Source organism: Oncorhynchus kisutch, linkage group LG14, assembly GCF_002021735.2.
Source record: "Oncorhynchus kisutch isolate 150728-3 linkage group LG14, Okis_V2, whole genome shotgun sequence".
NCBI classification, from domain to species: Eukaryota; Metazoa; Chordata; class Actinopteri; order Salmoniformes; family Salmonidae; genus Oncorhynchus; species Oncorhynchus kisutch.
This window is the reverse complement of record NC_034187.2, coordinates 29,497,417-29,785,774: the sequence shown is the minus strand read 5'-3', so window position 1 is coordinate 29,785,774 and position 288,358 is coordinate 29,497,417. Positions and strand designations below refer to the sequence as shown.

The 288,358-nt window shown below is 44.3% G+C and overlaps 7 protein-coding genes and 2 long non-coding RNA genes across 19 annotated transcripts in view; 7 read left to right on the top strand and 2 right to left on the bottom strand.

Annotated features, from left to right (window-relative positions):
• Nucleotides 1-5,916: 5,916 nt before the first annotated feature.
• On the top strand, nt 5,917-61,310 carry LOC109904012 (cysteine-rich motor neuron 1 protein). Of its 2 annotated transcripts, XM_020501070.2 has the most exons (15): nt 5,917-6,649; nt 20,345-20,506; nt 20,733-20,906; nt 32,898-33,140; nt 36,966-37,145; nt 42,157-42,360; nt 44,229-44,357; nt 44,653-44,806; nt 47,747-47,868; nt 51,538-51,756; nt 52,336-52,551; nt 53,909-54,121; nt 55,028-55,153; nt 58,382-58,560; nt 59,161-61,310. In XM_020501070.2, exons 1-15 carry the CDS (start codon nt 6,361-6,363, stop codon nt 59,350-59,352), a joined length of 2,802 nt encoding a protein of 933 aa, XP_020356659.2. In that variant the 5' UTR covers nt 5,917-6,360; the 3' UTR covers nt 59,353-61,310. The 2 variants fall into 2 exon arrangements, with proteins under 2 accessions (XP_020356659.2, XP_020356660.2); XM_020501071.2 differs by lacking the exon at nt 36,966-37,145 and having other exon boundaries at nt 59,161-60,121.
• Nucleotides 61,311-67,093: 5,783 nt separating this feature from the next.
• Nucleotides 67,094-98,398, bottom strand: LOC109904529 (eIF-2-alpha kinase GCN2-like). Its single transcript, XM_031789202.1, is given in 40 exon segments — nt 67,094-67,560; nt 70,275-70,390; nt 71,088-71,132; nt 72,051-72,119; nt 72,251-72,354; nt 72,761-72,819; nt 72,914-73,026; nt 73,401-73,487; nt 75,506-75,634; nt 76,794-76,901; nt 76,992-77,126; nt 77,244-77,333; nt 79,871-79,936; nt 80,079-80,195; nt 80,706-80,874; nt 81,354-81,403; nt 81,584-81,705; nt 82,827-82,902; nt 83,308-83,544; nt 83,744-83,911; nt 84,289-84,398; nt 84,505-84,571; nt 85,768-85,872; nt 86,433-86,555; nt 86,648-86,716; nt 86,841-86,856; nt 90,921-91,261; nt 91,263-91,328; nt 91,468-91,622; nt 93,328-93,443; nt 93,964-94,502; nt 94,596-94,753; nt 94,865-94,899; nt 94,901-94,957; nt 95,040-95,170; nt 95,437-95,517; nt 95,610-95,715; nt 95,717-95,772; nt 95,969-96,071; nt 98,242-98,398. Coding segments are annotated over 40 exon segments (4,635 nt in total). The 5' UTR covers nt 98,325-98,398; the 3' UTR covers nt 67,094-67,502.
• Nucleotides 98,399-103,886: 5,488 nt separating this feature from the next.
• LOC109904013 (actin, alpha cardiac-like) lies at nt 103,887-107,884 on the top strand. The gene is made up of 9 exons (XM_020501073.2): nt 103,887-103,967; nt 105,429-105,579; nt 105,769-105,897; nt 106,031-106,141; nt 106,256-106,340; nt 106,732-106,893; nt 107,039-107,230; nt 107,345-107,526; nt 107,655-107,884. Exons 2-9 carry the CDS (start codon nt 105,451-105,453, stop codon nt 107,796-107,798), a joined length of 1,134 nt encoding a protein of 377 aa, XP_020356662.1. The 5' UTR covers nt 103,887-103,967; nt 105,429-105,450; the 3' UTR covers nt 107,799-107,884.
• Nucleotides 107,885-108,478: 594 nt separating this feature from the next.
• Nucleotides 108,479-117,481, top strand: LOC109904015 (rho GTPase-activating protein 11A). Of its 5 annotated transcripts, XM_020501077.2 has the most exons (13): nt 108,479-109,258; nt 111,716-111,783; nt 111,919-112,015; nt 112,130-112,386; nt 112,486-112,649; nt 112,761-112,901; nt 113,065-113,139; nt 113,576-113,743; nt 113,851-113,989; nt 114,186-114,294; nt 115,114-115,234; nt 115,386-115,808; nt 115,926-117,481. In XM_020501077.2, the coding sequence occupies exons 1-13, from the start codon at nt 109,127-109,129 to the stop codon at nt 116,876-116,878; spliced, it is 2,847 nt and encodes a 948-aa protein (XP_020356666.1). In that variant the 5' UTR covers nt 108,479-109,126; the 3' UTR covers nt 116,879-117,481. The 5 variants fall into 5 exon arrangements, with proteins under 5 accessions (XP_020356666.1, XP_020356663.1, XP_020356665.1 ...); XM_020501074.2 differs by having other exon boundaries at nt 115,386-117,481; XM_020501075.2 differs by having other exon boundaries at nt 108,504-109,258; nt 112,489-112,649; nt 115,386-117,481.
• A 12,605-nt stretch (nt 117,482-130,086) lies between these two features.
• Nucleotides 130,087-132,517, top strand: LOC109904017 (gremlin-1-like). The gene is made up of 2 exons (XM_020501078.2): nt 130,087-130,329; nt 130,917-132,517. Exon 2 carries the CDS (start codon nt 130,918-130,920, stop codon nt 131,467-131,469), a length of 552 nt encoding a protein of 183 aa, XP_020356667.1. The 5' UTR covers nt 130,087-130,329; nt 130,917; the 3' UTR covers nt 131,470-132,517.
• A 766-nt stretch (nt 132,518-133,283) lies between these two features.
• LOC109904018 (formin) lies at nt 133,284-242,442 on the bottom strand. 3 transcript variants are annotated; one of them, XM_020501080.2, is made up of 18 exons: nt 240,739-242,442; nt 229,829-229,992; nt 220,478-220,598; nt 218,750-218,811; nt 216,455-217,134; nt 210,126-210,267; nt 200,559-200,646; nt 189,971-190,032; nt 189,249-189,337; nt 188,094-188,223; nt 187,709-187,855; nt 187,570-187,629; nt 187,348-187,468; nt 170,597-170,689; nt 165,182-165,233; nt 161,664-161,813; nt 137,063-137,144; nt 133,284-136,910 (listed from the first exon to the last, which is right to left on the bottom strand). In XM_020501080.2, the coding sequence occupies exons 1-18, from the start codon at nt 242,309-242,311 to the stop codon at nt 136,866-136,868; spliced, it is 3,861 nt and encodes a 1,286-aa protein (XP_020356669.2). In that variant the 5' UTR covers nt 242,312-242,442; the 3' UTR covers nt 133,284-136,865. The 3 variants fall into 3 exon arrangements, with proteins under 3 accessions (XP_020356669.2, XP_031644072.1, XP_031644073.1); XM_031788212.1 differs by lacking the exons at nt 229,829-229,992; nt 240,739-242,442 and adding an exon at nt 220,972-223,552; XM_031788213.1 differs by lacking the exons at nt 133,284-136,910; nt 137,063-137,144; nt 229,829-229,992; nt 240,739-242,442 and adding an exon at nt 220,972-223,552 and having other exon boundaries at nt 161,660-161,813.
• A 3,895-nt stretch (nt 242,443-246,337) lies between these two features.
• LOC109904019 (uncharacterized) lies at nt 246,338-247,405 on the top strand. Its single transcript, XR_004202620.1, has 3 exons — nt 246,338-246,829; nt 247,008-247,086; nt 247,206-247,405. It is a non-coding gene; the product is annotated as an uncharacterized LOC109904019 (long non-coding RNA).
• Nucleotides 247,406-248,600: 1,195 nt separating this feature from the next.
• On the top strand, nt 248,601-250,085 carry LOC109903271 (uncharacterized). Its single transcript, XR_002257001.2, has 5 exons — nt 248,601-248,697; nt 248,806-248,977; nt 249,072-249,157; nt 249,259-249,365; nt 249,499-250,085. It is a non-coding gene; the product is annotated as an uncharacterized LOC109903271 (long non-coding RNA).
• Nucleotides 250,086-262,179: 12,094 nt separating this feature from the next.
• The window catches only part of LOC109904530 (ryanodine receptor 3), a 160,897-nt gene continuing 134,718 nt past the window's right edge, over nt 262,180-288,358 (top strand). For all 4 annotated transcript variants that reach the window (XM_031788211.1, XM_031788210.1, XM_031788209.1 and 1 more), the window contains exon 1: nt 262,180-262,597. In XM_031788211.1, the coding sequence (XP_031644071.1) occupies nt 262,550-262,597 (48 nt within the window). In that variant the 5' untranslated portion in view covers nt 262,180-262,549. The remainder of the gene's footprint in view (nt 262,598-288,358) is intronic.

Sequence of the window (288,358 nt, the reverse complement as noted above, 5' to 3'; positions counted from 1 at the left end):
TGCAGGAATGTCCACCAGACTTGTTGCCAGAACATTTTAATTGCTCTACCATAAGCCGCCTCCGACGTCATTTTAGAGAATTTGACAGTACATCCAACCGGTCTCACAACCGTAGACCACGTGTATCCATGCCAGCCCAGGACCTCCACATTCGGCTTCTTCACCTGCGGGATCATCTGAGACCAGCCAACCGGATAGCTGATGAAACTGTGGAATATTTCTGTCTGTAATAAAGCCCTTTTGTGTGGAAAAACTAATTCTGATTGGTGGGCCTATGCCCTCCCAGGCCCACCCATGGCTGCGCCCTGGCCAGTCATGTGAAATCCATAGATTAGGGCCGAAGGAATTCATTTCAATTAACTGATTTTCATATATGAACTTTAACTCAGTAAAATTTTTGAAATTGTTGCATGTCGCGTTTATATTTTTGTTCACTATTAATGGTAACTAGCTACAAAGTCGCCTATTTCTACCTGTCAGAGTGATATCATGATTATTTGATCATTCAGTGGCCATTTATTTTGCAAACTCCATCTCATTTGTTATAGAAACATGCAAATCAAACAATGGTGCTAGGTGCCTGCACACTTTAAATAAAGGGTAACTACTCTCAAAAATTCAAATTTCTTAGATTTTCCCCAGAACTCAAAAGTGATCTCCTGATGTGGTTTAAGCATTGTTGTAGACTTAGAATATGCAAGTTGAATGTTTTTCTATTAAAAAAAAGTGACTGTGAGAATGAAAACCTTAAAAAAAATTGGCAATATCTAAAACCTGTGAATTTCTGACTCAGTTTATCAGAAGCCCTACTAATAGCATACTACACAGTACAGCTTGGATTGGCCTCATAATTTTAGGTCATTCAGTGTATGTCACTGTTTCTCATAGAATTTTTCACACAGGGCTCCTTTCCTTTGCTGGGTGGGCCGTTTGGAACATTTTGGAGAACAATTAGAGTATACCCACGTCTCCAGGCCCCACTACACCACTGGGGTTTCCTCAGTTTCTCCACGGAGGCCCCAACAAATGAAAGGTGTATCGTGAGAATTGAAAGTCCCTCTGGATAATAATTATGGAAAAGGAAAGTAATAACCCATGTTTGTTATTACCTCAATATGCTGTACAGATGTCGGAGACGGGCAAGACTAAGTGTTATGTTGTATTCATCAACTTTCTGCCACATGCCATGCCATCAAAAGCTAAAGAAACGTTGTTTTGGCTCATTATCATTCCTTCGCATATTCATGTTTTCTCTCTTTTGAGTGAGTAGGTGATGAGTGTATAAGAAACAGATGACCTAACTAACATTGCTTGTGTTTAAGCAGGGAAATTCAGCATGCTCTATTACTTACTGTACTGCAGTACCAACAGCTCCGTATCTCCACTGTTATTCATTATAGACATGTGAACGGCTGGAAAATTCTTTCAACTGTCACTATGTTTGCATTGCCATCACCATGGCCTTGAGGCCCAGCTCAGTGCTATACATTCACTGATAAGCATAGCGTGTGCGATAGCAGGCCCATATATCCCTCCTTACATCCTCAGGCCTGTAATCAGGTGTGCCGCACGCTGCCCACTACATACACACTCAACACATAGCCCTCTAGGCTGTAACACATAGCCTGTGGCCATGGAGGGGGCTTGCTGCGTCACCATGGGCCCTGTACTGTGGGTCTGTGGCAGCCCCTCAAACGTGGCCCCACCCTAATAACCCCCTCCAGCTGTACTGTAGGCCTCCTCAAATATGGGATGATGAGACAACCAGGGTATCTGTGTCTGCACCCTGGGGTCATGGGGGAGAGTGATGGACACGCTGCAGGTTGTGGGAGTTAGTAACAGCAGCAGCGCCCCTGGTGCTCCTTAGCCCATGAGTCAGTCCACCAGCACATTCAGGAACTGAGAATGTATGGTAACCCACCAGCTCTCTGCTCCCTGCCCTGGGACTCAGAAATGTACAGTACATGTACACGCAAACAAACACACAAGTTTTGAAACATCACCTCTAAGTTACCAAGAGCTCTGTACTAAGGTAACATTTAATTTCAAAAGTCAAAATGAGTTGCTTGAGGTCAGAGACAACAAAGGTTTCTAGCAGGCCTTGTATCAGACTGAGGCCAAACGGTCTTATCAGAGTGGGTATAATGACATTGAACTCTGTATGTCACACTCGGCTTGTTCCCAATCACTGAGGTTCTGACAGAAAAATGATGCCTAATGATTTGCTCTTGAAATACCACAGCTTTCCCTTCCCTTCCAGGAGGTGTGGGCTCTATGCTGTTGTTCCAGGCAAAGCCAGGTCTGATTAGTAGCTCACACTGCATGTAAAGAGAGAGAGAGAGAGAGAGAGAGAGAGAGAGAGAGAGAGAGAGAGAGAGAGAGAGAGAGAGAGAGAGAGCGAGAGAGAGAGAGAGAGAGAGAGAGAGAGAGAGAGAGAGAGAGAGAGAAAGAGAGAAAGAGAGAGAGGGGGGGAGAGAGAGAGAGAGAGAGAGTTGTGTTCCCTGAGAGCTTTGGTGTTCTTCCACCCTGCCAAAGCAAACCCTGCTGGACGATAGGGAAAGATGAGTGGCCTTTGCGTAGCCAGCTGGACCTAGTTAAAAGCTGATCCTGAGCAAATAGGTAATTGTACCTCTCGGGGGGGCTGGATCTTTACGAGTGAATGGAAACTAACCTCTGTCTCCGATCTGTCGTTGGAGAGCACCGGGCGACCAGCAACCAGCAGTCGGTCCGTTTGAGAGGAGATGTAAGGAGGGATGGAGGGAGGAGGGAAGGAGGGTTAGGGAAACAAGAACAGGGTTGTCTAGCGAGAGCTGATTATGCGTGCTGGAGGCTGGTTTCCTGGATGCAGTGTTTGTGTTGGAACCTGTTGCCCACAGCAGATGTTGCACATGAAGGAGGTGTTATTGGGTTTACCATAATAGTAAAATAATTTGGTATGGCATTAGATGGCTACTAATGTGTCCTCTATCATTACACTCCTCTAAGGCAACACTCTCTGTGTGTCTGACTGTTATTCATATTTATAGCAAGCTTCATAAGGCACTATGTATAATAGAAGGAATTATAAATATAGTATAAGCCAGCTAATGACTATTACCCCTTCTCCCTTGCCTTGCCTTGTTTTCCCCATCTCCCCAGTGCTGTCTAAAAGATCAAGACGCCTCTTCCTCAGGATCTTACCTCATGGTTCACATAAGGCTTTTGTCATCTGTTGTTGACACTACAGGGAGCTGGGTCTGTGCCTCTGTCCTGCCCACAGCAGCTGTGCCTACACACAGAGCATCAATCTGCCACTGCAAGGAAACAAACACAGCCTAACCTTTTACCTTTTCAACTCACTTGCACTCACACCTAACGTTTAACACCTACACAAACAAATGTGACATGCCAGCCCAACAAGGGCAGATGACGCTAGTTCCTACTTCACCTTAGGGCCGTTTGAGAGAAAAAACAGGAGCATGTGAACTTAATTACAAACTTGCATGCGATCAGTAAATACCGACCTCAGATCTGTGTGAAGAATATGTGAAACAATTCTGAACTGTTTCGGTTGGGAGGCATGCGGACGCCTTAATACACACACCACACAATGTCTGAATCTAGCTTATTAATGATGGTGGGATGATGCTTGATGACAAATTTCACAGTGGGTGCGAGACCTGGTGAGGCCTACAAGCCACCGTGTCTCGCACCCACTGTGAAATTTGGTGGAGGATCAGTGATGATCTGGAATTGGGCCGTTTTGTCTTTGTGAAGGACGCATGAATCAAGCCACGTACAAGGTTGTCCTGGGATAAAAATTGCTTCCTTCTGCTCTGACAATGTTCCCCAACTCTGAGGATTGGTTTTTCCAATGCTCCATGCCACACAGCCAGGTCAATCAAGGTGTGGATGGAGGACCACCAGATCAAGACCGTGTCATGGCCGGCCCAATCTCCAGACCTGAACCCCATTGAAAACCTCTGGAATGATATCAAGAGGAAGATGGATGGTCACAAGCCATTAAACAAAGCCAAGCTGCTTGAAAGTTTGCGCCAGGAGTGGCATAAAGTCACCCAACATCAATGTGAAAGACTGGTGGAGAGCATGCCAAGACGCATGAAAGCTGTGATTGAAAATATGGATTTCTGAACTCTTCCTAAGTTAAAACATTAGTATTGTGTTGTTTAAAAATGAATATGAACTTATTTTCTTTGCATTATTCGAGGTCTGACAACACTGCATCTTTTTGTTATTTTGACCAGTTGTCATTTTCTGCAAATAAATACTCTAAATTACAATATTTTTATTTGGAATTTGGGAGAAATGGTGTCAGTACTTTATAGAATTAAACAAAAATGTTTGTTTTACCCAAACACATACCTGTGTAAATAGTTTTAAAAAAAATAGTAAAATCAGAGAATTTGACATTTTTGCAGTGGTCTCTTAATTTTTTCCAGAGCTGTATATATGAATCATTTTTATACAGTAAAGGTTCCATTCCATTGAAAAATCCATTGAAAAGAGAGCATATCTGTGCACAAGGACTCATTTATCCTTTGCCAAATCCAGTACTGAACCCCAGTAGATTATTTCTTAACAGTTGTTGAGTTTTAGTGAGTAGCACTGCTTTCTGTTCATGAGCATAAGCAGGGAAAGACCCAAAACAGATTACCACCAGGAGTCATAGTGAGCTGAAAAAGATTCAATAAACTGTGGTGCTTTGCCGACAAGTAACATAAACAAATGTAGAAATATTGTGTGTTACAAGACCTTTTCTGGACCAATATCTGATATGTCGTCATAACATAAACAATGTGAATAAAAAAACAACTGTAGCTAAATGAAAGCAGCCTGTCCTCTGTGTGAGAATCATTGAGTCCAGTATCCTGACTGTATGACATGAAGCCGGGGCCCCCATTGGCCATCAGGGACCCCACTCTGAGCTCTGAGCTACAGCAGTGGACTCTCAAGAGACCCACCATGTTTCAAAAAAGCACCCAATGTCCAGTCTTAAGGAGTTATCTTTAAAGGTAGCTAAGTTTTGCTGAACATCTCAAGACAATACACATGAATAGGGCCTATAGCCAACATGTCTTAATACTGGCGAGCTAAACAGCTAGCAGGGGATGTTGTAGGCTACTTTGCAAATGGTATTGTAAATGGCACAATATGACGTACCTCATATAGACCTGACCAAGGTGTCCACTGGTCATTGGCACCACTACTTTAGGTCTCCACTGGTCACTGCACTGTCTTTCTATGGGCAGAGAGAACTCAAGATGTGGCCGAGCCTTGCTTAACAGCTCTCTGAGGTGGACAAGGGCTATTGGATAGGCAAATTATACTTTGACATGGGCCATCAACTGGAGTTATTGGGATTGAATGATGTCCAGTGTGCAGATGTTAATTCTATTCCACGAATTAAGCAATGTGCCCAGAATGTTGTTGTGTTCGTGTGTGACTGAGACCACACCTGAATGCTGGTCTACATGCTTCTTGAGATGCCCTAGTGTGCAGCCTACTGATTGAAAAACATGTATTTGTTGAATTGCATACAAGCATAATCATCTATTTCAAATTCCGTTACAATGAGCATTTACCATAATCCTCAATTGAATTGAAAATATAGTATATTAAAATAGAAAACAGCATGTTTTAAATGAAAATGTGATAAAAAAAAAATGTAACTATGCATTTGTCATTAAGTTAAAAAGTATAAAAGAAAAGTAAAAGTGGAAAGAACATTATGTTCAACGGGACTGTCAAGGTTATAGTGAGAATGCATACCTATTGCGTAACAAAACGAGAGGACCAGCCGAACGATTAGGGGATATCTAAATTCAAATCCTCCCTCCGTTCGCTACTTGTGACTGGGTGGCGTCCATGTCAGTCAAGAGGAAGGGGTGCTGCTAATTTCTATGTGCCTGAAATGTCAATTTGGGTCTCAGATTGCATCCCCGTGTTTTGGTGTTAGGGCATCCTCACTCCTCTCCAAACGCAGAAGACAGACAGACGCGCACAGTGGATGTCGTAGGACGCGGCGTAAGAGTAGCATAATATTATTTTAATTGAAACGACACTGAAAGTACACATACCTACTGGCATCTCTCCTACCGGAGAGACCAGACCAGGAGCATCCGTTCACTTTTTCACGGTAGGCTATTGTAGAAGGCTATATGCTGCTTAGTCTGTTGTAGTGAAGGTACTGATAGCGAAAGGCACCAACAACTTTTTTAAATCATTTTTTCAACCGCAAGTTTTACATTTTGGAACAACGGACCTCGCGGATTTCATGTGGCGATTCACTTGACAGAAGAAAATAGTCTGCTTACATTTTTAACATACCAAACTTGTTGGACTCATCATCAGCTTTGAAATATGTTCAGTAAGTGTTTGGTCACATTCTTGCATTTCTCAATTCTGGTGCGTGTGTTGATGGCTCATGAATGTAAGCCCTGTGATATCCGGACGTGTCCGCTGAAAGCCTGCGAGAGTGGCCGGACTCTAGCCAAGGACCCGTGCGGATGCTGCGACCAGTGTAGCCGGCTGGAGTGGGAGCCGTGCGGCGGCAAGGACTGGGAACTGGGCTACTGCGCTTTAGGACTAACCTGCGCGGCTGTCAGCCAAACGGGAGCTGTAACGCTCCCTGATATAGGAGTTTGTAAAGGTGGGTAGCTTATGTCTAAAATAAGACTTGTATCACTTTATGAATAAAGTAGTCCCAATTAAATGTTAGTATTGTTTCCCATTCTGAAATGTGAGCATAACCTAGAGTGGCAAAAATATCTTAATTTTATAGTAAGGCTACTAGGAAATCATTTCTTATTGATTGATGGAAGAATAGGAGATTTGGCTTTGAGGTTCCAACAACACGATTGTTCATCAAGATCACTCTCAGCTCAGGGCATAAAAGTTTAATCTCCGTAGTAAGTGATTATTGTCATTTGGCTTGGCTACACTACAGTGTGCCAGCCAGTTCATGATTCCATTGACTGTGCTGTGTTGACATTGTCTCTCTTCTCAGTGGGTTGGTTGGACCAGATTTCAAGGTTTTAGTAGCTCTTGACTGCCAACAGAGGACGTCTCATGTTAGATAGACTGTTCACTTTCCCCATTTAAACACCAGCTCTCTTCGCTTGCAGGCATGACAATAGGTTTGGCAACAGCTTTGGCAGCATGCCTCCACGTCAGTCTTACTAGAGTGCAGACTTTACTGCCAGAGCCCAACCTGACATCTCTAAAAAAAAAAGGCATTGAATTGAGATTAAACAGAAATTAATATTTAAAAAGCATGGGTGGCTTAACAATGGGAAATGTGTTGACTGTAACTGTGCATGTACACTTCAAGTACTCTGTCTTAATTTGATCCTGAAACAGATTGGCTGTCCTTGTAGAAAGTGTTTTGCTGTGATGTGGCTGCACAATCAGTAGGCCTGTGATGTGGCTCTGAGGGCTCCCTTGGGGTCAAGGCAAAATTGCAAAGGTCATTGGCAGATTTATCTGAATGACCTTACCATGAATCACACTGTAATGTCCCTGCCTTCCCTCCTATCAGACCATGTCCTATACCAGTTGTATACTAACAGTCTATAAAGCTGTTGTGCACATGATATCCCTGGCTCCCAGGAAGACAATACTCCAGAGGCTGGCTCTCTAATAGGGCCTCTAGGCTACCCATCCATCACCATTGTGATGTGTGTGTGTGTGTGTGTGTGTGTGTGTGTGTGTGTGTGTGTGTGTGTGTGTGTGTGTGTGTGTGTGTGTGTGTGTGTGTGTGTGTGTGTGTGTGTGCGTACGTGCATGTGTTCTAGCCAAGATTAGCTCTTCACACAGTTGGTGAGGGAGAACAGGAGTTTCCCCCTGAGAGAAGTGGGCATGGGGCATGGTCAGGATCACTTCAAACCCCCTGCCAGTCAGTCCCTCACCTGGTCTCTATCCAGACTGAAATAAAGGGATTGCATGGGACTGACATGACCAGAGGTGAGAGAAAGCAGTCCCACGTTGGGGCCAGATCTACATGACCCTGCCCTCCATCATCACGCTGTGGGGTCTGGGGGTCCGGGGGTCTCCGACCCCAGGGTGTCCCAGGAGACAGTGTCCCTGATTGGGCTTTATTTAACGTTGTGCTCAGAGGCCTTAATCCCCTTTCATACCCCCAGTTACTTCCTCTGTCAAATTAACAACTTTGAATGGGTCCAAGTGAATGGCTTCCATGATTGAGTCGTGCCTCTGGTCCCTTAGCGGTGGGCCCCAGCACATGCACGTGGCCCCCCAGCAGAGTTGGCTGGGTGCGGGTAAATAAACACCTCACAGGGCCCGGGTTGATCCTGGATTTCTCTCCCATGCCAGGGGCAGGGTATTAAAGTGAGGTCGCAATCAGGAGTAGGGGGTAAATGTTTCCGCTCTCTGATCCCTGCTTCTCTCTCTGCTCCTTGTTCTGGGTGGTCAATATGGAAGAGTGATAGAGGTCGAAGGAAGTAGACCAAGTATTCATGTGATGTCTGTAGTAGACAAACGTGTACAGTCAATGAGAAAATATTTGGTACAATTGATATTGAACAGAATGCAAAATATCCAGTAAGTGTAAGCTTATAACGACTTTTGGACTGGATTTGCATACTGTATATTAAGTGCATTGTATTTGTCACATGCACCGAATACAACAGGTTGAGACCTTACAGTGAAATATTCTTTCAGTTTTGCAGTTTTAAGAAAGTCATTACTGAAATAAACTGAAGTAAGAAAAAAAATAATAATGAACAAGAAAAATAGAAAAATATCTCATAATTAAGGAGCAACAATAAAATTACAGTAGCGAGGCTATATACAGGACGTAACGGTACAGATTCAATGTGTGGCACCGGTTAGTCGAGGTAATTGAGGTCATAATGTACATATAGGTAGAGTTAAAGTGACTATGCAAGGATAATGGGGCGGCAGGGTAGCCTAGTGGTTAGAGCGTTGGACTAGTAACCGGAAGGTTGCAAGTTCAAACCCCCGAGCTGACAAGGTACACATCTGTCGTTCTGCCCCTGAACAGGCAGTTAACCCACTGTTCCTAGGCCGTCATTGTAAATAAGAATTTGTTCTTAACTGACTTGCCTAGTAAAATAAAGGTAAAAAATAATAATATACAGACAGTAGCAGCAGTGTAAAAATGGGGCTGGGATGGGGGATAATGCAAATAGTCCGGGTAGCCATTTGATTAGCTGTTCAGGAGACTTATAGCTTGGAGGTAGAAGCTGTTAAGAAGCCTTTTGGACCTAGCCTTGGCACTCCGGTACCGCTTGCCGTGCGGTAGCAGAGAGAACAGTCTGTGGCTGGAGTCTTTGGCAATTTTTAGGGCCTTCCTCTGACACCGCCTGGTATAGAGGTCCTGGATGGCACGAAACTTGGCCCCAGTGATGTACTGGGCCGCACGCACAACCCTCTGTAGTCCGTTACGGTCGGATGCCGAGCAGTTGCCATACCAGGCAGTGATGCAACTAGTCTCAATGGTGCAGCTGTATACTGTTTTGGGGATCTGGGGACCTATGCCAAATCTTTTCAGTCTCCTGAGGGGGAATAGGCATTGTTGTGCCCTCTTCCTGACTGTCTTGGTGTGTTTGGACCATGATAATTTGTTGGTTATGTGGACACCAAGGAACTTGAAGCTTTCAACCTGCACTACAGCCCCATCGATGAGAATGGGGGCTTGCTCGGTCCTCCTTTTCCTATAGTCCACAATCATCTCCTTTGTATTGATCACGTTGAGAGAGAGGTTGTTATCCTGGCACTAAATCAGATCAAATGTATTTATATAGCCCTTCTTACATCAGTTGATGTCTCAAAGTGCTGTACAGAAGCACGATGGCTAGGAAAAACTAAAGGCCAAAACCTAGGAAGAAACATAGAAAGGAACCAGGCTATGAGGGGTGGCCAGTCCTATTCTGGCTGTGCCGGGTGGAGATTATAACATAACATGGCCAAGATGTTCAAATGTTCATAAATGACAGCATGGTCAAATAATAATAATCACAGTAGTTGTCGATGGTGCAGCAAGTCAGCACTTCAGTAGTAAATGTCAGTTGGCTTTTCATCACAGATCATTAAGAGTATCTCTACCGCTCCTGCGGTCTCTAGAGAGTTGAAAACAGCAGGTCTGGGACAGGTAGTACGTCCGGTGGACAGGTCAGGGTTCCATAGCTGCAGGCAGAACAGTTGAAACTGGAGCAGCAGCACGGCCAGGTGGACAGGGGACAGCAAGGAGTCATCATGCCAGGTAGTCCTGAGGCATGGTCCTAGGGCTCAGATCCTCCGAGAGAGAGAAAGAAAGAGAGAAAGAGCTAATTAGAGAGAGCATACTTAAATTCACACAGGACACCGGATAAGACAGGAGAAGTACTCCAGATATAACAAACTGACCCTAGCCCCCCGACACATAAACTACTGCAGCATAAGTACTGGAGGCTGAGACAGGAGGGGTCAGGAGACACTGTGGCCCCATCCAATGATACCCCCGGACAGGGCCAAACAGGCAGGATATAACCCCACCCACTTTGCCAAAGCATAGCCCCCATACCACTAGAGGGATATCTTCAACCACCAACTTACCATCCTGAGACAAGGCAGAGTATAGCCCACAAAGATCTCCGCCACGGCCCAACCCAAGGGGGAGTGCCAACCCAGACAGGAAGATCACGTCAGTGACTCAACCCACTCAAGTGACGCACCCCTCCTAGGGACGGTATGGAAGAGCACCAGTAAGCCAGTGACTCAGCCCCTGTAATAGGGTTAGAGGCAGAGAATCCCAGTGGACAGAGGGGAACCGGCCAGACAGAGACAGCAAGGGCGGTTCGTTGCTCCAGAGCCTTTCCGTTCACCTTCACACTCCTGGGCCAGACTACACTCAATTATATGACCCACTGAAGAGATGAGTCTTCAGTGGCCATTACATAAAAATTGAGCTCTATAGGAGAAAGCCCTGCCTTCAGCTGTTTGCTTAGAAATTCTAGGGACAATTAGGAGGCCTGCGTCTTGTGACCGTAGCGTACGTGTAGGTATGTACGGCAGGACAAAATCGGAAAGGAGCAAGGTAGGAGCAAGCCCTTGTAATGCTTTGTAGGTTAGCAGTAAAATCTTGAAATCAGCCCTTGCCTTAACAGGAAGCCAGTGTAGGAGGCTAGCACTGAAGTAATATGATCAAATATTTTGGTTCTCGTCAGGATTCTAGCAGCCGTATTTAGCACTAACTGAAGTTTATTTAGTGCTTTATCTGGGTAGCAGGAAAGTAGAGCATTGCAGTAGTCTAACCTAGAAGTAACAAAAGCATGGATTAATTTTCATGCATCATTTTTGTACAGAAAGTTTCTGATTTTTGCAATGTTACGTAGATGGAAAAAAGCTGTCCTTGAAACAGTCTTGATATGTTCGTCAAAAGAGAGATCAGGGTCCAGAGTAACACCGAGGTCCTTCACAGTTTTATTTGAGACGACTGTACAACCATCAAGATTAATTGTCAGATTCAACAGAAGATGTTGAAGGTGTTACTTGGGACCTAGAACAAGCATCTCTGTTTTGTCCGAGTTTAAAAGTAGAACGTTTGCAGCCATCCACTTCCTTATGTCTGAAACACAGGCTTCCAGTGGGGGCAAGTTTCATTGAAATGTACAGCTGTGTGTCATCCGCATAGCAGTGAAAGTTAACATTCTGTTTTTGAACTGACATCCTCAAGAGGTAAAATATATACGTAGTGAAAACAATAGTGGTCCTAAAACGGAACCTTGAGGAACACCGAAATTTACAGTTGATTTGTCAGAGGACAAACCATTCACAGAGACAAACTGATATCTTTCCGACAGATAAGATCTAAACCAGGCCCGAACTTGTCCGTGTAGACCAATTTTGGTTTGCAATCTCTCCAAAAGAATGTGGTGACCGATGGTATCGATCAGTTCTCTGACATCCTCCCTATAGGATGTCTCATCGCTGTTGGTGATCAGGCCTACCACTGTTGTGTCGTCGGCAAACTTAATGATGGTGTTAGATTCGTGCTTTGCCATGCAGTCATGGTTGAACAGGGAGTACAGGAGGGGACTAAGGATGCACCACTGAGGGGCCCCCGTGTTGAGGATCAGCGTGGCAGATGTGTTGTTACCTACCCTTACCACCAGGGGGCAGCCCATCAGGAAGTCCAGGATCCAGTTGCAGAGGGAGATGTTTAGTCCCAGGGTCCTTAGCTTAGCGATGAGCTTTGAGGGTGCTGAGCTGTACTCAATGAATAGCATTTTCACATAGGTATTCCTTTTGTCCAGGTGGGAAAGGGCAGTGTGGAGTGCAATAGAGATTGCATCATCTGTGGTCCTGTTGGGGTCGGTATGCAAATTGGAGTGTGTCTAGGGTTTCTGGGATAATGGTGTTGATGTGAGACTTGACACGCTTTTCAAAGCCCTTCATGCCTACGGATGTGAGTGCTACGGGTCTGTAGTCATTTAGGCAGGTTACCTTGGTGTTCTTGGGCACAGGGACTATGGTGGTCTGCTTGAAACATGTTGGTATTACAGACTCGTGAAGGACAGGTTGAAAATGTCAGTGAAGACACTTGCCAGTTGGTCAGTGCATGCTCGGAGTACACATCCTGGTAATCCGTCTGACCCTGTAGCCTTGTGTATGTTGACCTGCTTAAAGGTCTTACTCACATCGGCTATGGAGAGCGTGATCACACAGTCGTCCGGAACAGCTGATGCTCTCATGCATGCTTCAGTGTTGCTTGCCTCGAAGCGAGCATAGAAGTTATTTAGCTCGTCTGGTAGGCTTGTGTCACTGAGCAGCTCGCGGCTGTGCTTCCCTTTGTAGTCCGTAATGGTTTGCAAGCCCTGCCACATCCAATGAGCGTCGGAGCCGGTGTAGTACGATTCAATTTTAGTCCTGTATTGTCGCTTTGCCTGTTTGATGGTTCGTCAGAGGGCATAGCGGGATCCGGGTAAGAGTCCCGTTCCTTGAAAGCGGCAGCTCTGCCCTTTAGCTCAGTGCGGATGTTGCCTGTAATCCATGGCTTCTGGTTGGGGTATGTACGTACCTTCACTGTGGGGACGATGTCATCGATGCACTTATTGATGAAGCCAGTGACTGATGTGGTGTACTCCTCAATGCCGTCGAAAGAATCCCCGAACATATTCCAGTCTGTGCGAGCAAAGCAGTCCTGTAGCTTAACATCCGTGTCATCTGACAACTTCCTTATTGAGCGAGTCACTGGTACTTCCTGCTTTAGTTGTTGCTTGTAAGCAGGAATCAGTAGTAAAGAGTTATGGTCAGATGTGCCAAATGGAGGGCGAGGGAGGGCTAGGGAGAGCTTTGTATGCATCTCTGTGTGTGGAGTAAAGGTGGTCTAGAGTTTTTTCCCTCTGGTTGCACATTTAACAATAAAGTGGTTGTTTATTGTTATGACAGCTGTGATTAGGGAAAGTTGCCTGTGAATCCAAACACATAGATAACTAATTTCACCCCCAAAGGGTATTGCACCACTTGAGTGATATCAATGTTTGGTATGGGTGTTTTTGTTTTAGCTGTCTCACTGTGTTAGTGCCCCCTCTTCTCTCTTCAAAGCTCCCACCTTCTCCAGAGAACTTACATACCTGTGCCGGGTGGAGATTATAACATAACATGGCCAAGATGTTCAAATGTTCATAAATGACAGCATGGTCAAATAATAATAATCACAGTAGTTGTCGATGGTGCAGCAAGTCAGCACTTCAGTAGTAAATGTCAGTTGGCTTTTCATCACAGATCATTAAGAGTATCTCTACCGCTCCTGCGGTCTCTAGAGAGTTGAAAACAGCAGGTCTGGGACAGGTAGTACGTCCGGTGGACAGGTCAGGGTTCCATAGCTGCAGGCAGAACAGTTGAAACTGGAGCAGCAGCACGGCCAGGTGGACAGGGGACAGCAAGGAGTCATCATGCCAGGTAGTCCTGAGGCATGGTCCTAGGGCTCAGATCCTCCGAGAGAGAGAAAGAAAGAGAGAAAGAGCTAATTAGAGAGAGCATACTTAAATTCACACAGGACACCGGATAAGACAGGAGAAGTACTCCAGATATAACAAACTGACCCTAGCCCCCCGACACATAAACTACTGCAGCATAAGTACTGGAGGCTGAGACAGGAGGGGTCAGGAGACACTGTGGCCCCATCCAATGATACCCCCGGACAGGGCCAAACAGGCAGGATATAACCCCACCCACTTTGCCAAAGCATAGCCCCCATACCACTAGAGGGATATCTTCAACCACCAACTTACCATCCTGAGACAAGGCAGAGTATAGCCCACAAAGATCTCCGCCACGGCCCAACCCAAGGGGGAGTGCCAACCCAGACAGGAAGATCACGTCAGTGACTCAACCCACTCAAGTGACGCACCCCTCCTAGGGACGGTATGGAAGAGCACCAGTAAGCCAGTGACTCAGCCCCTGTAATAGGGTTAGAGGCAGAGAATCCCAGTGGACAGAGGGGAACCGGCCAGACAGAGACAGCAAGGGCGGTTCGTTGCTCCAGAGCCTTTCCGTTCACCTTCACACTCCTGGGCCAGACTACACTCAATTATATGACCCACTGAAGAGATGAGTCTTCAGTGGCCATTACATAAAAATTGAGCTCTATAGGAGAAAGCCCTGCCTTCAGCTGTTTGCTTAGAAATTCTAGGGACAATTAGGAGGCCTGCGTCTTGTGACCGTAGCGTACGTGTAGGTATGTACGGCAGGACAAAATCGGAAAGGAGCAAGGTAGGAGCAAGCCCTTGTAATGCTTTGTAGGTTAGCAGTAAAATCTTGAAATCAGCCCTTGCCTTAACAGGAAGCCAGTGTAGGAGGCTAGCACTGAAGTAATATGATCAAATATTTTGGTTCTCGTCAGGATTCTAGCAGCCGTATTTAGCACTAACTGAAGTTTATTTAGTGCTTTATCTGGGTAGCAGGAAAGTAGAGCATTGCAGTAGTCTAACCTAGAAGTAACAAAAGCATGGATTAATTTTCATGCATCATTTTTGTACAGAAAGTTTCTGATTTTTGCAATGTTACGTAGATGGAAAAAAGCTGTCCTTGAAACAGTCTTGATATGTTCGTCAAAAGAGAGATCAGGGTCCAGAGTAACACCGAGGTCCTTCACAGTTTTATTTGAGACGACTGTACAACCATCAAGATTAATTGTCAGATTCAACAGAAGATGTTGAAGGTGTTACTTGGGACCTAGAACAAGCATCTCTGTTTTGTCCGAGTTTAAAAGTAGAACGTTTGCAGCCATCCACTTCCTTATGTCTGAAACACAGGCTTCCAGTGGGGGCAAGTTTCATTGAAATGTACAGCTGTGTGTCATCCGCATAGCAGTGAAAGTTAACATTCTGTTTTTGAACTGACATCCTCAAGAGGTAAAATATATACGTAGTGAAAACAATAGTGGTCCTAAAACGGAACCTTGAGGAACACCGAAATTTACAGTTGATTTGTCAGAGGACAAACCATTCACAGAGACAAACTGATATCTTTCCGACAGATAAGATCTAAACCAGGCCCGAACTTGTCCGTGTAGACCAATTTTGGTTTGCAATCTCTCCAAAAGAATGTGGTGACCGATGGTATCGATCAGTTCTCTGACATCCTCCCTATAGGATGTCTCATCGCTGTTGGTGATCAGGCCTACCACTGTTGTGTCGTCGGCAAACTTAATGATGGTGTTAGATTCGTGCTTTGCCATGCAGTCATGGTTGAACAGGGAGTACAGGAGGGGACTAAGGATGCACCACTGAGGGGCCCCCGTGTTGAGGATCAGCGTGGCAGATGTGTTGTTACCTACCCTTACCACCAGGGGGCAGCCCATCAGGAAGTCCAGGATCCAGTTGCAGAGGGAGATGTTTAGTCCCAGGGTCCTTAGCTTAGCGATGAGCTTTGAGGGTGCTGAGCTGTACTCAATGAATAGCATTTTCACATAGGTATTCCTTTTGTCCAGGTGGGAAAGGGCAGTGTGGAGTGCAATAGAGATTGCATCATCTGTGGTCCTGTTGGGGTCGGTATGCAAATTGGAGTGTGTCTAGGGTTTCTGGGATAATGGTGTTGATGTGAGACTTGACACGCTTTTCAAAGCCCTTCATGCCTACGGATGTGAGTGCTACGGGTCTGTAGTCATTTAGGCAGGTTACCTTGGTGTTCTTGGGCACAGGGACTATGGTGGTCTGCTTGAAACATGTTGGTATTACAGACTCGTGAAGGACAGGTTGAAAATGTCAGTGAAGACACTTGCCAGTTGGTCAGTGCATGCTCGGAGTACACATCCTGGTAATCCGTCTGACCCTGTAGCCTTGTGTATGTTGACCTGCTTAAAGGTCTTACTCACATCGGCTATGGAGAGCGTGATCACACAGTCGTCCGGAACAGCTGATGCTCTCATGCATGCTTCAGTGTTGCTTGCCTCGAAGCGAGCATAGAAGTTATTTAGCTCGTCTGGTAGGCTTGTGTCACTGAGCAGCTCGCGGCTGTGCTTCCCTTTGTAGTCCGTAATGGTTTGCAAGCCCTGCCACATCCAATGAGCGTCGGAGCCGGTGTAGTACGATTCAATTTTAGTCCTGTATTGTCGCTTTGCCTGTTTGATGGTTCGTCAGAGGGCATAGCGGGATCCGGGTAAGAGTCCCGTTCCTTGAAAGCGGCAGCTCTGCCCTTTAGCTCAGTGCGGATGTTGCCTGTAATCCATGGCTTCTGGTTGGGGTATGTACGTACCTTCACTGTGGGGACGATGTCATCGATGCACTTATTGATGAAGCCAGTGACTGATGTGGTGTACTCCTCAATGCCGTCGAAAGAATCCCCGAACATATTCCAGTCTGTGCGAGCAAAGCAGTCCTGTAGCTTAACATCCGTGTCATCTGACAACTTCCTTATTGAGCGAGTCACTGGTACTTCCTGCTTTAGTTGTTGCTTGTAAGCAGGAATCAGTAGTAAAGAGTTATGGTCAGATGTGCCAAATGGAGGGCGAGGGAGGGCTAGGGAGAGCTTTGTATGCATCTCTGTGTGTGGAGTAAAGGTGGTCTAGAGTTTTTTCCCTCTGGTTGCACATTTAACAATAAAGTGGTTGTTTATTGTTATGACAGCTGTGATTAGGGAAAGTTGCCTGTGAATCCAAACACATAGATAACTAATTTCACCCCCAAAGGGTATTGCACCACTTGAGTGATATCAATGTTTGGTATGGGTGTTTTTGTTTTAGCTGTCTCACTGTGTTAGTGCCCCCTCTTCTCTCTTCAAAGCTCCCACCTTCTCCAGAGAACTTACATACCACCTCACAGCATGTCTGTCCTCAAGAGCACAGACTGGACACTGCGTCTTTTCCAGTACTTCTTCACATGCTGTCCACTTCCCTCTTCCTCTAATATGATCTAATATTTCAAAGACTTCCTTTTTGGCCCGCTATCAGCCACAGGGTCTCAGAGGTCAACCTTCCCACCGCAGCTCCAGATGCCAAGACAAGCAGTCTCCATGGCTGAGAGGACTCCCCCAGAGACCCAACTGTGATCCAAGCCCTGGCCAGAGTCAGAGCAGGACCAGGCCAGGCCAGCTGAGTGGGGTCATATCACAGCCAGGGGGTCAACCTAATCATTAGCTACAGTAATTAAAGGTTCACCCCCCCCCCCCATCCTCTCATTATGCTTTGTCTACCTCCTGCCTCCTACTCCTGAAGAACCCCACAGACTCAGACACCCAGTGTCAATGACTGCCGCGTACAAATACTCTCCTAGGCACAGAAAAGCCCAGAGATAGAAAAAAGTTGGAGGTGCGGATCATTTAAAAGTGACAGGAAACGAGGAAGAGTTTTGGCGAGGCAGTAGAGGTCTGTTTGAAAAGCCTGTTGTCCTTTCTCTCTACCAGCTGGCTGGTCTACCCAGGCTGCCTGATAGACAGAGGAGTTTTCTATGAGATGACATTTCAAGGCCAAGCCAAAGTTAATATGGGTAGTGGGTACCTCTTCCTCCCCCCTCTACTCTCCCTAATGTCTCAGCTGTTTTAGCTCATAGGGACCATGACTGTCTGCCACCCAATATTTAACTCTGGAAATAATCACTTTTAGAGTCTCTGATAAATATTCTGTTTGGCCATATTCACACTTTGAGCTGCAGAATTAACACCTCAGAGAGAGCCATGGGTTAGTCTGGGTGACCACTATAGGCTACAGACAGCGAGCTCTACTTCAAGGACCACTTCTGAAAGGAATAGAAGTTCATCCCTGTTTTCCCCACAACATCTAATAACACAATTCTCTGTTTCTTCTTAATAAATTAACAACGTGAATTTTCTTAAGTATTTTCTTCAAAGCCAGCCAAGACGTTTCATTCATACACCATCATATTTAATGAATCATCACTGCATTGTCTCCTGGCCCAGGGAAGAGTATGAAAGCAAGGCCTCCCTTTCTGAAAGAAAAGAATGAAAAGTATACCCATCGCAGCTCAATGAAAAGTATACCCATGGCACCGCTCAGGCACTCATTTTCTACAACAGTTCTAAATGTGTCTGTGAGAGAAGCCAGCATATTTTGATAAGCAGTAATCAAGTCTTTACGTTGTTGATTGAGGCCCAGGGGCTAAGCCGTTGGAGGGAGAGGAGCAGAGCACTGTGCTGTGGCGTGTTCTGTTTGAGCCTGTTTACTCTGTGGCAGGCAGCACTGCATCAGGCATGAACAGAGCCACCCTGTGGGGGTCCCTGAGGAGCAGAAAGGGGGGCTCGCCCGGCAGCTGACGTGGTGGGTCTTCTGGTCCCAGGGGTTTGGTGGTAATTAAGCCACATGGTGAGAGGGGCCCTGTCTCCCCTCCACCCTCCACCCACCATTGTCATTAGATGTGTTTGTGTAGAGCTCAGCCTGGAGGAGCTGGGTCATTCCACGAAATCAGTCCCTTTTGGTTAGTGAATTATTAATTTCACATAATTGTAACATTCTGTCATGATGAGCACATGTTCGCCTTAATAAAAACATGTCTTCCCATCTCAAGAGGTTAAATAAATAAAATAATACTGTAAGTGACTATTAACTGCCAAATAAAGTAACAGGGTTGACCGTAACAGGGTTGACCGTAACAGGGTTAGCGATTTCATCTTAGATCAGCCATAAATCCCCTTGTGACGGGGGGAATGGAAGCTCTTTGTGTGCAACAGGGAGGGGATTTCTTTTATATATATTTTTAAAAACATTTCTAGCCTGTCTATCTATGGGTAACAAAACACCAGAAAATGGCCAAAAAGAATAGAACCAGCTCACCTGCTATTACACCATGATTTGACTATCAGATGTTCAATGTTTCTTATGGAGTAAATAATAATGAATAATGATAGTCTCACCGTATTAAAATAAAGAGTTCTGTTCGCATAACAGGGTTCACCTTAAAATGAGGGACAGGCACTTTTTTAACCTTCAAATGAAACACTAATCACATGGTTTGGCATGGGCCATGGTGTAGGTGGTGGCACACAGAGAGCAGAGGAGGAATCAGGACAGCCAGCAGAGGGGAACCCTGGGAGGGCCCTTCGCTGTGGAACAAAAGCAAACACATCAGCTCAACAGCGGTGTTATGGCACGATATGCAGGGCAGGAACAGATCAGGGAGGGATGGCTGATGCAGCCCAGGCCCCACTATGATGCGCTGGGTTGCTCTGATGCAGCCCAGGCCCTACTATGATGCGCTGGGTTGCTCTGATTCAGCCCAGGCCCCACTATGATGCGCTGGGTTGCTCTGATTCAGCCCAGGCCCCACTATGATGCGCTGGGTTGCTCTGATGCAGCCCAGGCCCTACTATGATGCGCTGGGTTGCTCTGATTCAGCCCAGGCCCCACTATGATGCGCTGGGTTGCTCTGATTCAGCCCAGGCCCCACTATGATGCGCTGGGTTGCTCTGATTCAGCCCAGGCCCCACTATGATGCGCTGGGTTGCTCTGAAGCAGCCCAGGCCCCACTATGATGCGCTGGGTTGCTCTGATTCAGCCCAGGCCCCACTATGATGCGCTGGGTTGCTCTGAAGCAGCCCAGGCCCCACTATGATGCGCTGGGTTGCTCTGATTCAGCCCAGGCCCCACTATGATGCGCTGGGTTGCTCTGATTCAGCCCAGGCCCCACTATGATGCACTGGGTTGCTCTGAAGCAGCCCAGGCCCCACTATGATGCGCTGGGTTGCTCTGATTCAGCCCAGGTCCCAATATGATGCGCTGGGTTGCTCTGATTCAGCCCAGGCCCCACTATGATGCGCTGGGTTGCTCTGATTCAGCCCAGGCCCCACTACACTGTGCTGGATCGCTCTGATGATGTTTATCTTCTTGTTCTCTCCTCTCCTCTAATATCACGTCTCCTCTTCTCCACAGTTCTGCCTGACAGCCCGGAGGCTGGGTTGGAGGATGAGCGCTGCCCCCTGCAGACGGGCTGTGACAGAGCGGGGGCCATGTGTGTGTGTGACGCTCGTCAATCCTGCCTGGGCTCCTTCGCCTACCCTGACATGGAATCCTGCATGAGGGCCGGCAAGACAGGTGAGTCTCCCACAACTAGCAGTCAGGAGCAAAGAATGCAATCCTTTGAACGTTGCTAATCCGTATCAGATGTTGAACGCTGGTGACTAACGCTAGGAACATATCTTAGTGATGACACACAAGCTCAGGCTTTGCATGAGGGTGCCCCAGCGTGGATCTGTGTGGTGCTAATGTCAGTGACTCATGATGACTGACTATTTCCTGTCCCCTCTTCTCTTTCTTTTAGAGAGCCGTAGACATGAGCACCGGGACAGGCAGAGGGAGAAGTTTGTGGGCCCCTCCAACCCAGCCTGCATGTTTTCTGGGTGCAACCTGACAGGACAGGTCTGTGTGTGTGAGTCCCAGAGCTGCCACCACCACTTCACCTACATCAACCGCAGCCAGTGCCAGGAGGCCGCAGGTAACCTTAAACTAACCTAAAACTAACCCAAAACGAACTAACAACTGCTTAAGTCATATTGCAGAAAGTGGGCTGATACAGTGAACAAAATGTAGATGCAGATTCATAAACAGATCTGACCTTTTTTATCCTACAAAATCCTTGTATGCTGTCTTTTACACAATCTCTATTTGAGTTGATCTCAGCTTATTAAGCATATGGGGTAATAGTGATAGGCATGTATCCTAATATTTACGTAGAGTCATGTGCTACCTGACTCATACAGTACAGCGAGTCAGCACAACGAGGTGTAGTAGACAACCAGTCAGTCTATTTCGAAGTCCTTTCCATGCCAACACTGAGACAGACAGAAAGGCAGAGAGAAGTTACAATATGAGGAGAATGCACGGTGGAAATATGAAGTGTTATAAATCTGCGTACACAGTGTTCAGGCAGTAAAGTGTAACAGTATAGTGTGTAGGCTGAATGCTGTCCCTGTCCAGGGTTAAAGCCCTGAGTGAGGCGGAAGATGGAACTCCACAGAGCTCAGGTACCAGAGTTACTATTATGGGCTGGTTGTTTAAATGTGGTTCATAGAGAGGCCAAGTGTAAGTATTCATGTAGCTGACTCTCTGACTGGCACTTCTAAGTGAGAATTGTTATTAAGGTGGGTTCTATTTCGCCCCTTTGACAGAACTGTGAGAGAGATGCATAAAGCCAATATGGCAGCTCTCTCTGTACGTATGAAGAACATTGGTCTCATTGAAAAACTGCCAGTGAGTGAACTCAGAGACTCTCTCTGTCTCGCTGTGTTAGTTATCATTAGTTGCTTCATAATACTATACAGCCACATTGTGCCAGAAGCCCGGACTCACGTCAGTATACTGAGCACATTTGTTCAGCTTAGGAGGCCCAATTCCATGTTTTTTATTCATATTTTTATTATAGTTTTTTAACTCTGCATCGTTGGGAAGGGCTCGTAAGCAAACATTTCACTGTAAAGTCTACAACTGTTATAATTCATCACATGTGACAAATACAATTTGATTTGATTTGACTAGATCCAGAACTAAAAAAGTGTGTTTTAGATTTGCCACATCAGATTATGTTTGTACTTTCATTTTTTTTTATTGGATAATTCAGTTGGGAAATGGCAAAAATCTGTTGTTGCAAATCGGTATAATTCCTGATAATATAATGATGTATGGGGTAGAGCAGCCAGTGTAGCTGTAGTACTATAGCTGGCGACGTGCCATAGAGGCCTATCTGAGGCTATTAGATCTATAAAGAAATGTTGGGGTTGTTACAGAGCATTTACAGTCCCTTGGCTGTGTATTTGGATATTTCTCCTAAGCCACATTTGTTCAGTAAATCCCTCTAGACATGTGGGAAACTGTGCTCACATTGTATTGTTGAGAGAGAGTGTCATTAGCTTCTCCTGTGTCACTATGAAAAATATACACCAGTCGACTGCTGCATTTCGCAACTTCCCGTCCTCAAGGACGGCCAAGAGAGGACGACAGCGTGAAATGACAACACTGAAAACAGTAAACAACATTTTTTAGCAGCCTATGGGTTTTCACCACTCCTCACACACCCTTCCAACAGCCGCTCATTAAGTAACGGGTTTATTTGTGTGTGTGTGTGTGTGTGTGTGTGTGTGTTCAAGGCAGTCATAATTAACTTGTTTTGTCTGACTGGCTTGGTGGATGTCTTGCTGTCTGTCTGCATAGTGGCAGGAACTTTAGAGGGGCCGTGGGCCTACCCATCTCACCAAGTAGTGCTTTAGCTCTGTATGAATGTGTCTGTTAGCGTGTGATGTCTAAACATAATATAAACTCTGGTTTTGCTGCATGAGATTTACAGTGATTCCGACCCCTCTACACACGCAATTGAAGATGAAAGCAAAATTATTGCCAGTACTTTAAGCACTTTTTCAGCCCTGTATTTGAACATAGCATCCTCTGTCTGTACATTTACACATGGTAGTGGTTTGGGACTGGCTCTTCATGTTCAGATTATCGAGTAGCCTTCTGAGGCGAGCCAACCGTCCTGACTGGTGTTCCTGTTTACTGTTTGTTTGAAGACTTGGGGCGCAAACGTAATTTGCTACTTCACTGTCTGCAGCGCTTGATCACCAACAGCCATTTCTTAGTACTTTTAAAGGTTCTCTATATATGTACTTTCCGCATGCTGACGCACGTTGTTGGACTTCAAACGGCGGTCAATGTCATGATGGCTGCTGTGAGGTGACATTGACACAGGCACCATGTGTTGCTAAGGAGGAAGTATTAGACAGAATCTCTGAAGATTGATCAGATTAGTGGAAGAGAAGGAGGCCAGGCCAGGGAGCCAGCTATGCTGGCTAGGGGTAGTCAGGGAAGCCATCTTAACAAGTTATTTGTGTCAAGTGCAGAAAATGGCCTGGGGTCTCTGCTTAGTTCTCTGGCCCGGGGTCTCTGCTTAGTTCTCTGGCCCGGTGTGTGCTTTTATGACTTTGATTAATGATTAAGCTTTAAGCTGCTGTGCACAAGGAGTTTCCCGATGTGGCCTTCAGAAGAGGGACTTGTTCTGCAGCTACTAATACTTTGATTCATGTTGCTCATATGACGTAATATTGTAGTGGCCTACAGAGAGCAGATCTGGGAAAACGGAAGGTGGATGTAATCCGTTGGGTTGTTTTGCACAACTACTGTATATCACGTTACATCAATGTACTTTCAACTTTAAACACCCAACCATGGTTAACCTCAGAAGGTTAATATGGGTGACAGCTTTGCACACTCTTGGCATTCTCTCAACCAGCTTCAGCTGGAATAATTTTCCAACAGTCTTGAAGGAGTTCCCACATATGCTGACCACTTGTTGGCTGCTTTTCCTTCACTCTACAGTCCAACTCATCCCAAACCATCTCAATTTGGTTGAGATTAGTTGATTGTGGAGGCCAGGTCATCTGATGCAGCACTCCATCACTCTCATTCTTGGTCAAATACCCCTTATACAGCCTGGAGGTGTGTTGGGTCATTGTCTTTTTGAAAAACAAATGATAGTCCCACTAAGAGCAAACTAGATGGGATGGCGTATCGCTACAGAATGCTGTGATAGCAATGCTGTTTAAGTGTGCCTTGAATTCTAAATTAATCACTGACAGTGTCCGCAGCAAAGCACATCATCACACTTCCTACTCCATTCTTCATGGTGAGAACCACACATGCGGAGGTCATCTGTGGTTGAAAACCAAAATCTTAAATTTGGACTCATCTGACCAAGGACAGATTGCCACCGGTGTAATGTCCATTGCTCGTGTTTCTTGGCCCAAACAAGTCTCTTCTTCTTATTGGTGTCCTTTAGTAGTGGTTTCTTTGCAGCAATTTGACCATGAAGGCCTGATTCACACAGCCTCCTCTGAACAGTTGATGTTGAGATGTCTGTTACTTGAACTCTGTGGAGAATTTATTTGGGCTGCAATCTGAGGCTGGTAACTCTGCAGCAAAGGTAACTCTGGGTCATCCTTTCCTGTGGAGTTTCTCATGAGAGCCAGTTTCATCATAGACCTTGAGGGTTTTTGTAACTGCACTTGAAGAAACTTTCAAAGTGCTTGAAATGTTCCATATTGACTGACATTTATGTCTTAAAGTAATGATGGACTGTTGTTTCTCTTTGCTTATTTGAGCTGGTCTTGCCATAATATGGACTTGGTCTTTTACAAAATAGGTTTATTTTCCTAATACCAACCTTACCTTGTCACAACACAACTGATTAGCTCAAACACATTAAGAAGGAAAGAAATTCCACAAATTCCACAAAGGCACACCTGTTAATTGAAATGTATTCCAGGTGACTACCTCATGAAGTTGATTGAGAGAATGTCAAGAGTGTGCAAAGCTGTCATCAAGGCAAAGGGTGGCTACTTTGAAGAATCTAAAATATATTTAGATTTGTTTAACACTTTTTGGTTACTACATGATTCCACATGTGTTATTTCATAGTTTTGATGTCTTCACTATTATTCTACAATGTAGAAAAACCCTTGAATGAGCAGGCGTGTCCAAACTTTGACTGGTACTGTATATACTAGGTGACTGACACTGTCACGATTGTCGTAAGAAGCGGACCAAAGCGCAGCGTGGTGTGAATGCATCATTTTAATGGATGACAAAAACACGAAGTAAACTGAACAAAACAATAAATGAACAACGACCGTGACGCTATATACGAAATGTGCTGACACAAGCAACTAACATAGACAATCACCCACAATGACAAAACAGGCTACCTAAATATGGTTCCCAATCAGAGACAACCACTAACACCTGCCTCTGATTGAGAACCATATCAGGCCAAACACAGAAACAGACAAACTAGACATACAACATAGAATGCCCACTCAGATCACACCCTGACCAAAAAAAACATAGAAACATACAAAGCAAACTATGGTCAGGGCGTGACAGACACACTGTTTTGAAGCCACCGTTCCTCCATGTTGGTATTTTGGAAGCTATAGAAATGCATTTATTAATGTCTACACATTTATTATAATACAGACACCTTAATTCATAAGTTAAAATTATATTATCTGACCTAAACATGAGCTAAACATAAAAATAAATCAATATCTAAAGCCATTTACTTTAAAGTATCATTTTTCGATAGTGCTAATGTTACTGTCCCCACTGCAACAACAAAATAATTAAATACATGCAATGTAATACTGTAGAATTCCATTTGTTTGAATACATCATTTGTAAAATGGGGCAGTATTGAAGTTTAGTATAATCATATGAGTACTTTTTAAAAGGGAGGAAGTGGAGGGAGGAAAAAGAGAGAAAGTGGAGTTGATGCGGGTCAGACATGGGAGCCGTGCCCACCATGATGCCATGGTACAATGAAGCTCGTTACTACGGAGTTGGCCCACCTGTAGCACCACACTCCCTCCCGCCCGGGTCCTTCTCCTGAAAGCATCATTAGTTCTACTTGGCTGCAGCCTCTTTGTGGTATTGCTATTACTCGCCATTCCAGACTGCCAGTAGCTGGCAGGGGAGCTAGATTTCTCCTCTCTCTGTGTTTGTGTGTCATTTGCGGAAACTACGGCCCCTGTCGCGCCCAGCGAGCCTGCTCATGTCGAAGTGTGTGTGTTGTTTGTGTGTGGGTGCGTGTGTGTGTGCGGGTGTGTGCGTGTGTGTGTGTCTCAGCTTGTGTGGTGGTTCAGGCAAAGAGCGTCTCCACTAGGCGAGTTGGGATCACTGTCTCAGCCTGTCAGTCCTCTCACTGCTCTCAGTCAGCTTATAGCCCTGATCACCAGACACCACAACTCTTCCCAAGCCCCAGCCCCAACCCTTTTCAAGCCCTGCCTTGCCCCAACCCAAGCCCCAGCCCCTGCCCCTGCAGCGAGCCACAGATCCATCTCTGCCTTCCAGCCCTTGCCCCAGCTCTCCAGCTCTAGCCTGGGCACAGATCATATCACCAGCCTCTGCTTTTCCTGGTCGTCGGTAAGTAAACATGAGCAGATGGCCAACACTGTTGAGTAACTCAACAGCCTTAACTGCCACAAACTTGGCAGCTGCAGAGCGTCGCAGCCCAAATCATGTTTTATGTTCAGTGTCTTCTAAGGCTGATCCAGAGACTGTTAACTCTGTTTGAAGCTCCCCTCATGGCCCGTTTGTTCCTGTTTCATACAACTTGAACCATAGTTGTGCCATCCTTCCACTCCCATGCATTCTGCTCCAGCTCTGACAATGGCCCATTGAAAAGAATCAGTCCCCTTTTCTCAGACATTGTTCAGCCCTTTCAGCATCATAAAAGCTCAGCCTCTCTCACTCACTTTCCCTGGGCCAATCTCATTGGAGATCTGACAATATGGGGAAGGGTGTGTTGAGCTACTCTGAGAGAAGAGAACACTCGACCCGCAGCTGCGGCTCTGCTGCCTGAGACACCAGGATCCCGTTTTTCAGCCACAAATATTTAGCCTGAGAGTGAGAGAGCGAGGAGCTGTGAGGTCTGTGTGTGTTTTTGAGTGTGGACGGTGGGCTGCTGCTGCTCTCTCTCCTGACTGTTCTAACTAGAGTGTGAGGTTCAGATGTCTATGTTTCTCTCTCCTGTGACCCTGTGGCTTTTGCCACCTCTCAGACTTAGTTCTTTATTATAGAGAACAATGCAGACGTTTTCAGCCCCAACCGCCAGTGGGCACATTGCCAGACCTCCACAGCTTTTGTGAGAGAGAGACAGGCCTGATGGGTCCCTTTGCGGACAAACTGTATAAAACCTGAGGACGGACCAGAAGCCCACGGAGGGCAGCTGTACTAAGACAGCTTTGTTCTCTGCTGACTTGCTTCCAAAGTCAGTCACTGAACAGAACTCACATTGTGCACTTTTTCCATGAGTAAACTCAGGCTGTCAACACAGCCTCCTCTGCCTACCAGAGCTGCTCTAGTCAGACAAATACTGTGCATCTGTGCCCTCTGTAGAAAAAAAGCTCATTTACGAAGAGTTTTTTTTTTCTTGAATGAGCTCTGAGATGCCAGAAATATGCATTGTTTACAATAGACAATTCTGTGGTAATAAACCAATTTTCAGATTCCACCTCAAGCCTGGCTTCAGGTTGCGTGAGTGTGTGTGCATGTGAATGTGTGTGTGTGTGCGTCTGCGTGTGTTTGTTTGTGCATGTGTGTGTGGGTATTAAGGCTTTGGTAGTGTTGCTAGGTTTTCCATACTATCTCACCACCCCAACAAGAGAATATTTTGGCCATTCTACAGACTGAATTTATCAAGCATGACAAATTAGGACTTTGTGTTTTTGTTTTGAGCTAGAGAATAGCAACCATTGTGATACAGAGATTGCTCTAGTTACCACTGACTCTCTAATTACCCCATTGGCGCTTCCAAATAGAACACAAACATGTGCTGAAATCTATCTTCCACTGAGTTTACCATGCTGTTTCCATGCCTGTTGTGCTCATAAATGTATCTTTTAGAAAATGATATTAATTGGACCTCCTTGGTTTGGAGCATTTCCACAAATGGCTACAATGTCATTCATTTGAATGACAATAGTATGTCTGCCAGCTTGTTTCCAAGCGTACTCCAGTCCACCCATTGTTAGAAGTGAATGAGCAATCTGTTTTCTTTGACTGGGGCACATACAATACACTGAAAGTTTATTCAATGCAAACATTGCACAACATTTAATTCATGGTTTAAAAAGTCTTCATATGCAAATCACTATATTGGACAGCAGCATACACACTCACACTCACACTCACACATAGACACACTCTTCACATACGCTGCTGCTACTCTGTTTATTATCTATCCTGATTGCCTAGTCACTTTTACCCCTACCTACAATTACCTCAACTACCTCGTAGCCCTGCACATTGACTCGGTACCGGTACTCCTTGTATATGGCCTCATTATTGTTATTTTACTGTGTTACTATTTCCTTTTTCTGGGGGGGACTAATCTTTCTTACTTTTAACACTGCATTGTTGGAAAAGTAAGCATTTCACGGTAAGGTACCTGTTGTATTCGGCGCATGTGACAAATAACATTTGATTTGATTTGATTTTATACTGACTTATTGCTGTTAGGCTGATTTCAGAGGTATTATTTCTATCTAACTGAAGTTTATTTAACTCAAATGCAGGAATTAGGCCAAAAACCGTTAAAATGGTTGTTGCTCAACTTAATTCAGGGGAATTTTCCCCTTCTCTATGACACTATTCAGTAACAAAGTTTATCAATGCGAGCTTTGTGCCAGCCCCAACTGTTCACAGGTTCCTAGAGCAAACCGTACAGTACAGATACCTCACACTAAAGGTATATTTGGATCAAAAAAGTTGGATTCGAAACCAAATGGACCTGAGGACCACCAGACCCGGATCCAAATGAGCCCGAGGACAATCAAACCCAGATCCGATTGGACACAATATTTGTATTTATTTTATGTTTTATTTAACATTTAACTAGGCAAGTCAGTTAAGAGCAAATTCTTATTTACAATGATGGCCTACCCCGGCCAAACCCTAACCAGGAAGGCACTGAGCAAATTGTGTGCCGCCCTCTGGGTTTCCCAATCATTGCCGGTTGTGATACAGCCTGGAATCTAACCAGGGTCTGTAGTGACGTCTCTAGCACTGAGATGCGCCACTCGGCCCTGAAAGGAGGACCCAGCCACGAAAACAATCAGAACCAAACCCGAGTAGTTGCTTTTTTGGTTAAGAAATATATCTTTATGTTGGCTAGGCCTTATATACTGAAAAAATATATAAACGCAACATGTAGTGGAAATAAAAGATCCCCGAATTTTTCCATTTCTCTCAAATTTTGTGCACAAATTTGTTTACATTCTTGTTTGTGAGCATTTCTCCTTTGCGAAGATAATCCATCCACCAAGTGTGGCAGGTGTGGCATATTAAGAAGCTGATTAAACGGCATGATCATTACACAGGTGCACCTTGTGCTGGGGACAATAAAAGGCCACTCTAAAATGTGCAGTTTTGTCACACAACATAATGACAGAGGTCTCAAGTTTTGAGGGAGCATGCAAGTGGCATGCTGACTGCAGGAATGTCCACCATTACTGTTGCCAGAGAATGTAATGTTTATTTCTCTACCATAAGCCGCCTCCAACGTTGTTTTAGAGAATTGAGCAGTATGTCCAAACGGACTCACAAACGCAGACTACGTGTAACCACGAATGCCCGGGACCTCCATATCTGGCTTCTTTAGCTGTGGGATCGTCTGAGACTAGCCACCTCTAGCCAGCTGATGAAACTGAAGAGTATTTCTGTCTGTATTAAAGCTCCTTTGTGGGGAAAAACTCATTCTGATTGGCTGGGCCTCTCCCCAGTGGGTGGACATGGCTCCCAAGTGGGTGGGCCTATGCCCTCCCAGGCCCACCCATGGCTGCACCCCTGCCCAGTCATTTGAAATCCATAGATTAGGGCTTAATGGACTTATTTCAACTGACTGATTTCCTTATATGAACTGTAACTCAGAAAACATGTTGCATGTAGCATTTATATTATTGTCATTATATTCCCCTTATTAGGGGACAATAAATATGCTGTAGGCTATGCAGATCCTTGGTCGGATCCATTCAGGTCCACTCGGGTCTATCAGCTGTAGTTACAAAGACCCTATGATAGTCAAACAGGACCCGACCCGGACCTGCTGGAAAAGCTAGAATTTTGGACCCGGACGGCTCAGGTCTTGGTTTGGGTCTGGGGTGGACCTGTGAAGACCGCTACCTCCCACTCCTGCACTATTTATTCAGGGATGGAAAAATCCAACACCTTTATCCTTAATTTCATCTGTCAGATATTCCCCCACCCCAAATATGATTCTCCTGCTCAAGTCACAATTTAACATTTCATCTTTTCTGGGTCAGGCAAACTTCAAATGACTTCTTAACCAGACAATTAACAAGTCAGGCGAGCATTGGGTCAGACCGATATGTTCAACCTCGGAGGGTTTGACCACTGAAAGTAATACTAGAGGCATTGTCTGTATGTGGAGTTGGACTGTCTGTCAGTGGGGCAACAGTCAGACCCCTGGGCTCCAGTCACTCCATTTGTCATTTCAGTTTCCCATCTGGTGGGAAAAGCCTCAGGGATCCTCTTACAGGTGCTCAAATGTTAGGGATAAGACACATCCTCTGCTAGAGTCGTGTTGCACCAGGGAACCGCCGAAAGTCTGGGAAGGACATCAACAAACCAGCTTTTGGACGATCCACTAACCCCAAGCTTTTTCAACCCATTTTATTCTCTCTCCACCAAAACCAGAATGCATGCAGAGATTGAATTATTCCTCTCATACGCAATCATAGCCATTACATTTCCCTCTCTTATGAGGCTAATAGTCATTTATCAGCTTCATGGCGTTCCCTTTCGTAAAGGCCCAAGGGAATACATGAAATAGAAACATAATTACCAATTTTCTCCACTGTCAACATCATACACTGCTTTATTCCACCATTCCACACTCTTCCCTTTTCCTCCGTAAAAGCCATAGATCTACACTATAGCCTAGTTCTAGTAGCAGATCTGTGAAATGACTTAGACTTATTGGACAGGATGTAAGTCTGCAGCACCCAATCCCTTGACTCTGTATATATTACAGTGACATGGTAGAACCAAAAATAAACTGTGGTTAAGGATTGGGTAAGCCAAGCTTTGTAAGGTAGCTACTGTTCTTCTACAATATGAGTACAGAGGGGCACTCCAGTCCACTTTACTTTTCCTGAATGGTGTCCAAAGTATACCCCTGAGCCCCCAGCACCCCCTAACCAGGGTATCAGGACCATTATGTTGGCTCTGGCTTCCTGCTATGCTAAGTGTAGTGGGATTTCTAAAATAAGGCTCAGGGCAGGAGAAAAAGGGCAGTGTTGAACATGGCCTTGTATTACAGTTTTTTCCAACTGCTTACACAAGTTTTCAAAACTGTCTCCTTTTTTTCAAAACTCTACACACAGTTCCCAAAACTGCACATACAAAATGCAAAATGGCTCATATCTCCTTCCAAATGTAACACTGCCATAAACATATGTCGGAATGAAGCATTTGCATCAAATGGCAAACACTGCTTTCATAATAGTACATTTTTGGAAATACCATGTAAACACTGTTGTTCTAAATCTAAAGCTCTTTGGTCTTTCATAGGCTTATATCTACATTTCAATACAATGTTCTACAGTGAAAGTAATCTGCTGAGAGGGGTAACAAGTACACTGTAAACACCAATGCAATGTAGAAACAGAAAATATTTATTAGGCCAAACATTACTGTTGTATAGAGTAGCATACAACAAAACCATAAACATATGTAAACCAAAAGTATATTCTTTAGAATTTGTAGGGGGGGGCCTGGGTCTGGCCACAATACTTTGTCCACATCACAAGATATGTTTTCTCTTGCCAAACATCGAGTGAAGTATCTCCTAGCATGGCGTATCCAACCTTGGACAGAGGCAACCTCTATGTCCCCACATGCTTCCTCCATTGCCTGGAGAAGCGGCATGCTGGCATAGGGTTGGCGATCATACACTTTCCAGCGCCAGGCTGAGAAGAATTCCTCTATGGGATTTAGAAAAGGTGAATATGGGGGTAGGTACAAAACTCCAAATTGTGGATGGGTGGCAAACTGTGGATGGGTAGCAAACCAGAACAGCCCGATGAAAACTAACATTGTCCCATAAAACCACAAATCTAGCAGGCTCCTGATCTGGATCAGGGACAAGCATTGTGTAAATTGCATCCAGAAAAGTGAGCATATGGCCAGTGTTGTACAGACCCAGTGTGGCATTGTGATGGAGGACCACCTGGTGAATAAGTGTAGCATTTTGATTGGTTGTGTTTGGAAAAGGAAAGCAAGTCACTTCCTGTAAGATTTTTGTGTTTTAGGTAGAGAATTGTGTGTAGTGTTTTGAAAAAAGTGTTTCATGCAATTGACAACTGAGTCAAAGGCTGAGAAATAGCTTATCGTTTTGGATATTTGGTGTGTAGTTTAGCACTTTGAGTGAGAGGTTTCAAAAATCGTGTGACATGAAAAGATTTTGTGTGTAAGCAGTTGAAAAAAACTGTAATGGGTGGTGAGATGGAGAGGCTGTTTGGGGTGAGAGCTGGATCCAGTGGTTAGGCAGAGATCAGGGCAGGCATTAGACAGGATGTGCTGAGAGGTTGTCGTGTCTAGAGTCTAGCGTAGCTCTTACTCTCCATCCTAACAGGATGCTGTAAAGCTGCCACGGAGTGAAGGGGATCTGATGACTGTACTGAGCTGTGAACTCAGCCCCAAGCCTGCAACATGAGCACCACTGTTCAACACTGTTCCACTAACACAAGCATGCAGGCCAGGGAGACCCACTCCTCTCCCCCCTTTTCCCCTGCCGCCCTCCGAACAGTGTGGGCACTGTTGTAGCCTGGAGCCGGGTGGAAGGTGATGTTACAGTATGCCTCACTGAGGGTTGTTATTGTATGTGACTGACTCGATGTGTGTGTGTATATGTATATTTCAGAGGAGATGAAGTGTGTCGGGATCACATGCCCTGCTCTGTCCATGCCTTCCTGCCCTGAGGGCTCGGTTCTGACCAAGAGCTACACTCCCCCTGCTGGCTGCTGCCCCACTGTGCCCCCCCAGTGCACCTGTGACCTCCGCGCGTGCCACAAGCCCCAGTGCCCCTCCGGCCAGAAGACTGTACCACTCAGCCAGGCCACCGGCAAGCCAGAGGACTGCTGCGACGTGTTAGAATGCGTGAAAGGTAATGTATATAAACCTAACAGGCCAAGAATTGGTGTAGTCTTCTTTGTTTTCTTGCTGAGAGAAGTGGTGCTGGTGTGAAATGTTATGCCTTTGCGGAGGTAATTATTTTAATCAGAAAACAATTTCCCCAAAAAATCCCAGTTGACTAAATGCCCTGTGATGAAAAGGACAGTCAGTAATGAGATGGTAATTACGGTTGGGTTGTTAATCAGTCTCTCTGCCACTGCAGAGTGTGACGACGGTTCACATTTTTTTTCAGGGGTATATCCGCAAATAATCTCAACACCTCTAGGCATATTAATCATAATGAGCCTCGTTAGGCAGATTGTGTCTGTGGAGCGTGTTCGTAACTGGTGTTCTCGCCCTTTCTGTGTGTGTGTGTGTGTGTAGTGTGTGTGTGTGTATATATTTGTGTGTGTGTGTGTGTGTATATTTGTGTGTGTGTGTGTGTGTGTGTGTGTGTGTGTGTGAGAGAGAGAGAGCAGATGTTGGTAGTGCAGCCAAGTCACTCTCCTCCTCCAACAGCCCAGAGTTAGATTTCACATTCACAGCAGCTAGCCAATCAGCCAGCCAGCCAGTCAGGCACAGAGTCAGGGAGAGAGGGAGTTAGGCAGGGAGGAAGGCAGGGAGGGAGGGGACCTGAACCTGGCTGTTTACTCTGCCCTCCCAGCAAATATTTGCTGTTTTACCAACAGAACAAATTCCCATTCTGGCACCTCTGCGTCCATAAATGTGTGCCGTGTCCCGGAATGAATGGACTTAATGAGTGCAGTGACCAGAAAAGTGCTTAGGCTACCAATCTGCTCAACAGAAGTGCAGTGTCAAAGAGTTCCTGTCTGGTCACACGTCCAAGAGGAAAAGGTTCAACAGTTCATTGATGGGAATGCTTTTTATGTGCTCCAGTCTGCCAGGGGGAGTGTAATCGAGTCAGGCAGGCCGGTGAGGGCTGAATGGCGGCTGCAGAGGCTAGGGGATCAGTGTTTTGATAACAAGTGTCTGCTGCTCTTTGGTTCCGGACTTGACGCCCTTTGTGCCTGCCCTACTGGCGGTTAGCCCTGCATGACTGCGCTCACATCAGAAATCACACAGAGAGGGACTGGGGATGAAGACATGGCACCTACCCCCTAGTATCCCCCCCAGGCTCCCCAAAGACCTCCTCAGAAACAAAACATCCCACATGTTGGGTCACTCACAAACACCAAGCCCCATCCACAAAACACACTATTATTAACAAAGTTTGGGCGTCCTATAATATTTCTCTGTGAAACACATAATAGTACCCAGCTGTCAGTGACCTTAGGCATTGAGCACATGATTTTACAGACCAGAGGTTGGCTTTTGGTGGGTTTTTGGTCAGTGTACAGACTAATATGACAATGAACCTGTGTTTTTTGGCCATGTTTGACGAGAGACCGTTTCCAGCTCTGGCTGAAGAATGAGTCTGGGTGACTGGACAGGAGCTTGCATGGTCTTTCTGACCTGATGTTATCTGACATTGCAGATGGTCCCAAATTACCATGCTACAGCAGCCTACTGTTTATCAACCCTTAGATGAGCAAACAGTCTGGAGTCCCATGTAGCATGGATTTAGGTCAGGACAGGACACTTGATGTAGACTAGTATGGTACATGCTTTCCAAGCCATAAACTGAGAAAAATCTCCTCAGAATTCTTGTTTATCATGGCCTCCCGAGTTGTCCAGTGGTCTAAATCACTGCATCACAGTGCTAGCTGTGCCACTAGAGATTTTGGGTTCGAGTCCAGGCTCTGTCGCAGCAAGCCGCGACCAGGAGACCCATGGGGCGTTGCACAATTGGCCCAGCTTCATCCTGGTTAGGGGAGGGTTTAGCCAGCAGGTATGTCCTTGTCCCATCGTGCACTAGCGACTCTTGTGGTGGGCCGGGGAGCAGTGCACGCTGACACGGTGGCCAGGTGCACTGTGTTTCCTCCGACACATTGGTGCGGCTGGCTTCCTTGTTAAGTGGGCATTGTGTCAAGAAGCAGTGTGGCTTGGTTGGGTTGTGTTTCGGAAGATGCATAGCTCTTGACCTTCGCCTCCGTATGGGTGTTGCAGCGATGAAACAAGACTGTAACTACCAATTGGACACCATAAAATTGGGGAGAAAACGGGGTAAAAATAAATTACAATAAAGATTTATTGTTTATCATTTGGGTTTTGCATTTTTGTTTGATGGGAAAGACAAGTCACACCATGTCAGTTTGTCATGAATGTTTTAGGGTTGTCCAGGGTCAGGGTTTTATGGCACCTTCAGCCCCTGCCGCTATCCCATCCTCAATATGGATTGGACTGGAAATCAGAATGCATGAATGGAATTTAGTGTCTCTGCCGCAAGTTTGTTTTAGGGATTACCATTAACAAATACTGGGGAAATCACACGTGAACATCCTGTCATGTGACTTCCTATTGTTTCCCAAGCGTTAAAAATGTTGCCATGCCTTTTGATTTCTGCCCGGCAAAGTACTTATTGCATTTTGTCTGTTTGGTTATGCTGCACGCAAGGCAGGCAGAGAGAGAGAGAGAGAGAGAGAGAGAGAGAGAGAGAGAGAGAGAGAAAAAGGAGGTTGAGGGAAAGAGAGACATGGAAAGAGAGAGAAAGAGAGAACAAATCCTCACTTTACTTTCAACTCAGTTGGCCCACCTGCTTTGTATTAGAGTGTAGGCTGGTCCAGGAAGCAGGGAGAAAGGTGAGGGGTCAGAACAGCACTCTACCAGAGTATGGTATACAGATGCTGCCTCCCCCCATAGAAACCTTAATAGGGCTAGCTACATTACATTAGCATCTGGGCACCCTTGAATGCCACAGGCAGACTTCTCCTGTGTGTGGTGCTGGTACCTGTCCCTCCGCTCCGCCGTATATTAAACAATGACCAGGGTCTACTTACGTAACCATTCTCCTGCAGTAACTTAATGGTCATGGTTTTAATGAGAAGTTAATGTGGTCTTTCAAGGCCCTGAGTCACTGACTCATAGTCATAGCCAAAGACAGTGTCATAGACAAATGGTTTATCTGGTAATCCAATAAAATGACATATGGCAATCACTGAAATGATAGAACTTTATGGCGATAAAAGCTGTCTTTGATGAATGAAATACTAAATAAAGAGAGTGCTCTTCCTTTACCACTCTCTTTCTCACACAAATACAAACACCCACTTCTCGGGTGTTCCAGGAGCATCGTGTGCAGTGGCTGGACGGTAGTGTCTGCAAGGCGGCTGCTCGGGGCTTGTTATGGGTCTCTAATGATCCGTACAGTAGTCATTGTTCTGTGGGCCGGCGCTTGGAGACAGACAGTGGAGGTTTCCGGTACTTACGCTGGCTTTACATGGCCTGTCTGCTGTCTGCAGCCCAGCACTCCAGACCACACTATGCCAGCCCAGCCCGCTGCTGTTTTCTTTTACCCAGCACTGGGCTGAGCTGAGCTACGTTGCGCATTGCCACCTCCGCCAAGACTCCACAGATCTCTGCTAAATTCCACCCAATGGAGCTGGCTTCATTGTCTAATGCTGTTGGAGCCCAGTCCCCAGGGCTCTCGGCTCAAGTGCATAGCTCAGCACGACTTTACACAAATACACTTCTGTTCCATCCACAGCTAGCTACACTGTAATTATTGCATCTGAGTTAATGCACGGTTACAGAAGCAACAAACTCATTCTGTCCCGGTGTTTATAAGCTATTTAATACATACCAAATGGGATGGTTTAGCATAGTATGTTCATTCATCAGCCGTGAATGTATGTTAGCCATCAAGAGCCCCACATGTCGTTCAGGTTGACAGCGTTTGTTTCCCCTTCCACTTTCCCAGTTTCCCCCAAGTGTGTCCACAACGGGAAGGAGTTTTCCGAGGGGGAGGTGTACCGTATGGACCCTTGCTGGCTCTGCCAGTGTCGAGGAGGGATATCCTTCTGCTCCAAAGCGGAATGTGCGGAGCTGGACTGTGAGAACTTCTACATCCCAGAGGGAGAATGCTGCCCTGTATGCATAGGTACACACATCATTTTAAAGTTACACAACTGTATCTATTACAGATAGTTTTATAGGTATGTGAGATTTTGTATGATTGGTGGAGGTGAGCTGGCACAGTTTGGGAGGCCGTTTGTCATTAGTGTTGCTCTGAGTGTGGCCAGACAGGCAGGGAGGCTAGTAGGGAGGCATGCAGACGTACGGAGCAGACAGGGCTGTAATACACTCCCCCAGGGCTCCCAACACGCTGTACAATATCCTTACCTTAATGGCTTCCGTTTACATTCAGCTGGACTCAGCAGTCATTAACATGCTTCACATACAAGGACCAGTCAAAAGAATGAGCAATGGGTAGGAGGTCAGGAACATAAACCTCCTTTGAGTGAGTGCGTTGGCTTCCTTATATCTGGTTGCCTTAATGGAGGGAGACCCCTTGTGTACCTGTCCTCGACACTAAAACACATGCCCTCAGAGGCAAGTAAAAACACTGGTACCTGCGGTTGGAGTTGTTAAAAGGCTTGGGTTTCGGGCAGCGCATATGGCCAACAAATGACGGTCTCGTGAAGCATAGTGGTGGTGGACAGATTTGGCTGCCACTGTTTTTGATCAGACACATGAGAGGGAGGAAGACTGAGGGAGGTTATTGGAGGTCAGTGTTGGAGGTATATCTGGAATGTTCAGCCCCTGAGATTTTGGGGAATGCTTTCATCTTGTGTCCCTGCTTGGCCATGGAAAGCTCCAGTCATTGAGGAAGCCATTGTCAGTGTTACTGTTCTAAGCTGGGGGTGGTATTTGGTTTGTTGTCATTATTAAGAGCAATCCAAGCTGCACACCTGTTCTAATCTATTTGTAGACAGGTCAAGTCACCTACAGCCCTAAAAGGGCTTCAAGGCTGTGTGTGAAGGCATTATAAGTTGTATTTTTAGGCTTGCTGTTGATAATGTGAGAGATGGATAGAGAGAGAAATAAAGGGATAGATTGAGAGGAAAGCAGGACTGCTTCATATTCAGTATAATCACACACAGATGGAGGAGTCACAGCAGCCAAATCTCTGCTGGAATCAAATCGGGCAAATAGGACTCCGTCTTTAGGGAGACCCACTCCTTCACCACACACACACACACACACACACACACACACACACACACACACACACACACACACACACACACACACACACACACACACACACACACACACACACACACACACACATACACACACACACACACACACACACACACACACACACAAACAAACAAACAAACAAACAGGTTCAGTGCACTACCCTCAGACCACCTTCCAACTCCACCTCACAGCTCTGCTGTGGTAATGGCTCTTAACAATACATTTTTTAATAAAAACAATCATGATCATTTATGGTAAACTCTTAGGTCATCAAAATAGATTCCCAGAATTCAGAGGGCATACATCACCTTAAATGGAGCTCCATGTGTTTTCTGGGTTGCCTCTCAAACAGGATTCATTATGTTGTGGTCCTAGACTTCAAACAAATGGGTAAAACCTTATTGACATAAGTATTCACACGCCTAAGTCAATACTTTGTAGAAGCACCTTTTGGCAGTCTTTCTGGGTAAGTCTCTAAGAGCTTTCCACATCTGGATTGTGCAACATTTGCCGATTATTATTTTCAAAATTCTTCAAGCTTTGTCAGATTGTATTGTTGATCATTGCTAGACAACCATTTTCAGGTATTGCCATAGATTTTCAAGTAGATTTATAGTACCAGTCAGAAGTTTGGACACACCTACTCATTCCAGGGTTTTTCTTTATTTTTTCAGATTTTCTACATTGTCGAATAACAGTGAAGATATCAAAACTATGAAATAGCACATATGGAATCATGTAGTAACCAAAAAAAGTGTTAAACAAATCAAAATATATATTATATTTGAGCTTCTTCAAAGTAACCCCCCTTTGCCTTAATGACAGCTTTAAACACTCTTAGCATTCTCTCAACCAGCTTCATGAGGTAGTCACCTGGAATGCATTTCAATTAACAGGTGCACCTTGTTAAAAGTTCATTTGTGGAATTTCTTTCCTTCTTAATGTGTTTGAGCCAATCAGTTGTGTTGTGACAAGTTAGGGTTGGTATACAGAAGATAGATAAGTTCATTAGAGTTAACTGCACCTCAAATTGCAGCCCAAATAAATTACTCAGAGTTCAAGTAATCTCAACATCAACTGTTCAGAGGAGGCTGCGTGAATCAGGCCTTCATGGTTGAATTGCTGCAAAGAAACCACTACTAAAGGACACCAATAAGAAGAAGAGACTTGCTTGGGACAAGAAACACGAGCAATGGACATTCGACCGGTGGAAATCTGTCCTTTGGTCCAAATTTGAGATGAGTCCAAATTTGAGATTTTTGGTTCCAACCGCTGTGTCTTTGTGAAACGCAGAGTAGGTGAATGGATGATCTCCGCATGTGTGGTTCCCACCGTGAAGCATGGAGGAGGAGGTGGGATGGTGTGGGGGTGCTTTGCTGGTGACACTGTCAGTGATTTATTTTGAAATCAAGACACACTTAACCAGCTACCACAGCATTCTGCAGCGATACTCCATCCTATCTGGTTTGAGCTTAGTGGGGCTATCATTTGTTTTTCAACAGGACAATGACCCAACACACCTTCAGGCTGTGTAGGGGCCAGTTGACCAAGAAGGAGAGTGATGGAGTGCTTCATCAGATGACCTGGCCTCCACAATCACCTGACATCAACCCAATTGAGATGCTTTGGGATGAGTTGGACCGCAGAGTGAAGGAAAAGAAGCCAACAAGTGCTCAGAATATGTGGGAATTCCTTCAAGACTGTTGGAAAAGCATTCCAGGTGAAGCTGATTGATAGCATGCCAAGAGTTTGCAAAGCTGTCATCAAGGCAAAGGGTGACTACTTTGAAGAATCTACAATTTTTTATATATCTTGATTTGTTTAACACTTTTTTGGTTACTACATGATTCCATGTGTTATTTCACAGTTCTGATGTCTTCACTATTATTCTACATTGTAGAAAATAGTCTAAATAAAGAAAAACCCTTGAATAACTAGGTTTGTCCAAACTTTTGACTGGTACTGTAACTCGGCCACTCAGGAACATTCACTGTCTTCTTGGCAAGCAACTCCAGTGTAGATTTGGTCTTGTGTTTTTGGTTATTGTCCTGCTGAAAGGTGAATTCATCTCCCAATGTCTGGTGGAAAGCAGACTGAACCAGGTTTTCCTCTAGGATTTTGTCTGTGCTTAGCTCCATTCCATTGATTTTTTATCCTGAAAAACTCCCCAGTCCTTAACAATTACAGGCATACCCATAACATGATGCAGCCGACGCTACGCTTGCAAATATGGAGAGTGCTACTCAGTAATGTGTTGTATTGGATTTGCCTCAAACATAACACTTTGTATTCAGAACCAAAAGTTAATTGCTTTGCCACATTTCTTTGCAGTATTATCTTGGTATTGGTATTTTATTAGTATCCCCACTCTTCCTGGAGTCTACACACAACATGAATCATGACATAATACAGAACACTAATAGACAAGAACAGCTCAAGGACAGAACTACATCCATTTGTGCCTGGTTGCAAACAGGATGCATGTTTTGGAATATTTTTATTCTGTTCAGGCTTCCTTCTTTTCACTCTGTCAATGAGGTTAGTATTGTGGAGTAACTATAATGTTGTTGTTCCATCCTCAGTTTTCTGCTATCACAACCATTAAACTCTGTAACTGTTTTAAAGTCACCATTGGCCTCATGGTGAAATCCCTGAGTGGTTTCCTTCCTCTCCAGCAACTGAGTTAGGAAGGGTGCCTGTATCTTTGTAGTGACTGGGTGTATTTCTACACCATCCAAAGTGTAATTAATAACTTCACCATGCTCAAAGGGATATTCAATGTCTTATTTTTTACCAATAGGTGCCCTTCTTTGCGAGGTATTGGAAAACCTCCCTGGTCTTTGTGATTGAATCTCTGTTTGAAATTCACTGCTCGACTGAGGGACCTTACAGATAATTACATGAGTAGGGGTATAGAGATGAGGTGGTCATTCAAAAATCATGTTAAACACTATTATTGCACACAGAGTGAGTCCATGCTACTTATTATGTGACTTGTTAAGCACATTCTTACTCCTGAACATATTTAGACTTGCCATAACAACAGGGTTGAATACTTATTGACTCAAGACATTTCAGCTTTTCATTTGTAATTCATTTGATTTTTTTTCTCTAAAAACATATTTTCACTTTGACATTATGGGGTATTGTGTGTAGACTGGTGACAAAAAAATCTCAATTTAATCCATTTCAAATTGAGGCTGTGACACAACAAAATGTGGAACAAGTCAAGAGGTGTGAATACTTTCTGAAGGCACTCTAATGCTCTTAAATGGGATTTTTTGGCTTTGGAGTGAAATTTATGGCACTGAACCCTGAACTGTTCTTTGGCCTTTGGGGGCACGGATGAAACTGTATCTGTGTGACATGCACGTGGCTGAGGTTAACTTCTCTTATGGGGAAAGACTAGACACTGCAGAGACAGGAAATTAGATATGTATGTCTCGCTGTGTTTTTAATTAACTAATCTTTCTCCGATATGACATGCTCGTCCATCCAGCTCTACTTACATACATTAGATCCCAGTACATTTGCTTTACATCCACTCTCTAACTCCTTGAGGGGCTCTTGAGGGTTCATCCACCGGTCTTGGTGGTTGGCCAGTTTCTCCTGATCCCGCCAGGAATATCCTGCTTCCCTCACCTCTGATTCCACCATATCCTTTGTTAACTCAATTACGTGGCTATGACGTGTTCCCACATTCGTAGTTGATGATGACAACGGCGTTGATGATGACTATGATGATGATCTGATTGAATCTGTTAGGAAGTAGAGTGTGTGTCATAAGGCATATGTACCACACAGCATTTACAAGTAAGGATGGCATACCAAATAGCACAGTATAGTTCCCACGCTTCTCTCCTTCTGATCCTAGCCTCTGTCTGTCTCCCTCTCCGTGTGTCCAGATGTGGAGCTCCTGTCTATGGACAGCACAGAGGCCAGCTGTTGGGTGAACAACAAGCTGCGTGGCCACGAGGAGCAGTGGAAGGAGGATGACTGCACCTTCTGTCAGTGTGTGGATGGAGACCCTCACTGTACCGCCATGGCCTGCAAACAGAGCTGTCAGAACCCAGTCAAGATCCCTGGAGAATGCTGCCCCTTCTGCGAGGGTTCGTATGGAGACACACACACAATAATATCTGTATGCACATACTGTACGTGACCACATACAGCCTGTAGCAGGGACTACAGCTGGCTTATAACTGAGAGAAACCGATTGGCTAGTGTTGAAGTAGTTGGAGATTTAAGTCTGAAACTAGCAAGGAACAGGTCAAATGTAATGCTACATATGATCTAGACATAGCCCACATAGTCATAAGCAGTCAATTCCCTCACAAGGAAATATCTCACGTCGCACTTCTGAAGTAGCCTTATATTGCATGTACAGACAATGGACATACCACACGTTTTGATGGAAGATTGAATTTTCAGTTCAACTAGCCTAATAGGGCTGGAAAGAGCGTTACATGAACTCACCGTTTTGAATCTAATTACAATGTCTAATTGAAATGTTTCTGATGTATTGTGTAAGGGTCAGGGGCACCACCACCAATTGCATCTGGCATTCCATTGAGCTCTTGATATAGCCAACATAGTGTATCTGTCAAAACTGATATCATAAACAACTTGCAACTCGCCAGCTGATTTTCAGGAATTCACCCCCATTAATGGCCACCCCCTCACATGTCAATGTAGCTACATCTGATGTATAACATGTCAATGTACATCTGGCAATTAACGTCTTCATCGGTAAATGGAATGGTTCCTACTGCGCTGGACCAAACTACAAAAACATTTGTGTTTGACAATACAGTCAGTTTGAGCTCGGAACCTGACTGGTGGAACTGGACTGTAGGATAGTCTCTCCCCCTGAAGCTATGTGGAGGCCATGTTGGCCGCTCATTAAAGAGGAGGCCACAGAGCATTCTTCAGCTGCAGGCTCCTTTGTGATTTTTTATTGGCCCAGCCTGCAATATGAGACCCACCTGCATGAGGCTTAGACTGAAGGGTTAAATCCGATTTATGGTCATTCCGGTGTTTGTATTGGCCACACAGCATTTACTGCGATGCGACCTCTGCAGAAGTCAGGGCATTCATATTTCCTGCGCTTCACGGAGCAGAGCATAGCTGTTGTGAAGGAAGTTGTCAAGGAAGTGAGTTTGTGTTTATACAGGACGTACCGCCCCAACCTACCTTCAACCGATCATGTCAGTGCGGAGCTATAAGGAGCTCTCTGCATTGTTACAACATTTGGGAGGCTCACGGCGATGCGGTAGAGAGCTTGATTTGGCCTCCACAAGTCTCCTGAGGCTCCGCAATCACGTCACACCTACCGTACGGAGCCTCCCAACTGCATTGCCGGATCAAGCTTAATTGGAGTGGATCACTTTATTTTTTTTTGCGTAATTAGTTACAGCTCGTTTGGTGCTCCTCCCTCTGAATGTAGCAAGATAATGGAGGAACCCCCAACTAGACCCCCACCTAGCTTCCCCTGGTTGTGGCTTGTACATGTGTGACTCAGGCCAGCATTACACCTCATCCCTGGTGGGCTCCAGTGATGATGTGGCCCTCTGGGTCTGTCCAGTGCCAGCCTCTGACTCACCAGACTCTCACACAGGGGCTTCTCTGTTTGGGCTAGAGCCAAGCCGTGCTCCTGCACTCCTTCAGGTCGTTTAGACAACATGTGAGGTGCTCATTCATCAAAGCCCTCTGATAGAGAGCACCTATATCTGTAATGGCCCTGCGTTTATCTCTAATCACAGCGCTCTCTCTCAGATGGCAGCAACCTGAACACTGAACCATTTCTGTTGGCATGGAGACGGATGTGTAACATTGTGTGTCTAAGTGTTCTGCTCTTTACTCTCATAAAAGCCTAATTTGAGAATAGTATGACATGTCTGTGAGTGTTATAGGCTTCACAGAGGCAGGTATAGTATGACATGTCATAGAGAGTTATAGCAGCTTTTCTGTCCCACAGAGCCGTCGTATGAGACGGTGAGCCCTATGCTGTGTCCTCGTCTGGAGAACTGCTCTTTCTCAGGGAAGGACTGCCCCTACGGCTTCCAGCAGGACAACAACGGCTGCCTGCTCTGCCAGTGCCTCAACCGTGAGTCTCACACCAGACGCAAAGAGTTAAACACAGATACATAAACACATAAACACACATGAACACACATACTGGTACTTGTTCCAAATGACTTGTTCCAAGTCCCTGGCACATTATCTCTAATACAGAAACATAAAGCAAATATCTGACGCACCTCATTTGTTACCATGGCTGCATGGTATTCACAGTTTTTTTGTCATTGGAATTCGCTAATGAAACGCCCTATAGAAAACTAACATGGTGTTGATGGATGAGCTAGCCGATGGTAAAGTGACCTCCATGTGAACTGTTTCAGATTACTCCTGCCCTGACCTGGGGAAATACTGCTCGCTGCAATGCCCCGTGGGATACGAGAAGGATGACTTTGGCTGCGAGGTGTGTGAGTGCAGCTCTCCAATGCCCAAGTGCCGACCCCTGACCTGCAGCAAGACCTGCCCCTACGGATATGTGTAAGTCCTCTGAATGGTCTACATATCTTCAAGTTAAGCACTGCTCATTATTCACCCCTTATATTCCACGCAGCTCAAAGGCTGTTACAGACCCACTGGTCACAACTGAAAGACCAAAGCCTGAAGGAATGGTGATTTGTCTGGTTTATTATTGACATGGGCCCTGACATACAACCCACTCTCTCTTTAGCTGGAAAAACACATTTCATAAATCATCTTTCCGTCTCAAAACAACGCTAAAAAACGCATCTGCACAAAAGCGGCCTTTATGAATGGTATACAATGAGATTCTTCTGGTATCTGAACCATGCTCTCTGGAGCCTCCGCTCAAGATGGGCCTGATATGTCTGCACAGGATGCCAGCAGAGAGGCAACCCGAGGGGGAAGAGGAGCAGGAAGCGGTGGCTTCATCACCATAAGCATCGGTTCAGGACTGGCTTCAGAAGTCTGAATCCTCGATGAGCTAAGTAATGCATCACTTTTCTAGCAGAGTGGTGCTTCTAAAATGGACCAGTGAAAAGACACAGAGACTTTGTATAAATTGGCTGCATTTATGACCTCTGCAGAGAACTCTAGACTATATCATCAACTATATCATTTGTGGCGTATGTGACTAAACCATAATTAATACAAACCTCATAAACTATACTTGCTTTGAACAGTCCAGTTTTCTTATCTCAACAGTGTAGAGGGGGGAAAGCGTGACCACTGAGCAGTGGGCTGTCAGAGTGAGTCAGAGCCCTAAAGGTGTGTTTACATTGACATTTGGCACAGTTGAGCGCCTTGAGCAGGACACAAAGGAGGACTTAAAGCATTTCCCCTCCTCAATGGGTCTAAATCATCATCGGATCTGACTGGACGTGCACGGCATTCTCCTGCTGCCCGGGCCGGCACAGAGACAGCAGCCCCAGAGCCAAGCATGGTGCACAAAATTCCACACGACACCTTTAAACAAAGCCCAGCTCCCAAGGTGGCCAGACTTTCTGTCTCTGTGTTTGTACACAGAGGACCCAGCCAGCTCAGAGCTCAGCCTGGCCTCTCCATACTGCCTTTACTGCTGTTTCAGCAGAGATGTGCCCTCTGCTAGTGGATCGGCTGCTGTGGGACACAGGGTTAATCTCCTGTTTTATTTATGTGGCCGACAGAGAATAATAGTATAATTAATCCCACCTAACAAGCTCAATGTTTAATTGAAAAGATGGGTTACTTGTTCCAGAAAAGGAGAGAGTGTGGGAGACACATATAGAAAGAGGCTGGAGTGATGTAATAGATGAGTCCATCTGATCAACATAATTTCTCAACCTGCTGCTCATCTACACTGAGTGTACAAAACATGCTTTTTCCATGAAACAGACTTACCAGGTGAATCCAGGTGAAAGCTATGATCCCTTATTGATGTCACTTCTTAAATCCACTTAAATCAGTGTAGATGGAGGGGAGGAGACAGATTAAATAAGGATTTTTAAGCCTTGAGACAATTGAGACATGGATTGTGTATGTTTGACATTCAGAGGGTGAATGGGCAAGAAAATATTTAAGTGTCCTATGAACGGGGTATGGTAGTAGTTGCCAGGTGCCCTGGTTTGAGTTAAGAACTGCAACCCTGCTGGGTTTTTCACTCTCAACAGTTTCCCGTGTGTATCAAGAATGGTCTATCACTCAAAGGTCATCCAGCCAACTTGACACAACTGTGGGAAGCATTGGAGTCAACATGGGCCAGAATCCCTGTGGAACACTTTCCTTGTAGAGTCCATAAACCAACAAATTGAGGCTGTTCTGAGGGCAAAAGGGGGGGTGCAACTCAATATTAGGAAGGTTTAATTTAAAAACCAATTTTGTTGTAATTTTTTACCCCTTCACCCCAATTTTGGTGATTACGATCTTGTCTCATTGCTGCAACTCAGCAACGGGCTTGGGAGAGGCAAAGGGTCATGCGTCCCCCAAAACATGACCCGCCATACCGAGCTTCTTAACACCCGCTCGCTTAACCCTGGAAGCCAGCTGCACCAATGTGTCGGAGGAAACACCGTTCAACTGATGACCGAAGTCAGCCTGCAGGTGCCCGGCCACAAGGAGTCGCTAGAGCGCGATGAGCCAAGTAAAGCCTGCAATGCAGTGCCTTAGACCGCTGCGCCACTCGGGAGGCCAGGAAGGTGTTCTTAATGTCGTGTGCGCTCAGTGTGCGTTTTATGACATCCATAGCTGGACCCAACTAGGTCACGTGATCTGCGTCTGTTCCTAGCTAAATTACAGGCTGTTTTCTCTGTTTGTATCCCTCATACCTTTAGGCCATTTAGTGGGGGTTTACTTTCATTTCAGTCCCCATGTAGATCGTCTCTCAAACTCCTCAGGGTTTGTTTTTCCTCTGGTACTAACTCATCCCTGTGTCTGGGTCTGTATCTGCTCTCTACAGAATTGAACTCCCTGCTCTGTTTACAAATCAACCGTGATGATGAGCTGATAGTTAATAGAGAGCAGGGCCTCTCAGTACCTATGTCCCTTAATCAACCTGGCTGCATTAATATCATTTGGCCCTGCTCTGGGCCTCACATATCCGCCAAAGGCGTTGGTAGCAATACAGTAACTATCTGAATAGGTTGAATCTAATGGAAAGCATACGAATTGGCTTTAAACCCAGTGCCCTAGACTCTAGCATTGGTATGGTGTTTGCGCTGTGCACCATGGGGCTTTCACGTGTTCCAGGGTGCTGCTTTTATCTGGCCTCTTCAAAGGCAACTAATATACCAGGGGGATAACAGAACCATGTATCTATTATACCATGCCTGACCATCTGACTCCACGGCAGCATTCCACCCGACCACTGGCTTCAGAGCTTTCACTGAAACATGCACCATTTGAGCTTTAAAGACGGCCTTCTTATCTTGCCCTCTCACATTACATATCTGATAAAGACATCTGTGTGTTCTATCTATCCCACAGGAGGAATAAGCACGGCTGTGAGATGTGTCGCTGTGTCAAGTGTCCCCCCTTCACCTGTGACAAGCACTGTAGCGATGGCTACCGGCAGAACAGGAAGGGCTGCTCCATCTGCATGTGCAAAGGTATGGTGCTCATCTGTCTGTCTGTCTCATCTGGTCCACATCAATATTCATCCCTCTGGGTCAGCCGGTCACACGACTACACGTCCATAACAACAAAAGTAGTGTGTGTGTGTGTGAGCGTGTGTGTGTGACCATGTGTGTGTGTGAGTGAGCGTGTGTAAGTGTGCGTGTGTGAGTGAGTGAGTGAATTACATTTTATTTCGGGTAAAATCGGCAATTGGCAAACCATCCCTTGTGGGATTAATTGACACAAACAAATATTACAATAATTCAATATGGTAATTAAATGATCTGAAAAAGGTAAAAATCAATACATGATAGTAAATGACATCCCTAGAGCAGTACAATAATATACATACATACCCGGCCACATACATACAGTTGAAGTCGGAAGTTTACATACACTTACATACACTGAGTCAATAAAACCCATTGTTCAACCACTCCACAAATTTCTTGTTAACAAACTATAGTTTTGGCAAGTCGGTTAGGACATCTACTTAATTTTTCCAACGATTGTTAACGGACAGATCATTTCACTTATAATTCACTGTATTCAAATTCCAGTGGGTCAGAAGTTTACATACACTAAGTTTATTTTGTATTTTTTTAAATTTTACCCCTTTTTCTCCCCAATTTCGTGGTATCCAATTGTTTTTAGTAGCTACTATCTCGTCCTATCGCTACAACTACCGTACGGGCTCGGGAGAGACGAAGGTTGAAAGTCATGCGTCCTCCGATACACAACCCAACCAAGCCATACTGCTTCTTAACACAGCGCGCATCCATCCCGGAAGCCAGCCGCACCAATGTGTCAGAGGAAACACCGTGCACCTGGCAACCTTGGTTAGCGCGCACTGCGCCTGGCCCGCCACCGGATTCACTGGTGCACGATGAGGCAAGGATATCCCTACTGGCCAAGCCCTCCCTAACCCGGACGACGCTGGGCCAATTGTGCGTCGCCCCACGGACCTCCCGGTCGCAGCCGGTTGCGACAGAGCCTGGGCGCGAACCCAGAGTCTCTGGTGGCACAGCTGGCGCTGCTACATACACTAAGTTGACTGTGCCTTTAAACAGCTTGGAACATTCCAGAAAAAAATGTAATGACTTTAGAAGCTTCTGATAGTCTAATAGACATAATTTCAGTCAATTGGAGGTATACCTGTGGATGTACTTCAAACTCAGTGCCTCTTTGCTTGGCATAATGGGAAATAAATAAAAAATCAGCCAAGACCTCAGAAAAAAACTAATGTAGACCTCCACGAGTCTGGTTCATCTTTGGGAGCAATTTCCAAACACCTGAAGTTACCACGTTCATCTGTACAAACAATAGTACACAAGTATAAACACCATGGGACCACGCAGCCGTCATACCGCTCAGGAAGGAGACGTGTTCTGTCTCATAGAGATGAACGTACTTTCGTGCGAAAAGTGCAAATCAATCCCAGAACAACAGCAAAAGACCTTGTGAAGATGCTGGAGGAAACAGGTACAAATGTATCTATATCCACAGTAAAATGAGTCCTATATCGTCATAACCTGAAAGGCCGCTCAGCAAGGAAGAAGCCACCGCTCCAAAACCACCATAAAAAAGACAGACTACGGTGTGCAACTGCACATGGGGACAAAGATCGTACTTTTTGGAGAAATGTCCTCTGGTCTAATGAAATAAAAATAGAACTGTTTGGCCATAATGACCATCTTTAAGTTTGGAGGAAAAAGGGGGCGGCTTGCAAGCCAAAGAACAACATCCCAACCGTGAAGCACGGAGGTGGCAGCATCATGTTGTGGGGGTGCTTTGCTGCAGGAGGGACTGATGCACTTCACAAAATAGATGGCATCATGAGGGAGGAGAATTATGTGGATATATTGAAGCAACATCAAGACATCAGTCATTAAGTTAAAGCTTGGTCGCAAATGGACAATGACTCCAAGCATACTTCCAAAGTTGTGTCAAAATGGCTTCTGGACAACAAAGTCAAGGTATTGGAGTGGCCTTCACAAAGCCCTGACCTCAATCCAGTAGAAAATGTGTTGGCAGAACTGAAAAAGCGTGTGCGAGCAAGGAGGCTTACAAACCTGACTCAGTTACACCAGCTCTGTCAGGAGGAATGGGCCAAAATTCACCTAACTTGTTGTGGGAAGCTTGTGGAAGGCTACCCGAAACATTTGACCCAAGTTAAACAATTTAAAGGCAATGCTACCAAATACTAATTGAGTGCATGTAAACTTCTGCCCCACTGGGAATGTGATGAAAGAAATAAAAGCTGAAATAAATCATTCTCGCTACTATTATTCTGACATTTCACATTCTTAAAATAAAGTGGTGATCCTAACTGACCTAAGACTGGGAATTTTTACTAGGATTAAATGTCAGGAATAGTGAAAAACTGAGATTAAATGTATTTGGCTAAGGTGTATGTAAACTTCCAACTTCAACTGTACATACATACATAGCATACATAACATATACAGATAAATAAATACAGTACATGTCTATTTGTGTGTGTGTGACCTTGTGTGTGTGATTGTGAGAGTGATCGTGTCTGTGTCCTGTTAAACGGATTCAGGGTGAGGAGTAGGAGATATACTGTGAATTAGAGAGATACGAGTCTCTCTGAAGTGTTGATTTTCTCCCATTATGTAGCAGATGTGATTTGCTGGGGCCTTTAGCTGGTCTGTTATGAATGGATGTTTTGACTCTTGTTTTTATTTAACTCTCTCTGAGGCCTGTGTGTGCATGTCTGATTAGATTCACCAACCACAAAAGTTAAAGAAAGTTTGCGAACAGCTTATTTATACACTGACAGTTTTATTTGATGTTTATTTTCTTTTTTTCAGTAATATTATAAATATTTTAGCTTGGCATATATTTTTGGTTTCTTGCTTAGCAAGACGCCGGTGCAGTGGGTCCATTTCCCCACACATAGACACTTCTGTCTATTCCACGGTCCTGTTGTTGACCTTATTTTGATACTCTTGGATCAGGTACACAGTGAGCTGTTGAAGTATTTATGGATAGGAAACTTTTGGGGAGCTGTACCTTTTTTTCGTGTGTATAACAGTGTGTTATAACAGTGTGTTTTAACAGTGTGTTTTAACAGTGTGTTATATCAGTGTGTTAAGAGAGAAGAGGCACAAACCACCGCCCTGGATGTGAAAACATGGTGCGATTCACTGAACTACTGCAGTATGTTCTATTCTAAAACACTGTTCTTCCAGGACTTAACAGCCACACTGGGTTTGTAACACATTGGAGGCCAGTTATTGGCATTTGTGGGGTTTTTATAAACTAAACCTATCCCTCAAAAGAAACACAGGACCTCAGTTTTGGGTCCGGTGCCAAAAATCTCAGGGAAATGATTAAACTTCGTTTATTTGTGGTGCTGTTGTAAATGGATTATTGGGAAATAAAGGGACTTTAAAAGGAAGGTCACATATTGGTGTTTGGTGAAGGTGGAGCTGAGAGGATCCAGGGACTGTAACAGAGCCAAGACAATAACATTTGCTGCCTTTACTATAAACCGTAAATAATTCTTCTTAATGAAATTTCCACTTTGAATTTCTCATGCCATGAAACATCCCTGGTGACTGTTTCTCACAGGTTCAAGTCACCAGCCTCCCTCCCTGCCTAACGTCTGTTTGTCTGTGTTCATGTTTGTTTTCCAGAGAGTGGCCACCTGCCAAGCACCACTGCCCCCACCCCTATGCCCAGCTACTGCCTGACCTCCAACGGGCACCGCTATGAGAAGGGCGAGAGCTGGCACGACGGCTGCCGCGACTGCTACTGCCACACTGGGAGAGAGATGTGTGTGCTCATATCCTGCCCTGTGCCCAGTTGCGCCAACCCCGTGGTCAGGCCTGACCAGTGCTGCCCCACTTGTGAAGGTATGTCTTGTCTGGAGCCACCTGGTCTATCAACACACACATACAAAGACACACACACACAGGTCTGGCAGCTCACAGTCCCCTAGGATCTCACTCTCCTAAGAGCCCACTTACTGCCCCAGTAGTCAACCCAGGCCTCAGGCTCCATGAACACTTTGTGTTTCTGTAAGGAGCAACACACATTGATACACAGTTACACATCCATGCCTCTTCATTCACACCCCTGCCAGTCATTCTATTTATATGGGAGTGACTCAGTGGACTGTTCAAATATTTAGGAGTGAAAGAAGTCTACAACTTTCAGTCACTCGTTTGTCAGTAGACAAGACATTAACTCCTTACGAATGTCAATCCTATTGGGGAGTCAAATGTTTTATCTGTACAGTTGTACTAGACTAGAGGAAACTATGGTCCACCACACATAGTTGTGTAACTGCCAGGCTTTAGTCTTTCAGCATTGATGTCACACATCTAATTGTAGCAAGATGGGAATCTTGTTCTTTGTAGACTCTGAACTCTTTGAGTGTGTTGTTGTGTTGCTGTTATCTGTCTTTCCTAACCTATATATCATCTGTCCAGATGAATCAGGAAGTGGTCAGCCGGAGGGCATGGACCTGGTGGTGTGCCGGGCCCCTGGGGGGGAACTCTATGTGGAGGGAGAGACCTGGAACCTGGACGACTGTACACGCTGCACCTGCAGGAAGGGCCGCGTCCTGTGCGACACTGAAGTGTGTCCCCCTGCTGTGTGTCAGGCCCCAACCAGGAACAAGGACACCTGTTGCCATGTCTGCCCAGGTACAGTACCTTACATCCCCTGCATCTGTCATAGGTTGCTTTAATAGGAAGCATCTAATGCAAAGCCATTTTCTTCTCTGTAAATGTAGAACTCCATCATCATATTAGCCTTGACAAGAGCAATTTCAGATAATATCAAAAGCCCTTACAGTACATCCAGGAATAATTCCAGAAAGAAATGTCAGTTTGTGGTCAGTCAGAGTGGGATAAATCTAAGCTGGAGCCATTATCCGCAACATGTGGTTGTGGACTGTGGAGCCTTGCCTTGTCTTTCCTGGGTGCATGTTAAACGCTGTCGGACAGTTTAATGTCAGGCTTATAAAGAAACCAGACCAAACTGGCTGGGTTTACATTGGTATATGTCCTCCAGACAGGAACACATGTGGACAACCCTGTCCGTTTCCACTGGTCATTTGTAGGGCCAGGAGTTTTTCCTGGCAATGTGATATGACTAGGAAAAACTCTGGGCCCTAGTTATAGCCTATATAACTAGTTTCTCCTGGTCAGGTCACGTGACCCCACCCCCTGTTGAGAAGAACAGAGTTGGTGACCATCTGCACTATTTCAGTACCCTCACCCCTCGCTCCTCCCCCCGCCCCAACACCTCCTCCCACCCCTCACTCCTCCCTCAGCCCCACAAGCATGAGCCCCACAAATAAAAAATGCATGACTGCTCCTGAAACCCACAGAGCCTCCTGGGGAATGCTCGGCTAGCTGCGTTATCACCACATCTCCCCCAGAAAAGCAGTTTGCCCTTATGTATGAGCCTGGCTCTTAGGAATGTGGGAATAATGCACATTTCAATGACAGGCCCCATGATGTTCAGTATGCGTACAGTACTGCCGATATGTGTACAATCTAACTAAGTCTTTGGTCACAGGAAGGCCATTGATCTATGGGCCCGGAGCAATGAGACACAGAGATAAGCCAGAGATTTAACTGACACAGAGCCCAGCAGCCATGTGTTCCGTAGTCATTAGCTAGCCTCCTGCTAGTTTTTACCATACAGTTAAAATCATCTTATCTCAAACACAGACCTACAGGTCCAATAACCGCTCTGGATTAACATGTTATACTGCCGGTGTTAGCCTGGGAGATGTTATACTGTCGGTGTTAGCCTGGGAGATGTTATACTGCCGGTGTTAGCCTGGGAGATGTTATACTGTCGGTGTTAGCCTGGGAGATGTTATACTGCCGGTGTTAGCCTGGGAGATGTATACTGCCGGTGTTAGCCTGGGAGATGTTATACTGCCTGTGTTAGCCTGGGAGATGTTATACTGCCGGTGTTAGCCTGGGAGCCAGGGGATTATCTGTGATAAAGTTAACCCTTTCTCTCCATCCATCCCTCCATCCACAGAGGGTCCCCTGCTCCCAGTGAGCACCAGTCAGCAGGAGTATTGTATCTCCAGCGAGGGAGATGTGCTGTTGGCTGGGGACACCTGGAAGGCCAACGCCTGCACCAGTTGTTCCTGCAACAACGGAACCATTCAGTGTTTCTCCCAGCGCTGCCCGCCTGCCAACTGCAGGGTGCCCGTCCTGCGCAAGGGCCAGTGCTGCCCTCACTGTCTGGGTGAGTGTGTGTGTGTGTGTGTGTGTGTGTGTGTGTGTGTGTGTGTGTGTGTGTGTGTGTGTGTGTGTGTGTGTGTGTGTGTGTGTGTGTGTGTGTGTCTGTGTGTGTGTGTGTGTGTGTGTGTGTGTGTGTGTGTGTGTGTGTGTGTGTGTGTGTGTGTGTGTGTGTGTGTGTGTGCGAAAGTCTAGCTGGGTGAGAGCACACTGCTTGTTACCCTCTCTAATGATGTCCACTGTAATTCTGGTGTGTAGAATACAGTATTTATGTCTTGTCTTGTGAAAACTGTGAGAAACCCAGTATGCATTAAAACAAGTCATTCCTTTGGGACAAGGTACAGCTTGTTATTGAGAAAATCATTATTCACACTGTAACTTGTAGGAAGGAAGGAAAAGTCTTTAGCTAGAATAAGGCAAGCATGTGTGAGTCGGGTCCTGAGTGCCAGTCTTGCTGGCGCTGCATGGGCAAACACGGTTACTCACAGCAACATTCCATGTGACACAACCCACTTCGACCGAAAACATTCCCCAAGCATCCTCACATTCACACGTGTTTCCTGTCTCCGGCTGAGCCGGCCCGCCACTCTCCATGGCGGCACAAGAAGGCAAAGCTCCATCAGCTTTTCCTATAGAGGAAAACCTTGGCACAGGCCTGCATTGTTCCCTGTGATTTGTAGCCGTTTCATCTTTGTTTTGGTTATTTGCTCGGTGGAAAACAGCACTTGACAAAGGAGGGTTATGGAAGCTTAGAGAACACGTCCTGTAAACACACCTTATCTACAGACACTCATCCAAACAATAACCTTCTGTTACATTGACTTATGTGGGGATTTGTTTTTGGTTCAAGTGTGTTTGACATTACATGAGTGAATGGGTATGTGAGTTATGGTTGTGATATCCTGATTTACAGAAATGACAACAACATCTGTTCCAATGATGGTGTCGACCAAGGCCCCCAAGACCAGGGTTACTACCACAGTGGACAACACAGTCTGGATCACCACAGCCACCATACCTCCTATCATTGCTGCTACAGGTTTTATAATTTATTTTTAATTTTACCTTTATTTAACCAGGTAGGCAAGTTGAGAACAAGTTCTCATTTACAATTGCGACCTGGCCAAGATAAAGCAAAGCAGTTCGACAGATACAACGACACAGAGTTACACATGGAGTAAAACAAACATACAGTCAATAATACAGTATAAACAAGTATATATACAATGTGAGCAAATGAGGTGAGAAGGGAGGTAAAGGCAAAAAAGGCCATGGTGAGAAAGTAAATACAATATAGCAAGTAAAACACTGGAATGGTAGTTTTGCAATGGAAGAATGTGCAAAGTAGAAATAAAAATAATGGTGTGCAAAGGAGCAAAATAAATAAATAAATTAAATACAGTTGGGAAAGAGGTAGTTGTTTGGGCTAAATTATAGGTGGGCTATGTACAGGTGCAGTAATCTGTGAGCTGCTCTGACAGTTGGTGCTTAAAGCTAGTGAGGGAGATAAGTGTTTCCAGTTTCAGAGATTTTTGTAGTTCGTTCCAGTCATTGGCAGCAGAGAACTGGAAGGAGAGGCGGCCAAAGAAAGAATTGGTTTTGGGGGTGACTAGAGAGATATACCTGCTGGAGCGTGTGCTACAGGTGGGAGATGCTATGGTGACCAGCGAGCTGAGATAAGGGGGAACTTTACCTAGCAGGGTCTTGTAGATGACATGGAGCCAGTGGGTTTGGCGACGAGTATGAAGCGAGGGCCAGCCAACGAGAGCGTACAGGTCGCAATGGTGGGTAGTATATGGGGCTTTGGTGACAAAACGGATTGCACTGTGACAGACTGCATCCAATTTGTTGAGTAGGGTATTGGAGGCTATTTTGTAAATGACATCGCCAAAGTCGAGGATTGGTAGGATGGTCAGTTTTACAAGGGTATGTTTGGCAGCATGAGTGAAGGATGCTTTGTTGCGAAATAGGAAGCCAATTCTAGATTTAACTTTGGATTGGAGATGTTTGATATGGGTCTGGAAGGAGAGTTTACAGTCTAACCAGACACCTAAGTATTTGTAGTTGTCCACGTATTCTAAGTCAGAGCCGTCCAGAGTAGTGATGTTGGACAGGCGGGTACTTGCAGGTAGCGATCGGTTGAAGAGCATGCATTTAGTTTTACTTGTATTTAAGAGCAATTGGAGGCCACGGAAGGAGAGTTGTATGGCATTGAAGCTTGCCTGGAGGGTTGTTAACACAGTGTCCAAAGAAGGGCCGGAAGTATACAGAATGGTGTCGTCTGCGTAGAGGTGGATCAGAGACTCACCAGCAGCAAGAGCGACCTCATTGATGTATACAGAGAAGAGAGTCTGTCCAAGAATTGAACCCTGTGGCACCCCCATAGAGACTGCCAGAGGTCCGGACAGCAGACCCTCCGATTTGACACACTGAACTCTATCAGAGAAGTAGTTGGTGAACCAGGCGAGGCAATCATTTGAGAAACCAAGGCTGTCGAGTCTGCCGATGAGGATGTGGTGATTGACAGAGTCGAAAGCCTTGGCCAGATCAATGAATACGGCTGCACAGTAATGTTTCTTATCGATGGCGGTTAAGATATCGTTTAGGACCTTGAGCGTGGCTGAGGTGCACCCATGACCAGCTCTGAAACCAGATTGCATAGCAGAGAAGGTATGGTGAGATTCGAAATGGTCGGTAATCTGTTTGTTGACTTGGCTTTCGAAGACCTTAGAAAGGCATGGTAGGATAGATATAGGTCTGTAGCAGTTTGGGTCAAGAGTGTCCCCCCCTTTGAAGAGGGGGATGACCGCAGCTGCTTTCCAATCTTTGGGAATCTCAGACGACACGAAAGAGAGGTTGAACAGGCTAGTAATAGGGGTGGCAACAATTTCGGCAGATCATTTTAGAAAGAAAGGGTCCAGATTGTCTAGCCCGGCTGATTTGTAGGGGTCCAGATTTTGCAGCTCTTTCAGAACATCAGCTGAATGGATTTGGGAGAAGGAGAAATGGGGAAGGCTTGGGTGAGTTGCTGTTGTGGGTGCAGTGCTGTTGACCGGGGTAGGAGTAGCAGGTGGAAAGCATGGCCAGCCGTAGAAAAATGCTTATTGAAATTCTCAATTATGGTGGATTTATCAGTGGTGACAGTGTTTCCTATCTTCAGTGCAGTGGGCAACTGGGAGGAGGTGTTCTTATTCTCCATGTACTTTACAGTGTCCCAGAACTTTTTTGAATTTCTGCTTGAAAAAGCTAGCCTTGGCTTTTCTAAATGCCTGTGTATAATGGTTTCTAGCTTCCCTGAACAGCTGCTGTTCGATGCTAATGCAGAACGCCATATGATGTTTTTGTGTTGGTTAAGGGCAGTCAGGTCTGGGGAGAACCAAGGGCTATATCTGTTCCTGGTTCTAAATTTCTTGAATGGGGCATGTTTATTTAAGATGGTTAGGAAGGCATTTAAAAAAAATATCCAGGCATCCTCTACTGACGGGATGAGATCAATATCCTTCCAGGATACCCCGGCCAGGTCGATTAGAAAGGCCTGCTCGCTGAAGTGTTTCAGGGAGCGTTTTACAGTGATGAGTGGAGGTCGTTTGACCGCTGACCCATTACGGATGCAGGCAATGAGGCAGTGATCACTGAGATCTTGGTTGAAGACAGCAGAGGTGTATTTAGAGTGGAAGTAACACTAACACTGTCTGTCTGTCCCTCTCTTTCACTTACTCACTCACTCGTCCTATGGCCCACATTGATGGTTAACTAATAATAGTAATAATATGGGACTGGGTGGTAACACCTGCCTCAGCTCAGCCCTGTGACTTGACATGTCATCCAGGTTGTATCACAACCGGCCGTGATTGGGAGTTCCATATGGCGGCGTGCAATTGGCCCAGCGTCGGCCATCATTGTAAATCAGAATTTGTTCTTAATAGACTTGCCTAGTTAAATAAAGGTTCAATAAAAAAAAGTATATATATTATATAGGGACACTTTGACAAATTAGATAAATGCACAGTGACACATGATGAATCGATGTGGCCAAAACAATACTAACCATAAGAGTCCTGGGACAGAGACCATTCATCTGAAGACTGTATCTGAGGTATTGGCTGGGGAAAACTGCCAAACACTAAGGAAGGACACGAGCTGCTTTTCATTTCAATTGATTAGAAGGGGAATAATGTAATGTAAATATTGGCCCGTGTGACAGCAGTGTGTGTAGTCTAGTCTGTGGGGGAGAGCTGATATTAATACTGTTTGATTCTCCTTGCAGACGGGAACAGCCTGGGAGAGAACTCCCCCAGCCAAACTGAGATGGCTCTCATCTACCAATCAGCAGCCTGGATACTGGCTGGCCTACTCCTGGCCATCATCATCTTCCTCATCGTGGCGCTCCTCATCAACAAGAAAAAGAAGTGGGTGCAGATGTCCTGCTACAGTGCCCCCAAGAAGGTGAGAGGCATTGTGGGTAAATCAGCTCATTAGGCCCTGTACTGAACGCACAGTTTCACCAATGAATTTCAACCTTTACATTTGAGCAGACCAGAGCGACTTCAGGAGCAATTAGGGTTAAGTACCTTGCTCAAGGGCACAGACTTTTAACCGCTAAACTACCTGCTGCAAACCAGCATTGCTGCCCAAACTTAGACCCTTGTGGTGCTAAATCATAGCACCATAGTGGGGCGGGCGGTTGTTTTGGGTTTTAATCTCTGGGTGGGTCGTGGGTTTTCCTTGATCTTCCAGCTCCTGCTACAACTCGTGTTCAGGGCGTCATAAAGTAGGGATTCATGTCTTTTTCCAGGACTTAATTCTGAAGGAGCACTTTGAACTATGTCAAGTTTATCATCAAGTGTGATAGTTTTACAACACCTCCATGAAATAAGACTAGTGGCAGAGAAAATCGTAAATCGTCACATACTTTCTGAACAGTCTCTCCCGTCCGAACTAGACACAGTGCACGCTAACCCATAGCAGTAGGATCCAATCAATAACTGGCAAAATAATTGATATTTGAAACCCTGGGAATCTTTCCTCTCTCTTCTCCTTTCTTAGACTGTGATCCTGAAGAAGCATGTGAATAAGAACTCGTTGGTGTACATGGAACCTTCAAAGGAGAACAAGTTCCAGAGCGTGAAGAATGACTGCAGCATCAACTTCTCCCCAGAGATGAGCTCCCCGTGTGTGGAGAGAATGAGCATCCCCCGGGCCAAGCTGAGTATGGGCCAGGGCAGGGGGCAGCGGTAGATCCCTACAGGCCCCTGACCACCAGCCCCCTAACCGGACCCCCAAACTCTACACCGCTCGCAGGGCTACCCAGTACTTCCTCTTCTCTCTTTCACACATTTCCATGGTGATCGATCCACAAAACTATATATTGTACTGTACAGCCACACACATGTCTGGGATCCCCCCCTTCTCCCTCTCTCTCTGGCAGTAAAACTGATGATCCACAACAAAACACAAAACATTGCAACTTCCTGTTGCTTTATCATACTGCTATATCCTGCGTTTGGCGCTTTACTGTGGCCTGGCTGCTGGTGTGGTGAGGAGAGACAGGGGAGGCAGGAGGATGTGGCCATTCTGGGACTTTGCCATACAGTTCACCACAGACAGAAAGACAGCCAGAGAGGCTACTATTCAGCCAGAGAGCTCTGCACTGTGAACATGATCATTTTTGCTTCTCCTCTGGAGCTGGAACATGAAGCTAATAGGAGGAGTATAAAAGCTTTAGGACAGCGGTTTGGGTTCTAGACTAGAGGGTCTCCAGTCTGCTGGTTTCCATGTGCTGCAGCGCAGCACTCAATTGATCAACAATTGTTTTGGATGTGAAGCCAATTTAACTGGTCTTCCAGTTGTAATCAAAATTGGATGGGAGGGATTAGCAGATATATGGCTAGATCCATGACTCTCTCCTCCACGCAGTCAATGACTGAGCAACATCAGAACCCAGCAGACTCAGGGAAAATAGACCCATACTCCTGCTTTAGAACGTTTGGTATCCAGCTTAGATTTTTTTATTTTTTTTATATTTCTATGTGTACAGGTTATTTTATAGCTTGCAGATAAGACGACTCGTTACAAGAAACTACAGAAGCAGTGCCAGACCTTCTGGAGTAATTCATGAGGAATGTCGATATACAGTAAGCCTCACTTATATAAGTTAATTTACAGCCGTGCACAAACAGGAGCTACTGTTTCCAGAGAATGTTAACATGTGCATTAGTAGCCTTCCTTTTACAGCCTTAAATGTTTATAATATTTCATTGTTTCTCCTATAATAACATATTCTAGCCCAATTCAGTACACTTTGAAGAGTTCAACTGATGTGCTATGTATTCCATACCCAGGTAACCTGACTGAAGGTCTCCCCATTCCACCAGTTTATAACGTATTACAGTGAACAAAGGCAAGGGGTTCAAGGAGACTGCTATGAACTGTAAATAATAGTACATTACAACATCAGAGCATGTTCATGAAAATTAGCACTTTTGTAAGTGTTCAGTGTTTTAAAAAGCTGTGGGGGAGAATTCCTAGAGGGATAAAGGCCTAATCGGGGATTTGATAGGCATATTTAGCACGTAATGATAAACCACTCAAGTTAACATACTGTTGCAGCACAGTCTTGGCTTATTAACAATCTGATCGATCTAGTGAAAGAGCTGTGCTTTGGAGCTTTACAAAACAGACTGGGGTTTAATAAGGAATCTTTGGGCATGATTTCATAATTACATTGCCACTCTCTCGATACAAAGACCATTGTGATGTCAAAAGTGGGTGGAGACAAATGTAGATTTCTATTGAAGAGTTCTAAAAGTAATTCTGTGGATTTGGTTCTGTTTGAATCACAACCATGTGCTTTAAATGAAGTGGAGATGCGGCTTGTAAAAGCCTACAGTTATTTGTTTTTCCTATGTGTAAAAAAGGTAGATAAAAGTAGTGGACAGAAGAGTACCTTATTTATTTTTTCACATAGCTTTATTTATTAATACTAATCTATAGTTTGAGATGTGTTTTTGGCAAATGAACTTGGTAGCCAAAGCTGCTGTACATTTTCGATATTGTAAACCATTTACCATTTCTATCTGCTTTGTTATTCAAGCTTATTTATTTTACTTTTGCAAACTGTAAATACATTTTTCTTAGATGTTGAACTGTAACATTTACACTTATTTTGAAAAAATAAAATGTGTGAACAAAAATGACTTTGACTTTAACGTTTGGGAAGACATTTCAGTGTTTGTGACATTTCCATGGTGAGATTATGTTTGCAATGAGGAAGTGTGCTGTGCTTGTTGGGTTCAAAAGAGGTAACATGGTTAGATATGACATCTGTTCATTTAACTACTCTTGCCCAGTGCTGCCGAAGGGGATCAGCTTTCTCTCTCCGTTAGTTTGCAAAAGGATTTAATATTCCCATTTCTCTTTAGCATAGTTGCTATGCTCTGCTTATCTGTGTTGTGTTAGAGGATGTGGCCAGAGATCTGTGTGTGGTGTTTCTCAAAGCCTAGAGCAGGGTTCCCCAACTGGCCAGTGGCAAGTTTTATTTGGCACCCCAAGTTTTCAGAGTAAAAGAAAATCATATATATATACACAGTTGAAGTCGGAAGTTTACATACACTTAGGTTGGTGTCATTAAAACTCGTTTTTCAACCACTCCACAAATTTCTTGTTCACAAATTATAGTTTTCGGTTAGGACATCTACCACATAGTATAGTGTATATATATATATATTGTGTGTGTGTGTGTGTATTTATATATATATATATATATATATACATATATATATACAGTGCCTTGCGAAAGTATTCGGCCCCCTTGAACTTTGCGACCTTTTGCGACATTTCAGGCTCAAGATATAAAACGGTATTTTTTTGTGAAGAATCAACAACAAGTGGGACACAATCATGAAGTGGAACGACATTTATTGGATATTTCAAACTTTTTTAACAAATCAAAAACTGAAAAATTGGGCGTGCAAAATTATTCAGCCCCTTTACTTTCAGTGCAGCAAACTCTCTCCAGAAGTTCAGTGAGGATCTCTGAATGATCCAATGTTGACCTAAATGACTAATGATGATAAATACAATCCACCTGTGTGTAATCAAGTCTCCGTATAAATGCACCTGCACTGTGATAGTCTCAGAGGTCCGTTAAAAGCGCAGAGAGCATCATGAAGAACAAGGAACACACCAGGCAGGTCTGAGATACTGTTGTGAAGAAGTTTAAAGCCGGATTTGGATACAAAAAGATTTCCCAAGCTTTAAACATCCCAAGGAGCACTGTGCAAGCGATAATATTGAAATGGAAGGAGTATCAGACCACTGCAAATCTACCAAGACCTGGCCGTCCCTCTAAACTTTCAGCTCATACAAGGAGAAGACTGATCAGAGATGCAGCCAAGAGGCCCATGATCACTCTGGATGAACTGCAGAGATCTACAGCTGAGGTGGGAGACTCTGTCCATAGGACAACAATCAGACGTATATTGCACAAATCTGGCCTTTATGGAAGAGTGGCAAGAAGAAAGCCATTTCTTAAAGCTATCCATAAAAAGTGTCGTTTAAAGTTTGCCACAAGCCACCTGGGAGACACACCAAACATGTGGAAGAAGGTGCTCTGGTCAGATGAAACCTTTTGGCAACAATGCAAAACGCTATGTTTGGCATAAAAGCAACACAGCTCATCACCCTGAACACACCATCCCCACTGTCAAACATGGTGGTGGCAGCATCATGGTTTGGGCCTGCTTTTCTTCACCAGGGACAGGGAAGATGGTTAAAATTGATGCGAAGATGGATGGAGCCAAATACAGGACCATTCTGGAAGAAAACCTGATGGAGTCTGCAAAAGACCTGAGACTGGGACGGAGATTTGTCTTCCAACAAGACAATGATCCAAAACATAAAGCAAAATCTACAATGGAATGGTTCAAAAATAAACATATCCAGGTGTTAGAATGGCCAAGTCAAAGTCCAGACCTGAATCCAATCGAGAATCTGTGGAAAGAACTGAAAACTGCTGTTCACAAATGCTCTCCATCCAACCTCACTGAGCTCGAGCTGTTTTGCAAGGAGGAATGGGAAAAAATGTCAGTCTCTCGATGTGCAAAACTGATAGAGACATACCCCAAGCGACTTACAGCTGTAATCGCAGCAAAAGGTGGCGCTACAAAGTATTAACTTAAGGGGGCTGAATAATTTTGCACGCCCAATTTTTCAGTTTTTGATTTGTTAAAAAAGTTAGAAATATCCAATAAATGTCGTTCCACTTCATGATTGTGTCCCACTTGTTGGTGATTCTTCACAAAAAAATACAGTTTTATATCTTTATGTTTGAAGCCTGAAATGTGGCAAAAGGTCGCAAAGTTCAAGGGGGTCAAATACTTTCGCAAGGCACTGTGTATATATATATATATATATATATATATATACACTGTGTGTGTATATATATATATATATATATTAGAAGTCGGAATGGCCGATTAGTTAGGGCCGATTTCAAGTTCATAACAATCGGAAAATAGGTATTTTTGGGCGCCGATTTGCCAATATATTTTTTTATTATACCTTTAATTAACTAGGCAAGTCAGTTAAGAACACATTCTTATTTTCAGGAGACTGCCGGTAAGTTGCTAGCTGGCGTTAAACTTATCTTATAAAAAACAATCAATCATAATCACTAGTTAACTACACATGCTTGATGATATTACTAGATATTATCTAGCGTGTCCTGCGTTGCATATAATCTGACTGAGCATACAAGCATCTAAGTATCTTACTGAGCGTGGTAGGCAGAAGCAGGCACGTAAACATTCTTTCAAACAGCACTTTCGTGCGTTTTGCCAGCAGCTCTTCGTTGTGTGTCAAGCATTGCGCTGTTTATGACTTCAAGCCTATCAACTCCCGAGATGAGGCTGGTGTAACCGAAGTGAAATGGCTAGCTTGTTAGCGCGCGCTAATAACATTTCAAACGTCACTCGTTCTGAGCCTTCTAGTAGTTGTTCTAGTAGCTGCATGGGTAACGCTGCTTTGATGGTGGCTGTTGTCGTTGTGTTGCTGGTTCGAGCCCAGGGAGGAGCAAGGAGAGGGACGGAAGCTATACTATTACACTTGCAATACTAAAGTGCCTATAAGAACATCTAGTAGTCAAAGGTTAATGAAATACAAATGGTATAGAGGGAAGTAGTCCTATAATATCTACAACCTAAAACTTCTTACCTGGGAATATTGAAGACTCATGTTAAAAGGAACCACCAGCATTCTCATGTTCTGAGCAAGGAACTGAAACGTTAGCTTTCTTACATAGCACAGCTTTCTTACTTTCTTCTCCAACACTTTGTTTTTGCATTATTTAAACCAAATTGAACATGTTTCATTACTTACTTGAGGCGAAATTGATTTTATTGATGTATTATATTAAGTTAAAATAAGTGTTCATTCAGTATTGTTGTAATTGTCATTATTACAAAAAAATTCTATAATAATAATAATTGGCCGATTAATCGGTATCGTCTTTTTTGGTCCTCCAATAAATCGGCATCGGCGTTGAAAAATCATAAACAGTCGACCTCTAATATATATATATATATATATATATATATATATATATATATATATATATATACGCACACACACACTACCGTTCAAAAGTTTGGGGTCACTTGGAAATGTCCTTGTTTTTGAAAGAAAAGCTAATTTATGATCCATTTAAATAACATCAAATTGATGGCCCCGGTGCACAACTGAGCAAGAGGACAAGTACATTAGAGTGTCTAGTTTTAGAAACAGACACCTCACAAGTCCTCAACTGGCAGCTTCATTAAATAGTACCCGCAAAACACTAGTCTCAACGTCAACAGTGAAGAGGTGACTCCAGGATACTGGCCTTCGAAACAGAGTTGTAAAGAAAAGGACATATCTCAGACTGGCCAATAAAAATAAAAGATTAAGATCGGCAAAAGAACAGACACTGGACAGAGGAACTCTGCCTAGAAGGCCAGCATCCCGGGGGTGCCTCTTCACTGTTGAGACTGGTGTTTTGCAGGTACTATTTAAAGAAGCTGCCAGTTGATGACTTGGTGTCTGTTTCTCAAATTAGACCCTCTAATGTACTTGTCCTCTTGCTCAGTTGTGCACCAGGGACTCCCACTCCTCTTTCCATTCTGGTTAGAGCCTGTTTGCGCTGTTCTGTGAAGGGAGTAGTACACAGCATTGTACGAGATCTTCAGTTTCTTGGCAATTTCTCACATGGAATAGCCTTCATTTCTCAGAACAAGAATAGATTGACGAGTTTCAGAAGAAAGTTATTTGTTTCTGGACATTTTGAGCCTGTAATTGAACCCACAAATGCTGATGCTCCAGATACTCAACTAGTCTAAAGAAGGCCAGTTATATCAAATCAAAATCAAATCAAATTTATTTACATAGCCCTTCTTACATCAGCTGATATCTCAAAGTGCTGTACAGGAACCCAGCCTAAAACCCCAAACAGCAAGCAATGCAGATGTAGAAGCACGATGGCTAGGAAAAACTAAAGGCCAAAACCTAGGAAGAAACCTAGAGAGGAACCAGGCTATGAGGGGTGGCCAGTCCTCTTCTGGCTGTGCCGGGTGGAGATTATAACAGAACATGGCCAAGATGTTCAAATGTTCATAAATGACTAGCATGGTCAAATAATAATAATCACAGTAGTTGTCGAGGGTGCAGCAAGTCAGCACCTCAGGAGTAAATGTCAGTTGGCTTTTCATAGCCGATCATTAAGAGTATCTCTACCGCTCCTGCGGTCTCTAGAGAGTTGAAAACAGCAGGTCTGGGACAGGTAGCACATCCAGTGAACAGGTCAGGGTTCCATAGCCGCAGGCAGAACAGTTGAAACTGGAGCAGCAGCACGGCCAGGTAGACTGAGGACAGCAAGGAGTCATCATGCCATGTAGTCCTGAGGCATGGTCCTAGGGCTCAGGTCCTCCTCAGAGAGAGAGAGAGAATTAGAGAGTATACTTAAATTCACACAGGATAAGACAGGAGAAGTACTCCAGATATAACAAACTGACCCTAGCCCCCCGACACAAACTACTGCAGCATAAATACTGGAGGCTGAGACAGGATGGGTCAGGAGACACTGTGGCCCCATCTGAAGATTTTGCTTCTGTAATCAGCACAACAGTTTTCAGCTGTGCTAACATAATTGCAAGAGTGTTTTCTAATGATCAATTAGCCTTTTAAAAATATAAAGTTGGATTAGCTAACAAACCATGCCATTGGAACACAGGAGTGTTCCAATGGTCCAACTGATCCCAAACCATCTCAATTGGGTTGAGGCCAGGTCATCTGATGCAGCACTCCATCACTCTGTAAGCAAGGTTCAAAATATGTTTTTGTCAAATATATTGGTTTAGGCTTCTTGCTGTCAATTTGCAGTCTACAAATTATTTGTAATTATGTTATGGCCCCCTGACCATCCTCAAGAAGAAAAAGAAAAAAAATCGGTCCGTGGCTGAATCTAGTTGATGATCCCTGGTTTAGAGGACTCTATGGATGAGGAATGCAATGGCCAGACCTCAGTCAGGGCTTCATAAAATGACAGACAGAAAAATACTGAGCCAGGAAGGGTTGAACGGACAACCTGAAGCCTTCACACTGTGGACAGTGCCTCTGTTTCAACTTGTCAGTCACCATTTGCTCATAAACCTCAACATGAGGAAGTGAAGACTGCTCTGAAAACTCAATCACCTATTTGAGGTGCCTTTCTTTCCAAGGTTAGTGTCTTACAGCATAATGGTTTTTCCATACCATCGGAGTTCACATTCAACAGGAAAATGGAAATTCGTAGAAGTCAGTCGAAAACCCCATAGATATCTCAGTAATAGAATATCCACAGTCCATAGCTATTCATCAAGTTCCTCAGCTATGGTTGGAGCTGCTTTGTTAAAGACTACATTCTTTGTTCCCACAGAATGCTGCAATCTCACAAAAGAGAACCACAAACTGAGGGAAAATATGAGATTTAATGCCATTATTCATCATGTCACTTTAAAAATATGGAATTGGCCATTTATTTGGAAATATAGCAACACTTTATCTGCAATCAAAAAAACATTCCTCTTCAGAATGTACATTAACCGTTACACATTAAGGTAGGTACAGTAAGAAGATTAGAAACCATTTTTTTGCCTTCTAGATGTAGGGAGGAGCACAAAATGCAGTGAGGTTCAGAGCTGATTGTAACTGGATCACAATTTAAAACTAAAAGTTCACTTTTGCCTTTAGGTTCACAGTCTCAAAAGGAAAGTCATCTTTCTAAACAGATACAGTTTCTCTATATAGAAAAGTGCCACAGGAAGCCTGTTGTGCTGGGAGCAGCTTGGAGCTTGTCCTGAGCAGTAACATCTTTGGTTTCACAGAAGAATCTTGTAGTAATCGTCCTTGTAGCTGTACAAAACCACCACAGCAGCCCTGCAAAGACAACACACTCATGAAGTCCCAATACCAAAGCCCATTTCTCAATAACGCAATGTTTGTCCAAACAACTGCAAGTGGCCATTAGCAAGCTATGTTGAAGTACACAGAGCATACAAACTATTATAAACACCTGCTCTTTCCATGGCAGAATGACCAGGTGAAAGCTATGATCCCTTATTGATGATGTCACCTGTTAAATCCCCTTCAAATCAGTCTCGATGAAGGGGAGGTGACAGGTTAAAGAAGGATTTTTAAGCCTTGAGACCTGGATTGTGTATGTTTACCATTCAGAAGGTGAATGGGCAAGACAAAAGATGTAAGTGACTTTGAACGGGGTATGATAGTAGGTGCCACATGCACCGGTTTGTGTCAAGAACTGCAACACTGCTGGGTTTCTCACACTCAGCAGTGTGTATCTAGAATGGACCACCATCCAAAGGACATCCAGCCAACTTGACAACTGTGGGAAGTATTGTGTTCAACATGGGCCAGCATCCCTGTGGAACGCTTTTGACACCATGTAGAGTCCATGCCCCGACGAATAGATGCTGTTCTGAGTTAGGTGTTCTTAATGTTTTGTACTCTCTGTGTATACGTTTCCATATGTAAAGGGAATGCATAACAATTGCTATGGACATCAACGACAAACAACATAACCTATAACTGCTTTCTTGTGAAAGCCTACCACACCAGGTAAAGTTGGTTTGGTAAGTTTTAACTGGCCGGCTCATTGTGGAAAAACAGCCTAATTGGACTATTCTTATTTCATTGTCACCATCATTAGTGGCCCTTTCTTTCACAGGGTATTTCAGATGATCTGGCAGGCAGCGAGTTACGAGTCTGTTTTCAAGTAAATGAAAGAGTGGCTGTAGCTGCTGTTCAATGACTGCGGGGCCATATGGGCAGAGTAGTATATAGGCACGTTGCAGCCAGGCGACTGTTTACTACTGTGGCCTTTAGACCACTTTCAGTGCCTTCAGAAAGTATTCCTACCCGTTGACGTATTCCACATTTTGTTGTGTTACAGCCTGAATTCAAAATTGATTACATTTTTTCCCTCCCACTCACCCGTCTAAACACAATACCCAAACAATGACAAAGTGAAAACATGTTTTAGACATTTTTGCAAACACCCGAGTGAATGCTTTGTAGAAGCACCGTTGGCAGCGATTACAGCTGTACGTCTTTCTGGGTAAGTCTCTAAGAGCTTTCCCCACCTGGATTGTGCAACATTTCAATTATTGTCCTGCTGAAAGGTGAATTCATCTTCCACTGTCTGGTGGAAAGCAGACTGAACAAGGTTTTCCTCTAGGATTTTGTCTGTGCCAATCTCCATTCCATTTCTTTTTTATCCTGAAAAACTGCTCAGTCCTTAACGATTACAAACACAAATAACACGATGCAGCTACCACTATGCTTGAAAATATGGGCTGTGGTACTCAGTAATGTGTTGTATTGGACTTGCACCAAACATAACACTTTGTATTCAGGACAAAAAGTTAATTGCGGGGTACAGAGATGAGGTGGTCATTCAAAAATCATGTTAAACACTATTATTGCACACAGAGTGAGTCCGTGGCAACTTGTGACTTGTTAAGCAAATTTGTACTCCTGAACTTATTTAGGATTGCTATAACAAAGAGGTTGAATATTTATTGACTGAAGACATTTCAGCTTTTCATTTTTTAGTAAAAATTTTGAAAAACATAAGTCCACTTTGACATTATGGGGTATTGTGTTTAGGCCAGTGACAAAAGAAAATCTCAATTGTATCCATTTTAAATTCAGGTTGTAACACAACAATATGTGGAATAAGTCAAGGGGTGTGAATACCTTCTCAAGGCATTGAATCTGGCCCTCTCAGTCACCTAGTTCAAGCGAAAACAAACACATAAAACCCACTGTGAATATCTCCATTGTTAGCAAATTACGGTAATTTATCAGTAAACACTTTCCCCTCATCGGTGAATGAGACACACAGGAGATTAAAACCAACTGCTCTGGATGGTTGATGAAGAGCCCTGAAAGAGCCAGAGAAATGGGCTCTTGCTTTCTTCTGTGTCATCTCCATTCATGAAAGAGAACATCCATCAAATCCAACATAGGCTCCTTGTTCTGAGCATCTAAATAAAACTAGGCAGGGAAAACCAAAAATGGAGAGGCTTTAGCCCAGTCTTTGAGCAGGGCTATAGGTAGCGAGGTTGATATTAGCCCAGTCCCATGTACAGACAGCCTGCAGTGGAGCTTTAACGGTGCCTGTGACCTGGCCCAGGGCTATGGGTGTCACTCACAATGGAGAAACTCAGACAGCAGTCAGACAGACAGGACAAATCCTTACCCCAAATGGAAATCTGATCATCTGAGGAGTTGGTGGTGTTTTATAGACTGTAATTATCTCTGATCTGCTCTGTTTGAAGAGTTGACTGACATCCACACACCTGGAGTGTGGGCTGGGGACCCGGAGTGTGGGCTGGGGACCTGGAGTGTGGGCTGGGGTTTTCTGGTGTTTGCTGGTCATAAAAGGAAGTCTGGTTTTTAAAGGGCTTTTAATGCTCTCGACCGTTTTCCTCAGATTTCATGTCAAGGCCTGAGTCAGAACCTGGGAGGGCACAGGGGGTCATGGGGTCTACTGCCCTGCTCTCACACTCTCGCTGGCCTGGGTTTGCCTGCCCTGGAACACACAGGGCCTGAAAAAAACAGCTACGTACCTTTTTAGGATTTTGAAGCAGTGGATCTCCTCACAGATGGACCTGAGATAGCGCTGCTTGGGGAGACGTGACAGCAGATGTTTAACGCTGATGTTGAACTGCTCATCTCCATCAAACTGGAGAGAAGAGTGGCAGAAAGAGAGAGCGAGAGAGAAACCAGCAATCAGACATTCAACATAGTGGCTGCGATCAAACAAGCAGGGCTGTTTATGTAGGCTGTAGTTACTGTGTCGGAGACTGTGTGTACATTCACTCCCCCATCTGCAGTTAAATGGTGGGAAGTATAAAAGATAGATATGCGAGTCCCAGGCCCTCACTGCTCTGCGGGGTAATTAGTCTGTGTGATGCATGATTTCCTGTGAGTCTGGGCACACACACTGTGTATTGTAATTTGTTTTATACAGTGAAAGTGTTTTCTCTGACACTCACAAATCCACATGTGTGATGTGAGAGGGGAACTGTATAGGACCACCATTCATTTGGCGCAAGTGTTTGCTTAGTTATGCAACACTGCTTGTGTTCAGAACATGTTTCTTAACACCATATAATTGACATTCTAATTTTTTGTATTTATGAAAGCCAGGGGTTCCTGGGTTTGGAATGTTAGTTTACACTTTGTCCCAGCTGGTAACTTGTGGTGTTTGTGCGAGGGGGACAGGGCAGGTGACCTAAAGGTTCCTAGCAGGACTGCTGGCGGAGGACAGAGTGAAGGTGACAATGAAGGAAACAGGACTTCCTTCCTCCTCTATCCTACCAAGATATCCTTTATTGACTGTTTCAGATAGGTCATGATAAGCAGAGCTGGGTACAGACCTCCAATGACAGGAAGTTGATGAGAGTTGCCTTCGGGAGGTCCACCTGGGACGGAACAGAGGGAGGTGCGTTAAGACTCCAAAGACAATGGATGTTATCGCACCATGTACTCCCAGACCACACTGTACATAGCATGTTGTCTGTTTTCTAAAGGAAGTAAATGTAACCACAGCAACCAAATAAACTATAAATATCAAGACGCATTGCACAGTGGCAACAAAAAACAGAAGGTTCAGTTCCTTCAGCTAAAGGTGATGAAGTTCATTTGCACACTGTGCTGTATCGATTTAGTCTGTGAGCAGAACATTGCCTCATTCCTGGTGCTCTCACCACCACTAAGGGCACTACTGTAAAGGTCCCTCGCAGGAAATCATAGAACCATCAGCTTATGTTCCATCTATGCCTTTATATTATATTTTGAGAAAATTGCATTTCTCTTTAGTTAGGGGTATTACCTATGACAGGCAGGTAGGATTACTGATGACGTGATCTGGAGGCAGACTTCTAGCTCTGAGTAAATACATACCGGCATCAAGGCGATTATGTCTGTAATGTTTCAAATTCAATACCTCACGCTCCAGCATCTAGCCTATAACTCTGATGGGAACCAGACACAAACATATGGAATGACAAATGTATTTGGAGTATGTCGTATCAGTAAATACTACGCTGTATAATTTACTCGGTGAATACCTCCTTTCAAATTTACTCCAAAACCACAAATAAACTAAATATGGTAGCAATTTAGCTCCAAATGACTTGCCCTCTCCTTTTGTTTTCTGTTTATTGTTCTGCGACAACTGGAATCACTTTGTAGCTATCTACCTCCAGGGGAACTCTAAATCCCACTGCACGCCGATGTTTGCTATTATAGCTATCAGCTAACTTCTGTCCTGATTTCACTATTATACACATGGATTCAACAGATAAGGTGTAAAGCGGGGGAAACAGAAAATGACTTACAGCCAGAACTTCGATGTCATTGCTCTTGTTCTGTAAATTGCTAGCAAGATAATGCAATCTGGTTTGAATCTGAAAAGAAGAGGGTGAAAAAAACACAAAAAAACATGGTCGTGGTCGCCTGCGTGACTGGGCTGAGCTCAATCTGTTAAAAAGTGGACTTCGGGACAGGTATGAGTGACCGGCGTGATTGATTGACAGACCTGAGTCTCGTAGCGCCGTCTGGCGCTGGAGGACACCTTCTCTGGTGAGATAAGTAACACATTGATGTTACTGGAGGCGCTGCTCCCATGCTGCTCTGACGATCCTGTCAAGTCACAGCACGTACACACACACACGCACACACACAAACTAATGAGACCATGGGAATATGCCTGAGCTGAGCTCCTCTCTGACTTAGCTGTCAGCCTTCTCACACCATCACCCAGACACCAGTAGACTGAGAAGCCATAATTGTTACCCAGACTCATACGGCCATTGTACTGCATTAAGGTTCACATATACTGTGCATGTGAGCTAGAGGTGGTGTGAAATGTAACACCGTCATTAAATCACCTTGCAGCTCACATAGTCACCATCACCCTTTAATTATCCATTCAACACAGCTCTAACACCATGCAGACGCTCATATGAAATCCAACCCAGAACCAAGTCAATGGTAATGGAGGGTCATCCCTGTATACAGGGTGGAGAAGAAGGCTGTTCAACCGTACCTGAGGCATTGACGAGTGACCCCTTGGTGTTCTGAAGAGAGACCGTCTCAGAGGTTTCCCTGTTGGAGGAGAGACAGCTGTATGAGTCTCTTTCCCCAACAACACTGAAAGTCTCTTAGAGTTTGTGCGTGGGTTAATAAACCGCATTGTCACCGGATATTTCTCTCTTCAAAGAATTTGGTCCGACATTTCTGAACAATGTGATCCACAAGGTCAGACTCTGGAATCCTCTTCTCTGACTGCTTTTCCTTCTCAAAGGACTTGACCTGGGGACACACGGGGGACAGGGAGGGGAAAATCAGACCTGCTTCCAACACAAAACGTTCACTCTAAATTCTCATTTTTCATATCAAACTAATGTATACGTCAAACCATTTGGAATTCATATCAAGACCATTTACATGCACTAAGCTAACAGCACAGGTGCAGTCCAATTATTGTACAGGTAGGAGAAGTCGCCAACAAAGGCAAATTACATTTCAGACTACGTAGTCAGATGCTGGCCCAGAGAATGATTCAAAGTGCTGCATTCCAGCCAGGACTTAGAATCATATACAGTTATAGGAAAGAACCGTTACTATGTAAAAGAGCTTTGAGCATCTGGAAAAGCGCTATATAAATCCATTTTCATTATGATTACCTTGATGTAGTTCCCGTCCTTGTCTGAGACAAGGGCCATGCAGGTGATGCCAGCCTGTCTACAGTGCTCCAGCATAGTCTCCTGGGACTGAACACAATGACACAGTCAGACACAGAGAGGAACCAGAAACACTAACACCAAAGCCATATTGAGAGTTAGGCCAACTTTTAGAAATGTGAATATTGTACTAATTCTAGAATTACAGTTGCATAGCATTGTTTAAATATTCCCTATGTAATGTTAAATGCTATGTAAATATTCCCTATGTAATGTTAAATGCTATGTAAATATTCCCTATGTAATGTTAAATGCTATGTAAATATTCCCTATGTAATGTTAAATGCTATGTAAATATTCCCTATGTAATGTTAAATGGGGAGCATACATGGCTGCCATAGAACGTGTGGCTCAGTTGGTAGAGAAAGTCCTTGCAACGCCAGGGTTGTGTGTTCAACTCCCATGGGGGACTAATACGGGCGGGAAAAAAATACACAAAATGTATGCTCTGCTAAAATGTCAAATACATCATAATGCTCATTTGGGGTAAGGATTTGTCCCGTCTGCCTGTCTGCTGAGCCAATTGTGCACCGCCCTACAGGACTCCCAATCACGGCCGGTTGTGATACAGCCTGGAACCCGAACCAGTGTCTGTAGTGATGCCTTTAGCACAGAGATGCAGTGCCTCAGACCACTGCGCCACTCGAGGATAAGCCCGCCCTCAGCCCCATGTTTCTCATGTACGATGACAGTGGGATTATGGGAAAAGTAGTTTGATGTGATGTGTTTAGTAAAAGGGATGGCTGAGATACCACTGGGCCATGGCAGTGTACGGTCTGGATAATTAAATGTGTGCTGGTGAAATGCTTCACTTGTGCCTCAAATTCCTCCGGAGCGGCGGAGTTTTGCTTGGAACGGAGAGCTGCTCTGCCCAGTGCCCAAACCTGGGCCTGTCCAGGTAGTGCAGTCACCTGTGGCTGTGTGTGAGCAACAGAGAGGATTTATCCTAATCAAATACAGCCAGACATGTTTCCTCCGGCAGGCAGAGCTGGGTCAGACCAGAACAGTAGACGACTGAGGAACAATCTCTGTGCTGTATATCACCTCTGCTCTGCTCTCCAGCAGTCTCACTCCCCCACCAGCTTCCTCACAGCGGCTCTATCACTGAGACAGACAGAGAGGGCCAACCAGCTTTCTGCCATATGCCTCCCAGGTGACCGCATGTGGAAAGGGTTGACCATATTTGTCTAGTAAAAGCTAGAAAGGCATTTATTTCACTGTACTTGTGCACGTGACAAAACGTGAAACAAGACGCAACAAAAATAAAGTGGAACCATCTCCAGACAATAAATGAGCTGGAGATTTGACCAGTAAAAGCAGTGCATGTGAAAAGGGTTAACATTAGACCATGAGGAAGGCGTCCTTTACCACTCTGATGTGTTGGACCGACATGCTGTCTCTCTCCTGCAGAGCTGTGTGAGCTCAGACAAAGCTAAGTTTTAAATTGCGGCTGGGAGGTCAGGGGGATGGAGTTGAGCAATCAGTGATGTTATAGAGTTTGCGAAGGGACAACAAGAGAGCAAATGAAAAGTAGAGAGGGAGGATACTAGAGGGTAAGAGGGAGTGAGAAAGGGTGAGCAGAGGGAGACACACACAGACACCTCCTGGCCTGAGATCAGGCCGTCACGTAAACATGAAGAATGAGAGAGGCATGGCCCAGCACAGTGACACGACATCAGTCACATTCACCAGGGTGATAACTACACAGCAACACTTCTCAGGTTAGAGTTGGTCAACAGACTTCACCTACAAACTGAAAATAAAAACTGCTTATTGAAGTCTTTACAGTAACAGAGATGATGAAAGTCGGCCAAGGAAACAACTGGGCATCGTGTTCCTGAAACGTGATACTCTAACAGACTTATATGAAAGGAAACTCAAAAAGGATCCCGTTTCCTTGAGTGTTTACAGTTCCACATACGGTCAAGGTAAATAACTTCACAGGCAGTTTGGTCCGCCTGTCTATGTGGGGTAGAATAGAATGGTGTCGCCCCCTGTTGGTTAGGTATTGTCACAGCAGAAGGTGCTACGGGCTGCTCATCACTGACCTGTGACACGTCATAGACAATGTCAGTAGAAACCCCTGCTGTCCACAGCTTCTGGACCACGTTGATGGCTCGGCCCATGGAGATGTGGCCTACTGGTACCACCAGCACGTCACATGAACTGATAGAGGGCTAAGAGACGCAGAGAGTTAGGTTAAAACCTGCTCACACACACAGAGAGTTAGGTTAACCTCTTGAAGCTAGGGGGCACTATTTTTATGTTTGGAAAAATAACAATCCCAAAGTAAACGGCCTATTTCTCAGGACCAGATGCTAGAATATGCATATAATTGACAGATTAGGATAGAAAACACTCTAACGTTTCCAAAACTGTCAAAATATTGTCTGTGAGTATAACAGAACTGATATTGCAGGCGAAACCCCGAGGAAAATCAAACCAGGAAGTGGCTTGTATTTTGAAAACTCCATGTTCCATAGCCTGCCTTTGCTCCATTTAAAAGGATATCAATTATCGCTTTCTCAAGGTGCCAAAAGTCTTTAAACATAGTTTCAGGCTTTTATTTTGAAAAATGAGCGAGAAAGATAACATAAGAGTCATTGTATGGCCAGGTTCCAGCAGCGTTTTGCTTGGCACAACAGAGTTTGGGCAGCCATTGCCTTTCCCTCTACGACTGAAAAAGACAGTTGCGGTTGATATATTATCGATTATATACATTATAAAAACAACCTGATGATTGATTATAAAAACGTTTGACATATTTCTGTGGACATTACGGATACTATTTGGAATTTGTCTGCGTTGTCGTGAACGCTCTTTCATGTGGATTTCTGAACATAACGCGCCAAACAAACTGAGGTATTTTGGATATAAAAATAATCTTTATGGAACAAAAGGAACATTTATTGTGTAACTGGGAGTCTCGTGAATGAAAACATCTTGAGATCAAAGGTAAACAATTAATTTGATTGCTTTTCTGAATTTCCCGCTAAAGGGATGGGTAGCGTCAAGAAGTTAAAACCTGCTCACACACACACACACAGAGAGAGTTAGGTTAAAACCTGCTCACACACACACAGAGTTAGGTTAAAACCGGCTCACACACAGACAGAGTTCCACACACATTCTGAGTTAATTACAGAGGGGTTAGATCCATCAACTGTCATTGTACAGTATAGAAAAATGTGAGCCTTTCCCAAAACAGCAACATTTTAGAGGCTGGATAATAATGGACATGAACTTTAATGGAGGCTCAAAGTAATAAGCCATCATCAAATATGACCTTCTGTATCTTTGGGTCATTAACACTGATGAATAGTTAATAGTACTCACCGGCTCTTCCATGCTGGCCAGGGCAGCACAGACTTTGTCCAGAGCCAAACTGGCCCCTACTGCCGAAGGGACAGGAGCAGAGGACGCTGGGCCACGGAACTCAAGGATCTACAGGAAGAGAACCCTGATAAGGACTAAACTCTGATAGTTCAACACCTCCAAGGACCTGAGCAGGAGGGTGGTAGATGGGGACATTACCAGGTGGTCGTATCTCCCTCCTGCAGCCATGATGTCTGGCGCTGCGCGTCTGCGTTTCTTGATGAAGGCCACAAACTGGAAGATGACCCCACAATGGTGTTGCACCTTATAAACCAGACCCAGATTTACCACCACCTACAAGACACACAAATATGAGAATCAATCAATCTAGAAATCCACAGGAAAACACACGCAATGCCATTTTCTTTATACACCAGACTCTGAGTAAGCGTTAGGAAGTGGGAGATCTACCTGTAGCTTGACTCCCAGGCTCCTGAGCAGGCCAGTGAGTTCCTCCAGGTCTTTAAGGCCCTGCTTTGCCAGCTGGGTGACTGCAGTCTTCTGTTTGGTCAGAGAGGTGATGAGGGCACTTGTGAAGGTGGTAAATGACATTTTAATGGCATCGGACCGAGGCTCTGCATCTGTCCTCGTGCTCCTAGACCTTAGTGCTGCTTTTGATACCATCGATCACCACATTCTTTTGGAGAGATTGGAAACCCAAATTGGTCTACACGGACATGTTCTGGCCTGGTTTAGATCTTATTTGTCGGAAAGATATCAGTTTGTCTCTGTGAATGGTTTGTCCTCTGACAAATCAACTGTAAATTTCGGTGTTCCTCAAGGTTCCGTTTTAGGACCACTATTGTTTTCACTATATATTTTACCTCTTGGGGATGTTATTCGAAAACATAATGTAAACTTCCACTGCTATGCGGATGACACACAGCTGTACATTTCAATGAAACATGGTGAAGCCCCAAAATTGCCCTCGCTAGAAGCATGTGTTTCAGACATAAGGAAGTGGATGGCTGCAAACTTTCTACTATTAAACTCGGACAAAACAGAGATGTTTGTTCTAGGTCCCAAGAAACAAAGAGATCTTCTGTTGAATCTGACAATTAATCTTAATGGTTGTACAGTCGTCTCAAATAAAACTGTGAAGGACCTCGGCGTTACTCTGGACCCTGATCTCTCTTTTGAAGAACATATCAAGACCATTTCGAGGACAGCTTTTTTCCATCTACGTAACATTGCAAAAATCAGAAACTTTCTGTCCAAAAATGATGCAGAAAAATTAATCCATGCTTTTGTCACTTCTAGGTTAGACCCGGATAAATCACTAAATAAACTTCAGTTAGTGCTAAATACGGCTGCTAGAATCCTGACTAGAACCAAAAAAAATTGATCATATTACTCCAGTGCTAGCCTCTCTACACTGGCTTCCTGTCAAAGCAAGGGCTGATTTCAAGGTTTTACTGCTAACCTACAAAGCATTACATGGGCTTGCTCCTACCTATCTCTCTGATTTGGTCCTGCCGTACATACCTACACGTACGCTACGATCACAAGACGCAGGCCTCCTAATTGTCCCTAGAATTTCTAAGCAAACAGCTGGAGGCAGGGCTTTCTCCTATAGAGCTCCATTTTTATGGAACGGTCTGCCTACCCATGTCAGAGACGCAAACTCGGTCTCAACCTTTAAGTCTTTACTGAAGACTCATCTCTTCAGTGGGTCATATGATTGAGTGTAGTCTGGCCCAGGAGTGGGAAGGTGAACGGAAAGGCTCTGGAGCAACGAACCGCCCTTGCTGTCTCTGCCTTGCCGGTTCCCCTCTTTCCACTGGGATTCTCTGCCTCTAACCCTATTACAGGGGCTGAGTCACTGGCTTGCTGGGGCTCTCTCATGCCGTCCCTGGAGGGGGTGCGTCACCTGAGTGGGTTGATTCACTGTTGTGGTCATCCTGTCTGGGTTGGCGCCCCCCCCCCCCCTTGGGTTGTGCCGTGGCGGAGATCTTTGTGGGCTATACTCAGCCTTGTCTCAGGATGGTAAGTTGGTGGTTGAAGATATCCCTCTAGTGGTGTGGGGGCTGTGCTTTGGCAAAGTGGGTGGGGTTATATCCTTCCTGTTTGGCCCTGTCCGGGGGTGTCCTCGGATGGGGCCACAGTGTCTCCTGACCCCTCCTGTCTCAGCCTCCAGTATTTATGCTGCAGTAGTTTATGTGTCGGGGGGCTGGGGTCAGTTTGTTATATCTGGAGTACTTCTCCTGTCCTATTCGGTGTCCTGTGTGAATCTAAGTGTGCGTTCTCTAATTCTCTCCTTCTCTCTTTCTTTCTCTCTCTCGGAGGACCTGAGCCCTAGGACCATGCCCCAGGACTACCTGACATGATGACTCCTTGCTGTCCCCAGTCCACCTGGCCATGCTGCTGTTCCAGTTTCAACTGACCTGAGCCCTAGGACCATGCCCCAGGACTACCTGACATGATGACTCCTTGCTGTCCCCAGTCCACCTGGCCATGCTGCTGCTCCAGTTTCAACTTCCACCTGACTGTGCTGCTGCTCCAGTTTCAACTGTTCTGCCTTATTATTATTCGACCATGCTGGTCATTTATGAACATTTGAACATCTTGGCCATGTTCTGTTATAATCTCCACCCGGCACAACCAGAAGAGGACTGGCCACCCCACATAGCCTGGTTCCTCTCTAGGTTTCTTCCTAGGTTTTGGCCTTTCTAGGGAGTTTTTCCTAGCCACCGTGCTTCTACACCTGCATTGCTTGCTGTTTGTGGTTTTAGGCTGGGTTTCTGTACAGCACTTTGAGATATCAGCTGATGTATGAAGGGCTATATAAATAAATTTGATTTGATTTGATTTGAGGGGGACCAGGTCCTGCAGGTCTCCTTTCTGCTCTATGTATTTATACAGAGTCTGCAACTGACAGGGAGAGACAGAAAACATCAGACACAGAAAAGACATTCTGTGGTTGAGAGCAAGGCAATGTTCAAGAAAGGCGGACCCTGAGCAGAGAAAAGTCGAGACACTGATGAATTCACCAGACCAGTCGTAAGCACCAGAGGCCAGAGACAACACGAGGTACTTACACTCTTGTTGGACAGGGACAGGTTACAGAACTTGGCCTCCACCTCTCTCCTGGTCAGCTTTTCACTCTATGAACAGAGACAGGATACCATTTTAGAGTTACAGTTGTAGAACAAAGATGTAACAGACAAAACTTATATACACCACACAATGTGTGCACGCATGGTGTGTGTTTAACTTGCACATGAGCTCCGTGTGCGTAGTACTAACCATGGCGTCACAGAGGATGCTGGATACGTGGCTCAGTTTGTCCTCGGGGATGCCGCTGTGTAGCAGGACGGCCTTCAGCAGGCTGGTGTGGTTCAGGTAGATGTGGTAGTTCCTTTCCTAACACAACATCCAACAACACACCATTACACCACCCAGCAGCTTCTCTCCTGGTAGAGAGGTTGGTAGTTCCTCTCCTAACAGCATCATCAAAACACAATTGAAACTGTGCACAATTACAGTCCAACCTCATCCCTAAAGTACTACTGTAGGACTGCTCAGCTGCCCTCTCATCCAGAGTGACATACATTCTTAAAAGCTTTCACACACACACAGCGGTAGACCCTTTTAGAGGGGTCCTGGAGGCATTCTGGTCTTTTAGCAGAGCAAAGCAGGCCTGGGTTGGAATGGGTTTGTGCTGGGTGAACTGGGCCTCCTGCACTGTCTAGAACCCAGGGAGTGAACAGGTCTGTGACCAGAGCTAGACAGAGACTGGGCAGTAGTGTCTGAGCCTGAGGCGAGACAGGGAGTGTACTGTAAAGGACAATATGGTCTGTGATTTTAGCTAGACTGACAGGGGTAGTAACATGGTACGAGGAATTACTAGACGGAGTGGTAACAGTGTGGTACCTGCAGGACACTGAACTCCTGGATAATCTCTGAGATGGTGAAAATGGTCTCAGCGTCAGGCAGCAGGCTATTAGTAACGGGGACAATGACGTCAAAGGAACACTCCAGCAGCTCCCTGGGGTGGGCCCTGTCCAGCTTTCTGGGCCGGAACACACGCTCAATGCACCACCTGCACACTCACACCATTACAATGGACATAAACACACTCGATGCTGTACCTACACACACTCACACCATTACAATGGACATAAACACGCTCAATGCTGTACCTACACACCCCCACACACACACCATTACATTACAATGGACATAAACACCCTCATGCTGTACCTACACACACTCACACCATTACAATGGACATAAACACGCTCAATGCTGTACCTACACACCCACACACCATTACATTACAATGGACATAAACACGCTCGATGCCGTACCTACATACCCACACACACCATTACATTACAATGGACATAAACACGCTCGATGCTGTACCTACACACACACACCATTACATTACAATTGACATAAACAAACGCTCGATGCTCCACCTGCACACACACAGGATAATATTGAGGTTTATCAAAGACTGAACATGCATATGAAATGGATAGATTCAAGTATTCAGTGATTGACTATGAGATTTACCTCTTGAAATGGGTAATATTATTTCTGGCCACAAATCTTGCGAATGCAATCTGGAATGGATACAAAGGAGAATAAGTAAACAGTGCATGCAAGACGACAATAAATCACTGTGGAAACACAGTTAGTCCCAGGGTTGTCCCGGGGTTGTTCTGGCCCTAGTCCACTGAGTGCTGGGATCACTGAGGGCTAGTTAACGGAGCGTGTAGTACTTCCTGCTTCCTGATGCTCACCCGGAGGTCGTAGGGCAGGGTGACCAGCATGCCACTGTGGTCCATCAAGCAAGAAGGCTCACTGCCTTCATGCAGCTTCCTGTTCCTGGGGAGGAGCAGGGGGGTCTGGAGACGCACAGCCCCTGGAAAGACAGCCACAGAGACACTAATGTAAATGTATGATAATAAGTTCAGCATACACTGAACAAATTATAAATGCAAAATGCAACAATTTCAAAGATTTTACTGAGTTACAGTTTGTAAGGAAATCAGTCAGTTGAAATATATCCATTAAGCCCTAATCTATGGATTTCACATGACTGGGAATACAGATATGTATCTGTTGGTCACAGATACTTTAAAAAGGTAGGGCGTGGATCAGAAAACCAGTCAGTATCTGGTGTGACCACCATTTGCCTCATGCAGCATGACATCTCCTTTGCATAGACTTGATCAGGCTGTTGATTGTGGTCTGTGGAATGCTGTCCTGCTCTTTAATGGCTGTGTGAAGTTTCTGCATATTGACAGGAGCATCCCAAACATACTTAATAGGTGACATGTCAGGTGAGTATGCAGGCCATGGAAGAACTAGGACATTTTCAGCTTCCAGGAATTGTGTCCAGATCCTTGCGACTCGGGGCTGTGCATTATCATGCTGAAACATGATTGATGGCGGCGGATGAATGGTATGGCAATGGGCCTCAGGATCTCGTCACGGCGTCGCTGTGCATTCAAATTGCCCTTGATAAAATGCAATTGTGTTCGTTGCCCGTAGCTTATGCCTTCCCATAACATAACCCCACCACCATGGGGCACTCTGTTCACAACACTGGAATCAGCAAACCTCTCGCCCACACAACGCCATCATGCAGTCTGCCAGTACAGTTGAAACTGGGGTTCATCGTGTGCAAAGCTGTCATCAAGGCAAAGGGTGGCTACTTTGAAGAATCTAAAATATATATATATATATATATATATTTGTTTAACACTTTTTTGGTTACTACATAATTCCATATGTGTTATTTCATAGTTTTGATGTCTTCACTATTATTCTACAATGTCGAAAATAGTAAAAATAAAGAAAAACCCTTGAATGAGTAGGTGTTCTAAATCTTTTGACTGGCATTGTAAATGAACAGATGATCAAGTCAAGGCCCCAGTGAGGTCTTCATAGCAGCAACTTTAAAGTGGAATGGGTCAAGTCATTTGCCCAAGAGAGTAAACAACTTCAGCTCTTAAAATAAGAGTCTGAATCTGGACTCACCATGTTTCTTGAAGATCCTGGTGATGGTTTCATACACATACGGTTGCAATCTGGCACTGTTGAAATGAAAGTTGCCCTGCAGCACAACAAAACGCAGTCTGTTAGGAATCAAAAGGCATCGATGAAAGCTCAAACAGTCCCGCCATTATGTGAACCAGATGACAGGAGATCTGTATGATCACAGAAGCAGCATCATTACTGTGTCTACAGGGACACCTACAGGAGGAGATGGGTAGCTCTTCCTACTTTGGACTATTGGACCACTCTATTCTGCGTTCAACAATTTCTTCAATACCGGTCTGTCACAAACAATGGTTTGAGATGCTATGACGTGGTAGAGAGGACAGTGATGCCCAAGTGTTCATGTCTGGTTGGCTTTGGGTTGTGTTTGTGTGGTAGTCCGCTAGGCCAGGTTTGAGGGTCTGCTCCACTGCGTCAGTGGGTAGGCCTGGTACCTTGCCCGGAGCAGTAGGCCTGGTACCTTGTGGAGGTCGATATCGTAGGTGTAGTCCATGACGGGGGAGGTGATCTGGGAGAACAGCTGGTTGACCATGGTGCGGTAGGCCTTGCCATTGACGTTAGCCATGGTGTGCTGCAGGACCTCGTGGAGCTCCGACTCCTCCATCTGGGGCGGGGGCAGCAGATCACTCTTTAGGAGCTCCTGGGCCGTGGGACGCAGGGCCGGGTCATGGTTCAGCAGCCAGCCAATAACCTTCATCTGAGATAAGACACAGGGCTAGGGATCAGTCTATCAAAGTCAAACTGCCTATACTGTGTAATGTCACTCAGTTTGGTTTCATTAACAACTTCCCATTGTGGGACTATAAAGTGAACTACTACTTCTACATAGCTCCCTGAAGTTGTGTGAAACTAAGAGTATAACCTGTGTAACATGAATTGAATACGTCCTTCCTCACCTGCGTTCCACTCTTATACTCAGGGAAATCTTCGGGGAAGTTGATGTCTTCCTGCAGAGTGGAATGACAGAGTAATGGGACAGTGATGAAGGAGTGAGACCCTTCCCGTGGCCCCCCTGCCCCAGTCTGTGTTCTCTGTGCTGGACAGACTGACCATGCGCAGCTGGCTCAGGACTGAGATTCGTTCGGAACTGGTGGTCATGGGTCGGTAGGACATCTCAAACAGGATAATACCCAAGCTAAACAGATCCACTTTCTAAGGAGAAACACAGATCACAGGATGAGCCCTCTTCCCTTTACATCTGGTATATACAATCAATCCTGAATTATATATTTCCTAGTGAGGATGCAGTAACACTGTTGGAAAACCTTGAACTACCTCTAAACAGATAGAGGACACTAGTCTATGCTCCACCCAGGAGTCAAGGCCCTTAATTCATTACAAGATATTATAATTCCTAGACTACTTTTGAGATTACATTTTTGGATGAATGATTGTTCTGAGACAGTTTCTTAAAATCTTTATTTTATTCTTCTGAATTGACGTTGGTGTGTGTTCCATTCATATTTCTTGCCTGGTTGTAAGTGGCGTTGGTATTTCCTTGCACCTCTGGGCTGACATATAGGGCAGTACCAACCATACCAGTCATATTCCCTGTCCAGAAATAAAATATACATAATCAATTTTGCCAATATACAGTCACAGACCCTGAGACACTTTATAAGCTAGTTAGATAAGGATGGATTTTGCTTCTCAGTACCTGTTTGGTCCGGTTTGAGAATCAGAACAGAGCCACTCTCCTCAATATCCAGTATACTTGCTGCGGCCTGTAGGGAAGAGACGATTTCTACAAAGTCAGTTCTTTGTTCATTCTTGAGTTATTTGGGAAACACAGAACAAAAATAAATACTCTTAACTTTTTTAAAGCGTCAACATTCCACTTTTGCCAGAAGATTCCGACCCTACAGTTTTGCTTGTTTACACTGAGCTGCACTGGGGTCGGAAACACCATCGTGGTTAGATTAAGACTTATGACTGATGACTTGAAATTGCCTTGATTGTTGACCAATGACCAGTCATCAGCATTGGCACAAAGGCAGGCTTGCATATCCAGAGATTATGGACCAGAAAGCACTTGTTTATGTAGGCCTATATTATTTAATTGATCATTTCCTATTTCATATAGGCCTAGTTTGGGTGGCTACTGGCTGGCTATATGTCTAAAGATAACATATTTTGGTGAATTAATTATGGTATTTGTGAGGAAGAAAAGGGCTTACCCAGTTCAGTTGTCAATGAGCATTGGAAATGATAACTACGGAAAAGTTAATTTCTGTATCTTGCATTTTGAAAATGCATCAGCGTTTATGGCTATAATGAGAAGTTACATTTGTGCAGCTGTTGTGCGTGCATGGTCGCGAACTTTGAACACTGCTTTTTGGGGGTTGCGAGAGAAAAATTGTTTGTTAACTACTGAGCTAGCAAACAGATTGCTGATTTGCTGTACAGCTATAGGATTGGGCGCAGTGTAATCATCAAATTGTAGGAGAGAGGATTGCCATGAATATACAGCTCAAAAATGTTTGGGTGATCAAGAATACTAACTGTTTACTTTACAAGCTCACCAGAAATGGAGCATCAAGCAACAATTACTAGCATAGGCCTTAGTGGTCTTCTGGTATGTCAAAATTGCTTGAAAATAATAAATGACTTATGAAGCTTGCCTTTGGAATTTGTTATTAACATTATTACATAATCTAAATGTGTTATAGACAATGAAAAGGGCTGTCTGGTAGCCTCAATAAACAGACAAAGATTTGTAATTGAGCAAGTCATTGCATGTATAGATTATTTTTTAGCTGACTTAAAAACTACTCGACTTTAAAAACTTGAGACTCGAGCCATTCTACTTGGGACTCGACTTGAGAACACGGCTTTAGAGACCTCAACATGAACTTCAAGGTATCAGTTAATGAATCTCCATCACCAGGAGACAGCGGAACCCGAGCACATTAAGGCATACCACACTAGCAGGATGGTCTGTGGCCAGGCCAAAGTCTCCAATTTTCACATGGTCCTGAGCATCCAAGAAAATGTTGACAGGCTTGAGGTCTCGATGAATCATCCCCTGTTGGAAGGATGGAGGTGATCAATTAGTGCTAATTGGAACCATTGCTGAAAGCATGTCACATGCATGCCATCATTGTTGTTCTAAGCCGTAATTTGACAGCTTGGAAGGAAGGAACATGCATACCAAAACATTTGAGTGTGTGAGAAAAAGAGAAGAGGGTCCTTTAAAACAATTTTGCATCAAACACATTTCAAAAAACACTATGAATAAATTCTAAATTCCCATAGATACAATTTTGCAAAGGTGGAGAATGAGTCATCATCAATTCCTACAGGACAAATGATATCCCACTTCAATTCCCACTATGAACCTAGAAAAACCTTTGACATGGGGATCTGAAGAATTAGCAGATACTTGGAGTGGAACAGTAGAATCACAAGCAGTGACTGTCCTGGACTCCCTCCTTCCTAACCGAATGTGACAGGACAGTCCCACCTCTCTCCTCAAAGTCTCGGCTCTTAAACATTACATCTCTGTTCCACACCCTAAAGCAGACATTGAACCCTGCAGTACACTCTGAGGACACTAGGAGGGTTAGGGAGGGTTCACAGACACACCTGTTGGTGGATGTAGGCCAGGCCATCCAGGATCTCCCTGAAGAACCTCCACAGGCGACTGTTGTCCTGATGGAGGCTCTGGTCAATGGTGTCTCGTAAAGTGCTTTTTTCACAGTATTGCATCTGGAGGGAGGAGAGAACACTGGTTAGATATTAGACATAGAACAGTGTCCTCTAGTGGGGTATTAGTTGAGTGCTAGTGAATGGAGCTTTACCTGGATGTAAAGATAAAGAGAGTCTGTGCTCTCTATCGTGTCACCGCCCATTCTATTGCTTGGCTCTTCCTGAGGGATGGTGGTTACATTGATTTAGTTGATGAAAGTAACACACAACTTGGTGATAATATATGTGACTGAATTCAAGGTGAGTTTTTGTCAACTTTTCAAGATTGGCTTTTTTTGTTTTTACACAAGTACACTCAGAGCTCCAAAATGGTATATCATGTAGTCGAGGGGAAACATGGGAAAGTTATGCTTCTTTGAAATCTGAGTAACTTGTTGTCCCGCTGGAGAAAAGTAGGAGAATAATGCCCTTGAATGATTTTCACGCTTTCTAGAGAGCTCTTCTTTGTTTACGCCCCTATTAAGCATCGTTCACAATCTCTTATGCATTAACCCCACCCATTTCTTTAAGAATTCACATGTTATAGCGCATGTCAGTATGGCATTGTCCTCCAGGAAGTAATATCTCTATCGTCTCCATTCATTATCTTAGCCAATCATGGATCTTGCCTTTCTCCATACATAGTGCTTTTTCTATGGCTATACTTCAAATGCCTACGATTCTGAATCAGGTCACATAAACACTAACCTGGGATATGCTGCCATCTCCATTGTCAAAAATTATGTCAAATAAAATAAAATAAAATTGTATTTGTCACATACACATGGTTAGCAGATGTTAATGCGAGTGTAGCGAAATGCTTGTGCTTCTAGTTCCGACAATGCAGTAATAACGAACAAGTAATCTAACTAACAATTCCAAAAAACTACTGTCTTGTACACAGTGTAAGGGGATAAAGAATATGTACATAAGGATATATGAATGAGTGATGGTACAGAGCAGCATAGGCAAGATACAGTAGATGATATCGAGTACAGTATATACATATGAGATGAGTATGTAAACCAAGTGGCATAGTTAAAGTGGCTAGTGATACATGTATTACATAAGGATGCAGTCGATGATATAGAGTACAGTATCTACGTATGCATATGAGATGAATAATGTAGGGTAAGTAACATTATATAAGGTAGCATTGTTTAAAGTGGCTAGTGATATATTTACATCATTTCCCATCAATTCCCATTATTAAAGTGGCTGGAGTAGAGTCAGTGTCATTGACAGTGTGTTGGCAGTAGCCACTCAATGTTAGTGGTGGCTGTTTAACAGTCTGATGGCCTTGAGATAGAAGCTGTTTTTCAGTCTCTCGGTCCCAGCTTTGATGCACCTGTACTGACCTCGCCTTCTGGATGACAGCGGGGTGAACAGGCAGTGGCTCGGGTGGTTGATGTCCTTGATGATCTTTATGGCCTTCCTGTAGCATCGGGTGGTGTAGGTGTCCTGGAGGGCAGGTAGTTTGCCCCCGGTGATGCGTTGTGCAGACCTCACTACCCTCTGGAGAGCCTTACGGTTGAGGGCGGTGCAGTTGCCATACCAGGCGGTGATACAGCTCGCCAGGATGCTCTCGATTGTGCATCTGTAGAAGTTTGTGAGTGCTTTTGGTGACAAGCCGAATTTCTTCAGCCTCCTGAGGTTGAAGAGGCGCTGCTGCGCCTTCCTCACGATGCTGTCTGTGTGAGTGGACCAATTCAGTTTGTCTGTGATGTGTATGCCGAGGAACTTAAAACTTGCTACCCTCTCCACTACTGTTCCATCGATGTGGATGGGGGGGTGTTCCCTCTGCTGTTTCCTGAAGTCCACAATCATCTCCTTAGTTTTGTTGACGTTGAGTGTGAGGTTATTTTCCTGACACCACACTCCGTGGGCCCTCACCTCCTCCCTGTAGGCCGTCTCGTCGTTGTTGGTAATCAAGCCTACCACTGTTGTGTCGTCCGCAAACTTGATGATTGAGTTGGAGGCGTGCGTGGCCACGCAGTCGTGGGTGAACAGGGAGTACAGGAGAGGGCTCAGAACGCACCCTTGTGGGGCCCCAGTGTTGAGGATCAGCGGGGAGGAGATGTTGTTGCCTACCCTCACCACCTGGGGGCGGCCCGTCAGGAAGTCCAGTACCCAGTTGCACAGGGCGGGGTCGAGACCCAGGGTCTCGAGCTTGATGACGAGCTTGGAGGGTACTATGGTGTTGAATGCCGAGCTGTAGTCGATGAACAGCATTCTCACATAGGTATTCCTCTTGTCCAGATGGGTTAGGGCAGTGTGCAGTGTGATTGAGATTGCATTGTCTGTGGACCTATTTGGGCGGTAAGCAAATTGGAGTGGGTCTAGGGTGTCAGGTAGGGTGGAGGTGATATGGTCCTTGACTAGTCTCTCAAAGCACTTCATGATGACGGATGTGAGTGCTACGGGGCGGTAGTCGTTTAGCTCAGTTACCTTAGCTTTCTTGGGAACAGGAACAATGGTGGCCCTCTTGAAGCATGTGGGAACAGCAGACTGGTATAGGGATTGATTGAATATGTCCGTAAACACACCGGCCAGCTGGTCTGCGCATGCTCTGAGGGCGCGGCTGGGGATGCCGTCTGGGCCTGCAGCCTTGCGAGGGTTAACACGTTTAAATGTCTTACTCACCTCGGCTGCAGTGAAGGAGAGACCGCATGTTTTCGTTGCAGGCCGTGTCAGTGGCACTGTATTGTCCTCAAAGCGGGCAAAAAAGTTATTTAGTCTGCCTGGGAGCAAGACATCCTGGTCCGTGACTGGGCTGGGTTTCTTCCTGTAGTCCGTGATTGACTGTAGACCCTGCCACATGCCTCTTGTGTCTGAGCCGTTGAATTGAGATTCTACTTTGTCTCTGTACTGGCGCTTAGCTTGTTTGATAGCCTTGCGGAGGGAATAGCTGCACTGTTTGTATTCAGTCATGTTACCAGACACCTTGCCCTGATTAAAAGCAGTGGTTCGCGCCTTCAGTTTCACACGAATGCTGCCATCAATCCACGGTTTCTGGTTAGGGAATGTTTTAATCGTTGCTATGGGAACGACATCTTCAACGCACGTTCTAATGAACTCGCACACCAAATCAGCGTATTCGTCAATGTTGTTGTCTGACGCAATACGAAACATCTCCCAGTCCACGTGATGGAAGCAGTCTTGGAGTGTGGAGTCAGCTTGGTCAGACCAGCGTTGGACAGACCTCAGCGTGGGAGCTTCTTGTTTTAGTTTCTGTCTGTAGGCAGGGATCAACAAAATGGAGTCGTGGTCAGCTTTTCCGAAAGGGGGGCGGGGCAGGGCCTTATATGCGTCACGGAAATTAGAGTAACAATGATCCAGGGTCTTTCCACCCCTGGTTGCGCAATCGATATGCTGATAAAATTTAGGGAGTCTTGTTTTCAGATTAGCCTTGTTAAAATCCCCAGCTACAATGAATGCAGCCTCCGGATAAATCGTTTCCAGTTTGCAGAGAGTTAAATAAAGTTTGTTCAGAGCCATCGATGTGTCTGCTTGGGGGGGGGATATATACGGCTGTGATTATAATCGAAGAGAATTCTCTTGGTAGATAATGCGGTCTACATTTGATTGTGAGGAATTCTAAATCAGGTGAACAGAAGGATTTGAGTTCCTGTATGTTTCTTTCATCACACCATGTCACGTTAGTCATAAGGCATATGCCCCCGCCCTTCTTCTTACCAGAAAGATGTTTGTTTCTGTCGGCGCGATGCGTGGAGAAACCCGCTGGCTGCACCGCTTCGGATAGCGTCTCTCCAGTTAGCCATGTTTCCGTGAAGCAGAGAACGTTACAGTCTCTGATGTCCCTCTGGAATGCTACCCTTGCTCGGATTTCATCAACCTTGTTGTCAAGAGACTGGACATTGGCAAGAAGAATGCTAGGGAGTGGTGCACGGTGTGCCCGTCTCCGGAGTCTGACCAGAAGACCGCTTCGTTTCCCTCTTTTTCTGAGTCGTTTTTTTGGGTCGCTGCATGTAATCCACTCCGTTGCACTGGTTGTAAGGCAGAACACAGGATCCACATCGCGAAAAACATATTCTTGGTCGTACTGATGGTGAGTTGACGCTGATCTTATATTCAGTAGTTCTTCTCGGCTGTATGTAATGAAACCTAAGATGACCTGGGGTACTAGTGTAAGAAATAACACGTAAAAAAACAAAAAACTGCATAGTTTCCTAGGAACGCGAAGCGAGGCGGCCATCTCTGTCGGCGCCGGAAGACAGTGACTCTCTGAGTCACTGTTTGAAGGGCTAGACGCAAACAAACCAAAACAAATACTAAAAGTAAATCATTTTAGTTCCATATATCAAGTTCACAGAGCATATACGACATGAAACGAACCTCCGATAGGTGCTACTATACCGTCAAGACTATTTTGTACAGCACACTCCAATAGTTCTAATGCCTAATGCGCTAGATGACCTCTCGATGGAGGTGCTCCACTCCACAGAGCTCGCCGGGGCAGGGGGTGAGGCGTTACCCTCCACGTTGTCAAGCATGCCGATTCCCAGCTCGTTGGGGCCCAGAGAAGGGGCTCGGACCTGAGGCAGTTTCTCCGCTGTGCGCCGGGGCTCTGTGCTGTCTGAGCTCAGTATCCCCGTGGAGGGGATCTCATGCCTCTCGATCCAGGCGTTGTAGTAGCGGACGATGTTCTCATGGTTGAGGCGTGACAGCAGCGTCACCTCACCTTTGATCCTACGGACCTGCTCACTGCTTACTGGCCGGGTTCACCTGGATACGCTTCACAGCATAGTAACATCCATCCAGCTTGTTCTGGACCTGCACATAACGAGAGGATGGAAAGAGACAAAAAGATGGGTCAGGAGACAAACATTATGTGAACAATAACCATGGACTTAATGAAAGGGAAAGGCTAGGAATGCTACTGTCAGCTATGCTATATTAAAACACGGGTTACCTTGATAACGGCACCAAAAGCTCCTTTCCCCAGCAACTGTAACTCCTCAAACTCGTTGAAGTAGCGTGAGAACTGCCTCTGTAGCCCAGTGCTGAACGGAGCATTGAGGATGTGACTGTGAGGGATGACCGACGACGCAAAGTCATCACCAATGTCTGGGAGGACAGAATACAGCCGTTACGATTCTACATACAGTGGGGCAAAAAAGTATTTAGTCAGCCACCAATTGTGCAAGTTCTCCCACTTAAAAAGATTAGAGGCCTGTAAATTTTCATCATAGGTACACTTCAACTATGACAGACAAAATTAGGAAAAAAGATCCAGAAAATCTCATTGTAGAATTTTGAATGAATTTATTTGCAAATTATGGTGGAAAATAAGTATTTGGTCAATAACAAAAGTTTTATCTCAATACTTTGTTATATACCCTTTGTTGGCAATGACAGAGGTCAAATGTTTTCTGTAAGTCTTCACAAGGTTTTCACACACTGTTGCTGGTATTTTGGCCCATTCCTCCATGCAGATCTCCTCTAGAGCAGTGATGTTTTGGGGCTGTTGCTGGGCAACACGGACTTTCAACTCCCTCCAAAGATTTTATATGGGGTTGGGATCTGGAGACTGGCTAGGCCACTCCAGGACCTTGAAATGCTTCTTACGAAGCCACTCATTCGTTGCCCAGGCGGTGTGTTTGGGATCATTGTCATGCTGAAAGACCCAGCCACGTTTCATCTTCAATGCCCTTGCTGATGGAAGGTTTTCACTCAAAATCTCACGATACATGGCCCCATTCATTCTTTCCTTTACACGGACCAGTCGTCCTGGTCCCTTTGCAGAAAAACAGCCCCAAAGCATGATGTTTCCACCCCCATGCTTCACAGTAGGTATGGTGTTCTTTGGATGCAACTCACCATTCTTTGTCCTCCAAACATGACGAGTTGAGTTTTTACCAAAAAGTTATATTTTGGTTTCATCTGATCATATGACACTCTCCCAATCTTCTTCTGGATCATCCAAATGCTCTCTAGCAAACTTCAGACGGGCCTAGACATGTACTGGCTTAAGCAGGGGGACACGTCTGGCACTGCAGGATTTGAGTCCCTTGCGGCGTAGTGTGTTACTGATGGTAGGCTTTGTTACTTTGGTCCCAGCTCTCTGCAGGTCATTCACTAGGTCCCCCCGTGTGGTTCTGGGATCATTTTGACCCCACGGGGTGAGATCTTGCGTGGAGCCCCAGATCGAGGGAGATTATCAGTAGTCTTGTATGTCTTCCATTTCCTAATAATTGCTCCCACAGTTGATTTCTTCAAACCAAGCTGCTTATCTATTGCAGATTCAGTCTTCCCAGCCTGGTGCAGGTCTATAATTTTGTTTCTGGTGTCCTTTGACAGCTCTTTGGTCTTGGCCATAGTGGAGTTTGGAGTGTGACTGTTTGAGGTTGTGGACAGGTGTCTTTTATACTGATAACAAGTTCAAACAGGTGCCATTAATACAGGTAATGAGTGGAGGACAGAAGAGCCTCTTAAAGAAGAAGTTACAGGTCTGTGAGAGCCAGAAATCTTGCTTGTAGGTGACCAAATACTTATTTTCCACCATAATTTGCAAATAAATTCATTAAAAATCAATGTGATTTTCTGGATTTTTTTTCTAATTTTGTCTGTCATAGTTGAAGTGTACCTATGATGAAAATTACAGGCCTCTCATCTTTTTAAGTGGGATAACTTGCACAATTGGTGGCTGACTAAATACATTTTTGCCCCACTGTAGTGAATCAAGCCTCTTAAAAAAAGGCAACCATTTTTTCACATTATAGTCTTGGAGACTGAAAATATCTAGTGGCCCTGATCTGAACACAGTTGTCACCTTCTGGACTAGCGTCCTGGAACTTTGGATGGGTCTTCGGAGGTGGAGGGTTGAGGAAGGGGTGGTCCAACAGCTGCTGGGTGTGCCAGCGGTCAGCATCATTCAGACACACACACCTACCACACAGAACAGAGAATGGTGCATTTAGCATGGAAACTTCCAAAAGAACAGAGCTGACATTCCTGGAGTGGCCCATCAACATCTAATCCTCTGGTCCACATTGTGTTACTCTGTATCCACACAGCAGTACATTAAGATTGGCACCCAAATACAGAGGACGAGCTCTGACAGCCAAGCCCTGATTAACACAGTCCACGGTGGAATGACAATACGTCAAAAAGGTACAGGAAGGTTAAATACATCTAAATGAACCTGTGTGTTCACTGTGTATCGTTTTCATCAACTGAATAGAAAAGTGGAGAAGTTCCCTAAATCATCTAGCTAACCATTCAAAAACCATGTGCTAATGAGTCAAAATCTGTTTAAAAAAAAAAACACACGAAAAATGAACGTTTTAATTGCCACCATAAAAATGTGAGGTCCAGGCATGGAAGTGGATGAGGCTAGCTGTCTGGCCGACACCGAGACTAGCTGTCTGGCCAAACTGAATGGATGGTTCTTGTCAGGCAGGCATACCTGTTGAGGAAGTCCTGGAAGTCAGCGGGCAAGCTGGTGGGCACAGACACCGGGAACTCCCTGACCTCCTCACCCTGGCTAAGTGCCAGCAGCATCAGCCCCAGGCTCCACACGTCCCCTTTCTTCCCAGCCTTGGTGGGCAGCGTGTCCTCACAGAAGCGCACCCGGGCCTGCTGAAAGATGTCCTCCTTGCAGAGGTCGCCCAGTCTCTTGGAGAGGCTGTAGTCTGTGAGTCGCACGTTGCCCAGGTGGTCCAGAAGCACATTGGAGGCGCCCAGCTGTTTGTGGACAACAGAGTTGGAGTGGAGGTAGTCGAGGGCAGCCAGGAGCTGGGTGGTAAACAGGCGGAGGCGCTCCAGGGGGATGGCGGTCTGGCTAGCCAGGCTCTGGCTCAGACTGCTGCTGACCCCCACATGCTCTACCAGCAGGTTCACCACCAGGCAGTCATCCCTCTCACTGGAGCTCAGGGCCTGGTAGTGCACCAGGTTAGGGTGTTTCAGCTTCAGCAGGGAGTTCAGCTCACTCGCAGCACCGTGGATCTATAAAGAAATAGGCAGATGGTACTGCTTAGTGTGTAGGCCTATCTATTAGTACTACATCTGATGGCAGGATCTAAGCTAGGAATTACTCACCTGCTTTTTACAATTGTCAATCTTCCCCTTTTCCTCACTGGTGAAGAACTTGCCAATCTTCTTGTTCCAGCGTAGGATCCACTCGTATACTATGGCAAACTCTCCGTTGGTCGCGTGGAAAGCATTATAAACATTATGGCCAAGCCTCACACTCTCCCCTGCCAGAGAGACAGACACATAGCATATTGAGGCACACAACTCAACACTGACAGTACAGTAAACTACAACGCAGACCATAATGAGATTTACAGGGAATTTTAAGCTCTTACCGAGGCACTTTCCTCTATGCACCAAGAGATCCCCAAGTGCTGAAGTAAAGCACTTCCTGTGAGCATGGGCTATCCTCCCTGTATGTGTCCCGTCTGGTTACAACAAAAACAGCATGCAGTGTTAGCTAAGTTCAGGCACAGAGCTAAATATTATTTACACGTGGCTGTCCCATGCCTGTGGCGGGTGTTGGAGTTGGTCAGTCTCCGGGGGTTGGTCCCTCTTCTGGGCTCAGTAAGCTCAGGTGGAGGCCCAGGGGAATAAGATGAGCTGTCTACAGCAGGCTGGTCTATACTCTCAAGGCGCTCCTGGGCAGTCACAAAGCCAGAATATGGTTAAATCAAACGTTTATTTCAGGTTCTGTTTTGCACTTTTTTTTTAAATGATTATTAAAAGGTGCATTTCAGGTCTAATGGAACATGGTTTTAAATAATATATTAATTGATGATCATTAGCCTAAAAACATACATAGCTAATAATTCCAATCAATTTTCCAGAGGAATAATACGAATGGCTTATCTACTAAAACAGCACGAGTTTGCAAAATGTACACATTTGAAGATTATGAAGGCACCTGTTTGGCAATGTCTTTTTTCCTTTTCTCCTCTTGTTTCTCCTCCTCTCTCCTTTGGATTTCAGCCATAATCTCAAATTGCTTTAGACAAGAATGAGTTGAGAGATACAGTGAAGAGGACAGTAATTGTGTGTGTCCGTGTAGTGCGTGTATAAGCATGCATGCATCCTCACCGTCTGCTCCTCCTTACTGCGGCGTTGGTCCAGTTTCTCCTGCTCCTCCAGGGCTAGCCTCTCCTGCTGCAGCCGCTGGTTCTTCAGCATCTCCTCATGAAAGGAGCTTGTTGTGTTCACTCAGAAACCCCTGGACATGGTCGGCCAGCTCATAGATCATCACCTGGGGGAAGAGAGGGGTGATGATGGGACAAAAAATATTTTCTGTCACAGAGATGCGGCCATTGCAAAATGGCACCGGATTTCATGGGTCATCTACTCCTAACTGCGAGTAGATAAACTATTCAGATCTACATGTTTGGTTCAGAGTGGATTTGTCTGTAGGCATCCGTCTGTCTGCCTGTATATGTCTTTCTCACCTCCCCACATCGCTCTGCAGCCAGTTTAGTGAGCTGTGTCTGGAGGCTCTGGAGGTTGTCATTGGAGAGACCTTTGGCATTCTTCAGCTCAAACTCTGGAGGTCTGTCGCCCAAGCAAACAACAAACGTGAATTATTGCTATGCATCTATAACATTTTGCTTAAAAAAGGATTGTCAGGCGATGGTACCAAACCAAAAGACACATTGACTGTACATTTGTGCCTAGCTCTCCAGAACAAGGTAACAAGGGGGCTTACAGCAGGTCCCCCTCTTGGGTTCGCACCTGAAGGTATGGACCACAGCTGGCTCCATGTCCCGACGCTCTGTTTTAATGCTTAGAAACATTGCTAATCTTCACTTGCAATATGTTTTTGGAAACCATACGATACACTTATGTACGCAGTTTAGCAAAGTTGCATTCGGCTTTGTTTTCACACAGCCTAGGCCATGCCACATCCTCCCACCTTGCTGCTCGCATTTCCATTGGGCCATTCCATTAAACATTTCCGTCTGGATCGCGTTTTTCAAAATACAGTCGGGAGTAACTTTGCTAAACTGCATACAGTAAGTTCATCTTCTGTATTTGAAAAACGCTCATATGAAAGTTAAAAAGTTCCAAAGGTTTCCAAATCATATTTATGTTTAGACAGAGCATTTGGCCAGCATTGGGCAGTATTAGAGGCTATTGTCAGGTCATTTGCCTCAGGCGGCATACAGCTACAGTGCCTTCAGAAAGTATTCATACCCCTTGACTTATTCCAAATGTTGTTGTGTTACAGCCTGAATTCAAAATTGATTAAATTGAATTCTCACCCATCTACACACAATACCCTATAATGACAAAGTGAAAACATGTTCTTAGAAATTTGTGCAAATTTATTTAAAATGAAATGCAGAAATCTAATTTTCATAAGTATTCACACTCCTGAGTTAATACATGTTAGAATCACCTTTGGCAGCAATTACAGCTGTGAGTCTTTATGGGTAAGTCTAAGATTTGCACACCTGGATTGTGAAATATTTGAACATTATTCTATTTTATTTTTTACATTTTTCAAGCTCTGTCAAGTTGGTTGTTGATCATGGCTAGACAGACATTTTCAAGTCTTGCCGTAGATTTCAAGCCGATTTATGTCAAAACGAACTACTCAAGAACAGTCAATGCCGTCTTGGCAAGCAACTCCAGTGAATATTTGGCCTTGTGTTTTAGGTTATTGTTCTACTGAAAGGTGAATTTGTCCCCCAGTGCCTGTTGGAAAGCAGACTCAACCAGGTTTTCCTGTGCTTAGCTCTATTCAGTTTATTTTTATTCTAAAAAACTCTGATGACAAGCATACAAATAACATGATGCAGCCACCACCATGCTTGAAAATATGACAGAAATACTCAGTGATGTGTTGTGTTGGATTTGCCCTAAACCTAATACTTGGTATTCAGGACATAAAGTTCACTTCTTTGCCAATTTTTTGGAAGTTTTACTTTAGTGCCTTATTGCAACCAGGATGCATGTTTTAGAATATTTTCACTCTGTACAGGCTTCCTTCTTTTCACTCTGTCATTTAGTTAGTTGTGGAGTAACTACAATGTTGTTGATACATCCTCAGTTCTCCTATCACAGCCATTAAACTCTATAACTGTTTCAAAGTCACCACTGGCCTCGTGGTGAAATCCCTGAGCGGGGCTCAATCCCTGAGCGATTGAGTTACTGAGTTCGGAAGGACGCCTGTATATTTGTAGTGACTGGGTGTATTGATACACCATCCAAAGAGTAATTAATAACTTCACCTTGCTCAAAGGGATATTCAAAGACTGCTTATTTATTTTTATTTCTACCCATCTAACAATAGGTGACCTTCTTTGCGAGGCATTGGGAAACCTCCCTGGTCTTTGTGGTCAAATCTGTGTTTGAAATTCACTGCTCCTCCGAGGGACCTTAACGATAATTTTATGTGTGGGGTACAGCAATGAGGTAGTCATTCAAAGGTCTTGTTAAACACTATTATTGCACACAGTCTCAATGCAATCCATTTTAAAATTCAGGCTGTAACAACAAAATGTGGAAAAAGTCAAGGGGTGTGAATTCTTTCTGAAGGCACTGTATGTGGTATCACCCAATGTAATGTAATGTCATTGGAGTCATGATAGGGGTCATACAGTCTTCCTAATGCCAGAGGTGTATACTAAGCAATAGTGTGCAACATTATAAACATCTGAATCTAGGGAAAGGGATTTCTATGACATATCCATCCCATTGATTGAGTAACGATACTCACACATCAGGGAACGTAGGTGGGCAGTGGACCTGCACTTTCCTTCCCATTGCGTAGTCCATTAGGTCGCAGGCACAGGTATACATCTAGTGGTCTTTTGATCTTGATGAGGAGAAAACAACAGAGGATCATGGAAACCTAGCCACGAATAGACATGCATGGCGTTTGTGTAATTAGCACAACTTTGCTTCTGCAAGTCAGCAATAGTGATGGACATTCCGAGTCTTATCGGTGAGTCGCCTCATTTGGCTCTGTTCACGTAAAAGAGCCGGCTCATTTGGCTCTGTTCACGTCAAAGAGCCGGCTCATTTGTCTCTGTTCACGTAAAAGTGTTCACGTAAAAGAGCCGGCTCATTTGGCTCTGTTCACGTAAAAGTGTTCACGTAAAAGAGCCGGTTCATTTGGCTCCAAAACAGCTATTCGTTCAAAATGCTTTACAAAACTGCAAATCTACAATGTAAAGCGCAAAATATAGGCTACTGTAGAGAAATGCTAATTCTTATGTAGGTGACCAAACTATTGTTGATAAAGGGCTACAACTCAGAGTTGAGCCTGTGGGGTCCCCTACAGGATAGCTCCCGCATTACACTAATGGCCAAAACCAGCGCACACACACATGATCTCCGTTGTAGCTGAACGTTGAATGCCCGAAGAGGATTCTACGATGACGGACAGACTACTGAGCCAATGGCGGAAGACTACAGACTACACCCCAGCTGAACCAATCCAAAGATCCGATCTTCCAGAATCAACCTACTTTCTTTTCTATATAATAGCGGTGTACTGATTGTAACGGCCTCTTCTTCGTCTGCGCTTCCGTACGAACCAGCGGGAGAGCCGTAATTACGCTGTTCTAGATATCTTCACTCTGAATAAACTGTAGCTTGTCATACAATTTACCACCTTGTCTGAATCGATCCTTGACCGACTCGTCCGTCTACATATCTAATTACTAACACTACTATTGTCAGATCGTGAAATGCTCCTTCAAATATTGTTATACCTGGACAAATTATTAGATTTATTCTACTACGTCCTCCCCGCTATTTATTGTTTCTTCAGTGAGGATTCACCCTCTTTCGACAATTATTTTGTCATTTATCTGCAGAAAAACGTTGTTTTGAGCTCAAAAATAAGTAGTAACAGTATGCTAATCAGGGAGCCAAGTGAACGGCTCTTTTACCGATTCAACTTTTTTTGGCAAAAAGTTGCTACTATCTATTCATAAATCAATTGTGTTGAAAGTATGCCAACCTTCCATGGATGGTTATTACGCAGACCATTAAAATATTCTCAAAAAATTGACGCAAGCGCTTCTAGTTCGTTTTCCTGTTGTACAGAATAGTCGTCCGCCCATGTAGAAGTCTGATGACAACTCATCCTAGCTGCGCAACATGGGCACTCATGTTTCGCGCACACACCCCTCTCTAAATATCGAGGCGATTTAACTACAACGTAACACTCGTCTTTTGTTACTTCCAAACATTACATTATCAATATTGAATAAAGTTACGCGATTGACATTGTATCTGGTTCGAAAACGTTGAACGTACAGCATTGACTGCACCACGTATTCACAACATTGTTGCTAGAGGCGTAAGAGGAACCGATACATCCCACTCACATTTTATTTTTATGGTTCTTATACTGTCAAGAACTAAGCATGGGCGCCTATGAGTGACCCACCCCGTTAAAAAAGACAGGATCTTAATGGTAGGCGGCCTTCTTCTTCGTCTTTGGTATTATGGCGCTCCACAAACAAATGTTATAGGTGCATGCCGCCACCTACTGTATTGGCTGTATATCAGCCTACTATTCTGTAGTATGAATTTCCCTACCAGCTAACCCTACACCCATTTCAACCTCATCACCAATAAACGTTCTTCTTCTTCAAGGGTTTTATTGGTGGACTACATACAAAAAATATTTATTATCGCCACCTACAGGTTGGGGTAAAAACTAAGATACATGCAAAACTTTTTCAACCCCCTGAGAGAAGAGGCACCGTCACTCCTTCTTCACGACTGTGCGTGTGTGTTTGGACCGTTTTAAGTCTTTAGTGATTTGGACACCGAGGAACTTGAAGCTGTCTAACTGCTCCAGTGCTGCCCCACGATCAGCTCCTTGGTTTTGTTGACATTGAGGGAGAGGTTGTTGCACCATACTGTCGGGTTACTGACCTCCTCCCTGTAGGCTGACTCATCATCGCTGGTAATCAGGCCTGCCACCGTTCCATGCAATGATTCAGCTGGGAAATCCTGGCGATCCAAGAACATTTTAGCCACTTTCACAGTGATTTCCAGTTTCTTACATTTTTTTTTGTTAATTTATCCTGTACAATTAATCACCTGTGCAATAAAATCAACCTTCTTCACGATTAATATTTCAGGATCTCTCATCTGACTGACATCGACAGACAGTTGGGTATCATCCACTGCCATAGCTTCATCATCTCTACTTGATGCTTCAACAATTTTCACTGCCTCTGCATAGGAGAGCTTCTCGACAGCCCTGAACCTTGCTACTTTGACCTCTTTCACCTTAACAGGGCACTCAGGAAACTGGAACGTGATTCCCATCATAATTGCAACACCGTGCATCCTCAGACTCTTAAATGATATTCCGTTTGCAAACACTTGACACGTGGCCAAACTTTTTAGATTCATGGCATTGAAGTGGCTTTTGTACATAAGATTGCACCACAAATCTCATATATCCCAGATTTACATGGGTCGTGGAGAACTTCTTCATTAAACATCAATAATACAAAAAGGCCGGTGATACATCTTCATTTATCCACCATCTTTGGCTGGAACATGGCATCACTTGCTATCACAGACGTGTAACATCATCACTTAACTGTTTCAAAAGACAACTGTAGATGGCAGTAATGTTCATCTAAAGAAAACAAGAGTGCAGATAAATGATATTTCCTGCAACGAATCTATGCAATCCCATTCATTACAAACATATATCCACCTGATAGCTTTATTGTCTTAATTGCCCAAATTTGTTGTTTCATTGTCAAGGACAATAATTCCTGGTTCAAGTGCTAGAGGCGTCAGAATATACCCTGGTTCGATCCCTGGTTTGATCCCGAGCTGTATCACAACTGGCTGTGATCGGGAGTCCCATAGGGCGGCGCACAACTGGCCCATCATTGTCTTGGTTAGGGGAGGGTTTGGCCGGGGTAGGCCATCATTGTAAATAAGAATGTGTTCGTAACTGACTTTCCTCGTTAAATAAAGAAAATTAAATACTGGATGATGGTGATGAGGAAGCAGAGTGGATAAGTAGGGAAAACAGACCAAGACTTTTACTACATGACAAATTAGGATAATAGTACATAATTAAAAAACTAATATTCTGAATAAATTATTTTGGAATAGATATTCAATGGTATAGGCTATTGGTGTAAAAGGCTCTGGGTGTGATGAGAGTTCAAAGATATGCCTGTGCTCAGAACAAGCTGTGTGACATTGAGTTATGTGAGATTCTAAAAATTATCTCTCCAATAACATCAGTGATCAATGCTGGTTTGGTCATTGGATGGCAAAAGAACATAACTGGACTGCAATGGAATCCTAACCCATAGCATCCAGCACCTATCTATCTGTGGAGAAATAGCGACAAAGTAACACCTATAAATAGGCAGGCCCAACATCCAGTGGGACAGCCTAGAGGAGAAAAATGCTCTCATATAATCCAGCCGTGGATATAATCTAACAGACTCCAAAGATAACCATCCGCCACAGTGTCCCCCTGTCTGACCCGCCTAAAGGGTGTTGAAGGGGGTGGGACAAATAAGGATCTCAGTTTGCTAACTCAACATGACAGGACCCCACTGGATTGACACCTGTTACACACCATGACCCTAAAAGGAGAGAGCTGAGCCAATCAGGGCTCAGCATAGCAGACGGAGGCCAGTCAGGCAGCCAGCTCGGAGGAAGGACAGGACTGTCATTACTCTCAGCTGTTCACCATGTTTAGGGGCTCAGCCCACATACCAACAGCAGCCTGGTCCACTGACATATACAGTGTTCTACTGACTGGTGGACTAAAGCCGCTCTCATTCATCTCCTTAAGAAGGCCCACAAATCTGTTTTTTGCCACCATGCATGCAAGGAAGGCCCTCATATTGCCGTGGTATAAGTGTCTCATACCAGTCAGTGGATTTTATATCATGTGTCTGATCCCTCAGACACCCATTGACTACTCCACCCACACCAAATGTGTGTCAATAAAAACACTGTGACACATCTGCTCTATATTTTTTGGAGATAATTGCATTAATTTCAGTAAATGTCAGAATTGCTTTTCAGTTCTCTCACAAACTCTGTCCTTAAAACAACATCATGAAACTACATTTACAATGACCAATGCAGCTTTTCGTGTGATCTCAAAAATAATGATTGATCAGAACCTTTATTTTAATCATGTCTTATCAACAGTTTTGAGAATTCTTTGAAAATTCGAATGTAATTTCAAAATGAACTCTTTATCATTGTGTAAAAAACATGTAAAATAAAAGCTAACCTACAGTGTACAAAACATGAAGAAAACCTGACCAGGTGAATCCAGGTGAAAGCTATGACCCCTTAATGATGTCACTTCTTAAATCCACTTCAATCAGTGTAGATGAAGGGGAGGAGACAGGTTAAAGAAGGATTTTTTAACCTTGAGACAATTGAGACATGGATTGTGTATTATTATTTGACCCTGCTGGTCATCTATGAACATTTAAACATTTTGGCCATGCTCTGTTATAATCTACACCCGGCACAGCCAGAAGAGGACTGGCCACCCCTCATAGCCTGGTACCTCTCTAGGTTTCTTTCTAGGTTCTTGCCTTTCTAGGGAGTTTTTCCTAGCCACCGTGCTTCTACACCTGCATTGCTTGCTGTCTGGGGTTTTAGGCTGGGTTTCTGTACAGCACTTTGTGACATTAGCTGATGTAAGAAGGGCTTTATAAATACATTTGATTTGTATGTGTGCCATTCAGAGGCTGAATGGGAAAGACAAAATATTGCCTTTGAACGAGGTATGGTAGTAGGTACCAGGCGCACCGGTTTGAGTGTGTCCAGAACTGCAACGCTGCTGGGTTTTTCACGATCAACAGTTTTCTGTGTGCATCAAGAATGGTCCACCACCCAAAGGACATCCAGCCAACTTGACACAACTGTGGGAAGCATCAGAATCAACGTGGGCCAGCATCCCTGTGGAACGCTTTCAACACCTTGTAGAGTCCATGCCCTGACGAATTGAGTCTGTTCTGAGGGCAAAAGGGGATGCAACTCAATATTAGGAAGATGTTCCTAATGTTTTGTCCACTCAGGGTATATGAAGTATTTTAATGAAGAAGACAATTTAAACTGACCTAACAACATGGCTTGACATTAAGAATACCATTATAACACCCAGACATATATATATATATTTTTAGAACATTCACTTTTTTCTAGAACATTCCCTTTTCACTTCTCTCATTTTATTTCTAAAGCAGATCAGTCTAGCATTTTTCAGGAAGTATCTCATCATTTTGAGGAGTCTCATCCCACCTGCTCACATACATTTACTTCTAATGTTGTTTTCTTTTTTCTAGCTGCTCTTATTTGGACTTATGTGAACTCCAGGCTCCGCCCCTGATCCCCAGACCTGCTCTTATTTAAGGGGTCCTCTCACTCTCGCCCTTTGTCCCAGTGGAAGCATCAGTCTTGCAATACAACTTGGTGAGTGCATATTACTTGCATATTATTACTACTTATTTCTATGGAAAACATCCAACTTTGACGGGACTGGGAGTCCACTTTTTGGTTATTTGAGTACATCTTGACCTGGCACTGACCAGACAGAGCTGGTCTCTGACATTGGATGTAGTTTTTTACCAGGATGAATTCTTTGTAGCTTTATTGAGGAATGAACTAGAAGTACACTTTAAACTGAAGTCACTGCTTATTGGAATGAATTGATGGTATCGCTCCAAAATAATAAGCAACATTCTATTCAGAGATTTGTGAATGATACATTACCTATCATGAGCTGATTGTGCAGGTAAGGAGGGTGCAGGTAATTATTGTGTAATAACTTAGTAAACACTTACCGGTACACTGATTAATGCTGGTCTGGTCAAGGAACATCTAAAAGTGTCTAATAAATGAAGCCATTATAGGGAGATGGGGTAAGGAGCCATGCTGTAAACAGAGGTGTTACAATGTGCCAACAGCTGCTCTCTGGGTTGGCTCCAACTCTCCCATGCCTGAAATAGCTCCAGATAGGTGTCCATGGAGGTCAATGTGGCACAATGTCTAAGCTGTGTTTGTAGCAGCCAGGGTGTTGAGCTTAAAATAGATAGCTTGTCTTGCCTGCTGTTGCCAATGATATGGCCCTTTTTGGAGATACCTCTATGGCCCTAAAATGTCCTAAGAACCATCATGACAGCTGAGATACAGTATCGGTAGGGGCACAACTTTCACTGGGGAGGGGAGGGGGACATGCCCCCCCCCCCCCCCCCCCCCCACAAACGCATCTCTGTGCTTTAGGATCATGCGGACACCTCCGAACGGTCGGGTAGGCTGTTTGCAGTGTTCATCCGACTAAAAATATTTATTATAACTTCTAAAACCAAAGTTGCGCCCATGAGTATCAGTAACTTCACAACATGCTTGTATATACATTTTTTTAAAGCATACATTGGTTAGGATTCTATAGATAGCTGCTATTTTAAATACAAGGAATTGATAACATTTTCAAAATACATTTTAGTCATTCATCAGATCTTCTTCCAGAGCGACTGGGGTAAAGTGTCTTGCTCAAGGACAAATGTAAAGATTTTTCACCTAGTTGGCTCGGGGATTTGAACCAGCCCAATGCACTTAACCACTACGCTACCTGCCACCAAAATAGTTACAAGACAAGTTGTAAAAATTGCACTGCAGTAGTAAAATAAATACAACTATATTAACCAGTGTATGAAAGAGAGAGCAGTATATTATCTTCCAAAAGACCGGATATTGAAAAACCTGGATTTGCATGGAGACATTTTCCAAGTCAATACAGTAATAAATTGTCTGTGGTTGTGAACAAAAACCAGTTAGGAAAGACTGCTTGAAATGCAATCAATGGTTGGGCGGGGGGGGTTACAGCTGTTTCCACCACTCATTCTCAACACTATATCTTTCTGTCACCCACAGACCATACCAGTAAAGCCTAACCATGTGTGACGATGACGAGACTACCGCCCTTGTGTGTGACAATGGCTCTGGCTTGGTCAAGGCTGGATTTGCCGGAGATGACGCTCCCCGTGCTGTCTTCCCTTCCATTGTGGGAAGGCCCCGCCACCAGGTATTGTACTTCGGAAAAATTACCACGACGTAACTGGGGCTGGTATAGATTATGTCATTGTACAGACACAGATTGTTAGGGGAGGGGTGTCAAACTGTGTCAAAAAGAGTGCAGTATGTTGCTGTGCCATCTGTCATGTAGGCTCTGATGATTATAGTGTAATTCCTAAGCTCTCTTTTCTCTTCTCAGGGTGTGATGGTGGGTATGGGTCAGAAGGACAGTTACGTAGGTGATGAGGCTCAGAGCAAGAGGGGTATCCTGACTCTGAAGTACCCCATCGAGCATGGCATCATCACTAACTGGGACGATATGGAGAAGGTGGGTCCTAGATTACAACATCTTGCACTGACATCAGAGTCTTGGTATTGATTTTGGCACAAGACTAGAAGTAAATACATGCAGCATAACAACATAATAAACAGAGAACTTCAACTCTCTCATATTCTTGCAGATCTGGCACCACACCTTCTACAATGAGCTGCGTGTTGCCCCTGAGGAGCACCCCACCCTGCTGACAGAGGCTCCCCTGAACCCCAAGGCCAACCGAGAGAAGATGACCCAGGTATTTGTAACTCCTTTATTCCCCCATTTCAAATCCAGGTTATCTGTTAGAAGCAATGCTATGGTTAACCGTCAAGCAAACTTTGGAAATATCTCCCTTATTCTTGTGTTATAGATCATGTTTGAGACCTTCAACGTTCCCGCTATGTATGTGGCCATCCAGGCTGTCCTGTCCTTGTACGCCTCTGGTCGTACCACAGGTCAGTATTCCAGGACACTGCCTCTTATATGTACCAATATCAACCATGGGTAGTTGCTATATTACTGATACAATATGTAGTTTGCTGTCACACATTAGTGGTCAATATGACAACAGGAGACAACTCAAATCAAGTTGATGCACATGTTACAATATGTTGAATAAGTGTGCTGTTTAGTTGTCAGAGACAGCAAGATGAATTGTGCCCTGGTTGTCAAAGGACGTGTTAAACACTGTTTAGAAGGGTATGTGGCACACCTGCCATTGATGTCAGCGGCATTGTTAGTTTATGATGTGACAAATGCTTGGAATTAATCCCATATGACAACTGGCCATTCCTCTGTCAGTCGTGTCTGTCTGACTCACTAATGTGCCTTGTCTGCTACCTATAGGCATTGTGCTGGACTCTGGTGATGGTGTGACCCACAACGTCCCCATCTATGAGGGTTATGCTCTTCCCCATGCCATCATGCGTCTGGATCTGGCTGGTCGTGATCTGACTGACTACCTGATGAAGATCCTGACAGAGCGTGGCTACTCTTTCGTGACCACCGGTAAGGATGTGTAGGAGAGCTAACTGTCAACGAGGTTATGCCTCATTTTTTTGATTATTGTAATTTCTGTGTGATTTACAGCAATCTCTTGCTGTGCAGTTGTGTGAAAGTTCTTCATGTCATCCTGTAAACTTGCCCCCCTCAGCTGAGCGTGAGATTGTGCGTGACATCAAGGAGAAGCTGTGCTATGTCGCCCTGGACTTCGAAAATGAGATGGCCACTGCTGCCTCCTCCTCCTCCCTGGAGAAGAGCTACGAGCTTCCCGACGGTCAGGTCATTACCATTGGTAATGAGCGTTTCCGTTGCCCAGAGACCCTGTTCCAGCCTTCCTTCATTGGTGAGGCATGCTTATGCATTATACGTTATGGTTGCATTACAAAATGCTATTACAACAACAACAAAATTGTGTGTTCTGTGTCAATTAATGGACATCTGTAATATCTTCTATCAGGTATGGAGTCCGCTGGTATCCATGAGACCGCCTACAACAGCATCATGAAGTGTGACATTGACATCCGTAAGGACCTGTATGCCAACAATGTGCTGTCTGGTGGTACCACCATGTACCCTGGTATTGCTGACCGTATGCAGAAGGAAATCACAGCGCTGGCCCCCAGCACCATGAAGATCAAGGTGAGGGACAATCCCACCATATTTACCTTCTGGATGTCAACCATCAAGTTAATTGAAATGTTCAGGTAAGCATTTGCAGTGAGTCTACGTGAAACTAAGCAATTCTCTGTACTATGTTCATCTTCTAGATCATTGCTCCCCCTGAGCGTAAGTACTCTGTCTGGATCGGTGGCTCCATCCTGGCTTCCCTATCCACCTTCCAGGCCATGTGGATCAGCAAGCAGGAGTACGATGAGGCAGGCCCCTCCATTGTTCACAGAAAGTGCTTCTAAACAGTCAACCCTCTTCACCCATACATTTGTAATGTGTCATTTACTGTATATACATGTTGTAATAAAATTAGATCCTTGTAACAACGCATTTGTTTTGACTCTTTTCTGCATTGTAGGGTGGCAGGTAGCCTAGCGGGAGAGTGTTGGGCCAGTAATTGAAAGGTTGCTGGATCGAATCCCCGAGCCAACTAGGTGAAAAATCTGTCAATATTCCCTTGAGCAAGGCACTTAACCTACATAAATTGATCAAGAGTATCTGCTAAATGACTCAAATGTAATTATGATATAGGCCTATTAAGATGCCATAGACCAACTTGTAGATCTATCTTTTATTCAAATGTAATTTAATTTTAAATTTAATTTAAAACGTGAATATAACATTTTTACAGTATTGTTGGTATTCATATTTTACTTGCCATTAGATCATATTAGATATGTCTCCACATATTTCTGGCCCAGTTTCTAAACTATACAGTAGCCTATCTTGAGTCTAGCATTCAAGCTGTTGGCTGTTTTTTTAAATTGCATAATTTGGACAATCTACATATTTAACTATTTTAGGGATATTCAATGCACAGTCTGAGACTGGTATAGGTACAGTAGCTGCTCAACAGGCACTTGTAAAGGCATCTGCATTTCCTTTGTGTGGGTCTTGATATTTGAACCCATTCTAGCCAATCAGAGCGCAATATGTAGAAGCGCTGCCGTTTGAAAGATTAGAAAAAATATTTTAGGGAAACGTAGTCTGCAAACAATGTAGCTAGCTAGGGCAATTAAGATTAGATAAAAACAAGATAATAGTCATATCGTTTTCGACACATGTATTCAAGTAAATAGTAGAATATAGATTTAGGCATACTGTACTATAAATTAGCTAGTACAGCTATGATCATCGTTATTGAGCTAGCTAACTTTCTAACGTTAGCTACAGCATGCTAGCTAACTGTTAACAGTGGCGAACGTGGGCTTGCTACACAATAATGATAGCGCCTAATAGGGTCGATTCTGCTGGGACTGGATAGTTGGCACAGAGGTTGTTTTTATTTGATGGTCGACCTAGCTAGTTGCAGGTTGTGTCGAAGGATTTGGTTTGTCAAATTAACGTTAGATGGATTGTTTTGAATGAGAAGAAGCGCGTACACAGAGTTGTTGCTGATTGAAAGGAAGGGAAGTGCGGATGTGGGATAGTTAGCTAGGCACTTTTAGCTAGCTGTTATGCTAACGTTAGAGAAGGATACGCATAGATGATCTGCTAGTTGGCTAGGTAAATTGGTAGCCGTGTTGAACATTTTAAGAAGGCACATTGGAAGTCATTGTTAAAGTGAAATATGAAGATCATTGAAAGAAATGTGATGCGTCTGGCTGTTGTGCAACACCTTCGTGCTGCTTATGGGATAAAGACGAAGAATTGGAATAAAAACAAAGCTCACACCAGCTGCAAGTTGACAGTTAACTATTCGGTAAGTCTGTTTTGTTTAGTTTGCAAGCTAGATTAGTCAGCTAGATAAGTTCCTTGTTTGTGAAACATCCTGCCTGACTAATATGCATCATTCGGTGCACTTTCACCAAAGTAGCCCCCATGACTCACAGTTCCATACATGACACAAGTCATTGTATGAAGGCGTCTTCTGAAGTTAGTTGTTTTTCTGCTACGATCCCCGACGCTCGGGTTGAACATTAACATGCATCGCTTGCGGTACCGTTTTGAAAGAAAAATGACCTTTCATATATCAGCGAGAAATATATTATATATATATATTTTTTAACAAGGTTACATTGATACACACTTTGTTAGTGTTCCCACACATCATGTTACATTGCAAGTTTATGGAAAACAAGATGAAACCACCTGTGCTAATGAGCTATCTAGCATCCTCTGAACACCTGTGTAAGCGTAACGTTACAGTAACTCTGGGAGTGAAACAGAAGTGTTTAGATTATTCCAAGCTGATCAAAGATAACGGCCATACGTTTCGAAAGCCGTATTGCTAGTGATTTATAAAACACATCGTTCATGTGAAGCAGTCGTGGGCGAGGCTACGGAACCCAAACCGGCTGCGCGCGTGCGCTATCGTGCATGCGCTATCGTGCATGCATTAATTGTGCCCCCCCCCCACAACATTGAGTTGTGCGTTTCAGGTAAAATAACAAGATCTTCTACTACAATTAATCCACACATAAAACGGCCAACCGAATCGTTTATAGTCATCTCTCCTCCTTCCAGGCCTTTTCATCTTTGAACCTATATGGTGATTGGCATCTACACTTTTATCACAAAGACCTGCAAAACATTTCGCCTTTCAATTACCCACGTGGGTATAACCAATGAGGAGATGGCACGTGGGTACCTGCTTCTATAAACCAATGAGTAGATGGCTCGTGGGTACCTGCTTCTATAAACCAATGAGGAGATGGGAGATGCAGGACTTGCAGCGCGATCTGCGTCAGAAATAGGAATGACTTCTATTTTAGCCATTGGCAACGCGCTAACATGGATTTCTAAATTTATTTTGTGACGCAGACCAGACGCATTATGTGTCTGGTCTGGTCAGCATATAATGATTGCTGAGAACTGTAGGAAGAAGGCAGAATTCTGCCTAGAATTGTCAAGAGTTAACTTTCACCCAACCCCATTTGTTAAGCCTATCATTGTAATTCACTTTCATTGTTGGATTAATGTTAGTCTGTCTGCTAGCCCAAGATGTACTCTTACTGAGTGTAATGTTACCGTTACTCCTTAAGGTCCAAGGACCTTGTGTTATGTTCAGAGGTAGACTGACTCTGGCAGCCAAATACTCAATCTAAACGTGAATCGAATAAATGTTGTATTCAGCTCACGTGATTGGATTTGATTCTCAGTGTAATAGGTTTCTAGAAACACAAAGCACTTTACTTTCGTATCATGGCTGCGTGCGAACACTAACCCTATAAAGGTGTCTATCAATTTAACCTTTTGGGAAATTATTTCTCTCTGATATGAATGATAAGGTCCTTATGCTTCCAAATCCCTACCACAAGCGATGCATGTTTATGTTCAACCCGAGCATCAGGGATCTTAAAAAAGGATCCCGTAAAGAATGTCTTTGTCCAATGACTCTTATGTGTAATGAAATGGAACTACATGTCGTGATCAAGGGCTAGTCTGTCAGCGAGAACTGAGTTGGAGGTTCACTCCCCAACAAGTAATGGTGTTAAGGGGTGGACTAGCCATAGCTATCTAAGATTTATGTATTTAACTAGCTAAGTGAATTGTTCCTTGTCTCAAATGTGAGTCAAAAAATGACAATAGAAGACACATTTGGGTCAGTCTGCCCTGTTATAAGAAATTCCTAAAGAGGCATACATAATAGCACAGACTGTTTTATTGAGCTTGGTGATGAGAGAGTGGCTCAAGGAATGCTTGCCTTTGGCAGGTAGACTAATTTGATTTAAGGCAATTGGTTTTGTCCATTTAACTCACACATTCTCTCAAATGTACTGGCAGGAAATCTATTAAATAAATTGCACAGGGCTGTGGTAGGCTATAGGCTGTTGTTTTTCAAAAGCACATTGAAGCACTTGTTTTCTAGTCTCTCCCTCTAAAATACTGAAGAGAACTGTTTGGCACTTGGCAGGCACAACATACAGCTAGCCTGTATTTGATCAGGTGATGATTTATAAACTACCGCCTTGGGCAATGGAATGCGTAACCGTTCTAAACCAGTTGTCATTGCCTTCTGCTGAGTAGGGACGATTCACATGTAAAGACTTGAGTGCCCTTTCACAGATATTTCTGTGGTGTGGTTTGATTGATGGGGTACCAAATTGAAGTTTATTAGTGAGTTAGGCCTATATAGGAGGATTAAACCAGGTGCCGTGCAAAGCCTTCCTTGTTGAAATCAAACATGAAGTGGAAATAATGACATTTGTTTTTGCAGGTGAAAGTGTTTGGTGTACCGCTGGAGAGCCTTCCGCAGTACAGTGTGGAGAATGGCAGTGTACCGTGGTAAGATAAACACCTGTCTTAGCTAGAACTTCTACTTCTTTTTAACTCAATATTTTGTTGTTCTCTATTTGTGTGTGTTAGTCAAATTATTTGTCCTTTTCATGGTCTGTTTCTCCCATCCCCTTGCTTTCCCAGTTTTCTCATGGATGCGTGCACAAGTCTGCTGGAACATGTGGATACAGAGGGTTTGTTCAGAAAGTCTGGTTCCATTGTCCGCCTGAAAGCACTCAGGGTGAGTGATGGCTGGAGCTTGACCCTGCTGCAGTTGACCTTGATATGAATAGGGAGGCCCTGGCTGCTGGGATAGTTAAACACAGGGCATCATTGTTTGTTTTTGTCTGGGTAGGCGAAGTTGGATAAGGGTGAGGAGTGCCTGTCCACTGCCCTACCGTGTGATGTTGCTGGCCTGGTCAAGCAGTTCTTCAGGGAGCTACCAGATCCTGTTCTGCCCACAGAGCTGCATGATGCCTTCCTCAAGGCCCAGCAGCTGCCCACAGAGGAGGAGAGGACCTCTGCCACCCTGCTGCTGTCCTGTGTACTGCCTGACAGAAACATGAGCATCCTACATTACTTCTTCGCCTTCCTCCACAAAGTCTCTCAGAGGTACAATTTCACAAGTTTGTCTTGTAATTAAATAGTATATTTGTACCATTTTGAACTGGGGCAATCATTCTTTCCCACCCTGGTTTTGCTTCGTCTCAGAAGTGGTGTGAATAAGATGGACAGCAGTAACCTGTCTGTGATCCTGGCTCCCAACCTCCTGCACGCTGGAGACGGGGCAGACAAGATGAACGCCAGCACAGAGAAACGCCTCAAGCAACAGGCAGCCGTGGTCTACTGCCTTATAGAACATGCTCTGGATTTCGGTAACAGTTCAAGCTTTGTTATTCTAGTGTCACTAATCAACTGGGTATTAAATGTGATAGTTAAAAGTAAATATCTATAGCTCACAGTTTCTAAATGTGTCTCTGTGGTAGGTGTGGTACCTCAGTTCATCATGGAGAAGATTCCAGCCATGTTGGGCTGCGAGGCTGCTGTTCTCTCCCCTACTCTAGATGGATTAGAGGAGTTAGACACAAACTCTGGGACCAAGAGGAGACACAGGCGCAGTTTAGGAGGTCAGATACACTGGAAAAACTGGGCAGGACATTGCTTGATGTAGAATACATTTATTCTGTTTAGCATTTGGTCATTGAAATTATCCAGTGCTGTAGGCTTATCGCTTTCTCAGTAAAGCTCTATTGAATTTCCAAATCTGGAATGTTTTGTCTCGCATTTCAGATATGGTCAATGGAGCTCGGAATAAGTTAAAAACAAATAGAACACCCACAAATACTCCCCAGTCAGACGGATATGGTAGGTATTTATTCAGGTTAGGTCACGCCTCCTGCCGTCAAATGAGAGCATACCCCCAAAGCTCTAACACATATTCATCATCCAGTTTACAACAAGGAATCAGCTGCTTGACTTTCACAGAAATTAAGAAACTCTTCATTACAATTTGATCGCAGATTGTTTTCATTTGCTCATATGTAGTGAATGAGTAGCAATGCTGTCTGTCTTGTTAGCATTTTTTCCCTATTACGTTAAATGATTTGATGCTTGCCCAAATGGTCTTGCCTACACTTTGCCTTGCCTACTCTTTGCCTGTGTGCTTGTCCATTGGCTTTAATATTCTCCATCAATGCAAATCCAGAATCCCCGCAAATGATTTCAGTTGACTCTGTTCTGAATCATTTTCATTGGGAAACTTGGGGAACATAAACCTAAATTCACTCATGATTTTCCCCAGTTTTTTCTTCAACTCCTGTGATAATTACTCCCAACTCCAAGAGAAAACTTCCTTTGGAATCTGGTCAAAGTTATGGCTCCAGCAAGAAACGGAGATCCATCAAAAAGAACCTTGTTTTAGAGTTACTACCTAATGCTCTGTTTGGTGGAAGCTCTACTCCTGTACCAGGTAACGCGGCCCTATATAATCAAAATGGGTGACGTAAAAAAAAAAATAAGAAGAAGAAGACTAAAAATAGTGTGTGCTGAGTGTTCCCCTTCGTTCCTGTTGTTCAGGATACATGGACCCCAGTGCTTCGGAATCCCTGAACTCCTCCCAGAATGCATTGTCCTCAATTGGGAGGTCCAGCAGGCAGTGTGCCAGCTCTGCAAGGAGAAAGAGCAAACGACTGAGTCACCGGCATGTTGTCAACCGGTACATACATGCATGTGGTTTATCAAAGGCTATTTCCCAATCCTATGTGGTAATGACGATGCATCCTGTTCCTGTATTCAAACTGATAACGATCTCAAACGCACTAATCTTCAATATTTGTATGTAATTATGTATAATATGTCTAACTTGACAATGGTTGAAACGGTATGCTCACATGTCCTTGTCTGTTTTTCAGAGTGGAGTCAGGGAAAGCTGGTTGCTTCTCTCCCAAGGTCACCAAGAAAGAAAATGTTTGTAAGTCCCTGCGCCTGCGCTTCAGCCTGGGCAAGAGCAGCAGAGACCCTGTAAGTTTAGATCCCCATGTATGACCTCACACTGATTATATGGTCCTCAAATTGGAGGGAAAGCCTGCTCTCAATCCCAGCCTTGATGACCCCTGTTTGCCTATTGACTTTAATTGTACTAATCGAATATAAATAATGAACAGTTATGCATTAGGGTGCAATTGTAAGGTACAATTTAGCACGGAAGCACTTATTTCTAATATTTTTAGGTTTTATTTTTAGCTTAAATCTTTGGATTAACTACTTACATTTTGTCTGTCATTTTATGGCAGTTTTAGCGTATTCATGTTTAGTTTCAATAATGCATGGTGGGTTAATAAATTGAACGTAGCCCATTTTAAGACATTATTATGAATTTTTCCAATAAGTCAAACATTATTGTTTACATGACGAGAATACCGTTATTTCTGCATGACTGTTCTGTAACATTTGATGGAATGTTTATACTGATTAACTAGTGAACCAAGATGTTTATACTCTCAATGATAGGATATTAAATATTATTTTAGATTTGTGAAATCTTAACATTTTAAGACTTTTAAAACATTTAATATATTAACCAAATATTATATTTACATAAACGGAACTGTAACCTGGTTTAGGTACGACAGTAATTTTATAGTGCGTCATAATGATGTATATTTGCAATTTAATAAAACAGTGACCAAAACATTTCTTCAGAGTAACTTTTTACCATACTCCAAAGACCCTTAAATTCCAATCCATCAGTCATACATCTAAACAACGTTCTGGTGCACGGCTACATCTAGATGCTTCCATCCCAACAATGTCATTTCTCATTCCATGCTGGCGATTCAGAAAGAGGGTTCAGAGTCCATTGGTTGGCGACTTGCCACTCAAGAGAGCACCACCAGTTTTCGTTTCACCAAAGATGCCGAATTTAGCCCGACTGTATTGCGAAACAAGAGCTCGTCGAATGGTGAGTCCATATTTTAAAAACTAACATTCAAAATGTACTTTCATAATTAATGTGCTAAGAGTTAAAGTAATGCATGAAATGGATCAGTGTTTGTGTTATACGTTGTCCCTTGAGGGAAGCGCTGTCTGCTACTGCCCACTGTACTCAACAGGCTCCAAGTTCTACAGTAAGTCAGAGGACAACCTGCTGACCCCCCAGTGTGACGAAGGCAGTGCCCTCCGGACGTCCTGGAACGGGGAGACCCCTGACGAGGGTCTTGTCTTGGGCAGGGGCTCCTTCACCGACACACCCATGAACATGTGCCTGAACAACAACTACTACTCTGAGCCTGCCATCGTGGTGGCCAAGCCCCCCATGGTGGCCAGCTTCCCCAAGAAGCTATGCTGTGGCTCCAGCGCTGAGAGCCTGGAGAGTGAGGGCTCGTTCAGCCAGTCCCAGACCAGGCCCACCTTACTCAAGATCAAAAGATCCTTCACTGAGTCACACCACAGTGCCCCCTCAGGAGAGGACAAGGCATCACACCCTGAGAACACTGAAACAGTTTCAACTCCTTCTGAATCTTCAACACTCAAAGGTGCATCACCAAACAAAGAGAGTTCTAGCATGCCAACACCTCACAGGTGTCTGGCTGATGACCAGAACATCACATTTGGTCAGATCAAGTTTGTTCCTCTGTCTCCCTTGTCTATAGACAGCACCCTGTTTGAAGTGGGAGGGAGTAGCAGTCTGTCAGAGAAGGCCTGTGACCAGTCGCTGTGTGCTGGTGACAGATCTGTGGGGGGAGAGGCAGAGACTGTGGCTGACCAAGTGAACTGCAGTAGGCTGATCGATGCCCTGGACATCCAGAGCCCTGCTCACTTCACACGCAGCATGGCTGCTGGGGTCCAGACCACTCCATACAGAGCCTCCGGGCTGGAGTACTTTCAGGAGCTCAACACCCCTCTACCCCCCATGGGTACAGTATCTGTAATGGTAGATGTGGCTGTGGCATCCCCAGAGCCCAGTACCCATCCCCAGAGGCAGGAGCATCAGCAGGTGGAGCTTCCCTCCCCAGGCACCCTGGAGACCCGCAGGGTAAGGGTGGCAGACCACATCCAGCGCTTCAACAAGCTCGTCCTGTATTCACCTAAATCACAGGCCAAAGCAGTCAGGTCCCCTCTCAAGTTCCAGCGTACCCCCGTGCGCCAGTCTGTCCGCAGGATCAACTCTCTACTGGTGGACAGGAGGCCTGCAGTGGTTGGGAACACCTCCAGCCGGGCCCAGGACACCCCTACCCCTGTGGGGAAGGCTGTCAGCCTGGAGAGTGGCCTGTCTGCTGGGGCTCAGCTTCAGCCTTACCAGTGCCAGGGAGGCCTCCCAAATTACAAGGTCCGCTCCACAAAAACCCGCCCTCCTCCTGTCCCACCCAAGAAGACAGCCAGCATCATGCGCAAGCCTAGGAATTGCGCTCTAGGCGACGTGACCAACAAGGTACAACCTAAGGCCAAAGGTGACACACCCACTAAGAACAGCCCAGGAGGTGAAGGTCAGAAGTCTGTGGTGCAGCAGGTGGCTGAGAGGGATGCTTGTTGCTACAGAGGCTCCCCCAGGAACCCCCTCAACGATGGCAGACTGCTGTCAGCCACCAAGCCCATAGACCTCTAGTCTGGTAGAACTGCTCCCTTTACTATGCAGGTCTCCCTATCTGGAAATAGACAGTCACCATATGACTCCAAAACATTCCCCTCTGTTTTCAGGGTTTAATTTATTTTAATTTCTAGATGCTGTTCTCCGTGAGTTGTGTTTGGGGTGACTGATCTATGGCACCTTTTTTTACTCTTGTTGGTAAAAGTGGAGTTTTGCAAATGCATATCAGTGTAATGGAATGAGTTTGTTTTGTAGTCTGTTCAACTAGTGTGAAAGCCAATGTTCAACGGTTGGGTGTATGGCTGGAAGTTTCCAGATTTTAGATTTGCTTTTACTTATCTTTTCATTGAGTTTGTCATTTGGTAAAGGTCTACAAAGCAAACTGTTTCCCCTAAAAAACATTTCATGTATTTTCTTTAAAAAATATATATTTTGCATTGGATTAAACATATGAACCGATCAAGGCACCTTTTGGGCAAATTTATTGATAAAACCTTTCAAGCGGCATTGATTTAATTCACCTCTGCAGTTACAGTCCTAGTATTTCCAATCTCTTCAGAAGTAGTGCATTACCATGTGGATTTTTGTTAAATAGAAAAATAAATCAAAACATTCAGAACACTTGTTTTTTTAGTTGGGAATAATTCATAATACTGTGTGCATTTGTCTGCACTAATGCTGCAATAGGAAATTGTATTATAATTATAACAACACCTCGACATCACTACTGGTCCTTAGAGTTTCGTTCCACAAGGGGGTGTACTATAGTCACTTGTTTGGGCAGCTGCAATGTAGCATGGGTACTGTATGTAATTTGTCACTACTCAGTGGCAAAACTTGACTATAGGACCTAGGACTTCAGACTGACAAATATCTTTCCGTTTACGTTGTATCAAATCAAGAAAATAGCATCGCTTAATACGCCCGACATATCTTCTGTAGTCCGACCGTTCTCGTCAAGTAAGAGCCATGGTTTTTGATGACGTTATGAATTAATCAAACAAGCCTGGCTGTGCTTCGGGCTGGCGCGCACACAGAGACAACTGGTATTGGCACGTGTGAAATAATGCGACCAGAAAAACAAAACTTTACACAACCTGTGGCAGCTTAACACCACGATCACACCATCACCAATAGCGACAACAACAGTGTCACATCAAAGGTGACAGGCTCGTGGTGCTGAAACGACATCCACCTTAATACCTGTGCACTCCATGGCTCTGAAGGAGAGAACGTTTTGGTCACAGACATGGCTGGTATGGTCACTGCAGTCACACACGGCATCAAATAATGTTAAAGAATATGCAGCCCATTTACTACCCATGAAATCATAACAATAAAATGATTTTATTTATTATTATTTTTTTTTTTATAACATTCTTCCCCCTAACCGGTGATATAAAGTTTAAATGCAACAATGTTTCATGATCATTATTTTCAGAGATTGCTAACAGTAAGTGAGCTGCAACAACAACAAAATGCCACTGGCCAGGTGATGATTTGTAAACTTTCAAACTTAGTTTATCTTGAAAAGGGTGATGCTAACAAATTAGCAACATCCACTTTGAAGTTGATAATATCCACTGCAGCTGCTGTTGCCATTGTCACACTACTACAACACAAGCTAGCTAACACTGATCACATTTACATGCACACCAATATCCCATTATTATTCAGGATACTTAAGTATTCTGTTATTGAGTAGATGCATATAAACAATAACCTGAAAAGGCTTGTATCCAGGTTATGAGAAACCCAGATAAGATGCCTGGGATGTGCTGATCTTAAAGGGGATACTGTGCCATGTAAACATTTTATCCCGTTTACTGTTTTTGTTTGCACAGGCTCAGTTTTGCATATCATGGGTGTTGTGGGATGTTTTCATCTGATGTTCAAACAAATCACTTCAAAAGGTAGGCTACCTGTGCGTTTCCATCCACTGTAATTCCATCATTTATTTTACAGATACTTTGTACTGGACTGTATAGCCTACTGGCTACTTTCACCCCTAATTTAGACAAGTTTCTGCTTATAATTTCTGACATTTGGTAGGCCATATTATAATTTTTTACATTTGGGGGGCCATTTGTTTATTAGCTATAGTTAGATACATGCAGATTCTCTTCTGTCATGACTTGTTGCCCCAGAAGACTAAATAAAGTAGTAGTCAGTAGTACTCACCAGAATGTCTTACATTGGTAGAATGAATGCATTAGTAATCCATACTTAACAAAAATATAAATGCAACCGTTTCAACGATTTTACTGAGTTACAGTTCATAAATTCATTAGGCACTAATCTATGGATTTCACATGACTGGTCAGGGGCACAGCCATGGGTGGGCCTGGCAGGGCACAGGCCTACCCACTTGGGAGCCAGGCCCAGCCAATCAGAGTGAGTCAGTGTCCATATTTTTGTCACTATTCCATTTAACCCAAATGACCTTAAATTAGGAATGTTCTGTTTATTTGTGGTTACAGGGATACTTGTGAGCAGGATATCAAATCTGCATGTAAACAGCTTATTCCAAATAAGACCTGTAAAGCAAATTCAGACATGATCTGAAAATGGGGTCGGTGGCGCTATGTGGAAGGTGTGATGCAATTGCGGAGCCTCCTTAGGCATGCAGAGGCCAAATTGAGTTCCGTACCGCATTGCGGGCGTGCCTCTCAAATTTTGTAACATTGCAGAGTGCTATATATATATTTAGTAGCTCATAAAGCTCCACATTTACAGGATTGGTTGACGGTAGGTGCGGTCAGGATGTCTTGTATAAACTCACTTCCTTCACAACAGCTCTGTGCTGCTCCACGAAGCACAATAAGTATTAATTCCGACTTCTGCAGAGGCCGTATCACCATAAATTCTGTCCAGCTTCTGAAGGCCTAGTCAATGGCTGGTTGAGTTAGCTTGATTTTTCTACCTAGAGACCACGAAAGGAAATCCTGATTGGATATTTTTTTCCTTTTTAGTGTTAACCCTTCTCTTTTCAACACAAACAGAAATCAGAAGATAATTTATTGTAAAGATGAAATAGAAATGTAAATTAAATGTAATAAAATAAACATACTTTTTCTAAAATAAATCCCTTACGGTTCCCCACTGGGACTACTCCAGCAGATGGTGCCATGTCTTTTCATTTTGAAAATGTCTATGCCATAGGCTGATGCTACTCTCACATACAAGAGAGGCACATTAAGGCATATCACTCCATAGGAGTGTTGCATTGAATAACCAAATGCTATCAACATGACATCACTAATTCCTCTCAGTTTAATCGAAAGTTAGTGTGCCTGATAACCTCAGGCAAATGTGCACACCTTTAGCACTGGTATAATGGAGTTTACAGATGTGATCAAACTATAGTTGTTATGAAGGTGCTTAGATGTAAAACAGTATAGACTGAGGGGAGGGGATATGTGGATAGGGTTTGAGCACTGGACAATGGTCATAACCTGGAATAGGATATAGAAAACATATTCCTCTGTCAAATCAAATTGTATTTGTCAGATACACATGGTTAGCAGATGTTAATGCGAGTGTAGCGAAATGCTTGTGCTTTTAGTTCCGACAATGCAGTAATAACCAACAAGTAATCTAACCTAACAATTCCACAACTACTACCTTATACACAAGTGTAAAGGGATAAAAAAATATGTACATAAAGATATGAATGAGTGATGGTACAGAACGGCATAGGGAAGATGCAGTAGATGGTATAGAGTACAGTATATACATATGAGATGAGTAATGTAGGGTGTGTAAACATTTTAAGTGGCATTGTTTAAAGTGGCTAGTGATACATTTTTACATCAATTTCCATTATTAATGTGACTGGAGTTGAGTCAGTATGTTGGCAGCAGCCACTCAATGTTAGTGGTGGCTGTTTAACTGTCTGATGGCCTTGAGATAGCAGGGACCGAGAGACTGAAAAACAGCTTCTTTGATGCACCTGTACTGACCTCGCCTTCTGGATGATAGCGGGGTGAACAGGCAGTGGCTCGGGTGGTTGTTGTCCTTGATGATCTTTATGACCTTCCTGTGACATCGAGTGGTGTAGGTGTCCTGGAGGGCAGGTAGTTTGCCCCCGGTGATGCGTTGTACAGACCTCACTACCCTCTGGAGAACCTTACGGTTGTGGGTGGAGCAGTTGCCGTACCAGGCGGTGATACAGCCCAATAGGATGCTCTCGATTGTGCATCATTAGAAGTTTGAGTGCTTTTGGTGACAAGCCAAATTTCTTCAGCCTCCTGAGGTTGAAGAGGCGCTGCTGCGCCTTCTTCACAACGCTGTCTGTGTGGGTGGACCAATTCAGTTTGTCCGCGATGTGTACGCCGAGGAACTTAACTTACTACCCTCTCCACTACTGTCCCGTCGATGTGGATAGGGGGGTTCTCCCTCTGCTGTTTCCTGAAGGCCACAATCATCTCCTTTGTTTTGTTGACGTTGAGTGTGAGGTTATTTTCCTGACACCACACTCCGAGGGCCCTCACCTCCTCCTTGTAGGCCGTCTCGTCGTTGTTGGTAATCAAGCCTACCACTGTAGTTTCGTCCGCAAACATGATGATTGAGTTGGAGGCGTGCATGGCCACGCAGTCGTGGGTGAACAGGGAGTACAGGAGAGGGCTCAGTAAGCACCCTTGTGGGGCCCCAGTGTTGAGGATCAGCGGGTGGAGATGTTGTTACCTACCCTCACCACCTGGGGGCGGCCCGTCAGGAAGTCCAGTACCCAGTTGCACAGGGCGGGGTCGAGACACCTCTTCGTCTGATGATGAAGAATAGGAATCATCGGACCAACACACAGCGTGGAAAGTGTTCATAAACTGAACACTGAATGACAAAAAAGAACGACACGAAACAGTCCTGTAAGGTCAGGAAACAACTACCCACAAACACAGGTGGGAACAGGCTACCTAAGTATGGTTCTCAATCAGAGACAACGACTGACAGCTGCCTCTGATTGGGAACCATACCAGGCCAAACACATAGAAATACAACACACAGAACAAAACAGAATGCCCACCCCAACTCGCGCCCTGACCAAACCAAAATAGAGACATAAAAAAGGAACTAAGGTCAGGACGTGACATGTAGGGACAGTTGTTTTAGTTTACTGGTATTTCCAGAAAAATCCACTAGGTTTGCTGCATGTAGAAAAACGTAGGAAATGTTCTTTAATTGACACATGCTGTCTCTAATCAATTAACGTCTGGTTGTGCATAAGTGTTTGGTAGGGGGATTGCCTAAACCATGGAAGGCGTAGCTCTACGAATCTTAATTGCACTAAGACTGTTATTTGGCAGGGAATACTATTTGTAGATCAGTGATTCTACACCTCAATTTGAGCAAGGGGTAGCCTGACCGGGAGACGAACTCTGGTCCAGCGACTGTCAAGCCAACACATTAACTGGGGTAACGGTTAAGGTTTTGGTTTGATAGGTTCGAACCTCTTCAGCGTAACGGTGTTGGCTTGTAGCATTTGCATGTGGATCATTTTAAAAATGGGTTTAATAGTAAATAGGTATTTTTTTAATTGTAAAAATGTATTCACGTTTAATGTGCCATGAACACAACCAGTCATGATGTTTTCATCTGATTGTCAAACAAATCACTTCAGAAAGTAGGTTAACTTCACACATTCTTCCAAAATTATTCCAGCATCCGGACAGGTGGCTGAAATTACAGTATCTCAGCATCCATACTCTTTTTGGCCAAACAGCTTCACACAGATGACGATGGCAGTATTATCAGCATCACCTGTCTTTTTACTTAAAGAAGTGCATATTTTATCCCCCTAGAGCCCTCAAACTCAACTCTAGACCTTGAAGCCAATTCCATGTATTTGTTCATTGTTCCCACTAATCAGGGACTGATTAACTGCACCCACCTGGGACATAAGGTGGGTGCAGTTAATTATTAGGTAGAACAGAAAACCAGCAGGCTTTGGACCTCATAGGGTAAGAGTTAAATACCAGTGCACATAGCCACGGGAAATAGTTTGAGGGTGGGGGGTCTGAGAATTACCAGCTCTACAGACAGCTATATCGGTTTGCTCATACAGGACTATTAAAGCCCCATTGCACTACTTTTGGAAGAGAAAAAAAATCTATGTTTTTATTATTCTTTTTCAGGGGGGACTGCAGCACCCCTACTTCGTGCGGCTATGCCCCTGCCCTAGACTCTAAGGGCTGGGTTTATACTAAGGTAGCCTCATCGAGAACCAGACTTCCCTAATACGGTAAGCCTGGGGAAGTTCATGGCAGAAAAATTGAGAAATAGTGTTGGAGACCCAGTGTAAATCAGTGACGCCTCGCTACACTTGAAAACAATCAAATGCCTTGCTTGGGCGGAGCTCCAATAGTGCTCACTAACTATTGGACTATACTAGATTATTTCCATCCACAGTTTTTATGCAAGTAAAGTCATATCGTATATAAAAAACAGGACGTTTCGGTGTAATTTTATAAATGCCAACAGATCATTTGTTTGTTCGACATAGTGCACAAATATTGATATAATAACCATCATATAGTTCTCCCACTACAACTCGGGAAACCATGCAGTTTATTAGGTTACAGATGAAATAAATTATGAGGAACTTCAAAGGGTGGTGAAAGTGCACGGTGATAAGCTTGATGCTGCTTTCCAATAAATATCGAGGGTCTTATGCTGGTGACGTGATCGATGCTTGACTATCGTTTGACAAATATAAATATTCTTGCTTTTATCCATAATAATCTCATCATGTAGACTATCCAACCCGCACAGCCTACCTTCATCTTATCTACAAGAAATTGGCTAGAGCCCCGGTGCCCAGACCAGAGTACAGACATTTGCTATACAAAACTATCCGTAGAGTTGAAAATGCAATGGAAACACATTGAATTCTAGATTTTGTTTCGGTGCATGAAAATTTAAGAAAAAAAAGGTACATTTTGTGTGCACTGTCATCACGCACGGATTTGATCCGCAACGAGTCCATTTGGTGCAAACATTTGTATTCCAGAACATTTGCATGAAAATCTGTCGCCAATTGGATGAAAATCGAGCTAGTGTTGAGGAAGGTTGGGAAGTTGCCGATTTTAAAACGCCGTCAAAATATGTTGATGTATGTCGAGTTTGTGTATAAAACACAATTAAGTTTCTCCTCCAGGTTTTCATCCATTTTCTGCAATGTTGCAAACTAGCATATGGAATAACTCTGCAAAATGTGTCCTTCCCGGTCGGAAACAGTGATGAACATAGCACGTTCCACCAACGAGCATGTGGGGGGCTTCTAGAAATGTAACATCCAATCAGAATCTTGCTGCTTGAAGTCAGCGGACCATTGAAACCATTTTTGCAATACAAAATTCTCCAGAACTGCAAGAGGCATGAAGCGACGTGATTTTGGAGGTATGACTACTACTAAGCTAATGTATGGAATTGATTTAAGATGGTAATATCAAGGATAATTTAGCTATTTGATTTGGACATTTAGGACCCCTGTAGGTAAATTTAAAAAATACGGTGCCTTCGTAAAGTATTCAGACTAAGAATTTGTTCTTTAACTGACTTGCCTAGTAAAATAACTTGACTTTTCCCACATTTTTCTACATTACAGCCTTATTCTAAAATAGATTAAATATGTTTTTTCCCCTCATCAATCTACACACAATACCCCAAAAGTTTTTTTTAAACGTTGCAAATAAAATGAAATATCAAATTTACATAAGTATTCAGATCCTTTACTCAGTACTTTGTTGAAGCACCTTTGGGAGTAAATACTGCCTCAAGTCTTCTTGGTTATGACGCTACAAGCTTGACACACCTGGATTTGGGGAGTTTCTCCCATTCTTCTCTGCAGATTCTCTCAAGCTCTGTCAGGTTGGATGGGGAGCGTCGCTGTCCTGTTGGAAGGTGAACTTTTGCCTCAGTCTGAGGTCCTTAGCGCTCTAGAGCAGGTTTTCATCAAGGATCTCTCTGTATGTTGCTCTGTTCATCTTTGCATCGATCCTGACTAGCCTCCCAGTCCCTGCCGCTGAAATACATCCCCACAGCATGATGCTACCACCACCATGCTTCACCATAGGGATGGTGCCAGGTTTCCTCCAGACGTGACGCTTGGCATTCAGGCCAAAGAGTTCAATCTTGGTTTCATCAAACCAGAGAATATTGTTTCTCATGGTGTGAGAGTACTTTAGGTGCCTTTTGGCAAACTCCAAGCGGGCTGTCATGTGACTTTTACTGAGGAGTGGTTTCCGTCCGCCCACTCTACCATAAAGGCTTTATTGGTGGAGTGCTGCAGCGATGGTTTTACTTCTGGAAGGTTCTCCCATCTCCATAGAGGATCTCTGAAGCTCTGTCAGAGTGACCATCGTGTTCTTGGACACCTCCCTGATCAAGGCCCTTCTCCACCGATGGCTCAGTTTGGCCTGGCGGCCAGCTCTAAGAAGGGTCTTGGTGGTTCCAAACTTCATCCATTTAAGAATGATGGAGACCAGTGTGTTCTTGGGGAACTTCACACACTGACTCAGAACTCTATGGACAATTCCTTCAACCTCAGGGCTTGGTTTTTGCTCTGACATGCACTGTCAACTGTGGGAACTTAAATAGACAGGTGTGTGCCTTTCCAAATCATATCCAATCAATTGAATTTACCACAGGTGGACTCCAATCAAGTTGTAGAAACATCTCAAGGATGATAAGTGGAAACAAGATGCACCTGAGCTCAATTTGTAAATAAGGTATTTCTGTTTTTATAAATTTGCAAACTTTTCTAAAAACCTGTTTTCACTTCGTCATTATGGGGCATTTTTTGTAGATTGAGGATTTTTTTATTTAACCCATTTTAGAAAAAGGCTAACGTAAGAACATTTTGAAAAAGTCAAAGGGTCTGAATACTTTCTGAATGCACTGTATACATATATTTTTTTTAATGATTTGATGAAATATTGAATTTGCACTTACTGCTATTAGCCCATAGAAATGCATTCAATAACAACATGAAAAAACGGTCAAAATTGTAGTCAAAGGGGAGTATTTTTTGAAGTGTCTGTCCTATATCTGAGAGATGTAAGAAACATTTTTACCATATAATTACCTCTATACCTTTAACGTGGAAATGCCCTAATAACTTCCATACATTTTTCCACCCAGTACCGGCTTACCTTCAGAGGAGTTGCTTGTGGAGGTCGTAGAGCAAAACGGAGAACGCCATCATGAGAGCCTCATCTTTCCCTATAGAGGGGTCAGATTCATTTGTAGGCCAAACAGACGTTTTTTGAGAAGACCGATCTTCGAAATGTCTCCTGGTCTGACAAGCACAGCTGTAGCTCTGCCACCTTCCACAGATGCAGTGGATTGAGATGCAGCCCATGCAAAAAAAAACAGAGTTTTTAATGTATTTATTATACCCCGAGCTGAGAAATAATTGTAATATTTTTTGCTTAACATTTCTTTATGCCCAGCTCATGAGGCCCCTTGATGATGTGAGGCCTGAGGCAATTGCCTCTTCTGTCTGATGGTAAGTCTGACAGTGTGCGCAGATACTATGTTTGACTGTGTGAGAGTGAAGTCATGCATCTCGCACATCTCAATGGGTGTGTTCCAGCGGTAAGTCTAACGAAGCCGACTGTAGATGAAAGTCGGTGGAGGTGCATCTGCAACAGCCCAAAGTCGCACACTGTAGTGGATCCACAACAGCAAGGCTCAGATCCACATGGCAGTATCAACATATCTGCTATGGTTTGTTTATAAAAGTTTTTCTGTATAAATGTCAAAATAAACTTCTATACCCCCATATCACACACTCACTGAAAACATAATGTGTGGTCAATGGTGGAAAAAGTACTCAATTGTCAAAAATGACTCAAGCAAAAGTTACCAAGTAAAATACTACTTGATTAAATGTCTAAATGTATCTGGTTTTAAATGTACTTGTGTACAGTGGTGTAAAAATTACTCAATCATCATACTTGAGTAAAAGTCAAAGTAAATGCTATACATCAAATGTCTTATATTAAGTCAACCAGATGGCACCATTTGTTTATATATGGACAGATGAGGGCATACTCCAACACTCAGACATCATTTACAAAGCAGTTTTTGTGTTTAGTGAATCTGCCAGATCAGAGTGCTTGAATTGGACCACATTGCTGTCCTGCCTGAGTATTCGAAATGTAAGGTGTACATATTTTCTTTAGGAATGTAGTGGAGTAAAAGTTGTCAAAAATATAAATGGTAAAGTATAGGTACCCCAAAAAACCGTGTGTCAAAAAAAACACCCTAATGATTGGTTGACATATCGTGCCCCCCACAATGAAGGTGATGGCTGCATGGTACAGTTGGTGAGAAGCAACTGCAGCGACTGTAAGGCAACTTCATCACATGATTTTTGTAAAGTTCATGCAGTCCACATGTAGTCGCAAGTCGGACAATTCGTATACTCATAATGCAGAACACTTTGACAAAAGAGATATGTGATCCACTCGAGCTATGGCACCCTGAAAGGTTCTATATAGAACCTCTTTGTAGGGTTCTTTGATCAGAAACCCAGGGGTTATTCTTCACTGAACCAAAATTGGTTCCAAGTAGGTTGTGCGAATCAATTTCGGTTCTATATAGAACCTTTAGGGGTGCCATTTATGAAGCAAGCTTATAACCCTTTTAGGTTCTATGCAGAACCTTTTTTATAAGAGTGTGAGTAGTTTATGATGCAAAGTTCTTTGTAGATTAGTCAGTCTGCAGTGGCCTGCACTGTCGGATGCAATGTGGAACACGCCCAGTGTCATTTCGAGTCTTAAATTGCCTCTAATTTACCTTCTTTTTTTTCTTTCTTTTTTTTTTTTTTACTTCGGAGAGGATCCGTTTGAGCAAATAAGGTGTAGAATCACTAATCTACAAATATCATTCCCTGCCAAATAATAGGTTTTGTGCCATTTAGATTCGTATAACTACTTAGCCTCCTCTGACTAATTAGACGACCCACACCAAACACTCACGCACAACCAGAGATTGATTGATTGGAGGCAACTTGTAATTTAAATAACATTTCCTATGATTTTCTACCTGCAGCCAACCTAGTGGATAAGCCAACCCAGCTGGAAACCTAGCTGCAGCCAACCTAGCTGGAAAGTACTCGTCAAATACATTAACCCACCAAAACAACTGGCCTTAGTTATCCTATTAAACATAAAGGTTTGTAGACTGTCGTGTTTTATTTGAGAAAATTGAAGTAATATAAGCCTGATGTAGGCTATCTAATTATTTATGTATAATAAGATTAGCTGTAGGCTATCAAGCCACGATGGATTGTTCAATCTGTTCAAATAATAATTGCACACAATGCATCCTGACGAGGTCTGTCAACTAATTGAATTGATTCAGCAATACGATTAATATCCCATTGCTGGCATCTCAATTCATTCCCTTCATATCACACTCATCGCACAACCTTTGACGTGTTCTGCATGTATTTTTATTTGAAAGCCAGTTATATTATGGCTTCACATTGTGTTGCTGCGAGGATTGGCCATGTGTTGCGCAGATGGGGAGTAGCCCAGTAAGCCTACAAATAATGCAGGACTCTGACGAGCAACAGCGTGGAGAGACTCAGGATGTACTGTTATAACTGCAAACATGGCCAGGTCACCTAATCCAAATTTTCAGAACTCAAAATAGCCTGTGCAGACGGTCAGGCCGCTGAGGATATGATATGCTACCTCAGGAAAAACACCTGACTACCGAATATGAGGAAGCCTAAGTAGGCATAGCCTGAGGTGTAGAATACTGTGACTGGTTTATCCGAAAGAAAAATGAATTTGTTTTATATTTGTTTTGTATTTGAAGATATATAACAGGTCATGAGTTTATTTGCCAAGGTGAAATAACATAGGCTTATAGTTCGTTCGTTGTCCTAAAAAAAACATGTAGGCTAATTTATATGCTAGGCCTATTGTAGTCTAAACACACTTGTGATAGGCTATCACTTTTACTTACAAACTCCGTCTGTTTGTAAAACGGTCTTAAAAACACTTAAGAAGTGTGAATTGATGGGAATTAACTGAAGTGAGACAGAGGAGCCCAGGCGGAAATGTCAATAATGGAATTGGACTTGTCTTGAGGGGCTTATGTTTTAATTTCTAAATAACAAAAGTGTTTTTGGCTGTTACCCTAAATATATTCTCAGGCGTCATGCTAATTTCTCAACATTTCATCCCTGCACAAACAGTTTCCAACCAATTACGCACTAACTAAGAACTCTTTATTTATTTTTATTTATTTTTATGAGAACATTGGACCACTTTATTTTCTGTTAAACATAAGTCTAATTTAAATACATCGTTATTCGCCTACTCATGTTGGCTCGACATAAAGACTTGGTCCAGAACATATTTTCTCTTAATTTAATATGGCTTATTCGTTTCCCAATCGTAAATAATAGTAGGCCTAATTTCTAACAACTTGTTTCTTTGGTGAAGTAATGCATCCAAGTAAAAAACAACTTTTAAAAAATGTTGTTATTCTCAAAATCGAATGTAATTTCAGATTAAATAACACAATCAATAAAAAATATAAATGAATAATAATAATTCAATAAATAAATGCATTCTATTGAAAATGTAATTAAAACACATTTAGGCCCTACGTTTTGTGGAACTATGCCTATGATATTCAACGTAATGATTTGATTAAATCTACCATTTACATTTGTAGGCAACGTCACACAAATAGCCTATATTGCCATTATAAATTGAACCAAAAAACGGTAACTTGTAATTCCGTTCGGCCGCCTGCATTGTTATTTGTGGTAACATGTTCTTATACAGTCCTGTCACTTGGCACTGTTTCAATTGGCATTCACAAATGTAATTATCCGGGACCATTATGTAAAGATCATTAGCATGCATTTTATATAATGTAAAAAGCAGACTGTAAAATAAACCATTACTGGCCCCTCGCCCCTCTCCCCCTCTCTGTTAAAATAGCCTATAGACAATTAGAGATAAAACAGTTAACATGCAGTTGAACCAAATAGGCTATACCTGCTTTATATTTATGACATGCATAACATTCCCAAATGTGTGCCCAGTATAGCACTGAAGTCTGCATGGTTTCCATGAAATTCGTGCCAAAATTCTCCTACTCCCCCTCCCCCATGGTATTCTTAAAGTGGGTTCGAGGAAGTGTTGAGGGGGCGGGTAGTTTTGATTTTCCTTGCATCGTGCTTAGCCAATAATGTGGAAGGATATGTTGTGCACATCTCAGCTGACAGACATTTAAAAAGGAGACAGTCAGGCGCTGCTGCAATTTGTATTAAAACCTCAGTCTCTTTCTATGGAATCCTTAGCGACTCCAGACTACCAACAGCGCGAGCCCCCTCTGCAATACTACAGTCTCCACCATTAGCTGCCTCTTGCCTCGGGACACTTCATAGAGAACACCCACCACAGATCATTTCATTTGCAGCTACTTTGAGCTTTTGACAGGTTAGTGAAGTTTAACGCTTAACATCTGAGAAAGTACGTGCGTAAAACTTGGGCATGTTATCGAATTAGATTCCTTATCATCATATCGCAGGGGGTCTTTATGCGTAAACTCTGCTTGTATGTATACCTATTCTGTAGTTAGACTACATGTCCCAATGATTATTGTAGCCTATTGTAAATAAACATGTGAAATGTAATGATTATTCTCATGCATAAAGGTTATTGTTTTTCTGTATTCTGTTTTACGCGATGGTTTGCGCCCATTAACTTCGCAACCGCAATATCCATGAAATATTCATTTGCATTCGAATATATCTTCGTTCTGATTTGACTATCGAATTAGGTCATGTGGACTATATTGTCAATATAAAACACGATACAAAATCAATAGGCAATGTTTAATGTTTCTATTCCTCTTAAATCGTAAATGACGCAATTTCAACAACAACGTTGAAATGATAGGCTATGGTTAATCTCTCGTGTATATATATCTACGCCTTATCTAGCTGACCAAATTACCCGAGATTTTAGTAACCGAAATTAGGCTATGGATGATAATTCAACCTTCACTTATCTTTCCCCTCAAGGATGGCCAGATCGGCGTATATCCTCTGTGGCATGGTTTTCATCCTGGGGCTACTCTCATATACAGTGGCTTCCAAAAGGAACAGGGGCTCCCAAGGCGCCATCCCTCATCCTGACAAAAACAACCCAAACGAATCGGAGCAGCAACCACAGGCACCGCAGGCGGGCTCTGGTTCCCGACGACGGGAAAAGAGTTCTGCTGCACCCGCTGAGGAGGTGCTGGAGTCCAGCCAAGAAGCGTTGCATGTCACTGAGCGCCGCTATCTGAAACGCGACTGGTGCAAGACACAGCCACTTAAACAGACCATCCACGAGGAGGGCTGCATCAGCCGCACTATCATTAACAGGTTCTGCTATGGACAGTGTAATTCTTTTTACATCCCCAGACATGTCCGCAGGGAAGAGGGAGCCTTCCAGTCTTGTTCGTTCTGCAAGCCGAAACGATTTACTACCATGACTTTCACTTTGAACTGTCCGGACCAGCAGCCGTCCACCAAGAAGAAGCGCATCCAGCGCGTAAAGCAGTGCCGCTGCATCTCCATAGACTTGGACTAGCCCTGTGATTGACTGGGATGCGGCCAATTAGTCTCCTCATCAAACAATTATTGGATTGTTCACATGAAGGATAATCACCGTATGTCTGGGAGCATTTTTCCCTATTCCAAATATGAGAACATTTTCAATCTGCAAGGAACGTAAGATCAGACAGACATGTGCAGCATGTTATAGGCTTCTGTAGATATACTTGGGCATATTCTTTTGTAAACAAGGACTGCTGTACCATGTCATTTTCTGCGCATAATTGCCTATTAATCTAATTGCAATAGCAGCCTGTGGCAAGCAACGTTGCATGGTATAATGACATGGAATGAACACAACAATCTGCTGATTGACTTGTAAACAAGCGCACGGCTTTTCCAACCTCAAATAGGACTGCAAACCTTGTCACACAATGTTTTTACACTATTTTGGACAGAGACAGCAATAGGCTATGAAAACCAATTTCAATGGGGGGAATAGGACAGAAAATGCGTTTATATAATTAATGGTTGACGAATAGATAGTTTCCACTATGTGGAATTTGAAAAAAAGTAACGACTATTTAATGTGGCAAGAATGCTCCACTGATTTATTTGACTCCAATGTTCAGTGTTATAGTGGAGAACGGAGAGCTTTTGTAAAGTAGGCTTGGACTAAGATGTTCGATGCTATAAAAAATAAAAAAACGAAATATCTGTATTAGTTGGACATGGAAATGAAAATGTTCGATGTAGGCCTACATACTTGTTTATAATGCTGTAGATGGAAGCTTTTCTTTTAGTTGTAAAATGTTATTCAAACACGAATTGTATATGCAACCAGTTTGATAGTTCTATCAGAGCAACTGATCCACAAAATAAACAGATATTGACATTGATGCAGTGGTCACTGAACCTGTTCGCTTTTTGCTTACATTGTTCATGTCTGAACATTTCAGCGTCACCACCGATGTGAAATGGATCGTTAATTAACCCACACCCAAACTGCAAAGACTCCGATTTCATGCATAGCATTTTTATGTATCAGGTTTAACCCTAAACACCAAATAAAAACATATTCTCTAGTGATGGGTTATTTTCTTCTTGCTTGGAGCCAACCTCTTGCTGGGACTTTTGTACGTTCCTTAGACCATTGGATATATTTCGTCGTAAAACCAAGATCATTTATGAGAAAAGACCACAAGAAACGCGATTACATGTTAGACTCAACAACTTTTTCAATAACCCCTTCAAACGATGTTATCGAAGTTTACAATAGGATCTCCCCTGGCTCCCAAATCTGTCAAAGGCCCATGATTTTGTGGGGACACTGATGCTAAACAGGGCTTACGCATTTGTAAAACCATGGCTCCCTTACGGTTTCTTGTTCAGATGGTACAGGCCTACATGGCTCTCTAAAAATAGATACATCAACCAATCAATAGCCTTCTTTAAAAATTGAACACCGATCAAAGTTTTCTTTATCAATTATTTATTGTCGAGTTGTTTTAGCCTCTTACGGATTTGGGACTTCAGCGTTGTTTTGTCAGTTGAGTAGCTCTGCTTCGATTTACCCTTGCCAGGTCTTCATTGTACCGAATGTAGTGCTGACATAATCAAGTTTGCGCCTTCATTGGCACATGTAGCGAAGTGTAATAGGCTAAAAGTCATGTATATAGAAGTTGCGTGTTTCTATCCATTTCTATCGATTTAACTTAGGTGCACTTTCTCTCATTATTATCGTGCTTTCTGACATTTTCAAATGATTAATTTAGAATTAAAATGTGCATTGTGAGATATATAGGTGCAAATGAATAAATCTTTGCGCACAAATCAATGAAACAATTAGGCTATGGTCTTTTTCAACTTTATTTGGCTACTGAATGTTATTAGGGAGTGCTGAAAGTAGAGGAACAACAGACAATGAGGGTTAAACATCAGTTTCCATGCGAGCCAGGCTTCCTCATCTGTAGACTCCAGTTAAGACTTCTGTGACTGAATTGTTTGCAATCTATTACTTTGACCTCGCGCAAATTCATTTGAACGATAAAACACCTAAAACACGTGGGCACATAAGAGTAGGCCTCTCACGAAATGAATCAACATATGCATGTTAAACATATAGGCCTTTATCAAAATGTAAATTTTTGCCTACTAATTTGGTTCTGAAAAACTTTAAAGTAAACATAAAATGAAATTTTAAGATTATGAAATGTCTTCATACAAAAAATAATGGCACATTCAATGATTATGAAACAAAGGTGCTATTTTGACACTTAATAGATTCTGTCAGAGGTAAAATATAGGCCTACACATGGCTTGATATGAGTAATTGTTTATATTTTTAAACAAAGTAAAAATCATCTTGATTTAAATTAAACAAAAGGCAATATATATATATATATAGCGAAATTATACTCTCTATAGCAGTTCATGTAGGGTATGAAACAAGACCATTTGTGGTAAATGATGATGCTCCTTATATACAGTGCCTTCAGAAAGTATTCATACCCCTTGACATTTTCCACATTTTGTTAGTTACAGCTTTATTCTAAAATATATATTTTTTAAACCCATAATGACAAAGCAAAAACAGGTATTTCAAAATGTTAGTGTGAAGACCCTCTGCTATGAGACTTGAAATTGAGCTCAGGTGCGTCCTGTTTTCATTGATCATCCTTGAGCTGTTTATACAACTTGGAGTGGAGTGCACCTGTGGTAAATTCAATTGATTGGACATATTTTGGAAAGGCACACACCTGTCTATATATGGTCCCACAGTTGGCAGTGCATGTCAAAGCAAAAACCAAGCCAATGGAAGAAGTTTGGAACCACCAAGACTCTTCCTAGAGCTGGCTGCCCAGCCATACTGAGCCATGGGGAGAAGAGCCTTGGTTGGGGAGAAGAGCCTTGGTCAGGGAGGTGACCAAGAACACGATGGTCACTCTGACAGAGCTCTGGAGTTCCTCTGTGGAGATGGGAGAACCTTCAAGAAAAACAACCATCTCTGCAGCACTCCACCAATCAGGCCTTTATGGTAGAGTGGCCAGACGGAAGCCACTCCTCAGTAAAAGGCACATGACAGCCCACTTGGAGTTTGCCAAAAGGCACCTAAAGACTCTCAGACCATGAGAAACAAGATTATCTGGCCTGATGAAACCAAGATTGAACTCTTTGGCCTGAATGCCAAGCGTCACGTCTGGAGGAAACCTGGCACCACCCCTACAGTGAAGAATGATAGTGGCCGCAGCATGCTGTGGGGGTGTTTTTCAATGGCAGGGACTGGGAGACTAGTCAGGATCGAGGCAAAGATGAACAGAGCAAAGTACAGAGAAATCCTTGATGAAAACCTGCTCCAGAGCGCTCCCCATCCAACCTGGCGCTCCCCATCCAACCTGACAGAGCTTGAGAGGATCTGCAGAGAAGAATGGGAGAAACTCCCCAAATACGAGTGTGCCAAGCTTGTACCGTCAGACTCAAGAAGACTTGAGGCTGTAATTGCTGCCAAAGGTGCATCAACAAAGTACTGAGTAAAGGGTCTGAATACTTATGTAAATGTGATTTTCAGTTTTTTAATAAATTGGCAAAAATGTCTAAAGAACTGTTTTACTTTGTCATTATGGGGTACTGTGTGTAGATTGAAGAAGAAGACAATCAATTTTAGAATAAGGCTGTAACTTACCAAAAATAATGAAAAGGTCAAGGGGTCTGAATACTTTCCGAAGGCACTGTAGGTCACATCCATATGAAGCTAAACACTTCTTTCACCTGACTCCTGAGCCATTCATGCATCCTCCTCAAGCTAAGGAAGGAATCAAAATAATATACAAAAATACAACCTCAAAGAAAAAAAGAAATGATGTGTTGACATACAATTTTCATTTTAATATATAAATAATGGTTAAACCCCTGTCTATAGTTTTCCAAGACAAAGTTGAAATCTTCCAGACATCAAAGACATTTTTTGTTGTTAAATAAATATACTATAGTTCTCTCCCAAAAAATACATGGATGATGCAATTTATCACAACATGTTAATTCACAAATGTTATCATAGCACAGAAACCATAGAATTGCATAGGAGTTCAAGTTGAGGTGCTAGAAAGTTCAGTACGTTTGATTAAGTACCATTCTGACAATAACAGAAGGATGTAGCTACTAAATACAGCTGATGCAAGCAGGAAAGTGCATAGGATTGTGACATACATATGTCATAAACAAAATTCATTGGGAACAACTAACTATTCTATCATATACACTTAAAAAAATGTGTCAGGGCAGCCACAATCAGATGACCTGTTGCTTTCCTCAGCATAGCGATAGCAAGGTTGCTTGTTCATCTCAGAGCGTCACGTCTGACTCAGGGGCTGAGAGCAAGGTGTTGCTGCATTCTCTGGCTATCACCCAGGAGGGGTCAGTCTGGTACAGTGAGAAAGTCAACACTGGTACGACATCCTGTTTCTACCTTTTGACCAGGACCCACATCGCTATGAATTCAACAGGACTCTCAGTCCAATAAAGACTGCCGATTCTCTTCACAATACAACATCAGGTCAAACGTTTCTGTCCCTGCTCATTTGAAAACAAACACCAATTGAAATACATTTACAAGACACACTTCAAACATGGATGGGCCACAGCAGATGAAAAGCTATTCTTTACATTAAAGTATTGTATACTGCTTTCATATTCTAAATCATTGTTAGAATAACAACTCCTGAATGTCTTACGTAATCGTAATAATTTCACTGAGTGAAGATTGCCATATTTGTTAACATAGCTCAGCAACAATGAGGCCTCGTCTGTAGTTGTTGCATAACCTGGCTACAATACATAGGACTATATGTCCTCACGATGTGTGATGCTGTCCTGAAACCCAGACTGAGGAATGTATGTAGGTCCTAGAGGTCAGGGGTCATCACTGTAGATATGTCAACTGGAGTGCTCATTGTCCTGAACCCCAGCACGCCTCAGAGCAGGCTCTACAGGCTGGCCATTCAAAGGTCACACCAGTCTGGATGAATGAGGTTGACCTTTATCCCCTGTGAGTCTTATCATGTCAGCGGTTTAGTCAGCCATGGAGCCTCTGTATAGACTTAGCAGCCTGCATATCTGCTGCAGGGTGGCATTCAGTTTCCTATTTCCCATGGTGTACATGTTGGTCTGGATGGTGGTCATAGGTATACACAGTGATAGAAGCCCACAAAAGGTGCCTCTCATCTGGGGAAGAGGCTGAGTTGGAAGAGAGTAGTGGATATGGTCCAGTCAGTAAGGACGGTAGAATGGGCCGTAGTAGAGAGGTCCACAGTGTGGGGGCACAGAGGGCTATATGAGGTATGATGTTGGGTAAGAGGCAGGTGGTGAAGGGAAGAAGTGATCATCTCCTCTCTCCACTTCCTCTCTCTCCACTCTGTTCTTCATTGATCATCCTCTTCAGCTGGAGGACACGCTGGCTTCTTTCTGACGCAGTCTTTCTTTCTGTTGACAGAGGGAAAAAAGGGAGAGCTGAGCTTAATAGCATTGTGTTATATGATATGATCCACCATGATTGACTGCGTCCAGTTAAGGTAATAGCAACAATGTTATCCATGAAAATATTTGAGGGTGGTTGAAGGAAGTCCAGTTCTTACCAGACTGTTGGCATTGATCTTCTTGGTTTCCACCCTCTTCTCAGCTGTGATCTTTTTGATGTTCTCCTGTGCTTCCTTCAGCCTGGAAGAAAGGAAACATTAACCTCAATCATATCAGGAAAATGTCTCGATCTATACAGGTTAAAATAACCTTTGCTGGTAGTACATACAGTGAGTGTACAAAACACTAGGAACACCTGCTCTTTCCATGACATAGACTGACCAGGTGAATCCAGGTGAAAGCTACGATCCCTTATTGATGTCACTTGTTAAATCCACTTCAATCAGTGTAAATGAAGGGGAGGAGACAGGCTAAAGAAGGATTTTAAAGCCTTGAGACAATTGAGACATGGATTGTGTTAGTGTGTCATTCAGATGGTGAATGGGCAAGACAAAATATTGAAGTACCTTTGAACGGGGTATGGTAGTAGGTGCCAAGCACACCAGTTTGAGTGTGTCAAGAACTGCAACGCTGCTGGGTTTTTCACACTCAACAGTTTCCTGAGTGTATCAAGAATGGTCCACCACCCCAAAGGACATCCAGCCAATGGCAGGCCAGTGGTTGAAAATGGGTTATTGATGAAAGACGACAGAGGAGGCTGACACGAATTGTGCAGAGCAACAGACGGGTCACAGTTAGTCAACTGACAGTCTAGTTCAACATTAGTGCCCAAAGACCCATAAAGTAATGCACAACTCGTCGTACCTTGACACAAATTGGGTATGGCAAACGACAACCTTACAGAGTTCCACAAGAAACTGGGGTTGCAGTGGGCTAAGGAACGAAACAACTCTGGACACTGGAGAATTGGAAAAACATTGCCTGGTCTGATGAATCCCGGTTCCTGCTGTTTCACGCTGATGGGAGGACTAGGGTATGGAGAAGACCCTATGAGTACATGTATCCATCTTGCCGCGTGTCAACATTGCAGGCTGGCGGTGTGACAGTGTGTGGTGTGTTTTCATGGCACACATTGGGCCCCTTGATGAAAGTTGAGCAACGTTTGAATGCCACAGTATATCTGAATATCATTGCCAATCAGGTGCATCTCTTCTATGGCAGCAGTGTATCCGTCTGCAATTTATTTTCTTCCAGCAGGATAATGCCCCATACTACAAGGCTAGGATTGTCAAGGAATGGTTCCACGAACATGACAATGAATTCATCTTACTGCAGTGGCCTGCCCAGACACCAGATCTCAATCCAATTGAGTATCTGTGGGATGAGATGGAACAAGTTATTTGGAGTAGAGATGTCACACCTGCTCCTGCTCCCCTTCCCTGGTGCTCGATGGCGCCAGGCTCCCCAGAATTACGCTCTCCTGCCACCATCATTACGCACATCTGCCTTTCCCCTGTCACTAGCATCAGTGATTATTGGACTCACCTGGACTCAATCACCTCTGTCATTACCTCCCCTATATCTGTCTGGTTCCCTGCTTTAGCATTATTTGTTGCTTGTCGTTGTTTACCCGTGCTGTCTGTTCCTGAATAAATGTTGACTCCCTGTACCTGCTTCTCATCTCCAGCGTCGGTCATTACAGAATGCTGAAGACATCATACGAAGCATCGGGGAGTGCTGGCGTTCCAGTTGGTGGTGACGTCTGGTCCGGGGGCCGCCACCGATGGAACCGGGGGTGCCTAAGCCAGCTTGTCAGAATGTCACGCCCTAGCTGGCTCGAGAGGTTCTTTCCCCGGTTGGCTCGGAAGGAGCCCATCCCATGTCGGGCCCCAGCCGGATCGTAGGGTTTTACGCCCAGCCGGCTCGTCAGGCTGCTACGCCTCCACCCGATCATCGGGCTCCCATGCCTCAGTGGGATTGACAGGCTTTCACGCCCCAGCCGGATTGTCGGGCTCTTATGCCTCAGCAGGCTAGCCAGGCTCCCATGCCTCTGCCGGTTCGTCGGGAGTTTACGCCCAGCCGGCTTGTCCAGTGTCCATGCCACAGCCGGCTCACCAGGCTCGCCCAGGTGGGATCCCGGGTGGCACCCCTAGAGGGGGGGGGGGGGTACTGTTACGCCTGCTCCCGCTCCTCCACCTTGGCGATCGAAGGCGCCAGGCTCCCCAGCATTACGCACTCCTGCCAACATCATTACGCACCTCTGCCTTCCCCCCGTCATGCGCATCAGTGATTATTGGACTTGATCACCTCTGTCATTACCTCCCCTATATCTATCTGGTTCCCCACTCTGTTCCCTGCTTCAGCATTAATTGTTGTTTGTCGTTGTTTTCCCATGTGCTGACGCTGTTCCTTTTTTTGTTACCTGTCTGTTCCTGAATAAATGTTGACTCCCTGTACCTGCTTCTCATCTCCAGCGTCGGTCATTGCAAGAGATCCACTACCAGCCAACTTGACAGAATTGTGGGAAGTCAACATAGGCCAGCATCCCTGTGGAATGCTTTAGAAACCTTGTAGAGTCCATGACCTAATTGATGGGGTGCAACTCAATATTAGGAAGATGTTCACTCAGTTGTACACTCAGTGTATACCATAAAGCCATAAAGCTATTGGTAAATTGTTCACATATCTGACCATGTGGCACAACACTACCATGTCTAAGACAGAAAACCTCTTGATGTCTGTTGACACACGAGTCAGTTTGCTAACAGCAGCCTTAGTCCATCCAGAAGTTGTTTGCACTGTAACAGCAACATGTACATATCACAGTATGTATCCCCCCTGTGCACTACTGTATGTGGCACAGAGAGTCCTCATCCTCCCTCACAGCCCCACTCTGTTCTGTTATCCCTCTCTGGAGTTAGCAGGCAGTGAAACCCACCGGTTAAAGCAGGGAGAATGACAGTGGGTCCATGAGATAATGAGCTAGTCTTAAAAACACTTGGGTTTTATGGTTGTGCGAACAGTATTTAAAATAAAGTTAATTGTACATAAGCACAGTCAGGTGTGGGTAATACGGGACATGATTGCCTAGTAAACAATTAAGAGAGAGCACATGGATCCATGGAATGGCTGGGAGAGCATTAACTCCATAACTCACCAGTTCAAAGATAGCTAGCCCGGCTTTTCTGTATGTGTGGTGCGTATGGTGCAAACACACACAAGAACAAACAAATCAAATGTTATTTGTCACATCCCGAATACAACGGGTGTAGACGTTACTGTGAAATTCTTGCTTACGAGGCCTTCCAAATGAGTTAAAAAATATCTAAAAATAAATGAACAAGAGTAACACGAGCAATATCAAATACACAAGGGAGTACCAGTACCAAATCAATGTGCAGGGGTACCCGGTATTTGAGGTAGATACAGTTACTTTGGAAAGAACTCACACCCCTTGACTTTTTAAACATTTTGTTCTGTTACAAAGTGCGATTAAATGGGTTTAACTGTCATTTTTGTTCAATGATCTACACAAAATACTACAATGTCAAAGTAAAAAAAATGAAAAAATAAAACACGAATACAGTGCATTCGGAAAGTATCCAGACCCTTTCCACATTTGTTACGTAACAGCCGTATTCTAAAGTTGATCATATTTATTTTTTACGGCCCTCCCAAGTGGCGCAGCGGTCTAAGGCTCTGCATCGCAGTGTTGCGGCATCACTACTGTGTCACAACCGGCAGTGACCTGGAGTCCCATAGGGCATCGCACAATTGGCCCAGCGTCATCTGGGTTAGGGGAGGGTTTGGCAGGGGGGAGGGGCTTAACTTGGCTCATCGTGCTCTAGCGATTGCCTGCAGGCTTCCTTCGTTCATCAGTTGATCAGTGTTTCCTCCGACAAATTGGTGCAGGTGGTTTCCTGGTTAAGCGAGTGGATGCTAAGAAGCACGACTTGGCGGGTCATGTTTTGGAGAACGCATGACTCAACCTCCACCTCTCCCGAGCCATTTGGGGAGTTACAGGGATGAGACAAGATCGTAATTTTTTTATATATTTTTTATTTATTTTACCTTTATTTTACTAGGCAAGTCAGTTAAGAACCATTTCTTATTTTCAATGACGGCCTAGGAACAGGGGCAGAACGACAGATTTGTACCTTGTCAGCTCGGGGGTTTGAACCTGCAACCTTCCGGTTACTAGTCCAACGCTCTAACCACTAGGCTACCCTGCCGCCCCAATCACGAAATTGGGGAAAAAAAGGGCATAAAATGACACACACAAAAAAAATTCTTCATCAATCCACAGACAATATCCCATAATAACAAAGTGAAAACAGGTTTTTAGATTATTTTATTTTTTATTTTTTACAATTTATAAAAAATAAAAATAAAAATAGTATTCAGAACCTTTGCTATCCTGTTTCCATTGATCATCCTTAAGATGTTTCTACAACTTGCTTGGGTGTCCACCTGTGGAAAATTCAATTGATTGGACATGATTTGGAAAGACACACACCTGTCTATATAAGGTCCCACAGTTGACAGTGCATGTCAGAGCAAAAATCAATTCATGGTCGAAGGAATTATCTGTAGAGCTCCGAGACAGGATTGTGTCGAGCCACAGATCTGGGGAACTGTACCCAAACATTTCTGCAGTATTGAAGGTCCCCAAGAACACAGTAGCCTCCATCATTCTTAAATGGAAGAAGTTTGGAACGATCAAGACTCTTCCTAGAGCTAGTCGCTCGGCTAAACTGAGCAATCGGGGGAGAAGGGCCTTGGTCAGGGAGGTGACCAAGAACCCTATGATCACTCTGACAGAGCTCCAGAGTTCCTCTGTGGAGATGGGAAAACCTTCCAGAAGGACAACCATCTCTGCAGCACTCCACCAATTAGGCCTTTATGGTAGAGTGGCAAGACGGAAGCCACTCCTCAGTAAAAGGCACATGACAGCCCGCTTGGAGTTTGCCAAAAGACACGTAAAGGACTCAGACAATGAGAAACAAGATTTTCTAGTCTGATGAAACCAAGATTGAACTCTGTCCAGAATGCCAAGCATCACGTCTGGAGGAAACCTGGCACCATCCCTACGGTGAAGCATGGTGGTGGCAGCATCATGTTGTGGTGATTTTTTTCAGTGGCAGGGACTGGGAGACTAGTCAGAATTGAAGGAAAGATGAACGGAGCAAAGTACAGAGAGATCCTTGATGAAAACCTGCTCCAGAGCGCTCAGGACCTCAGACTGGGGAGAAGGTTCACCTTCCAACAGGACAGCGACCCTAAGAACACAGCCAAGGCAACACAGGAGTGGCTTCGGGACAAGTCTCTGAATGTCCTTGAGCGGCCGGCCAGAGCCCGGACTTGAACCCGATCCAACATCTCTGGAGAGACCGGAAAATAGCTGTGCATCAACGCTCCCCATCCAACCTGACAAAGCTTGAGAGGATCTGCAGAGAAGAATGGGAGAAACTCCCCAAATAAAGGTGTTCCAGGCTTGTAGCATCATACCCAAGAAGACTCGAGGCTGCAATCTCTGCCAAAGTACTGAGTAAATGGTCTGAATACTCATGAAGATGGATTACTGGGCTGAACATGCTAACAACAAGTGGCTATTTAGACATAAATGATGGATCTTTAAGGAACAAATCAGTCATTTATTGTCGAACTGGGATTCCTGGGAGTGCCTTCTGATGAAGATTATCAAATGTAAGTGAATATTTATGGTGTTGTTTCTAACTTTGTTGATTCCAAAATGGCGGCTATTCCTCTGGCTGTTTTGGGTTCTGAGCGCCGTTCTCAGAGTATACTTTTTCCATAAAGTTTTTTTGAAATCTGACACAGCGATTGCATTAATGAATGAATGACTGAATAACACTAGTATCTTTTATCAATGTTTATTATGAGTATTTCTACTAAAATCACCGGATGTTTTGGAATCAAAACATTACTGCACGTAAGGCGCCAATGTAAACTGAGATTTTTGGATATAAATATGCACTTTATCGAACAAAACATAAATGTATTGTGTAACATGATGCCCCATGAGTGTCATTTGATGAAGATCATCAAAGGTTAGTGATTAATTTGATCTATATTTCTGCTTTTTGTGACTCCTATCTTTGGACTTGGTGGTGATCTAACATAATCATATGTTGTGCTTTAGCTGTAAAGCATTTTTTTAATCGGACACGATGGGTAGAGTAACAAGATGTTTATCTTTCATTTGCTGTATTGGACTTGTTAATGTGTGAAAGTTACATATTTCAAAAAAATATTTTTGAATTTCGCGCACTGCCTTTTCAGCAGAATGTTGTTGAGGTGTTCCGCTAGCGGAACCCCTGCGCTAGAAATGTGATGTAAATGTGATATTTCAGGTTTAAAATTTTTATAAATATGCCAAGAGTGTGCAAAGCTGTCATGAAGGCAAAGGTTGACTACATTGAAGAATCTAAAATATATTTGGATTTGTTTAACACTTCTTTTTGGTTACTACATGATTCCATATGTGTTATTTCATAGTTTTGATGTCTTCACCATCATTATACAATGTAGAAAATAGTAAAAATAAAGAAAAACCCTTAAACGAGTAGGTGTGTAATGAGTACGATGGGAGACAGACAGAGTGCTGGTTTCAAGCGCAGGGCGCAGCAGGTGTTTGTTAGTAAAGGACCACAGGAGGAGGCAGGTAGATGGGTCCAGGGACAGTCAGAAGGTCATACACAGGGACTCCAAAAAGGTAACAGTACAGGCAGGGAAAAGGCTCATAACGTAGTCCGGGAGATCAGGCAAGAGGTTGATGACAGGAAATCTGATAGGCAAACGTACAGGCAGGGAATAGGCAAAAAGGCGTCGTTAGTGAGGATGGACAAAAACTACGATACACGGGTGGACTAATATGGAAATAAACAGGGCTCTGAATAGAACGTGTATCAAAACAAACAATACCTCACAATTATGGGGTGCAAAGAACTGAACTAAATAGTGTGTGTAAATGAAATACAGGTGTGTGAACAGGTGATCAGAATTTAGGTGATTGGGATCTGGAGAGTGAGCTGCGTTCAGGGCATCTATGTGTTTGAGAGTGTGAGTTGGAAGCAGACGTTACAAGGTGTGTCCAAACTTTTGACTGGTACTGTATATATTTATATTCCGGACTCTGACATTGCATGTTTTGATATTTCTTAATTCTTTAAATATTTGTGGATTTGTGTTTATTGTTTTGTATGGTTAAGTATTACTGCACTGTTGGAGTAATACCTAATGTGTAATGTGATGTAGTACACAATTTTAAGGGACCACTTTTGGCCCGTGAGCGCTACTTTCATAACTACTGCCTAAATTGTATACAAATTGCTAGATCATTTTTTAAGATCGTAACATTCAATTTTAAAATGAGTAACACATCCATGGCCACATTGATGTTAATGTAACTATAAATGTCTTCTTATGTAATCCTATAAAGCATGCATGTTCAAGATATCATGCATAGGCTGTTGCAGGTCAGTGGAGATTTTCACAATTGCTGTCGTAAGCTACGCAGAATCTTGAACGGCATTAATCACTTGCACCGGCTTTTGGCTCTCTTTTTGACTGAGTGAACATAGGTTGTAATCTCATTGATTAACGTCTCAACCAAATATTACCCAATTATCCACGATGAAATGATGTGGTGTGCCCAGTTGGCATCAGGATAGATAATAATAAGAGTCAAATAAAAAAACAGAGTAGTAGCAGCATATGATGAGTGTAAAAGTGTGTATGTGTGTGTGCGTATGCAGTGGATGTGGATGTGTGTGGGTTTTGTGTGAGAGTGTCAGTGTAGTGTGTGTGAGTGAGTGTGTGTATATATATACAGTGGGGAGAACAAGTATTTGATACACTGCCGATTTTGCAGGTTTTCCTACTTACAAAGCATGTAGAGGTATGTATTTTTTTATCATAAGTACACTTCAACTGTGAGAGATGGAATCTAAAACAAAAATCCAGAAAATCACATTGTATGATTTTTAAGTAATTAATTTGCTTTTAAACTTGGGTCAAACATTTTGGGTAGCCTTCCACAAGCTTCCCACAATAAGTTGGGTGAATTTTGGCCCATTCCTACTGACAGAGCTGGTTTAACTAAGTCAGGTTTGTAGGCCTCCTTGCTCGCACACACTTTTTCAGTTCTGCACACAAATTGCCTATAGGAATGAGGTCGGGGCTTTGTGATGGCCACTCCAATACCTTGACTTTGTTGTCCTTAAGCCATTTTGCCACAACTTCAGAAGTATGCTTGGGGTCCCATTTGTGACCAAGCTTTAACTTCCTGACTGATGTCTTGAGATGTTGCTTCAATATATCCACATAATTTTCCTCCCTCATGAAGCCATCTATTTTGTGAAGTGCACCAGTCCCTCCTGCAGCAAAGCACCCCCACGACATGATGCTGTCACCCCCGTTCTTCACGGTTGGGATGGTGTTCTTCGGCTTGCAAGCCTCACCCCTTTTTCCTCCAAACATAATGATGGTCATTATAGCCAAACAGTTCTATTTTTGTTTCATCAGACCAGAGGACATTTCTCCAAAAAGTATGATCTTTGTCCCCATGTGCAGTTGCAAATGGTCCCATGGTGTTTATACTTGCGTACTATTGGTTGTACAGATGAACGTGGTACCTTCAGGCATTTGTAAATTGCTCCCAAGGATGAACCAGACTTGTGGAGGTCTACAATTCTTTTCTGAGGTCTTGGCTGATTTCTTTAGATTTTCCCATGATGTCAAGAAAAGAGGCACTGAGTTTGAAGGTAGGCCTTAAAATACATCCACAGGTACACCCCCAATTGAGTCAAATGATGTAAAATAGCCTATCAGAAGCTTCTATAGCTATGACTTAATTTTCTGGAATTTTCCAAGCTGTTTAAAGGCACAGTCAACTTAGTGTATGTAAAACCTCTAACCCACTGGAATTGTGATACAGTAAATTATATGTGAAATAAACTGTCTGTATTTGTTGGAAAAATTACTTGTGTCATGCACAAAGTAGATGTCCTAACCGACTTGTCAAAACTATAATTTCTTAACAAGAAATTTGTGGAATGGTTGAAAAACGAGTTTTAATGACTCCAACCAAAGTGTATGTAAACTTCCGACTTCAACTGTATGTGCCCTCTGTTCCCCATTGTCCTTGTCGGTTATTGTTACCATGTCCGTTGGTCTTGTGAGTACCCGTGCTGTTGTATTGGCTTCCATGCTACATGTTATTGTGAACTTGTTTTATGGGTCTCGTCCCGTGTATTATTTAGAGGTTTTACACCTCGCTCTTTTGTTTGGGTGGAGAAAATAAAAAACCCTATTACGCATTTCTGCGCTTGTCTCCTATCATTATACAGCGTGACATAGGTAAATGAGTAATCCATTTGGATAAGGGAATAGTCACGTGTGCTCCCTCTCTGGCCTCTAGGTCACCAGGCTGCTCGTTATGGCGCACACCAATCAGCGCATAATTACATGAATCAGCGCATAATGACACTCACCTGGACTCCATCACCTCCTTGATTACCTGCCCTTTATATGTCACTCCCTTTGGTTCCTTCCCCAGGCGTCATTGTTTCTGTTTCAGTTTCATGGCTGTGCGTTGTTCTTTTTTCTTGGTTAGTATTATGTTCCATTTATTTTATTAAAACACTCACTCCCTGAACTTGCATCCCAACTCATTACAGAATGACGCCTCACCAAAGGGAATCATCAGGGAGTGTTTTTTTAAAATTTTATTGTATTGGAGGTGAATCGGGTCCGAGTGCCAGAACCAGAGCTACCTGGGAGGCCACAGCAGGTTTGTCAGATTCCCATGCCTCGGCGGACTCGACGGGTTCTCCTGCCTTAGCTGGCTCAAGGGGTTTCCATACCTCAGCAGGATCGATAGGCTCCCATGCCTCAGCTTCACTTCCAAGATGGCGTAGCAGATCAGAGGTCTTGTTGTGTCCCGTGTATATATGTTTTTTTTCTCCTTCGTATATATTTCGTATATATTTTTATATTTTTAACCTCAGTTTCAACATACTCTCCTGCAACTCGCCTCACCCAATGTGGCATGGATCTGCTATTTTCTATACTTTAGAACCGGAACCCCCAACAGAAGCTAAGCAGTCATCAGCTAACCTTAGCCCAGTCAACTCCTGCCAGTCTGCACAGCGTGATTCAACCCAGAGCATACCGGACTGCTTTTTCTCCACATCTCCGGTTTCCTACTGCAAGCTCTGATCCTTTTCACCTGGATCATCGCAGCAAGCTAGCTGCTATCTGAGTGGATACCCCCTGGCTAATGTCTCTGTCCCGAAGCAAGCACCAGTGAGCCTGGAACAAGCCTTGTGCGAGGCCCATCTCCTGGCTAGCTAAAGAGGTCCATCAGCCACTCCTTGGGCTACAATACATATTTTGCCAATTGGCCTGGACCCCTTTTACTGCCAACACGGAGCCCCGCCGATTCCATCACGACTGGTCTACCAATGTAATCTGCCCGAGGGGTTTCAACAGGCTCCTCCGTCGCGATGTCCCCTGAAGGTCCATCTGCTAGTCTGCTAACCATGGCCCACTAGCTGTCTAGAGCATATCGGACTGTTAGCTGAAGATGACCATCTGCCAATTTCTTGGGCTACAATACCTATTTTGCCAATTGGCCTGGACCCTTTTACTGCCTACATGTAGCCCTGCTGATCCAACACGTAATTGCCTGAGGGGGCTACAACAGACTTCTTCCGTTGCGAAGTCCCCCTAAGGCCCTTCTGCTAGCCCCGGCCTGCTAGCTGTATGAATCGCCGTGTCTCCAGCTTGCCTAGCTTCCCACTCGTCCCTATGAACACTCGGCTTCGCATGCCTCTCCCTAATGTCAACATGTCTTGTCCATTGCTGTTTTGGTTAGTGATTATTGTCATATTTCACTGTAAAGCCTCCAGCCCTGCTCAATATGCCTTAGCTAGCCATTTTGTTTCACCTCCCACACATGCAGTGACCTCACCTGGTCTAAATGATGTCCCTAGAGACAAAACCTCTCTCATCGTCACTCAATGCCTAGGTTTACCTCCACTATATTCACATCCTACCATACCTTTGTCTGTACATTATGCCTTGAATCTATTCTTCCGTGCCCAGAAACCTGCTCCTTTTACTCTCTGTTCCGAACGCACTAGACAACCAGTTTTTATAGCCGTTAGCGTACCCTTATCGTACTCCTCCTCTGTTCCTCTGGTGATAGAGGAACAGAGTTTAATCCTGGCCCTGCAGTGCCTTTCTCCACTCCCATTCCCCAGGCGCTCTCATTTGTTGACTTCTGTAACCGTAAAAGCCTTGGTTTCATGCATGTTAACATTAGAAGCCTCCTCCCTAAGTTTGTTTTACTCACTGCTTTAGCACACTCTGCCAACCTGGATGTCCTAGCCGTGTCTGAATCCTGGCTTAGGAAGGCCACCAAAAATCCTGAAATTTCCATTCCTAACTATAACATTTTCCAACAAAATAGAACTGCCAAAGGGGGCAGAGTTGCAATCTACTGCAGAGATAGCCTGCAGAGTTCTGTCATACTATCCAGGTCTGTGCCCAAACAATTCGAGCTTCTACTTCTAAAAATCAACCTTTCCAGAAACAAGTGTCTCAATGTTGCCGCTTGTGTAAGGGGCTTAATACAGTTGTATTCCAGCCACTAGGGGGTGCTCTGGTGAAGCCCATGGGAAATAAAGAAATATAGTGTAAGTGAATTGGGATGAGTAAGAATGAAAAGCTAAAGAAAGACTGTTAACGGCTCTTACCTGTGCTGACATGATTAAAATTGCCATAAACCGTACTTTTCGCGTTGTAGTTTATATGATAAGCTCATTGGAAGGGTAAACAAATTTGGAGGCGCCGCTAAGATTTATTTTCATGTGAGCACCGGCCCATATTCCTTGAACAACGAGTGAGAGACATTGGGAGAGTAGCTAGCTATCGTTAGCAGGCTAACCACCTAATCAAGTGTAGCTATCTTGCCATTGCCTGCATTGTCGTTGTTGCCACGTGAGTAGGACAATATGAGTCGAGAGAGGGAAATGTTGTTGGATGAAATGGAACATGAAACGGCACTTGTGTGTACGTTGTGGAATAGTAGATGACTCTGAAGTATAAGGAAAGAGCCATCGAGCTTTGCGGCGCAAATTGATGGAGGATTTAATGGAATCAGAGGATGAGGGAGTGTCTTGGCTGCTTCAACTGAAAGACGAAATCAAAGGAATATCGGACTCTGAGGATACTGTGAAAAGTCTGCCTACAAGTCCCAGCCAGTCGGCGCCAACGAGGCATGTGGACAGCGAACCCAGCGGAGAGATGGGAGAAGAGGGAGGGGCTCCTCAGCCCAGCAGAGAAGTGGTCTCAGCTCCAGAAAGGCACCAGCCACAGAGAAAGAATGGAGTAAGTAAGTCCAGTTATAAAGACTTTAAAATTCATGGACAGATCGGAGATCAGAATCAAAAAGATAAGCTCAACTTCAGCAGCCAAGAACATCAGATTGAAAATGGATGGAGAAAAGGGTACCATGAATTAGAAATCATAGAAGCAGTAATCAGAGCTGTGAGCCCAGGGCTTAAGATGAGGAGTTATCTGGAGGGAAAAACAGACATGACACTCTACACACTAAGGAAAATCTTGAGGACACATTATGCAGAGAAGGATGCTACTGAACTGTATCACAAGTTGACTAAAGCAACACAAGAGCCGATAGAGTCTGCCTTGGACTTCCTAGTCCGAGTCTTTGACCTGAGTCAGAAAGTGTTATCAGCCTCAGCTCGTGCCCAATCAGGACTGAAATATGGCACAGAGTTAGAATGCCTGCAGGCCATTGTTACAGGATTAACAAATGATAATGTCAGGGCAGAGATGAGAGTGCATCTCCAAAATATTAACACCAGTGATGAACTGTTGCTTGAGAAAATGCTAATTGCCCAGGGCAATGAAAGCGAACGCATGCAAAAGGCCAGGATTTCCCGTAAGTTCACACCCACACGAGTGAACACAGTACAGAGTGAGGATAATGGGGATAGCAGAAAGGAATGTGCACAGGCAGAGCCCTCACAGACCACAGTCCAAAAACAAAATAAAAATAATCCTCTCCTGAGTAAAACTGATGCGAGCAATGAAGCAATCAAAGAACTGACCCGTCAGGTTGCCTCATTAGTACAGTCAGTGCAGGGCCAGGGTGACAGGTCAGCTAGGATTCGCTCCAACAGAAAACCAAGTCCAACCAACAGGGAGAAAAGACAATTCCAAAGTTGTTATGAGACTGGTCAACAGACTTGCCATCATTGCTACAAATGTGGCAGTGATAGCCATTGGGCAGTAGGATGTAGGATCAGGATCACACATCCATCAGGAAATGCCTGGGGGTCACAACCATGGAACGGGGAGTGACCTCCGATACTGTACATCTAGTTCCATCCAGTGTTGCAGTGGCTGCAGTGCAAAGGTAGAGAGAATTTCAGAGTTGAAGTTGTGTTCATTGTGTCATAAAGCGGCCTATTGTTCCAAAGTGTGCCAACAGGATCATTGGAAACAGCACCAACCTACATGTAAGACTGCCAGCAAGACTGACCACAACTCCCCTTGTCCCATGACACAGAGAGAGTGGGTGCCAACTACCCCAGCCACCACAGGACATTGTAATATAGCACAGCTTATTGGTAAAAAAAAAGTCAAGTGTTGTGTTATATGGAGGGTGTAAAGACTCTAGCACTATGGGACACAGGGGCTCAGGTATCCATCATAAGTGAGGAATGGAGAAAATGTAATTTGCCACGCACACAAATTAGACCACAGGCAGAAATCATGGGCAATGCAAAGAAACTGGATCTGAGGGCAGCCAATGGCACTGAAATTCCCTTTCTGGGTTAGATGGACATTTGCTTAAGTTTGCTTGATTCCAAAGCTGAGGTCATTGCAGGAAAACAGTTGAGGATTCCGATATTAGTTACAAATGAAAGACTGGAGAAACCAATCATTGGGTTTAATGTAATTGAAGAAATAGTTCAAACAAAAAGTAACAAGGAGCCCTCAGAGCTGATGTATACAGTAAAGATGCTTAGAAATGCACTTAAGCTAGGACAGGGAAAGGCAAAGACTCTACTCAATCTGCTTCAGCACTCAGAGTACATGGAGGAATGCTTGCTTCCAGCAGGCAGACGTGACGTTGTCATTCCAGGTGGACAAACAAAATGGATTCATCACTGTATCCCAAGAGGGGCTCCCTTAAATTATGAAATTGTGTTATTTGAACCGGACGTGAGAGTGATCTGGGGCCTGGACCTACAAAGTCAGGTTGTGAAAACATCAAAATGGCCATCTCGAAAAGTTGACATTGCAGTAGTGAATACTGCCAAACATGACATTACCTTACCAAGACAAACAGTGATAGGGACATTACAGAGAGTACTAGCATGTCACCCAGTTCCTGTGCCCAGTGGAGAAAAGGTTACTGTAGCACAGGTTCAGGACAGATCCCCACCGGAGCCTGGCCCTGACAACGGTCAAATAGAGTGGTGGGACCCACCTGTAGAGGTTCAGCACTTGAGCCAAGAGCAACAAGAATTAGTCAAACGGATGCTCAGAGAGGAATCAGCTGTTTTCGCCAAAGATGACATGGACATAGGGTGTATTGAAAATCTCAGAATGGAGATAACATTGACTGATAACATACCAGTGGCAAAGAGATACAACAGTGTGCCTTGCCCCTTGTATGCTGAGGTGAAAAGCCTGAACAAAAACTTAATCAGGAAGTCATCTTCATCATACGTATCATCTTTGGTCTGCGTACGGAAAAAGGATGGGAGTTTAAGACTTTGTGTTGATTACAGGGGATTGAACAAGAAGACTGTTCCGGACAGGCATCCCATACTCCGTGTACAGGAAATACTTGATGGTTTGGGAGGGAACTCATGGTTTACAGTTTTAGATCAAGGAAAGGCATGCCACCAAGGCTTTGTGGGAGAGGAGTCCAGAAAATACAGTGCCTTCAGCACCCCTTGGGCCTTATATGAATGGAATAGAATTCCCTTTGGCTTATCAAACAGTCCCCCTGCCTTCCAATGAAGCATGGAGGTAAGTTTAGAGGGGATAAGAGGTAGAATCTGTATACCATATTTGGATGACGTTCTTATTTTTAGTCAGTCATTTGAACAACATGTGGAAGATGTCCGTCAGGTACTCAGACAGCAAAATAAATGGGGTATTAAACTCAGGGCTGATAAGTGTGACCTATTCAAGAATGAGGTCCGTTATTTAATTGTAGCAGTGCAAGAACTGGTAAACAGGCCACCAACAAACGTGAGCTGAGGGCTGAGGAAACTACTGGGGTTTCTAGGGTACTATAGGGGTTATGTACAGACCTTTTCACAACATGCTAAATGTCTCTATGACTTACTAGCAGTGAAGTCGGAGACCCCAGCATCTGGGAAACGAAGGACCAAGGTAGCTATGCAGTCGGGACAGGCTCTGCCCCACCAGAAAGTTATATGGGAGGATGCTCACCAGAGAGCTTTAGAACACTTGGTGAGTGTGTTGACTAATCCACTTGTGCATGCTTACCCAGATTTCAAGGACCCTTTTATCCTGCATGTTGATGCCTCCGAAGAGGAATTGGGAGGGGTGTTATACCAACGACAAAGTGGCAAACTGAGAGTCTTTGGATATGGCTCCCGCACCCTGACTCAAGCAGAGAGAAACTATCACCTTCACTCAGGGAAACTGGAATTCTTGGCCCTCAAAAGGGCAGTGACTGAGCGGTTCCGAGATGACCTATTTTATTCTCCCTCTGTGACAATGTACAGTGATAATAACCCATTGACATATGTACTAACTACAGCAAGGCTGAATGCCACCGGTCATTGCTGGGTGGCAGAGCTTTCTGACTTTAATCTCACACTGAAGTATCGTCCTGGAAAGGTAAAGACTGACGCAGACATTCTGTCACGCTCTCCTTTGCATGCTGAACATTACATGGAAGAATGCACAGAGAAACACTCACTTGAAATGGTAAAAGCAACACTCAATAATGTTCAGACACAACAGAATGACTGTGTAACGTGGATCTCCACGGTCACACTAAGGCCATCAATGCAAGATGAGCTGTCATGGTGGGGGGGAACAGTTACAGACCGACTGTCTCCACACGATATTATGCAGGCTCAGTTAAAGGATGCGGCTGTATGGAGAATCTTGGAACTGAAATGTCAAAGGACGAAGCCTAAACCAACAGAATGTCAACAAGAGTCATACAAAGTGAAACAGTTACTGCAAGAGTGGAACAGGCTCCATGCCTCACCAGATGGATTATTACAAAGGAAAACAGTTACTGCAAGAGTGGAACAGGCTCCATGCCTCACCAGATGGATCATTACAAAGGAAAACAGCAAAAAGGACACAAGTTGTGGTACCAAGTCAGTATAGAACACTGATTTAAGGGTACTTACAGGGTGAAATGGCCCATCTAGGAACAGAAAGAGTGTTGAACTTAGCACGAGGACGCATTTATTGCATGCAACATGGCATTGAACATTTTATCACCAAAGTGTGTAAGTGTATCAAACAAAAGAAACCCAGTGTAATAACTAGGGCCCCAATGCAACATGTACGAGCTACAGCTCCTTTCCAGATGATTTCATTTGACTATGTGCATTTGGAGAAAAGCAGAGGGGGCTACGAGTACATTTTTAGATATTTTCGATAATTTTACAAAATGTGGACAAGCCTACCCCACCAGAAATATGTCAGGAAAAACTGCAGCAAAAAAAGCTTTTTGATTATTTTTTCCACAAAGTTTGGCTTTGTGTCAAAAATCCATCATGATCAGGGAAGAGAGTTTGAAAATCAGTTATTCAGAGTCTTGCAGAACTGTACGGGAATAGCCAATTCCAGAACCTCTCCATATCATCCACATGGGAATCCGGTGGAGAGATTTAACCGTACACTGTTGTCAATGTTTGCGCACACTAGATGAAGAGAAAAAGGCCAACGGGTGATTATCTGAACAAGGTCATTCATGCATATAATTGTACCACCAGTGATGCTACTCTGTTCTCACCGTATTTCCTGCTATTTGGAAGGGCTCCACTGCTACCTGTTGACCTTGTCTTTGGGTTACAGATAAAGGAACAGGAGAAATCATACCAGGATTATGCTAAGAAGTGGCAGCCACAGATGGCTGAAGCCTATGACATCGCCAGTAGAAACATGGAGAAATCATACCAGGATTACGCTAAGAAGTGGCAGCAACAGATGGCTGAAGCCTATGACATCGCCAGTGGAAACATGGAGAAATCATACCAGGATTACGCTAAGAAGTGGCAGCAACAGATGGCTGAAGCCTATGACATCGCCAGTAGAAACATGGAGAAATCATACCAGGATTACGCTAAGAAGTGGCAGCAACAGATGGCTGAAGCCTATGACATCGCCAGTGGAAACATGGAGAAATCATACCAGGATTACGCTAAGAAGTGGCAGCAACAGATGGCTGAAGCCTATGACATCGCCAGTGGAAACATGGAGAAATCATACCAGGATTACGCTAAGAAGTGGCAGCAACAGATGGCTGAAGCCTATGACATCGCCAGTAGAAACATGGAGAAATCATACCAGGATTACGCTAAGAAGTGGCAGCAACAGATGGCTGAAGCCTATGACATCGCCAGTGGAAACATGGAGAAATCATACCAGGATTATGCTAAGAAGTGGCAGCAACAGATGGCTGAAGCCTATGACATCGCCAGTGGAAACATGGAGAAATCAACAGCAAAGGGAAAAGCCCACTACGATCAGAAGAAAATGAGTTCTGCATCACAATATGCTCATGTCATGTAATTCTCTACCCTTTGAGGAACCTGTTGAAACACCCCATAGAGGTCTGTGGAGAATGGAACCACCCCAGCAAAAGCAGCAAAATGGGGAGAGCGCTGAGTCTGAGAGCTCAGATGAGGATTCTTATCTAGTATTCATCAATAGGCCACATAGGGATGAAGAGAGCAGACAGAGTAGCACACAACTAGTATCAGATAATATTGGGGAAACGGGGTCAGGCTGATAGAAACTTCACTGTGAAGGAGTGTCAGCCAGTCCTCAGAGAGAGCCCGGAGAGGACGGGTAAATATGGAAACAGCTGAGGGCTCAGAGACTCAATCATCTCTGGATGAAGTGGACACTGATTCATTGGGGTCACCCATGACCTTGACCCGCCGTTCAGCCCGGCAGAGAAGGCCCAGAGACATTCTAACCTATAACACTTTAGGGCTGACAAGCTCTGATCAGGATACCAACTAGAGATGTTCTGATGTGTATATATTTTCTCGTTGACCTTTTCTCGTTGACCTACTAATCACAGTGTGATAATGTTTAGTGGGGGTTGCGTCTTTGCCCATAAAGGCAGACTGGACATGTCTAGATAGTTATATGGCTGTTAGGCCAGTTTTCTCCGTTGTTCTCATGAACAATACTTACATCTTCTCTTTGTTTTGAGGCCAGTGAAATGTTTGTGACAACATTTAGTTTTTGCAGTGGGGTGTTTGTTGTAAGTGGCTTAATACAGTTGTATTCCAGACATTAGGGGGTACTCTGGTGAAGCCCATGGAAAATAAAGAAATATAGTTTAAGTGATTTGGGAAAAGTAAGAATGAAAAACTAAAGAAAGACTGTAAACAGCTGTTGCCTGTGCTGACATGATTATCAATGAACCTACCGGGTACAACCCCAAATCTGTAAACACTGGCACCCTCATAGATATCATCCTGACCAACCTGCCCTCTAAATACACCTCTGCTGTCTACAAACAGGATCTCAGCTATCACTGCTTCATTGCCTGCGTCCGTAATGGGTCTGCGTTCAAACGATCACCCCTCATCACTGTCAAACACTCCCTAAAATACTTCAGCGAGCAGGCCTTTCTAATCGGGTACCTTGGAAGGATATTGACCTCATTCCGTCAGTAGAGGATGCCTGGTTATTCTTTAAAAGTGGTTTCCTCACCATCTTATATAAGCATGCCCCATTCATAAAAATTTGAACCAGGAACAAATATAGCTCTTGGTTCACTCCAGACCTGACTGCCCTTGACCAGCACAAAAACATCCTGTGGCGTACTGCATTAGCATCGAATAGCCCACGCGGGCTATTGTTTGCAACTTTTCAGGGAAGTTAGGAATCAATATACACAGACAGTTAGGAAAGCAATGGCTATCTTCAAACAGAAATGTGCATCCTGTAGCACAAACTCCAAAAAGTTCTGGGACACTGTAAAGTCCATGTAGAATGGGGAGACACTCTAGACCCAAACTGTTACAGACCTATATCTATCCTATCTATCCTAGCCAAGTTAACAAACAGATCACCGACCATTTCAAATCCCACCGTACCCTCTCCGCTATGCAATCTGGTTTCCGAGCTAGTCATATGGGTGCACCTCAGCCACACAATGTCCTAAATGAAATCAAAACCGCCATCGATAAAAGACAATACTGTGCAGCCGTCTTCATCGACCTGGCCAAGGCTTTCGACTCTGTCAATCACCACATTCTTATCGGCAGACTCAATAGCCTTGGTTTCTCAAATGACTGCCTCGTCTGGTACACCAAATACTTCTCAGACAGAGTTCAGTGTGTCAAATTGAAGGGCCTGTTGTCCGGACCTCTGGCAGTCTCTATGGAGGTGCCACAGGGTTCAATTCTCAAGCTGACTCTTTTCTCTGTATACATCGATGATGTCTTTCTTGCTGCTGGATGGTGAGTCTCTGATCCACCTCTACGCAGACGACACCATTCTGTATACTTCTGGCCCTTCTTTGGACACTGTGTTAACAAACCTCCAGACAAGCTTCAATGCCATACAACTCCCCTTCCGTGGCCTCCAACTGCTCTTAAATGCAAGTAAAACTAAATGCATGCTCTTCAACTGATCGCTGCCCCGCACCTGCCCACCTGTCCAGCATCACTACTCTGGACGGTTCTGACTTAGAATACGTGGACAATTACAAATACCTAGGTGTCTGGTTAGACTGTAAACTCTCCTTCCAGGCTGGCCCTCGCTTCATATTCATCGCCAATCCCACTGGCTCCAGGTCATCTATAAGTCTTTGCTAGGTAAAGCCCCGCCTTATCTCAGCTCACGGGTCACCATAGCAGCACCCATCCGTAGCATGCACTCCAGCAGGTCAATTTAACTGGTCACCCCCAAAGCCTATTCCTCCTTTGGCCACCTTACCTTCCAGTTCTCTGCTGCCAATGACTGGAACGAATTGCAAAAATCACTGAAGCTGGAGACTCATATCTCCCTCACTAACATTAGCATCAGCTGTTAGAACAGCTCACAGAACATTGCACCTGTACACAGCCCATCTGTAAATAGTCCATCCAACTACCTCATCCCAAAATAATTTTTTTGTTTGTTGCTCCTTTGCATCCCAGTATCTCTACTTGCACATTCATCTTCTGCATATCTATCACTCCAGTGTTTAATTTCAAAATTGTAATTACTTCGCAACTACAGCCTATTTATTGCCTTACCTCCCTAATCTTACCTCATTTGCACACACTGTATATAGATTTTTTCTATTGTGTTATTGACGTTTGTGTATTCCATGTGTAACTCTGTGTTGTTTGTGTCGCACTGCTTTGCTTTATCTTGGCCAGGTCGCAGTTGTAAATGAGAACTTGTTTTCAACTGGAATACCTGGTTAAATAAAGAAGATATATATATATTTTTAAAGCTGTCTCGACAGGCTGCCATGCCTCAGCGGGGTCGACAGGCTGCCATGCCTCAGCGGGGTCGACAGGCTGCCATGCCTCAGCGGGGTCGACAGGCTGCCATGCCTCAGCGGGGTCGACAGGCTCCCATGCCTCAGCGGGGTCGACAGGCTCCCATGCCTCAGCGGGGTCGACAGGCTGCCATGCCTCAGCGGGGTCGACAGGCTCCCATGCCTCAGCGGGGTCGACAGGCTGCCATGCCTCAGCGGGGTCGACAGGCTGCCATGCCTCAGCGGGGTCGACAGGCTGCCATGCCTCAGCGGGGTCGACAGGCTGCCATGCCTCAGCGGGGTCGACAGGCTGCCATGCCTCAGCGGGGTCGACAGGCTGCCATGCCTCAGCGGGGTCGATAGGCTCCCATGCCTCAGCGGGGTCGACAGGCTGCCATGCCTCAGCGGGGTCGACAGGCTGCCATGCCTCAGCGGGGTCGACAGGCTGCCATGCCTCAGCGGGGTCGACAGGCTGCCATGCCTCAGCGGGGTCGACAGGCTGCCATGCCTCAGCGGGGTCGACAGGCTGCCATGCCTCAGCGGGGTCGACAGGCTGCCATGCCTCAGCGGGGTCGACAGGCTGCCATGCCTCAGCGGGGTCGACAGGCTGCCATGCCTCAGCGGGGTCGACAGGCTGCCATGCCTCAGCGGGGTCGATAGGCTCCCATGCCTCAGCGGGGTCGATAGGCTCCCATGCCTCAGCTAGGTGAACAGGTTCCCGTGCCTCGACCGAGGCAACTGGGGAGGTCTCAGCCGGCTCATTGGGCTCTCACACCCCAGCCGGTTCATCAGGTTTCTGCGCCTCAGCGGAGGTGACCGGTCCGCTCCTGATCCCCGGGACCGTCCCTTTGGTTGGCAACCTGCGGCTGGACTCGCTCGCTGGGGAGGGAGTATTGCCACGTATACTCTCTCTCTCCGGCGCTCTAGGTCGACATGCTCCAGCGTCTCAGCAGGATCTGCAGGTTCCCGTGCCTTAGCAGAGGTGACCCGTCCACCCCTGATCTCCGGGATCGTCATTTTGGTCTGCGTCCTGCGGCTGGTGCCGCGGGGAGGGGGTACTGTCACGTGTGCTCCCTCTCCGGCCTCTAGGTCACCTGGCTGCTCATTATTGCACACTCCTGTCACCATCGTTACACGCATCAGCGCATAATGACACTCACCTGGACTCCATCACCTCCTTGATTACCTGCCCTTTATATGTCACTCCCTTTGGTTCCTTCCCCAGGCGTCATTGTTTCTGTTTCAGTTTCATGTCTGTGCGTTGTTCGTGTTTCTTGGTTAGTATTATGTTCCATTTATTTTATTAAAACCCTCACTCCCTGAACTTGCATCCCGACTCTCAGCGCACACGTTACAGGAATTGTAAATATGAAGGACACTTGTTTTAGATCTATTTTCTGTTATAACCTGGAGACAAATGTGAAACCAGTCATATGGCAGAAAACTGAAGCATATCAGCTTTCCCGCAGTAGAGTTTATGAAATGCTGTGGCTACCCCGACTTTATCTGTTTCCCATTTCTATCATGTTAAATATTAGCCACTATCAGTATCGGCCGTCAGTAAGCCTAAAAACCACACATTCAACTGGCAATTTACTGTTAGTTCCATTCAGTTGGTATAGCCTACATTATCATTGCATTTAATTATATTGTTTTGTTTACCTTCATTTGCTTTCTCTGTAAACACAGTCATGGCCGTGCGGTTGTTGCTGACGATCCTTAGTAACAGTTGATAATATACAAAAAAAGACATGTAGGCTAATTAAATCGTTACGGAGCGGCAAGAGGACAAAGTTGTGACAGTTTGAACCAGACGCATGGCGCAATACTTGGCCATGTCGTCACACAGTTCCATGGTTAGTGCAGGCAATAGATGAGGGTATAGCCTACTATTCTCCCTATGATAATAATTATATGTACACTAATCTTCCAACATTACCATGGGTTGAAGAGTGTGGCAATTTTCTGAATGAATCAAACCACTGTTTTCTTTCATTCATATTATTTATCCATTATTTTATTTATCCATTATTTTACCAGGTATGTTGACTGAGAACATGTTCTCATTTGCAGCAACTACCTGGGGAACAGTTACAGGGGAAAGGAGGGGGATGAATGAGCCAATTGTAAACTGGTGATTATTAGGTGACCGTGATGGTTCGAGGGCCAGATTGGGAATTTAGCCAGGACACCTGGGTTAACACCCCTACTCTTACGATACGTGCCATGGGATCTTTAATGACCTCAGAGAGTCAGGACATCCGTTTAACGTCCCATCCAAAAGACAGCACCCTACACAGGGCAGTTTCCCCAATCACTGCCCTCAGGCATTGGGATATTTTTGTAGACCAGAGGAAAGAGTGCCTCCTACTGGCCCTCCAACACCACTTTTAACAGCATTTGGTCTCCCATCCAGGAACTGACCAGGACCAACCCTGCTTAGCTTCAAAAGCAAGCCAACAGTGGTACAGTGGTTCTCCAAACCATTTTTTTTGTGATTCATAAATACTTTCCTAACCCTAAATAATCCACAAGATCAGAGCATTTTCAAATCTACCAATTGGTGCTGAAACGGTGACGAATGTGCAGATATTTAAATGTCGTACTTTTATTGATCCCTAATATTCTGAACCCGTTCTCTCGATATTGTAACGATCCTGGGTTTATAAGCGCGGAAATCGACACTACCGCACGAGCATGCTTTTGTGACCTCGGGCTCGAAGGTCGAGGGTTCGAGACCTGCTCCCTGCTGTTTCATTACATTGGTGTCGGAAGTGATCGGACCTTGCATCCACGACAGTGGCCGGGGAGCGCGTTCCTGTAAGACGTAGAGCCACAAGCTAGCGCGAGGACGTGCTCTTTGAAAGGAGGGAGTAGTGTAATGACCCTGGGTTTATAAGCGCGGAAATCGACTCTACCGCACAAGCATGCACCGTTGATAGCGCACGGGACCTCGGGCTCGAAGATCGAGGGTTCGAGACCTGCTCCCCGCTGTTTCATTACAATATATTCTAGTGAGTCTGTTGACAACATTCTAACTAAAAGGTACACAGTATTTAAAGGGATGGCTTAAGATAAATGTAATGAAAACGCCACGAGAAAGTCTGTTGGTTTTCAGAGGTTGAATGAAATTGAATCAGAGCGTGCAAGGTAGCCACACCGTGTTACGTGACAGAATAAGGTAAGTCTGAATACCAAATACTGAGTAGTGTGTAGGAAATGTGTAAATTCCTAAGTTGGAATCGGCCCCTAAGAGCTTAGTGCCGTGATGCCAAAATAGCCTAACGCACGTCTGGCCCCTCACTGTCCCTTCCAGCAGCCCCGACCAGATACTTGGCACAGGTTAGGCCAGTGCTGCATCTCTCCATGTGCAATAAACCTGCAGCCCTGTGGACTGGTCAAACCATGACAATGTTTAACAGTCCTCTCAGAACACACAGTCTTTAACAGGCCCCTGTCCCCTGCTAGTAAAGCCAGAAGGCCTCCAGGAGAACTGCTGTCCCGCAGTGGGACTCCCCCCGACACCACGCCTTGGGTCAGATGAAACATCGTAAATCCAGTCCCAGTCTTTGACATTGTACCAGGCCCTGGGCCCGGGCCTGCCTACCTTCTCTTTGACGCCCCTGTGCTTTAATAACTGGTCAAAACAGCTACACTCCACACTGTTTACAGAATTCATAATTCTCCATTCAGGGTGTTTTGTATCACACAGAAACGTGAGGGACACCAACAATCAGGTATGTGTTAAAGATGGGTAGGACAAGAGCGACTAAAGGATTCTGGTCAACAGATTTCATGTGTGTAGACTGAACTTTGGCCCAGTCATAACATATCCCCCTTTAATGTAATCAAATGAAGAACACTCAGGTTTCTAGAAAAAGATAGTTGGCAAAGAGCTCTAGAACTTTCCCTTTCGTCATTAGCTGTGTGATTTAATATGAGTGCTAACGAATGGTGATACAGACATGGTTTCTTCCACTCACCTCTCCTTGGAGATGTTCTTACTCTCCCGCTTCCAAGTGTTCTTAAAGTCGCTGCAGAACTCGTACCAGAGCATGAAGACGTAACCGGGAGCCACCTCCTTCTCCCCAGACTTTGGCTTGAGCCCAAAGTAGCTCACCATGTCCAGGAAGCTGTGTGGGAGAAACAGAGGGAAGAAGAGAGAGACGGGCAGTGAGAGAACATCTCACTGGGTCACAGGGGACAGCCGGTAGCGGAGGCTCCATTATCACATTGTCCTCCTCTATAGCCTGGAGGGGAACAGTGCCAGGGGTCTCCCCCCCCCCCCCCCCCACACACACACACGTGAATGAATTGCCCCTTGGGGATTAATAAAGTTGTATTGTATTGTACACACACATTGATTACGTTCATCCAACTTGCTATCTGAGACATCAAATCCAGTAACAGTAGAGACATGAAGATATTCAAGATTCTCATTCAAGATTCTCAGCCTTAACGAGATGAGAATCTACGGCCCTTGTATGGCAGATCCTCAGACTAATTCAATTGTAACCAAATCTAAACTCTCCACAAGGCTCACAGCAGTGCTCACAGGGTTTAAAAAGCAGCCTGCTCCTCTGGGGCTTTCTCTAACCTAAACATTGAAAAAAAAATGTTTTGCCCAGCCTGTCAAGCGCTTGATATAGAGGCACAATGATTCAGGAGATGCTCCCAGATTGACACAGAGGTTTTGACTTCCAGATGGTAGGTGGCTGTTGCGACGCTAATGTAAGACATGTTGGAAGGGGAGTGTTGGGGGATGGGGCAATGTGCGCGGCAGACGGCTGCTCCCACATACTAGCCGCTTCCCATTCCCCAGATATCCGTCATGTGCTCCTCCGACACTCCAGCGCTGGGGAAGATGGTGCAGTAGATCATCCTCGTCTTGACTCGTTCCACAACCAGACTAGGCCAGGCCAGCGGAACCCAGGAGGAACAGAACATACCAAATTGACATCCATTCTGTAGGCCTTTGTAGACCCGACCAGCACGGCCCAGCGTGATTAACTAGGCTCCTTTTGTATTGGCTCCTTCCCTGACCCTGGGTCAGGTGTCAGAGCTCACACAAATCACGCAGTCTGTAGTGTGGTAAGCTTAGCTCTTTTCCTTACTCTCTCTGTCACACACACACACGCACATGCACACACACACACAAAGACACCACACACACACAAAGACACCACACACACACACACACACACAAAGTTAACCCGCACACACACTCTCACACAAAGACACAACACACACACACACACATATACACAGTCCTACAAGCACATACCACGCACTTCTGGAGGGCCATGACGCACCTGCCGTGAGGCCGTTTATTTCTGTACCTATGTTCAGCATTCCTCACTGGCGGATAAAAGCCTGGGCAACAGGGAATATCACATGGATATTTGGACGGCTAAGATAACATTCCATACAACAATTTAGAAAGGGAAACTCTCCTGTGGTCAGCTGTTACAAAATATGTTTCTTTAACGGCGACGAGACATCTTCAATAGACAATGGATAATGTATAATAGAAGTTGTGACAGTTCAAATATCCCTCCAGCTAACAACCCTTTAACCACATACGTATGTAAGCAGCACACACGCTGCAGTCGTTTCATATGAAATTGAGCATGATGAGGGAGGGAAACTTAATGGTCCATTAACTGTGGACGTATCAGGAAACCTCAGGGAAACTGAAACATAAAAGAAACTAATTAGGATTGCATGTTCAGGAAAGGACCTCATTGCTCACTGCATAGGGTACCCAGGATATTGAGCAAGAAACTCACATTACATCTCTGAAACTGTCATAAACTGTGTATCATGTCAGCTTTCCATAAAGTAATTTTGCTAACCAATTGACAAAATTAATGTAATTTCTCTACAACCCAAATGTCATAGCAACCGGTCCTTCCTATGATGATGGTATGCTTCAGGCCATAACAGACAAATTCATTCCCGTTCCTTAAGGGGTTGACCCTGTGTTTCAGTAGCTGGCAGTGATGATGTGATGTCTATGAGCCTTATTAACACGGAGCCCTAATGTGTGGCTGTGTCGGTGGGGTAGATGCCTCATCCAGGACAGATGTGAGGGCCGGGGCCCACCCACACCCCACAGAACAAACGGTACACACACACCACACCACGGCCCACCGCCCATATTCATCACCAGCGTGTCACTTTTATGAGGTGCGTCCCTGGGAACCTGAGAGCCCCCCCCAGCGGCAGGCAGCCCCGGACTGTTTGGATGAAATTAAAGGCAAACTTCATTAAAGGCTAAGGGCTGTCAGCCGTGGGACCCTTTTGATCAATATCCCCAAGTTCAAGACCTTCATTACACTGGTGTCAGTCACACAGTCACATAGAGAGATATCATAATACCACCAGGAGAAGGAGAGAGAGAGAGAGGAAGAGAGGAAAGCGAGAGACAGAGAAAGAAGGTAGATGGAGTTAGAGAGAGATGGAGTGAGAGACACAGAGAGAGAGATGGAGAGACCCATGCATTGCCAATCTGAGTGCTTCTCTTGGCTTGAAATTGAAACATGAAACAGGGGTGTTTGGAAACATTGGCTGAGTTGTAGTATTGTCCAAAGCAATCAACATCTTACAGTTTATAGTTTCCATTTTCCAGCATCAAGCATCCTTTGGTTTCTCCTTCATGTGCTTTTCATGATTTATTTTGGAATCTGGAGAGTTACGATTTAAAGCAAACAATTCTGGTCTCTATCTAAACAAGGAAAAATAATCTATTTGCTTTGTTTGTTCTTTCTAGTGTGTTTTTCCAATATGACATTTTCCAGATATGTTTTTTCTCTGACACTAGTTAAACGTCTGCCAGTTGACCATTTCTCCATAAATAAGGTGGGCCTTCCTACAGTGACTCTTAGAGTTTGCAGTACCAAACACGGAAGATAAGGCCTGATAACAACTAGAGTGGAGTGAGCACAGTGTGTGTATGTAAGCATGGCGGGTTATCGGCATTGGCACAGTGTATGTGAGTTTGGTGAGTGTGTGTGAACATGTAAGCGTAGTGTCTGTGTCTGTCTCCATAGGCAGCCCTCCAGACAGCCCTTCCCTATCTCGGGGCTAGTCTACATTGTGCCAGGTTATGACCTGGAGATTGTACTGGTCCTGTGTGTCTTAGTTGGTAGAGAATGGCACTTGCAACACCAAAGTTATGGGTTCAATTCCCACAGGAGACCAAAACAAAAGTATGAAAATGTATGCATTCACTACTGTAAGTTGCTGTAGATAAGAACATCTGATAACTGACTAAAATGTACTAAATGACAGAAGAACCTGCATGGCTACATGACATCCACCATCCATTATACTTGGCTGAGTTCCCTTCTGTATGTCAGAAGGTATTACAGAGGTATGCAAACAGCCAGGTCAGGAAATACAGAGCTCCTCTGTCATACAGATATGACACGTTGTTTGGTCTATGACCTCTAGGTTAATTGTGTTGTGTTATATTAGAACAGACAGAGACGATTCATACCTTTTCTGTGCAGCTTTGAGCTGATCGTCCTCAGCAGTGTGGTCCTTTTGAACTGGAAAAGACAAAACAACAGCATGGATTAGATGAATACACATGGAGTAAACAGACCTATGTGTGAGGCAGTATGGGAGGCTTGGAGGTCACAGTACATACACTAGTGGGAATAGATATTTCCAAATGGAGGTATACTGAGGTACATCAATGACACTCCATGCAGTCCCGCTGGTACAGATGGGGGTCCTGTGGGTACAGATCTATCCTCTCCCAGGAGGAGTGTCAGGGTGAAGGGTCATTAGCATGACATGTCTAAGGTGGTGGAGCATGTGGTAGAGGTGTCCATGGATTTCACCGTGGTGAATTGTAAGAGGTGAGATGTTTGTGTGTGAGTGTGTTGATGAGGAGTGTGAGGTGGTGGTGTCTGAGGTGGGGGTGTAAGGAGAGGTCTAAGTGTGGACTGTGTGTTGAGGAGGGGAGAGGGGCAGAGGTGCGTAGCAGGGGCACAGGCAGCACAGCACAGCGCAGGGCTGAGGAGTGAGTGTATGAGGCTTGGGAACTGGAGGCTCCTGTGGACTCCTGCCATGTAAAAGTGTCTAAATGCAAGGCAGATGTGTGCGGCGGGCCAGGGCGAGGTGCAAGAATTTATCTAGGGCCAGAGAGTGCCTGTGATCTCAGATTTATTGCATTTTCCAGATTCATCCTTTTTACAATGATGGGGGACCTTTCCCACTTGAAGATTTAAGAGGGGGAAGTCTCCCAAAAATTGTTCAAAGGCAGGTTTGGGGGTCTTTTGGGAGAGGGTGAGCTTAAGCTGCTACCACCCCTTTTGCTTTGCTTTTTTTTTTACATAAGCAGGCTGATTGTCTGAAGTAAACCTAATGAAGGGAAGGGGTGGCCATGGCTGGGATTGGGGAGGAGGGGGGAGAGCCATGACCAATGGCGTTAGGCCCAGCGGGGGGTTCAGGCTGGCGCCTGAGGTCCTCTCTGGTGCGGCTCTGTGTAGAGGTGGCACCAGGCCGGCCGGCGCTCTGAGAGAGAGCGGCCCACAGAGAGAGAGAGGGGGGAGAGAGAGAGAGAGAGAGAGAGAGAGAGAGAGAGAGAGAGAGAGAGAGAGAGAGAGAGAGAGAGAAAGAGGATGTGTGAAGTTTCTCTTCCTCCGCTCCCTGTGTAAACATGAAACCAGTAGTGGCTAACTAGAAAGTTATGAGACGCTCATGCTGAGAAGGACAATAAATTAGGCCTTTAAAACTCTGACACACTTTTCCAAACCACTGGTTTACCAAGCAGTCAGATAACAAAGTGCTAGGAAACTACATACATAAGCTGTGTTAAGGACCTGGAACCTCTCTGGGAAAAAACACACAATCTTTACTGCATCAGTGACTACAGCTCCGTGCTATAAAAATGTTTTGATGTGTGTATGCCATTTCCATACATACTCAATCAAACATCAAAAGGAGCTGTAACGTGTATGTGTGAAAGTTTGTGTGTGTGTCGATAAATCTCTTGTTCTCGGAAACGATAAATATACCTTGCTCCTTGCCAGCCCTAATCTTTGAACTTTGTTCAGCTGTGCTGGTTTTCGTATTGTTGTCCTATCAAGAGGGAGCTTACGGCCTCCTACTACCATAGCACAAACAAGCACACTTGTTTTCAAAGCCTCTGCCCAAGACAACATAATTATCATTGTTTGCCAACACAGTGAAGAGCTCAGGATTGTGCATATATGACCAACCAGATGATTATGACCATAATAGCCTGGTGGGGAAGGGTGGTGAGCTTAGCCTGGTGGACACCAGTGTGCAATGGGATCTTTAGTGACATACATCTTAAATTAGGGCCCGACTGCACCCTTTGCAGGGCAGTGTCCTTGTCGCAGCCCTGGGGCATTGGGACCAGAGGGAGGAACATCTCCCTGGGCCAGACACCTCTCAGCAGTAAACATAAAGGAGAACACCTCACAGAGTGAGACTCAGCCGTTAAAGGACTACATGGCATGCCATGTTAAACTGACACTTTCCACTCAACACATAGTTATTTGGAAGAGTTGAATATTAGTAACTGGGTTCTGATTCATTGACAACAAAGAGAGCTTATTGAACAACACATGAAAGCCCATAGACCACTAGACAAATAAAACATGACAGAACTAAAGATTCAAGTGGGAAAATTTGTTTTAAATTAGTCATGGAGTGTATTCACTACTCAAAATGTCCCCGAAGGATTCAAAGACTTTCTATTAAAGTGAGAACAGAAAGGTGGGTTTGGCTCATTGTTTTTTGTAGAAAGTAACAAAACATTCTTTCAACGCTAATAAAGAGTTCTGAAGGTTAGGGGAAATACTTGCTCCCAAACCGCTGAAGTGTTGCATAAATAGGCTAACTGAGTGCTGCTGAAAGTTAGGGACTCAACATTTCAGCATTCTACCAAAACATATATAATGAGAGGGGGAGCAGTACTGTATATACAGAAAGGAAGCAGAGGTGGTCATGGGTAATGGCAGAGTAATGCCTTACAAGACAAAGGCTCAATGACTTGGAGCTGTAGGAGCATTGTAGGAGTGTTGTAGGAGCGTTGTGAGATCACCAGCAGGTTTGCGAGGCAGGGCCTAGGGCGTTGGGGTTCAACTGTGGGCCCTGCTGAGAGGGAGCAGCCTGCCGGCCCCCACAGCCTCCACACAGCCTCCCAGGCAGTTCTGGGTCAGCGCTCCACAGACACGATCACATGAGCTGCTCTGCTCCCAATGCCTCGCACAGGAGCAAGCACGGAGTGCACTATGACAAACAGACTGTCCCTCCATTAAAAAAGTATACTGTACATATGAGATAATTCATACTGGCTCCCTTCCTACACATGCTTGGTTATGGTTATAGCTGTCCATCAATACCAATGACGACATTGATGAATAAGATGAATAATGGAATGGACATCTCTTACACGAAACCTTGCTGCTTCACAAGTAAGTGCAATTGCTGGAGGAGCTCTGTTTATTAAGAACGGATTATAAGTTTCCCACTGGAAAGTTTATGTTCAAGATGTTTTTTTGTAAATCAATACCATTTTGTAGCCAGTGGCAACGACAATGGTTTAAAGACCTTTCAAATATTCTGTGATATTGACCAAGACTACATGCTTGACACACTGGAATGTTAAAGGGAATAAACAGTCTATAATACATTTCCGTTTGCAATATGTAACTAGGAGACAAGGATACCAAGGCAGACTTTGTTCGCAATGAATACAGTACTCGAAATATCTCTATGCTGAAAACACTTCCCTGCCTCCAGTTCTCACTCTCTACCTCCCCGACATGTGGATGCAATCTCTCCGCGAGACCACTCATTTACATATTTTATAGAAAGACCCTATTGTTTCCCAATATTCTCTGTCTGCCGCAAGTCATTTGTGTATTTTGCCCTTCAATGGAGTAAAACGTAGATCGCCTTGTGACACTTTTGTTCTCACTAGTACTTTGGAGAGATAAGAGGTTGTTGAAGATGTTGGCAAGGGAGAGAGAGGTGGCTTCCCTTTAAGCAACTCCGATGCCCTACCAGACCTATAGAGGGCCATAGACCTGAGGCAGTGTTTTTGTTAATAGCCTGCTCTTTGTGGCTCTTTGTGGTATGCAGAAATGTGGGAAGGCCCTCGCCTCGCCTGTGTAAAATTGGTGAAGGTGGCAAAATTGCATGCAGGTGGTTGTTGGCTTGCCAAGATGCTTGAGTTGCAGTCTGTTTGGTTGATGTTTACCCACAGCGAGAGTGATGATAGCTTGATCGTTTAAAGCCAATGAACTGTGTCCAATATTGTGAGAACATTGCCAAAAGCACCACTACATACTGTTTGGGACGAAATGCAGAGTCCTAGTTGGCACTCATTCAAATGAGGAAGAGGTTCTGTATGCATTATGTTGCTTTAGTGTCACGAGCCTGGTACCTGCTCTGTATAAGCCTGACAAGGCACCTCTCCCTCTGTCTGCATGCCACGTTGTAATGCATGTTAGGAGCGGATGTGTTGCTGCTATGTGAACAATAACTCCTGGGAATATTTACACAGTCATTTCCAGTAAATCAGGGATTACAACGCGTCTCTGTAAACTCCTTTCCTCTCCCTTTCACATTCCCATGATCAATAGTAATCACAGTTGAACCTGTTGGCCAACGGAGGAACACTCCGAGATGGATGTCACTTTCTCTTTTGGAAAACTATGACATCTGTGCTTCCTCATGCTGCATACCACAGAAACCTTACAGGAGCCCATGGCTGCATGATGGAAGTAGATAAGCGTTATGCTTTCTATGGTAGCAGCTTTACTAGCTGACTGACTGGCTTTGCAGGGCACTGGAGGGGGCTGTCGGGAGGGAAGACTCTGGGGTGAAGATGCCTAGTGGAGGGGGAGAGGTGGAAGGGATCAGAGTGTCTCTGTCTCAGTGTAGTGTGTCCCTGGCTGCCACGGTGGTCCCCAAAATGTCCCACTGAGTACAGCCAGCCTTTACGAGGCCTCAGCCAGGGATGTCCTGCCAGCTTTATAGCAGTCATGAGTACAGGCAGCATGTTAAGGGCAATGTAATCCCCTCTGCAGGGTTAGGCTTTAGACTCTTGTCCCTGTGCTGTCAGAAAGGCAGCCCCCTTTAACTGACACTGGGCCTGGGCTCCACCATCACACAACTAACCACCTGAAAGGGCACAAAAAATATATAGAAGAGCTAAATTACTGCTTTGGGCTTTAATGGTTCCGCTCAGTGTTTTGGAAGGAAGGCAAACAGGACCTCTCTAGTTTCTCTCTGAGTTTGGTTTCTTTACTTGACATTCTCCTCAGCAATAAATAGTCTATGTGGAGAATGTTTCATCTCTGGAGAACAGTGGGTTCATTCTCCATTCAGAGAAGTGACAGGCTGGCTTAGAGACATGACAGAGGGAGTAAATATATCATCACTATCTACTGGTAGAATTTGGGAGTGTGTCACAGAGCATGATTTGGAGGGAGGAGGAGGGGGAAGGTCGTCTCATCACTCAGTCCAGTGGATGGGCTCAGGCCTCTGCTTGACACAGGCCTCTGCTTTCCTCTGGAGCAGTGAGTGATATCAAACATTCAAGAATCCTAATTTCCAAGAGCTGTCATTACAATCGGTAGAGAAGAAGTGGCCTGTAGAGGCCAAGGGGAGAGTAAACACATCTAAACACCCAATCAGGCCAGAACCAATGTATCCTCTCTGGCCCCTTGGCTTTATTATCTCTCTCACTGGGGATCAAACAGCCTTCGCTGCCCGGCCTGGCTGCCTGTATTATGTGACACGCAATGTTTTCAACCCCCTGAGTCTGCTGGAGCAACATCTACTAAAACAACACATAGCACCCCCTGGTAGTCAACACACGGGGCCTTGTCTCCTCCTCTCTTCGTTTCTGGTTTGTTTTACTCACCGGTCGAGACGAAGGCCTCCATTTTCTCCTTGAAGGGCTGGAGGTTCTCCTCGGAGGAGTTAGCACACACCTTCTGCAAATCCTTTTCACACGCTGGGGGAGAGAGAGAAGGCAGGAAACGTTCAATATTGGACATTTCTCAGCAGGAATGGATTTAAAAAGCTTTGGCCTGGGGTGGGTGGAGGAGAGAAAGTGTGAGAAAGAGTAGACTGTGTCCTATGGTGTACTGTGTGAAATTGGCATTTGTTTTTTATTGTCAGAGCCTCATCATTGGGCTAAGGTATAAAACAATAACTAGCGTGCCCAAACAGCAAATGTAGCACATTAATTAATGACATGTGAGAGTGGGTATCACGTTTCCAACACTTTCATAAGTTAGTTAACCAAAGCCTGCCGAGGGGAAACATTTGAGGGAAAAGAAGTGTGTGAATCTCCTCCAAAACATCCCAACCAGATGGCTATTAAAGAGAACTGGCAATCACTTTAAATGAGCTTGGTCTGCATTCAAAATGGAAACAGAGATCATGTTTCATTATCAGTAAAGCCAAGTAATAGTCTTTAAAGGGGCTTTAACACCATTTTCTGGGGGAAAAAATAAGAAATTGATTATAAATCTTCATCAACATATTCAATAGACAAATGATGGAAATATAGTTTTGTCAAAATACTTTTGAATGGGAGTAGGGTGTTCAAGCTGTTACTCTGAAGAAATTAGAGGAGATAACACATAATATGTTGAAGCCACAGATACTGGGGCATCTCTGTTGTAGCGATAGGTACTGAGCCAGCCACCCAAAACATTGAGTGTATGGCCCACTAGCTAGATGGGACATTTTTGTCACGACTTCCGCCGAAGTCGGTCCCTCTCCTTGTTCAGGCGGTGTTCGGCGGTCGATGTCACCGACCTTCTAGCCATCATTGATCCATTTTCCATTTTCCATTGGTTTTGTCTTGTCTTCCTACACACCTGGTTCCAATCCCATCAATTACATGTTGTGTATTTAACCCTCTGTTTCCCCTCATGTCCTTGTCTGAGATTGTTTGTTGTATGTAGGTGTTTATTGTATATTCTGGTGTGCGACGGTTTTTGCACCCTCTATTTGTTATTTTGTATACTTTGGTTTTCGAAGGTTTTGATGTTTATTAAACAGCTCCTTTTTACCAAGTTCATTATCCTGTGCCTGACTTCCCTGCCACCAGCACGCATCACATTACAGACCGTACTATGGAGTCAGCAGGAGAGGATACCCCGGCAATTGAGTTGGAGGAGGGCGTCCAGGAGCATACAGATATGCTTCACCATCTTGGCGTTGCCATGGATCGCTGAGAGAAACAGGCGCTGTCCAGACGATGGACCTCTGGGAGAGACAGGGAGTTCTTCCAGCGCCTCCATCAGCGCAACCGGGGTCTCTCTTGAACGCTCCTTTCCCGCCTGAACCCAGTGGGATCCGTCTCTCCTTGCCCCAGGAGTATGACGGTAGGGCTTCGAACTTCCAGGGGTTTTTACTGCAATTAAACCTTTATCTGGCCACCGTCCACAAGGCGCCATCGAATCGTGAGAGGGTGTCTGCCCTCGTCTCGTGCCTCACCGGGAGAGCCCTGGAGTGGGTCAATGCCGTATGGAGAGAGGGAGATGCGGTGTTGGACAAGTTTGAGGAGTTCACCCGCCGTTTCCGGGCAGTCTTCGACCACCCGCCCGAGGGTAGAGCGGCGGGTGAGCACCTCTACCATCTGAGGCAGGAGACGAGGAGCGCCCAGGAGTTCGCCCTGGAGTACAGGACCCTGGCTGCCAGCGTGGGATGGAGCAACAGGGCCCTGATCGACCATTATTGTTGCAGTCTGCGCGAGGAAGTCCGTTGGGAGCTGGCCTGCAGAGACACCAACCTCACGTTCGATCAGCTGGTGGACCTGTCTATCCGGCTGGACAACCTGCTGACTACTTGTGGACGTCCAGATCAGGGTCTGGTGGTTCCATCCTCCCCCACCACCTCTCCGATACCTATGGAGCTGGGAGGGGAGGTGCGCAGGGAGACCGGAGGAGGTTCCCGCTCGTGCACCATCTGTGGCCGCAGAGGTCACACTGCCGGTCGGTGCCAGGTTGGTTCCTCTGGGAATCGAGGCGGCAGGCAGGTTGCTCTGGCGTCACCCCATGTGAGCCGGCACCATTCTCTCCCAGAGCCCTCTGTTGCACATATGTTTGTCTGTCACTTTTCCTGAGTTTTCTCCGTATTCCCAGCATAAGGCGCTCGTAGATTCAGGTGCGGCTGGGAATTTCATTGATAGAGCGTTAGCTCATAGTTTAGGGACCTCCATTTTTCCCGTGGATGTGCGTTTCCCCGTTCACGGGGATAGTCGACCATTAGGCTCAGGGATACCTAGGGAGGTCACCGCACTGTTGGATATGGTGACGCAGGGGGGTCATACGGAGAGAATGAGTATCTTCCTCATTGACTCTCCTGCGTTTCCCGTGGTGCTGGGCCTACCCTGGTTAGCTTTTCATATCCCCACTGTTTCTTGGCCACAGAGGGCTCTCACGGGGTAGTCGCGAGAGTGCTCAGGTAGGTGTTTAGGGGTTTCCGTTGGTGCTACAACGGTGGAGAGTCCATACCAGGTCTCCACCGTGCGCATTCCCCCTGAATATACCGATTTGGCTCTTGCCTTCTCTAAAAAGAAGGCGACTTAATTACCACCTCATCAACAATCAGCGATTGTGCGATAGACCTCCTGGTAGATGCTGCACTTCCCAGGAGTCACGTGTATCCCCTCTCACAGGCGGAGACAGAGGCTATGGAAACATATGTCTCCGAATCCCTGTGTGAGGGGTTCATTCGGTCCTCCACTTCACCCGCCTCCTCAAGTTTATTTTTTGTGAAGAAGAAGGAGGGAGGTCTGCGTCCGTGTATTGACTATCGGGGTCTGAGTCAGATCACGGTGAGGTATAGCTACCCGCTACCGCTCATAGCTACAGCGATAGAGTCAATACACAGGGCGCGCTTCTCCACCAAACTAGATCTCAGGAGCGTTTACAACCTGGTGTGTATCCGAGAGGGAGACGAATGGAAGATGGCTTTCAGTACCACCTCTGGGCACTATGAGTACCTCGTCATGCCGTACGGGTTGATGAATTTGCCCTCAGTCTTCCAAGCCTTTGTAGACGAGGGACCTGCACGGCAGGGTTTAGTGGTGTATATTGATGACATTTTGATATACTCCGCTACACGTGCTGTGTCCCTGGAGCATGTGTCCCTGGTGCGAAGAGTGCTTGGTCGCCTGTTGGAGCATGACCTGTACGTCAAGGAGAAATGCCTGTTTTTCCAACAGTCCGTCTCCTTCCTAGGGTATCGCATTTCCACGTCAGAGGTAGAGATGGAGAGTGACCGCATTGCAGCCGTGCATAATTGGCCGACTCCCACCACGGTCAAGGAGGTGCAGCGGTTCTTAGGGTTTGCCAACTACTACCGGAGGTTTATCCGGGGTTTTGGTCAGGTGCCAGCTCCATTATCTCACTGCTGAAGGGGGGCCCGGTGCGCTTGCAGTGGTCAGCTGAGGCGGACAGGGCTTTTAGTCACCTGAGGGCTCTGTTTACCTCGGCTCCCGTGCTGGCCCATCCGGATCCCTCTTTGGCATTCATAGTGGAGATGGACGCGTCTGAGGCTGGGATAGGAGCGGTGCTCTCTCAGCGCTCGGGTACGCCACCGAAGCTCCGCCCCTGTGCCATCTTCTCGAAGAAGCTCACCCCAGCGGAGCAAAACTATGATGTGGGGGACCGGGAGCTGTTGGCTGTGGTCAAGGCCTTGAAGGCGTGGAGACATTGGCTTGAGGGGGCGAGACACCCTTTTCTCATCTGGACTAACCACCGTAATCTGGAGTACATCCAGGTGGCGAGGACACTGAACCCTCTCCAGGCAAGGTGGGCCATGTTTTTCACCCGTTTTGTATTTACCCTTTCATACAGACCAGGCTCTCAGAACGCTAAGGCAGGCGCATTGTCCCGGCTGTATGATACAGAGGAGCGGCCCATGGATCCCACTCCCATACTCCCGGCCTCTTGCCTGGTGGCACCAGTAGTGTGGTAGCTGGACACAGACATTGAGCAGGCGTTGCGTACAGAGCCTGTTCCCCTTCAATGTCCGGCTGGGCGTCTGTACGTTCCGTCTGCTGTCCGGGACCGGCTAATCTATTGGGCCCATATGTCACCCTCCTCTGGTCCTCCTGGTATCGGTCGGACGGTGCGCTGTCTTAGTGACAAGTACTGGTGGCCCAATTTAGCTAAGGACGTGAGGGTTTATGTTACCTCATGCTCGGTGTGCGCCCAGTGCAAGGCTCCTAGACACCTGCCTAGAGGTAAGTTACAACCCTTACCCGTACCACAACGACCATGGTCTTACCTGTCAGTGGATTTCCTGACTGATCTTCCTCCTTCACAGGGAAACATCACTATCCTGGTTGTTGTAGATCGTCCTGCCGTCTCCTCCCTCTGCCCGGTCTCCCTACGGCCCTAAGACTGCGGAGGCCTTGTTAACACACGTATTCTGGCACTACGGGGTGCCTGAGGATATAGTGTCTGATCGAGGTCCCCAGTTCACTTCAAAGGTCTGGAAGGCGTTCATGGATCTTCTGGGGATCTCGGTTAGCCTTACCTCAGGTTTTCACCCTGAGAGTAACGGGCAGGTGGAGAGAGTAAACCAGGATGTGGGTAGGTTTCTGAGGTCTTATTGCCAGGACCGGCCGGGGGAGTGGGCAGCGTTCGTGCCCTGGGCAGAGATGGCCCAGAACACGCTCCGCTACTCCTCCAAAAACCTCACCCCCTTCCAGTGTGTATCAGCCGGCTCCTTGTCATCAGAGTCAGACCTAGGCTCCTGTGGTGGACGACTGGTTCCGGCACGCGGAGACATGGGACGCTGCTCATGTCCATCTTCAGCACGCCGCAGACCGTCACCGCAGTGAGGCCCCGGTGTTCGCACCAGGGGATCGGGTCTGGCTCTCGACCCGAATCGAAGGGTCCCCACATTACAATTGTATTTTATTTATTTAACCTTTATTTAACCAGGCAAGTCAAGAACAAATTATTATTTTACATTGATGGCCTACACCGGCCAAACCCTCCCCTAACCCGGACGACGCTGGGCCAATTGTGTGCCGCCCTATGGGACTTCCGATCACGGCCGGTTGTGATAAAGCCTGGGATCGAACCAGGGTCTGCAGTGACTCCTCTAGTACTGAGATGCAGTGCCTTAGACCGTTGCACCACTCGGGAGCTGACATGCTGGCAGTAGATTGCCCTGTCCTGTTCTGGCTTTTCCCAGTAGGACTGTACATGTGGGTGACGGCTGAATGTGGAAGCCTTGTTTGTTGTTTGCTCTGGATGGGCCTTTGTTGTCCTGCCAAACCACCTAGCTCACACGGGCTCAAAAGAAACGGTCGATGACTTGACGGAGCGCGAGCCAAACTATTTAATTTCCTCCTAACAATCAACATGGGATGATATTTACAGAGCCGCCTGCCAAAATAACTTCCTCAAAGCTGTAAGTCATAAAGCTGTGCAATAAATACCTTGCGTTGGTTATTACTGCATCGCTTAATGTCTTAACAACACAACAGGAACACTGTTTGGTCAGAGTCTAAGACTGGTTCACTGGTTTCCACAACAATCAAGAGGGATGTATTAAGAACAGGTGAATATGCCCAGTGACCCACTATCCTTTTCCAGGTTCGGAGGAAAAGTTGCTCTTGAAAGGTGAGGGACAACTTGAACTACCGCTCACTACTTGAGTAAGCAAAGACACTATTCCAATCACATCATCCACAGCTGAGAGGGACAACCATGACACACACCTGATCAGGTGATCTAGCTCTAACACGACTGAAAAGATCCTACTTTTAAAAAATGATTAGCTCCCTCACACATTAAAATCCCCCTGTCTCAAGTGAGCACAGTAAAGGGTGTTCAAAACAGCAAGACTACAATTCAGAGGCGGCTCCCCTCCAAAATGTGGTCCAGACAGCGTAGGCCACAAGAAGGAAGACCAAATAACATCAGCAGCTGCTTAAAATAAAACCCCAGTGGGCCTCTGGTTTAGGACATTGTCTTTCAGTGACAATGCATAATCACGGAGGGTTAGTAGAAGGAGGAGGCAGAGGAGGAGGGAGTGAGCTCTTTCTAATGCAGAAGTCACCTGGGGATATACTGTTTAACAGAAGTATTACAGTTTAACAGTAGTATTACAGTGTAACAGTAGTATTACAGTGTAACAGTAGTATTACCGCTTAACAGAAGTATTACAGTTTAACAGTAGTATTACAGTGTAACAGTAGTATTACAGTTTAACAGTAGTATTACAGTTTAACAGTATTATTATAGTTTAACAGAGGTATTACAGTTTAACAGTGTGTATTACCGCTTAACAGTAGTATTTCAGTTTAACAGTAGCATTACAGTTTAACAGTGTGTATTACAGTTTAACAGTAGTATTACAGTTTAACAGTAGTATTACAGTTTAACAGTGTGTATTACCGTTTAACAGTAGTATTACAGTTTAACAGTAGTATTACAGTTTAACAGTAGTATTACAGTGTAACAGTACTATTACAGGGTAGCAGTAGTATTACAGTATTACAGTGTAACAGGCCAACTGAAGCCTGCTCTGCCTGCTCTGTAAATATGTCCATGCTGTTCTCTAATTGGCCAGTGAGTGTTCATCTGGGCTCTCTGTGCCCAAACAACCATATCAGTTTCCCTGTGGGCACAGCAGCAGAGAGAGAGAGAGGGGAGAGAAGGGGAAAGAGAGGGTGAGAGAGAGAGAGGGTGAGAGAGAGAGAGAGAGAGAGAGAGAGAGAGAGAGAGAGAGAGAGAGAGAGAGAGAGAGAGAGAGAGAGAGAGAGAGACTTCACTTGAGGCTCTTCTTTCAGAGGAAAAAACTCTGTCGCAAAAGACTGTCACGTCATGGTCAGACAGAAGCGGACCGCACTGCTACCGTCAGCGTTGTTTGTCCTGTCTGGCTTTCTGTCCAGTCACCAGGTCACAGGGGACCTGTCTCCCACCACAGACACAATGCTGCATGCTGGGAGACAGACAGAAGCTCCCTACCATTTCCAGCCAGGGTCAGCCCACATACAGACAGTGGATTCAGCATTATTGTGGAAAGTGACTGATATCTATGTGTAAATCAAAATAAAATGTATCTTAATTTACAGAATTACTCATCATCAACTGTAAGCAATACATGAAATGCCCACACATATTCTCAGTATCCAAATACATGTAGAGGGATCTAGTTCAAAACCTTATCATCTGTGATGTCCATGCAGGTTTATTTGGATTTAGAGAGGTGACATAAGACAGATATGATGGTAGGATGATTTGATGGCCATATAATCAAGGGTTGCCAGACACAAACTGCTTGTTGTTAATACTGTAGTAAGGCATGGATACATGACGTCTACAGAGTTTGTACACAGGAAGCACGCCCACTACATGCTGTCTGTAAGGACACTGGGCTAGCTGGTATGCCAGACTATTGCATCATATAAGGTATGTTACTGTACTGTAATATGGGGAAGGGGCTAACATGAAAAGACAGAGTCTGACTTCTGCTCCGAGACATGGCAAACGCGGTTAGTCAAGCTTGTCACTTTGATGTAATAAATGAACCATGAATTCCTCCACATTAACCAATGGCTTGCCCAAAGCTACAGGGAAATGTTAGGACATCAAGACAATGCCACATTATTCTGTAGACCCTGGGATGTTTGGAAAACAACATTTTATACACACAAACTGTCTTGGATAATCATGGAGCTCTACATAATTGACTGCCATATAGAAAAAGGTTTATGTTCTCAATGTTCTACTGCTAAAACTCACTTCAATTAAAGATTCATGTTGATTTTGCTGTGCACTTTATTTCTAAGCATTACTGACAATTTAAAAAAACTCCTACAGATATACATACATGACATAGTGTTTTTGCCCATCAAGCATGAATGTTTTGGAAACTATTTTCTCGTAGGAAGAGAGAGGTTAGTCTTGTCCGTGATCTGGCCTGACAGATCAGTGTTATCTACGCCAGGCACTGGATAATTTTCCATCAGCTCTAAAGCACAATTCTCTCTCTTAATCCACAATTATATACAATCCCAGTGCACTGTCAGGCTCCCAGCTTCCACCTCCCTCCCATCCACGCAAGAGCCCTTCTATAACCCAGGCTACATGGGGCCAGCCAGGAGGCTTATTGTAAAGGTACAGTAAGACACCGCTACTCCCCCTAAGATAAATCTATCTCTATCAGCCTGGACAAATCCAGAATCCAACCCTGGCCCACCTCCTACAGAGCCTGTCTGAGAACACAATGCTGACATACTGTGTACACACAGTCCTGGAAACGAATATTTGTTGTAAGACACGGTTCTCCAAGGTTCAGGGAGTCAGCTAGAGTGCACCACTGAGCTCTGTTCTGCTGTAAGGGAATGCTTGGGAGGTCATAGTTTGAGGAAATCATACAAAATGTATATATACAGTGCATTTGTAAAGTATTCAGACGCCTTGACTTGTTACATTACAGCCTCATTCTAAAATAGATTTTTTTTTAAAATCCTCATAAATCTACACACAATACCCCATAATAACAAAGCAAAAACAGGTTTTTTGAAATGTTTGCAAATGTACGACAAATATAAATCGGAAATATCATGACTATTCAGACCCTTTACTCAGTACTTTGTTGAATCACATTTGGCAGCGATTACAGCCTTGAGTCTTCTTGGGTATGACGCTACAAGTTTGGCACACCTGTATTTGGGAAGTTTCTCCCATTCCTCTCTGCATATCCTCTCAAGCTCTGTCAGGTTTTCAAGTCCAGGCTCTGGCTAGGCCACTCAAAGACATTCAGAGACTTGTTCCGAAGCCACTCCTGTGTTGTCTTGGCTGTGTGTTTAGGGTCGTTGTCTTGTTGGAACGTGAACCTTCACCCCAGTGTGAGGTCCTGAGCGCTCTGTAGCAGGTTGTCATCAAGGATCTCTCTGTACTTTGCTCCGTTCAACTTTACCTCATCCCCACAGCATGATGCTGCCACCACCATGCTTCACCATAGGGGTGGTGCCAGGTTTCCTCCAGACGTGACGCTTGGCATTCAGGCCAAAGAGTTCAATCTTGGATTCATCAGACCAGAGAATCTTGATTCTCATGGTCTGAGAGTCTATAGGTGACTTTTGGCAAATTCCAATCGGGCTGTCAAGTGCCTTTTACTGATGAGTGGCTTCAGTCTGGCCACTCTACCATAAAGGCCTAATTGCTGGAGTGCTGCAGAGATGCTGGTCCTTCTGGAAGGTTCTCCCATCTCCACAGAGGAACTCTAGAGCTCTGTCAGAGTGACCATCATGTACTTGGTCACCTCCCTGACCAAGGCCCTTCTCCCCCGATTGCTTAGTTTGGCAGGGCGGCCAACTCTAGGAATAGTCTTGGTGGTGCTAAACTTCTTCCATTTAAGAATGGTGGAAGCCACTGTGTTCTTGGGGACATTTAATGATGCAGAAATGTTTTGGTACCCTTCCCCCGAACTGTGCTTCAACACAATCCTGTCTCGGAGCTCTACTGACCATTCCTTCGACCTCATGGCTTGGTTTTGCTGTGAAATGCACTGTCAACTGTGGGAACTTATATAGACTGGTGTGTTCCTTTCCAAATCGTGTCCAATCAATTGAATTTACCACAGGTAGACTCCAATGACATTGTGATGATCAACAGAAACAGGATGCACCTGAGCACCTTTATATTTTTAAAACATTTGCAAAAATATCTACATCTATTGGGCATTGTGTGTAGACTGCTGAGAATTTTTTTTTATTTAATCAATTTTAGAATAAGGCTGTAACGTAACAATATATATATACAGTACCAGTCAAAAGTTTGGACACACCTACTCATTCAAGGGTTTTTCTATATTTTTCTATTTTCTACATTGTAAAATAATAGTGGTGACATCAAAACTATGAATAACAAATATGGAATCATGTAGTAATCAAAAAAGTGTTAAACAAATGTTTAGTGTGCAAAGGATTAGCATTTCAATTAATATGATTATCAAGTGTGTAGTGATTCATTTGCGTAATTCCCACCTTTCGAAGTCTACACCCACTTCCCTTTTGTCCACCAAGCCGTAATACCAGTTTAGCCCACTAGGGCACATCCCCTATCATTTCCTTGTAAACATATCTACTTTGTTTGTTTGTTTGTTTGTATGTGCATTTCTGTGATTATTTAGTTAGTTAATAAATAAATGATTGAGACAATTGATGTATGGATGACTCATCGTGAAGACTGGGTTTGTGCAGATGACCAACAATTTACAACATTTGGAATGAGACTAACGTGAGGTAAAGAATAACTCATTAATTAGAAGACTAATTGATCAGATATTAAAATATCTGAACGTTATATTATGAAAATTATAACTTTGTAATCTGAATATTTTCCTTCGTGCCCCGATTTCCTAGTTAATTCATATTTACCTGATTAGTTAATCACGTAATAATAATTACAGAGAATTGATTTGATAAAATAACAGTCTTCAGTTTAATGATGCCAATGACACGACACTGGACTCGAACACAGACTCTCTAGTGACACAGCTAGCACTGCGATGCAGTGCCTAAGACCACTGCGCCACTCGGGAGGCCTGGAATTTCTTTCCTTCTTAATGCATTTGAGACAGTTTGTTGTGTTGTGACAAGGTAGGGGTTATATACAGAAGATAGCCCCATTTGGTAAAATACCAAGTCCATATTATGGCAAGAACAGCTCAAAAAAGCAAAGAGAAATGAGTCCATCATTATTTTAAGACATGAAGGTCAGTCAATCCGGAAAATGTCAAGAACTTTGACAGTTTCTTCGAGTGCAGTCGCAAAAACATCAAGCGCTAAAATGAAACTGTTTCTCATGGGGACCCAGTTACCTCTGCTACAGAGGATACGTTCATTAGAGTTAACTGCACCTCAGATTGCAGCCCAAATAAATTTAAGTGACAGACACATCTCAACATCAACTGTTCAGAGAAGAGTGCTTGAATCAGGCCTTTATGGTCAAATTGCTGCAAAGAAATCACTACTAAAAAGACACCAATAAGAAGAAGAGACTTGCTTGGGCCAAGAAACATGAGCTAATCAAATCAAATCAAATGTATTTGTCACATACACATGTTTAGAGAAAGCTCTCTATTGTGCATCTGTAAAAGTTTGTGAGGGTTTTAGGTGCCAAGTAATTTCAGTTTGTCAGTGATGTGTACACCGAGGAACTTGAAGCTTTCTACCTTCTCCAGTGCGGTCCTGTTGACGTGGATAGGGGGTGCTCCCTCTGCTGTTTCCTGAAGTCCACGATCAGCTCCTTTGTTTTGTTGATGTTGGGTGAGAGGTTATTTTCCTGGAAACCAGGGCCCTCACCTCAAATCAGGCCTACTACTGTTGTGTCGTCTGCAAACTTGATGATTGAGTTGGAGGCGTGCATGGCCACACAGTCATGGGTGAACAGGGAGTACAGAACGCATCCTTGTGGGGCCCCAGTGTTGAGGATCAACGAAGTGGAGGTGTTGTTCCTACCTTCACCACCTGGGGGAAGCCCGTCAGGAAGTCCAGGACCCAGTTGCACAGGACGGGGTTCAGACCTAGGGACTCAAGCTTAATGATGAGCTTGAAGGGTACAATGGTGTTGAATGCTGAGCTATAGTCAATGAACAGCATTCTTACATAGGTTTTCCTCTTGCTTTACTTTGCTAGTCTCTCAAAGCACTTCATGATGACAGAAGTGAGTGCTATGGGCGATAGTCATTTAGTTCAGTTACCTTTGCTTTCTTGGGTACAGGAACAATGGTGGACATCTTGAAGCATGTGGGGACAACCGACTAGGATAGGGAGAATATGTCCATAAACACTCCAGCCAGCGTTATGCTCTGAGGACGAGGCTAGGGATGCCGTCTGGGCTGGCAGCCTTGCGAGGGTTAACACACTTAATTGTCTTACTCACGTCAGCCACGGAGAAGGAGAGCCCACAGTCCTTGGTAGATGGCCGTGTCGGTGGCACTGTGTTATCCTCAAAATGGGCAAAGAAGGTGTTTAGCATGAAACATGATGTCGGTGTCCCCCACGTGGCTGCTTTTCCCTTTATAGTCCACGATTGTCTCGTGTCTGAGCCGTTGAATTGCAACTCCACTTTGTCTCTAAACTGCCGTTTTGCCTGTTTGATTGCCTTACGGAGGGAATAACTACACTGTTTGTATTCAGCCATATTCCCAGTCACCTTGCCATGGTTAAATGCGATGGTTCGCACTTTCAGTTTTGCATGAATGCTGCCATCTACCCATGGTTTCTGAATAGGGTAGGTTGTAATAGTCACAATGGGTACAACATCCCCTATACACTTCCTGATTAACTCAGTCACTGCCTCAGTATATTCGTCTTTGTTGTTCTCGGAGGCTACCCGGAACATATCCCAGTCCGCGTGACCAAAACAATCTTGAAGTGTGGATTCCAATTGGTCAGACCAGCGTTGAATAGTCCTTAGCACGGGTACTTCCTGTTTGAGTTTCTGCCTATAGGAAGGGAGGAGCAAAATCTAGTCGTGATCAGATTTGCCGAAGAGAGGGTGGGGACGGGCCTTGTAGGCATCCTGGAAGTTGGAGTAGCAGTGGTTGAGTGTTTTAGCAGCGTGAGTACTACAGTCAATATGTTGATAAAACATTGGTAATGTTTTCCTCAAATTTTCTTTGTTAAAATCCCGGCCTACAATAAATGCGCCATCAAGATATGTGGTTTCCAGTTTGCATAAAGTCCAGTGAAGTTCTTCGAGGGCCGTCGTTGTATCGGCTTGAGGGGGAATATACACGGCTGTGACTATGACCGAAGGTATGTGAGGTATTGCAGGTCGGTTGAACAAAAGGACTTGAGTTCCTGTATGTTATCACAACATCATGAGTAATTAATCATGAAACATACACCCCACCCTTCTTCTTCCCAGAGAGATATTTATTCCTGTCTGCACGATAAACTGAGAAACCAACGGGTTGAACGGACTCATACAGTATATCTCGAAAGAGCCATGTTTCTGTGAAACAGAGTGTGTTACAATCCCTGATGTGTCACTGGAAGGAAATCCTTGCTCTGAGCTTGTCAACTTTATTATCCAGAGACTGAACATTAGCGAGTAATATACTCGGAAGCTATGTCCAAAAGTTATTCCAGACCTTATGTAATAACTGTCACGTTCTGACCATCGTTTGTGTGTGTTTTCCTTGTTTTAGTGTTGGTCAGGACGTGAGCTGGGTGGGCATTCTATGTTGTGTGTCTGGTTTGTCTATTTCTATGTTTGGCCTGATATGGTTCTCAATCAGAGGCAGGTGTTAGTCATTGTCTCTGATTGGGAACCATATTTAGGTAGCCTGTTTTGTGTTGGGTTTTGTGGGTGATTGTTCCTGTCTTTGTGTTTGTGGCACCAGATAGGACTGTTTTGGTTTTTTCACGTTTCTTGTTTTGTAGATTGTTGTACTTTCATCTTTATTAAAGATGTACAAAACTAACCACGCTGCATTTTGATCCGCCTGTCTTTCCCCAGAAGAAAACCGTTACAATAACATATGTCACGATCGTTTGTAGAAACTGAAAAATGAACTAGGACACCACATAGAACTAAATAAACTAGATCACCCCCAGTCATGCCCTGACCCACTTCACCATAGAGAAACAATAGCTCTCTATGGTCAGGACGTGACAACACAAAACATTTCCTGGGCTAATAATGTAAGAGATAACACATAAAAAACAAAATACTGCAATGTCCTAGGTAGACTATCATATGTTTTTCAAAAGGACAATGACCCAACACACCTCCAGGCTGTGTAAGGGCTATCTGACCAAGAAGAAGAGTTATGGAGTGCTGCATTAGATGACCTGGCCTCCACAATCACCCAACCTCAAACCAATTGAGATGGTTTGGGAAGAGTTGGACTGCAGACTGAAGGAAATGCAGCCAACAAGTGCTCAGCATATGTGGGAACTCCTTGAAGACTGCTGGAAAAGCATTCATCATGAAGCTGGTTAAGAGAATGCAAAGAGTGTGCAAAGCGGTCATCAAGGCAAAGGGTGGCTACTTTGAAGAATCTCAAATATAAAATATATTTTGATTTGTTTAACATTTTTTGGTTACTACATGTTATTTCATAGTTTTAATGTCTTCACTATTATTCTACAATGTATAAAATAGTAAAGATAAAGAAAAACCCTGGAATGAGTAGGTGTGTCCAACGTTTTGACTGGTACTGTATATAGAATTGTAATATTTTCCACCAAGTACTCCAACCAGGGGGGGGGGGGGGGGGGGGGGGGGGGGGGGGGGGGGGGTTAGAAATGATGCAGGCAATGTTAGTTGATAGACTTAAATTCTAAATATAGTAATTTTATAGATTACCTACCCACTTTTTTTAAAACAAAATATGTATTCTCTACCCTCTGCATGTTCCTTGCATCTTGCGCCTTTCTTTCAGCAAGCTGAGGAGCCTATATTTAACTGTTATGTGGGGAGGAGAGGTGGCGGTACTCTACCCCAACGACTCCACACATGGAATTCCAACCGGAGCCTCTGTCGTAAAACAGGCTTCAGGGTAAAGGCCTTGCCTCGACCTGACATTAAGGGGCATTTCAAGTAAAGACACTGTCTGATTTGCCATGGTGATGAATGCCTAACCCCTCACAGGCCTTCTGTGAAACACTAAACTCCCCTGGGCAGCAAATGAGCTCTGACTGTTCTATTTTATTTGATACTATTTCATTCAGTAGCGTCCCTGCCTCACTGTCCACCCCAATTACCCAGCAGTTAAAGAGAGCTTTACGTGGCCGTGGCCTCCGCTAGCCCTGATGGGAGGAAAGGTCGCACTCTGTCCCCACCTAAATCCCTGGGACTGGGTGAACTAAGGATACTCTCCAGGGACATCTACATGTACTGTAGCCCCCAAAGGGACAGGCACCTCTGTGGACACATAGAAATGGACAGGCACCTTTGTGGACATATATAAAGGGAAATGCACCTCTGTGGACACATAGAATGGGGCAGGAAACTCTGTGGACACAAAGAAAGGGACAGGTACCTCTCTGGACTGATAGGAATGGACAGGCACCTCTGTGGACACATATAAAGGGACAGGCACCTCTGTGGACACACTGAACTGAAAGCCTCAGAAGACACTAGAGAAAAAACAGTGCAACATGCAGGTATTAGTCTACAGTAGCATTGCTCCTTGTGAAGGAGAGAAGGGATGGATGGATCCTAGCACCCCCCCCCCCCATCCCCAGAAAGAGACCCAGAGAGAGGTCATCACCTCCTGCCCAAACAGGAAGGCAGATCAAATGAGGATCATGTTTCTGCACGGTGGAGTGGAGGAGAGGGCAGCCGCCAGGCCACGGAGTCTGACCTGCTCCCGTGCATCGTCTCGGACCAGACACGCACAGACATACATCTGCTTGGCTACTTAGGAGAGCCTCACTCTGGGGAAGAGCGATATGGAGAGAGAAATATATAGCTTGAACATCCCTGAACCTTACCAAGGCATCAAAGGGGAGGGCAAAACAGGAGTCATCATGAGGCTCCCTAGCCCCGCTAATCTCCTCTCCTTTCAGCAGTACACTCTCGACTCTCGAATGTGTTAGACACAATTAAGATGTGAATGGAAGTCATCTGATATAATTAAGACCATTTGGTTTCTTTAGGGTGGTTTATAATAGTGCAGCATAAATATTTATTCCTGGCGGCTGATGGGGAGGATAAAAATGGGAGTCATAGGTGGACCTCACCAAACACTGAGAATTCACGCTCACTGCTCCCTGCCAATACCCCGAGGACTCCCGGGTGAGACTGTAACATTTTTTTCCTGCAGTAGAGATCAAATAAGAGGGCCCTTATGTTACATTTATTGTGTTTAGGTCTTCCATTTTTCCTAATAAATGAGTGACAGCTTGAGGTGGGTCTGGGGCTCTTTTGTAGACTTAGTATTTTTCCCCCAGGTCAGAGAGGATCAGGGTTTAACAGCAATCTGCACAAGGAGGGGAGAGTGGAGAGCATATCTAATTGCTTTCATATGCCATATTATTGGTTGATTTAAATAATCACAGACACCAGGGCACTGGGGGTGCCATGCCTTTAACCCCTGGATGGCCCAGCGGACCACTGACTGACTGGCTGGCTGGCTGAGTCCCTGGCTAACTGACTAGCTGCCTGGCAAACTGGGCGGACCATGCCGGCGAGCACTGAGCCTCTGATACCAGCCACATGAACACGTTTCTCATGAGAGTGTTGCTCGTTTGCTGACTAGCTGCCTGGCGAACTGGGCGGACCATGCCGGCGAGCACCGAGCCCCTGATACCAGCCACTTGAACACGTTTCTCATGAGAGTGTTGCACATTTACTGCATTTCCACCCAGCTTTCGTATCATCTGTAAACATTTCAGAGAGATAGTCTTGCTTTGGCCAATATGAAGACAGTTCTCACATAAGAGCAGAGAGCATGATCAGGGCTGGGGGACATTCAGGAGTGATGATGTCATGCCTGTTAAGGAAAAGGTGCTTCAGAGCATCTGAGATCCTGAATCTACCCTGAAACACGGGAGAAGACAGAATCTACAATAAGGATCCTACTACATATAGGTCAGGATGCCTATCTGCATGCCTGGTGGTGTTCTGTGAGTTGATTATAAAAGAGTGAAATAACACATCTTACCAGTCAGGTCTCTCTTCAGCTTCCTCATGTCCTTTGTGAGGTCTTCAAACTTGACCTGAGCGGCCAGGAAGAAATCCTGTGGTTCAGGAAGTGGGAAGGCACTCTTGTCTGTTCCTGCGTGCTGTAAACCAACAAACAACCCATAAATGACAAAACATGAGGAAAATCCAGAAGTCGTTAGCTTTTAGTCCATTGTAGATAATGTGTTCATAAATATTGTACCTCGTCGAAATTGCGCAGATAGTATGTAACCACATAATCCACCAGACTGATACGATTGTCCTAAAAGATACAAAGGTCAGACAGGAAGTATACTGTAGATAAAACCAGTATAATACGTGTTCATGTGTGATGAGTGTACCCTGCTCTTGACGTCCTTCAGTTTGGGCAGGATCTCCAGGCCAAAGCCATCAGCTTGACCTCGCGTCCTGTTGCCTCCGTTCATGTAGTTCCCAAAGGCTAGGACCAGCCCTATCACATCCTTCACACTGCTACAGTCCAGCAGATCCTGACACACACACACACACACACACACACACACACACAACACACACACACACACACACACACACACACACACACACACACACACACACACACACACACACACACACACACCACACACACACACACACACACACACACACACACACACACACACACACACACACACACACACACACACAGTCAGCATGTTATAAGCTCATACAATAACAAACCAAGATTGAAGTCATGTCCAGTCTTACTTTGCTCACGGTGGAGACTATTTCTACTTTGCGGTGGATGGAGGACATGGAGTCGAGGAAGATAGACTGGAATATGATGCAGTGGGACCGGCCAGAGAAGTCTGGAATCTGGGAGAGTTCATACAAGAACCTGCACAAGAGGAAATAATGTGTTATGACAAAATTAAACTAAATGTCCAACAGGAAGAACTATTTTTAATCCTTGGCTGCGCTACTTCCACACACACACGGCTGAGTCACTATAGCTTTTAACTAGCAGCTGATAGTCATGAGTCGTCCTGCTCTGATAGTTTGATAGGTCCAGGGTCAACTGAAGGAGGGCCAGAGCGCTGATTGATCAAAGGGAGCATCAGGCCGACTCATGTAAACAGGGACATATCCGAGGAGAGCAGTAATATCCTGTGGGATCAGGCTGCTGATGGAGGCAGACACTGAGTGGGTATGACTCACAGTCTAGTGACAGCTCTGTTCAAACATGGCCCTCAACCCCACAGTGACAAGTCATTAACAGGCCAGCTACGTTTAACCCCCATGGGAGAGACGCCTCCCTGAGAGCCAGCAGCCGTCTAACTCTCTTGTTCACTCAGAGAGCACGTGTGAACACACACACACACACACACTGTGTAAGACACACAAACATGCAACACACACGCAAACATGCACGTGTTTCGAGTCAGTCAGACAGCTATGGAGCTTTCAGATCATGGAGGTTGCAAACAGACCAGGAACAAATATTTACAGTCTGAGTAACAATAAGGAGCTTGGTTTATTTACTTATTAAAAGAGAAATAAACACAAAATTGATGCCACCTTTTCTAAGTTATGTTTATGTTAAATATCTCCCTATAATGGTTTGGCTCTAAAGAACCACTCGATATGACGAGTGAGCCTCAGGCTGCCAGAGACCAAAGTGTTTCATAATCAAACTGTTTGTCTCTGGCTGTACACATTAGAAACCACATGATGCATTTAAAATAAAAAAAACTCAGCCAAAATCAAAGTAGCCTCTGAAATTGTGTTGACGTGTTGAATTCACAGGAGGGGGTGGTTTTCTGTGTGTATGAGGTTGTAGTTCTCTGACTGCAGTAGAAGTCAGGGTCCAGTGTTCTACTACCCATCTCCCTGAACCCTTGGGTGCTGGAGAAGTACTCATACTGTTCAGGCTTGTCCAGTAGCTTCACCTCATCCTCCTTGGATGTTTCATAGTGTTTTTTGATCTTCTGCAGCTCGTCACTAGTGGCCCTCTGTGATCACACACAAACAGGACAGGTTAGAGGACAACAATAGAGCTGTAACAATGAACGATTTAGACATAGTCAACGCAAAACAAGACAGAATAGCAATAGACAAATGTTGAGTGTGATATCACTGAGAAATGAGCTGTAGGCTAGCAGATGTTATGGAGCACTAGTGTAGTTTAACAAAAGCATGCGGAGAAGAATACTTAATGGCCCAGTGTGGTCAAAAACATGATTTTCCTGTGTTTTATATATATTTCCACACTATGAAGTTGGAATAATAGTATGAAATGGTGAACATGATGATGATGCCCTTTTAGTGTAAGGGCTTTTTGAAAAGACGACAGGACATTTTAAATTAGTTAATAGACCAATTAGAAAGAGAGTTCAAACCTCTCTGCCAATAAGATCAAATTTTCAGATTTCCCCTCCCCACTCAGAACACTCACAGACAGTCATCGCAGAATTCTTTTTGACTATTTTAATTGAAAACAATCACAGTAAGGAACTTAATTGTTACCATAAATGATTTGATATTGTGATAAAAACAGCTGCATTGGACCTTTAAAAAGGAGTTTGGCATCTCACATTTCTCTCATGCTGTTGCGATGACTTTACAACACACTTCTGAATACTCACATTTTCATATAAAGCCTCGATGGTCTCCAAGTCCACCACAGAGTTATCCACAGTCAAAACAGCTGGAACAGTACATTCACTTATTAGAGGCATTCTCTTATAAAGATGAAATATGTTGGGCAAGCATGCTGTCTCAATTGCTTCCTGGGTTTGGAGCCCAACTTGTCAAAGAGGTTAAATGCATAGACATGCTATGTACAAGGATTGGATAGCAACTAAACACTAGCATATTTCAGATGCTAACATACACATCACGGATCATCTTAACCCTCCTGCTGTGTTCGTTTCATGTTAATTCATTCTGTGTTCCCGGTCCAAAATGACCGCCCCATTATAGCTGATTATGAATCCATAAAAATACATATATTATCACCTAATGTTGGGTTAGATCTTTGTTTCAATTTACGTTCTTGTGAACATTATACGTTTTGAACTTCTATTTGCTATTTATGGCCAGTAGGCCTCATTGACCTGAGCTCATACAACTTGATTTTGAGTTAAAAAAAGCATAATGTATGGATTATTTTGACTATAACAAATACTCAGATTAAACATATTGTGCTATTTATCACAGAATACACAGAATATACCAGTGTCATGATCAAAGATATGATCAAGAGCCTCACATACAGTATATTGTCTGGTCATTGTGCTGCCACAGATTGAATTGTGAGCAAGGCCTCAAAAAAGCTTTATATTATATACCAGAGCTGCAAGAAAAGTTATATATATTATTGAAACAATGTTGCAATTGTTTGTGAGAATGCCAAACAGGTGTGGTTCCTGTGGGGGAAAGATTCTATTGGGGAAAGGTTCCTGTGCGGTTTGCCATGGAAGCCAAGGGGAGTGAGGTGTGTGTGTGTTCAAACACACATGCATGTGGGGGTCAGGGAGAGGAAGTGTATCCATCTGATGAATGGGCATGTGCCTGAACTCAATTTTATACACTAATTGTAGTCTCACCCATTCATTTCTAATGACCGGTCATTTTTGACTGGGAACACGACAGGTGTACAAAAGTTAAATAAAACACCCAAAATGTAATGAAAATCATCCAAATGTATTTTGTGTGTTCAGATGCCCTGTGTGGACAAAGTCATGGAACCTTATTGTCACGTTCTGACCTTAGTTATCTTGTTATGTCTTTGTTTTAGTATGGTCAGGGCGTGAGTTGGGTGGGTTATCTATGTTCCCTTTTCTATGTGGTGTTTTTGTGTTTGGCTTGGTATGGTTCTCAATCAGAGGCAGGTGTCATTAGTTGTCTCTGATTGAGAATCATACTTAGGTAGCCTTTTCCCACCTGTGTGGTGTGGGTGATTATTTTCTGTTCAGTGTTTTTTCAGCACCATACAGGACTGTTCATTTGTCGTTTTGTTTCAGTGTTCAATTATTTTATTAAAGAATATGGACACTTACTTAATAATCATGGCCTCTAAACCTTCAAGCTGCATACTGGACCCTATTCCAACTAAACTACTGAAAGAGCTGCTTCCTGTGCTTGGCCCTCCCATGTTGAACATAATAAATGGCTCTCTATCCACCGGATGTGTACCAAACTCACTAAAAGTGGCAGTAATAAAGCCTCTCTTGAAAAAGCCAAACCTTGACCCAGAAAATATAAAACACTATCGGCCTATATCGAATCTTCCATTCCTCAAATTTTTTTTAGAAAAGGCTGTTGCGCAGCAACTCACTGCCTTCCTGAAGACAAACAATGTATACGAAATGCTTCAGTCTGGTTTTAGACCCCATCACAGCACTGAGACTGCACTTGTGAAGGTGGTAAATTACATTTTAATGGCATCGGACCGAGGCTCTGCATCTGTCCTCGTGCTCCTAGACCTTAGTGCTGCTTTTGATACCATCGATCACCACTTTCTTTTGGAGAGATTGGAAACCCAAATTGGTCTACACGGACAAGTTCTGGCATGGTTTAGATCTTATCTGTCGGAAAGATATCAGTTTGTCTCTGTGAATGGTTTGTCCTCTGACAAATCACCTGTAAATTTCGGTGTTCCTCAAGGTTCCGTTTTAGGACCACTATTGTTTTCACTATATATTTTACCTCTTGGGGATGTCATTCGAAAACATAATGTTAACTTTCACTGCTATGCGGATGACACACAGCTGTACATTTCAATGAAACATGGTGAAGCCCCAAAATTGCCCTTGCTAGAAGCATGTGTTTCAGACATAAGGAAGTGGATGGCTGCAAACGTTCTACTTTTAAATTCGGACAAAACAGAGATGCTTGTTCTAGGTCCCAAGAAACAAAGGGATCTTCTGTTGAATCTGACAATTAATCTTAATGGTTGTACAGTCGTCTCAAATAAAACTGTGAAGGACCTCGGTGTTACTCTGGACCCTGATCTCTCTTTTGAAGAACATATCAAGACCATTTCAAGGACAGCTTTTTTCCATCTACGTAACATTGCAAAAATCTGAAACTTTCTGTCCAAAAATGATGCAGAAAAATTTATCTATGCTTTTGCCACTTCTAGGTTAGACTACTGCAATGCTCTACTGTCCGGCTACCCGGATAAAGCACTAAATAAACTTCAGTTAGTGCTAAATACGGCTGCTAGAATCTTGACTAGAACCAAATAATTTGATCATATTACTCCAGTGCTAGCCTCCCTACACTGGCTTCCTGTCAAAGCAAGGGCTGATTTCAAGGTTTTACTGCTAACCTACAAAGCATTACATGGGCTTGCTCCTACCTATCTCTCTGATTTGGTCCTGCCGTACATACCTACATGTACGCTACGGTCACAAGACGCAGGCCTCCTAATTGTCCCTAGAATTTCTAAGCAAACAGCTGGAGGCAGGGCTTTCTCCTATAGAGCTCCATTTTTATGGAACGGTCTGCCTACCCATGTCAGAGACGCAAACTCGGTCTCAACCTTTAAGTCTTTACTGAAGACTCATCTCTTCAGTGGGTCATATGATTGAGTGTAGTCTGGCCCAGGATTGGGAAGGTGAACGGAAAGGCTCTGGAGCAACGAACCGCCCTTGCTGTCTCTGCCTGGCCGGTTCCCCTCTTTCCACTGGGATTCTCTGCCTCTAACCCTATTACAGAGGCTGAGTCACTGGCTTACTGGGGCTCTCTCATGCCGTCCCTGGTGGGGGTGCGTCACCTGAGTGGGTTGATTCACTGATGTGGTCATCCTGTCTGGGTTGGCGTCCCCCCTTGGGTTGTGCCGTGGCGGAGATCTTTGTGGGCTATACTCAGCCTTGTCTCAGGATGGTAAGTTGGTGGTTGAAGATTTCCCTCTAGTGGTATGGGGGCTGTGCTTTGGCAAAGTGGGGGGGGTTATATCCTTCCTGTTTGGCCCTGTCCGGGGGTGTCCTCGGATGGGGCCACAGTGTCTCTTGACCCCTCCTGTCTCAGCCTCCAGTATTTATGCTGCAGTAGTTTGTGTCGGGGGGGCTAGGGTCAGTTTGTTATATCTGGAGTACTTCTCCTGTCCTATCCGGTGTCCTGTGTGAATTTAAGTGTGCTTTCTCAAATTCTCTCTTTCTCTCTTTCTTTCTCTCTCTCGGAGGACCTGAGCCCTAGGACCATGCCCCAAGACTACCTGACATGATGACTCCTTGCTGTCCCCAGTCCACCTGGCCGTGCTGCTGCTCCAGTTTCAACTGTTCTGCCTTATTATTATTCGACCATGCTGGTAATTTATGAACATTTGAACATCTTGGCCATGTTCTGTTATAATCTCCACCCGGCACAGCCAGAAGAGGACTGGCCACCCCACATAGCCTGGTTCCTCTCTAGGTTTCTTCCTAGGTTTTGGCCTTTCTAGGGAGTTTTTCCTAGCCACCGTGCTTCTACACCTGCATTGCTTGCTGTTTGGGGTTTTAGGCTGGGTTTCTGTACAGCACTTTGAGATATCAGCTGATGTACGAAGGGCTATATAAATCAATTTGATTTGATTTGATTTGACTTACCACGCTGCGCATTGGTCATCCTTTTCTTCCACCTATGACGACCGTTACACTTATGACAGTCAGATTAAAAGAACTACATTTTTTCAGAGAGAAAATGTGTAAATCGGTGTGTGTATTATTTTGTTAAGTCATTTAACATTAGACAACTTTTGAGGTCTGACATGTCTGACAAACTTTGATTTTGGAGTGAGTGAATGAGAGTATTAGGGAGTGGTGGGGTATCTGGGAGTGTGGTCAGGCTGGACAGGGCAGCTGTGGTGTCAGAGCACAGCAAAGCAGTGCCCAGAGCCCACCTCACACGGGGGCTCTCCTCTCAGGCCGACATGCAGAGGACTAAGCCTATAGGCCACGGGTCACAGGAGAGAGCCTGTAACTGTTTAACCCCAGGACCTGTAGCCAGAACCACCACAGTCTCCAGTAATGATCTCTAAAGGGGGGCTGCATAGAGAGAGGAGGGAAGGGAGAGGGAGAGAGAGGGAGAGAGAGGGAGAGAGAGAGAGAGAGAGAGAGAGAGAGAGAGAGAGAGAGAGAGAGAGAGAGAGAGAGAGAGAGAGAGAGAGAGCAAGTCTTATCAGCAAAAGAGAAAGTGTGTGAGAGAAAAAGTAAGAGAGGGAGAGCTCTGCTCAGTGTCTCAGAGAGACGAGTCACGGCTTTATGGCTGGGTGCAGGTCAGGGAGGAAAGGAGAGAAGAGCATAGGAGGGAGCAGACTGGGAGGGATGGCTCCTTGTCTCATAGCTGATATGGATCTGTGTGCTGTCAGTTACAGACTGCAGAGCGACACCTGCTCTCAGATCAGCCTAAAACGGACCCAGTGTGAGTGGAAACAAGCCCCTCTCCACACCACTGTAGCTGCATCATGTCTCAGAGTCACCTGACTAGCAAAGAGCCACCAGTGAAGTCAAGCCAGAAGCACATGACTGTACTGTATAGAGCGACACCCTGGATTCATTATGACATGTCACCTTCAATCTCCACACAAGGCCTCCAAATCAGAAGAAAAAGATTTGCGTCCGAGAATCCAAGCATTCTTCCACTGACGTCCACAGCTTCCACAAGCCCCTACGACCAGCTAGGGCAGTAGAGCAGCCCTGGAGGCTGGATTAAAGTGGAGAGCAGCAGGCTACAGAGCAGGCTGGAGGTGGTGGCCATTTCCTACCGCTTATTAGAGTGGATTACTCAAGGCCTCAGCACGCCCGCCATGCAACCGTCAATCACACACCAAAGGAGGGCCGCAGAGCAGCACAGTGCTCTGAGCCAAGGGGGCCAGAGCCTGGATATCTCTCCACACCGGGAGATCAAAGGAACCCCGTCGCAGCCTCACTCCCTTTCCCTCCACTTCTCACTCATCGCTCAGGGTGTGTGGTGTGTGTGGTGAGGTGTGGGGGAACCTCCCCTCTGCCTTGAACTGCGGTGGCCCAGGAGGTCCCCCAGCCAGTCTCAGGCCCTCCGTTGGCCCCCTCTCTCCCCTCTCCCTGCACTGGGTAACCAGAGCCCCCCTCCCTTGTCTCCCCCTCCCTAGTGGATGTAATTACATTACATGTCCCATGTCCTTTTAATTTGCCAACAAAGAGCAGGCAAGCAGGTGAGGCCAGGGACCAGGGCCCTTAGAAGTGCTTATTAGGCCACTCTGCTGAATTGTCAGATTCAAATTGTCCATTTCACCTACACCTCCCATTAAGGCTGTAGGAAGCAGGCTCATGCTGGGAGAGAGCAGGCTCTTTTATTGGGGGTTCTTTACCTCGACACCGACAAAAAGAGGAGAGAGAACAAAAAAAATGAAAACCAAAAACAGTAGCTTGACCCAATGTGTTGCTTGGCTTGCATTGGGCTGCCGTTTTATAGTGGCGGTGTGGTGTCTGCTGACTGCAAAGGTGGATTTATACACACTCAGATCATTAGCAGGGTGTCGCTCCCATTAGGTGGTGGAAACCGTCACTGGCAACAATGAACAGATCCGCCGGGCCACTAAGACTGCCAACCCCTCCACTCCCAGTCGCAGTATCAACCCAACGCACCCAGGCTTAGAGCTATGCACAGGACGGATTTATTCATCCCCCTCCCACCGCTTTTCATACCCCGCCAACACCTCTGAATTTCCTTGGGACTCCCACCCGCTACCGCAAGAACTGGTTCCGATCCTAACCGCAGACCTGCAATGTTATTTTAAGGGTATGTGACGCAGATCACTTGCCAGCCATGGTCCCAGCAATTTTTAGCCCTACAGGCAATATCAAAAATGCGCTAAAATAACCTAAGAAATAGGTTAAAATACCCAGAGATTCTCACGTGGCCCATTATATTAGGCTATCGGTATTACTGGGCTATATCAGCCAATAGATTAGACATTGTTTGAAGAGAGCGGAGTTGGAGAGATTTGCACTTTATCTTGAGCAACGTTTTAGAGCCTGCCTTTTAGGAGTGGGGCTATTTTCAGACGGAGACAAATATGGGTGATCAATATGTATTTCTAGGGAAAGTAGCAAAATGTAGCATAATCATATTTAGATATTACATTTCCTTGGAAAGATAACTGCCCCGTGCTTCTCTGCCCATTCATAGGCTATAGCCTAGTCTATTTAATTGAGACCATATGCACACCTGATCTCGCATGTATGGCTACTGAACTTGAAGCAGCAAGAATGATGAGAGCGGGTCACACCCTGATCTGTCTCACCTGTCTTCGTGATTGTCTCCACCCCCCTCCAGGTGTCACCCATCTTCCCCATTACCCCCTGTGTATTTATACCTGTGTCCTCTGTTTGTCTTTTGCCAGTTCGTTTTGTTTCGTCAAGCCTACCAATGTTTTCCCTCTGCTCCTTTCTCTCGATTGTTCTTGTTTTCCCGGTGTTGACCATTCTGCTTGCTCTGACCCTGCCTGCCATCCTGTACCTTTGCCCCACCTATCTGGAATACTGACCTCTGCCTATCCTGACCCTGAGCCTGCCTGCCGTCCTGTACCTTTGTCCAACCTATCTGGATTACTGACCCCTGCTTGCTCTTGACCTGTCTTTTGCCTTCCCCTGTTGGATTAATAAACTGGTGTTACTTCGAACGTTGTCTGCATCTGGGTCTTACCTGAAACGTGATAGTACGAACTGGCCATGACTGACACAGCAGATCCGGGCCAGCTTCACAACACCATCTCCTCCCAAGGAGCCACCATCGGTAGGCACGAGGAATTGCTTCAAGGCCTTATAGAGGGGGTCCAAATGTTGGCTGAACGCCATGACCGGGCGTTGGACATTTTGCTGGAGCAATTTTGCAGGTTGTCTGGGAGGCAACCTACCATGGTGGTAACCCCACAGCCCCTCAGTAACTTAGCTGTTAGCTGTGCCGTCTCATCGGTCACTCCATGTTCTCAGGAGCCCCGCTTACCTCCCCGGAACGCTTCTATGGAGAGCCGAGCACCTGTCAAGTGTTTCTAGCTCAGTTTGCCCTCATCTTCGAGCTTCAGCCGTCCCCTCGGATAGCTCCAAGATAGCCTACCTCATCACGCTGAGGTCCGGGAGAGCTCTCGCCTTGGCTACTGTTGTATGGGAACAACAGCCGGCCAGATGTGTTAGCCTGGAGGGGTTCGTGGGAGTGGTGAACAAGGTTTTTTGATGCCCCGTTCTCTGGGAGAGAAGCTGCCTGGATGCTAATCCAGCTTCGGGCAGGACTCCTGCAGTGTAGCAAACTATGCCGTGGATTTCCGCACGTTGGCAGCGGAGAGTGCTTGGAACCAGGAAGCGCTATTCGATATGTTCCTGCATGGCATCTAGGAGGAGGTCAAGGACGAGCTTGCTGCTCGGGAGTTATTTACGGATCTCAATTCCCTCATAGATTTGACCATCTGATGGGCGATTACGGGAACGACAGAGGGAGAGGAAATTCGATTTCGCTCACACGTCCAGGGATTCCACCTTGCCTCCGAGTCATCCCAAAAGTCCCCGATGGCCCCATTGCCGAGAGAACCCGAGGCTTCCCGACCTCCCCCAAGAGTCGCCGAAGACGCCGAGAGTCACCGCCTCCCAAGCCTATGCAACTAGGCAGAGCTGGGCTGTCGCCAGCGGAACGGAAATACAGGATCAACGCAAAGAGTTGTCTGTATTGCGGGACTCTTGGTCATTTTGTGTCCTTTTGTCCTATAAAAGACCAGGCTCACTGATAGGAGCGAGTACTCTGATGGGCCATATGGAGAACTTTTCTGCTTTGCTTGTTCGCACCCCTTTTCATGCCAATCAGTCTAAATCTCTCCGGGTCCTCATTGACTCTGGAGCTTTTTGGACGCTACCCTTGCTTCCGAGCTGAACATCCCCACTCAGCCCCTATCCATTCCAATGGATGTTAGGCCGGGTCACTCATTATACCACTCCCATCAACCTACAGGTGTCTGGGAATCACAGGGAGACTATTCAATTTCTACTCACCAAGTCTCCTCAGATTCCCGTGGTTTTGGGATTCTCCTGGCTCCAGCAACACAATCCCCTCATCAACTGGTCTACTGGTGCCATCACGGGCTGAAGGACCTTCGGGAGGTGTTCAACAAGGCCCGGGCCACTTCGCTTCCACCAAACCGACTATATGACTGCGGGATTGACCTTCTCCCTAGCACCACTCCACCCTGGGGACTGTAATCGCTGTCGGGACTGGAGACCAGGGCTATGGAGACCTAAGTTGGGGACCCCCAAACTTCAGGATTAATACATCCTTCATCCTCTCCCGCCTGCACAGGGTTCTTCTTTGTAGAGAAGAAGGACAAGACCCTGCACTAGGGCTGGGCGATATGACGATATATATCATGTGACTATAGAAAAACATCTATCATTTCATTTTATTTTGTTGTGTCGCAAATCACACTCTTACGGCAATATTTTTTGTCAATTGGACGAGGCTTTGGATGACGCACACGTGCCGTGTGGAAGGAAGTTTGCAACACAAACAAACATGGAGGAGAGTGAACGTGACACAGAGCACGGTGACACGGAGCTCGGACCTAAAAGAGGGGCTACTTCGGTCACATGGACGTGGTTTGTGTATGAAAAGTCTGACATGGACCAGAAAACCGTCCTCTGCAAAATATATCGCAGGCTCAAACACCACTAACCTCTTTTACCACCTACGCAAGAATCATGTGAAACAATACAGAGAGAGTCTACGGATGAGACCCACAAAAGTACAGTCGAGTGCTCAAAACAAACCCCCGACTCAGACGTTGCAAGAGACGAAGATGGAAGGAGATAACAGCTGCCATTACAACTTACATCTGCAAAGACATGGCCCCAGTTTACACGGTCGAGAAACGAGGGTTTCGTGAGTTGGTGCTGACACTCGACCCAAGATACCAAATGCAAATTGATATGTGACACGTATTAATGCCAAAATAACATGCAAAACAGGCAAGCCCCCCCAAAATAATATATATTTCAGGCCTATATTTATTTTGTTTGCAACTATATTTGAAATGTTTTCTATTTACCTTTTAAGATTTTATACAGTAATATTTTATATTTTGTTACATGCTTAGAAAATGTGCACAAAGGTTCTAAATAAAAGGAGAAATAATCAAATATGAGTAAGTACCTTTTATTTGTTGAGTATAATTCAAAATGTAATAAGAAATAGGCCTTTACATGTGGTCATTTTATATAAACTACTTATTCATTGAATTTACAGAAAATGTGATATATCGTGATATGTATGTTATTGGGATATGAAATTACCAATATCGGGATATGAGATTTTGGCCATATCCCTCAGCCCTACCCTGCGCCCGTGCATCAATGACATAACGGTGAAGAACCGCTACCAGCTCCCACTCATCTCCTCTGCCTTAGAGCTGCTCCAGGGGGCCACCATGTTATCCAAGCTGGATCTACGGAACGCCTACCACCTGGTGCGGATATGGGAGGTAGATGAGTGGAAGACCGCCTTGAATCCCAAAATTGTCTGTCTGACCGACCGCTCCCAACCGCAGCATGAAAAATGCTGATTGTACAATGATCTCTGTCAGACCGCAGGTCCTGCCGTCATCCCGCGAAAATGCAGCCCTCTACCCTGGCTGTCGCCAACGGATCCAATTTATGCATGCCTAACCGCTGTGTCAGAGTTTCCCCGCACCATTCACATATATAAACACATATAGTCCAATACACATACACAACCAAATACTCCACTCCTCTTTAGCTCAAAAGGGAAAATATTGATGTGATTTTGACCAGTGTAGGAAGGATTGAAGCTGGTGAAACAGAATTCTCAGCAAAAATGTCTAATGTCATTCCAATGCTGTTCACTCACAACATTATGCACTAGTTTGGAAAACTTGGAAATCTTCCATGTTCCACATGAAACACAAATTCATCTATAAAAGTGGAACTAGTCACACATTAGGACCTGTCAAGAGGCAGGAAACAATTTGCGCCAGGCTTCAACATGTCTTCACTAAAAATAACCACTTGCATCTGCAATTTATCAAGTGTCTTTTCTAATCTAGTGAAAATAGGATTGCAACTGATGTTTATTACTGTTTAATCGAAAAAAGAACAGCCTTGTTTAACAGACAGGAAATGAATGGTTTTCAGAAATAGTACAATATCCTCCTGTAAAAAAAGCTGCCAAACAACTTGGTTTTAACACAGACCATTAAATGTTTGCTCTCACCTTGCTGAATGTCCTTCATTTCCAGGTGCAGACTTGAGATGAGGATGCCCACTGCTTGGGAACGCTTCCCATCCAGCAGCTTGATAATCTGCAGGAGAGACATACCGGTAAATGTCATCACAACTTAATCACAGTGATTATATCGGAGAGCGATAATACTATTGGCATTATATATCCTTTATTTGATCACCATATCCATTTGATTCAAGTGGCACCGTTTATACAGTTGAAAAGATCCAGACCAACAGTTCATTTAAAAAAATGCAATTAAGATTTATTATAATATGATATGCTGTACACACTGTAAATCATCCACTGTCTTTTTCCCAGAGAGGCCAAAGGAAAGTATCACTTAGTCACTTCCCAGAGCCAGACGACTTGAAGATAGATTGACTCTGGGTGGGGACAGAAGAAGTGCTCTAAAGAAGAGTAACATACAACATACTAACATCTCTGTGTAGTGTCTGGATTGACCCTAAAGCCAGACTCATCTACACAATGTCATAATCCTTCACGGTCCATGATAACAGGCAGGGATTGAGTAAGGATAGAAACCCACAGGTTTCAGCATGCCTTATCAAATGGCATCCCTAACAGTACAGAGCACAGAGTACAGAGAACAAGTTCCCCTGTAAAAGTGCATTAATTATATAGTAGGGCCCGGGACAATATCAGTATCACGATACTCATTTGTATCGTGGCAAAGAAGCAAAACACAAAGCGGATTTGAAAACAGCCCTAATGTTGGAAACAAACATCATTGTTGTCATCCAGAGTCACATTTCCTAGCTGAATAACACATTATTTTACATAAAGCAGGTTTTTAAAGGACCACAGAGTTTGGTCTGCTTCTTGTTTTCATTTTTACCATAAAAACAAACATCACAATACTGGTATTGTGACAGCCCTACGATATAGTAAAAAATATTAAGTCACAGGAAAGTAAAAAAGTAAACCATAAAAGGACATATTTTTAGTGTGGAAGAGCAGGCAAGGTTTTTTTTATAACAAACTATAAATTCACAGGATTTTTATTTGTGCCTACACATGGTCACAATTACTTATGACTGAATTACCCATAAAGCTAGAAACAGTTTTGGCAAGGTAAAGCCCAGCTCTAAAACTTAATGTCTCAGCCTTCTTCATTAGGTAACACTGGCCGTTATTACTGCATCTCAGCTACTGGGCCATCCAGTGGGAACCAAGGAGCAGAAGCCTTAGAAGTGAGTATTGCGTTACAGAAGGTAAGAGTGCATGCTGCTTCCACGTCCATTACTAATATCACACTGGGGATCTCCTGTACAGGGACATGAGAGGGGCGCAGGCAGAGTGAGAGGCTTTTCCAACACCTTTAATGAACTGCACTGGTTGGGCCACACTAAAAGCCTCCCAGGAACCCTGGCCACTCGCTGTGGCTCCAGAAGCACCAATTAGCCCGACCAGTTAACTTAATGAGAAAAGACAACTGATCTGGAGGAACAAGCCTGGATGCTTACTCTCAGACACGCAAGGAAGGAACCTGCTGATGCGAAGAGTTCTCTGTTCGCCATGACAAGTATGTATCAAAAGATAACAGCTACCTCCAGTGGACACTGGGAGAACTACCCACCAATCCAAGCCAAGGTGAAGTCCTTCCAGCAGACCAAAAAACCCCCACTTGAAATAGACTGGAGACATTGGTTTGACATTGAAATGAAGATTGAAATAACAAAAGGAAGACAGTGGTTTGAGAAGTTGCAGGTGGCTGGTGTTGGGGAGAGGGCACCAGGTTCAGCAGAGAGCTGATAGTTTATACAGCCATGGCTGAGGGGGCAGGCAGCTATACGGGTGACTGCGAACCAACCATGTCTGAGTTCACCCACCCTGGAGATACGTTACAATAACAAATGGATCAAGAGAGCTCATAAATTACCACCTCCAATGAACGCTCAACATCTCCACACAACGTTCTGCACTCTCCATGTGTTAATCTTACACCCACTCTCCCACGTCACGCTCAACACTCCAAAATATGCTTTTAATAAACCTCAGTGTGAACGACCATAAGTCATCTCTAAAGACGTAGGGTCTGAACAAATTAAAGCCACTGTTTGTTTTACAGCAATCCATGGTGTACAAACTGGATAGGAGCTTGATTCGTGTGGGTGGTGGGAATTGCTGTGTAATGTTTACGCAGGCCGTATTACTGGTGTACACGTGGGGCGGCGGGCGGGGGGGGGGGGTATGGTGAGGGGGACAGCCTGCCGGTCCTGGCACAGTAAATCCTGTCGGGGTGTAATCTAAACAGCCCCCACGCTGTGGCTCGCTGGGTTTCCTCATCTCATCTCTGTAGCACTCCACATCGCTCCTGCAGCTCATATCATCACACCCAAAATGCAGCGACACGCGCAGCCTCTCCTCTCCACTTTAAACGCCCCCACAGGTGTCCTCTCCTCTCCATTGCTCTCCTCCCGCCTCAGTGTGGAACCGAGTAGAGCCACATGCCTACAATTACCCCCAGTCTGGTGTAGAGTAGCCTGGGCAGCCGTGGAGTGTGGAGGCTGACAGGGAGCTTATTCCCCTGCATGTCATCTCTGCTGCTTTGATATGATAATCAGTGGCGCGAAAGGAAAGGCATCCAGATTAAACGGCAGCTTTCATTTGTATTGGACACGTGATAATCAAATCAAATTTGATTGGTCACATACACATGTTTAGCCCTGTACGTACTCATTCCACCAGCCCCTTTTCTCCAACACTGATGGTCCTGTGTGTGGAGCTGTCCTGAACAAGGGAGGTGAGTAAAGTGACTGATCTCCATAATGCACACACACATTCCAGTAATTTCCCTCTGACTGGGATCACAGGCGTTAGCTGATCTGGCAACACTTTCTAGACAAGTAACAAGTGTGATAGGCATGTATAGCTGTACTGTCATTACATACACCATTGTGCCCTACAGCCAACATGCTTAGTGCACTGAAAACCATAATGTGTGCAGTGTAGCTGCTCTTCATAAATTGATAGAGATAATTACTGGGCAGAGATTAACTGACTTGTCTCTGTGTTGTGTCATATCTGTCACGTTCTGACCTTTATTTCCTTTGTTTTGTATTTATTTAGTATGGTCAGGGCGTGAGTTGGGTGGGCAGTCTATGTTTGTTTTTCTATGATTTGGGTATTTCTATGTTTCGGCCTAGTATGGTTCTCAATCAGAGGCAGGTGTCATTAGTTGTCTCTGATTGAGAATCATACTTAGGTAGCCTGGGTTGCACTGTTTGTTTGTGGGTGATTGTCTATGTTGTAGCTTCACGGTCCATTTGTTTATTGTTTTGTATGCAGTGTCAGTACTTTCTTTATTAAAGATTTACCATGGACACTTACGACGCCGCATTTTGGTCCGATCCTTCTCGCCTCTCCTCTTCAGATGAAGAGGAGGACAACCGTGACAATATCGGTGTGGTGGTGAGGCCAGGACAGGACTATTGGCTTGTCAGATTACCTCTGGGGTAGATATTGCAGAGTAAGGCAAAACAGCGCTCTTCATTGACCCTGTGTCTCCGCAGGCCCAGTCTGGCTCTGTCTGTTAGCTAGCTAGATGACAGTCTGCTCTTCTCCTTTCCATCCCCCTCTCCTCTTTCCCTCCATCCTCCCCTCTCCAGCCCCCCTCTCCTCCTCCCTCTCCATCCCCCTCTCCTCCTCCCTCTCCATCCCCCTCCCCACTGTCCTCTCCACTTTCCTCTCTATCCCAGTTTCCTCCCTCCTCCTTTGTCCAGTCAGAGCCCGTTGTTCTGGGAACCTATCAGCAAATGATGATTCAGAGAGTTTGAACGTTGGTAGTATAAACTTTTAGGGATAAAAGATGAAGAAGTAAACAAGTTACTTTTGTTTAGCTGACCTTTCTAAAAGTGTTGGACTGCCAAGGGGCTGTAGCCAACCTTTTCCACAGTTGGTTGTATCTCCCAATAATCATAGCTGAACCCAGGCTGCTCTCTCTGGGCTGAGTATTGTAACCCAGGCTGCTCTCTCTGGGCTGAGTATTGTAACCCAGGCTGCTCTCTCTGGGCTGAGTATTATAACCCATGGCTCAAATCACAATAGATATCTATACCACATATTGTATCTACCATCTCAAATAAGAATGACAAAATCAAATGTTAGTTCATGTAGTTTTCACGAAGGAGAAGTATCCCCCTTTCTAATGGGTTACGTGCCATTGGGTCTGCACAGCTCAGGGCCAATTCTCAGGGCCCATGCTGTAGTCAAGTCCAATGCTGCAACTCTGCACTTCCGCAGCCATGTGTCAGCGCTCCCACTGCCCCCATGGCCCTAAGTGTGGCGTCCAAGCAGATAAAATCAGCCATTGTACCAGACTGTCCCCTTCCCAATCCATACACATTCTGATCAATCTGTCAAGGCTCCAGTCCACTCTAGAGGCCTCAGTGTGGGTGAGTGTGTGTGTCCATCTCTAGTGCTCTTCATCCAGTCTGGTCACTTTGAACCAATCAACTGGCCCAATATTTGATCAAGCTCAGCCAACTGTCTCCTGTCTCCCTGACCCTTCCTGCAGGGCTGGCCCCTAAATCAGCCTCCTAGCTCACGTTGATATCTGACTCAGCTGCTTTCCCAGTAAGCATCTTTTGGATGTCTTTTCCAGACGTTGATGTCAGGTGCATTTTAGGTGCTGATTGACGTCGAAAATATGTACTTTTCGAATGTTGAAATCAGGTGCATTTCACATGCTGAATGAAAGGTGAAAATACGTCTTTTCAGGATGTAAAAAATATGTATTTTCCAGACGTTGAAAATACGTCATTTACAGATGTTGAAAAGACATGTTTTTCAGTCATTGATTCTATGGCCAAATTTCAACTGCATATTTACATGATCAATGAAGTAAGAAATATATCACAATAATACTTTTTCAAGTCTCCTAAGATAGGAAAGAGGAGCCAACTGAAGACTGCAACAGAATGCATTATTGCTCCCACTGTCACATGCACATATATGTAAGCTTTTTCAAAAGCTTTAAAACTGGCAGCGATGATGTTCAAAGTAGTCCAACCCACAGAATAAACCAACAGACCACTTCAACTACAATAACATTTCAGTAACAGTTTCAGATTTTTGTTGTTGTTGCTGTGACTGTGATATGTTGTTGTTTATCTACCTTAGTTGAATGCACTGACTGTAAGTCACTTTGGATAAGAGCGTCTGCTGAATGACCAAAATGTAAATGTAAGAAAACAAGCATTTCAAGAGCCCCGCCCCTAAACAAGTTCAAATTTGAACCAAATCTGTTTCACAAGTTTGAACATCACAGGACAGACAGTACAGCACAGATTAGTACATCAGAACACGGTAGAGCTACAGTAAGGTACGGTACAGGACAGTAAAGTTTAATTCAGGAGAGTTTAATTCAGTAGAGTAAAGTACAGTACAGTGCAGTTCAGTAGAGTAGGGTGGAAGTCGAAAGGATTATTTTTTTTCATAAATAACAACTGTTTTCCTGCATCAAGTGTGAAGGAAATCTCGAGCTTTTGCTCACCTGATATAGAATACCTCATGGTAAGCTGCAGACCCTTTATCTACCAAGAAAGTTCTCAAGCCAACACCACTCTGGCACTCAGCGAACTGTATGGGGCCATAAACAAACAAGAACCGGCTCACCCAGAGGCAGCGTTTCTGGTGGGCGGTTACTTTAACGCGGGGAGACGTTAAACCATCCTACCTCACTTCTACCAACACGTCTCCTGCGCCACTAGGGGCGCTAAAACTCTAGACCACTTTTATTCTACCCACAGAAACTCATACAAGGCCCTCCCTCGTCCTCCCTTCGGCAAATCTGACCAACAAAAGCTCAAACAGGAAGTACCAGTGATGCACTCAATACAGAAGTGGTCGGATGAAGCAGACGCAAGACTACAAGACTGTTTTGCTAGTACAGACTGGGATATGTCCTGAGATTCATACCACAACAGTCATGGCCTTCATCAATAATTGCATAGGTAATGTCGTCCCCACAATTACTATAAGAACGTATCTGAACCAAAAACTATGGATTACAAGCAATATCAGCTATGGGATAAAAGCCTAGAGCTACCGGAAACAAGGATTCAGACATGGATGGATAGAAAGAAGCCCTCTACGACCTCCAACAAGACATTAAACAAGACATTTAACATTACACTGGAGTGTGATGGGACAAGGACATCCCAGCCAGCCAAACCCTCCCCTAACCCAGGCAACGCTGGGCCTCGTGGGTCTCCTGGTCACGGCCGGCTGCGACACAACCCGGGATCGAACCCGGATCTGTAGTGATGCCTTAGACCGCTGCGCCACTCGGTAGACCACAGCCCACTTTTCTATGCTCAAGGGGAGAGAGAGACAAATAGCTAGACTGTTTTACTATTAAAGTCAATACTAGTATTGTTTTCAATTTCGTAAGTAGTTTATGTTTCTTAGCCAGGCAAATCTAAATAGTAGGCTGGTGCCTGGTGGTTACAAGGAAGCAAGATAGTCACTTGTGCGATGCGTAGCTTATGACTGGAGGCGGAGCCAGAGTGGAGCCTGCCTGCCCACAATCACTGTGTGTGCCAGGTGTGGCACATCCTACCCACTGCTAGAGAACAGAACCCTCACTGTTCTGCGCACCCAGTGCTGCAAATATTCTGCTTATCATAGTAGCCTATCCAGTCCAAGTGCAAATACAAGTCACGAGAAGGTGAGTCCGAGTCACCAATGGTAAAGTCCAGGTCGAGTCACAAGTCATGAAAGTCCTGGACTCGAGTACTACAGCACTGGTACACTAATGTTTACTTTTCTTAACTGTACTCTATTGTATTGTACTGTACTGTACTGTGCTGTACTGTGCTCCACTGTACTGTGCTCTAATGTGCTGTACTGTGCTCTACTGTGCTGTACTGTGCTCTACTATATAGTATTGTACTGACCTCTACTGTCACGATCGTCGTAAAGCATACTCGGACCAAAGCGTAGCGCGATATGGGTTCCACATGTTTATTCAATGAAACGCACAAAAACATTAAAGAACAAACGAAATGTCACATTCTGGAGTGCTCACAGGCAACAACACAAAAACAAGATCCCACAAAACACAGTGGGGAAATGGCTGCCTAAATGTGATCCCCAATCAGAGACAACGATAAACAGCTGCCTCTATTTGGGAACCATACCAGGCCAACATAGAAATAAAACAACCTAGATTACCCACCCTAGTAACAACCCGACCTAACCAAAATAGAGAATAAAAAGGCTCTCTATGGTCAGGGCGTGACATCTACACTGCTTTTATTTAGCGTACTGTGTAGTGTACTGTAATATTCTGTACTCTGCTGTGCTCTACTGTGCTGTATTGTACTTTACTGTGCTGTCCAAACGTGTGAAACATACAGTGGGGCAAAAAAGTATTTAGTCAGCCACCAATTGTGCAAGTTCTCCCATATAAAAAGATGAGAGAGGCCTGTAATTTTCATCATCGGTACCCTTCAACTATGACAGACAAAATGAGAAAAAAAAACTAGAAAATCACATTGTAGGATTTTTTATGAATTTATTTGCAAATTATGGTGGAAAATAAGTATTTGGTCAATAACGAAAGTTTATCTCAATACTTATAATTGTTATATACCCTTTGTTGGCAATGACAGAGGTCAAACGTTTTCTGTAAGTCTTCACAAGGTTTTCACACACTGTTGCTGGTATTTTTGCCCATTCCTCCATGCAGATCTCCTCTAGAGCAGTGATGTTTTGGGGCTGTTGCTGGGCAACACGGACTTTCAAATCCCTCCAAAGATTTTCTATGGGGTTGAGATCTGGAGACTGGCTAGGCCACTCCAGGACCTTGAAATGCTTCTTACGAAGCCACTCCTTCATTGCCCGGGCGGTGTGTTTGGGATCATTGTCATGCTGAAAGACCCAGCCACGTTTCATCTTCAATGCCCTTGCTGATGGAAGGAGGTTTTCACTCAAAATCTCACAATACATGGCCCCATTCATTCTTTCCTTTACACAGATCAGTCGTCCTGGTCCCTTTGCAGAAAAACAGCCCCAAAGCATGATGTTTCCACCCCCATGCTTCACAGTAGGTATGGTGTTCTTTGGATGCAACTCAGCATTCTTTGTCCTCCAAACACGACGAGTTGAGTTTTTACCAAAAAGTTATATTTTGGTTTCATCTGACCATGTGACATTCTCCCAATCTTCTTCTGAATCATCCAAATGCTCTCTAGCAAACTTCAGAGGGGCCTGGACATGTACTGGCTTAAGCAGGGGGATACGTCTGGCATTGCAGGATTTGAGTCCCTGGTGGCGTAGTGTGTTACTGATGGTAGGCTTTGTTACTTTGGTCCCAGCTCTCTGCAGGTCATTCACTAGGTCTCCCCGTGTGGTTCTGGGATTTTTGCTCACCGTTCTTGTGATCATTTTCCCCACGGGGTGAGATCTTGCGTGGAGCCCCAGATCGAGGGAGATTATCAGTGGTCTTGTATGTCTTCCATTTCCTAATAATTGCTCCCACAGTTGATTTCTTCAAACCAAGCTGCTTACCTATTGCAGATTCAGTCTTTGGTGGCTGACTAAATACTTTTTTGCCCCACTGTAGATGTCTATGATTGTTTTAGATTTGGTCCGTACCAAAAATCGACATCCAGTTTGAACAGGACCAATTTTTTTTCATGATTTCTCTCAACCAATAATTATTACCAGGTTTCGTAAGAAAATGACTATTAAACTTAGTCAAAAGGACAATCAACAGAATATTCCAAATCAAGGAGTAGGACAGTTTAGTCTACAGCTGATTGTGAAGTGTAAGCAGCAGCTAAAGGTGGATCCTACCCAGCTGTGTTTCTATACACAGGGCCAGGGAGAGGAGAAAACTGAACTCACTGCCACCTGATAGCCTAGTTTGATGTTGCACAAGAGCTTCCTACATCAATCACCATGAATTGGACAGTCGGGAGGAAGACGAGAAAAGAGAGGGGAGCGATTTACTCCTGGCAAACTTTGTGTTGTTCCTAGATTAGACTCCATGTAATGCTAGGATACTTGTTTATGTGGCTCTACTTGGGCTAACTCAGCAGGGCTCCTAATGGAATGTTCCAGAGGTAAGTGGTCTAGGGTTGGAGAATAAGGTATAATCTGCTGACACCATTGTATTCATTCAGCAGATGCTCTTACTGGAGTAACATAGTAATAACGTCCTCAAAAAATGTATTACGCCAATATTTTCTTCCTGACTACCTAATCTCAATAACTCCTAAAACTGACGACGAAACTATAGTAAAGGAAATCTTCATTCAAATGTACCACTAGGGCCCTTGTGTAATGGAAATGACAGGTCTGAGAAATACGACGTGCCATGTCAAATGGAGTGTGTCATCGTTTCTGGTGACAGCTTTAAAGCTACAGTGTATGGGTCCCTGCATGGAAAGTCTAGTAGCCCTCATCACCTTCCAAACCCAAGACACTTGAGATTCTCCTCCTAAGAGATAAAAAACAGCACGAGCCAAGACAATATAATAACAGTAGCACGGGGGAGGGAAAAGAATGGATGAGATTTCAACTAACCTTCTTAGTCTTGGCCTTCTTCTCATAGCTGTCTGAAAGGGGCTTCTTCTTCGGCTGCAGAGTGGCCTTGGAGAACAGGTCCTCAAACTCCTTGGTGTCTACGATATCTGGCTCCTCCAGTGAACCCCACAGTGTATTATTACTGGAAACAAGAGACAGACTGTTAGTCTGGGGCTGGGGGAGAGATACATTTCCATACGTTGAGGAGCACGACAGTTCAACATAAAACCCTTTTCAATAACAATGTTACTGTGATGTCAGGAGACTGTTATGGGGACTGTTACGGGGGTGACTCGGCGCCGGAAAGGAAGACTGACATTTTACGTGCCCCCAACCGATTGTGTTATTTTGTTTGTTTATTTGCGTTGTTTGTAACTTATTTTTTTAAACTTATTTTGTACATAATGTTGCCACTACCGTCTCTTATGACCGAAAAGAACTTCTGAACATCAGGACTGCGATTTCTCACCATGGACTGGCAGAATATTTTTTTTCCTTTAACGAGTGTGACGAGCCCGACGCAAATTATTTACTGCTTTCTCAGGAATAGGCCCAGATCCCTGTGATTTGCATGATAAGGAGGCAGAGAAAAGGGGCGGGAGCGCGGAGTGCCTTCTGAGAATTCGTAGGTGATTGAATAAACCACCACTTCCTTCCATTCTGCTAGCAAACGTGCAATCTTTGGATAATAAAATCAATGACCTATGTGGAAGATTAAATTACCTACAGGACATTCAAAACTGTAATATCTTATGCTTCACAGAGTCGTGACTGAACGATGACACTACCAACATACATCTGGCTGGTTATACGCTGTAGCGGCAGGATAGAACAGCGTAGTCTGGTAAGACAAGGGGCGGCGGACTATGTATTTTTGTAAATAACAGCTGATACACAATATCTAAGGAAGTCTTGAGCTATTGCTCGCCTGAGGTAGAGTATCTCATCATAAAATGTAGACCACACTATCTACTTAGAGAGTTTTCATCTGTATTTTTCGTAGCTGTTTACATACATAAAGACTGAGGCTGGCACTAAGACAGGATTGAATGAGCTGTATTCCGGCATAAGCAAACAAGAAAACGCTCACCCAAAGGACGAAGCTCCAAGTAGCCAGGGACATTAATGCAGGGAAAATTAAATCCATTTTCCTAAATTTCTATCAGTATGTTAAATGTGCATCCAGAGGGAAAAAACTTTGGACAACCTTTACTCCACACATAGAGGCACATACAAAGCTCTCCCTCGCCCTCCATTTGGCAAATCTGACCATAATTCTATACTCCTGATTCCTGCTTACAAGCAAAAATTAAAGCAGGAAGCACCAGTGACTAGATCAATAAAAAAGTGGTCAGATGAAGCAGATGCTAAAATTACAGGACTGTTTTGCAAGCACAGACTGGAACATGTTCCGGGATTCCTCCGATGGCATTGAGGAGTACATCACATCAGTCATTGGCTTCATCAATAAGTGCATCGATGACGTCGTCCCCACAGTCACCGTACGTACATACCCCAACCAGAAGCCATGGATTACAGGCAACATCCACACAGAGCTAAAGGCTAGAGCTGCTGCTTTCAAGGAGCGGGACTCTAACCTGGAAGCTAATAAGAAATTCCGCTATGCCCTCCGACGAACCATCAAACAGGAAAAGCGTCAATACAGGACTAGGATCGAATCATACTACACCGGGTCTGATGCTTGTCGGATGTGGCATGGTTGCAAACCATTACAGACTACAAAGGGAAGCACAGCTGAGAGCTGCCCAGTGACACAAGCCTACCAAATGAGCTAAACTACTTCTATGCTCGCTTCGAGGCAAATAACATTGAAACATGCATGAGAGCACCAGCTGTTCCAGCGTGTGATCACGCTCTTCGCAGCCGATGTGAGTAAGACCTTTAAACAGGTCAACATTCACAAGGCCGCAGGGCCAGACGGATTACCAGGACGTGAACTGCGAGCATGCGCTGACCAACTGGCAAGTGTCTTCACTGACATTTTCAACCTCTCCCTGTCCGAGTCTGTAATATCAACATGTTTTAAGCAGACCACCATAGTGCCTGTGCCCAAGAACACTAAGGTAACCTGCCTAAATGACTACCAACCCATAGCACTCACGTCTGTAGCCATGAAGAGCTTTGAAAGGCTGGTCATGGCTCACATCAACACCATTATCCCAGAAACCCTAGACCCACTCCAATTTGCCTATTGCCCCAACAGATCCACAGATGATGCAATCTCTATTGCACTCCACACTGCCCTTTCCCACATGGACAAAAGGAACACCTATGTGAGAATGCTATTCATTGACTACAGCTCAGCATTCAACACCATAGTGCCCTCAAAGCTCATCACTAAGCTAAGGACCATAGGACTAAACACCTCCCTCTGCAACTGGATCCTGGACTTTCTGACGGGCCGCCCCCAGGTGGTAAGGGTAGGTAACAACACATCCGCCACACTGATCCTCAACACAGTGGCCCCTCAGGGGTGCGTGCTCCATCCCCTCCTGTACTCCCTGTTCGCTCATGACTGCACAGCCAGGCACGACTCCAAAACCATCATTACGTTTGCCGATGACACAACAGTGGTAGGCCTGATCACCGACAAAGACGAGACAGCCTATAGGAAGGAGGTCAGAGACCTGGCCGTGCGGTGCCATGACAACAAACTCTCCCTCAACGTGATCAAGACAAAGGAGATGATTGTGGTCGACAGGAAAAATAGGAACGAGCACGCCCCCATTCTCATCAACGGGGCTGCAGTGGAGCAGTTTGAGAGCTTCAAGTTCCTCGGTGTCCACATCACCAACAAACTAACAAGGTCCAAGCACACCATGACAGTCGTGAAGAGGCAACAACAAAACATATTCCCCCTCAGGAGACTGAAACGATTTGGCATGGGTCCTCTGATCCTCAAAAGGTTCTACAACTACACCATCGAGAGCATCCTGACTGGTTGCATCACTGCCTGGTATGGCAACTGCTCTGCCTCCGACCGCAAGGCACTACAGTGGGTAGTGCGAATGGCACAGTACATCACTGGGGCCCAGCTTCCTGCCATCCAGGACCTCTATACCAGGCGGTGTCAGAGGAAGGCACAAAAAAATTCTCCAACCACCCTAGTCAGAGACTGTTCTCTCTGCTACCACAGGGCAAGTGGTACCGAATCTAGGTACAAGAGGCTTCTATCCCCAAGCCATAAGACTCCTGAACATCTAATCAAATGGCTACCCAGACTATTTGCAATGCCCCTCCCCCCTTTTACACCACTGCTTCTCTCTGTTGTTATCATCTATGCATAGTCACTTTAATAACTCTACCTACATGTACATATTAACCTAAAAACTCACCGGTGCCCATGCACATTGACTCTGTACCGGTACCCCCCTGTATATAGTATTTTATTTTACTGCTGCTCTTTAATTACTTGATACTTATATTTCTTATTCTTATCCATATTTTTTTAAACTGCATTGTTGGTTAGAGCCTCGTAAGTAAGCATTTCACTGTAAGGTTGCATGTGACTAATACAATTACATTTGATTTGATTTTACTTCTTGGGAAAAGTGGAATAGCTAGGGGACTTCTCAGTACAAATTGTCCTGTGCCAGAGATAAACAATGTGTGAAGCTGTTTATTTGATGTTTACTTGGGCTGTGCAGTGTTTACTTCCATATTTTGATTCAGGGCAGAAGTTTTCTGGAGTGAGAATTTGCAAAATGCAAAGAAAACCGACTTCAATTTCCGCTTTTTAATAAAAAGTCACATTTATGACTGAGGCTTCTGAAAATCGTATGATTCAAGTGTCACTGGGTTTGAGATGTGAGGTTCCAGCACTAAAGGAGCATTTCAAATAAACTACAAGGAAGACAGGACGTATTCTGTTTCCTCTGTTGCTGGGTAACGCTGAAAGCAAACAGAGAAGGAGTCTGATGATGTCTCTCTTTGTACAGAAGCCTCCCAGAGTTCAGCCTTGCTCTGCCACCTTTACTTTCCATTCCTCTTTTAAATCATAGAAGAGAACTATCCCCTGGGTTAGACAGTGTGGCAGCCTCAGGCTCTGTTTGATAAGTGATCCGGCCGTCTCTGATAACACAGGGAGGGGAAGATGAAGTCCACCATAACTCAGTCTGTATATAGGCAAGGTCAGACAGCCTCACAGGCAACAGGTTCACTAAGAGAGGTTCATCAGGACCCACCTATGTGAGGCAGACTTACTGTACGTATAACACAGGTCATGTTAACTTTTCAATTAGAGTTTATCTACTGATAGTAATATGTAATGTTGCATGATTTAGCAACTTTCTATAAGGGATCCCTTTGTAAAATGTAATAGGCCTACTGCCTCTGTAGATGTACTGTATCCATACTGTATGGACTGTAGATATTTAAAAAAATATATTTTTTATTTAACCTTTATTTAAGTCAGATAAGAAAAAAATATTATTTACAACGATGGCCTACCCCGGCCAAACCCGGACGACGCTGGGCCAATTGTGCGCCGCCCTATTGGACTCCCAATCACAGCCGGATGAGATACAACCTGGATATGCCTTATCTGTGTTTGTGTTCATGAGTTTCTCTCTACTGTCAAGTCATGAGGTCAGGGTTTGGCCGGCCGGGGCTGACTCGTTCAGAAAGGAGACATTTTTACCATGGTGGAGACAAAGGAAACTCAACAAACAGATAAAAAATGGGTCCTCTGATCCTCAAGAGGTTCTACAGCTGCACCATCGAGAGCATCCCGACGGGTTGCATCACTGCCTAGTATGGCAACTGCTCGGCCTCTGACCGCAAACCACTACAGAGGGTAGTGCGTACGGCCCAGTACATCACCGGGGCCAAGCTTCCTGCCATCCAGGACCTCTATACCAGGCGGTGTCAATTGTTAAAGACTCCAGCCACCCTAGTCATAGACTATTCTCACTGCTACCGCACGGCAAGCGGTACTGGAGTGCCAAGTCTAGGTCCAAGAGGCTTCTAAACACCTTCTACCCACAAGCCATAAGACTCCTGAACATCTAATCAAATGGCTACCCAGACTATTTACATTGTCCCACCCCCCCCTTTCACGCTGCTGCTACTTTCTGTTATTATCTACACTATGCATAGTCACTTTAATAACTCTACCCACATGTACATATTACCTCGACTAACCGGTGCCCCCGCACATTGACTCTGTACCGGAACCCCCTGTATTTAGCCTTGCTATTGTTATTTACTGCTGCTCTTTAATTATTTGTTACTTTGATTTCTTTTTTAGGGGGGGGGGGGTATTTTTCTTAAAACTGCATTGTTGGTTAAGATCTTGTAAGTAAGTATTTCACTGTAATACTTTCACCTGTTGTATTTGGCGCATGTGACAAATACGATTGATTTGAAAATGTTGGCCAGCTGGTCATAGCTGAAATACCACAGCAATCAAACACATAGACAGAGACTCAATTAGAGTCGAGTGTGTCCATTTGGGCCCAATTTGCTATTGGCTACCCACAGCGGTGGGGAAAGTATCTGTCTGGGACAGCCAAGAGGCTTTATCCAAGAACATAATGATACTCCCAAAAATCTTCCCTTTAATTTCATACTGCCTTCACAGGGACCAATTCAAATAACTCCACGTAATGGGCTCTGACTGACTCCAGCAAACTGCAGTGAATCAATGTTGAAAAATGTTGGGAAAATACATCTACGTAAAGTCATCTACATCTACAAAGCCTTCCACAGCAGACAGCATTTATAATTGACTGGACCATGCATGTATTGACATGTAATCCCTGTAAAGCACAGTTAACTATGTCTTCCCTATTACAGCTTCCTCATGAAGCCTGCTCTGTATATACAGCGAAATTGTGTGTATTTTGACATTTGTTCATTGACCTGGCTTTTTCGAAAGTGTACTGTATTTACCCTCATAATGTCTATCCAGAAACGTGTTACAGTTAATAGTCCTGTTTAATGCTGTTCAACTGTAAACTTTATAGCAGGCATGTAACCGCTGTGGCCCACTCAACCCTCCCCCATTAGCCAGGACCAGAGAGTGTGAACCACAAGTCAACTTCCTCTACCAATCCAGCCATAGAAATACAAGGCCATAAAGCTGGGAGCCTGGCATCCAGCAGTACAAACCACAGCCACTGGAAATGTGCTGAAACATCTCACTTGGGCTCCTGTCCTCATCCAGGGTACTAGTGTAGGGGCGGTCAATCCAGCCTGATGTTTTACTGTATTAGAGTGTCTGTGTACCTGATGGAAGTGTCATAGAGAGGAGAGGGAGACAGAAGTGATAATAAATCTTGTGAATGGGCTATAGAAGAAGTAGGTACTTATTGTCCTGGATCTGTATCCTGGTCCAGTATAGAGGCTTCATGGGAGTGGCCGGTTCCAACGCAGGCTTCCTTGGGGCCTTCTCTGCTGCCTGGCCGAACCCAAACCCAAATCCCCCCCCAGGAGGAGGAGGTGGGCCGCACCCAGGAGGAGGGGGAGGAGGAGGAGGGCCAGCTCCAGGTAACCCAAGGGGAGGGGGAGGTGGTGGACCAAAACCTGGGAGGGGGGGTGGAGGCGGTGGCCCCATGTTGCCAGGTAACGGGGGAGGAGGAGGTGGAAGCAGTCCTATTTGGCCAGGGAGTGGAGGAGGAGGGGGAGGAGGAGGAAGAGGAGGAGGAGGAGGTGGGCCAGGCAGTCCTCCATGCAGACTCAGGTTGATGGAGTCCAGGTTGAGTTTCTTAGGCACATTCTGGCTGGGGCTGAGACCAGACCGGCTGGCCTCACCCTCGGGGGTCCTGAGGAAGGTCTCCCTGTCTGTTTGGATGCAGACGTTACGGAAAGTTTTGGGGGGCAGGTCGTCCTCAGTGGACACACAGGTCTCGCGGAGCTTGCCCCTCTCAAGACCCTGGCTAAAGGCCTGGTAACGGTCTGTATGCATCTTGCTGATGACTCCCTCCAGCCGGGACACTGACACAGCATGCTCCCCACGCACCTGGAAGATTTGGAGCTCAAAGTCCATCTGTGTGGAGCAGGAGCACAGAGATAAATCAGAAACATCCCACTCAGCCATATGAAACAGAATCACATAATGTTGGGCTCCACAAAGACCCCTGGGTGACTCAATGAGAGCATGTGAGGGAAAATGGCCATCGTTACCTTCATTTAATTAAATTAAGTGATTTATAACATCATGCCCACTCATTTTCATTCCAATCTTTCATCCCCAACAGAAAAGTACAAAAACTGACAACATAATGAAGAGCTAATAAGCTGGATGTTTATTGGACGTTTCAAACATCAACATAATCCAGCCAAACTTGAGGAAAAGTGAAAAGGAAACCATTTTGCAATGTATCCGACACATGTTTCTTGTTAGCATGGGGGTCAGCAAGGAAAATGAATTAGGCACGTTCCTATCCTTTCTCATGGCTTAACTACATGTTTATGAGTGTCAATACGATGGCTTGATGCAAGGGATTAGAGATAGATGGCAGGATAACATGCAGAGGAAGACCTCTACACGCAGAGGAAGACCTCTACACGCAGAGGATGTCATCTATAACTGCTGAATCAGCACTGCTTTAATAATAGTCATTTTCAGACACACTTTCCAGAGACTATTTGCTCAGGTAAGGTTGTTGTTCAGAGAAATTGTTCCATAAATATGGTTAACAATCTGCTCTATGACCCTCTTACTCGTCTCAGGCTGTTCTTGGAACACAGAGGAAACATAACAAATAAATGTGACTACTCCTCTGAGACCTGTGAGAAACTATTTCAAATACTGCTTTCAATTGCATCACCTTGGCACGGGTGGCTCAGTTGAACAAACAATGCATTATGGTGCTTCAGCAAAAGAGCAGAATCTGCTGAGTTTAGAGGGTGAACTATATACTAGATCTTACAAGAAATAATGGAGACATTTCCCGTTGGAAAGAGACAGGTCAGTAAATGAGATCTTTGGGTGCATCCATGTTGTAAACTGTGATCTTATGTCATATGAGGAACTGCCAGGAGCTTCACATCTGGAACACATCATGACATCACAGCTTCCTCTCTCAATGATGACCTCATATCAAATGTGACTGGGATGTCACATTTAAGACAGGATGAGTCCTACTGTATTTGAGGACTATCCTTCAAACACATTTATATCATTGTTGTGCTGTCAATATAAAACCTTGTGCCTGACAACAGTGTTATGCCACAAAAGTGTGAGCCAATTCATGAGATGCTTTGGTTGATATGACCATTTGATGGAGTCAAAGGAGACACCAGACCCATTTAAGGCCAATAATATATTTAGATAGAAATGCAAGGCTGTCCATTTCCTATGGTGGTGAAGAGAGGTGTGTACCCACACATTGGGCCATTGAGACATTCTCAGACATCAAGCCTGGAAAGTCCAGTCACTAAAGACAATAGTTGGCTTTGCTTCTGTGGCTGATTGGTGACATCTAGTGTCACTGAAGAAAACTGCAGTGTCCTGGGTTCATTAAGTATTAGTTACTTTGTTATTACATGCGAATAGTAGGACATGGTGAGGCAACTGCATTTGGTTGAAACAAACCCCAGCACTGAAATCAGTAAGAATGATATATAGTGAACTGTTTAAAACAAAGAGGATAACTTACATGTAATTTCTCCAACTCCTCTTTGCATTCTCTCTTCAGCTGCAAGAGGGCAGCCTGGTGCTCTGGAAGGGAAAAAAGAGAGAAGAGAAGAAGAATGGGAGAAAGTCCCCAAATACAGGAAGCACCTTTGGCAGAGAAGAATGGGAGAAAGTCCCCAAATACAGGTGTACCAAGCTTGTAGCGTCATACCCAAGAAGACTCAAGGCTGTGATCACTGCCAAAGGTGCTTCAACAAAGTACTGAGTAAAGGGTCTGAATACTTATGTAAATGTGATATTTTAGTTTTTTAGTTTTAATAGATTTGAAAATAATTCTACAAACCTGTTTTTGCTTTGTCATTATGGGGTAGCGTTTGTAGATTGATGACGGGAAAAAACTATTTAATATATTTTAGAATAAGGCTGTAACTTAACAAAATGTGGAACAAGTCAAGGGGTCTGAATACTTTCTGAATGCACTGTATGCCATTAAAAGAGCTTATTTAGGAAACTAAACCAATCTGTTTTCAATGTCCTTCCTGTTACTGTAAAGGATACTGCATTTTCAAAGACTCCTTTATTTACTTTGCCTCATCATCTCACAGTAAACTACAGTAATATCACGTATATATGGCCAGAGTATGTGAGAATAAGAATGTCTTCGACATTCGACAACCACATAAACATATGTTTTTTGTCAGCTAATTCTGCAGGGAACCATATAAATAGCTTCTGAAAGTATGAACACGTTAGATACCTCAGCGGTAAAGCTATTAGAGCTAAACAATCTGCTGTAAAGGGGATATTACAGTATAATGTCTGGTGGTTAAAGTATTCAAGCAATTTGTGAGAACAAACCAATAATTCTGCAGTTTCAAGGCTAGTATTCTGATAGAGTAAAAGCACAAGAGTCAATGGTAGGCTTACGGCTCATGGTAAATGGTGTGTGTGCTGTGTGGAACAGCATGGGTGTGTGTCTACAGTAAATGGATGTGCACACACACATAAACATGCTCTTTGTTGTTTTTATCTAGCTACCTATCAGCTTGAACCTTTGCTCAGCCTTCCAAACTCCATGAGCAGTGAGATGGCCTGATATACCTGCCACATAATGTCTCTGCTACAGTACAGCAGGTTCTAGGCTGCACAATGTCTCTGCATCTAAGACATTAAGAGAAATGAGCATCTCCCTGTAACGTAGTTGGATCAGCCTATTTAGAGTCATGTGTGCCTTTACCCTATTTGTGTGAGTATTCATCTTCAGCGAGAGAGAGAGACAGAGAGAGAGACAGAGAGAGAGTGTGAGAGAGAGAGATAGTGTGAGAGAGAGAGAGAGAGAGAGAGAGAGAGAGAGAGAGAGAGAGAGAGAGAGAGAGAGAGAGCAGTCATCTAAACATACAGCAAGCAGCATTACCGTGGAGGAAAGGTTACAGTGAGTTCCTGCTTTAAAAGGATTTAAAGGGTTTTCTTACACCCTGTAACTGGGCTTAGCTGGCTGTACAGACACCAGCAGGGCTGCACTACTTGTTTGTATCACCTCTCAATTAGATTAACCAGTCAGGTTAAGTAAGGAGAGCACCTGCCCTGGATAAAACAGGGTGGAGGCACTCATGATCAGTAGATTATCTTATCTTGTGAAACGTAGCTAAGGCAGATAACAGCATACAGGTGTTTCTCAATAAGAGATTGTATGATATTACAGAAGAGGTGTAGAGTAAGTGGAAAGCTCCAGGATGGCACAGGTCCTTACCTGCCTCGGTGTACCTGAGCCCCACCTTCTCCTCCTCATCCTTGGGCTTGGGCGGGGGCCAGATGGCTTGGAGCCGCCCGGGAGTCCGGTCCTCACTGTCTGCAGGGGAGGTGACCTCAGACTGGGAGGAAAGACAGCAGATGATACCTCAGTTAACACAGAACATACATAGAAACTGTACACACTCTCCAAGGCTTACAGTACAGTCGGTGCCCAATCTGACTGAGAAGTCAACACGTGATAAGATATGAGATCATCTCAAATCAAGACTATCCCCAAAGTTAATACCCTATGAGATAATATTACTTTAAAGTTACAAACATATTGGTTTAGTCCTGTCTGCATTGCATATGCCCAAGAAAACACAACATCGCTTTACATTCATAAATGTCAAAACCTTGGTGATCTGAGAAAAAAAAGAGGATGAATAGCGATCTCTAAAATACAACATACATACGGAATACAGCCTTGAGTTAGACACAAACAGTACATACGTTAGACTCTGCTGGACCTTTTTGCTCACTGCTGCTAGGAGACTTGGACGTTCTCTCACAGATGGATTTCAGCAGCTCCTTTTCACTTCTGTTATTTTCCTTGACAGCCTCTAAATCCACAGGCTCTTCTGTATCCTTTTTAGCAGGTTTGGACCTCTTGAAGGTGTCAAGTGTTGTGTGTGAAGCTTTCCTGCTGTCTGCTGGTGGGGTGATGGGGATGTGCTCTGGACCCTTGTCTGTCACCCCCTCCTCCCTCCTCTCCGGGTCCCTGTCTGGGTCTGGCTTGTCCTCGGCCTTGGTCCCATCTAGGTTGAGTAGCTGGCTGATCTGCCCTAAGAGATTACTCTTGGTCTCAGACACAGGTTTGGGCTCTGGAAGTTTCTTGGGGGTGCTGCTACTGGAGGTGATCTGCTCAGGGAGGTTCTTGATTTTGTTGATGCTCTTCTTCAGGCTCAGCAGGGCCAGGTCAGTGTCTCTCTGTTTGATCTCAGACACTGTCTCCCTCTCCTCCCCCACAGCCCCCTTCTTCAGAACCCGCAGCCTGCTGAACAGGGCAGGAATTTCGAAGGAGGGGGCCTGGCAGGAGGCTGTGCCCCTGGCGGGAGACAATGTGGTGGAGGGCGGGTCTGTATCGGGCCTCCTAGTGGCAGGCATGTCGCCTTGGTCCCTGGGCGAGACAGAGACAGGAATGGCACTTGGCTGGCTGTCAACTGGGGACTTTCCAGGGACATGCGGGTCAGGCTGCTCCTCCAGGCAGGGGGAAGATGGCTCTGCTGCTTCAGGTGGCCTGGAATCAGAGAGGGCGGAAGGGGAGTCGAAGCAGGGAGCATGCTCTCTATGCTCCTCAGTTCCAGTGTTTTCCGACAATATTTCCTTCCTCTGTCCAGTATCTTGGTCCGCTGGCTGTCCTGACGGAAAGGCAGTGTTGTCTGCTGCTGCCTCCGATGTCTGGGGTTCTGAGGTCAAAGACAGTTTAAGAGGTGAAGACACAGCAGGGTTTCCAGCACACACGTCAGTTAGGCCCAATACCTCCTGGCTGATGCTGTAGCCTTTGGCTACTTTGTGGTGATGATGGCTGGACCCCTCTGCACCCATGGCTGCTGCATCCACACCCACCTCCACAGGCCTGGGATCAGTGGATAGGTACGTGCTGCAGCCGTCTCCAGGCACTTGTGGTTTGGAGACAGAGGAGAAGAGACCAAGATCTGTCCCACTGTCAGATCTGCCCATAATCCTTCCAGAGAACAGAACAGAGGTGTCTTTGAGGGATCTTTCCACAAGACTTTCTGGCTTGAACACAGGCAGCTCTAAGTCTGTATCAATGGCACCTCTCACTGGGCCAGCGGGTGGCAGCTGACCAATGTTATTATCGTTCACTGTCCACTGGTCATCGTCAGGTGGGAGGGACATTCCAGGGGTGTCATGCTTGTCTGATTGGCTGAGGCTGCTGATCCCCTCCTCATCTTCCATTACTGTGTCGCTACAGATCTCCACCCTAGTGACCTGGACCAGATCTGGGTCGGCCATGGACACAGACACTTGGCCTGGGTTAGGAGGAGAGGTCACCGAGCTACTCTTCCTACTGGACTCATTCTCCCATGATTCCATCCTGTCCTCCGTATCAAGGAAGATGGCCTCTCCATTATGAAGAACCTCACGCCTACCCCTCACATCTCCCCCCACTCGAAGTCTGTCGTCACTGATAACATCCAGAGCACTTTGATCATGAACCCCTGTGAGATAGTTATCTTCATCAGACAGGGTCCTGAAAGCCGTCAGCACCGCAGTCTCTCCCGCCAGCCTCTGAGGCTCAGGCTTGTCCCCACGTGTAAACATAGTGGAGATCTTACTGCGGAATGAACTGGATTGCTGCTTCCCCTGACCGTTAGAGCTATTACTTACACTGTCCATTTTCACAGAACCCTTAACTGTCATGTAGCATGTACTTAGACCAGTGAACTCCTAGCCAGCAGGTAGAGGCTACCCGAGCACAATGTGTCCATTCAGGGTGTCACAAAAGGCTCATCTCTACACCAAGAGGAACCTCGACCTGCCAATTTGTGTTCCACTTCTACTGGTTTCAGTGAACAAAAAGGCCTTTGTGAGGACAAATCCCCTAGCTCTTCTTAACCTCTCCAGGAGGGCTCCAGGTATAACCCCTGCTCTCCTGTAATCCTGTATGGCAACACAAGACCCTGCTGTGTTGCATATAGATCACTATCTCCAATCACAAACAGCCTCGACTCCACTGTACGTTAAATGTCACTTCTAGTGATGTAAAGCCGAGTGAAATTCCAATGACTTTCCCGGTCAAGTCAAACTGTTCAGAGGCAGGAAGCATGTCCTGGAATAATCTCCCTGGGAATCCAGGAGCAACTCATTTTCAGTTTCTCAGGAAAACATTAGAACCCGTTTTAAAAGTTATTTCAGGGTGGTCTGGAAGGTTCCATTTCCCCTCTATGTGTAGGTAGAGAGACCTGATTCAGAGCAACTGTCTGAGTTGCCCTCCTGGCGTGGTTCTTTCCCCTCTTTCCCTGTGTCTGTATGTGTACAGGAGAGCTCTGTGTTCCTGAGAAAAGCCTCCAGGTTGGAAATGGTTGAAAATGTGCCTTGAAAATGTGCCTCACTGGTCTACCCGGTCTGGCCCCGCCTCCCCCCCTCCCTCCCCTGCCCTGACTCGGAGGGATCTGTGGCGGCAAGCAGAACAGGTGTCTGATTAGTCCATCTTACTTCCGCAAAATATCAGTGACAGGTAGCTGGAGCTCTCTGTTGCTTAGCACTATCCTTTCTTAGTGTATTTTAAACAGAGTGGGGCTGCTAGCTAGTTAGCTAGCTAATCTCCTGGTTGGTTAGGTGGACGGTGGAGGAGGTCCAGCCCAGTGTTACAGCTGACAGTGCTCTCTATACTATTAATGCTTCAGCTGTGGGGATCAGTCAGTCTGGAACTGCTGCTGCTGCTGCTCAGCCCTGAACACCACTCCAGCACTGCAATTTTGTGTCGTCAGTAGCCTTGCTAACGTCAAGGGGCTAACACTGCTACAGTTTGCTGAGAGGAAAATAGGTTTTGATTCCCTCATCTCAGAGTGTGAATGTAATTAGAAAAGATTAAGGTTGTCTTCACACTAAATCATAAACTGAACACATACATATACACACATTCGTTTTCTAGTACAGTGAGTTTATAGGAAGTTTACACAGACAAGTAACATTGTACTCTGTCTGTAGTCTACAAAGCCTGCTGCTTCAAATACGATGGGTTCAAAAATCTTTCAAGCACCATGCCCCCTTTATATGAACACAATGTGCACTTGACAGATCTTAGCACAAAACAGAGCACATAGGCCAGAGCACAAAAGTACTTAGTGAAATTAGGGCTACTTGTTCATTGAGCTTTCAGACGGAACTCAAAGCCCTAGTAAGGCCATATTTGGCCTTAGCAGCCAAAGTTCACTCCTACTGCATTCCTTCAGACACAGATTAAGAATGACAAATTGTTGTCAAGGTGATTTAGAGCCCCATACCAAACCAGACATGAGGTTTGAGTTCAAAGACAAAATGTTTGACATTAATAATACATACCTGTAATCATTAATAATCTATTAGATATTAAATAATCATATGTATAATGTATTAGAAAATACTATTGTATTTAAACATAATGTCTCTAACTGGGATTAAAATAAATCCACAGATTGTCAGTCAGAGGCTCTCAGTCAAGCCTGGAGCGAGGCGTCCTGAGCCCTGGCCCATTATGTAATAGCATTGGCTTTTCATTTACTCAGTGTAAATATATCAGCTAACCGCATAGCCAGGTCTCAGCTGGATTTACGCTGTACTGTGGGCTGAGAGGAGCTGAGTCACAATGACAGACAGTTAGAGGAGGGTCCTTTTACAAACCCCACACTGATCACAATGACTTGAAAAACAAGTCACCCCAATGGAGTCCATGACTACAATGACAGCTTAGGCCACACCACAGATTGTCGGTATCTTTATGCTGAGACAGTCTACCACTAGAGGAAAAACACAACAGGGATGACTTTTGTTATGATATGATGGCTGCAACAGAGATCGAGGAGTGGCTGTTGATAACACAGCTATGCTACTCTGTCTGTCTGTCAACCACACAAAACAATCTATTGTTGCTTAGCTTAGTCAAACAGCATGATGGAATCTTGACAGACAGGCACAGTAATTGTTTAGTTGTTATAATTTATATGACCTTCTCTTGACACTTTACCCAAAATAATAGATGTGCTGGCAGGTGAGAGGTGGTGGTAAATCAATCTGGTTTAATTGGATGACTAGATACTGGGTCACCATGTTAACAGTTGATGTACCATCCTAGGTAAAATATTGAAACGTGACAATACTACCCTGCCTGTGCCAAACATCTGGTGTTTGGGTAGATTAAATATGTAGAATTTGTTTGTGGGATCTCTCGCTCAGCTGTAGAGATGTTTGGCAAGCTCTGAAGAATCCATATGTTTGGTTTCAGTACAGAGTGAAAACACCTTGAGACACACTGTACCAACAGTAGGTTTTATATGTGTGTTAGCGTGTTTGGCAGACCCACACAAGTCAGGTGCCCTGGCCTGTAGCAAACACATAGTTGAGCTTCTTAGCTCTACTCACTAAGAGAAAGGGAGCTAAATACTGTGCATGACACAATCAATCCGCTCTAATATGGTTTACAGTGACTTGACAACTGGGCACTACACCCTTAGAAAGCATGTGCTATCTAGGGCTGCCCCCATAGGATAACTCATTAATGAACCCTTTTTGTTTCCAGGTAGAACCCTTTTGTGTACAGGTAGAACTATTTTGGCTTCCATGTAGAACCCTTACCGTGCTTCTACACCTGCATTGCTTGCTGTTTGGGGTTTGAGGCTGTATAGCACTTTGAGATATCAGCTGATGTAAGAAGGGCCATATAAATACATTTGATTTGATTTGATTTGATTACCACAGAGGGTTCTACAGTCGTGGCCAAAAGTTTTGAGAATGACACAAATATTAATTTCCACAAAGTTATCTTTAGATATTTTTGTCAAATGTTACTATGGAATACTGATGTATAATTACAAGCATTTCATAAGTGTCAAAGGCTATTATTGACAATTACATGACGTGTTGACCCTTCTTTTTCAAGACCTCTGCAATACGCCCTGGCATGCTGTCAATTAACTTCTGTGCCACATCCTGACTGATGGCAGCCCATTCTTGCATAATCAATGCTTGGAGTTTGTCAGAATTTGTGGGTTTTTGTTTGTCTACCCGCCTCTTGAGGATTGACCACAAATTCTCAGTGGGATTAAGGTCTGGGGAGTTTCCTGGCCATGGACCCAAAATATTGATGTTTTGCTCCCCGAGCCACTTTCCCCGAGCAAGGTGCTCCATCATGCTGGAAAAGGCCTTGTTCGTTACCAAACTGTTCATGGATGGTTGGGGGAAGTTGCTCTCGGATGATGTGTTGGTACCATTCTTTATTCATGGCTGTGTTCTTAGACAAAATTGTGAGTGAGCCCACTCCCTTGACTGAGAAGCAACCCCACACATGAATGGTCTCAGGATGCTTTACTGTTGGCATGACACATGACGGATGGTAGCGCTCACCTTGTCTTCTCTGGACAAGCTTTTTTCCGGATGCCACAAACAATCGGAAAGGTGATTCATCAGAGAAAATGACTCTACCCCAGTCCTCAGCAGTCCAATCCTTGTATCTTTTGCAGAATATCAGTCTGTCCCTGATGTTTTTCCTGAAGAGAAGTGGCTTCTTTGCTGCCCTTCTTGACACCAGGTCATCCTCCAAAAGTCTTTGCCTCACTGTGCGTGCAGATGCACTCACACCTGCCTGCTGCCATTCCTGAGCAAGCTCTGTACTGGTGGTGCCCCAATCCCGCAGCTGAATCAACTTTAGGGGACGGTCCTGGCGCTTGCTGGACTTTTTTGGGCGCCCTGAAGCCTTCTTCACAACAATTGAACCGCTCTTCTTGAAGTTCTTAATGATCCGATAAATGGTTGATTTAGGTGCAATTTTACTGGCAGAAATATCCTTGCCTGTGAAGCCCTTTTTGTGCAAAGCAACGTGATGACGGCACGTGTTTCCTTGCAGGTAACCCTGTTTGACAGAGGAAGAACAATGCTTCCAAGCGCCCTACTTTTGAAGCTTCCAGTCTGTTATTCGAACTCAATCAGCATGACAGAGTGATCTCCAGCCTTGTCCTGGTCAACACTCACACCTGTTAATGAGGGAATCACAGACATGATGTCAGCTGGTCCTTTTGTGGCTGGGCTAAAATGCAGTGGAAATGCGTTTTGGGGGGATTCAGTTCATTTTCATGGCAATTAATTGCAATTAATTGCAATTCATCTGATCATACAGACACCGGTTAGTCAGCCTGATTGAGGTAGCATGTACATGTAGATATTTTAAAGTGACTATGCATATATGATGAACAGAGAGTAGCAGTAGCGTAAAAGAGGGGTTGGCGGGTGGTGGGTGGCGGGTGGCGGGTGGAGGGACACAATGCAGATAGCCCAGTTAGCCAATGTACGGGAGCACTGGTTGGTCGGCCCAATTGAGGTAGTATGTAAATGAATGTATAGTTAAAGTGATAAACAGAGAGTAGCAGCAGTGTAAAAAGAGGGGTTGGGAGGGGTTGGGTTCTTTTGTCCTAGACTTGGCACTCCGGTACCGCTTGCCATGCGGTAGTAGAGAGAACAGTCTATGACTGGGGTGGCTGGGGTCTTTGACAATTTTTTGGGCCTTCCTCTGACACCGCCTGGTGTACTGGGCCGTACGCACGACTCTCTGTAGTGCCGTGCGGTTAGAGGCCGAGTAATTGCCGTACCAGGCATTGATGCAACCAGTCAGGATGTTCCCGATGTTGCAGCTGTAGAACCTTTAGTTACCTGAGAGGGAATAGGCTTTGTCGTGCCCTCTTCACGAGTGTCTTGGTTTGTTTGGAGCATTCTAGTTTGTTGTTGATGTGGACACCGAGGAACATGAAGCTCTCAACCTGCTCCACTACAGCCCTGACGATGAGAATGGGGACGTGCTCGGTCCTCCTTTTCCTGTAGTCCACAATCATCTCCTTAGTCTTGGCTACGTTGAGGGATAGGTTGTTATTACGGCACCACACCGCCAGGTCTCTGACCCCCTCCCTATAGGCTGTCTCGTCGATGTCTGTAATCAGGCCTACCACTGTTGTGTCGTCTGCAAACATAATGATGGTGTTGGAGTCGTGCCTGGCCATGCAGTCGTGGGTGAACAGGGAGTACAGGAGGGGACTGAGCATGCACCCCCGTGGAGCTCCAGTGTTGAGGATCAGCGTGGCAGATGTGTTGCTACCTACCCTCACCACCTGGGGGTGGCCCGTCAGGAAGTCCAGGATCCAGTTGCAGAGGGAGGTGTTTAGTCCCAGGATCCTTAGCTTAGTGGTGAGCTTTGAGGGTACTATCGTGTTGAACGCTGAACTGTAGTCAATGAATAGCATTCTCACATAAGTGTTCCTTTTGTCCAGGTGGGAAAGGGCAGTGTGGAGTGCAATAGAGATTGCATCATCTGTGGATCTGTTTGGGAGATATGCAAATTGGAGTGGGTCTAGGGTTTCTGGGGTAATGGTGTTGATGTGAGCCATTACCAACCTTTCAAAGCACTTCATGGCTACGGACGTGAGTGCTACGGGTCTGTAGTCATTTAGGCAGGTTGCCTTTGTGTTCTTGGGCACAGTGACTATGGTGTTCTGCTTGAAACATGTTGGTATTACAGACTCAATCAGGGACATGTTGAAAATGTCAGTGAAGACACCTGCCAGTTGGTCAACACATGCCCGGAGCACACGTCCTGGTAATCCGTCTGGCCCCGAAGTCTTGTGTATGTTGACTTGTTTAAAGGTCTTCCTCACATCAGCTATGGAGAGCGTGATCACACAGTCATCCGGAACAGCTGATGCTCTCATGCATGCCTCAGTGTTGCTTGCCTCGAAGCGAGCATAGAAGTGATTTAGCTCATCTGGTAGGCTCGTGTCACTGGGCAGCTCGCAGCTGTGCTTCCCTTTGTAGTCTGTAATAGTTTGCAAGCCCTGCCACACAAGACGAGCGTCGGAGCCGGTGTAGTATGGATCAATTTTAGACCTGTATTGACGCTTTGTTACTTTGATGGTTTGTCGCAGGGCATATCAGGATTTCTTGTAAGCTTCCGGGTTTGAGTCCCGCACCTTGAATGCAGCAGCTCTACCCTTTATCTCTGTCCGAATGTTGCCTGTAATCCATGGCTTCTCGTTGGGGTATGTACGTACAGTCACTGTGGGGACAACGTCCTCAATGCACTTATTGATAAAGCCAGTGACTGATGTGGTGTACTCCTCAATGCCATCGGAAGAATCCCGGAACATGTTCCAGTCTGTGATAGCAAAACAGTCCTGTAGTTTAGCCTCTTCTTCATCTGACCACTTTTGTTTATAGACCGAGTCACTGGTGCTTCTTGCTTTAATTTTTCTTGTAAACAGGAATCAGGAGGATAGAGTTGTGGTCGGATTTACCAAATGGAGGGCGAGGGAGAGCTTTGTAACAGAGCCATGAGGAGCCATGAGGAGCCATGAGGTAACAGCAATGTCATGCTACACTGCTCTGAGAGTGGATATGTAATGATAACTACTTTTAATGTGTAGTTGCCTTCATAGAGTATCAAATAGGGCCCAGATTTGTTCCTGACCATGTGACCTGACCAGAGTTGTTCCTGACCATGTGACCTGACCAGGGAATACTCTAGGCCCTATTTGCAATTTGGCCAGTTTTTTCCTGGTCAGGTCACATGATTCATGACATAAGTATGATGTATTGCTGCTCTCACCGTGCACTCCAGTCCAGGATAGTAGGGGGTATCTCCGATGATGTCATCTTCTGGGGGCGTGATCCTGAGGATGTCCAGGTGGTCAGGACGGGAGGCGGGGTTCAGGGAGTTCTGGGTCTGGGAGATGGCATCATCACCGTCCAGCATCCAGATGTCGGCCTCCTCTACACACACAAACACACACAGGCACACACACACACACAATAATGAATTGTTATGAATTGTAAAGTGTAATAACAGGTATATTAAGATAGACTGAAACACACCATCCGTTAGGGGGGATTTTACAAAGCAACAGAGCCATTATGTATCCTGAATGGATCAGGTGGGTGGAGGAGGAAAGCAGGCATCGACACCTTCTAAAAGTCACAGAGAAAATCCACTGCTGCAGGGTACAGATGCCTATGTATATACTGTCCTTAGCTAGCCTCGCTTCAGCTTGAGGACCGCCAAACACTGATCTGATAAACAAATACCACTATATCCAATATGGATTTATGCGTATGAGTAGATGCATTGTCCATCCTAGGGAATGGCACTACTCTCTCTAAAACAATTGGCTAAAGAAACCAGGCCGACAGCTTGTGTGTTTCTGTTCACTCACTGTAACACATTGATTCTGTGTTGGAGGGTGACGTTGCTATGGATTGGTGAACAGAGGAGCCGACATCTAGCCCCCTCAGAGAGAGACTAAATCTGACTGGAGTAGGCTATGTTCTAGCCAAGCTATGGTGGAACAGAGCAGCTAGAACAGGGCTAATGTGAGTAGAGGTTAACGTTCCATAGGGAGGATGGATTCAGTTTGTCCACTTCATCCATAGTCCATCCCCCCTCCAGCCTACGAGCACAAATAATGTCAAGGGTAGGCTAGTTTAGTGCACTCCCCCCCCCCCAAAATGAACATAACACAACAGTACATCTCGCTAAAAATACTCCCACGTCCACATGGATGCGCACACGTGGTACTCTCAGACACAGTGAAAATATGACTGCACTCTTCCCCTTGGGAGAAGCAAATCAAATCAAATCAAATCACATTATATTTGTCACATACACATGGTTAGCAGATGTTAATGCGAGTGTAGCGAAATGCTTGTGCACTCATGCAAGATAAATAAAGAGTGGTAGAGGAGAAGGAGTAGGGGAGTAGAGGAGAAAGAGAAACAGCAGAGCAGCTCACACTGAACTTGATGCTCAGCGACCTCCATTTAGGGTTTTCTCATGCTGTAATACACCTCCCAGGAGGGTCACACTGCTATCGCCTCAACCTGTTGTGTGGATAAAAAATGAGATTGAACTGAGAGGCATCTCACCTCCTGTTGCATTAGATGCTCAAATATCACATCTCAGTGTAGTGTCATCACACCCTTGAGCTACTGTGGCCACACTATAATCTCCTAAACTGCAGCAGTAACCCAGTAAAATGCCTCAAATACTGCCTATCCTAAGTCTCCTCAGCCCCAGTTTAGGTCGGAGACAAATGGTTTCAATGCAGTTGTAAGAACACACACAGACATGCATCTGTAGAATTGTATTCAGCCTCAGTATTTAACGAATAAGTCATTATTAGACAGACAGCACTGCGGCTCCACACAGCAGAGACGGAAAGGAAAAGTCTTTTCCAGGGAGCGATTGATTTGATAAATCACTTTTCATTAAGATAATGCACCAGCACACTGCAGAGCTCAACACCAGCCGGGTATTTCTGGGGCTGATTGGGATGAGTCCAAATGCACAGTCAAGCCCACTCCAGGCCCAGCTGCAGCAAATGCTGCATTCTCCCCTGCACCAGCTGTATTCCAGTGTAATTATAAACTACAGAAAATCTACTCTAATTTCAGCTGTATTTGGCATCTTGTTAGCAGGGTGGTGGTGAACATAATGAGAGTGTTACTATGACAACTCAAAGTAGACGAGACCAAGACGTGGACGTCATTAAGGCAGCACCCTGCACCTCTCTGATTTAGAGGGGTTGGGTTAAATGCGGAAGACACATTTCAGTTGAAGGTATTCAGTTGTACAACCTACTAGGTATCCCCCTTTCCCCTTAAGAATCCTGACATTGTCAACCCAACACTACAGTTGATTACTGTGTATTCTCAATGCGCAAGAAACATGGAAACAATTTGCACAGAGTACAGAACAACAGCACTCTTGCATCCTTGCATCTCTCAAATATGAAACATTTACTGAGCTTTGAGACTAGTTTGTCTACATGTACACTAGATGTGGCGACACAGGCAGCATGTTCTGAGCTGAGACACATGCAGCAGTGTTAAAAAGCATTTAGAGGGCCACGCTGCCACCATCTGGACAGGAATAGGTGGAGAGGTTTAGTGTCCCTGTAGACACACTGCAGTGCAGCTCTGGCTGTCTCTCTCTCTGGCTCTGAGCAGAAAGACCACACTAAATACAAAGATACACAAGGAATGTTGGATACGGCACCCTAAGAGGATCTTATGACTTTTTCTGAAACGATACGTAATGCCATCACATGTTATAGACTTGAATCTATTGACATTTTGTGTATTACAGATGAATAACACAATACACATGGACTGACAAATAATACATGAACACAATTCAAGCAAAGGCATTGAGAAAACATCAACATTGAGAAAATACTTTGGACTCGTTTAATGTACTGTAAACATTGTAGACATAGTACATTCGCAAGTTCATCGTTAGGAATGAATCATAATGAATCATAATTGAAAGTTAAACTCGAAGAGAAAGTGATGACTAGAATATGATTTAGAAAGCACTCCGCTGCATTAGGTAATGAATCCACTTCATTAGCTTGTGCTACGAGATCACTTGGCAGTTACTTCATTGCACAAGCACGCACGCACACCCAGGCAGGCACACACACACACACGCACGCACGCACGCACGCACGCACGCACGCACGCACGCACACACACACACACACACACACACACACACACACACACACACACACACACACACACACACACACACACACACACACAGTGTTATCCTGGGCGAAGAAGAGTTTACTGGCACTGGGGAAAACTCTGCTCTCATTGTAATTTAATCTCCAAAACCAAGGGAGACTAAAGCGATGCCTGTACAGCAGTTCAATGAAAACAACTCAGCCAGGTACACATCACACACAGCTCTTTATCAATGACGACATGAGCTCTGATAACAGAACTCGTGTTGCTCAGTTGATAGAGCATGGTGCTTGCAACCCCATGGTTGTGGGTTTGATTCCAACGGGGGACCAGTATGAAAATGTATGCTCTAAAATCGCTCTAAAAATGATAACAACAGGCTTTAGACTGGACTGAACCTAAGAGAATATGATCACCTAGCAAAACTTACTCATACTGTTCTGCTATACTATACAGTCCTACTGTTCTGCTATGCTATACAGTGCTACTGTTCTGCTATGCTATACAGTGCAACTGTTCTGCTTTAGCTACACTATACAGTGCTACTGTTCTGCTATACTATACAGTGCTACTGTTCTGCTATACTATACAGTGCTACTGTTCTGCTATACTATACAGTGCTACTGTTCTGCTCTAGCTATACTATACAGTGCTACTGTTCTACTCTAGCTATACTATACAGTGCTACTATTCTACTCTAGCTACACTATACAGTACTACTGTTCTGCTATACTATACAGTGCTACTATTCTCCTCTAGCTATACTATACAGTGCTACTGTTCTGCTCTAGCTATACTATACAGTGCTACTATTCTACTCTAGCTACACTATACAGTACTACTGTTCTGCTATACTATACAGTGCTACTATTCTCCTCTAGCTATACTATACAGTGCTACTGTTCTGCTCTAGCTATACTATACAGTGCTACTATTCTACTCTAGCTACACTATACAGTACTACTGTTCTGCTATACTATACAGTGCTACTATTCTCCTCTAGCTATACTATACAGTGCTACTATTCTCCTCTAGCTATACTATACAGTGCTACTGTTCTACTCTAGCTATACTATACAGTGATACTATTCTACTCTAGCTACACTATACAGTACTACTGTTCTGCTATACTATACAGTGCTACTGTTCTACTCTAGCTACACTATACAGTACTACTGTTCGGCTATACTATACAGTGCTACTATTCTCCTCTAGCTATACTATACAGTGCTACTATTCTGCTCTAGCTATACTATATAGTGCTACTGTTCTGCTCTAGCTATACTACACAGTGCTACTGTTCTCCTCTAGCTATACTATACAGTGCTACTATTCTACTCTAGCTATACTACACAGTGCTACTGTTCTGCTATACTATACAGTGCTACTATTCTCCTCTAGCTATACTACACAGTGCTACTGTTCTGCTATACTATACAGTGCTACTATTCTACTCTAGCTATACTACACAGTGCTACTGTTCTACTCCAGCTATACTATACAGTGCTACTGTTCTGCTATACTATACAGTGCTACTGTTCTACTCTAGCTATACTATACAGTGCTTCTGTTCTGCTATACTATACAGTGCTACTGTTCTACTCTAGCTATACTATACAGTGCTACTGTTCTGCTCTAGCTATACTATACAGTGCTACTATTCTCCTCTAGCTATACTATACAGTGCTACTGTTCTACTCTAGCTATACTATACAGTGATACTATTCTACTCTAGCTACACTATACAGTGCTACTGTTCTGCTATACTATACAGTGCTACTGTTCTACTCTAGCTACACTATACAGTACTACTGTTCGGCTATACTATACAGTGCTACTATTCTCCTCTAGCTATACTATACAGTGCTACTATTCTGCTCTAGCTATACTATACAGTGCTACTGTTCTGCTCTAGCTATACTACACAGTGCTACTGTTCTCCTCTAGCTATACTATACAGTGCTACTATTCTACTCTAGCTATACTACACAGTGCTACTGTTCTGCTATACTATACAGTGCTACTATTCTCCTCTAGCTATACTACACAGTGCTACTGTTCTGCTATACTATACAGTGCTTCTGTTCTGCTATACTATACAGTGCTACTATTCTACTCTAGCTATACTACACAGTGCTTCTGTTCTGCTATACTATACAGTGCTACTATTCTACTCTAGCTATACTACACAGTGCTACTGTTCTACTCCAGCTATACTATACAGTGCTACTGTTCTGCTATACTATACAGTGCTACTGTTCTACTCTAGCTATACTATACAGTGCTTCTGTTCTGCTATACTATACAGTGCTACTGTTCTACTCTAGCTATACTATACAGTGCTACTGTTCTACTCTAGCTATACTATACAGTGCTTCTGTTCTGCTATACTATACAGTGCTACTATTATACTCTAGCTATACTATACAGTGCTACTGTTCTACTCTAGCTATAATATGCATTGCTACTATTCTACTCTAGCTATACTATACAGTGCTACCGCTCTAATATACTACACAGTACTACTGTTCTGCTATACTATACAGTGCTTCTGTTCTGCTATACTATACAGTGCTACTGTTCTGCTATACTATACAGTGCTACTGTTCTGCTATACTATACAGTGCTACTGTTCTGCTCTAGCTACCAAACTGTTTGCTACTCTGCCAAGGACTTATATAATCAAATTTATACGCACAGGTGTGTTTCCACACTTCATCCCCCTCGGTGGAGGCCAGGCAGGCAGGGAATACTGTGGACCTGCAGGTGTTGATTGACAGGGCTGTGATGTGACAGTGTATAAATCAGAGCGTGTGAACTGAGCAGCTGTCAGACAGACAGTGAGAATGAAATAGAGTGGGGAGCAAAAAGAACAGGGCCTGTGTTTGTTAGGTCACATGGTGCTGAGAGGTCGTCTCATGGCTAATCTTAGCGTGTCAGGTGTGATAAATTACTAATACTAGAGATAATACGCAAGTCACTGCTCAACACTCAAGGTGAGCAGGAACGACCCTCTTCTGAAGGCATTCCAACGAACAGGCTGAAGCCATGCATTAGAAACAGTGCAGTCTCTCTCAATCCCTCTCTCCCTCTCCAACACTCTCCTGTCTTTCCACTCACAGTGGTGCCTAGTGACCTACTTCTACTTTACTAAACAAAAATCTATAAACTCTATAAAGACTCAGCCATGTGGTTTTACCCATGTGCTTGGTTAACTAGAAATTCCATCATCTCTGTGCTGGAAGCAGGCTTTGTAAATCATAATTTACTGTCTGTCCTGCATAGTTTAACCCTGCTCCCCTTGCTCTCTGTCGGCCGTTGGTTGGTTGGCAGTCTGGGTCCTGTCCTACAGAGGCAGGGTGAACATGACATACAGTAGTGAAACATGGAGACTGGAGAGCTCTCTGTCAACATGAAGCACACCAACTAGAGGCTAAACAGCCACTGTAATTACAGATGCCAGCAATCAAATAGGCCAAATGTCAGTTTGTGCACAGCTAAGATCCACCCCCCTCCCTCTAACACTAGAGACAGGTAGATTCAACATACTCCCTGAAGAGGAAAGATTGTGTGCATTGTGTGATCTTGGGGAAATAGAAAGTGAAGTCCATTTTGTGTTTTCTTGCTCTCTGTATGATGACTTGAGACATGTTCTGGTTGGTGCTCAGCCTGAAGGGATCTGGCTACAGAATGGACACGGGCTGGAATTCATTTTCCAAAAGGGAGTTTTTGACATTGAACAATTTATTCTCAAAGCCTGGGGGAGAAGGAGAAGTGTATTGTTTGTGTAATGTGTGTCACGACTTCCGCCGAAGTCGGTTCCTCTCCTTGTTCGGGCAGCGCTCATCGTCGGGGGGATTGTGCGATAAATCTCCTGGTAGACGCACGACACAAAACAATTATAAATCAAATAGGTTTTCAACCTAAACATAAACCTAAAATGACATGGATATGACTACGATGCAGTGCATGTGCAGGTAAGGTTGTTCTCAAGAGCTCCTACAGTGACTTATTAAGAAAAATCAGTTCCACAGTAGAAAGGGGCCTTTGTGCAGTACTATCTCTCTGGCTGTGACGCAGCTTAGACAGGCAGCGTGAGAGCAGAGCACAACCCCTCCTACCCACACACACTTGGCACAATCTATTTCATTATCTGAATAGAGCTGGCCCTTGTCCTCAGTGAGAAGGGCAATGTTGCATGCCCGGCATTTTGTGTTGGACGCTAGGAGAGGGAAGTAAAGACAGATGTCAACTGACTGACTGACTCCCGGGCTGGAGTGATCAGTTTCATATGACCTGGGGCTTGATTGGTTTATGTCATTAAGGTATTATTTACGGTCTTTCAGATTTTGTAAGGGACATTCACTGATACTCAGGCTCTATGTGTGTCAGTTGCTGCTGCCTCTGGCATTCTTGAAAGTCATTTAAAAATTGGATTTAGGATGGGGGCGAGATTGAATGTTTCTTGAACAAACCTCCCTTGCAATGAGAGGAGCTTAAAGAATGTAGATAATCAGAGCAGAAATGTCAAATGTACCATGATTCTTAAATATTCACGATTGGAAATCCATAAACAACCTTTAAGTGTAAAACATAGAGAGCATTTAGAAACAGAGTATGTAGAAACGCAGGGCAATAGGTTTCTACATTGAACTTTCATTTATACTCTCTCTCCAATGTACAGTTTCCTTCTTCAAATTTAACACAGATGATTTGCTCGTCACACAGACAACGGAGATGACAGCGATTGTATCTAAATGAGAATATTATTGGCAGGCCGAACTATGAAGGCAGCCTTCATTCTGACCCAGATTGTAGCTCTTCTAGCCCCTCTGTTGTCCTTGTTAACATTTCAAGTGTAAAGAATTATTGAACATGGACAAAGGATGGTTCGGAACCCACTGAAGTCCTGCCAAATGAACAATGAGACTGTTCTCACATCTCTATCAAAGGGGAGGTTTAGAAGGAACAATTTGCAACATGGTTCATGCAATGCAATACTAGCCAGTCTTCATGTTCTATGCCTGTAGATGAAACTGTATCTTGTTCACTTAGTCCGCAAAGGCCAAGAAGAGTTATTTACAGAACTCATATGGATTAATCATGAGCCTCAACAGCACACAAACAGGCTAATAGGGACAAAACATTCTACTGCTTTGAATTCTTATCAACATCATATTTCTCGTATTGTTTTAAAGGAAGAAGCCAATTTTGACCTTTAAAGGTAAAATATGCAGAAATCGCTCCACCCTTTTCTGGATGAAAAACTTCAAATAGTTTGCATAATTTCAGTTTATGTGACAAAAAAAGCAGTCATTTTGTGGAGAATCTTTGTACAATCTAAAACTCTGTGGAATAACTTTCCCATAACCAAAAATATTGTATTTTCAGCTGTTTGAAGCTGCTGTGCAAAACCAAAAGTAAAAGATGCAAAAACAAGACTTAAGAACGAGAAGCATAAAAAGACTACATATGGAACAGATCTACCGCTTCTTAGACTTGCTTAAAATGAGAATGACAGATCTATAACTCATATTTCTATGTGAATTTGGTCAGGTTGCCTAAAAAGTGACATATTGCAGCTTTAAGGAAAAATAAGGTTTCTGTCTGTTTGAATCTAGTCTCTGTAGTCTTGCATTCTGGGAAGCCTGGTGATCGAGGTTCACAAGATTAATAAAAAATGGATGAGGGGCAGACTTAAGCCGGCTCAGAGGGAAATTGTGTGGTGGCTGGGTGGCTGTATGTGTGTGTGTGTGTGTGTGTGTGTGTGTGTGTGTGTGTGTGTGTGTGTGTGTGTGTGTGTGTGTGTGTGTGTGTGTGTGTGTGTGTGTGTGTGTGTGTGTGTGTGTGTGTGTGTGTGTGTGTGTGTGTGTGTGTGAGAGAGAATGGGGGGACATTACTGCGATGAGAATTGATTCAGATTAGATTATTCCCACATGAGTAACACTATCTATCCGCCTGCATACACCAGCCACCCTCCAGCCATGACTATACTAGGCTGAACATTGGTCCTCTATTCTGTGTCTCTTACCACAAATATTTTTGACAGGATAGGAGTAACACTGCTTACTGGTCCAGAATCCATCACTAAGAAAGGCTTCTTAACTATTCTTCACGGTCTATAAACAAATTAAGTGGACAGTAAAAAAGCTAACTGCGGGAAATTGCTGTTGAAAAGAGAGAGAGAGTACGAGCAACATTGGTGAGGTCATCAATGCAGTTACAATGTAGTTACAGGTTAATGTAATAATGATGTAACTGCTCTAATTGAAGCACTAGGCAAAAACTTGTTTCATGACCTCTGTATCTTCCCTTACCCAATTTGGACTGATGGAATGCAGCCAAACACTAAGCCAGGGTCACGCTATTGCACTCTTACCCTGATCAAAGGATTGGAGGTCAAATGGCACTACCAGACATCCTGGTTATACACTGAGTGTACAAAACATTAGGAACACCTTCCTAATATTGAGCTGCACCCCCTTTAGCCCTCAGAACAGCCTCAATTTATCAGGGGGATGGACTCTACAAGGAGTCGAAAGCGTTTCACAGGCGGCATGCTGGCCCATGTTGACTCCAATGCTTCCCACAGTTGTGTCAAGTTGTCTGGATGTCCTTTGGGTGGTGGACCATTCTTGACACACACGGGAAACAGTTAAGCGTGAAAAACCCAGCAGTGTTGCAGTTCTGGACACACTCAAACCGGTGCGCCTGGCACCTACTACCATACCCCGTTCAAAGGCACTTAAATATTTCGCCTTGTACATTCAACCAATGAATGGCACACATACACAATCCATGTCTCAATTCTCAAAACCCTTCATCTACTCTTATTGAAGTGTATTTAACAGGTGACATCAATAAGGTTTATAGTTTTCACCTGGATTCACCTGGTCAGTCTACGTCATGGAAAGAGCAGGTGTTCCTAATGTTTTGTACACTCAGTGTACAATGTAAGAGCAGGCAACTCTTTGCTGTAGTGACATATGGGATGCAATGGCTAACAGTCAATGTCACATTATTTAACGACCCAAGGCTTGTCAATGTAACCATGAGATACAGTTTATTAGGGCAAGATTAAGAGACTGTCAGGCAATTCTGAAGTTCTGCTGCACTTCTGCTTCTTAAGCCACATCCCAAATCCTAATTATTTTTTCTGCAACCCATACGCCTGTTGAGGGTGAGTCTTTGTCAGCTGGCAGCCTGTGAACTCAGTAGGGAGTGGTTTAGGAGGAGGTGCAGAGCACTAAGAGAACAAATTGGAAATGCTTCAGTTCACATTGTTTTCATGACAGCGGTAGTGGGTTTGAACTGCATGTCGACCCAGAGCCTTTGATCTGGAACCCCATCCAACCACTCCTGCCCCCGGAGATGAAATGGTTAAGAGAGGCTCATCAGCATGGGATAGAAATCAAATCAGTCTCAGGCTCTGTTCTCTCTCTCTCTCGCTCTCTCTCTCTGTCTGTTGGGCAGCTTTTCATACTGAGTCACATGCCAAGGACAAAGCAAGCACATCAGGCCAGTCACAACCAAAACAGGATGATCAGAAACATTTTAGACAGATTGTCAAGTGATGACTGTGACAGCTAGCACTGGAACACTGTTTACACTGAACACTGAAATACAGAGAGCAAATAGCTTTAGTCAGTGCGAAAACTCCCACAGTGTTAAGTAAAAACAGTTATTGCTGTTTGACCGCTGTAACAGACCATTTCCAAAACATCCCCAGGCTGTATGGGCTGGGTGAAAAACTGCAGATATAAAGCTCAGGTGCTGTAGTCTACACATCAATCATTCTATAATCTCTCTTACAGCTAAGTAAACATAACAGCCGTTCCATTCCAGTGTGGTACTGAAGCCAGATCAAGGACAAACTCTGAGAGACACGTCACACAGAGGAGTGAAGCATTGATGTCAACGTTAGTGTCAAGACGGGACAGGAAAGAATGGGAGGTGGGAGGATTGTTGTGATTTTTAATAACACTAACTCACCTGTTGCCGTGGAGAGGCTGGTGGAATTCCATTTGGAAGTCGCTGGTAGTCTGCTGAGGTTCAGGTCCAGCCGTGTGATGGTCCGCTTGTTGCCATTCTTATCTATGACCTCCGTGGTGACTTTGGGCGCTTCTTTGGATCCAGTCCGGGGGCTGTCACTGTCCGTCCCCTGGCAAACATCCTCGTCAGAAAGGAGCAGGATGCGATGGTTGAGCTGGGGGCTGGGGAGCTTGGTCAATAGAGGGGACAGCACTGGGGACATGCTCTGCAGACTGTTGGTGGCAGGGTATGAGGTGTTGAACACCCCACACAGAGAGGGTGAACAGGGACTCTTACTGTGGGATTTGGTAGAGGAGGCCTCAGTAGGGTGTGAGAGAGGTAGCCTTAGCCCCTCTGCAGGTTTGGTCCCTACCGTATCCCTAATGTCCCCGTTTAGACTCCTCCATTCCCCAAACTCCTGCTGACAGCTGCTGGTCCTCGGCTGAGGTGCAACTGATTCAGCCTCTGGATAGAACTCTTTGGATCTGTTTGGGCTCACATGGCTAGCACGTTGAACTGTGGCCTCATTTTCCTGCACCTTGGCCACCACCCTAACCCCTGTGTCCCTCCTGTTGATCTCATCATAGAGCTGGTGGGCTGACTTGTCCTCAGACCGCATGGGACGAATGTTGTTCCCACTCAGCATATACTCCCGTTCGATATGATCCTGAACGTTTTCCAATAAACTACAGGAAGAAGCTTCATAGCCCAAGCAGAGTTCACTGTCATACTCAGACATGTCAGTGCAGTCCAGGTTTGGCTCAGAGGCTAGAGAGTCGTCCTCCATGAAGTCCCAGCCCTCCCTGGCAATATGGAAGTGCTCCTCCACAGGGAGGATGGGGTGGCTGGCCACAGCTCGGAGAGATGCTAGGGTCCCAGGAACTCTCTGCTCCTCCACCACTGGGACAAGGTTGGATTGATTCCGGGTCTGAGCCAAGGACTGGACAGATAAAGACTCAACTGCAGTGCTCCCTAGCCCTACTTTCTTCTTCATCTTGCTATGCAGGAACTCTTCTGCACTGTCTAACTTCTTCACACCCAGCTTCTTCAGCTTTCTGCCCCGTGAGGAGGCTCTCTTGTGCTCCGGGGACAAGGAGAGAGCATGTTGAGCATTACTACTGAGGACCTGTCCTGAGAAGCTCCCACAACCCTCCCTGTGACCCTGGAGCTTCCCATCCTGATTACCCATCCTGACTTTGTTGGCGCAGTCTCCGCACAGAGATAAGAGATCAGTCAGCAACTGGTGGTGCTCCGTGGCCAGCCAGCAGAGCTCAGCAACAGCTTCCTTTGTTGCCTGGTAGGAGTTGAGGAGTTCGGCTGCGGACTCATAAGACTGGCCTCTTTGTTTGGCTGCCGTGGGATCCACCTCTCCCTGGTCTTGGTCATTACTGGGCTGGGCCCACAGAGGGGCGTGGCTCTTGTATGTAAACACTGGGGCCCTCCCCTTGGGGAGATAGAGGCTGATACTGCATAGCTCGCGGACGGCCTCATAGAGATGCAGGACAGTATGCCTGTCCTCCATTATGGGTGCCATGCTAATCGCTTAAGCACTTTAATTAAATGGACTGCTGTCCCCTGACGCTGGTGTGTTTGGAGATGGACTGCAGAGGAAGAGTCTGAGGAGCTCGGTGTTAATCACCTGGCTGATCGAACTCCTGTCAAAGAAAAATAGGCTTTCATTGAAACAAACAGTCATAAATATGTCTGAGTAAATGTAAAGCATGTCAATAACTACACAGTAACAGCTGTCAATCAATTTTAAGTCATGATACAAAATGAATGTGTCTTGTTAGACATTTCAAATTGAAAGTTGTCTTTTATCTTTAAACTAACACCAACACAATAGTCTAATATTAGTATCAATGGTCCCTCAAGACAAAGGGCAGAAAGAAGAATGTTTTAAAAGTCCTAAAGGGCCAGTTTTCACAGAGTAAACATTGCTTTGTTATTGACTGAATACAACATAAAGGTAGAACAAAAGGACAAAAAGAAAGAACAAAATCTTTAAGGCTTTGCTATTCCATTGAAAATAACAGGTGCACAATTGGAAATGCTTAGCACAACAGAAGTGTGTGCTTTCGACAAATAAGCAACAAAAGCCAGACCATTTTAATGACACAAAAAATATTTGGCATTATATCAAGTAATACATCTTAGTTTCATTATTTAATGCACTCCACTGACTCAGTCCTGAATGTAATCTTGAATAGAGATGTATTTAAGTTACATTTAGGCTAAGCATTTGCACAGATGAGGTGTTTGTGAGATACATCTCCATATCATATATATATAGTATACTCTACATTATGCCCCTACAGCAAACTCATGGATGATTGTCTTTAACTGGTGTAACACAGATCATTCTGACATCCACTGTACTGTACATTAGACCAGATCATAGCATGGGGCCATGCATTATATAAGCTGCTGGTCAAATAAGCGGGCTCATTTACGAGTACAAAACAGTCAGGATCTAGTAAATTAACATCGTAGAAATTCGTCACTGGTGGACAGCAGATCTATTCATTATGTATTGCATACCAACGCAATCCTAGTCTCGCGGGGCCATCCTTCAAATCTACCAACAAAAATGGCACAAAAATATTTGACTGATACCTAGAAAGACAGACGTTTCTCAACACTGCATTAGTCAATTGTTGAAGTCTTCACCCACATCATCATCATCATCATCATCATCATCATCATCATCATTATCATCATCAAAATAAACTATAATGTTTATTGAAGCACTGACAACCCTACTAAAAGGCATTCCATCAACATTTCACAAGCTGCGTCAAGGATGTCCCACAAGGTGAAGAGAGGAGTCATAGGCATATGCAATATGTTAGTACCACATGATTATATAAAAAATTGATAATTTCCCCTCTAAATAAATGTATCTGTACTGTACATCACTGAGCAGAACTGCTTACGTAGGATTTCACCTTGTAGCAGCAAGCCATTTAATAAATGCGTCTCTATCCTGTTTCACAAACTATACACAATATTTATCGTCAAAATAAACTATTCCATTCTGCGTTACGTTATTAGATTCCATACCCGAGGTAAAACTGTATGGCAATAAGTTGAGCGTCTCCTCTAAATGTTCTCTAATAGGAAGCATTCCAGTGTCCTAATTCAATAGTCAAAAGCATGGAGATATCCAACGCACCTTCCGCAGATCTATGCTTTAGAAAATAAACTGCGATTTCCCAATTTTAGCTCCATGTCAAATATTTTCTTCACATCTTCTCTTCTCAATGGAGCCAGCGACCACTGCAGCCAGCGGATAGCAGAGTTTATCCTTCTTGACAGACACGCGTTTGGGCCAATTGGAGAGCTCAGCGTTTCTTTGACGCTCTCTTATTTTTGGACCCTAGCACACTGAATCGGAGCTGCAGCAGTTCTCAGGTAGCCTGACGTCTCACACTGAATAATTCCAATAGTGTGCAACTGCAGCCTGCAATTCGGGCGTTCCTGCATGTGGGCATTCCTGCATGGCCCTCCGCGAGCATCCCATTGCTTCCTTCATGAAGGGCGTTCGTTGAATAATTTTGGGTAACGATTAGTTTTTTGGTGTTGAAAAACGTTTTCAGCTTGTAATGCATCTTTGAATATTAGCTATAACATAACTAATGAAGACAAAACAGCTTTGGTAACATCCCTGTCTCAAAAATGAATGGTTATGACCGCTTTAACTTTTGGAAATTAAGCTTCTCCTCCGACCATACCTCTCTGCTGATGAAATGATTACCAACTTTACCCACTTCCTCTAAAAATTAAAAACTGCTATTGGGTAAACTATATCTACTTGAATATAAAGTTGAATCTCCTCCTAAAATTAATGCATTTAGCCAATTATGTTTTGTTTTAGTCCACTGTTATTGTCCATACTTGCGATAATTGCACAAGCCCTAACAGCATTGCAATCTGCTTAGTTTGGGTCCTGAATGCTTATTGGCTGAATTAGTGCTTCATGTTATATTTATGTTGGTAACCAGTTTGTAATAGCAATAAGGTGCCTCTGGGGGTTGTGGTACACGACCAATATACCACCCCCCCCCCCCCAACCACAGGACGACACCGGCCAGGAGAGATGGAAATCTTTGTTGGGGTGCAGGATAGCGGCCGCCGGAACCCAACAGTGCTCCTCTGGGTGGAACAGAAAACTGGACAGATTTAGCTATGTATTGTAAATAAGAATTTGTTCTTAACTGACTTGTCTAGTTAAATAAAGGTTACATTTAAAAATGTAAATGTACAACCATTTTAACAACCATTTACATCTAGCTACTTGGTCATCTTCAGTTGATGTCAGAAGTTAACATACACTAAGTTGACTGGGCCTTTAAACAGCTTGGAAAATTCCAGAAAATTATGTAATGGCTTTTGAAGCTTCTGGTAGGCTAATTGACATCATTTGAGTCAATTGGAGGTGTACCTCAGTGACCCTTTGATTGACATCATGGGAAAATCAAAAGAAATCAGGCAAGAACTTTGTAGACCTCCACAAGTCTGGTTCATCCTTGGGAGCAATTTCCAAATGCCCGAAGGTACCACGTGCATCTGTAAAAACAATAGTATGCAAGTATAAACACCATGGGACCACGCAGCCATCATACCGCTCAGGAAGGAGACGCGTTCTGTCTCCTAGAGATGAACATACTTTGGTGTGAAAAGTGCAAATCAATCCCAGAACAAGGTTTGGAGGATAAAAGGGGAGGCTTGCAAGCCGAAGAACACCATCCCAACCGTGAAGCACGGGGTCATGTTGTGGGGGTGCTTTGCTGCAGGCGGGACTGGTGCACTTCACAAAATAGATGGCATCATGAGGGAGGAAAATTATGTGGATATATTGAAGCAACAACTCAAGACATCAGTCTATAAGTTAAAACTTGGTCGCAAATGGGTCTTGCAAATGGACAATGACCCCAAGCATACTTCCAAAGTTGTGGCAAAATGGCTTAAGGACAACAAAGTCAAGGTATTGGAGTGGCCATCACAAAGCCCTGACCTCAATCCTATAGAAAATATGTGGGCAGAACTGAAAAAGCTTGTGCGAGCAAGGAGGCCTACAAACCTGACTCAGTTACACCAGCTCTGTCAGGAGGAATTGTCCAAAATTCAACCAACTTATTGTGGGAAGGTTGTGGAAGGCTACCCGAAATGTTTGACCCAAGTTGAACTATTTAAAGGCAATGCTCCCAAATACTAATTTAGTGTATGTAAACTTCTGACCCACTGGGAATGTGATGAAAGAAATAAAAGCTGAAATAAATCACTCTCTACTATTATTCTGACATTTCACATTCTTAAAAATAAAGTGGTGATCCTAACTGGGAATTTTTACTAGGATTAAATGTCAGGAATTGTGAAAAACTGAGTTTAAATGTATTTGGCTCAGGTGTATGTAAACTTCCGACTTCAACTGTACATGTTACTAGCTATACGTATATTATAGTTATATGTCTGTCATATTGAGGTATCTAGCTATAAGTTAAACCTGATCAATCAAATAGATAGGTGTAAGCAATTATGGTAATTCCAAATGCCCTTTCCTATGTGTATGTAGGAGTGAAAGTGAGAGAGGTGGGAAGAGTGGAAGACAGACAGAGAGATAGGAACAGAGAAAGACAGCAAATGTACTTAGACTTGAGTATTTCAACAACTCCTCTCTTTCAACTTGTTAGGCAATCTCATGTCCATACGGTGGATGGATGGTCAGCCACGCAGGAGGGTGATTTTTACTAAGGAGGAGAAGGAGGCCGTGCTGTCCGAGATGCATGCTGGCCATTTCGGAGAGAAGCACATGACAAGCAAAATCAACCTATGCTTCTTCTGACGGGGAATTGAAATAACCTTTTATAAATCACATTCTATTATACCTGAAATCATTATTATTTCAATGAATGTCACATCAGAGAGTACACTGTTTCAATTTGTCACTTTTTGTCACCTAAAGGTCAGTACCCAGTCTAGCCTGCCAGAAGTTTGAGAGGGCGAAGACCGTGGCACCGGAGTTGTAGCCCATCAAAGTTGTTTCACCATGGTAAGTGTCCCAATTCAAATTTTGCCCTGATAAATTGTCTTGTAATGGTTGCTTCATTTGACCATAGTAGAGTTTATAGAAAGTGTGTGCGTGTGTCAGTATCCTTACAAATATGAAAATCTGCATAACACAGATACGGGTAAGAATAAAGTAATCTCTCTAACACTTTAAATGTTAGGGGTGGACCTCATCAGACACTTCACGAAATCCAGGAATGGCAACAGCTGGTGTCTGACGGCGACCAATTACTTTACCAAGTGGGTGGAGGCAGTACTCATTAAGAGAATGTGCTTAACTCTAAATTCCCTTCTGTAACTCATTAAAAAGGGTGCTTGGAACCAAAAATGTATTTTCGTTTTGTATGTTACCCATCAAGGATGAGACTGTTGAGGCCACCTCAAGGCGATGAAGATCTTCAACTCCCACAGTTCTCCTGAGGCCATCTTGAGTGAACGAGGTGATGAATGCTGGAACAAGGTACGGATGTTATAGAGTCGCAATTCAACGGCTCAGACACAAGAGGTATGTGGCAGGGTCTACAGTCAATCACGGATTACAAAAAGAAAACCAGCCCCGGCGCGGACCAGGATGTCTTGCTCCCAGGATGTCTTTCTCCCAGGATGTCTTGCTCCCAGGATGTCTTGCGCAGCAGCGCCTCTTCAACCTCAGGAGGCTGAAGAAATTCAGCTTGTCACCAAAAGCACTCACAAACTTTTACTTTTATCGAGAGCATCCTGTCGGGCTGTATCACCGCCTGGTACGGCAACTGCTCTGCCCACAACCATAAGGCTCTCCAGAGGGTAGTGAGGTCTGTACAACGTGTCACTGGGGGCAAACTACCTGCTCTCCAGGACACCTACACCACCCGATGTCACAGGAAGGCCATAAAGATCATCAAGGGCAACAACCACCCGAGCCACTGCCTGTTCACCCCGCTATCATCCAGAAGGCGAGGTCAGTACAGGTGCCTCAAAGCAGGGACCGAGAGATTGAAAAACAGCTTCTATCTCAAGGCCATCAGACTGTTAAACAGCCACCACTAACATTGAGTGGCTGCTGCCAACATACTGACTCAACTCCAGCCACTTTAATAATGGAAAATTGATGTAAAAAATGTATCACTAGCCACTTTAAACAATGCCACTTAATATAATGTTTACATACCCTACATTACTCATCTCATATGTATATACTGTACTCTATACCATCTACTGCATCTTGCCTATGCCGTTCTGTACCATCACTCATTCATATATCTTTATGTACATATTCTTTATCCCTTTACACTTGTGTGTAAGGTAGTAGTTGTGGAATTGTTAGGTTAGATTTTCTCATTGGTTATTACTGCATTGTCGGAACTAGAAGCACAAGCATTTCTCTACACTCGCATTAACATCTTCTAACCATGTGTATGTGACAAATACAATTTGATTTGATATTCTGTCACCACTGGTTTGTTTTGTTTTATTACATTTTTGGGTTTTCCATGGTACATAATCAGAAATATTACTATATCTTAGTGTCAGATATCGCTTTCCTCCTCCTCCATATTTGGTGAATTGAACAGTGGGAGAACAACCTGAAGGTAATTCTCTTTGCACAAAACAGCAGCGTCCAGGCCTCCGAGTATGGACGGGAGCCGCAGCTGTTTAGGTAAACAATGCAATTGTATATACAATTATTGCTTATACTGTAGTCTTTCTAATTTGTGATTGACTTAGTGTTGTTTGTCTATTGCTATTTTTATATAACGTACTTTCAGATCACTGAAACCCCACCTGATATGATGGAAGTTGTCGAACCAGATCAGAAGGCCTTTGAGTACCACCTTCAAGCACAGACTGAGAAGGATGGAGGTTTTTGACCGGGTAAAAATGATTGTCCTCTGTTAATTTATTTTCTGGCCCTCCAAGAGATTTGTAAGATGTATTTGTAATATGAAATATAATTGCATTTTTTTCCTGTTATCAATCAAGGTGAGCCTGAACATCGATAAGGCGCAGGAGGAGAGCTACCGGAGCAGAATCAAGAAGGTGACCAGGTGCTATGACATCCGGGCGAATTACTTGGTTTGGAAGAAGGACAAAAGGTGAGACCTGGGAAACCTCGCTGTTCTTTCGCTCCCAGCTGAGGTCACCATCTGTTGAGGTGAATATAGAACATCAGATAACTATTTGCATTTGCACACAAAATAACCTGAAGGTAGTTTTAGTTTCCCCTAACACTAATGTTGTCTTCCTAGGGTTACCTCGGTGGAAGCCAGCAATCTTCTCCAGTTGGACGGTCAACCACTGATGCCCTACACGTCGATGAAGCCCAATAGATAAAGTATATTAAGCTTTGGTTGACATTTGAGAAAGCAAGAAATGGTAGTTATGCTGAGTTTAGAAAAATGTACCTCTTCAATTTACCTCTCCAAATGACTTTAGGACCATCGACTGTCCGAGCCCCCCAGGAGGTGTCCCATCCACCAGAGCCAGTGAGTTTGGATAAGATTGATTCTGTGCGCTCTGAGTCAGAGGGGGACCAGCTTGAGGTAGGCTATACCTTCCAAAATTATTGAAAAGTACATAATCACCCATTTATAACACTGCACTAATCCAGCAAATTCTCCCAGTACAGTGTAACCTGTGTTTGCTTGTTTACGTCCGTCTCCTCCCTTTAACTAGATCCTAGGGGGTTCTGCAACACCCAGACGTGGAGCCACCTGATGTCCTCCATTACATCATCTGCAGCTACTGTTGTCATGTCATTATCTGCTAAGAATGTTCTTGCTATCATACTGGGCACAATGAGAGATACACAGATTAACTTAAAACACTACCAACACTCAGAACAAAGAGAGGTTCTGCTTGGACTTTGCAGTCTCCCTATTCAAGTCCACCTTCCGAGAATGGTCTGTTGAGAACAAGCAATAGACAGAACCTCCCAACCACCCTCCATATTCCATACACCAGAATTCATTGTTTGTCTGCCATGTGTGTACAATTTTTTTGAAATTTAAACTACATGTGAAAATAAATTGCCTCAACTGCACCAAAAAACAAAACTGTTTTAAAAGGTGTAAGGTATCCTTTGATGGCATTTATTCAATGTATCCTAGGACCTACCATGGATACCTAAATATTCAACCACAAGGTTGTACTAATGAGCTATGCGAGGAAAAAAAACAAAAACAGGACTACTCAAATTTCAGTGTAGATAAAGAGAAAAGCAGGTTAAAATATAAACATGACAGCCAGACAACCCAGTGTATGAAGCAAATGGATTTGAATATGAATAGTGGAAATTAGCTGACTTTGATCTGTAAGGTAAGTAACTTTAATGTGTCAAGCAGATTACAATTTTTTTTGACATTTCCAAAACATAGCAACGTTAAAGACATGGATTTCATTGTAATGTTAACAAGGTTCCCAAAAGTAGTTTAGCTCATAAAATAAACATTGCTTAACAAAATTGTCACGGAAATCAGCCTGGTTTGCATAGCGGTGATGAAAATAACATTTAGGCTGTAATGATCTCCACAATTCAAATCATTAGGTGTCACCGTTGATATAGCAATGGACACTAATAGTTAATCGAATCCCATTGTGACGCAGAGGGGGACACTTTTTGGCATGACAGGCCCCCAAAAACTGGGGGCTCAGTTTCCAGCAGGTGGAGCAGGAGGTTCCTGGTGGAGAGCCAGACACGATCACCAGGATGGAACATGGGAGCCTCACTGCGGTGGCGGTCCGCCTGAGCCTTCTGATGGCGGACAGCGCGCTTGAGCCTCACATGGGCGTCGTTCCACACCTCTGCCGGAACCACTCGTCCACTGCAGGGGCCTCGTTCTGGCTCGGAGGAGAACAGAAAGGCAAAGGAAAAATGGACAACAAATCATAACAGCAAGGCCAATTGAATGAGAGTGTGTGTATATGCATGTGTACAAACACCTGCACGGCATAAGCCTCAGGCAAACTGCCTTTAGCTGGAACATTACCCCTCAGTGTTATTCAAACTTACTTTTTGTTGTTGTCTTTGACCGTCATTCTATCCCTGCCCAGCAACTCCACTCCCACAGCCAACCCACAGCCCATCCCACCCATCTCGAGTTATCTTGCAACTATGCTGTGATGTTGCAATCTGTGAAGTCTATTCGCTGAAATTGTGAGTTAAAGAAATACTTTAACTAAGCGCATTAGTAATTGACTGACCCGGTCTCTCCAGATATAGTACTATTTCTAGGGTCAATTTTAGATCAATGTTATGCATTGTCAGCCATTCCTGAACCTGAGACCAGAAACCGGCTACCTGAGGGCAATAACAAAATAAATGGTCTATTGAATCTGTATCCTCAAAATCTGCAGAGCTTCGATGATTGTATGCCCCAAATATTAAACATTTTGTTGGTGGCAAGAGTTCTATATAATAATTTTATTTTAAAGCACAATGTCCTGAATCTTGTGTTTTATATATATCTACTCATACACCCTGTAATCTGTACATCAAAAATTTCTACAATTATTTTGCAATCTGTATGGTACAGCTGTCAACATCCTGGTCCTCAAATGAAACTGGTATATTTTCCTATTTATGCCATTTTCATTCCTCTGACAGTTTTGATCCTTTATATTAGGCAGACAGACCAAGTCTGATGACTCTACCATTTCAATTTCATTTAAAAACAAGATATCCTATTCAATCGTTCCCATGAATTCAGGCATTTTATTAACCAGCACATTTAAGTTCAGCCATAATATAGGTTATCTTTTCAGGGGGATGAAACTGTAGCAAGCTCTGCAAAGAGACTTTGAAAAAAGTATCGTTTTAAATTCATCGAAAATGAGCCATGGCAATCTGCACAAAGGCAAAAAGGCATTAGTTAAACAACAAAGCTTTTCTTAATGATCTTCTGGAGGAGCATTTAGGGTTCAAGTAAAACTTTTGAATGTGAAGCTTTTAGAGTGAGGTGTAGTGCTTCTATATTTAATCATCTCAACCCACCCAATTCATAATATAGATAGGCACGCTTTCTCTTGTCTGGTTTAGTGTCCCAGATAAAGCAAAATATTTTTTGCTCATATGATTTGAAAAGCGATTCAGGAGTAAGCAGCGCCATGAATAAACAGATATGACTAAGGAGTTAATCAGGGCAATTTTTCCATAAATAGACAAGTATTTACCTCTTCATGGTTGCAGGCTCTTGTCTATTTTTACAAGTATTTATCAGAGAGGGATTGGATGGTGCGGATGATCCCTGGGTGTCCAGTGGTGAGGGATGTGTGTGTCCAGGTCAACAGCCAATCTCTCACCCCTGTGAGGATGTAGATGAGCTCTGGAGGGAAGGTAGCAGGAGCGGGTTCCTCCACCGACGTGAAACCACAGGGTGCGGGAAAGCAGGTCCTCTGGCATCCTGGTCCCCAGGTGGCAATTCTCATCCTCGACCAGGAGAGGGTGGGGTCATGAAGTTGGAGCCACAGGAGGCCAAGGATGACTGTATAAGGGTGTAGTGGTGAGGAAGGGGAGGCTTTCCTGGTGCATGGGTCGCACAGTGAGGGGGAGTGGTGCTGTGATGTGTGCAATCATGTCAGATCCCAATTGTTGCGTATCCAGGGCTTGGACAGGAAAAGGAGAGGAGAGCAGGTATGAAGTTAAGTTCAGGGGGGAAGCCAGGGCCTGGTCGATGAAGTTCCCAGGAGCACCGGTCCACTAGAGCTGTAGAGACAACACTTGAGACAGCCAGAAAAATGGAAACCAGAAAGGGTTTAGCAGAAAACAGTGATAATGAATACTCATGCCTACCCTGGGAGACGGAAGGTCATGGGGCCACTCCTCTGCTTTAGTGGACCCAGGGTTGGGGGACACACACACGACACCACTGAAGCCCCTCCTGGTCGCAATAGGGACAGGGCCCCAGCTGTCTCCGACAACACCGCTCTGCAGCGGGAGGTGTGTGGCCCCTACCTCCATGGCTTCAGGCTCTGCCTCAGGACAGCCAAAAGAGGGAGGCAAGGTGGACACAGGCACTCCGGAAAGTTATCTAGACAGATGGCCATCGCGATGAGAGCGTCCAAGGATATGTTGTCATCCCGACATGCAAACTCCATCTGGACCTCCTCGCGCAGTCCACGGCGGAATAGATTGCGGAACACTGGCTCATTCCAGCTGGAGGCTGCCACAGTCAGAAAGGGGAGGGCTCATTCCTCAGCGGTCTGGGCACCTGCTGGTGTTGGAAAAGTCACTCACCTCCCTCTCTGCCATCTGGAGAATGGTCGAAGAAACAGGGCCATGAACCTCTCATAGGAACACAGCTCCTCCACTCCTCGACGGCCGTAGCCCACTCCAACGCCCGTCCTGTCAGCAGGGAAATCCCTGACCTGGGCTGACAGACAGCTGGGTAGGCTGGGGGACTGGCTCACTGTGACAACCCATGGTAAGAGGCCCTCCATCAGAGGTATGGAGAACCTCGCCCGGTGGTGTCGAGGCAGTGGAGAACATCCTTCATGATCGTACCCAGTAGAGCCAGCTGGTCTTGGTGGAATAGACGACCCCGTTCCTCGACTATCCAGAAGCTGCTTCAATTATTTCAGAGGCAGTATTCTGTAAAGTATACACTAGGAGTCAGGAAGCCGGTGCAGAAGGTAAATTTAATAATGAGACTAAGCCAATAAACAAAACAGGCGCCGCATACTGAAAGCAAACAAAACCATTACTGACTGAGGCTACTGAGGGCTAAATAAAGGGGAAAGTAATCAAGGTAATGATGAAATCCAGGTGTGCAAAACGATGGGGAGCAGGTGGGTGTAATGGTTGCCAGGTGTTCCGTAACGTGGGTTGCCAGGACCGGTGGTCAGTAGATGGGCGAAGTCGAGCGAGAGGGAGGGGATATCACATACCTTCAACGATTAAAAATATTTTACACAACTCAGCATAGACTGTACATTATAATTAGGGATAATGAGCATGCACATCTGCTTAGGAAAGTAGTGGACATGCCCGGCTTGCCCCTTCCTGTAGGCTACTCAGTGGTGAGTAGCCTACAGGTTGACGTTAATGTGTAACTTAAATTCTAAATTAACATTGTTAAAGAGTTCTACTTGCGTATGATATTTTGTATAACAACTGTGTGACATACACTACATGACAATAAGTATGGACACCTGCTTGTCGAACATCTTACTCCAAAATCATGGGCATTAATATGGAGTTGGTCTCCCTTTGCGGCTATAACAGCCTCCAGTCTTCTGGGAAGGCTTTCCACTAGATGTTGGAACATTGCTGCGGGGACTTCCATTCAGCCACAAGAGGATTACTGAGGTCGAGCACTGTTGGGCAATTAGACCTGGCTCACAGTCAGCGTTCCAATTCATCCCAAACGTGTTTGAAGGGGTTGAGGTCAGGGCTCTGTGCAGACCAGTCAAGTTCTTCCACACCGAACTCGATAAACCACTTCTGTATGGACCTCGCTTTGTGCACGGGGGCATTGCCATGCTGAAACAGGAAAGGGCCATCCCCAAACAGTTGCCACAAAGTTGGAAGCACAGAATCATCTAGAATGTCATTGTATGCTGTAGCGTTAAGATTTCCCTTCACTGGAACTAAGGCGCCTAGCCCGAACCATGAAAAACTGCCCCAGACCATTATTCCTCCTCCACCAAACTTTGCAGTTGGCACTATGCATTCAGGCAGGTAGCGTTCTCCTGGCATCCTCCAAACCATACTGCCAATGTTTGTCTATGGAGACTGCATGGCTGTGTGCTCGGTTTTATACACCTGTCAGCAACGGGTGTGGCTGAAATAGCCGAATTCACAAATTTTAAGGGGTGTTCACATACTGTTGTATATAGAGTAAGAGGACAGTGTTTGAAACTGGCCACCAGATGGCACTATTATTCATTTTCCGTCTTGTCATTTGTATCCGACTTTAATGTGCCCAGACGGCTATACACTCTTCTGCCCCCGGCGATCGGCTCTTACGTAAAACATCCTTCGTTCAGGCTGCAAAGGCGTCTGTTACTTTCTTAACTCGATCTGATGGCCCGCCGCCTAAAAAATAGGTCACAGAAAAAGGAAAAAAAAGGATTGTACTTTACAGGCTCTAGAGAAGTTAGCAAATAAAGCCATATTATGCATTGTTAAGGTGTCTTGTATGATTCAGAGAAGTTTCATATGATGTCACAAAATGGTCAAGCCCACAAGCATAAATCTCTAAGGTGTACTTTTACGGAAGAATTTGGCACTAGAAGAAGATTCAACAGCTTAAAAAAACAAATACATTGTTGAAATGTACAAATATTTACTTGGTAAATATGTTTAAAGGGGTCTAGTGTGCATATGTGCCTTCAATTTCAATACATTGAATCCATGATACTCGTGGTATATAAAAATATCTTAGTGGTCACATTTGTGATCAATGGGAGAATAGTGTCTCTAATGTATACTGTATATATTTAATTATAGCAGATTATTATTTTTCAGTAGATTGAAGTTGAGTTGCGTTATGGATATACACTGAGTGTATAAAACATTAAGAACACCTTCCTAATACGGAGTTGCACCATTGTTGCCCTCAGGACATCCTCAATTTGTCTGGGCATGGACTCTACAAGGTGTCCATGTTGACTCCAATGCTCCCCACAGTTGTGTCACGTTGGCTGGATGTCCTTTGGGTGGTGGATCATTCTTGATACACACAGGAAACTGTTGAGTGTGTAAAACCCAGCAACATTGAAGTTTTTGACACACTCAAACCAGTGCACCTGGCACCTACTACCATACCCTGTTCAAAGGCCCTTAACTCTTCTTTTGACCTTCCCATTCACCCTCTGAATGACACACATAGACAACCCATGTCTCAAAGCTTAGAAATCCTTCTTTAACCTGTCTATTCCCCTTAATCTTTAACCTGTCTCTTCCCCTTCATCTTTAACCTGTCTCGTCCCTTCACCTTTAACCCGTCTCTTCCCCTTCATCTTTAACCCGTCTCTTCCCCTTCATCTTTAACCTGCCTCTTCCCCTTCATCTTTAACCCGTCTCTTCCCCTTCATCTTTAACCCATCTCTTCCCCTTCATCTTTAACCCGTCTCTTCCCCTTCATTTTTAACCCGTCTCTTCCCCTTCATCTTTAACCTGTCTCTACCCCTTCATCTTTAACCTGTCTCTTCCCCTTCATCTTTAACCTGTCTCTTCCCCTTCATCTTTAACCTGTCTCTTCCCCTTCATCTTTAACCTGTCTCCGCCCCTTCATCTTTAACCTGTCTCTTCCCCTTCACCTTTAACCTGTCTCTCTCCCTTCATCTTTAACCTGTCTCCTCCCCTTCATCTTTAACCTGTCTCTTCCCCTTCATCTTTAACCTGTCTCTTCCCCTTTATCTTTAACCTGTCTCCTCCCCTTCATCTTTAACCTGTCTCTTCCCCGTCATCTTTAACCTGTCTCTTCCCCTTCATCTTTAACCTGTCTCTTCCCCTTCACCTTTAACCTGTCTCTCTCCCTTCATCTTTAACCTGTCTCCTCCCCTTCATCTTTAACCTGTCTCTTCCCCTTCATCTTTAACCTGTCTCTTCCCCTTTATCTTTAACCTGTCTCCTCCCCTTCATCTTTAACCTGTCTCTTCCCCGTCATCTTTAACCTGTCTCTTCCCCTTCATCTTTAACCTGTCTCTTCCCCTTCATCTTTAACCTGTCTCTTCCCCTTCATCTTTAACCTGTCTCTTCCCCTTCATCTTTAACCTGTCTCTTCCCCTTCATCTTTAACCTGTCTCTTCCCCTTCATCTTTAACCTGTCTTTTCCCCTTCATCTTTAACCTGTCTCCTCCCCTTCATCTACACTGATTGAAGTGGATTTCACAAGTGACATTAATAAGGTTAATAAGCTTTCACCTGGATTCACCTGGTCAGTCTGTGTCATGGAAAGAGCAGGAGTTCATAACAATGTTTAAACTCAGTGTACTTGATCAAGATGATCTTACAGATGATTTTACCATTATCCATTAGCCTTGACATATGTTTAAATCAGTGATTGACTGTAAAACATCATATTTTGTTATTTCAGGGGGAATTATAGACCCATACACCAAATTAGTGTAATAACTTAACACATATTTAATGTCAATATAATTGTTTAGTGTCTCTTGCACATTGTAGACCTGGTTTGTGTGAGTTGTGCTGAATAGTCACAAGGGTAGGCCTGGTTTATTAAGAGTATTGAGACATAGCCAAATGTGTAAACCTGGTTGGCATGGATATTTGGGCTGAGATATGCAGGTGTAGATCTGGTTTATAATAACATTGGGACTCAATCAAAGGTGTAGAACTGGTTTGTAGGAGTACGGGTGCTGAGGTGCAGGGGTAGACCTTGTTTACAGATTATGGTTTTTCAGGCCTCTGCACATGTAGCCTTAGTTGGCTAATTGGATTCAAGCACAGGTGCAGACTTTGTAGGTATGTAAATTGGAACTGAAGTACAGACCTGGTTTGTAATTAGTACTTCCACCATTGGACATTTGAGACAAAATATCCACAGGAAGGTAGGCCTATTATTAAACCGACTTTTCAAAACGCGGGTCTGTGCATGGCTGCGCGGCTCTCACTGGTTGGTTCTTCATTACCTGACGCATGCGCTCAAGATGTTAACATTAGTGTTATGAATAAAGTAAACTGCCCTGACCCTAACCTTACCTTAACTCTTTGAATTTAAACTTCAATAGGGTGATGTCAGTTGGTCATCTCAAGGATCCCTCTAAGCCACAGGTGTCAAACTCATTCCATAGAGGGCAGTATCTGCAGGATTTCACAGAGGTGTCTACATCCATTTTGTACTTATAGCCTACAGTAAATAAAAATGTACCGATCGATTAAAGAATAATTTAGGCTCATGAGCTTAGTTTAGTTCAACTGTCGTACCCAAAATATAAGTTGTTTTACTCCCATGTTTGTAAACAAAGTAAATGTATAGCCTAAAAACATGGTTGAAACTATAATTTTGATATCATGGATGGTCAGTCCTTGAATCCGTAGCTCTGTCTTTGAATTGAAGAGTGGTTACATTTCTCCAGCTGCATTCCCCCACTTGTTCTGAAACCGTGGTGGGGAGGTTCTTTGTTATTGTTTCAACACTGATCGTCGCTTTAAGGTCACAGATTAGTTAGGAACTCCTCTCACCCGGTTGTGTAGGTCTTAATTGGACACAAATGGAAAGGAAATAACAAAAACCAGCAGATACTGGGCCCTCCATGGAATGAGTTTGACACCCCTGCACTAAGCATTCCCTACCTTCTGTTAAAGCTACATGGGTTTGCACATGCATCAGGTGATCAAAACCAGTGTTCTGAAAAGTTTGTTTTAATAATATTTTCCTCTGGATATTTTGTAAAAAACAATGTCCAACGACAGCGTCAACAACTGGCAGAATAAGTTGAAATTGCAGTTTATTCAACATACAAACATTGCAATTGAATAAAGGCCGACCTAATCAGCAATGGAGTAAAGGCCACTGTAATAGGCCAATACTCCCATGAATCCCTCTCACACTCAGGGAGGGAGGGAGGACAGGGCCCTTGGTTTAGACCAGTGTTTCTTAATCCTACTTCTTTTCCCCTAGCACTACACACCTGGATCCACTAATTAAAGGTTTGGTGATGAGTTGATTAGTGGAATAAGGTGTGTGTAGTGCTAGGGCAAAAACAAAAATGTGCAGCCCTTGGGCTCCCCAGGACCAGGATAGAGAACCACTGATTGATTTAGGATAAGGTCCGTCATTCCAATTTAAAAGCAGTACCACAAGGTGGCAGCATTGGACCATATAAAACATTATCTCCAATCAAGACTTGGCACAATACCTGGCTACTGTTTAAGAAAAGACAACTATAGCCCATGTCAAACAAAATACTTGACTAATTACTAAATATAGGTATATGTAGCCTATTGGTTTTTGTGAAAGAGATGGGGGTTGGAGGGGTGAGGAAGAACTAGGCATATTCTGACAGTAAGACATCAAATATAGACTTTACAAACATCTTAGTGTATATGTTCTGTAACATTGTTTTATTAAACTTTGTCTGAGAGAAAAAAAAAAAAGAATTTACAATTTACTGCTACAGAACTTGACCTCATTTTAGGTTGCTGTGGATCTGACTAAAGCTATGAAAATGATCTAAGTAATCCTAATGAAAAGTTAAAGTTGAGGTTATGTATTGATTTCCTCGCCAGTGTTGCAACATAATTTCATCAGTGCTGTTTCCATTATCCGTTTTCATTGATGTAGTCAAAACAAGGGGCTTTAAAAGGCTTCTGGGGTGAGTATGTATTAGGTCATATTTACACATTTAACCCCACTATACAATGAATGATTTATTTACTTAAGCTACATAAGTCGATTTGCAGGCTACATTGAACATTAAACACTATTTCACTGGCCGCTTAGAGTGCAATAATGAAGCCATACTCTATACCGTTCTGTTATTCTAGGTGTTGTCCATGGTGCTGATTTGTGGAGGCAGGTGCTGTGCAAGAAGTCTATGCATATTGGATGCTATGTTTGTATTTGTATTTTGTATTTATTCAGGATCCCCATTAGTTCCTGTCAAGGCAGCAGCTGCTCTTCCTGGGTTCCAAACATATTAAAGCACCTACATTACATATAAAACCAAATATAAAACAGGACATCATATAACATTATTACACCATTACATAACTACAATACAAAATGTTCAATACCACCATTCAGCAATATCACAATGTATGCGTATGCATGTGTCTGTACCTTTGTGTGTCTCTTCACAGTCCCCACTGTTCCATAAGGTGTATTTTTTACCTGTTTAAAAAAAAATCTGATTCTACTGCTTGCATCAGTTACCTGATGTGGAATAGAGTTCCATGTAGTCATGGCTCTATGTAGTACTGTACGCCTCCCATAGTCTGTTCTGGACTTGGGGACTGTGAAGAGACCTCTGGTGGCATGTCTTGTGGTGTATGCATGGGTGTCCGAGCTGTGTGCAAGTATTTTAAACAGACAGCTCGGCACATTCAGCTTGTCAACCTCTTACAAAAACAAGTAGTGATGAAGTCAATCTCTCTTCCACTTTGAGCCATGAGAGATTGACATGCATGTCATTAATGTTAGCACTCTGTGTACTTTTAAGGGCCAGTCGTGCTGCCCTGTTCTGAGGCAACTGCAATTTTCCTATGTCCCTCTTTGTTGCACCTGACCACACTACTGAACAGTAGTCTAGGTGCAACAAAAATAGGGCCTGTAGGACTTGCCTTGTTGATAGTGTTGTTAAGAAGGTAGAGATTTATTATGGACTGACTGATCCCCGTCTTAGCTACTCTTGTATCAATATGTTTTGACCGTGACAGTTTACAATCCAGGGTTACTCAAAGCAGTTTAGTCACCTCAACTTACTCAATTTCCACATTATTCATTACGAGATGTAGTTGAGGTTTAGGGTTTAGTGAATGATTTGTCCCAAATACAGTGCTTTCAATTTTGGAAATATTTAGGACTAACTTATTCCTTGCTACCCATGCCAAAGATAACTGCAGCTCTTTGTTAAGTGTTGCAGTCATTTCAGTCGCTGTAGTAGCTGACGTGTAGTAGCTGACGTGTATAATGTTGAGTCATCTGCATACATAGACACACTGGCCTTACTCAAAGCCAGTGGCATGTTGTTAGTAAAGATTGAAAAAAGCAAGGGGCCTAAACAGCTACCCTGGGGAATACCTGATTCTACCTGGATTATGTTTGAGAAGCCTCCATTAAAGAACACCCTCTGTGTTCTGTTAGACAAGTAACTATTTATCCACATTATAGCAGGGGGTGTTTTTCTAGCAGCAGACTATGATCTATAATGTCAAAAGCTGCACTGAAGTCTAACAAGAAAGCCCCCACAATAATTTTATCTTCAATGTCTCAGCCAATCATCAATCATTTGTGTAAGTGCTGTGCTTGTTGAGTGTCCTTCCCTATAAGTCTGTTGTCAATTTATTTACTGTGAAATAGCATTGTATCTGGTCAAACACCACTTTTTACAGAAGTTTACTAAGGGTTGGAAACAGGCTGATTGGTTGCCTATTTGAAACCAAAAAAATTTGCCTCTTCCATGCTGACTTTACGGAATTCAAAAGTACAATTCTTGTTTTTTCATAATTTTGTGAGATATACTTGGATGTGTAGTGTCAGCGTTTCTTGCTGGCATGTCATATGTCATTTGCTTATCTTGCCAATGAAAAAGTCATTAATAAAGTAGTTGGCAATGTCAGTGGGTTCTGTGACGAATGAGCCATCTGATTCAATGAATGATGGAGCTGAGTTAGCCTTTTTTCCCAAAATGTCATTTAAGATTCTCCAAAGCTTTTTACTATCATTCTTTATATAATTTATTTTTGTTTCATGGTATAGTTTCTTTTTCTTTAGTAACATGATTTCTTAACTTCCAGTCCATTTGCCAATCAGTTGGGCTGCTAGACTTTTGCCATACCTTTTGCCCCATCCCTCTCAACCATACCATTTTTCAATTCCTCATCAAGCCAAGGGGATTTATCAGTTTTTACAGTCATTTTTTTTAATGGGCGCATGCTTATTACTAACTGGAATAAGCAATTTCCTAAATGTGTCAAGTGCAGCGTCTGGTTGCTCCTCATTACACACCACAGACCAGCAAATATTCTTTACATCATCAACATATGAATCACTATAAAACTTATTCTATGACTTCTTAAACACTATATTAGGCCCAGCCTTTGGAACTTTGGTTTTCCTAGATATGGCTACCATACTGTGATCACCACATCCTATGGATTTGGATAATGCTTTAAAGCACATTTCTGCAGCATTAGTAAAGATGTGGTCAATACATGTTGATGGTTTCATTCCTGTGCTGTTTGTAAATACCCTGGTAGGTTGACTGAAAACCTGAACCAGGTTGCAGGCACTGGTTACAGTTTGACATTTTTTCTTGAGTGGACAGCTTGATGAGAGCCAGTCTATATTTAAGTCTCCCATAAAATATACTTCTCTGTTGATATCGCATACATTATCAAGCATTTCACACATATTATCCGGATACTGACTGTTAGCACTTGGTGGTCTATATCAGCTTCCCACCAGAATGGGTTTAAAGTGAGGCAGATGGACCTGTAGCCATATTACTTCAACGGTATTTAACATGAGATCCTCTCTAAAGCTTTACAGGAATGTGGTTCTGAATATAGACCACAACACAGCGTTAGATAACGTTTTAGGCTTATTAATTGAAAACATGTATATAGGCTATGTACTGTTAGATATATCTATTCGACGCGCCTAAACAATTAAGAATAATATCACTGAATACATCACCAAAGGAAAAGCAACTATTGCGCGCTGTTGTGCGGCTGTTGTATGGCGAGGGAATTTTGAAAGCTCACGCTTTACTGTTTGTATTAATAAGATCCACTGCTGACGTCGAAGATAAAGACCCGACTGCCGTATTTTGACTGCAAGACTATGCTTCACATTCCAGCCCCGCTCTCATTTGTTCCAGCCTATACCAACGCTCACACGCTCTCTCGGGAACCGTTGGCATTGGCAGTGAGCGAGCGGGCATGAGTGACAGTCTGCAGTATTTCGCTCGGGCTCCCAACCTCATATATCGTTTTGGATTAGCTATATGCTAATATCGATTAGAGAGAAGAGTAGCAGCGCGGTGCTGCGAGCCGACAGTGGAGGCTACCCGAGTCTGAGCAGGCTCCTCAACAGCCATGGCTGAAGGTGGTGAAGGGGAGGATGAAATTCAGTTCTTGAGAACTGTAAGTAGCCCAATGTCCTTTCGCTAATTTGTGTGGCAACCTGCCTCCTGTGTGCATTTCCAGTGTTGTATCCCATGCATGTCTATTTAATAGCCTACTGCAGATTATGCTTTACATAGCCAGATGGTTATAGGCTACATCTTGATTATGAAATATTTATATAATGTAGCCAATAGGTCTAATTCAGAGTACACTGTCTCCTGAACGTGAGCGCTTTTTGGGTAGCCCTCGATAACTTGCTCCTTCGTAAAACCGGTTGTCTCAGTAGCCTACGTTTTGCTGTCAATGAATGCAATGGAATGCCGGAATGCCTAACCTTGTACTACTCCTTCCAGATAATAAGACAACTCCTGTCTCACTTTCAGCCCACAACACTACTGCTTTGTTGTTGTTGATTGCTAACTAGTACGTTTCCCTTTTCCAGGTGTAGCAACGCTGTCTACACTATAGTTAAAAAAGTTAACCTTTTGCATGTCTAGTTATTATTCTTAACCTCAAATTCTGAATATGGTGTCTACCCAGGTAGATGTAGAGGCAATCAATTCTGAATATGGAGTCTACCCAGGCAGATGAAGAGGCAGTAAGCAAAATGAAAAGCAATAGCCTAATGAGGGCCTAATATTGTTATGGTGATTTACTGTGATAGATGAGGCATTTGCAGTGGTCACTGACAGCACTTAGTTCTGGGTGCTCTTGCAGGGCTCTCCATTCAAAATAAGGCATGTTAATTATCGCATGACAACAATGATTTGGGCAGTGGGCTTCCTCAGTTCTGATTAACCATGCTGTCAAGCTTACAGCACATAAACCTGGCTCATAATATTGGCTGGAATGGAGTGAATGGAATGGTATCAAACACATGGAAACCATGTTTGATGTGTTCGATACCATTCCATTGATTCCGTTCCAGCAATTACCATGAGCCCGTCTTTCCCAATTAAGGTGCCACCAACGTCCTGTGAGATAATGTGGTCCTATACTAATGAAAGTAGGGGTTGTAACTTGAGGAAGAATGGCTCAGAGGAGCACCGCTCCTTATGGTCTACACTACTTGCTACTACTCATCTTTTGGCATAGCAAGTTATGCTAGAAAACATAGATTTATCTACAAAGTTGAGGCTAATATGAAACCAAAACGAAAACCCACCTCTTAAAGCATAAGCAAGCTCTTCTTGGTGATGACGTTGATGACCATGCTGACTTTGTGTCACTACAACTACAGGAAAACACATTTGAGAAATATCTGGGCTAAAAATACCCCACAGTTTAGGTAGGTGAAGGATATGAGGGCTGGAGGCCTTCCAGACTTCTGGACACCGGGAGGTGTTTGGTGGTTGCACATATCACAGTCAGTGGGGGTTTTCATTGGTTTTCCTTTATCAAGTTGCCTTCAGTGGGAGAATTTGATTAATTATTCACCATACCGTTGGAGGGTGAGGAAGGTTGGCTGTTATACTATGAAACCATAGACTTACATTTCTTTCTTCTCATTCAAAGGCATATTTAAACACCCAGTGGAAATGATGTTCAATGCAGTGGCATATTAAAGTAGATGAATGCAGAAGTGGAGAGTCTATTTACAACCCAAGAAGAGCTTAGTGAATCTACTTCTGTGCAGCTAACGTGTAAAAGTGTGGAACTTGGCAGACGCCAGACGTCCTTCCTCAATGACAACGTGTGAGACATCTTTGACCTCATCAGCTGCTTCAGGGCAGAAATCCTAAAAATGCATTTCAGTTCCTATCTCATCCTTCTCCTGCACAGATAGTAGCCTACTCCCACACATTCCCAGAAGACAAGTGTCAGTTATGGAGCACCATTAACTGTGTGAAGTGACAAAGAGCTAAGAGGACATTGAGGAAAGAGAAGCTGAGCGAAAGATGCACCCTGCTATCTTGCTGTTAAGAGACTTACTTGGACATTAGCAGTGCGCTTAGTAAGTCCATGTTTGCATTGCTCTGGAAGCTTCCTGTATTCCCAGAAATGACAGTGGTTTAAAATGTTTCCCTGAAAAAGCTGATGCTTCCAATGCTATGCAGGTCCCCATCCCTTGTTACCACTACATGCAGAGGTTGTTACATCATTATGCACACTGCCCCAAACAGTGCTGACATTTCAGCACTATTACTGCTTGGAGGGCTAGCACCTAAATGCCAGACAGCAGTCTGCACCTGTGATCTATACAGTAAAAACAATGGACATAAGTTCTGGAGTTGGCCCTTTGGGTTTTGCAACATGGGGTTTTGCTATCTGTGCTAAAATTATTTTTCTTAGCCTATCAAATTGGCCATGGCTGGTCCCACCACAGTTGTCCTCTTTGGCAAAGTTCAAATGTGACGCTTTGAGTTGTGAAGGCACTGCTTCTTTAAGAAACTTAGCAGCTTGTTGCATCCTTCCGCAAGGGGCAGCAGCTGACTGGATGGGATGGGGATGGGGCCTATGTGCGGCGGCAGCGCGGTGTGTATGTGTGGTGCTGCTGCAGAGTCAGGCTGCACCAGACATGCCACAGCAGAGCAGAGTGCAGAAATGATTCATCAGGCCAGGGTGCAGCTGAGCTGGTTTTGACTCTATTCTCTATACTGTTGCCAACACATTTTAAGAACACACACACACACACACACACACACACACACACACACACACACACACACACACACACACACACACACACACACACACACACACACACACACACACACACAGTCTCTGACTGATCTTGCCCTTGGATGAATATTCCCATTTAGCAGTAAACAGGCAGCATGTTTTCCCCGTACATCCACAATGCAGCATGTTTTCCCTGTACATCCACAATGCAGCATGTTTTCCCTGTACATCTACAATGCAGCATGTTTTCCCCGTACATCCACAATGCAGCATGTTTTCCCTGTACATCTACAATGCAGCATGTTTTCCCCGTACATCCACAATGCAGCATGTTTTCCCTGTACATCCACAATGCAGCATGTTTTCCCTGTACATCCACAATGCAGCATGTTTTCATCGTACATCCACAATGCAGCATGTTTTCCCCGTACATCCACAATGCAGCATGTTTTCCCCGTACATCCACAATGCAGCATGTTTTCCCCGTACATCCACAATGCAGCATGTTTTTCCAGTACATCCACAATGCAGCATGTTTTCCCCGTACATCCACAATGCAGCATGTTTTCCCCGTACATCCACAATGCAGCATGTTTTCCCCGTACATCCACAATGCAGCATGTTTTCCCCGTACATCCACAATGCAGCATGTTTTCCCCGTACATCCACAATGCAGCATGTTTTCCCTGTACATCCACAATGCAGCATGTTTTCCCTGTACATCCACAATGCAGCATGTTTTCCCCGTACATCCACAATGCAGCATGTTTTCCCCGTACATCCACAATGCAGCATGTTTTCCCTGTACATCCACAATGCAGCATGTTTTCCCTGTACATCCACAATGCAGCATGTTTTCCCTGTACATCCACATACTGTCTTTTACTGTAGCAGAAGAACTTAATAAAGCGGTGCACAAACGGACTTTTCTCTAGTAACAACTAAACAAAGTAATTTCCCCTGAGAGAGCAGAGGAATTAGCCTCTGGCGGCCTGCTCATCTAAAGCCATTCCAGAGAGAGGATTTCTCAGCCATGGGTAATTTGATGCTGCGGGAAGAGGAACAGCTCTTATTGTGAGCTCCGAGACTCACAGTGATCATTCTCCAATCTCTTGTTAAATGTTAAAGGGTGCTAGGGGGATAGGGGAGAGTATAATAAGGCTAAACATTTTACTGTAGTATGGTAGTTTTCTATTTGTAGATGTCCTGAGATGGACCAGCACCAGCATAGTGGCCTCATAAGCAAGATGATGGTATAGAGTCGTATGAATAAAATCTCAGTTTATATGGCATAATGGATCAGACTGTTATGTAAGAATTATTTAGCAAATGAACTGGAACAATAGTACGGTATGCCGCTTTTAATCCGGATCAGTAGCCTGTACGTGTGACGTGTGTGTGTGCCACGGTTACTTAAGTTCCAGGTCCACCAGTTCCAGAGCCATTTTTGTCTCTTTTTGTATCATTATCAAATCATTTCTGGGTAACAGTTTAAGTTCCTTACTGTGATTGTTTTCAATTAAAATTGTCAAAAATAAACATATCTTTTTTAGCAAAGAGACATATCCCAAGCAAGAAATTAGCTGGGAGTGGTCTGAGTGGGGAGGGGAAAACAGAAAACTAGCTGTTATTGGCAGAGAGATTTGGAAGTGTCTTTCTTATTGGTCATTTGACTAATTTACCACCTGTGATGTCACCAGGCAGGCCAAAACTCCATCCCACCAAACAAGTATTATTCCAACCCCATAGTGTGGAAATATATATAAATCACAGGAGTTCCAGTTTTTGACTGCACTGGTCCTTTAACACCCATGGGCTCTAACAGGGAGCTGATCTCTGGAGGGATGGAACAGTCTGCAGTGGGAACAAGCCGTTGGCTTCCTCTCATCTCGTCCTCAGTTAGTTTGTCTGATTGTGCTGTGGTTCTGACTGGGGGCCTCTGATTTGTACATGCTCTACGCTGCATGGGACCTGATCCACACATCTGATCACTAAGGAATAGAGATGGGCTGGGGCCACACCCCCCCCCCCTCCTCTGGAAGACCCCCTGCTGGGTGAAAATCAACGTCTTTGGCTCCATTAGCAGGTAGTGGGGGAGTGGTGGCAGCCGTGAAAAGGGCAGCGTGTGAGTGTGACTAATGTGCTATGGCAGTGTTTGGACTGTTAGGTTTTATGTGGAGGGACTGTCTGACCTGGCGTACCAACCAGCTGTCAGCACATTCAGAGAGACAGGCATAATGAACCATCACTGCCCCCCTCCTAACACAAAAACAACTCCAGGTAAGCTGACTTGGCACCAACACCAAGCAGACGCTGGTGTTTAACGTCTGGCTAGTGAGTGTATTCTTTAATGGCTGCAGTGCTGGAGGTGAGCGTTTCTCTCAGTGAAATGTTTACTTACGGGCCTTTTTCCAACAATGCAGAGTTAAAGATAAAACAAATTGAATTAGTGACATGAGGAACAAGTACAGTGAATAATGAATAACAATAATGAGTCAAAATAACATGGCTATATAGAAGTTCCAGTACCAAGTCGATGTGCAGGGGTACGAGGTAATTGAGGTAGCTACAGTATGTAGATATAGGTAGGGTTACAGTGACTAGGCAACAGGATAGGGGGGGGGGGTAGAAGATAGCCCGATTTGGTAAAAGACCAAGTCCATATTATGGCAAGAACAGTACAAATAAGCAAAGAGAAATGACAGTCCATCATTACTTTAAGACATGAAGATCAGTCAATACGGAAAATATCAAGAACTCTGAATGTTTCTGGGGCGGCAGCGTAGCCTAGTGGTTAGAGCGTTGGACTAGTAAAGGTTGCAAGTTCAAACCCCCGAGCTGACAAGGTCTGTCGTGCTGTCGTTCTGCCCCTGAACAGGCAGTTAACCCACTGTTCCTAGGCCGTCATTGAAAATAAGAATTTATTCTTAACTGACTTGCCTGGTTAAATAAAGGTTAAAAAAATATATTTAAAAAAGTGCAGGTCATAAAAACGAATAAGAGCTATGATAAAACTGGATCCAATGAGGACCGCCACAGGAATGGAAGACCCCGAGTTACCTCTGCTGCAGAGGATAAGTTCATTAGTCACCAGTCTCAGAAATTGGTGCCCAAATAAATGCTTTTAAAAAAAATGTATCCATTATTTTACCAGGTAAGTTGACTGAGAACACATTCTCATTTCCAGCAGTGACCTGGGGAATAGTTACTGGGGAGAAATGAGTCAATTGTAAACTGGGGATTATTAGGTGACCGTGATAGTTTGAGGGCCAGATTGGGAATTTAGCCAGGACACCGGGGTTAACACCCTTACTCTTACAATAAGTGCCATGGGATCTTCAATGACCTCAGAGAGTCAGGACACCTGTTTAACATCCCATCCAAAAGACAGCACCCTACACAGGGCAATGTCCCCAATCACTGCCCTGTGGCATTGGGATATTTTTTAGACCAGTGGAAAGAGTGTCTCCTACTGGCCCTCCAACACCACTTCCAGCAGCATCTGGTCTCCCATCCAGGAACTGACCAGGACCAACCCTACTTAGCTTCAGAAACAAGCCAGCAGTGGTATGCAGGGTGGTATGCTGCTGGCATGAACTTCAAATAGTTCAAGTAACAGACACATCTCAACATCAACTGTTCAGAGGACTCAGGCCTTCATGGTCAAATTGATGCAAAGAAACCACTACTAAAAGACACCAATAAGAAGAAGAGACTTGCTTGGGCCAAGCAACACGAGCAATGGACATTCGATCGGTGGAAATGTACTTTGGTCTGAAGTCCAAATTTGAGATTTTTGGTTACATCCGCCGTGTCTTTTTCAGACGCGGTGTGGGTGAATGGATGATTTCCGCATGTGTATTTCCCACTGTAAAGCATGGAGGAGGAGCTGTTATGGTGTGGGGGTTCTTTGCTGGTGACACTGTCTGTGATTTATTTAGAATTCAAGGCACACTTAACCAGCATGGATACTACAGCATTCTGCAGCGATACGCCATCCCATCTGGATTGGGCTTAGTGGGACTATCATTTGTTTTTCAACAGGACAATGACCCAACACACCTCCAGGCTATGTAAGGGCTATTTGACCAAGAAGGAGAGTGATGGAGTGCTGCATCAGATGACCTGGCCTCCACAATCCCCCGACCTCAACCAAATTGAGATGGTTTGGGATGAGTTGGACCGCAGAGTGAAGGAAAAGCAGCCAACAAGTGCTCAGCATATGTGGGAACGCCTTCAAGACTGTTGGAAAAGCATTCCAGGTGAATTTGGTTGAGAGAATGTCAAGAGTGTGCAAAGCTGTCATCAAGGCAAAGGGTGGCTCTTTGAACAATCTCAAATATAAAATATATTTTGATTTGTTTAACACTTTCTTGGTTACTACATGATTCCATATGTGTTATGTCTTCACTATTATTCTACAATGTAGAAAATAGTACAAATAAAGAAAAACCCTTGAATGAGTAGGTGTTCTAAAACTTTTGACCGGTAGTGTGTGTGTGTGTGTGTGTGTGTGTGTGTGTGTGGCGTCAGTATGCATGTGTGTGTGTGTGTGTGTGTGTGTGTGTTTTGTCTGTGGGCATATTGTGTTTGTGTGTTTGGGTGTTAGTTTAAGTATGTGTGGGTAGAGTCTAGTGTGTGAGCATGGTCAGTGCTAGTAGAAGCTGTTCAGGGTCCTGTTGGTTCCTGACCTGGTGCACTGGTAGCGCATGATGTGCGGTAGTAAAGAAAACAGTCTATGGCTTGGGTGGCTGGAGTCTTTGATAATTGTTGTGGTCTTCCTCTGACACCGCCTGGTGTAGTCCTGGATGCCAGGGAGCTCAGCCCCAGTGATGTACTGGGCCGTAATTAACCACCCTCTGTAGCGCCTTGCGGTTGGGTGCCTTGCAGTTGTCATACCAAGCGGTGATGCAGCCAAGATGTTCTCAATGGTGCAGCTGTAGAACCTTTTGAGGATCTGAGGGCCCATGCTAAGTCTTTTCAGCCTCCTGTTGTGCCCCTTTTCACAACTGTGTGGGTATGTGTAGACCATGTTAATTCCTGGTGTTGGAGTTGTGCGCGACCACACAGCCGTGGGTGAACAGGGAGTACAGGAGGGAACTAAGCACACACCCCTGATGGGCACCCGTGTTGATGGTCAGCAATGGTGGATATGTTGTTGCCTACTCTCACCCGTCAGGAAATCCAGGATCCAGTTTCAGAAGGTGTTCAATCCCAGGGTCCTGAGCTTAGTATGAGCTTGGAGGAAACAATGATGTTGAATGCTGAGCTGTAGTCAATGAACAGCATTCTTATATAGGTATTGCTTTTGTCCAGGTGGGAGAGAGCAGTATGGAGTGCGATAGAGATTGCGTTATCTGTGGAATTGTTGGGGTGGTATGTGAATTGGATTGGATCCAGGGTAGCTAGGATGATGGTGTTGATGTGAGCCATGACCAGCATTTCATGGTTATAGATGTGAGTGCTACGGGGTGATAGTTATTTAGACAGGTTACCTTGGTGTTTTTGGGCACGGGGACTATGGTGGTCTGCTTAAAACACGTTGTTATTACGGACCGGGTCAGGTTGAAAATGTCAATGAAGAGGAGGCCATTTCAAGCTTTTTGAAGTCAATAATTGTTTGGATCAAATGACCCTTGCTCGAATCCAGGCTGTCTCACAACCGGCTGTGATTGGGAGTTCCATAGGGTGGCGCACAATTGGCCCAGCGACGTCGGGGTTTTGCCGGTTAAGGCCGTCATTGTAAATAAGAATTTGTTCTTAACTGACTTGCCTAGTTAAATAAAGGTTTAAAAAAAATAAAAATGTGGGTGGCGGCAGGGGGAAAGGCTCCCTCACTGGGCCAGAGGATATCAAAGGTGCCCTTAAATTAGAAATTTGTCATTTAGCAGACACTCTTATCCAAAGCGACTTACAGGAGCAAGTAGGGTTAAGTGCCTTGCTCAAGGGCATATTGACAGTTTTCATTAAGTTGGCTTGGGGATTCAAAGCAGCGACCTTTCGGTTATTGGCCCAACATGCATAAACACTAGGCTACCTGCCACCCTTGATGCACTTTTCCTGGGCAGTGCTCACTAGCTAGTGTATCCTCAGCCCTCATCACCTTTTAATGAGAGTGGTTCGATCTGGAAACGCATTGTCACCTTCCAATGTCATTGAAATCACCCATGTGGAGTTCTGCAGTTAAATTATGTTAATATCCTATATGATCTTGTTTAATGAATCCAGACCATTTGGATGGTTACTTTACAAATGAATGTAATGTACAATTCAAGTTCAAGGTTCATGTTTGTGTAAAATTGCATTCAATGCCATCTAGAGTTCCATATTAGTGTTGTCTTTTCGCAAGCTTTCTGCATAATTATTTCGAAATTACAATGTGATTTGTATTCCGTTGAACAAATCATCCCTGACTTTTTAAAATTGATATCTGGTTACTCTTTTCTCCAAAAAGTGCTTGTCATGCAGGTGCTATTTTTCTCTGCTGCAATTAAGCATAGATTTTCTAACCTACACTGAATGTGAAAAAAATTGAAACACCTCTTTCAATTACAGACTGACCAGGTGAAAGCTATGATCCCCTATTGATGTCATCTGTTAAATCCACTTCAATCAGTGTAGATGAATGGAAGGAGACATGTTAAAGAAGGATTTTAAAGCCTTGAGACAATTGAGAGACAGTCTGCCATTCAGAGGGTGAATGAACAAGACAACATCTTTTAAGTGCCTTTGAACGGGGTATGTTAGTAGGTGCCAGGCGCACCGGTTTGAATGTGTCAAGAACTGCAACGTTGCTGGGTTTTTCACGCGCAACAGTTTCCTGTGTGTATCAAGAATGGTCCACCACCCAAAGGACATCCAGCCAACGTGACACAACTGTGGGAAGCATTGGAGTCAACATGGGTCAGCATCGCTGTGGAACGCTTTTGACACCTTGTAGAGTCCATGCCCAGATGAATTGAGGGTGTTCTGAGAGCAAAATGGGTGCAACTCAATATTAGGAAGGTGTTCCTAATGTTTTGTACACTCAGTGTATATCCATATTACCATATTGATTTCCCCTATTTTCCCATTACTATTTACACATTTCCTAAAAGTCATTAAGCATTTTTTCAATGGTGCACATTTAGAAAGAACTTGTAGAAACAGTGGGGGGCTCATTTTGGGGTGGAAGCAGTGTTCAGCAGAAAGCTGCTCTCCTGTGTTCCCACCGGGTGGAAGGAGACAGACAGATAAGATAGCCTACAAAGGGAATTAAGCCAGCAGCAGAGCCAGAGATGGCCCTGTGAAAGGTAGCTGTAATTAGCTATTGATCCAGCCACCAAATGAAGAAATTTCCTGATCAGTCTGAATGGTATGCAGTTAGCAAGCCTGATTGATTTGTGTTTCAGAGCATGAATATTTAATCCAGGAACTAGATTTACCTGTTGTTTAGATACAAGAGACCTTTTCTTCAGCAATAGTCTGCTAAGATGTTTTTTTTCTTCCTGTTAAAGGCATTTAATTTTCCTACTCCTCAGACTTGATGACATGGCTGTCAGAGACATGCTCTGCTCATTATTGACAAACTGGTATTTATCGATGTTGTTTCAGTATTTATTCTATAAAATAACTTCTTAAACAGTTCCTAAGTGGCCACTCTCAAGGTAGTTAGCCCTCAGCTAAGTTGCCCTCGAGGTAATTAGCCCCACAGCTAAGTTTCTCTCGAGGTAGTTAGCCCCTCAGCTAAGTTGCTCTCGAGGTAGTTAGCCCCACAGCTAAGTTTCTCTTGAGGTAGTTAGCCCCTCAGCTAAGTTGCTCTCGAGGTAGTTAGCCCCTCAGCTAAGTTGCTCTCGAGGTAGTTAGCCCCTCAGCTAAGTTGCTCTCGAGGTAGTTAGCCCCTCAGCTAAGTTGCTATCGAGGTAGTTAGCCCCTCAGCTAAGTTGCTATCGAGGTAGTTAGCCCCTCAGCTAAGTTGCGCTCGAGGTAGTTAGCCCCACAGCTAAGTTGCTATCGAGGTAGTTAGCCCCACAGCTATGTTGCTCTCGAGGTAGTTAGCCCCACAGCTATGTTGCTCTCGAGGTAGTTAGCCCCACAGCTATCTTGCTCTCGAGGTAGTTAGCCCCACAGCTAAGTTTCTCTCGAGGTAGTTAGCCCCACAGCTAAGTTGGTCCACAGGATAGTTCTGCTTATGAAGCACTGTCATCACTGAAACCAACACTCAGTCAGCACCAAGATGAATCATCTTGACCAGAAGTAAGTGATCACACTGTGTGTCTCTGTGTGTACGTGGGGAAATGTGTAAATCACTCTGATGTTTTAAAAATAATAGGATTGCTATGTAAAATTTGTAGAGGCTTATTGCAACATGGCTCGCTGCCACGGAATGTCCAGTAACACTTTCTATTATTGCTTAAGTTAATGATGGAATCCGCAATAGGAGGAACAGCGCCACTGTCCATCCCACGGCCATTGTTATTGTTTTGTTGACCAAGCAGAGCTAGGAGTGTCGTGCACCAAGGTAAAACATTTTTGCAGTACATATGCTTCTGTTCTATCCCATGTGCAATGATGTCTGAGGGAAAAAAACTGTTTGTTGTTTGCAATAACTTCTTTGTTGTTGTAATATTGCAAACAGATGTGTCAGCTTTACCATTAAGGATTCCAGCTTTATACCCTCATTTGAAATTGTAGTGAGGTGTTACGCTGTCTAGCAGACCAAACTTTATGAAGCCACACCAGTGCTGCATGCTGTTTACTTCAGACATGTGGCAGAACCTGAATATGAGGAGTCAGACATATTGAACTTGTCAGTGAGTAATCAATCAATACAGTTCCGATCTTGCTCTGAGTTTAGTGGGCTGACTGACTTGTCACTCGGGAAGATGGAGTGAACGAGGGGCGGTTCTAAAACTCACGTTATCAGTGCTGACCGACACTACCCACCCTGTTTTGACCCCCCCCCCCCCCCTTACATCAGCAGGCCTTATACACAGAACATTTCTCAATAATGTTATGCAGGACTTTTCTAGCAGGGCTTTTCTAGCAGCGCATTATCCTCCACCATCTGAGCAACCCCAAACTGCACTCATGACATTTAAAAACTGTCCCGGTTTCCACAGAAACAATGTGAGTGTTTTCTATTATAGCACAGAAATAAAAGTAATTATACCACTTTGTATGCTTGGCTGTATTTCTGAATCATTCCCTCCTACATAAGCAGGACCTCTGGTATTTGTGCGATAATGATGCCTAATGTGCTGCGGTACCCAACTCCCCACTGTGCTCTTAATAAGGCTTTTAGAAGGACATTTAGTATCTGTTGTTTGTGATGCTTACTTACCCTCACAGAAATTCAACTGTCAAATTCGCATGTGAACATCAAATTTGCAGTTTCACATGTACGAAAATCCACATGCAAAAAAGTCATGTGGTGGTGAAATAGTGTTATTCTCCTAACATGTGAAACATGTTGCATTTGCAATGGTTCCACATACAGTACCAGTCAAAAGTTTGGACACCACATTCAAGGGTTTTTCTTTATTTTTACTATTTTCTACATTGTAAAATAATAGTGACATCAAAACTATGAAATAACACTATGAAATAACACATGGAATCATGTAGTAACCAAAAAAGTGTTAAACAAGTTCTTCAAAGTAACAGCTTTGCACACTCTTGGCATTCTCTCAACCAGCTTCACCTGGAATGCTTATCCAACAGTCTTGAAGGAGTTCCCACAAATGCTGAGCACTTGTTGGCCGCTTTTCCTTCACTCTGCGGTCCAACTCATCCCAAAGCATCTCAATTGGGTTGAGGTTGGGTGATTGTGGAGGCCAGATTATCTGATGCAGCACTCCATCTCTGTCCTTCTTGGTCAAATAGCCCTCAGACAGCCTGGAGATGTGTTGGCATTGTCCTGTTGAAAAACAAATGATAGGCCTACTAAGCGCAAACCAGATGGGATGGCGTATCGCTGCCGAATTCTGTGGTAGCAATGCTGGTTAAGTGTGCCTTGAATTCGACCATGAAGGTCTGATTCACGCAGTCTCCTTTGAACAGTTGATTTTGAGATGTGTGAAACATTTATTTGGGCTGCGATTTCTGAGGCTGGTAACTCTAATGAACTTATCCTCTGCAGCAAAGGTACTCTGGGTCTTCCTTTCCTGTGGCGGTCCTCATGAGAGCCAGTTTCATCAATAGCGCTTGATGGGTTTTGCGACTGCACTTGAAGAAACTTTAGAAGTTATTGACATTTTCCAGATTGACTGACCTTCATGTATTAAATTAACGATGGACTGTCGTTTCTCTTTGCTAATTTGAGATGTTCTTGCCATAATATGGACTTGGTCTTTTACCAAATAGGGCTATCTTCTGTATACCACCCCTAACTTGTCACAACACAACTGATTGGCTCAAACGCATTAAGAAGGAAAGAAATTCCACAAATTAACTTTTAATGGAAGTTAGTGGCTAGGAAAAACTCCCTAGAAAGGCCAAAACAGATATAACAAACTGACCCTAGCCCCCCGACACATAAACTACTGCAGCATAAATACTGGAGGCTGAGACAGGAGGGGTCAGGAGACACTGTGGACCCATCCGAGGACACCCCCGACAGGGCCAAACAGAAAGGATATAACCCCACCCACTTTGCCAAAGCACAGGCCCCACACCACGAGGGATATCTTCAACCACCAACTTACCATCCTGAGACAGGGCCGAGTATAGCCCACAAAGATCTCCGCCATGGCACAACCCAAGGGGGGGCGCCATCCCAGACAGGATGACCACATCAGTGAATCAACCCACTCAGGTGACGCACCCCTTCCAGGGACGGCATGAGAGAGCCCCAGTAAGCCAGTGACTCAGCCCCTGTAATAGGGTTAGAGGCAGAGAATCCCAGTGGAAAGAGGGGAACCGGCCAGGCAGAGACAGCAAGGGCGGTTCGTTGCTCCAGAGCCTTTCCGTTCACCTTCCCACTCCTGGGCCAGACTACACTCAATCATATGACCCACTGAAGAGATGAGTCTTCAGTAAAGACTTAAAGGTTGAGACCGAGTTTGCGTCTCTGACATGGGTAGGCAGACCGTTCCATAAAATGGAGCTCTATAGGAGAAAGCCCTGCCTCCAGCTGTTTGCTTAGAAATTCTAGGGACAATTAGGAGGCCTGCGTCTTGTGACCGTAGCGTACGTGTAGGTATGTACGGCAGGACCAAATCAGAGAGATAGGTAGGAGCAAACCCATGTAATGCTTTGTAGGTTAGCAGTAAAACCTTGAAATCAGCCCTTGCTTTGACAGGAATCCAGTGTAGAGAGGCTAGCACTGGAGTAATATGATTCTAGTCAGGATTCTAGCAGCCGTATCTAGCACCAACTGAAGTTTATTTAGTGCTTTATCCGGGTAGCCGGAAAGTAGAGCATTGCAGTAGTCTAACCTAGAAGTGACAAAAGCATGGATTAATTTTTCTGCATCATTTTTGGACAGAAAGTTTCCGATTTTTGCAATGTTACGTAGATGGAAAAAAGCTGTCCTTGAAATGGTCTTGATATCAAATCAAATCAAATTTATTTATATAGCCCTTCTTACATCAGCTGATGTCACAAAGTGCTGTACAGAAACCCAGCCTAAAACCCCAAACAGCAAGCAATGCAGGTGTAGAAGCACGGTGGCTAGGAAAAACTCCCTAGAAAGGCCAAAACCTAGGAAGAAACCTAGAGCAGAACCAGGCTATGTGGGGTGGCCAGTCCTCTTCTGGCTGTGCCGGGTGGAGATTATAACAGAACATGGCCAAGATGTTCAAATGTTCATAAATGACCAGCATGGTCGTATAATAATAAGGCAGAACAGTTGAAACTGGAGCAGCAGCACAGTCAGATGGACTGGGGACAGCAAGGAGTCATCATGTCAGGTAGTCCTGGGGCATGGTCCTAGGGCTCAGGTCCTCCGAGAGAGAGAAAAAAAAAGAGAGAATTAGAGGGAGCCATATGTGGGGTTGCCAGTCCTCTTCTGGCTGTGCCGGGTGGAGATTAAAACAGAACATGGCCAAGATGTTCAAATGTTCATAAATGATCAGCATGTTCGAATAATAAGAAGGCAGAACAGTTGAAACTGGAGCAGCAGCACGGCCAGGTGGACTGGGGACAGCAAGGAGTCATCATGTCAGGTAATCCTGGGGCATGGTCCTAGGGCTCAGGTCCTCCGAGAGAGTGAAGGAGAGAATTAGAGAACGCACACTTAGATTCACACAGGACACCGAATAGGACAGGAGAAGTACTCCAGATATAACAAACTGACCCTAGCCCCCCGACACATAAACTACTGCAGCATAAATACTGGAGGCTGAGACAGGAGGGGTCAGGAGACTCTCTCTTCAAAAGAGAGATCAGGGTCCAGAGTAATGCCGAGGTCCTTCACAGTTTTATTTGAGACGACTGTACAACCATTAAGAATAATTTAACAAGGCGCACCTGTTAATTGAAATGCATTCCTGGTGACTACCTCACGAAACTGGCAAAGGGTGGCTATTACATGATTCCATATTTGTTATTTCATAGTTTTGATGTCTTCACAATTATTCTACAATGTTGAAAATAGTACAAATAAAGACAAACCCTTGAATGAGTAGTTGTTCTAAAACTTTTTACCTGTAGTGTAGTTTTTTTGTAAGGGTAGTTTACTCAGCCTTGCATTGCCCAGGCCCCAGTCGAGTGCTATTTTAGAGCCCCAAATCTATAGTTCAGTCTCTAAAACATGTCTGGTCTCTTGCTGGTGTAATCGCACCTTGTCACACAATGGGCAAGGTACAGTACTACTGCACTTTACTGAACCCTACCCTTAATCTCGCTGTTTAATTGAGATACAGTATTTGCAGCATTTCTGCTGCACAGCTCTTGAGGTCTCTTGAACTACGATAATTGCTGTGTTGAGAGAACATTTTTTTTTCTCTCCCGGCTGATGTCAACCTCTGAGCCTATGACCGGTATTGACGACAAGGGTTATTCCCTACCTCCATAAAAGATTCTTGCCATTTTAACGACCTCTGCTTCTGCTTTCCAGCACCAGTGTAGACTAAGATATATTTGCCTCTTATTGGACATTGTTGTAGCAGAGTCAATGATGTGTGTTTCTGCTAGGGCAGCAAGTAGGGGACAGACCAGGAAGTGCTGAGAGCAGTGGGGAGGGATATACATCCTGCACACTGATGAGCTTTGACATATTTGAACCTCCCCATTTACCTTATCAGGGCCCGCTCTCTCTACTCTTTACAACCTGGCACTTTTCAATGATAAGAGTGTGATTACGACCCACTGGCTTACACCTGCTTAGCAAGTAACTTCCCTGAGTCTTGAGAGAATCAATGTACTGCGGAGATAGAGAGGAAACTTTTACAACTGTTGCTCAACTCTGTGGTATAGGGATGGTGTAAGGCTTCTTCTCTCTTGATTGGGTAGGATTTCTATCTCAACTGCCTGTGTTTCTCCTCATTAACCCACAGCGGAGCTCAGGCCAAGCTGGAAGCTTGAAGTGTTACTGGGACATTAGCCGAAAGAGCTGACGGCACAGATTCCCTCTTTCAGCTCTTTATGTGCTTTTGCATGGAAATTAGACCTGCAAAAACAACAAATCGCACCGTAAGAGGTTGTAGTCTTATAAAACATTGTTAAATTGCGCCCAGATGAGACATCTTTATGTCGCTTTCTTTTTTTATACTAGTTTTTTATTACTCTGCGATTCTTCACATTATATCTGTGAATTTGGCTGTCAAACTCTCTTTCTCCACCCCTTTCTTCTCTCTTTCCATCTGACTCTGAGGGTTTGAGTGCAGCGCCATTGGCCTGGGCAGAGCCGTCAATCCTGGGCCCTCAAATTGTGTTTGACAAAGTGGGAAATTAGGTCTAGTTCTCAGTGCCTGCCCTCTCTGTCAGGGTTCCCACCTCTATATTCAAGGAGGGGATAAGTACTTGGAATATTCCCTTGCTGGATTCAATTGCGGTCAGGACCTAGAATTCAATAGCCATCATCTGTTTACTACCATGGCTTAGTACTGTCACTAAAATTACCCACATTGAAATTCAAACACTGACAGTAGATGTACAACAGTGCTGTCGGTATTTACCCGACGGTCCAAAGGGTTATCTGCATAGACATGTGGTAGGCTAAATAGTATGAACCTGCCTGTTCTTCAGCATCCTTTTTCTGGTGGGAGGCATGAATGAGTAATCCTGTTAACTCTGTGGCAGTCTGGGGACAAGCCTAGCTGAGGCTGAGCAGCATAGCTAGGGCCAATTAGTGGGTTTCTAGAGTTCCATGTAAACCAGTGGGATTCTGGGATCTCAGCCTCCCTGAGGGTGGGACACGGTCGCATGATGAACCCACTCCATGATGGTTATTGGGTTGGACATCTATCGGAGGAAGTAACCTTAATGAGTCAGCTACATGCATGCAGGCAGCGCTGAAGCTGAGTGGTATTCTATAGGAGGCTGACTTGGCTGTGACCGAAATGCAGTAAAGACCAACCCATCCCTAATGTTAAAATAACAGGCTGCGTTGGGTTGCAACCTGGATGGTAGTGTCTTAACTGTGACAAACAAAAACATTTGTTCTGGTAGCCCACATGAAAAAGTACTACAGTTTAGTATACGTTACTACAGTACTTACAGAAATGCTGTAGAATACTATACTACACACTGTAGTACCATCGATCATGTGTAGTACTTACTATAGAATTATCTACAAAAACACTGTAGTAAATAGACAGTAATATCCACAACATAGAGTATTCACTGTACAAACTAAAGTGAATACTACAGTAAAAAGTTTGCAAAAGCACTACAGTGAATATTATAGTATTTCTTTCATATGGGAGCTTTTGATGTTTTATGAAGCATGGGACATTTTTGTAAAGTAATGTGATTTACTGTAAGGTATTGATCGATATTGTTTAAGAGGCAAAGTCCTTTTGATGTCAAAGATGATGGATGCGGTAAGCAGCGAGGAGGATCAACATTATACTATTGCTGTTAGTGGGAAAAGTAACAGCTCTCTCAGGTTGGCTCTTTGAAGTAACAGTGGGATACCAGTAACTTCAAATGTTGGATTTTCTAGTTTTGACAGCTTCAGGGGTTGGAACCGGTTCAGTGAACAGAACTGGAAAATAACTAAATGTTTTAAGGACCAGAAAAGGAATCTGGAACAAAAGTGATGCGTACTGAACTGAACCGTTATTATAAAAGCATGGGAATTGGTTAATAATGTTCTTTTACATTCCAGTAATTATTTTTCTAGTCCCACAACAAAACGCAACAAAGTGCTTATGCAAAGCCCTCACTCTGTCACTCAGAACCTTATTCCAGAGTCTGCCTACAATTTGAAAATCTTTGCCTGAGTGTTCATGTTTAGGCTACCTACTTCTCCCACCTCCGAAGTATAGGCTACTGTACTGATGTTACAAGCTTCCCTGATGTTACAAGCTTGATTCAGAAGATAGGAAGAGAGATTTTTAATTAGCTAGAGAAGAATGGATTTTCTTTTTTAATGCTAGTTAAGAATACAATAGTTTTCACATTTATTTATTAACAACAAAAAGGTAATGTGTGTTTTTAATTCAGGTCTGCACACACAAGCTTGTTAGCTAGCTCAAGCTTGTTTTCTAGCTAGCTCAAAGGACATTCAAAGTTTGTCCACAGAAGCCGCTCCTCTGAGATATAATTCTGTGAACTATATTCAGATAATGCATGTCATAACAAGATGCTCAGCGCTTCAAGCCTCCTCATTGCAGCCACGTGTTGGCTACTACTGTAGGCTTAATGATAGAACATGATGTGATGGGATGCATTTTCTCCATGGTTTTGGATGGTAGGCCACTCTAGTAGGCCTACATTAGGATCAAATAGCCACAGTAGCCTACTTGACCTCTGTTAAAACTAATTTAAAGCAGGTATAGCCTCAGTGTTCACAATAAACGCTTGCTGGAAGTTGCAGAGAATTTTCAAGCAACTTCAGCACATGAACTGTTCATTGGGAGATTCATGAAATGGGTTTCCATGGCCGAGCAGCCAGACACAAGCTTAAGATCACCATGAACAATGCAAAGTGTCAGATGGACTCTGGTCAAAGCGCATTTTCTGGAGTGATGAATCACGCTTTACCATCTGGCAGTCTGGCGGATGAATCTGGGTTCGACGGGTGCTAGGAGAACGATGCCTACCCCAATGCATAATGCCAACTGTAAAATTTGGTGCAGGATGAATAATGGTCTGGGGCAGTTTATCATGATTTGGGCTGGGCCCCTCAGTTCCAGTGAAGGGAAATCTTAATGCTACAGCGTACAATGACATTCTAGAAAATTCTGTGCTTCCAAATTTGTGGCAATAGTTTGGGGAAGGCCCATTCCTATTTCAGCATGACAAGATCGGTGTGGAAGAACTTGACTAGTCTGCACAGAGCCCTGACCTCAACCTCATCAAACACCTTTGGGGTGAATTGGAACACCAACTGCGAGCCAGGTCTAATTGCCCAACATCAGTGCCTGACCTCACTAATGCTCTTGTGGCTGAATGGAAGCAAGTCCCTGCATCAATGTTCCAACATCTAGTGGACACCCTTCCCAGAAGAGTGGAGGCTGTTATAGCAGCAAAGGGGTGACCAACTCCACATTAATGCCCATGATTTTGGAATTAGATGTTTGACAAGCACGTGTCCACATCATTTTGGTCATATAGTATAGTTTGCCTGGTCTAAGTGATTTATTGAGCTAAATGTAAAAAGCGGTTGATTTCACAGGTTAAAAAGGAACAGAAAGGAACACAATAAACTAGTAGTTTTTGGGGGGGTTTGAACCAGTTTTTCTGGTTGTAACAGTGAAACAAAACCATAAAAAAGGTGGTTCTGTTCAGAACGAAATGATTCCAACCCCTGGACAGCCTGTGGTTAACCTAAAGCAGCACCTCACAAAACGAGGCTATAAGGGTACAAATGTACCTGTTTGTATTCCCCTTCCATTGGACTTTTGCAACACTTTCTCCTAGTAAATCTCCTGCTCGTCAGATGGCAGAGACAGCAGTGTATTTTCAGAGTGTTTCCACTCCACTGATAAACGAGCCTGCCTGGTACAGTATGTGGAAGGGAAGAAAAGAAAGTGAACAGTCCTTGGTGCAGCACAGCCCAGGTATGGCTCTGTCACAAACTGGCCCCATCATCACAATGTCATATACCCTCGTAAACCAAGCATGCCAGAGGGAAATAGACTGTTTCTTATATAGTGTAACCTATTTTTTTTTGTCATTTATCTCAAAGCATTGAGAGCGGCTAATGACTGGATTTTCAATCTAAAGTTTGAACACTGGTTGCCTCAGCTGAGGTGAAAAGCCCTTACAGTGAGAGTGATGAAAGTGCTTACTTAGCCTTTCACATTAAGTTGATGCCGGGGGGAGCACTGCTGCAAAGTGCAATGAAAACGGTTATAGTTCTCACTCTCTGTCTCACTCGATACTTCATAAAATGGGAAGGGAGCCTTCGATCTGCTTGCAGGGCAACTGTAAAGCAGAGTTGTAAAGAGTTTTGTTTAAACTTTCTCAAATGATGAACAATAGGAGCACTGCCAATAAACTGCTCCAATTGTGGAGCAATCATATAAGCCTACACTGATTGTGCATTGTGATTTCCGTGACTAATTTGATGAGAACCATTCCTGTCCGATGGTGTAGATAGTTTAGAATAGCACCGAATGGTGTTGCAATGCACAGCTGTATTGTGGTGATTAGACTGAATGAAATCACCCACAGCCTGATGTGGACCAGAATTCTCTGTCTCAGACAGGTGGAGATCCACCCGGGGCTTTTCCAACATGATTAGAACGTTACACGACCACAGGTTAACCTAGTGTAAAATAGTCACTAGTACAACTATTGAACAGTAGTATTGGAAGGTCTGTAGAGAAATAGTAGGCTACACATGAAAAAGGATACATGGAATGGCTCTGTACCCTACATATTGCAGTCCAGAGTTTATGCTACTGTAGCAGCCTGTGCCAAAGCTGGCCACAGATATCTATGTGCAATAGCGTTCTGTAAAGCTGTCATATTCAGTGCCGTAAGCAACCTGTTTAGAGCAGGCTGAAATGTTTAATGGATGTTGAGATGAATTTTGGGTGTCACTCTCGGGAGAAGGAAGGGAATGCAGCGGTGGACTGTGTGGTGCTGCCAGGCAGCTTGTTCTGCCGCTTGCCTCTAGACCCCGCATTAGCACTCCCCCCCCCCCCCCAGCAGCAACAGAACAGAACAGCACACTCACAGGAACAAAGCACTCTGCTCGCTTCTCCACTCCAACATGGCACTCACTCTCTCTCGGTCTGAGTCACGCCAAGAGAGGGAAACAGCTAGTCCATGAATCATTCCAACACAAACTCATACAGCCAGAGAGAACTTTGTATTTCACCAGGAATGTTCTGCAATGAACTTACAGTATCGGACGACTTTGATACGGGTGGGAGGGAGGGAGGAACTGAGGAAGGAATGGAGGAAGCATTTCGCTACACTCGCATTAACATCTGCTAACCATGTGTATGTGACAAATAACATTTGATTTGGAAGGGTGACAATCATTTTTCTCCCTAAAAGTGATCTAATTTGAAAACACTTAACTCGCCAGAGATATGGGGGTATTATATCTGAACCATGTTGGGGGCTGAGCCCTAAAGGTGTAAACACTTACAGGAATAGTTAAGTGACTGTATTAAGTGTGTATATTTTCTCTGTCATTCCATATATCATCTGTCTTGCAAAACAGATGGATGGACCCTGTGCACCATTCCTCTGAGGCCTACCTACAGCACCAATACCTCAGGAGCTGAGGAGGAGCTCTACGGTTACTGACTAGAGGAGGGCAATGGGCCTGGTGAACACCTGGTGTTGTCTGTACAGACTTCTTCCAGAAACAGTAGCATAAAGGGGAATGAAGCCACCCATGAACTTGTCCCACAGCTTTATTTTGTTATACGGTGCCTGGCCAGGTGTAACTATCTGTGTGTAACTATCCAAACACTCTGCAGGAGAACCAGCCCCCTACAGTGTTGAGTGGCGTGGACCCTCCATGGCTGGCTGTGTGTGGTGCGGATGGGGCTGTGTTGCTGCCCACAGCCCTGCAGGATGAGGGGTACAGGGTATGGAGGGTACCAGGGAATGGGCAGGCCAGTGGACTGTGTGACTGAGTGCCTCTGGTTCAGGTTGCTCCCCCTGGGAAGTGCCGCTTACTACCTCTCCCCCTGACTCTCTAGATAGACCAGATGACTCCTCTGTGTTCCTGTCGGATCACTTTGCCATCAATTCACCAGATTCCTTGGCCCGGGATCAAGCTAGGAGAGACTGAAAAAGCCCTCCTCAAATACGGAGTGCTGCTGCAGTGGGGGCTGGAGGATAGAGTTTACGACTTCTGTACTGGACATCTTTCACTCGATGGCAAGCTTTACAACAGTAAATCTTCTTTTATTAAATAGGGGCCAAGTTCACTCACCACCTCTTTCGCAAACACACTCACTTGTTCGAGGGATCTGCATGGCTTATATACCCAACTGACTGAGTAGCTGGAGTCAAAATAGAAAGGAAGATTTACATCATATTAAGGTGACAAGTTAGTGACACTGTAATGGATGGTGGGCCGGCAGCCATATTATATGACCAGACTTTATACAAGCCATGCAGTCCATGGTTGATGGATTCAGGGAGGGACCCTCTTCAAGTTACCACACAAACATTGCTTGCCAGGTTGTATTTGACTCTTCATGTGTAATGTTTATCATTTCTAGCCCCACTGCTAAAAAAGTATTACTAAGTTCTAAATTGAGTTTGACATATGGTTGATGAAAATAGATACTCTTCCTGTGGATAGATTGTGGTGTAGTATAGTGCAAGCCAGTAATATTAGCTGAAGGGTAACACTATGTGCCATTTCTTCTATTGTTTTCCTCCTGCATTGTGGTTGTTAGCTAGATACTTTTAGTCTCTTCTCTGTTTGCTTTGTTTTGAGTAGCCTGCATGAATACCTATAAATAATGTACTCTATTAGAGGACGACCGATTTTAAGATTTTTCAACACTGATAACAATTATTGGAGGACCAAAAAAAGCAGATACCGATTAATCGGACAATTTAGATTTTTTACATTTGTAATAATGACAATTACAACAATACTGAATGAACACTTATTTTAACTTAATATAATACATCAATAATATCAATTTAGCCTCAAATAAATAATGAAACATGTTCAATTTGGTTTAAATAATGCAAAAACAAAGTGTTGGAGAAGAAAGTAAAAGTGCAATATGTGCCATGTAAAAAAGCTAACGTTTAAGTTCCTTGCTCAGAACATGAGAACATATGAAAGCTGGCGGTTCCTTTTAACATGAGTCTTCAATATTCCCAGGTAAGAAGTTTTAGGTTGTAGTTATTATAGGAATTATAGGCTTGAATTCATAAACAGCGCAATACTTGAAGAATTGCAAAGAGCTGCTGGCAAACACATGAAAGTGCTGTTTGAATGAATGCTTACGAGCCTGCTGCTGCCTACCATCGCTCAGTCAGACTGCTCTATTAAATATCAAATCATAGACTTAATTATAACATAATAACACACAGAAATACGAGCCTTTGGTCATTAATATGGTAGAATCCAGAAACTATCATTTCGAAAACAAAACGTTTATTTTTTCAGTGAAATACGGAACCGTTACGTATTTTATCTAACAGGTGGCATCCCTAAGTCTAAATATTGCTGTTACATTGCACAACCTTCAATGTTCTGTCATAATTATGTACAATTCTGGCAAATTAATTACGGCCTTTGTTAGGAATAAATGGACTTCACACAGTTCGCAATGAGCCAGGCGGCCCAAACTATATACAGTGGGGCAAAAAAGTATTTAGTCAGCCACCAATTGTGCAAGTTCTCCCACTTAAAAAGATGAGAGAGGCCTGTAATTTATCATAGGTACACTTCAACTATGACAGACAAAATGAAGAAAAAAAAATCCAGAAAATCACATTGTAGGATTTTTTATGAATTTATTTGCTAAATATGGTGGAAAATAAGTATTTGGTCAATAACAAAAGTTTATCTCAATACTTTGTTATATACCCTTTGTTGGCAATGACAGAGGTCAAACGTTTTCTGTAAGTCTTCACAAGGTTTTCACACACTGTTGCTGGTATTTTTGCCCATTCCTCCATGCAGATCTCCTCTAGAGCAGTGATGTTTTGGGGCTGTTGCTGGACAACACGGACTTTCAACTCCCTCCAAAGATTTTCTATGGGGTTGAGATCTGGAGACTGACTAGGCCACTCCAGGACCTTGAAATGCTTCTTACGAAGCCACTCATTCGTTGCCCGGCGGTGTGTTTGGGATCATTGTCATGCTGAAAGACCCAGCCACGTTTCATCTTCAATGCCCTTGCTGATGGAAGGAGGTTCACTCAAAATCTCACAATACATGGCCCCATTCATTCTTTCCTTTACACGGACCAGTCGTCCTGGTCCCTTTGCAGAAAAACAGCCCCAAAGCATGATGTTTCCACCCCCATGCTTCACAGTAGGTATGGTGTTCTTTGGATGCAACTCAGCATTCTTTGTCCTCCAAACATGACGAGTTGAGTTTTTACCAAAAAGTTATATTTTGGTTTCATCTGACCATATGACATTCTCCCAATCTTCTTCTGGATCATCCAAATGCTCTCTAACAAACTTCAGACGGGCCTGGGCATGTACTGACTTAAGCAGGGGGGACACGTCTGGCACTGCAGGACTTGAGTCCCTGGCGGCGTAGTGTGTTACTGATGGTAGGCTTTGTTACTTTGGTCCCAGCTCTCTGCAGGTCATTCACTAGGTCCCTCCGTGTGGTTCTGGGATTTTTGCGATTTTTGTGATCATTTTGAACCCACAGGGTGAGATCTTGCGTGGAGCCCCAGATCGAGGGAGATTATCAGTGGTCTTGTATGTCTTCCATTTCCTAATAATTGCTCCCACAGTTGATTTCTTCAAACAAAGCTGCTTACCTATTGCAGATTCAGTCTTCCCAGCCTGGTGCAGGTCTACAATTTTGTTTCTGGTGTCCTTTGACAGCTCTTTGGTCTTGGCCATAGTGGAGTTTGGAGTGTGATAACAAATTCAAACAGGTGCCATTAATACAGGTAATGAGTGGAGGACAGAGGAGCATCTTAAAGAAGAAGTTACAGGTCTGTGATAGCCAGAAATCTTGCTTGTTTGTAGGTGACCAAATACTTATTTTCCACCATAATTTACAAATAAATTCATTAAAAATCCTACAATGTGATTTTTCTGGACATTTTTTTTCTAATTATGTCTGTCATATTTGAGGTGTACCTATGATAAATTACAGGCCTCTCTCATCTTTTTAAGTGGGAGAACTTGCACAATTGGTGGCTGACTAAATACTTTTTTTGCAAGAGAAGTGACACAATTTCTCTAGTTATAAGAAATTAATGTTCGCAGGCAATATTAACTAAATATGTAGGTTTAAAAATATATACTTGTGTCACGCCCTGGCCATAGAGGCTTTTTATTCTCTATTTTGGTTAGGCCAGGGTGTGACTAGGGTGGGCATTCTATGTCATTTTTTCTATGTTTTGTATTTCTATGTCTTGGCCTGTTATGGTTCTCAATCAGGGACATCTGTCTATCTGTCTCTGATTGACAACCATACTTAGGTACCCTTTTCCCCCACCTGTTTTGTGGGAGGTTAATTTTGACTTTGTTCAGGGCACATAGCCCAAAGCTTCACGTTTTTGTTCTTTGTTTTGTCGGCGTCATTTTTAAAGCTTACCATGCTGTACCTTGGTCCAGTCCTTCAGCCAGCCGTGACTACTTGTGTATTGATTTTAAAGAAAGGCATTGATGTTTATGGTTCGGTACATTGGTGCAACGACAGTGCTTTTTTCGCAAATGCGCTTGTTAAATCATCACCCATTTGTCAGGCTTTGATTCAATGAGAAATTAACAGGCACCGCATCGATTATTTGCAATGCAGGACATGCTAGATAAACTAGTAATATCATCAACCATGTGTAGTTAACTAGTGATTATGTTAAGATTGATTTGTTTTTTTATAAGATAAGTTTAATGCTAGGTCGCACCTTACCTTGGCTTCTTGCTGCCCTCGCGTAA

Excerpts from the sequence above, each read along its gene's own strand:
- LOC109904012 (XM_020501070.2), top strand. The coding sequence starts at position 6,361 with ATGTTCAGTAAGTGTTTGGTCACATTCTTGCATTTCTCAATTCTGGTG. Across the intron at positions 44,358-44,652 it reads GCTCTGCCAGTGCCTCAACC|ATTACTCCTGCCCTGACCTG; the intron begins GTGAGTCTCACA and ends GAACTGTTTCAG. Across the intron at positions 58,561-59,160 it reads GCTACAGTGCCCCCAAGAAG|ACTGTGATCCTGAAGAAGCA; the intron begins GTGAGAGGCATT and ends CTCCTTTCTTAG.
- LOC109904013 (XM_020501073.2), top strand. The coding sequence starts at position 105,451 with ATGTGTGACGATGACGAGACTACCGCCCTTGTGTGTGACAATGGCTCT. Across the intron at positions 105,580-105,768 it reads TGGGAAGGCCCCGCCACCAG|GGTGTGATGGTGGGTATGGG; the intron begins GTATTGTACTTC and ends TTCTCTTCTCAG. Across the intron at positions 107,231-107,344 it reads GTTCCAGCCTTCCTTCATTG|GTATGGAGTCCGCTGGTATC; the intron begins GTGAGGCATGCT and ends ATCTTCTATCAG.
- LOC109904015 (XM_020501074.2), top strand. The coding sequence starts at position 109,127 with ATGAAGATCATTGAAAGAAATGTGATGCGTCTGGCTGTTGTGCAACAC. Across the intron at positions 109,259-111,715 it reads AGTTGACAGTTAACTATTCG|GTGAAAGTGTTTGGTGTACC; the intron begins GTAAGTCTGTTT and ends TTGTTTTTGCAG. Across the intron at positions 112,650-112,760 it reads AGAACATGCTCTGGATTTCG|GTGTGGTACCTCAGTTCATC; the intron begins GTAACAGTTCAA and ends TCTCTGTGGTAG.
- LOC109904017 (XM_020501078.2), top strand. The coding sequence starts at position 130,918 with ATGGCCAGATCGGCGTATATCCTCTGTGGCATGGTTTTCATCCTGGGG.
- LOC109904018 (XM_031788212.1), bottom strand. The coding sequence starts at position 222,906 with ATGACAGTTAAGGGTTCTGTGAAAATGGACAGTGTAAGTAATAGCTCT. Across the intron at positions 165,234-170,596 it reads GGAGGCCTTCGTCTCGACCG|TTCAAAAGGACCACACTGCT; the intron begins GTGAGTAAAACA and ends TGTCTTTTCCAG. Across the intron at positions 161,814-165,181 it reads CTCAAAGCTGCACAGAAAAG|CTTCCTGGACATGGTGAGCT; the intron begins GTATGAATCGTC and ends TCTCCCACACAG.